This window comes from Pieris rapae, chromosome 14, assembly GCF_905147795.1.
Source record: "Pieris rapae chromosome 14, ilPieRapa1.1, whole genome shotgun sequence".
Taxonomy (NCBI): Eukaryota; Metazoa; Arthropoda; class Insecta; order Lepidoptera; family Pieridae; genus Pieris; species Pieris rapae.
Genome location: NC_059522.1, coordinates 255,465 through 543,822, shown reverse-complemented (window position 1 = coordinate 543,822; position 288,358 = coordinate 255,465). Strand labels below are relative to the sequence as shown.

Here is a 288,358-nt window from a genome sequence, read left to right as displayed (position 1 = left end):
AAACAATAAATAAAAACAAACAGTAACTTAAGCTGTAGAAAATTATATTATATGTTATAGTTTCATTTCATAAATAAATAAATTTGTTTTAAAAATTTGTTTGTTTTTACTTTAACGGATTTTGCGATATTAGGGTTTAAAAGAGTAACAGCCAAGTTTCATTTATTTCAGAAGAACACACATTCAGAAACAACAAACCTCAATTTAAAAGTACTTTGTTAAAATATCGTAAACGATAAACAGGCAATAACTGTAGCAGATTATCTACGTTAGTGTCTCGTATATTGCAAGAACAATATACTTTAGATCAGAAAAGTAAGTATAAACCTGATGTATTCCCGGTGGGTTGATATCTGGGACTGTCGGAACCAAATTAAGAGGTTCATATTCATCAGATACCCCGCTATCTGGCGAGTCTGGTACAGGCTCTAAATTGTTGACGTATCCCTTCGGAGACCTCGTCTTGTGGACGCAGTAGTCTCCAGTTAGAGGGTTCTGGTAGGCGACGACAGTTCTATACAATGTAAAATTGTTAGGAGAATTATTATTAGTATGAGACTAATATTGAATATTTGTTACACGTTTTCCGCGGTGGGATAAAATGTATGTAATCAAAATAAAAGAACGAACTTTTAATCTTTAAAATTATATCGTTTTTTTGCAAGATAAAAAGCACAACTTTTGAGCTTAAACGAAAAGTTCTGATAAATATTATTTACCTGAGTTGATCAGCTTCACCTTCCTTCTTGTGTGTGAAGAGAACTTTTGTAGGCTTCAATATTAGAGCAATCTGATAAAAGTTTTATGAATATTAGTTTCTTGCTTAAAAAAATTATGAGATGTTATATTAACAGTTGAGAAATAAAAAAAATATATATGTCGTGGATTTTGGAGAAAATGTATACATTTATATTAATTTGTGTTATATTTGAAAATTTTGTCATCACGATTTTTAGTCTATCAACTTTATACTGATACTAGCGGACCCGACAGACGTTGTCCTATATGTTAAATATAAAAGTTGAAACTTAAAAAACAACATAAATACAACTAATTGTAATCTCAACTATTCTCGAATCCATTTAAACTCATCAAAATCGGTCCAACCGCATTGCATTACGGCTTTCTTACGGTCGTGGCATTGTAAATGATAGTCTCACTACAATATGCTTATAATAATAATAAAATAAGCTAATGGAAACTCGAAATCAACTGATCAACTTCAAAATTAATTGTCAAAATTTTAATGATAATAATTAACCATAGTTAACATTTCTTTCTGTTGTCATATTCTGTCACTAGTAAAAATTAAATATATAATCATTTGTAACGAACAAACTGAGATGGATGTTTCCTTTTCTTAAATAACAGAGGCCAAAAGGGCAGGCTCTTCTGATGTTAAGTCATACCGCCGCTCCAAAAACTAGTCCCACACGACACCAGAAGGCTCGCAAGTGCTTTGCCGGCCTTTTAAGAATTATTAAGTTGAATTTGTTTTAAACCCAATATGAAAAACAACTATATAAAAATATATGTTTACGAAAATTGTCATATATTTTAGAAAAGGTAGCTGGTAACATATACTGTCAATTTAACATTATGTTATGATCTGGTAAACTGCAATAAATAAATATATGAATGAATTCAAACCACAATATTTTAAATAGATATTAACAATTACTCACTTGTCCATTTTGCCTCAATCTGTGGACTCGGTACCCATAATAACAACATGTAAAAACTATTAGTACCATCTGAAATGAAGACAATAGATACTGTAAAACCTATTATTTAAATGTAAGTAAGGATCTGCATACTGCTAAAATACGAAAAGGCTTATTGTCGTCATCATCGATACGAATTGTTGCAGCATATAATTATAGTTAAAATTCAAGGCAAGAGACTGGTTGCGGAAGGAATGGAAGTGGACAGGCATCAAATCTGCCGAAAAGCTTTCTAGACTATTGCAATATACCCAGCAATTCAAGTTGTTAACAGCCAGTCTTTAGCAATAAAGTGACAAGAGAAAAAGAACAGAAAAAAGGTGTATTAAAAAGTGATATTTATAATTAAGAGTTATTTACTTAAGTAATTATCTAAAACTTACCAAAATAACTAATAGAATAATGTCTATATACACAATAATCATTTTGTTTGTTTGAAATTACTAAAACAACATTTTTTCACCATAAAACCTTTTTTTCACTTTCATTTCTTCCAGTTTTTAAATTACTGAACAACGTGCAGCAAACACTGACATTCCATGGAAATAGTGGCCTCTGATTGGTCGAAATAACAAACCGTGTTCCTTATTGGTTGAATCAATGCGGGTATATTTTACCCCCAATGGAATGTTGAAACAACTTTTGCTTCATATCTTGGGAAGATTTGTCAAAGATTAATGAAAGAGATACGCGTTGTTAAACGCGTATGGATAAAAATCCGTCCTTGAAAATATTGAAAGAGTTGTATATTTAACGATTCTACTAACTTAAATTAGTTTTACTATAACTATAAACTATGTAGATCTATTTCTTTTATGATAATTTTTTTACTAAATAAGTTATTTTTGGGAGGTTGCCCGTAAGAGAGCAGTCGAAGTTTATTCCTTAAAAAAATAATTAAGTTTTTATATTTCTTAATCAGTTTATTTGTTTATTATTTAATTTTTGACCTGATTCTTAAATATGTATTATATAGGAATTCACAATAGTTCATTCTCATTTTTCTTCGCGATACTAACGATTGGTGCAGATCTATATTAATTCGTAGTCTTTGGCTGGCAGAGACTTTTGGCGCCGTACTTGGCGACGCATGTCTGCGAATTGGAGATGAAATCATTTTCTATCTCCTTCAAAATATGTCAAGTTGTAACTATATTTAAAATTAATTTTACAACTTCTATGTATGTCCTTTAAATTGAGCTTACCCATTTTATTGAACTCTATTATGTATATAAGATGTTATCAGAACAATAATGAAACTTATGGCCAAATTTTAACTTACAATGTTATTAAATGACTTTTATAAAATTACCTTTGCTATCCATTTATCTTTTCTTAATACATTTTTAAACCAATTATTACCAACTATTCATATAGGTAAACATGAACACTTATGAACGTCAAAAAAAAAACAAATTAAATTAACTGTAAATTTACATTTACAATTTACCAAGTCAAGGGCGTAGAGGGGGTAAGAAGAACTGGCAAGAAACTTTCCGCCACTCTTTTCAATCGCCAAGTTTGTAATACAAATTGTTTGAACTAAGAGACGGGCTGGTAGTAGTAAGCAGTCATGGTTGTGGAACGTATGGGAGTGGATCGGCATCCCATCCACCGGGGACTAGTCAAGCGCATAGTTTCCAGCGATCAAGTTTAGTAATAAAGAAAGAAGAGAAGAAGAAAGCGAAAGGAATATCAACTTATAGTGAACTATATTCTAGATCTATATTATAGAACGTGAGGCATTTACCTCTTTGATTAGATTGACAAGGTTCCATCTCAAAATCGAAATTAATTTATTCAGTTGAATCACATGATCACTTTGAATATTCAACTCTACCGCTCGCAACCGCGACCAGCACACAAGGTGAATGGCAAGAACCTGGGGCTAGTTTTTAGATCGTTTTAAGTTATTTTTAATGCTTATTAATATGAGTTACAGTTCAATTAAACAGCTGGAGCAAATTCTTTTTCATTCCAAGTTTACTTATCTTAGGTAATCCGATATTTTATAATAAGCTTTCCTAGAGAGTTTCTGTTTTATCTAAGACTGTTTAATCTCTATTAATATATTTTATGAGAAAAAATACTAACAAAACAAGTTTTAATCAGTTTTATAGCGTTTAAAAATTCTCTTACGATCGTAAAATCTATCGGATGTAGTCCACTACAAGCCAATTTTATTGAACTTTGTGATCCTATCCTATCTTATATTGGTTCAAACAAATAGTCAACTTCAGATCGTCTCAAGGCCCGCAAGTGCGCCGCGATGGCCTGTTAAGAATTGCTACGCTCTTTTCTTGAAGGGCCCTGAGTTGAATTAGTTCAGAAATACTTCCGCTTCAGCTGGTTCCACATAATGGTGGTGCGCGGCAAAAACTGCCTTTAGAAACGCTTAGTTCTGAAACATATTTGCATATACAACTTTGTTTGTCTTAGGTATGGTAGATACAACATGTTAGAGGTAAGCAGGGACTATCAAATTATATTCTTATGAGGTCCTTAGAAGTAAAATATAAAATTCGGAAGTGTTAAAGAGAGACTGTGTGTGCCACTAAATAATACTGGCTGAATTCACAAGAATTTCATTATTTATAATTAGTCATAAATAAGGTTTTAAGTTTTTACTTGTTATGTTTTTAGTTTAGTTTTCTATTGTATTAGTAATAAGTTACTGTAAAAGCAGGATATAAGGAAAATCAATATATATATATATATAAGTAGGCTTTAAACATTTAAATACCTACCTTAAAACTAACATCGAGAAAAATCCTGATACATTACGGAAGCTTAGGGCATTGGAGGAATTGTGTAGGTTTGCTCGATGCAGTCGCAGAAGAGATAGGAATCACTCTTTTGAAGGCTTACTGCCAAAACGTCCACATGCTCTTCAGGTAAGCTGTGCTGTCTGGTCACTAAGTACCTTTTACTGTAGGGACGCTTTTGCAGTGCCTCGGGCATGTTTTCATAGGCTCATACTGGTGACTTAAAGCTTTCTCGTAAATCATTACCTATTGGTACAACAACCAAGTACTGTATGTATTTTTCATTTTGTCTTACTTTTATTTGTATTACTATTGCTTAGCGTAATATGCATCATGATATGACCATGCCAGCTGCGATCTACAAAGTGCGTAGCATTATCCCGAGGACGGTGTCATAAGCTACGGGAATTGCGTAGCGGTTATGATTACGTAGCAAAGTACTATGAGCACTAATCCTGATTTAGCGAGCAACGCTTAACTCAGGGCCAACTCGAGTAATTTAGTTAAAAAGGCCTTGATTAAATGCAGACCGCCCGGTGCGCGTGACATGACACTGTAGCACTCATAGATATTAACGAAAATGTACTGGATATGCTGTTAATACTAAATATTGTTAAGTGTTTTATTTTTAATATAATTTTAAAATTCATTTATTTATAAGTTCTAAAACAACGTGTATGCATAAAATTATTTAAGAACGTATGTAACGCCTATTACAACAAATAAACCTCAAAATAAAAAATAAATAACTAAAACTATACAATACTTAAACCTCCTGCATGGCAAACAACGTTAAGGTAAATTGGAAGATTGTTCTAAAATATATCAATGTTTTTATTAATGTTAAGTTGTAGGAGCAAGATAGCCTATTCACTAAGCGATTAATATTAGCATATAAGCATTGTAGTAGCATTGTAGGTACATATAGAAGACTTTTAGTTCTAGTTACTCTAGGATTACAAAGAAAATTTTGCCAAAAGGTAAGTAAAGTCTATGAAGTCACGTCGGAGTTTTACAGTATCTAACTTGAAATAGTCCAAACGAGCCTTGTACGTTGCAATACACTACACAATTGTAGACGATTACAAAGCGTTCTAAGGAGATGTTTTTGAACTGCTTATGGTATGTGCATTGTGAAATGTGGTGACCAGATTACAGTTGCATACTCTAAAATATTACGGAGTTTTGTAAAGGGTTATTGCACTTTTGTAAAGTATGAAGAGGTCTTCAATATAAAACCTAACATATTTTTATAACATAACTTAACTTGCGTGTGCTCAATGAAATTCAGTGTTTGATCTTTCATTACCACGTATTGGTATACTCGTATATATAGTCTCATATATAAACTAAAAATAAATCAGTGGTGCTACAACTTTTTAGGTCTAGGCCTCAGATTTCTGTATCTGTTTCATGATCTTTTGTTAGGCAAGTAAGTAATGAGCCTCTTGTGACACACGATGGCGACTTTTACGGTCTTTTACGGACATTTCGGTTTCCTCACGATATTTTCCATTACCGTTTCGAGTGAATATTAAATGGGTACATAGAAAAAAAGTGCATTGGCCCATTGGAGCAGCCGTGAAATGAATCTACGACCTCAGAGATGACTCGCGCCTCTAGGCCAACACTGCTCTCACAACTTATTATATCCTATTATCTTTTATTTTTGAAGTGAATTTTCTTTATCGGCGTTGGATAAAAAATTACCGTCACATTTTTCGGTTACACGTCTAACTTTGTATTATCGAGGAATTTCGTATTCTGTTTCGACGTCCGATATATGAAACTTTTATTTATTTCTCAACTAAAAATATTCTATCCAGTAACTATATGTAATGTAAAACGCAGTTAATAGAGGAGCAATCAGCCATGTAGCGACCGCAACATCGGCTCTCGCTTGTAATAACATTGCCGTACGTATAGATTATACTAAACGAGTGTCACTTAAACGATTATTTTTAACGAAAAGATACTGGCTTCGTGATGAAGAGTAGAGCGTGCCAATTCCTAATAGGCCGACAACACACCTGTGAGCCTTCTAGCAATGTCTTTAAATATGAAAATTGGTTAACGCATAACATTGTCCTGGTGAATAACCTGAAGAAATTTCAACCCCCAAGTTACCTCAACAGTGTCGTGATTATGGTGGGAAGTGGGAGGGGTTCAATGAATAGGGCGAAAAAATATTACTAAAAAACTGATAACTTTAACCTGGGTTTGTGTCCAAGATAGTTTTTAAATAAAATGACTCAACAAATCACACATGTTAAAATAACACGTTTAATAGTTAACCTACTCCTTTGCATTTGTTTGAAGTGAATTTAAATATAGTCACGTAGCAAAGCTATCAGGTGTTCACATCCATATCTATCTTTGTAATATAAACGTTATAATATGTAAAAATTAAATCAGAAATAAACATTTGTAATTATGAAAATTTATTATATTTGAATACGTTTGATCGTATTCAAAACTAAAGTGTAGTAAGTTATATTTTATGTTTAAACTGTTTTACAATTTGTATGCAAATAGCAAAACTAATTAAACTTACTTCAATGATAATGAACAAGAAGCCGCAGGTTATAATGATAGCGATATTAACAGTTTAATTTGCTCTATTAACACAAATGGCTGCGATTTAAAAAGTAATTTAGAAAAATTAAACGTTAAATACTTTTCAATATATAATCGTAATACTGTACGTTAATATTTCGGTGTTACTGGTAATTTTATTTTCGTTGAGTTAATTATATACTTACTTTATTCTTGCACTTTAAAACTTTTTGTTAATATATCCATTTTTTAAAGTTTTTTAAGAGATAATCTTCTTTAATCAAACCATTCATCCTAATTAGAAGTCAGAGGAACTATGCTTGAAAATTCCCAAAAAGTTAAAATGACGACACCTTTCAGTTTTGTTTGAAGTTTATATGAAACACTTGTTAGATTTACAATCCATGAAATAAATGTTCTCTTTTACAAGCCTTATTTGTAAGATTATTTTTAGGCAAAAAATTGATATCTTTGACAATCTATTCGATATTTTTCCTGCTAAAGCTGATGTATTATTTGGAAAATATAATGTCTATTGCAAATATTCCCTTTGATCCCAAGTTTAAAGGTACGAACTTTCAACTTTGACTCTTCAAAGACAATTTGAATTATTCATTCATAAATAAATGCTCATTAGTGTTGCCAATTTCCTCATAAAGGAAATACGTTTGTCTTTTCTATTGACGTGTTCGTGAGTTTTGATCTCTGGTCATTTAGGCAGGATGTGAGACTTTTTTGCTGATTGTACAAAGAATATAATAAATCAATTTGAATGTATCAGTTTCTTTATTAAATTAATAAATAATTTATTCGCAAAGATAATTTTTACATACATATGATATAAGCGAAACAGATGAAAACATACTTTAACGTCTAGTAATTTATAAGCGTGGTGATTTCCTAAATCACACTTCACTGAGAATACAGCCAAACGTAGACACTTCTCATTCATTCATTACATAGCAATTAATCAACATTTCAATTTCAATTTGCGTACATCAATACAATATTTCGCTTATATTGTATTGATGTACGCGAGTGCTAAATGTAGATTAAAAATAAAATGCTCCATTATTTAAACAACTCGATTACCCAGGAACCGTACAAAAAAAAATTGAATTAGATTTATTCATAAACAGCTACTTGAATCGCTGTAGGCTTAAAATCCTCTTTTATTTATTAGATAAGAGCTTCTTACGAGATCGAACTGTATTTATTTATTACGCTGTGTAAAATGTTTGTACTTATTTCCCAAAATCTTTCCAAATAAAACTAAACGTTGGCGCTTTATTAAGTATGATAATGTTCCAACTAAAAAAATATTAAAAATCGAATAAAAATAACATTATCAAAGATTATAAAAATATCTATAGATATTCTTATAATCTTTGATAATCTAATAATGATCTTCTCCATCTTTACGGTGTCGTTTTTTCAGAATGGTATTACAATTTGGGATAGATACTGTGTATGAGCACTAGTCAACAAATCCTAAGTGTTAAGTAGTACCAGAATTGGACAATTGCAATGCCAGAGGGCTCGCAAGCTCGTTGCCGGCCTTTTAATAAGTACCACGTTCAGCTCTTTTTAGAAATGGCCAGTTGTGAAACGACGGACTTCGAGGTGATACGGATGGTATTTCGTATTCTGCCTCAACGTCCGATATTTTTAGAATATTTTCTATTGATATATTTTACCAAAATACAACTAAGTATCAACTCCAATAACAAAATTAAAAAAAAAAACAAAGAAAATTATAATGCAAACAGAATATATAGAACATATATAAATCACGATTGAGGATAGATAATAAACTAAGAGAAAAGATTTCCTCCTTTGGATTAGGGAAATATAAATTACATGGCGCTTGTTTATCTTCATCATACACACTTACAGTTATAAACTGAAAAAATAAATAAATAAATAAATATATTTTTTTTATATATCCATGGACACTGCCATAGCCAGAAGGCAAGGGCTTTTCCAGCTTTTTAAGAATTGATACGCTCTTTTCATGAAAACTAATTAGGTATATAATATTGTGCGCACAATCCGAATATAATGGAGAGACTGGGTCTACGGGTACCAAGAAACCTGAGGCTTACGTCTAAACTTTTGGATGTACCGCGCGCACATTCCAATTTGGTTAGCAAAGCGCCACTCACGCGGGCAATACAAATAATTAAAAAAATTTCTATTGCGGTAGACCTATTTGTTTGTACACTGGCTGAGTTCACAAGAGTCGCTTGCTATATTTTTAGTTATAAGATTTAGGCATATAAGTATTTAGGGTGGGTTTTCTCTTAGTAGTAACTGTTAAGGTAGAATAATGTACTGGAATAAATAAATTTTTATAACTCTTTATACAATGAATCTTGCAAAACACGCATTTTGATTGCTTCAAATACAAAAAAAGAATAAAAATGATGTCTACAAATCCCTTTCAAAGGGATTAAAATTAGACGTAAGAGACGAGAACAAATTTTCGATTTGGAAATCGTTGACTTTTTGCCGAGTTAAATTAAAATAACTGGTGTGTGTGCCATAGTAAATATTAAAAATCATAGACTTTCATATATCACAATTTTAATCGTTAAATAAACATTGTCCTTTGCCTTAATGCCCTATTTTACAAACGTTTTATAAGTCAGTATATTTTAATAACGTCTGTCAGTAATCTAAACTAATACTACTTAATTAAATTAAATAATTAGTATTAAATTTGATCTTTCGAAGACATTCGTTTTAATTTTTATAAAATAAATTTGTTGCTGTAAGCGACCCGTAATTTTGATTGTGGTATAACATGATTCAAAAATCATATAAATTATTTATTTATAAGCCAAAATTAAATTTAAGTAAACTGTTTTTTAATAATTGTGGTTTAAAACCCGCCATAACTCAATACTCAAACCACGCAACCCTTTTTCACTCCATTGGGTGGAAACATATTAATATTTGAAACATTAAATTGGAAGTTTGTTTTTTTCCAACAACCCATATCAGCAAAATATAGGAAAATTTATCGAACTTTTTTTTCATGTAATGATAGGTAAACGAAACTAACCTGATGTTAAGTGATACCGTCGCCCATGGACACTCTCATAGCCAGAAGGCTCACACGTTGCCTTTTAAAAATAACTTTCTCTCATAGATAATAATAGATTCAAAATTTAAAAAGTACCTTCTATGACAAATTTGCACGCCGTTATGTGTAGAAGAGTATGCGAGCTTACGATTGTACTACCATAAAATTTTTGCGACATATTTTTATTTTTACTTTATCTTTCCATTAAATCTACGAAACAGTTATTTTATATAGCACTTAATGTAAATTGCCATATATGATATCTCATATATCTTTATAATTCTACAGTACGTGTCACTGAACTCCTAATTATCGGCTGGACTGATTTAAATGATTTCTTTGCATGCGTTTGAGTGGCACCTTGGATGGTTTAGATTCACAAATAAGCTCAGCAGATGAGGCTGCAGTCATATTTATAGCCTAATAATAAAATACAAGAACGCCTTTTTCGGTGTATTTATTACAAAAATACCAAAACAAGTGCGTCAGTTATGTTTCCAGAGATGGCTTCAGTGAAATCATTTGGAAAAGAGTGTCTTTCATGATACATGGTATTCTTCACGGCACTTACTATACTAAATATGTTAATTACCAAAAGAAAGACACGGATAAATTAACACACGCTCCATGTCCACATTTATCCACTAACTTAGTAATTATTTTTGCATTTTAAACAATTTAACATAACATAGTCTGAAAAAAATAATTTAACATCATTTAAATTTGAAATTAGTATCTACTTTGTAATCATCATCACATATTTAATTCACCAAATGTATCTAATACAGCTTTTATTGTTAACAGGTAGACCAGACCATTATTCTAATAATTATTAGTTAGTAAGGATTGTCGGATCGAAGAACGGAAGACAGACAAAGTATGCCGAGATGAGTGCTCTTTGTGTTAAACAGTACAATATGTCTACTTATTTGTTCTGCTTAGTAATAATAATAACCACGGAATCATTATTATCGGCAATTGAATAGACATTATTTGTATATTGGCAGATCGAAAAAAACACGAGTATACACGGTTAATACACTCAATGACATAATATGACAGTGACAACTGACAGTAACTGCTCTGACGTATTGACAAATCAATGCAATTAGAAGAGATTTGAGTAAACGCTCGGATATCCATTATAAATCCACGCATCGAGTATAAATAGATGTTATCTGTATTTTCTAAATAGATAAAGATAAAATTACTTTACCACTAATGGTTTATTCGCGCTATAAATTTCGTTAAGCTGCTATTAAGGGCCAATTATGGCTCTAACGAAAATATAAGTGCTATTAACTGAGTACTTACCTCGTCTAGTGTACTTTAATAACTGAATAAAATATACTATTAATATCACAAAAAAAAGAAATGAACTTGTGTCAGTGAACTATGAAACGTAAATCGTCTTATACTAAACAAGTGATTTTAAAGCTTTTTAGGAGGCTATTGAAGTTTTTTTAACAGTGTTGTTATAAATATTAAAACACGCCAATTGTTTCTGACAACTCGGATAGATTCAATTCATTTATTCTCACACTAACAAAACAAAAAAAATATTCACTTGAAAACACAAAATATGCATGTATATAATTATAATATATGATAGTATTTAGTTTAATACACAAATTTTGTTCTATATATTCTCTTTCGATAAGTTTCAATAAATTTCACGTACCTACCTCGATAGCTCACTGCAGCAAACGTAAATTATATACAACAAGGAAAAACCATACTAAACATATAGCCAAAGATGGAGTGCATAATATAAACAAAACCGTTTACAATATCAATAAAAACTATGAAATACATTTAACTAAGAAATACCTAATTTACCTATGCCGTGTTATAGTGTGAAAGTGATGTATGTACTAGAGAATATATGAATGTATATGTTGAGGAACATGAAATATAAGTTACTTTAGTTTATATTGAAGAAATAAACAAAAATAATTGTAAAGTATCAAATAAATTTACGTAAAGTTTTTGTAATTATTTTTAATCCATAACACTCCCATAATACTTGAGATACTTTATCGTTTTTCACCAATTAAATTTTCCATGTTTTCTATCAAACCTTTAAAATACCGACGTCTTTAAAACACATCATATACCAATCTTATGTAATATTCTATACGTCTACCTTTACAATGTGTGAACTTTCTAAACGCATTGTTCTCATTGAATTTCCGAACTTGGTTATAATTTACCCCGAAACGGTAAAAACAATGCCGCATAATAAAGAGGATAATATAAATAATTGTTGGGCGATTAAATTTACGGCAGTCGTTAAAGCCAATGATAATTGCTGGGATTACGATTTTTAAATAAATCTGCTTTCGTACGGAAAAATAAACGTTTGTTTTTTATTAAACAATAAATCTTAGTTTTCTTAGTTACAGAGATGACAGAATAATAACAGTAATGTTTACGTTATGGTGAAAGATAGAATATTTATGTATTACAATTATATTATTATTGTCTTTTACGATAAAAATATGTTTTTTTTTAATATATTATGTAATGAATGTAAATGTAATTAAATAAATAAATTATTATTATATTATAAATTAGTTCTCTGTTTCGAGATGGTTTAACAGTTTATTTAGTGGACATTCGACATAAAAATAAATTTGATTTTTTTTTTATTTCATATCAAATAAGCATCGTTAAGAAAATCTATTTATTTTGCTTACGATAATAAAATTGTTGGATTTAAGGCTTTATTACTGTATCTTTGAAGAAATATGGTTACTCTAAATATAGCTAATCGGTATATCGTTTACAAAAGAACTTGGGTTAACAGTAACACAATATAAATGTACGAGGGACAACAAATTGTTCTCTCTGAGCTATTCGATTGAATTCCTTACCGAATCACTGGAACATCGAGGTTAGATCAAAAGTAATACCACAGTTTATTGAAAAATAGTTGCTCAATTTCAAATAATGACCTGTGCTTACAGAAACCACAAGGGCAAAAAATCTATCAAAGTTTAATGCTGTACTAAGTATTTCCTAACGGAACTACAATTTTAAAATCAAAAGAAATTGCATGCTAGTAAATAAGTATTTATTATATATTACTTATAATCGCCGTATCATAATAGAATGTATAATTTATACATTATATGTAAAATAATTCTGTAAATTAACCTTTGGACAAGCTTTTATATTTTTGGTATAAACATATTATTATTATTTATATCTTTTCTATAGATTTTATTTTAATTAATATTCCGAGTTTCTTTTTGTCAATTAATTATGCACTTCTGTGCTTTACCCTCTGTAGGTATTTCTTTTCTTTTTGTTCCATATACTGTAACTTGCTTATTTTTGTAAATTTATTCCACAGCGTTATAAACATGTAAAGTACATATTCAAATGGAAAAGACAAGAATGATGCCATGGACAAAGGAACATTTGGATTGTTGACTACAGGATGTTCTGTCCTTTCAATTCTGGTCGCATTTGAATTTAACATAACCCCTGGCTATGTCCGGGAAATCTAGGCTTTATCTCAGTAGCCATCTTCACACACTAACTTTTTCACAGCCTAACTACCAGTTAACAAACTGTAGCACTGTCAATAGGAAGGCTGTAGCGGGTTAAGGCGAATTGTAGTAATAAAATCAACCGAACGAACGGAAAACGATCGCGAATCGAATTGTGGACGCCGGCTTTTAGAGGAAATTATGAAGACGCCACGGAGCACGGCTCTAATGGATACAAATTGAATTTTCTATAGCTTTTTTAAACCTTCAACGGTAGACTGTGAAATTGATTTTCTAGGTCTATTTGTAACATTCCTTTGCTGCCTTCGACATAAATTTCTCTTTAACAGGCAATATTTTACATACAACAATTTTTAGTTTACATTTCCGAAAATGAGTGTGAGTATTAGTTTTGATACTTACAGCTAAGTTTCATAGCAGGAGAACAAGGCAGTATACAAAATATCATCTGTATAACCTCGACGTCCGTCGTTCCATAACTGGGGATTTCTGGGGAACTGGGGAACCAGCCCACTGAAATATTTTCGAATCCATTCTACTTAGGGTCAATACTACAAAAATACATACGACATATAGTTATTTAGAACAAACTAATGGAACACAACAGTTAACAGGACAATATTAAAAACATTTCCTGTGATGAAAATTGATCCGAATATTTGTTGACTATATTTATTAACAAACGTTATTAAAATTAAATAATAATAAAATATTTTCGCTTTCGGTTATTTGTTTATTTCTGTCCAATAATATATTAATAGTAACTCAAATGATATTATTAAGTAGTACTTGTTAATAGTAACAAAACCATTTAATTACAACCCCTTCTATGAACAGGGTAAATGGAATTAGGAGTCACAATTGTTTCGGCCACAGCCAGCTGAGCGATTTACTAAGTGCTACGTTGGGATTAATCGGGCGACCTCTTTGTTTTATTGTAATATCCTAAGTTTGTTATGCTTAGGAGTATATTGTATATACTGATACTTAGGTTTAAAGACTTTATATCTCAAAAACTACAAAAATGTCACTTACATGAGAGTAATACTTCAGATTAGCATTATTTTGTCGTTGTTACAATAATCTCAATAAAAAGATAGCCGTACATACAATAAACTTAAAAGTAAAATTAATCCAAGAAATATTAATTAAAAGTAGTTTTGTCTAACATATTCTCTTAGCTTCGATTTGAATGAAATGAAAGAAGTAATATTATTATGCGTAGTATATTAATCGAATATAATGTATGTAAAATTGGTGTGGTTTTGCATAAAAAAGCAGATATATAATATACATATCTGGCTTTTTATTTATATACCTTTTGCTATAGGTAATTTTTTATAGGTAGGCCCAGTCTTGGCCCAGTGGATTTAACGACTAACTTTCATCCTGAGGTCGGAGGTCATATGCGCACATGCGATCCCTGGCTGGGGATGGACTTTCTAATATGCATTTAATGCTTGGACGGTGAAGGAAAACATGAGAGGAATCAGGCTTGCCTTGGACCCAAAAGGCGCAGAAGGCTGATCACCTTCTTTATTATTAGATTGATGAATGATTATGAAACAGATAAAGAAATCTGGCCCAGAACTAAAAAGGTTGCAGTGCTACTGTTATTTGGCATGAATGAATGAATCAGAATCTCTACTATTCAGAGACATTGTATATTGTAATAATTTTAAGTGAGCAACCTAATTCTTAATGTTTTAATATTTCTTTGGTATCTGCATTTGATGAGGCAAATATTTTGTTAAAAATCCATCTGCGGGTTTATATGGCAAATAAAGAATCCCTTGCAGACAAATAAGTGTTGAATAAATAAGATGTCTGAAGATGATGTCATAATATAAAAGCGTCTTCAGTACTAAGCAGTATCTCAATGTCAGCCTCTCGGAGGGTTTATGATAAATATCAACAAAAATCGCCCTTTGTTCTTACCCAATAATTTACGAGTGGCCAGGAAAGATATCAATCAAAAATTTATAAGATATAGAACATTAGTTTATTTAACAATAATTTTTAGAATTGAGGGCCTCCCAGCAGGAGGCTCGTTGTTAAGTGAAGCCGCCGCCCATGGACACTCAATACCTGCGGGCTTGCCGTTTCCGGCCTTTTAACAATTGGTACGCTATTCTCATAAAGGATCCTTAGTCGAATTTACTTATTAATTTTTTTTTAAACAGTTCCGTGTGTAGCTTAATTGTGGTGCGTTGCAAAACTGCCTAAAAATAATAATGTGGTTCAATTTAGCGAAAGTAACCAAAAATACTTGATTACTCAAGAAATTACATTTATAATGGGAAAATTTATATCTTAATCAAAGTAGGTGAGTTTTGTACATCATATTCATGTTTATTTTCAAAACTTATCCTTTTTTTAAACATATCTTGGGTTTACAAGTCTTTTCCAATCCCGGAATCGTAACAAACAACAACAGTGGCAGACTTCACATCAATACCACATAATTTTTTTAAACTTAACAAAATCAAACTGTTGACCAATTAAAACGTAAAAAAAATCGAGAATGGCACAGGATTTGGGTGCGATTAACAGTAGCCAGTGGAGCGTGACGGTTTCGTGGGCCGACAAAGTCTGAAAGCATAAATTTTGCGATCCGTATCGGAAATGGCTCGATATGACCAAGGTTCGTCGATATTTATTACCAGCTAAAACCTTCTTTCTCTGGCTTATGCCGAGATAAGGCCTATCTTGCATAAATACCTCTCTTTTGTTATAGAATATTTAGTGGTCGCAGGCAGAAATAGCCGTAGTTTACTTCAGAACATTATTTTGTATTTTTTTATCGATGAACGCCGAAATTGTTTGTATATAATAAAGTTGAATGTATTTTATAATGTCAAATAAAATAAATTTTAGGTCATTTCTCGAAAAATTGGACTTCCATGCTCCTGCCTTCCTCATGTAATAAATTTATGATTGCTTATTATTATTTTACCAATTTATTATTTAAATCATTTTATTTTAAATAATATTTATATTCAATTTACAAGCTACTTTATTTGATGATTGTACTTGATTCACAATGTAATTAATTTATGATTATATGTTATTATTTTACAATTTTATTATGTTTATAATTTACAGTATAGATTATTTGATGATTGTATTTGTTTAATAGGTTTTGCTCTATGTAAGTAAGTTGATTGATTCGATACTGACAACTGCTGTATTTCTGTATTTCTGCAAAATGTTTCAAAAAAAAACAAACCGTAATTAGCAGCAAAATTATGAAACTTTTATACATAAGGTAATATATTTTTTATAAATATTAAAAATTCCGTTACATAGTGATAAAGGTCTAATTTGAACTCCTCGGATCCAGTTATTACCGGTGGTTTGCAGTTGCAACCGGTTATAACCAGTTTGTGTTTGTGTTGGGCAGAGCGGGCCGCAGAACTAGCATAAACTCATAATTACAGAGCTCATAAGGTTGTTCAAACAAATTTAACTTTGTGGGTGACCATTCTATTTGGTTTTATGCGATTAGACCAGTGTTGTCAAACTTTAAATGTTTTATATAAATTTTATCGGGAGTGATTTTATGGGGGATGATATCAGATTAATAACAGTCATTCTTGAAAAATACACGTACAAGTCTTTTAAATAAACTTTCTAACTGAGACTTTTTACTATAGTGATTTTTGTTATCAACGTTCTATTAGCCTTTAGTTTTAACGTTTTAATAAGAACTCACAGTATCAGCACTGTTGGTCTTGTGGCTTCAACGTGCGACTCTCAACCTTGGGTTGATTCCCGGCTGTGTATGGACATTCTTTCTACGTGCGCATTTAACATTCGCTCGAACGACGTAGGAAAGCATCGTGAGGAAACCGGCTTGCTTAGACCCAAAAAGTCGACGGCGTTTGTCTGGCGTAAGAGGTTGATCACATACTTGTAGTAGATTTACAAATGGTCATGTAAAAAATACAGAAATCCGAGAAGATGAGACGAGGAGAAAGGATGGCCTACATGGATAGCTTTTAATTTTTTTTAAATGCTTTACGCACCCTCCCGTAGCGCTACGGCCTTGTAGTGAAGAGTTTTGTGGGGCTAATAATGCAAACCCACTAAAACCAGAGGTCAACATCAGTACTCGACCGAGGCAGCACACTTCAGACTGCACACTGTAATAGTGTAGCCTTGTCCGCATCCCGATACGCAATCAGCCTTTTCCTGGCATTGATTCCGCAAATCTGGAGGAAATACAATCCTAAAGCAAAATATATTAAACATACCTATTAATGATGACTCACTTTATGGGTAGTGATTGCTCTAAACTCTATGGTATAACTTATACATTATTACAACCCGATTTAATAAACAAACTTTAATTACTTAAGTGTAACATAAGAGATAATTACACGAACGAATTGTCAGATTTTAACCGCCACCGCAACCACGGCCCCACAAAGGTTCTTATTAGAGAAATTTTCGCAAGTTGAGAATCCCTTTTATTAATTTTAGTTGTTTACTTTGGTTATTTGCGGATGAATATTTTGAGGGGCAAAAAGCAGAATTTGCTTCCAGAGGTCCAACAAATTTTAAAATTTAACGCATTAATACAAATCTAGACATCTAGCTTGCCTGCTTTAGGCTTTCATTCAATTTTGTCGCTAGATGTATGTCTGTCTGCATCATCTACTGAAGGCGGAATACAAAATACCATCCGTATCACCTCGACAACCGTCGTTCCACAAGTAAGCATTTCATGAGGCAGTTTTTGTCGCGCATCACCACTGTATGGAACCAGCCATCATTGACGTATTTCTGAACTAATTCAACTAAGAAAAAAGTTTTCCGAAAAAAACAATTCCTAAATAGCAACGAGCCTTATTTGGCGGCGATATCACTTACCATTAGGTGAGCCTCCTTTCTGTTTGCCCCTGTTACATAAAAAACTAGCTTCAACAATAAACAAAAGAAACACATTTTTTCAAAAGATGGCTCGATATAAGCGTTTTATAAAGTATAATCAAAGTATCGAATAGTTTTTTACAGATTGACAGACATATAAACACATATTTATAATAATATACCTGTCAGCTAAATAATAATAGTTTATATCTGTTAAAGTTTGTATTTGAATACAGCTACGATAAATAAAACTTACTGTAAGCAAGTGTACAAGTACAACTAGTCCAGGGCTATCACTAAAAAGTAAACGGAAAGTCAGTCAATTCATATCCGGGTGGAGCAGATATTGACGCTCTTTACTCTTTGAAGCCCAGTTACGTAAACATCGTACAGATTACTCGTTAGTTCTATTTTTCTTACAATTTTGCTAACATTTTTTGTCCTGTAAGCCTCTAATTAATTTCTGAAGTTATGGCTCTGTAGAGCACTGACAAAATAATTATTGTTACAAAGAAGTTATATGTTAATGGTTGATGTGTGGTCGAATAATCCAATTCCATCGACGAACTTCACATCATCAACTATAATTATATTTGTGTCAAAAATTAAAAAGACTCTTTGGACTGTTTCGAAACTTATACACATTATATTATATACAGCTATGAAACATTTTTTTGAAAGCATCTATAAATATGACAGTATTTATTTGTAAAAAGTAATATATTAATAATAAATATTTCCTAGCTAGGAACGAGTTTTACCTTCCCTTAAATTCCAATACTTCAAGATCAATAAAAAGGCGGCACCTACTTATGTATTAAAAATGTCTATCGTGAATCTATGCCTTATGTTAAAGGCCAAAATATTAAAATATACTGTTTTAATGGTGTTTTCCTGTATGTAATCAACCTTAACTATGAAATACTTTTCGTATTCGTTTTTATATTATATTATTATTTTTTATAGAACAGGCCGCAAATTAGCAGGAGGCTCATCTGATGTTTAATGATACCGCCGCCCATGGACACTTTTTTTGTTTCGCTAGTGCGTTGCCGACCGGAATTTCGTACGCTCTTTGTTTGAAAGACCCTAAGTAAAATTGGTTCGGAAATACTACAGTGGCAGCTAGTTCACGTAGTGCGCGGCAAAAATTGTCTTGAAAAACAGTTGTGGAATGGTATTATAAGCATCTGCATTTTAATGCAGTATTTGATTTACACAAGCCGTTCTTTGCATTAAAATGAAAACGCAAAAATTGTATGAATTGTTTTTGTTAAAGCTATCTTCTCATCATCATTACTCATTAAGTTTATCTATATATCTAAATAGTAAAAAAGATTTCACCATGAATAGTTTTCTTCGACTATTTTGAGTTGTTTAAAAAAAAAATGATGAAGTTCACTAATTCCTTTTTTATTTTTCTTTAAATCTCGTTAAGCTTTGATACTAGTCGAAGCGAGATTATATCATTAATTAATAATAGATTGTAAGATTATTTAAAATAAGATAATCGTGTAAAATATTAAAAAAATGCATATTATAGTTCTCAAGTTCTAGATCAGGGATGCTTAGAAGCCTTAGGCATTTTAAAAAGGTAGACAACAAGCCCTAGCCTAATTAAAATTAAATCCATAAATCAAAAAATTACATTATCCAATACAAATACCTCTCGTATAAATATCCAATTCGAAATTGAAAGAATCATAATGAATTGAAAATAGTGAAAAATTGTTAAGCTCTCATTCGAATGAATAAACCTGAAATAAAGCCCTCTTCAATGTATTTTAGTTCAATTCACGTGAAATCAAAAGATTATTGGTATGGTAATTAAAAACTAATATCTGTCAGGGTAGTGAACTTTTAGCTGGTATTATTTAGAAATTAGACCTAATCATAGAAATGTAGACATATTATTATTTATTACAAACCAAACACACACATAGCAGTAATCAAAGAGAAAAAATGAAATAAAAGGTATAATGAGAGGTATATTTTTTTTTCCTTTTCCCATTCGCTTCGTCTCAAGCTTTCCTTTTCCCATTCGCTTCGTCTCAAGCATGTAATGCGTGTATGCTGTGGCTGTAAATGGCCCTGGCCCAGCATTATGCTGAGGAGCAGAGTGTTCCACGGAGCTGGTCATTCTGCCAAAGACCACAGCAGCTAGTTTGATGATAATTTGAGTTTAGGATTTTACTACTCCTCTTGAGTTCCTGTTTTATTGGGTTTAAAATATGCAGGTATATATTTTCTTAGAAAGAACATTTTAAGTATAGTATTTAAGCACTATAGGGAGAAGGGGGGAGTTTTTTATCACAAGGGGGTGGGAAGATCAAATCGAGCAAGCAAAGCAAGTTAATGTTAACGTTGATCCACTTTCGTCAAAGTTGAATTGTTCTAGATGTCGTATCAAATAGACAAATACAAGTTATTGTAGATCACTAGGCAAATATTACTTTATTCGATCTGTAATATCTGCAAGTTACTGTGATTTAATTTATAACGAGACAATTTCCACTATTTTTATCAGTGTGCACTAAAATTGGAGTCTTTTAGGTAATAAATAGGGCTGTTAAGTAATTTTAAAATAAACAGATGCAGAAATCTGATAATACGAGGCGAAATAGTATTATGGATTTTAATCATAAACACATAAACGGCTTGCCGATTAGTTATTAGTCTTTATAGTACATTTTGTGTACAAGGATAAGTATTTTAAATTATTATGTTTGTTATGGAATAAATATATTCTCTAACTAGTTGTTTTTTTGTCTTAAAAATACATCTTCATTTAATATATGTATATATAAATTATTTAATATTTTATTATTTAGCATTTGTATATTGTATCTTTGTAACTCGTGAATACGGTGATGTTAGTTATTTCGACTCTGTATTTGCGTGTTGTTCCCACGAGAATGTAAGTGCGTGCTCCTTTTTCACCATGCCTCCTGCTGATAGAGGATAAATCTTTGTTTTTAAGTTATTTAGCTCCTTACAAACGTTGTGTAAAAGAAAAAAAACTTGACAAAGAGTGGCGAAGAGTTTATTGCCAGTTCTTCTCTTCCATTCTACGCCCTTGATTTGAGAACTGGCAGTAAATGTAAAATTAAAAGAACTTAATATATATATCTTTATATGCTCATGTGTTCATAGCACACATTGTGTTACCTTCGTATATACGAATAAATGATTTTGCTTTGATTAAAACATACTGAACAACTACACTGCATAAAGATTTCCGGGAGTAACATATTTATTAGCAAAATAATTTAATAGTTGACTAGTTTACTATGTAATTGTTAAAATTGACATCCTCAACATATGAAAACAACATATTTAAATTTAACAAAATTTCAACAGAACACGGCGTTAAAGATAGCATAGGATCTTGTGTTAGCATTCCCTATTAATAGATACCCTAGACCACATCTTACATTATCATTGACTTAATTAGAATCTTAATAAATATTATAGTTAAAATACATTTAAAATAAATCAATTAAGTCAAATTGAGAAAAGAGAACGAACTTTGCAGTTGTTTTTGTGAGTTTCATCTTAAAGGCGTTTTAAATTCCACATCACAAAAGCCTAGCCCTACTGAATGCTTAAAAGCCTTTTTGTCCGGGATAATAGCTCAATCCGCAGTGAACAATTATCCTGGGATAATTAATAACTTTGCGCATCTGCATGAAGTTGCAGTGAGACGTGCTCAAAGCGTGGGAAAACCTAATTAATGCCTAATGCATATGGAGTCTGAACATCGCTGTTTGAACACGGGGTAAAGGGTTACCTCGAGAGTAAGTAAGCTACTTTTAATTGTAAATTGATACGGTTTTAATTAAAATTAAGATTCTTTATTAAAAAGTGCCTCCTTGTTCTCTAATTACTTTTCTTGTAGAGATAAAAATAAACATTTATTTATTTAAAGAAAAGGTGGTTGTCTGCTTTTATTTCGTTCTCACGTAATTAAATGAATAATTCTGTTTCATTGTAAAGTAGTAATTCTTCTGATGTACTCTCATGTGTCAAGGGACTTTTTATTTTTTTTAAATATAAAAAATATAGAAATTCGTTTTGCGCGTACTGCGAGAAATGCCGGTACTACATTGGTAATGTAACATTGTTTGCGAGACACGTTTCTTTCATTTTTTTAGTCTCCTTTACAAATTTAATAATTTTGTCACAGAACCGTTCCAGGCACGGTCTGTGCCTTTTAATAACATTTTAAAACTATTTACTTAAAAACTGCTCGCTCTTACCTACTTCCTTTTTTTTCTTAGATTAGTGGACTTAACGGTGAATTCTAAATGTGCATATAATTTAAGAATCAATTTTGACAAAGAAGTATTTTCGGTTATCGAAGTTCGTAAAGTAGTCAAATATTCCATATTCGTTAACCAAAAAACAGTGCTTACTTACCTATTCTATTTACTTGTCTATATATAGCTATGTAACAGTGTCTACATTATTTCCAATAATATTAAAATAGTTATTGTAAATATTGATCTGTAATTCAACAAAATGTTTGCGAAGGTAGACAAAATCAACATTGAACTATACCATGCGTTTGTTGAGCAATGGCAAACGTACAACCAACCTAAAAACAACATTTGTTCTACTAACTGAACCATACTAACCTCCAGTCGTTATTCAGAAAGGTGACAAACATTGAAAGATAAAAATTTGTCAACAACACATACACAGAGTTAGACTTATTAATTGTTGCCAAACAAAATGCCTAGTCTAGCCTTAAGTTATATTACAATAAATGCATTTTTGATGAAGTAATATTACATTACTTTATTTTTACAGATTTACGTTTCTAAGGAAAATTTCGCCACTGCTTGCTCTAAAGATTTTCTAAGAGACTCAATGAGAGAGCAGGCCATGTCCTCTATAGTCAAGTATAAAAGGTTGAGTTCTAGATGAGAGTCAGTTTTCAGCTCTTCTAAACTCCGGAACGTTGATTTCAAGCCAGGCTTGGGTAATTCGTGCCTTGTTAGAGGTTTCACAACATGATCCAAGACTATATCTTCATACACATTGGCTGAAGTTTTCATTTTGTGACTTGACGAGACACGCCTTGTGTATCGTGACAGAAGTTGTTTTGGTCCACTCTCTTTAATCGTAAAAATTGATTCAGGGCATGTCCTGAATATCGAAATAAACACCGACCTTCAGTTCTTGTTTTTTTATACGCGGTACTCCTAGCGGAAATCTTCATTTCTCGCGATAACATTTTTTGCTTCCTTATGGAGTTTTTCCGAATTACGGCTTTAACAGCATTAACAACACATATTTTAAAACAAATATAGCAAATTAATTAGAAGTAGCCTGCTCAGAACTAGTCCCAGGCCCTTTTATCGACTAGATAATCACAAAAAATACAAAAAGTTGGACATTAAAAAGAGTGGCAGAGTTTATTTACTTCTCTTTCTTTCTACCTAGATTTGAGAACTGGCAATAAATCTAATATTAGCATTTCATATATATTTATGTTTTTCACGTTTATAAGTGTACATTGTGTTACCAATATGATTAATGATTTTGAATTTGAATTAGTTTATTAAAATAATAAAACACAATTATTGTTTCAATTTCTCTATACGTACTCTATACCTAGCCCCACCTAGTAGAAAATAAACGAATATGAAGCTTACACGACGGTACGTTTAAACTTCTGCTAACCTAGTTTTGCTTTAACTTCGGGCAAACATAATCCGAGAACACACGGCTTTAGTACGACTAGTTTATATATTCTACAGATAACGGTATGTCGGTCACTCTTACTCAAGCATTTTTGTATAACAGGTTTATTATAATTACAGAAACAATATGTGATCAGCCTAATGTGCCTGACACAAGCTGTCACAACAAAAGCTGAATATTTGGGTCTAAGACTTATCGGTTTCCTCACGATGGTTTCCTTCACCGTTCGAGCAAATGTTAAATGCGCACGTAGAAAGTTTATCGGTGTAAACCGGGGATCGATTTCGAGATGATCGACATCGACATCGAGATGAGATTCGCCGGTTGAAGCCACTAGGCCAACACAGCTCGATGCCTACAAAAATTAATATCAACATATCAGTCCGCCTTTTACTGACGTAACGAAAATAGTTCTCTATAAATGCTAATTTTGTTCCTTAGAAGCTAGTGTTTCATTATTTCAATTACCTACCTGTAAAGGAAGTGCTTGAAGCACTTGGAGCGATTAATGCGTTCAAGTATTATTGGAAAGTTAGCCGTTTGATATGTGGCGTAGCACTTGAGCGCTGTAGAAATTCCAGCTTCAAGCGTAAACATGCTGAGTTTATAGAACTCAAACTTTATTACAAATATAAAAAAATAAACTACTATAGTTTGGAATTAGTTTTGTGAGATAAAACACTGATACTACTTCCAAACATATCATATAATAGTAGTAATAGTAATAGCCTTTATTTCCGAAACTTAATTATAGTGGATGATAAGTTTCATTGCTTTTTAATTGAGAGAATAATACACTTTAACATTTTGGAATAATCATTTGCTTGTTAGGTTTTGGTTTATCCACCGTTGGACATAGGCCTCCTCCATCCGGTTCAAAACGTATTATGAGTACTTTTAAATACAGAATAATTTTTCTACGTTTCTTCGTTGAAGAATTGTTTGTGTTGGTCCCTAGTTTCACCATCGTACGAGGAGTATCAATTCAAAATTTCATCAGCATCACCTTGATGTTACTGAACTGTGGAATCGACTTCCGGTTCCCTAAGAGATACTATTTCTAATCTCCAACTGTTCCAAGTAAGAGTGTACTCCTTCCTCAAAGGTGGGCAAAGCACCCACAAAAATGGGTGTAAATGAGGTATGACTGTTTTTTTGGGCATATTCTATAAAAACAATCTGCAGGTCCTGTTTTTGTTGAAGTTGTTAAAGGGTCTTGCTTTCGTCTAAACTTAGGAAAAAATATACTTACCATTCCAAATCAACCTCCTAATTCACAATGTAATATTTTAATTTTTTTTTAAAGTGTAATTCCATAATATGAAGTGATCATATTATGGAATTACACTTTTTTAAATTTTTGTGAATACATATAGCTACGTATAGAATACACGAAACCAAGAACTATTCGTCTAGTTCACGTTACGAAGGGAACTTGCCAAGTTCTAACAGAGGTTTGCACTTTTAATTAAAGCTATCTTCGGTAATTGGCTACATGTCTCGATTTCTTGTTTGTTCCTGACTCTTGTATTAAAGTTGTTCTCGAACATATGCCCCAACATTTAGGAGTAATAAACTAAATCATTATGTACTAGTTTTGCTTGAATTAACTTTTATTAATGGCTGGTTTGAAAACGAAATTATATAAATCCTAATTAGTAAAGAGGATTTTAATTAATTAAAAATTAAATGTTATGTGTAAAGTTGTGTTCTCCTAAGTTATTTAAGTTAGCGTAGGACTACCAATTCAAAACCCTCGTTAAAAGTAAATTAATTAATAAAGCTTTTTATAAATGTGACGAATACTTAAATGATCCTTATCCAAATTGATTGAAAAGAGTGGCGGAAAGTTTCTTGCCAGTTCTACGCCCTTAACTTGTACTGGTAGTAAATGTAAATTTACACTTAATTTAATTTTTTTGACGTTCATAAGTGTACTTGTTTACCTAGATGAATAAAGATCCCAGACACCTAGCGTTTAACGTCGGCTGTGCACAAGTGGATTATTTTTTGTAAGCAATGAATATTTATTGACATATCATAAAATTAACAACATATGTCAGAAATGAAAGACTGTCATTAAAGTAAACCGTACAAGGTTTTAACTTTTCTCTGCAGTTAGTTAATAGTTACCACTTAAATTTACCTCTTCCAACTCTCTTACCCAGACTTACCATCTTTTCACAAAGTTTTACGATATAAAAATCAACATCAGAAAGCCTATTTATTTCTTACAAAGAATAAAGTAAACCTAACACTATTTATTATATATTTTTTAAGAAAAGTAAATTTAATAATTTTCTTCCAATTTATCATTAATATTCCTCACATCACGAATTTATAGTTTGTAAGAATTCTAGTCGTTAGCAATGGTGATTAAGTATAAAACATGCTGTGTTTGACTCTTAAATTAGATTTAAGTTATTAAGTTGTAATTACTAACATTGTTATGGAACCTTGTTTTCCGCAATAAACAATTAAATTAAATGGCGGTTAATTCTTGTTTGTTTCTAATACATTTAGTTTCATTGTTAAATTACGTTTCATCTATACCCATATTAGCAAAGCTCTTCAGAGTCTACAACCTGTTTCTAGCAACCTATATGTACTGTATAGCATAATATATAATAACAAAAAATATATATTTGAAAAATAAATTGGTCAGCTAAATAACTAAATTGACCGATGCAAGAAAATCATAGCCCATAAAAATGAGCCTGGAAAATATTTCGAAAGAAATTCGTTTTGCTGAAGTTAATAAGGTGTGGTAATGTTGGCTTATCAGGGTCTTCGTGAACGATGTGGCGCGTCGAGTGAATTATTAATTCTGTTAGCGCTGGCTATCTCGACCCTTCTGACCATAAGGAAAATAGAGAATTTCTCTAGACCCACATTCCCAAAAAGCCTCTATCTATGACGGATATTTTGAGTAATAGCTGTATGATATCAAATTAAGTGTAACACTGAAATTTCACAACAATCCTATTATAGTTATAATAGATTATTGAGTCGTTAAATAATAATGTAATAAAACTATGTTTCATAAGAGACTAGCACATATACACAATGTCTTTTTTATATAATTAATTGATGTCACCAGCCTATCAATAATAATAATTAATCAAATAATATAATTTATACAAAACCTAAATAAAAAGTGTCATACACTGTCGAAGCGAATATTTTAATACTTCTACATTGACTAATTTAATAAATAATGTTCCACAAAATTACGGATAAATTATATACTACAACATACTTTAAAATGTAATAATTTCGATGGTATAATTTTATTGGATAGTCAGCTAGAACTAAAATTACAAGGCTCTCTGATTCCATTCTATATTCGATTACAGTTCTATCAATGTGTAAATTGATCATAAATCAAGACGTCCATCCATTGCTGGTTTTAATTAAGAAAATATTATTAAAAAAAAATGAAAAGCTAGAATATGATTTATACGTTGGGCTACTGAAGTCCTCTAATCTTATATCAATACAAGAAAAAGCTGGGGCAGACCCCGAGCAGACGGAAAATAATTAACGGGTCAAATATGGTCTGTCCTCCATCTTCGATTTTGTTCCCTTTGTAGTAGAGACTCTTGGGTCGTGGGGCTCAAGTGCACAGGTGCTAATTACAGATTTAGGTTGTTGCCTGGTAACAATTTGTATTAAAAACTTGGCGATTGAAAAGAGTGGCGGAAAGTTTCCTGCCAGTTCTTCTTACCCGCTCTACGCCCTTGACTTGCGAACTAGTGGTAAATGTAAATTTACGATTAATTTAATTTGTTTTCCTTGACGTTCATAAGTGTACATGTTTACCTAAATGAATAAAGATATTATGACTATGACTATGACTATGACTATAGCATTGGTAACTCTAGAGCTGATGCTTTCCTCGCTCGACGATGGCAATACAGGGAAGAAATGTTGCCACCGTGAAAGGTACACTGCCACAGCGACCAAATTTGTTTTAATTTTTTTTTGTAATTATTTTTCCTATAAAATTAATCCTAGAAAATTGTAAAATATATACTTATATTTTACAATTTTCTTAAATCTATGAAATTTATATTAATTATACTTTGTAATGAAATAACATTTTTTTCTTTTTTCTTTTAACAACAAGATTTCAGTTGGTTTTATTAATTTCCTCTTTGAAAGAGAAGAAAGAGTCGTGAAAGAAGAATGTGTTTTTTTAAGATTTCATGAAACAAATGCAGTATTAATGAAGTCAGCTTAAATCACCAAATTATTTTGACAGTTAAACCTATTGACTTATTGTAGATTCGATACAAATTGTATTTAAAAATGTACATTGCACATGACTTCTCGCTCCTAAAAGTGTCATTCTTAGTTGGTTGATTAAACTTTCTAGCTTGACTCACATATGTAAAAACAGCGGTGTTGAACCAGCAATGTATATTCTACAAATTGCTATATACAACAACAACATGGATTGCAGAGCGCAGTCCAGTGACAATTTGATTGTTAGTTGCTGTGAATAAATTAGTTTCGGTGTGATACCCAGTTACACCTCACCTGCCCGACAGACAATTACATGACTGTTATTTGATGTGAAATTTAGATTTACAAGGTATTTCTATTTGGTCCTCGGAGATGCTAATCACGAGTCAAAACATAAATTATTAAATTTATCTAAAATATTTATTAATTTCGTAATAAGGAACAATACGCTGAAAATATAGCCTCAGATGGAATACATAATACATTTAACTACAAAAAGGTTCAAAAATTAACAAAAGGAAACAAACTAACAAAAAATATACAATACTCAATATTATATCCTGTGTATAATGAAGACAGAAATAAAAATGCAAACATTTTAAACTTTATATAATCTTCCAAACGTAACATAATTTTGTAAAACATATAAGTTTTTACAATATATCAATATTTTTTACCATAAACCAGGCAGTGGACAAATAACTAATGAGACTGACAAACAAAATAGACGCACTTTGAACCGTACACCTTAACCAATATTTTTTTATTAAATAGTCTTTGTTAGTACATAATTTTACAGTAGCTTTTAGCTGTGGATTATAGACATACCGTAAAAATTAAAAATAAGTAACCTATATAATATCTATACTATAATATTATAAAGAGGAAAGGTTTGATTTTTTGTTTGTTTGTTTGTATGAATTGAATAGGCTCCGAAACTACTTGGCAGATTTGAAAAATTCTTTCACTGTTGGAAAGCTACATCATTCCTGAGTGACATAGGCTATATTTCATTTTCAAAAAAATAGGCATCCTTACTAAAATTACGATAACATTAACATTTGTTTATTATTTGATACAATTCTAACAGATGGCGCTGAGTTAAAGGTAGTAGTTTGGCAAGACGACGTTTGCCAGGTCAGCTAGTGTTAATATATAGTTTGTCTTTAATTATGTTATAGTTCATACGGGTACATTAGAATTGTGCGAATAGTTTTGAATCGCCATTGACAATACGGAAGTTTCCGTTCGAAATTCAATTTCAATTGAACTTTCCCTGACAAGTTACATTACAATATTCTACATCAATGACTCCAATTTGAATTATGTTGGGGCATTTTGGACAAATAAATATCAATTTGTTAGGTTAGTTACGTTTCGTTTATTTAATATGTATTTTGTAAAGTTCGATTTACAATAAAATAAACATGGATCATGAAGAAAAAAAATATGGCGGGAATTGCGTAGTTGAAAAGTGCAATATTTAGTGAATATTATTGATATTACCTATAGGTTATCAAAAAATATTTTAAAATAGAATACAAAAATCTCATGCTAAAGATATTTTATATAAACATATAATTGTAACCGCGGCACAAGTTACTAAATTTCAGTATGTCTCCTGTTCAGTACTCGTAATGACAGTTATTTAAACATTTAGACAAGTAAAAAAAACTTGGCGATTAAATAGAGTGGCGGAGAGTTTATTGCCAGTTCTTCTCTTCCGTTCTACGCCTTTGATTTGAGAACTAGCAGTAAATGTAAAATTAGAATCATTTAATGAATATTTCTTTTTTTTATGACGTTCATAAGTATACATTATGTTACCTATATGAAAAAACGATTTTTGTTTGTTTGTTTGATTTCGTACCATAGTAACATATTTTAATAGAAAATAGTTAGCGGCAGCAGAAATGTGTAGCCGCTATACTTTATTCACTGTATTTTTTATATCTAAGGCAGTTCGTTTATTTTACACCCATCAACTCGAAACTATTAACTATTGCCGAGAAACAAATTCAGATTGTTTCGAGTTCAGTTTCGCAGTGAAATATGTTGACGTACATCATAGTACACACTATCTATTTTTTTTTATGTCTTTAATTTATGCCAACTGGGAACAAGGTACTTCGCCAGTGTGTAGATGGAGAACGCACTAAGTAGATTGATCGGTGAAAATAATAATTTTGCATCTAAACAAAATTAGTTAAAATTCGTTTGTTAGTTTAAAGACAGCACAGACAACACAAGTATGAATAATAACAAGATTAAATACTATTCCTATTTATGAATAATTTATATATAATTACTAGCTGACCTGGCGAACTTTGTTCCGCCTTAATGGCAATAAATAAGCAGTTTGGGTTTTTTTATTGGAAAATATACAAAAAAATTAAATACCTACATTAATCATTCATTATTATTTCTGTATTTTAGTACATAGGTTGCTCTTCACTTAAGTACCTTGTGATACACATTTTTTCATTTTTTGTTTTATTATCAGGCGCAAAAACAAACAACGCTGATGGTCTTCCGACCCGTGAACATGCCACGTATAATTGACCATGGGAAAAACATGAATGTTCTAGATTTAAACCACAAACTTTTAAGGATTGGCCTTGTGATTTGTTGATGGTCATGGCAAATGCAAGACGTATCGGAAATTGAAGTCTTTTAAATTCAAACGGCATATCGGTTGGGATCATCGGGATCCTCGGAATAAGAACTTCCTCACCTTTGAATTTTCCTATCATTATCGTAGCGTAAATTACATTGTTCTTCAATTTTCTAACCACCAAACGCATACCATTATGTAGTTCAGGTCATCTACATCTTTATTCTTTTTCTTCTTTTTTATCAGTAAGCAATGTAACTCTCATGTTTGTTGTCAGCTGCAGTTTCGTCACATAGCGCCATAGATTTGACGATTTGAGGCAAGCGTTTATTTCGTCGACAGCCGTAGATCTTGGAATTACTGGCAGTATTTGGCGGAAATCGCCAGACAGTAAAATCATTGCTCCTCCAAAACATCTCGATTCATTGCGTAAATCTTTTAATGTTCGGTTAAGTGCTTCCAATGCACGTTTATGCGCCATTGTGCATTCGTCCCAGATGATGATTTTCGATGCCGCTAAAACTTTGGCCATTGCTGAGTGTTTTGCAATATTACACGTTGGTTCTCCAATAGTTTGAAGATTTAACGGTAATTTTAATTCTGAATGAGCCGTACGGCATCCTTCTTACAATGTGGCTGCTATTTCAGAAGAAGCAACTGCAACCGCTATGTTGGATCTCGCCCGAACAGTTGCTAAAACTAATGACATGAGGAATGTCTTGCCAGTTCCACCAAGGGCATCTAGGAAATATAAACCACCATTTTCATCATCGTTTGCCTTCATTAAAGTATCATAAACTTCCTTTTGTTGGTATTTCAACAGGGGTACATTCGTTTGAACTACTAAATCTAATTCCTGGTGATCATATTCACGTTGCCGTTCCAATACTCGATTAAATGCGTCATTCGACAACAACAACAAATAGAAACATTCATCATTCTTTGGATGAACTGTATACATACGACAATACCGAGTTTTATAGTTCTCTTCACTGTTTATACGAATGGGCAATAGCACTATCATTATAATTAAATTGTAAATTGTAAAAATAATTAAACGTATTTATTTAATAGAAATATTTTGAATATTGATTTCTTACAAATATCAAATTGTCATATATACGTCATTACATAGCTGTCATTATACGTCAATTACATAGCTATCATTTGCGTTTTATTATTCCAAGTCTGATTCTTATTTGTTATACCACTTTTTATAGTGACTGACGTTTCATGTCAAGTCCCACGGGAACGCTGTCGAACGGGATAAAAAGTATCCTATGTCCGTCTCCTGGCTCTAAGCTACCTCCATACCAATTTTCACTCAAATCTGTTCTTTCGTTCTTGAGTTATAAGTGGTGTAACTAACACGACTTTCTTTTATATATATAGATATTAAACTTTAATACTATTACTTGCTTTATATTAACATAAAAATCTGCAATATGGACTAAACACAAACATTTAACACTTAAAGGACGGGGTCTTTAGGGGGAAGAACGTCAAAGAGAGGATAGTTTAGTTTAGGACAGTTAAAAAGTACGTGAGATATAGTGCCTTCATCCAAGCCACACCCACTATCTAATAATAAATTTTATAATTTTGTTTCTGACCTCAACAGGCACTCATACGAAACGCAAGTTTCAAGCTAATAATCTTACATGGAACTTCAAACCTAGTTTCTGTTCGTAAGCTGTTTGTTGGTAATTCAGCTGTACCAAGTAATTGTTGCTTAGCACATGATGTGATGTTGGCTTAAGAAGTTTAGTTAATGGAACTTGGGGACTACAACTGAGACCATACTTGAGTACACAGTACTTGTAGATCCATTAAAAACGGATAATAATAATTATTAAATGGAAAATTAAAGTAAATTTAATAAGTTTAACTCTTATATAATTCTTAGTCGATGAACGAGTAATCTCTCTAGTGTCACCGGTAGTAACTTGATGCCTGTCATTTTAAATAAGCGCCTATGTACTTGAAATCCACAGCCGAAGAGTATTTACTCCAAAGGGAAGAAAATCAAAGATAGACCCTTATATTTGAGTCGTTTATTATTTTCCGTTGCTAGCTTTCGAGCTTCTCCGGGGGAGGTGAGTTTGAAGAATATTGTAATTACCCTTCTTAACAATTATCGTTCAAAGCCCCGTGGATTTGGCATAAGATGTTTCTACATCTTTTATTCATAACATTTTTGTTAAGTATCTGACGATGTGCGTGTTTTGATTTTTATTTGATTATAAATATCATGAATAAGAAAAAAAGATATAAAAGAATCATTTCGCAGATAAGTTGCACGTTGTAAATGTATTAAATTATTTTCAATCGCTATACGACGATGTACATAAATTAAACAATGTATTAATAACTTATAAAATCCGAAAGTAAGAATCCAGAATAAAAACATACATAATCTGGTCATATTTTGCACTGATTCTAGAATGTTGCCTTAAGACTATATTATTTAGGCTGTACTTCGCAAAATATTTAAAATAAAACAACTTTACATTAATTTTATGTCAGGGAAATATCGTAACTCAGTTATTATGGACACCGTCATTAGCGGGCTTAATGGGTGTCATATGGGTAAAGAGTGAGCACAAAACACAAGAATAATAATCGTAAACTATTCAATTCAGATTAGTTTTGATATTAAATATAACACTAGCTTAAATTTATGTATTATATAGCTTTTTATCACAATCTACTCAGCCACAATAAATAGACCCCTCGATCCAAGATCTCTCCAAATCTCCAAATCCAAGATCTGGTGGTGCCATTTGCTCTTCTCTGATTAGTCGGAACAATATTTGTATATTCATTCATTAAATAAATATTCTAGACTATAAACCAAAGCTAATCTAATTAAAATTAATTATGATTCTGAACAGTAACCTCCATTATTAACGAAAGCAACAATAAAACGGTCAATTGACTTGATCAGAACGTTTCCTCTCCGACCATTCCTTGACATATAAAATACATATATAATTAGATAAAATACCTACTTACGTAAAGCCTTAATATCGTAATATAAGAGTTACGACCAGATCGTAGAAGTAACATTTCATTACATCACTTGAAGGCCGATGGAATTTCATTAGGTCCAATGGTGTGCCGGTACATTGCTCCACCGATCTACGCTATAAAATGTTTCTTCGTTATTTCGTTAACAGCAAGTAATTTAATGTGTTCCACACATATATTTTATAGTAAAAGGACCTTCCCCAGTTTCAGTAACTTATTATTGATATATAAATATAGATATTAATTGTTGTTGATTGATTTGAGATTTTAAATCAAATCTTTGTTTTTAATTTATTTTATTATTATTAATTACTTAAGAAGTCTAGTGGACAGTGGTGTAATGGTTTGCAGCTCTTTACAAACCTCAAGAGATCAAGAGTTGCCAGTTACTGCCAGTTCATCTCTTCTGTTTTACGCCCTTGATTTGAGAACTGGTAGAAAATGTAAAATTAGAAGCATTTAATATGTACTCTTTTTTTTGGCGTTCCTAAGTGTATATTGCCGATCTATATGAGCAAACGTTTTTTGACTTTGACAGCAAACATACTTACATATTATATAACAAAACACTTAGGCAATTACAAAGACAAAACAGATTACATATATAAACATTATATATAAAACAGAAAACATAAATACATTAATAGATAAAAAAAAGAAACATAAAAGACTACTAACATTTAACAAACGAAAATTAATACTTAATATTAAAGAGAAAACTGAAATGTTACTGCTAAACAAAGTCAAAATACTGCCGCCTCTTCAAATATTCTCACTCCGGCGACATTCTAATGTGTCTAAATTATAATATTTGCTAGTATCTACATAACTAGCGAATACCGATACTGTATAATTTTTAAAAAAATATAAATAAAATTAAAATATATCTTCATCCTACTAAGCTATCCTTTATAGAAAACTGCAATAAATGGTTAAGTAAATTCGAGAATTACCTGACAGATAAGAAAACTTACAAAACATTGATCTTTTCGTATCTCATTTTTGGTATTTTACAAAAGTGACATGAGACGTTTATTTTTAATTATTGAATACAATACCGCTGTAAATTGCTTAGCCATCGACCCCTGGGAACTATTAAGGAAAATATTCTATACAATTTTATGTTATCAGATTTAAACGGCTTAAAAATGCTAGCTGTAGACTTACTCCTGAAAGCTATAATGTGGATCGTATTAGTCTAATAGATGCATTTATATTTGATTTCATTTTAAAAACTCAAGATAGCATTTTATTTACTTTAAACGATTAATTATTGGAATAAATTATTCCGACCTCGTTAATAGTAAATTATAGTTATTCCGAAATGCGGGTTTTTGACGAGGGCCAGAAGGTTAACGTAAAACAATCAAGTACATAATATAAAATAATACTAGGCTTCGTATATATAAAAACAAGACTCAAAACTACCCAACGGATTCTTGTACGGTTTTCACCTATATATAATGTGATTCTGAAGGTATATACATTATGGTTTTATGTAAATAATATAACGATTTTTGTTCAAGAGGTCCCTATATCACCTTCGCCTTCAGATGCTGGCACCAGGTTGCTCTTTTCCTTTCAGACCAGAAACTAATATATATAGATAGATTTTATACTGTCAATCTTGACATCTATTTACTATTATTGTCTTTGGTAATACATTTTGGAATTATTTAATTCATGATAGTTATGTTTCTTTAAAAGTTTAATTTAATTAGTTAAGTTTAAAGTGAATACAGTGTTCACAATCGATTCAAGGTGTTGGTCAACATAAATTACGTAATTGCACTGCCATTAATAAAACCAGCGCCATGTAATTGTATTACAAATGATCGGTCATCTTATCATGAATAAGAAAATTAAATAATAATATTAGACATACGTTGTGTTCTCCATCATCTTCTGGAACAATCTAATCTTACCGCTTTCATTACATCGTCATCTCACAGCAAGTGATATTATTTCATAAAAAAGGACTATGAAAATAGAACCTTCGGCATCTCTTTGACTAATATCAGTAATCCACTTGCCAACTGCAATTCTCGAAGGTTGGTTTACGAAGCGGCTATGCATATTTCATCGATCCACGCTGAAATGTATTTGAGAGCGTCCGATGCAATTTTTAAAGTTATTTATCTCTATACGAATTTGTAATGGATTTTTGCATCAAACTTTAGATTAAATGAGTTCGGTTTGAACGTTTTCTTGGGGTTTAATTTCTTTGAAAAAATCTAGTTTTTATTCCTCAAAGTAAATTTTATGTAAGCTGAAGTATTTTATTTAAAATTAACTTACAAATTACACAAAGGTATCATATCAATTTCAAGTATCAATTAGGCAATATCTTTAAAATCTTGAAAAAATTTGTTATTCAACCAAAATTAACAAATATTTTTGTGAATAATTATGTAGTAGTAGTAAGTCTATAGTCCACTGCGCGACGAGCAGTGTCGGCTGTAGAAATGGCCGTTTAAGATGACACAGGTTAGTAAACATTGTAGGTATATCATTGGATAGAGAACTAAAATTAAGTTCTAACACAAAATAATAAAGAAAACTCCTTGGTGAAACAAACTTCATTAAAAATCTTTCTTCTTTAATTTATCTATATTGTAATAAGGTAATTAAAAATTTCCTTATACGACTGATGTTGTTAATATTTTTATGTGCGATTTTATTTTTGCTTTATTAAGAAATTCTGCGTTCTAAATTCGAATACTAAAACATGAAACTAGATAAACAATTTCTGAATGAATTCCGTCGAAATAACAGACAAGCTATCTCAGCCAATCTGAGTTAACCTTGGGCAATATAATCTGTAGGTGAACCGAGCTGTCACCGTGATGTTCTGTGAACTGCCAAATTGTCACGGATCACGTACACCTTACTAACGGCTTGGGGATATTAGGTGCTAATCCTTGGCAAAGCGAGTGTTAGGCTCTCAAATGTCAATTACATGAGTAGTATTATTTGTTCTTCACTATCATTACATTAAAGTTTATTTTATTATATATATATATATATATATATATATATATATATATATATCACTGACATTGACATATCTATTTATTAATACAATATAAATACAGATTTATTTTCTATCGGCAAATGAATTTAAATAGTTCAAATGAAATAAATCTGGGTCTCAGGTTTCCGTATCTGTTTCATGATTATTTGTGACTAAGCTAAATTGATTAGCCTCCTTGTGCCAGATACACGCCGTCAGCTTTTTGGGTTTAAGGCAAGCCGGTCATTTCACAATGTTTTTACTTCTTACACTGCTTCACAATGTGCTAAATGCGTACATAGAAAGAAAGTCATTTTGAATAAGTTCACTTTAAACTGAATGATAGACACATATAATTTAAATTCAAAAATAGAATTTCGGTGAAAATGCAAAGTAGTGTTTTGTTAAAACCCAACATCCACTGACCCCAAGTACTTGCTAATTTGCTCTTCACGTTACGGCATAAATGCTATTCAAAACAACTCGTATGAAAAAGAGAGTGCGATTTGAATTTTCCATTCATGTTCGCATACTTTGTTTCCTCGAATGGTATTTCGTGATGCATTTTGAGACGTTATACGGCTGTGTGTGGTTCTTGTAATGCACTTATGAATAAGATATTATAGAGGTAATGTATAAATTTTTAATAAAAATACATAATGAATTTATATTTTTACGCAAAAAGAGTAACTTACACTCAAATAGTTTGTTAGGCGGTGGCAGGCAAAACAGTGTTTTAGTTAAATCAATGTGATCAGATTATGATTAAGTTCGTTCTTCAAAAAAATAAAAATAAATAATAAATATTACTATAAATTAGGGGAAATTCAGTCGGTAAAGGGGTAAGTAAATAGGCTCGAAATTCTAAAGGCTAAAGCAATTTGTGGATAGTTTCGTACCTTAAAAAAAAATATCTTCCTAATGCTCATGTAGAAATGTCCTTATTCGTGCACAGAAATATACATACTTTTAAGTTGAAGTAAGAAGAACACATGGAGAAAAATTGGCTGTGCCAAAAAATAAATCTGGAACTTTTTAGGAAAAACACCATTTGTATGGCAATGTACGCTCTATTCTTGAAGGACCCTAAGTCGAATTGGTTCGGAGATACTTCTGTGAGCAGCTGGTTCCAATTATTATTTATACAGTAATTAAAATTCAAATTTCGAAATAACCCAAAATATTTCTCAAAATGTCACTTCAGTCTACAATGGTCGGTGCTCTGTTGTGGACTGCACGTAGTCAAGCGCAGCGTTGAATTGTAAAATTAACTGCTGTTCGAAGCTGGGCCGGAGCCAACTTGTTTTCCTGCTCGTCCAATTTTCATGTCACCATTAAAAATTAGTGTCGGATACGAAATAGTAAGTTAAATATTGTATTTCGTACAGGATAAAAATTATAAATTTAGACTGAAAATTTTATTATTAATATTAATTTAAGCAACATTTAGTTCCATGAACTTAAGGATGATTCAGAATAAGTCTCAGCCTTATGTAATATATTATAGTTGTTTTATTTAGAAAATAAAACAAATACATATTAGTTTATAATCAATTTTTTTTTATTCTCGATGCACTATTATTGAACCTTTAGGTATAACTAATAAATATATTATATTTATTTCATTATTCATAAATATACAATCATTCTCCTTATAACTCATACGATAATGTCGTAATTAAATATGATAAAATATTAAATACATAAGATATACAATATCGCTACTGTGAACATATATGTATGTGATGATGTCGATAGTTGCGGAGATAGCATTCAGTAAGCGCAACGTGTGCAACTGACAGGCTCTAGTCCAGGGTATGGCGAAAGAACTTGGCCTCCGCCAATCACCGTCGCATCAGAGGATATGTTTAGGTACAAATAATCCAAGTATGAGAATATGTAAACTAAAGTTATATAAAAAACTCTAATCAATACGTTCTCAGTCTGCGTTTGATAATAATGCCTTAATCATTAAATAATTTACGAATAGGTAATGCGTGAAGCGTCACGTTTTCAAGGCGGAAATTGGCATAAAGTGAGCTGAAATTTCACATAAGGGTGATCAATTTCCTTTTTTCACGACACCTACACAACCGGGTTCATCCATTTTTATTCGGTTTTAAGACTATACAAATGTTTGGTATGCCTCACATTTATGGAATAAAATGATTCTTGTATTATATTTATTTTTGCTTTCAGATCAAAACTATGCTACATCCTTTATTTTAAATAACTTTTAACACGTATGTAATATGATATACTTTTACTAATTGTTTGTTAAATACATACAATTCAAAAAAATACTACCCTATGGTACAAATTATACGAGTGTATGAAATCGAAAATCAGGTAGAGTTGAAACGTTTTAATAAAGTTCGAAGTCAAAGTTTAAAATCATTTATTCATATAGGTAACACGATGTACACTTATCAAAGAAACAAATATACTCCAATCAAGGGCGTAGAACGGAAGAGAAGAACTGGCAATAAACTCTTCGCCACTATTTTTAACCGCGAAGTTTTTTGTTTGCTTTACACAAAGTTTGTAAGGAGCTGCAAACATTACACTTTAATTATGATGACATCTTAAGTAATAAATAATATAAATTGAAAACAAAGATTTGTCTCAGATTGTCTAAGATCCTCTATTAGCAGGTGGCACAGTGAAATAGGAGCACGCACTTACATTCTCGTGTAACAAATCGAACAACACGCAAATACAGAGTCGAAATAACACCGCATACACGAATTCAAGTGCAACCAGTCATATATACAATTAGGTATTAAAAACCATTATAAAAATACTTACATAATTAAAATTAGATTAGTAAAATGCTATTAAACGAAACTATGATTACATTAGCGTCTGAAGTTATAATAGTATTTACGAATTTCAGTTTATTTCCACTAAGTTAATGGGTATTTAATTAGTTTATCCGAAACAGGTGGAACATTGTCTGTGTCAAATTATTTCTGATAAAGTAAGAAAATTGTTTGTATCGAGCTTTTCATTTCTAATTCATTGAAAAAAGAAAAAAGCAATTTAACGCTAAAACTCTGATTTCATATGTAAAGTACAAGATCTGTACTTTCAAATAAAGTCGAGGGACAAAGGTCTTCGCCAAAGATTAAATAAGTTTCCCCATAAATATTTATATTTGGGTACCGCTGTTCCTTTGTAAAGACTTTGTTTTGTTAAAGCCTCTGTGATTTGGGTTAGATTTTTCTGTGTAAATCACTCAGCGAGTATACTGCCTTTAGTCAGAAATCGCGTACTTAAATAGTTTTGTAATAACATAAATTTAGTATATAATTATTCTCTTTCATTTATTTATTTGCTTATCTGTATTCATACAGCTACTCATTAAACAATTATATTTTACACAAAAGCCATAAAAGGTACTCACATTCAAACAGAAACAAAAAGGCAGTTAGCAATCTTTACTTATTTATACAAAGATAAGCATAAAACATATGTGTTTCTTTAGTAAATATTTTTGATCATTGATCATTATTATCTATATATATATATATATATATAGATGTATATATATATATATATATATATGTATATATAAATGTTCTGTTGGTTTGTGTACGCTTCAAAAACTCAAAAAGTTCTGCAGCGATCGAACTGAAATTTTAGCATGATATTTAATCCGCATCGATGATTTCCACCACTCCGTGCCGGCAAAAAACAGGTTTTTTAACGATCAGCTGTGTACCAGTGAGAGCGCCATCTGCAGGAAGCGAGGAAAACACTCGCTGACAACCGCAATAGTAATGGCGCAGTCACATGAGAAACAATATTCTGGCAGGGTATGGCTAGTGTTGAAGAATATCAAATTCATCATTGATAAAAGATACTGGATTTTTTTTTTTTTTTAGATACATTAATTTATATCTATTTGTTGCTAACTTGTAGTATAATCTGATGGTATACCATACATGACTGATTTACGTAAATAGATTGTATGAGACCGAGGAATATGAAATTGTTGAATCTATGTATGAAGCAGGGTGTAAAATAGGAAAAGCGACAATAGGTCAGGGCAGTCAATTACACCGTTGCAAATAGCGTGTTGATTCATAAGGTCGTATTGTTTATGTCTACATTCCAAGATTCAATACCAAATTACAGATTAAATATTTATTTTGTAGGAACAGTATTGTCCCTTGAAATAAGTACGGTAAGTAGGAACGGAAGTGCAAAGAACTTTGTGCTAACATCAAATTTAGTTTTAAAACGATTCCAGCCCATTGACTACAATCTTAAAATATACGAGGATACTAATTATCAGATTAGCATAATGCTACTAAAATTACATGTATCGATTGTTTACGCATTGCATCACTGACAGGTTCGTCGTTTCTTATAAAACCAGCAAAGGAGTGAAATTTCTTGCCCCTTTTCATCTTCCAAAGACTGTTTAATATGAGTTCATTTTAGAGGCGGTTGAGGCATCTTCTAGAGAGGCGTGTCATCAGATGAGGACTGAAATGAAGCGGAATCGAAAAAAGGTAACCCTTCTTATTTCATTATTATAGACAAAACATTTCTTACCTTAGTATTACATTTTAGTTTAAATCATAAGTTTAACAAACGATTTGCATATGAGTTGTACAATGTCTGGTGGTTGTACATAAATTACAGTAGAATGTGCACAGTATATCATTGTAAAGTCTAGTGTAGACAGAGGAATAACGGTCGCAAATCGCTCCCCGGCTACACTCCGATACTAAATCTTGTACAAGCCTTGGATTTACGTCGACATTTATATCGGTTTGCTAACTATATAATTATTTTCTCTTAAACTGTTTCACTTATATAGTATACTAGCAGACTCGGCCAAGGACTCGTTGCTGTGGCTAAGGTTTTGGTTATATTACATAGTAGTAAACTATTCAAGGGAAACGGTATGAGAACTTATTTGGAAGGGATAGCTTATGTGAAACGTTGGTACTTTTAACACAGCGCCATCTGTTAGAATTGTATCAAATAGTAAACAAATATTTGCAATAAAATAAAATTGCGACTATAATTAAAGATCTAAGCTATCCTATCTTTTAAGTTGGATCAAACTGTTAACGGTGTGCCAATTTAATTAAAATCTGTTCGGTAGTTTAGCAGTTCATCGCGGACAAACATCGTGACAGAAGATTTATATATATTAAGATGTACGTCGGAATATGCCCAGAAATAGAGATACAGTAATATTATATCACATATCAATAATTTAACCAATTAAAGTGGGTAGATCATTTTACAATTTAGGAAAGAAATATCTTCTAAATCTTCAAATTCAAAATTTCATTAATTCAAATTAATTCACTCCAAACTAAGTTATCTTCTAAAACACCGTTCAACATTTCAAAATACAGGACTTGTTAAAAATATTTTAGAACATACTCGAACTTTAAAACTAAAAACACCAAAAATCCGTTAATTAAGCGGTCATAATTTAACTGGAACCCAAAATAAATGACTCACCTAATCGGTGCAAAGGCTCAAGTAGGAGAAAAATGTAAGCCATTATGAATAACAAGGATTTATTTCTCATTTCATATATTTAACTGGGCAGTAAAAACTAAGGTCGGTGAGTGAGCCAAATTCTGAGAGAGATTAATTAGTGAGATATGAAAGCTGCAGTTTACAGGAGATATTGTGCACTTACAACATTTAAACTAAAAACACCAAAACCCTGTTTCTTTGCTTAGTACGTTAAGTACGGTAGAAGATTCCGTATCACCTTGACGTCCGGCGTTACATAAGGCATTTATTGCCGGCACCACTATGTGGTACCAGCAGCCCACAATTTTTGAAACTATTCGACTTAGGGTCCTTCAAGAAAAGAGTGTACTAATTCTTAAAAGGCCGACAACGCCTTTCGATCTTTCTGGTAATGTGAGTGTCGATGTATCACTTAACATAAGTTAAGCTCTAGCCCGTTTGCCACCTTTTACATAAAAAAATAAATTACTACCAAGATCGCTTTTGAAAAACATTGGTTTGGGTAGACGTAATAAATATTATTGAAACAGATGTAGAATTTCGTCAGGACTATATCTCGTAGGTTTGGGAACTATATCAACAAAGGGGCTGAGATATAAAATCTTTGTTTAGCATAGAATCGTTACAAATACTAGTCTGTAACTTTACACCTGAAAGTTGGAAATGCTATAAAAAATTGAGCAAATGAGGCCTTTGTCAAATTCGAAACATGTGCTTAGCTATTTGTTCATCCTGGATGCAAATTTATGCAGAAAGTTACGTGTGTGCGGTGAGCCGTACTTGTTTTTACTGTTTGGTAGAAGTGGAACAAATTTTTTGTAAACTTTTCACTTGTTTTCTAAGTTATAATAATGAAACATTGTTTGTTTTCAAGCATATTCCCATTTTTAAACATATCTCAACAAATAAAATATACCTGTACTAATTAATACTAACCTTAAAGATTAAATTACTTTAACTATAGTTCTCACGTGTCGCTTTTCATTAAAGCATAACTACCCTTTGACAGAAAGAGACAAGACAGTGTTAATTAAATGCAGTCGCAATCTCTGTAGTTAAATGCTAGTTAATTCAATTAATTTTGAGGTAAATTAATACGTGATTACAGTCAATAATAATTAATAATATACTTTGGTGTTGAGTTATGACCGAAGACGAGGACGTACTTGAAGCCTTATTTTTGAGGTCCTATTCACTTAAAGGGTCGAAATATTTTATGGTACTTACATTTATTATAAAAACCTACGTTGGTGTATATATGTAGACTGGTAATTTTAATTTTCAAAGCAGAGTTGGAGGAGTCATTTAAAATGTATATGGCCTGTATTTTGTTGTTGCTGTTGGCAGTTGGTCAAAACACTCATAGATTTAGCACTGTATATATATATAACGAATTTATTAAAAAATATACTCTTCAAAAATGTGTGTAATATTCAGGCCCAAAATGAATAGTTCGTGTCTGTCTTAATATTTTGTATTAACAAGACCTCAGGGATTAAATCATATAATGTTACAAACGTTTGAGTTTAATTTATTCAATTCTCATTTACATTTTGAGCAGAAAGCATTATACTAATATTTTTATTTTCGCACACAGGCCCACATATGCACATAAACTCAAGCTTCACTTATATTTAAAAAGTCCGTTATGCATTTATAGTTATATCATTTACGCATAATGACTTAAAACTTGCCAATCGTTTCTTCTTCGAGACTACATCATTCTAACTAGACTGTTGTAACTAAAGCATTCGCTTGCCTCTATCTAATTTTGTCTATACGGTATGAAAAGGGTACTACTGTCATTTGTATGAGTAAATAACTGTACAATATAATGGCATCTATAATAATCGCTACAAATCACTGGAATGACCTAATATGCCGAAACGTGCTAACGAAGTTATTCGGGCCGCTAAGAAGATATACTACTTCTGTACTTAGCCCCTTGGGCCTTCACAGGTTGAAGCCAGGTTGAGGATCCTCCCTGTATGTTGGAGGAACTTCATACTTCCTATACAATAAGACTTATATTATAATAAATATACTTAATGAAAGTCAATATATGTGTCTCAAATAGTACCTAATGAGCACTCAGAGGCAGAGAAGGAAACAATTGGCAAGGCTTTGTTTCGTCACGTATATCTTATGTATTACGATCACGCACTGTACCATCAACGCCTGACACAATGGTCGAAGGGATAACAAATTGGGACTCATTACATATTTCAGTTATCTCATATGAAGTCACTTTTATAGCAATTTTTTTCTTAGGGAACTTGATCATATTTTAAAAGAAAAAGTGCAGTCTAACTATTTAGTTATTTTATTATCGCTGAATTTACTGAAGTTCTCCACATACATAATGATATATCGGTATATGTTACTAGCTATCTTTTCTAAAATATATGACATATAAACATAAATATCACAACGTAGTATAAATATTATATTCTATAAAATAAAATATAATATAAAATGAAATTACTAGTATTTTTTTACTTATTGTTAGAAAATAAATTGCCAGCAAAACAGCGGGTTATGTTTAGTTACTTGACAGTACTTTTCTTAAAATTGATCAGCTCACGGCCATGGAGAGTGTTCAGAGGAGTATTTCGGATTATTACCTGCAGCTGAGTTGCATCATCGAACGCCGAGGAAGGATACGAAATTCACCGGTTTTTAAGGCAGTGTTTGCCATGCACCACCACTATGTGGAACCTGTTGCCCACTGAGGTATTTCCGAACCAATTCGACTTAAAGAAAAGATCGTACCAATTCTTAAAAGACCGGCAACGCACCCGCGACCCCTCAGGCGGCAGTATCATCTAACATCAGGTAAGCCTTCTGTACGTTTGCCCCCTGTTCTATAAAATAAATAAAGAATAAACATATATTTTCTATATCACATTATGGCCAACAAATAATTTGTATAATTAACTTTATCCTATTATCTTTTTGTGTAAAAAATATTGTACGTTACTGTTCGCGATATCTTGAAAGCGTTTCCATTTTCAATACTGAGAAACGTTTCCCTTAAGCAAGACAGCTTTTCTCTTAGTATTAACGGCATTACAAGAAATACATTGAATTTCAGCAATGTCAAGTATCCGTATATTAAATAGCTTACGAAAGTGACAAATCCCTCGATATTCGATCCGGCTGATATAAATCAAGCGTACAGACGCAGTCTCAGTGTTCAGGACAGCTGTCAACCCACTGACTTACCGCTTCACTGATATACGCTATTTCATTTTTTTAATATGAATTGTTGTTTAAGAGAAATAATAGATTTGGGTTTTATCGTATTACTATATATGACAAGTCAAGTCTTGTCAAACATCATTTATTCATATAGGTTATGAACATCAAAAAAAGAATTATACATAAAATGCTTCTAATTTTACATTTACTGACAGTTCTCAAAACAAGGGCGTAGAGAAAAGAACTGGCCATAAACTCTCCGCCGCAATTTTGAATCGCCAAGTTTTTGTTTGCTTTATACAACGTTTGTAAGGAGCTGCAAGTATTACAGCATGTTCAACATGACATCTGTACTAATAAATAATAATAATATAAATTAAAACAAAGATTTGTCAAAGATCCTCTATAAGCAGTTTATATTTAATATACATTTTTTTTAGTTTATATTAATATTTCAGATATTAAAAGATCTGGTTTTTACTGACTTTGTTCTACACCAACACACATTGACATTTAAATTCTGAACTTCGATGCTGGCATTATAAATAAATTATTAATTGAACTTGTGCAATCCTTACATAGAAGATACTTTTAATATTTTTTTTAACTTTCTTACATCGTTAATTGAAGTATCAATTTGCAATAGAAATGTATAAAAAGATTGAAAGGGTCAAAGTATTGAAAAGGCAATATAAAAACTGTAAAGTGAACATTGCTTCAGCGTAGCGCAGTATTGCTTTTTATGAAGCGTAGTAAGGGCCATCGAGATTTCTACAGTGGCTGCGGTCTGTTACGATTAACCGATAAATAAAAAAGGGATTTTATTTAAATTGTTGAGTCATCAGAACAAAAAAATCGTAAGACGATTTTTTTTCACATTTCATTTCACTTCATTCATATTTTTTAGAATGATTTCTTTAAATGTTATTATTTACTATCATATTGAAAAACAATGTTTGAACCAGATACACCGCAATTTATGCAAAGTCAACGTCATTTGTTTACATTGACTTTTTGTTAACCCATTAAACTTGATTAACTGTGAAATATTTGTATATTTATATTATCTAAATATTTACTATGTGGTGACTGGTCGTACTTGAATTCGTGTATGCGGTGATGTAAGTTATGTATTTGCGTGTTGTTCAAACAAGAATGTAAGTGCGTGCTCCTATTTCACCGTGTCTCCTGCTGATAGAGGACAAATCCTTTTCTTAATTATTTTATTTATGGCTTGTATGTCATGTAGAACAAGGTGTAATGATTGCAGCTTCTTACAAACGTTGTGTAAAACAAATAAAAAAACAAAAACTTGGCGATTAAAAAGAGTGACGAAGAGTTTATTGCCAGTTCTTCTCTTCCGTTCCCTTGATTGAAAACTGGCAGTAAATGAGAAATTACAAGCATATAATGTATATATCTTTATTTGACGTTCATAAGTGTATAAGGTGTTACCTATATGTGCAAACGATTTGACTTTGACGATAAGTATAATAAAAAATAAAGCAATACTTAACAGCAAAAGTTAGACCTCAGGTTGAAGAAGATACTGTATCCATATTATATAACCAAATACCAAACACTATATTCAATATATATGTACGTTTCATATAGTATTGAATGTTATTACAAAACCGGTAATGCAAAATTAAAAGCATATGTATTTATTAACCAAAACTAGATAAACGTGAAAGCGCTGTCGAATTTAATAAATACAGATTCATAAATTTTTGATGACAACCGCAGTAGGTTGACAAATGAAAATTATTATGTAATTAACTTATTAAATGAGTGTCTGATCGATAGCCCATTTAAATTCATATTTATTTGAACGGTTTCATACATTGCAAACATTGTCTGTAGTGTCTGGTTATATGTCAATATTTAAATAGTGTTTAACTTCTGTATTATACAAAGCAAAGGGTTTTGATAACTAAATTAAATCATTGATTATATTTTCGTAAAAAGTACAAATAAAATGTCAGATTATATGTCTATGTACACATATATATGTAGTTTAATTGTGATTCAAACGGAATTTACCACCGTTTACAATCAACCGAAACTTTTCACACTTTTATCATTTTTATATTTATCAATTTATAAGGCATTTAAATATTGGATGTTATGTAAAAAAAGCACTCGTATATTAACATCGCAGATTAGTCGAATGATTTCTTTTCTTACTATGTAACACTAGGCAAACAGGCAGGAAGCTCATGTAATGTTTAGTGATACCGCCGCCCATGGACATTTACATTGTCAGGAGACTTGAAAGTGACTCTTTTCTTGACGATTTTTTTTGGAAATACTTCAGTGGGCAGCTGGTCCTACATAGTGTTGGTGCGCGTATCTCCGTATCACTATGGTGGTATATCAGTATTATATTATTATAGATTATGTTGGATTTATTATATTAATTATTTGCAAACACAAGGTAACAGTTGTCCTACTGACTAAAACTTGTCATTACAATTTTGCAATTTACTTATTTAAAATGAGGAATGAGAACTTATAATATAAATAAATTATAATGAAATTACATAGTCACTTTGATAAATGTAAGGTATTTGTATTGTAGCGTGCGGCGCCCGCCGGGATTTTAAAGGCAATAAAAATGCATACGCGAATCTACATAACATTGAGAAATTTCCTTCGATACACGAAATTCGAGACCGCGAAGTGAATTCCGGAACATGACTTACTTTGTACCTAGATTGCGATCCCGAGAGAAACAAAATTCTTTTGAGAAAATATATATTTCGTAGCGCTACGCCGTAGCACGTCTACGATCTGATAGCTTTGCGGCTCGTTGCATTCGTATGAGCCCGAGTGAAAAGTTAAATAGACGGGAAAATGTTGAGTATTTATTGACTCTGTTTATATCAGGTTAAAGGGAGATGGCTAATTGTTTCTTTAGTTCTCCTAAAAGAGCAAATATGAAATGTAACATGTAAATTCAAATATTTTGCGGGTTTTATGAAAGGTTTTAAATAATTGCACATGCGAATATTAATCATGTTAGTTAAATTATACTTTAGTATGTATGTACTGCGAAGACAAAAACGCTTTGATATCACTAAAATGCGAAAGGAACAAAAAATGGCGCAATATTTTAATATTAACATAATAACACCGCAAGAGTTATACAAATTTCGTCATAAAAGAGATTTCCATAAAAATTACGAAACAAATTCTGTCAAGTCTTGTAATCGGATTAGGGGCACAAAGGGTGTACTAAGCCCCTAAGTGCGTCCCTAATCCTCGGCAGGGGGCAACATTTTGTCTTTTAGCTCTTTAATAATATCAGACAGTCAGGGCATATCTTACACCATATCGTAACCTAACAAATTACAAATAAAACTCTTAAAATATATAACTTTCATTCTTTAACCAAGTCATATCAAGTTACGGTGTGGCTTTGGCTCTCAATAAAAATGTAAAAAACCTTGGGGTCTTCTTCGACCAAACGCTATCCTGGGGTCATCACGTAAAGGTAATCAGCCGTAAACTATACGCCGCGTCTAATTCTCTGAGACGTCTTTCTAATTTCCTTCCTATCCGCACTAAAACTATGATAGCGCAATCTCTTCTGCTTCCTATTCTCGACTATGCGGACTCCTGCACCTCTGATATGAATGAAGAGCTACTCAACAAGCTCGAACGCCTGCAGAACTTGTGCATACGTTTCATATTTGGTCTTAGGAAATATGACCATGTGTCTAAGTTCCGCAGGCAGCTGGGGTGGCTACCTATTCGACTCAGACGTGACGCTCATATTCTTCAGCTTCTATATTCAATTCTTTTCAATCCCAAAACCCCTTCTTATCTCAAAAATAATTTCAAATTCTTAGGTCCTTCTAACTATACGCTACGCTCTTCCAATAGATATCTATTGGAAATTCCATCCCACAGCTCTTCTTTCATAGGCAATTCATTTAGGATTTCCGCCATTAGGCTGTGGAATAAGCTGCCTGAGTCTATACGATTAGCTTCCTCCCTATCGTCTTTTAAAACCTTTTATATAAATATTTCCTAACCTTATGATATCCTGATCAATCGTGACCTGTGTAATTCTTGTATCTCCTGTTCGTTTTGTAATTCTCTCTTTGTAAGATTAGCTTTTTAGTTTTGTTAGTTTTTATATTATATATAGTTATAAATAGATTAAGGTTCTTTATATTAATCTAAATTTATTTTGTTTTTTATATAACTTCTGCACTTCTTGCACCCATCATTTTTTATTTATTTCTTTTCTTACTAGGGTTGCCTGGAAGAGATCGCTTGTTAGCGATAAGGCCGCCCGTTGCATCCCTTGTAATCTATACTATAATATTATAAAGAGGAAAGGTTTGATTTTTTGTTTGTTTGTTTGTATGAATTGAATAGGCTCCGAAACTACTTGGCAGATTTGAAAAATTCTTTCACTGTTGGAAAGCTACATCATTCCTGAGTGCCATAGGCTATATTTCATTTTCAAAAAAATAGGCATCCTTACTAAAATTACGATAACATTAACATTTGTTTATTATTTGATACAATTCTAACAGATGGCGCTGAGTTAAAGGTAGTAGTTTGGCAAGACGACGTTTGCCAGGTCAGCTAGTTTATATATATAGTGTTGTTTGTATTTCTTTAGCAACGAAGTGTAAATAAATAAATAAACTCATTAAGTCCAACCAGCATTGCTTGGTTTTTACTTTATAAATTCACACGTCATTCATCACATTGATAATTTTCGTTGAAACACAAACATATTATATTGGCTGCTTGCTTTGGCCTTGGAAATTCTTCTGTCCGTTTGAGAGTTTTATATAAAAATAGAGGAATTCCTTTTTTGTATTAAATGCATAAAAGTTTGTTTTTATAAAAACACTAATAATAATATTTTTATTAACTCGTGTAAACATAACGTATGTTTAAAATTACAGTTGTGTGTAACAGACAACTCATCAAGTTTATTAAGTTTAAATCGAGTTCGCGATCTTCTTCGTCTCAAAGATCAGCCAACACCTTTGACACAGCAACTTAACTTTATCTTTCGTTACAACTATGCTTAATAGTTTTAACTACTTTATAGTACGACTTCGCTTGTCTTGGCATCCAATTTATCGCATTACTTATGAAACCAAAAGTGATATTTGTAATTAATTTGGTATATTTATACATCTATGAGTACTGGTGCACAAATCAAATATTTTATTCGACATCCTTGAGCGTTACAAAATATTTTTTTTTACTTCGGTAATCTATAGGGTAAATACCAAAAATAAATTCAAAAGTTGACCATCCAAGGGAATTGAGTAATAAACCATAATATTAAAATATGTCTACATGATAAGAGATATTTTTCTTTATACTACATTTGGATGCTAGTTTACTTTAAAAAATGCCAGGGCCTCATATTTCTGTATTTGTTTCATGTTCCGTTGTTAAACTAATATACAAGTAGTTGATCAGCCACCTGTGCATGCCCCGTGGACACACACGCCGTTGACTTTTTGAATCTAAGGCAAGCCGGTTTCGTGACAATATTTCCCTTCACCGTTCGAGCGAATTTTAAATGCTCACATTGAAAGAAAGTCTATAAGTAAACATTATATAAGATATGTATGAAAATAAACATTTTAGTCGTATACAACAAATCGTATTAACGCAAAAGTATTATCGCAAACAGAAGAAAGTTCTGGTATAATTCATACTTTTCAAAACAACCTAACAAACCGAGGCTCAATATCATTCCTATTACCAGCTTCCGTCATTTAATAAATCACATCCCTGATCCTCTTATCCATACCTCCAGCTGCTATCAAAATGTTTCTCAATGCTCTTTATAATCAACGACATTTTAATAAAATTATTTACTCATTTATTTTATGTATTAACACTTCGTTGCAGAATTTTTAAGGAAACTGGCGGCCCTATCTCTTTTAAGCGATCTCTTCCGGGCAACCTCTGTCAGCAAAAATATAAATAAAATAATGTAAACAAATAATGCAAATATTTGTAAACCTTAAAAGTGGTTAGTAGTTATTCAAGAAGCCAATTTTAATATTCAGTTAAGATTGAACCATGATGTTTCGATATTCGATTGTAGAAAAAATATTCACTTATCGCATCACATACATTTGTGTATAAAATCTGAAATTACTAGTACAATAAGGAGTTCGTGTATACTAAGGAGCCTGAAAATAAAAATAAAATCGGGTCGTAGGATATAAAAGGCACAGTTTACCAAATTGATTTTTTAATGAGCTATTTGTTTGTTAGCTGACATATTTATTGGTCAATATTTTTATAAGTTATTGAAGAACTTGTTCTTTTGACTGCCTTATTAATCTTTTAGATGTGACTTCTCTGTATTTAACAAATGAAATACTAAATAGACAATGAAAGAATAAGTCTTAAAGCTTCTGACAAGTGGCTTGTAAAAAAAATTGCGATTAAGAAGAGTGTCGAAAAGGTTCCAAGCTATTTCTGTCTGCTGCTTCAAACACACAACTTCATTTTTTGGAATTATATTTAATGCATCAATATTATTATAAAAATTTGCTCTAACGTGTTATCTATTATCTATCAAAAATCCAATGTGAATAGGGCTTGATGACGTCATAATAAATTCAAAATGGTGGTATCATTGTGACGCCACTCCATCAGACCGCGGAACAATAACTGTCCGAATAAATCATAGCGTCTGCGCGAAGTGACATCTGACATGGCACTAATTTGTAAGTTTAAAGTTGTAAATACAAATTGCTTTGAATATAATTATAGTTATAGCCAATAAAAGGCCCTAATAGTATTCCGGAGATATTAAATAATCTTATATCTAGTAAGCATTAACTGTATTTGACACGTTTCAATATGTTATATACTATAATAGTATCGTCGAAAAGTCGATGGCGCGTGTTAGGTACAGCCTATTAGATTGACAAATTATACAACAGACACATAAATCTCGCGCCACTGAAAAGAAAAACCACAAGGTATGTGCAATTATTAAACTATAAATGCTATGGGTGCATTTATTGCTTAGTAATAATAATTAATAATTTTAATTATTAATATTATATTAATATATATAATAATTAATAATTAATATTTTTTTTTGTTTTACAGGCAGGTTTCTTTAAACCTTTTGGACAATTTGGGATGTTATTGACAGTCATAACTGCTTCAAGGATATATAAATTTGGTACTGTCAAAATACAGAGTTCGCAAAACCAATGGTCTTCAGCTTACAAGTGATTTAATGTCCATAATAGACCTTATACATTTTTTTTGAGAAATAAAAACTTTATTTAACTATTTAGCTTAAATCTACTGAATTTCCCCATAAAAGCATACCATAGCACAGAACTGAGGTAACAAAGCCGTGATAAGCAGTAATTACTGCGTGTTTTGAAGCCACTTTGCGAGTTCAACTCAAAGCAATTATTTAATCAATTACTCTCTAAAATTCGTAATTTTAGCGCGTTTAACCAATGCTTGTCCGTATTTACATATTAAGTTTCTCATATAAGTAAAAATACTTTTTTGTAATAAGTAATAAAGTGAAAACAAGAAGCTTGCTAGAGTATGCAAATATTATTTGGTCTCCGTATACATACAAAAAAAGTTTGTCTCTTTGTTTTAAAAACTATCAATGTTTCGGTAGTTATGCAGATTCTTGCTTATATTTTCATTTAGACAAATTAGAATATCGACGGAGTCAGCAAGACTTACTATTTTTACAAGCTATTCTTAAGGGGCGGATAGACAGCCCCTATTTACTATCGTTAATTTATTTTAAAATTCCCCCTCCTTTTGCGACTAGATACACAAAATTGTTCCGTGAGTCGAATTACCTGCATAATTCTCTAATGTTTCGGGTTTTATAGAACTATGACATCCATTATCAGGATATTGATCTTTTCCACCTCAAAAAGGAAGATGTCAAGAAGTACTTGAAGAAGCGGGAAGACTCTGATTTTATTTAAGTAGTAGTTTTAAATTCTAAGTATTATTTGTTGTTTAAAATGTTAAATTTAAGTTTACTTTAGTTCTTTTTTTTAATATATCTTTGTTTATTAATGTAGTTCTTTTTCTTCTGTTGTATATACACGTAAAGAAACTTGCATGTTTTTTTTATTATATTATACGAGATGGCGTTTACAGCCATCACGGTTGGAAAAAGCAGTTAGAAGTTTGACAGAAGTAAAAGTCATTGTGATTGAAATCAATATTGTTTAATTGTGAGGTTAGTGTAAAAAGCTTAAAAAGGGATTGATAATTTTAATAATAGACTTTTAAGGTCGTTTCTTTATTTTCAGGTAGGATAGTGTTATTTAAGTTAAAGATAATGTAAAGAGTAAGTAGTGTGTAAGTACTAAAATAAATATCTTTATTTTCAGAGCAACACAATCGTTTATTTGAATTTTATCAATTCCATATAAAATAAGATATGTAATCTTATATACAGATATTGTTTATCTATCTAATCTGTTTTGGCTTTCTGTATTGTCTTAGTGGTTTGTCTTATAATAAAATAAAGTTATTTAAACTATAAATTTTTGAAGGTGCGTATTGATAAAATGTTTCGATTATCTTGTGCTATAAATTTCGCGTCAGTTGAAAAAAAAATTGACTAATTGAAAGTAAATTCGAAAATAATGATTGAGATATGTAGTGTACGCATAAAGTCAACATAGCAATTCTTCATGTTTATGCGCATGTAAAAAAAAGATAAACTTTAACGCAAAGTAAACGTAAGCTGAATGGGTTATAAAAATAAACAAATAACGGCCGTTATGACCCCCCGGGGACGTAACCGGCTTTTTAATGTTCCAAGCAAAAACAACCTTCATGGTTCTTTTTATGTCTTCAATGATAGATGTTTTTTTTTATATTCCTGATTAAGTCATGTCAGTGGTTACTTGAACTAATCATGTATGTAAATTATCAGATTTAGTTATTTATTTACAACTCATAAATACAATACACAGTATTTACAATATTCTTAACCTTCATAAAAATAATAATAAATAAAAATCAATACAGACAATTAAAAAAGTTTGGTGCCTATGGCTATGTACATTTAATGCTGGCTTTTCTTCGCCTTTTGACACTTATTTGTTAAACGAGGAAACACCAGCTCTTGAGTCACCGGGACTTCGGTTTATGAGCGCCTGTGCACTTGAAGAAATAATATCATTTATTTATTTTTTGTTCTAGCTTATAGTTTCTTATAGTATAAATTTAAGACTATATCCGATTGTTGTTAATATGATTTTATTAATCATATTTACTGCTTGTTCCAAGAAAGAATCTAAGCCTATTTACATAAATTGTTTGACGAAAAAGGCAGGACTTGGCTATTTCTTTGCGTGTTGTTCTCACGAGTACGTAAGTGCGTGCTCCTATTTCACCATGCCTCCTGCTGATAGAGGACAAATCTTTGTTTTTAATTTTTTTATTTTTATTCTTTATTACTCAATATGTCATATGGAACATGGTGTAGTGGTTGCAGCTCCTTACAAGCATTGTGTAAAAAAAAAACTTGGCGATTAAAAAGAGTGGCGGAGAGTTTATTGCCAGTTCTTCTCTTCCTTTCTACGCCCTTGATTTGAGAACTGGCAGTAAATGTAAAATTAAATTCATTTAATATTTCTTTTTTTGACGTTCATAAGTGTACATTGTTACCTACATGAATAAATAAATTTTGAATTTGAATTTGAATTTAAAAATTGAAAGAAACGCGGCATTAGATAAACAATTAGAATGAAGCCTCTCTGTATATAATGACATAAATGTATTAATAATTATTAATATCATCTCAATACAAATTTCTGAGAAATATCGTGTCAAGATAATATTCAGGTGACATTTAGAGCATCTTCGAAATCAGATTCGTAGTTTCTATATGTTATGACAATTCTCGTGTCACAGTAAAACGGTAAAACGGCTCAACCGATTCTTATGATTTTTTTTAAGCAATCGGTTCGACCGATGCTTATGAATTTGTGTTTAAAGTGTGTGGTATTTTCTAAGATTTTTAAATGAGTGTTTATTATTACCATACATATATTACAAGTAAATTAATAAGATGCTATTTTCTTGCTGATGCTACCTTCTTTTTTTATTCAAATTTAATGACGTGGAATAAGTGATACCTGTAACTATCTTATATTTCATATTTTTTCTTTTCCTCAAAGGCCACCCAAACTTTCTGGCCTTGCCTGTGGCATTTAATTCTATGGGTCACTGAAATAATAATACTGCTCGTAGCTAACGTACCAAAAGAACTACAAAATAATGTTATGTTCATCCATAATAATAGTGTGAGTACAATACCACAATACTTTTAAAACATGAGAAAAATACAAAAGATATTTAAAACTACGAAACATTAAAATAAATCAAAGGCACCTTAAATTGAATTTAAAATGCGCACAGCAATTTACTTTATTACTCTTCGGGGAAGTTCAGTCTGTCGATCCATCATTTGTTCTACATTAATCGCCTAGACAAATGAGAGTTATGTTTATGTATGAAATTCTGAAGATTATTCTGATTTTAGTAATATCTCAGAGCGCTCCAAACGCTAAGCAAAAGAACAATATGTATAATTGAGACTTCTCACTATCTGTGAACGAATATTATAACTGAAATATAAATATATCACCAAAAATAAAACTCTGGAACTCCTATCATGAGGCAAATAAGAATAAATACACGTAGTTCTAAAGTATTTTGCGGCTATTAAATTAAATTAAAGATCCAAATAAATTATAAAAATAGCTGCACTGTTTTACATATATTTATCTATGTCAGAGCACTATTGTAGAATAGTTTTGCAATTATAGGAGTCGGTATGTAATATAGAGTTCACTCTCTTCATGATGGGATGAGTGTGCACGCTGAAGTGTATCTTAAGTTCGAACCCCGGCTGTGCACCAATGGACTTTCTTTATATGTCCACATTTAACATTCGCTCGAACGGAGAAGGAAAAGATTGTGAGAAAACCGGCTTACTTAGAGCCAAAAAGTCGACAGCATGTATCAGGCTCATAAGCTGATCTATTAGATTAACATATAAATATGATACAAACAAATCTAGAGAAAAAGCAGAAAAAGATTGTAGCGCCACTTATTTATGTTATTTAAGGATAACTTCATCAAAGTGTATTTATTTACAGTAAATACAGTTACAGATTTATTTAGTCGGTATGTAATGATACTATGAGACAGTGTAATTTTTTTATATTATTAAATATAACTTTCTCCTTGAAACTTTTTTAACAACAAGATTGACTCCTGTTAGACAATTATGCGAAAAGTCCAGAGGTAACTTTACCTTACCTTAGCAGTTTTGATTCGCTCAAAGTTTTCTTACATTAACGGAGAATAGTTATTTCAAAGTTGGGTATAAAATTAAAACTTTGCGGTTGGTCACTTTTTGTAATAGAACTTTTTAAAATATAAAGTTGTACTTCCGGTTCTTTGCTAGTTTTAGTCGATATTTCCGGTAAATTTCGTAGATTTTTATACGTAATGTCTAAGTGTAAAATTCAGAGAAACTTATTGGGTTTGAATATCATGCTATATACAATTAAAAAACGCGCTACTCGCTAAGATAATTATTTAAAGAGATCAGTATTTTAACAGTTGTCTCCCAATATGTGTATGAAAATATTATGTACGTTTATAAAAACATTAATACATTTCTAAAGCGCAGAGACTGTTAAAATTTAATCACATGAAATAGACTTGCATTTAAAGCTTTCAGACTTCATCACACTGCTCACACATATGGGGAAATGTGTGCAGATATATAACAAATTTCCAGATTATGTAACCAAACTTCCGCTACAGAAGTTTAAACTTTTAAGAAGTTTATATCAAGGAAACCCAAATAAAAAAAATGATATTACTCAGTTCAAGAAAACATAGACGATAACAATGTGCGGGCACTAATGCCGCTATAAGATAGTGAGATGGCGTAAATTGACATGCAGCATATAAATTGTACCTTGATAAATAAATGACTTTTGAATTTGATTTGATTTCAGGTTTTTATCATACTAATTTTTATGGGCCTTTTTAAAAATAATATTACCAGGAGAGATCGCAAATGCAATTTGTTTTATAAAGGAAGTGCATTTAGTATTGTAGAGCGTGTAATCAGTAATACGATTTAGTGAGCGGAGACCGGACTGGAGATAAACTTAGTTATAAGACGTCCGTGTACTCAAAACAAACAGTTAACTTGCTCAATGATCTTGCAGTAAGCTTTTTAATAAGTACATTAATACCTCAAGCATAACAAAAGTACTATCAAATTCCCATACGAAATAAAAACCTTAATAACCAACTTCTCGAGTAGATTTATCAGGAGCAAGTAATATTTCCACCAAAGAGATCAAAAGAAGAATATAAAACGGATGAAAAAGATATTGAACACTGAGGGAGGTCGATTGAAATCGAGATATTGATTAAAGTCTTTAACACTCTGCCCTGCCTCACCTATCTGGCTGCGAAACTTAGGCACTCTTAAACGAGCACATGGCATGCATGTACACTGCCAAAGAACCTTAGAAGAAGCATGCTGAGAATAAGAAAATTAGACAAACAAAGAAACACCGAGATAAAAGCTAAAACATGTGTGAGACAGACATTCATTCTTACTAAGATAGACCAAATGAAATGGATACCTAATAGGCTACAGAGCCCCCATGAAAAATGCAGCGAAATATTGACGGAATGTGCCCTAGAGACGGAAAACGAAAAAGAAGCAGACAATGCAACAGATATAAGCAGGCCACAACTGGAGAAGAGTTCCAAAGGATAGAGAAAACGTCTAGAGGCTTATCCAGCTCTGATAATAAATCTCCAGCTCTGTAAAAAATAATAAAGATCACGAAGTTTCGGTATAAAAATGCTTTATTATTATTACATAATGTTTGTAGGTATTATGTCACGTATCACATTAAATTAAGATAATATGTGTCTTAGATATATGATTTCCCTTTACGTGTAACTCAATAACATTCATTAATGCCTACGTACGCTGCGATATTGATAATTATTATGTTTATGTAGAATAATTGAGATAGAATAACTTTAAATTATAGAATTATTCCTTAAGAATTTATATTGATTTTAGTCTAGAGGTAATTTTTAGAGATGCTTGGTCCTTATTTTTATTACATTTTTTTTGGCTGAATATTGTTATAGAAAGTATTAAGTAACTTATGTGCGTATAGATATAATCATTAAAAGAAAGACAAAACTACATTATACACAATACAATGATATTTCAGTAAAATATAGTGCACTGTGTGCTGGACAGCCAGTCTCTTCCTTTTGACATTTTAACTGTACTTGACAATAATTTCTACATTTTCTATACAATTTATAATTATTATTACACAGAATCCTTTATGCGATAAAAGTGCGTTTTTGGATTGTGTATATGGTTTGTTTCCTGAAAAGACAAGAAAAATAAAATATGTATTTGTATAATTTCTATTAAGAACTTTTGTAATTAATACATATAATATATTTACAGTAAAAGTTTCAAAGATCTGAAGGAAAATCTTATTTTTCTTAACATTATTTCTCTCAAGTTCGTTTCTAAGATGTTCATTCCAATATTTTGTCCAGTACCTGTCATAGCCATACATTGGACTGTCAGTAAGGAGATGTAATACCGTCTGTTCAGCTGTATTGGTGGACAGGCAGCTCCTAATTAATAAAAACATCGCAACAATTAAACATTTGCGATTGGTTAAGCGGTATTATTAAGTTATAACAAAATATTTATAATAAAATATAAGTTTTAAATTGAATTTTCTTTTCACTCCATGCCAATAAGGTCTTTTTGATATCCACGCATTAAATAGCAGCATAAAAAGAAGGTAATGACGGTCAGAGATAGTAATACCCGGATTAAGCGGACATGGGTACTGTAACAATTAGCAGAACATAGGATATCCGAATCGCAATTAATGTACAACGTGGTTCGTTAAGTGTTTGAGATCTTAATGATCCTGTAAAGATGTAAACTAATCCAAGTTGACCTGAAATAATGTTGTATTTGTTTTTTATAACATTATTGTTTAATAAGTTAATAACCTGGAAATAGTGACACAAAATATTGGGTCGTTTGTACAAGTATAAAAAAATTTATGCCAAGGTGATTTACTTAAATGGCTGCACGACGATGATAAACTGTGCAAAAATTTGTTTTGTACAAATAATTGATTTTTTAATTTACGTTTCGCGTCGGTATGGTAAGTCACACCGGAGAAGTATGGCATGCCACTGCCGCCTCTTATTTTTTATGGACTATCGGGAAATACTAGAAGGTTTGCAACCGATTTTAGGGCCGTGTGCTTTTACTTGATTTCGTGCGCATAGAATTAGGAAAGCATCTCCAAAAGATAACATACAGCCCATAGAAAGAGACTTAGCTCAGCTAACAAAATTCTCGATATGTCGATATCGAATATGACCTCAGCCTATATTTCCGCTCACCAGCAAAGGCTAGCGGGAAGACGAGATCTCCTGCGAGGCTAGTGCGACGATTCAATTCAACTTTGACTTTTAGAGGAATGTTTAATAAAAACTGATTAGCAACGTTGCCAAAATTAATAAATTACTTAGTCTATAAATGTTGATATAAGTTTTATAAGACAATTAAGGACACCACAAATGTCTGGCCATGCGTCATACTCGTGAACGGGTGCTACTTGTGGTGACTGGTCGTACTTGAATTCGTGTTTGCGGTGATATTAGTTGTTTATACTACGTCTTTGCGTGTTGTTCTCACGAGTACGTAAGTGCGTGCTCCTATTTCACCATGCCTCCTGCTGATAGAGGACAAATCTTTGTTTTTAATTTTTTTTTAATTTTTTTTTTTATTCTTTATTACTCAATATGTCATATGGAACATGGTGTAGTGGTTGCAGCTCCTTACAAGCATTGTGTAAAAAACTTGGCGATTAAAAAGAGTGGCGGAGAGTTTATTGCCAGTTCTTCTCTTCCGTTCTACGCCCTTGATTTGAGAACTGGCAGTAAATGTAAAATTAAATTCATTTTATATTTCTTTTTTTGACGTTCATAAGTGTACATTGTTACCTACATTAATAAAAAAATTTTGAATTTAACACTTAATGCATACACTATCATTAAAGTCTGGCCTGAAAAGATAAACCAACAACTTTGGGAGCGCTGTTAAGAAACCTCGATAAGCCAGCAGTTCAAGCGACGCAAATGTAAATGGATAGGCCACTCCAAAGGGAACCCAATCATATTCCCAAGCAGATGCTTTATTGGAACCCGCAAGCAAAGCGATAGCGTGGCCGTCCAGGCACACGTGGCGTTGTACAGTTGCAGATGAAGCAAAAAGATACATTAAAGTACCAGTTCGTAATTCAATACATATCGCTATTGTGAATTCACTCTGCGAACGAATAGTTTACTCACATAGTTTAGTCACAGTAATACAAAACAGTTAAGCGGTATACGCCAACTCGTACTTAGCCTGCGTATTGTATTACTGAGATGCTTTATAGAGGGCTTCTCTCAATGTACTAAGATCTTGCTAACGATGTTGATTAAGTAAATTATTGAGAACCAATATGGATTAATGTTCTGTTGTGAACACACAACCAAGGGACGTTAAATCGCTTTTGTGATATATAATTCTAACATCTCTTAGATAATCTTGAAGTATTTGTAGATATAAATAATATGTGCTATTGATTTATGAAGAAGGTTAATATCTTACATCAAAGAAATTTAGATTCATTATTGCATATCTCTCAATTTATATTTATTTTTTTTTACGAATATATATATATATTTTTTTAACAACGGAATTAATTTGTAACTTGAATGCCTATTTCTATACGGATGATTGTTCTATGATTAATCGATCTGATTGTACCACTTTATTTACAATTATCGATTTATTATTGTTATTATTTTTTAAATTAGCTAATAAAGTAGCAATATAGAAAATTGCTACTTTACTAAGCTTTTTAAAGATTTTTTACTTTTCGTAAAATTATCATCATTTTATGTTTAAACAAATTCTTAAATTTACATTTAAAGTTAATATTATTGTTGATACTTTACATGTTTCAGTGAATCGATGCCATAATTACACGACAGTAATTAAGTTTTCGATTGATTTAACCAATATTCAAATGACAGTCAACCATTAATTACATGATTTATTTTGTATTTATATTATGAAATTTTGCATCCTAAAAATTACCATTGGAATTATGAGTAAATAATGTTGTGTGGTAAATTGCTAAGGCAATATTTAATGAGGAGCAGTGATGGCCTAGTGGTCTTAAGTTCGATCCCCGGCTGTGCACCAATGGACTTTCTTATATGCACATTTAACATTTGCGTTTGAGCTAGGTTCAAAAACATCGCGAGGAAAGCTACCCAAAAAATCGACAGCTAGTGTCAGTCTCAGGATCACGTACTTGCTTAAAAATATACTTAAAAAATACGATAAAACTTGAATTTTAAATTGTCATTTCTATTTCTACAACAATATAAAATAACAAAAGAATAGTTAGAACAATAAGAAATGAACAACGATACGATAAAACCCCACCGTTGTCGGATTAAAGGAATTTACAAAGAAATAACGACACACAGGGTGAATATATCTTGAAACCACCGGTATTTCTACCTGCTAGAGAAATGTATATTCATTTCAAGGTATTTTAGTACTTATTAATTATATTATTTACTTATAGACTAAATGCGAAGTAGAAAGTGAGTATATATAAGTACAAAAAATATTGTGATCTCACAAAAAACATTCACAATTGGTTTACATATCCTCACATTTTGTAAAAATGTATGAAAATCACACGCAAACTATAGGAATTTAAAAGTAAAGTAAATATTGAAGTGGTCGTAAAGAATGTATGAAGATACATGAAATCCACCCGAGTTAATATATATTTCTTGCGAATAGTTTCTTTTTAATTCATTCGGGCAAATGAAAACAAGCAACTCAGAAGTCATGCAATAAAACTAAACGTACAAAAGAATGGCTATGGTTTATAGAACTTCTTCACTAACAGAGCAGTACCTGTGTGGAATAAATACCCTGAGAATGTTTTCTTGACCTCTTTTCAGTGAAGTCTTTTAAATATAAATATGTATGGTATCTTGTTATTCTAAATACACACGCATGAGCATACTACTTCTCGGGTCTTTACTAAATTGACAATCACCGCCCATTGCCATTTTGTTTGGTCTAAAGATTTTTTAGAGATTCAGTGTCGCCGTGTCTTTGAAAGTTGGCCATGTCCTAAAAAGTCTAAAGGGCTGAGGTCTGGGATAGATAAGGGCCAGTCTTCAGTTCTTATAAGATCCGGAACGTTGGTTTCAAGCCAGATCGTGCAGAATCAGGCTGGAAAGTTCCAGTATAATTTGTGTATTACTGAGAGTTTTCACAACACGATCCAAGACTCTAGACACTTTGGTTGAGGTCTTTTTCACTTTTTTTCACTCCTTTTTCACAAATATTTTGTGTCTAATAAAATAAAAAATAAAATAAAAGAATAAAGATAAGATATTGAATATCATACCGTTTTTAAATACACTAGGGTTAAATACTACTTTTATAATAATCATTATTGAGAAATATTTCATTATGGTTCTAGAAAACAAAACAAGGATGTAAATACTTATACAAAAATAAAATATATTTGTATTCGTAAACGATGGTGCCTCTACACGTGGCATGATAAAGCTCTCCTTCAAACCTTTATCTCGATAACAACTAACAAGGTCCAGACATCTTGTACTGTCTCCGTGAACATTCTCGAACATAGAAAATCCGTTACAACTAAGAAAATATTTATAAAACTTTGATCATTTCTCAACTATACTTATAACTTTGCACTACATTTTTAAAATTAAATGAAATTTTAAAAGTTATCACTTATCTTTATAAGATTCGCTTGCTTATAATGTGAAAAAAATAATAAATCATTTTACCTAACCTTAACTGTTCTGTTATGTTTGAAAACAAATATTATATATTAGATTAAGGTATGTTTAATATGTATCACGAAGTGAGAGTAAGATAGATTAATGACAAGAATGACGGGAAGGAACGATGGCAGGGCCTAAATAATGGCGCAGGAAGGTCAAGGATTACGCGTGGAGAAAGGAAGGAGTAAATGGCAGGCAGCTGACAATGAGTGATATGAATATTGTCGAACGACAGGATTACAGAGACAGAAACCGATTGTTGACAAAACAGCAAATAAAAACTGAAAAATGCCTAATCACAAATTGAATTTTAACAAAAACAGGACTTACGGATAAATGGATAACAAATTACAATTACAAATAATATATAATAACTATGAAATTACAATTATTACCGACCAGACCAGACCTGAATAGTGGTTTATTTAAAGATTGTTGACATGATGTTTATTATACGTATATTTATAACATAAATGACATTGATAGACTTTTAATAATGAGTATGAAATTATTATTTATCTAGACAATCAATTAGTAATTGTAGTAGTATCAAATAATAAACAAAATTGTAGTAGTTTATTAGCTGTTGCTTTTCATTTTTATCTTGAAAGACAAAGGCACATTTTACCATTCCTTTGTAAGAGAGTTAAAAAGTATAGACCCTTTATTTCACAGGCCGGCAACTTACTTGCATAACTGTGTGACCAGTGTGTTGTTGTATGGGGGGAGAGCAGTCAACTCTGAGTGACTCGCCTGCAGAAGAAGCATCTTGGTTTGGAATATTATTACGCCTATCTTCGTTCATTTAATAAACAATTTCGCATTAATTCTGTTAGAAATTTCTAAGCACCGAAATTCATGGATTATATATCGATTCGTTCATGCATACTCCATCCATACGTTAAGCTCACAGCTTATTTTGTCATCAGCCGCGTGCAGTTTTAAGCCGTTCATAGCAGTTCAATATCGACATAAAACCCAGCAACACAAACTGGTAGATATCTGTGCATTCATTCATCAGATATCTGCTTATGGAACCCCTTTAAACGTGCTGTTTGACTAATGCCATGCCATGCGCACAAATAATTGAGTCGAAACGATATCCTAAATACATACATATAAACGTGCGACGTTCTAAGCTTAGGTCCTAAGTAATTTATCTAAAAATATTATATTGCATTCCTTGTTATTATTAAAGTGCAATAAAAATTCATAATTTATTCAATGTACAGATACGATTGTTTTAATGTTTTGTTACGAATGTGAATTTTGACATATTAAGGAAATAATTCTTTATCTGATTGCACAACCCGCCTCGTGTTGAATGATGAGATTGAAATTGTTAACTTTTCATAAAGTAATATAAAAACATAAAGTTTTTATGTTTGGACTTGGTTTAATTCGTTTTAAATTATCGATAAGCAGTTACATATTTTATATCAGAATAAGAGTCAGATTGTGTGAATAAACAATCTTACACACAGTTGATTGCAGTTGCAGTTGACACTCAGAAACGAGAATAAGCACGAACCATAAGACTTCTCCGCTAACTCACCGCTGTTACCACTCTGAATCTAATGGTAAGACCCGACTTGACGTTCGTTGGATACAGAAGGCTATAATATGGCCCATTAAGAAAACAATCTCAGAAATGTCTCTGCGGAGTAAACCTAAATTTTACAACATAATCTTACGTCAGCATGAGCTTTTCATTTCTGAAGACGTTACTTTGCACCTGGTCATGCATTAATCGACTTACTGTCTATGTTCGCATTTAACGTTCGCTGGAACATCAGGGAAGACGGGCACAAAAGGCTAATAGGTAACCAGATAAAAAAAACAATGGTTACGAAATAAATCATACCGAAATCTAAATGCAAAGATTGTAGAGCTATTGTTTTTTTTTAAATCATTGATTTAGAAAGATGTGTTTCCATGGTCATAGGCCCAATCAATGCAAATCAGAAATAATATCGTGTAACACTTGAGAATGTATCTATTCTTTGTTTAAATTACATATTAGGTACGCTGCGTACATAATATAATAACATTTATATTTTTAATTTTGTAAATGTTCACAATAGTTCTCATCATGCAATTGGAAAGTTTCTAAGTTTGCGGGAGTCCACAAAGTTGGAGCCAATTCAAATCTATAGTTTGCTGGATTCAGCGCGGAGTGAAATTGAATATTCTAAGGTTTACCAAGTTTTGGCTAAGGAATTCGGGAATTAAACCATTTTTTCGCACAATTTTATTTTCTTTAGAAATAATTATTTCATAAAAAACATTTTACCTTATTTATTCCCCCAGATTATTATTACCTTAGATATATTTTTGTTCTATTAACCTCCATTCTTTCTAATCAATTAAGTATTAATATATTAGGATTAATAGTAATCGGCTGAACGTTTCATTGTTGGATGCATATCAAGAGTTTTGCTTTGGTTTTTCAAAGAAATAACAATTGCCTCGGGTGAAGTTGCAAATGTTTTAGTTAAGACATAAAGTACTTTTTTCTCGGATTCGTGTGGAGTGAGGGTCCATTTTTGGGTTTAACTAGTAGTCACGATATATTATTACATCACTAGCATGTGTTAATTAAATATCCTTACTAGGAATGACCTAGTAGAAAGAAAAAATAGATGACGCCGACCAGAAGCCGGTAAACATAAAATAAAAAAAATAGCGTGGAAAGATTTGAATAAAGTAGCAAAGATGAGAGACAAATGTAATAATTTGGAGACGGCCTTCACTCCGTGATCCGTCCAAGGTCGTGTACTATTAAATATAATAACATAAACTTAATGTAATCCTTATTACAGTACTCAAATATAGGCTTTATTTATTTTGTAGTCTAGTTTCTGTCGAGACGGCAGCTATGGTATAAGTCTCGATATATTTATTTTTCTGTTTCTCTGATCATTTCGGATGTATATAGACTTACGTCCATATCTCGTGGAACCTGTTCTGTGTCTAATTGGTTTTAGAGTATTAGACGAACTGGTTTCTACTATTTTTCTTTCGAGCAAGGTTTAATTGCGTCAATAATATGAAGATTTATTGATAAATTAATGTGTCATGTTTTACAACCAGAGAATCGCCTAGATTATAATAAAATGTTTAAGACTTTAAAGGAATAAATGATATTTCACTTTATAATTATTAGCTTCAAAGTCAACTGTAGAATCCACTTTCGTACAGTTTCCAACCCTTAGTGGTAAAATATTCAGGAGATGCTGTGAAAGAATAATTGAGTGGAATATTTCATGGGCGTCAAGAAGATTATTCTTTCAACACAGTATACTGAAAACAGTTGAACTATTGGTTTGGCTCTAAAAGACTCTTCTGCTTTTTAGTTGTTTGTTTTTTGTGAATTTTAATGATTACGATACCGTCTTTAGACTCCAATATTTGTGTGATGCAATAGACATAATGTTAAGACTATGTTCTTGCGATTGAAGAATCTTTTTGTCTTTATTTTAAAACGGTTATCGCAAGACTTAATTGATTGAAGCCTTGAAAATGAAAGTCCTCATGCTGAAAAGGTTGGGACAAGCAGCATGGAGGACATCGTTCAGATTACTTTACAAGAGTTTATTTGTTTTGCATTGTTAGATTTTTTGTGCTTATATTGTAAAGTAGATGTAAACTAGATCAGGCATATTTTCAAAATATTATTATCCAGCCGTGCAAAGGCACAGACCGCTCAGTAATAAATTTATAGTCCAACTGTTTCAAACATTCTTCGATACGTCAACACTAGTCATTGAAAAGTTCTTTCGTAACGAGACTTCACCAATTAGCAGTGCAAACAAGCGATCGGTCGATTTGTAAACTGTTGCATTTCTGTGTATTTCGCTGGATCACACGAAATGTGTCGAAATGTATATATTTTGAATGTTAAACTGTATTTACTCTTTCTGTTAAATAAATGTCTTTTGCAGCATATTGTTTTCATAATCCGAATAGCAAATACTAAAACTCGGCTTTCGCAGTTTTAAATTCAATAAAAATATGGGTTTAGGTGGAGCCCTGGATGGTTTAGATTCACAGGCCCGGCACCCGGAGCTGCAGCCAGTACTTTCATATCCTCATCGCTTTAAATATCATGCAGGACAACGTCTATCGGATCCGCTAGAACAATATATCAAATCAAAATACTGTAGGAATTGAAAATTTATTTATTTATTAACCCTTAAATACACTACTACTATACTATACACACATTACAAAATAAAAATTGAACATAATCGTGGATACCTTTATTTATAACACAGAGGAGGCAATTTGTTATTATTAGGATAATTATCTAAAAAAATATTGATAATATAAAAAATGTAGTTTAGAGTTAGATAGAAGATTTTTACATTTCTTTACTTCTCCGCTTCCCGTCTGTACTTTGATCAAGACAGAGCGGTATAAGCCGAAGCTTTTTATATAAACAGTACAAAACCATGTACGGATAATTGTAGTTAATTGCATAACGAAATAATAGCGCTGAGGGCGGGATTAAGTCATCAAACTTTAGTTTACATGAATTTCTCATACACATGAACATAGTCCAAATATTATAGAACACTAATAAGTGTTAATGAAAATTCCCTTAGTGTAAGCTATTTATTAGTATCTATTGTAGAAAATTAAATTAACATAATTATGGTATAGGCCAGATTGTAATTCATGTAAAGTCACTCTTTTTTTGTGACCTTATTTGTAAGAAAGAAAAATAAAATAAAAAATGTATGTGGCTCTACAACTTGCTACTTACGGTGTAATCACAGAAAATTATAGAAACTTCGGGAAGTTGGACAAGAACAATATTTCTAAATACGATTATGCAAACTTGGCTTAGCCGCGACTCGACTAAGTTCGGACTTCAACCGTGTTACAATAACGTTTCAGAATCTCAGCCGAAGTATGCCTTTGAATCTTACCCTTTATAACAACTAAAATTTACTTTCATTACGCATCATCAGTAACACAAAGGTGTAATTCAAAAAATAATTTGTCTGGTCTATATAGTACTAAAAACATGACAAAAATTGAATAAGGAATTCCTCCGTGTAGAGGATTTTTGGGAATTTAGGAATATATTACATAGACCTACATATTTATTACATCTTGGATAATTAAATCAAACATGACTTGTTCTTTAGAATTGTAACCGTTTTTAAAAAAAAATTGAAGTTCTGTAGCAGTGTCGAGCTGCGGTCTGAGAGAGACGCACATAAATTTTAAAAAAACATTTTTGGATCTGGTCCTTAGATTTCTGTAACTGTTTTATGATCATATGTTTATCTAATTGGCAAGTGATCACCTCAGCCTCCAGATGCACACCGTTGAAGTTACGAGTCTAAAGTAAGCCGATTTTCTGCACGATATTTTCCTTCACCGTTCGAGTGAATGTTAAATGGGCATAGAAAGGTTTGGTGGTTTGGCGTTGGTGCACATCTGAGGATCGAATATTTATAATCTTACTTCCCCAAAAACCGAGTTGGGCCCTGGTTTAGGGAGCAATTAGTTTAGAATATACAATGTGAATTATGTATGATAAATAGACTTTAAGAAAGTATGAGAATCATATAATATTGTATCTAAATGTAAAAATATTTTTTTGTAAATTCAACGCTGCTGTCCATACCGCCCGCATCGGAAAAACTTTATCTGAAAAAACTCTGAGCTCGGAAAAGTGATTAACGGGGTTCTACTTAAATATAGAAAAAGTCATTTATCAAGCTTCTTAAAAATTTGTAACGGTCCTAATTATTTCATTATCTACAGACATCGACGATCGTGATAGTCGACTGTTTTATATATTTTTGAAGTGAACTTCTTTAGGCGCATGAGTGTTAATATCAATTAAAATCCGTAATTTATTACGGATGAAACGTCATGAAAATGTGCAGAATTTTTGTTGAAGAAAATGGATAGAGCGCTTAAGAGAGAGTGAGAAAGGGAGATCGAGTGTCTCTATATCAATTTATTTATTTATATTATAATTAGCACGTATACAGTGTGAATATAGATATACGAATACTGTAAGTATGAGTAATCATATACTGGTATATAATCAACTGTTGGGGATTTTATCTTAGTAATAATTAATTTACTAAGAACTTTCACTTCTAACATATATACTTTTAACACATTTTATTTATATGTATGCTTTGCCAGATATACTCCTCTTTGATACGTGCTTCTTGTTTTCTCAAAATATGTAGATATATTGGAAAACCGCAAACGAATGCATCTGTCATTTAAAATGTGTACAATTAATTGAAGAAAACCAAAACTTGAAAAAGCAATACACTCCATTCCTGGTTCTGAAAGCATCGGCTAGCTGGATTATCATAGAGCCCATGTTTCTGAACATATTATCTAGTATATTGTAGAATAAAGTAAATTTCTGTTGGTCTTTGATTACGAAATTCTCAAAGTTGAATACTGTGCAGCATGTTAATTAAACTTAACAGCTTAACGACTTGGATCGGGCGTTCAAGTTTTGATCTTACTTGAGTCGAGTTATGATGATTTGAAATCTGCATCTCCATTACGAGCTGTTCGCGAATTTCTCATACAAATTATTTAAAAAAATACTGAAGCTATACTGGATTCATTTCTTGCCTAAATTGTAATTTATGCGTAAAATTTGAAATATCCTTATATTTTTTGTAAAAAAAGTTACAAAAAAAAAATATTTTTCAAATTTACGGGTGTGGTGGACCAAGCATCAAGCTTGGTCTTATACCACATATAGCTAATTTGTATCTATTTTCATGCATCACATATACACGAGTATCTGACAAAAGATCTAGCATGGGCTGGTGATGACAGATTACCACGCTGTATACAAAAAAAACAGCTACTGCATGGTAATCAAACTATTTATTCACCTGCTCAGAAGTTACAAGTCACACTATCTACGCTTTCAAAGTACATGGATATTAAAATATGAATATTTGTATATTATCAGCATTTAGCTCAGCATAACTTTTTCACCTCTTTAAATTCTATTATGTACATTATCTATCTACTACTTCATAGCCAATAAGGACTTTATCATTTACATAATATGAAGGTGGCACGTGTCATCCCAATATACAGATAATATGGAAATCTATATTGGAACCGTTTGATTCAATAGAGTTTTGTTTGCTTAGGATAGGAATTCCATGTACGAGAGATGTTTCGTAACCTAATTTTATCGATATTAAATTATTATATTTGACCTCAGTGAGTTTTAGTATAAGGGATTTTAAGTTATATTTTTTCGGTTTCAGAGTTTATTGAATATATTGATTCATATCGCACAGAAGATATTTTGATGTATTCTGTGCGATATATTTTAGACTTTCTAACCCTAGGTAACTCATGATTTAATGTATACCGGTAATTTCAAACGTTTCATGTAGACCGTGTGGCCTAATGGATAAGGCGTCGGACTTCGGATCCGAAGATTGCAGGTTCGAGTCCTGTCACGGTCGAATATACTTTTGTATCTCATATTTTTTGTACATTAAGTTATCCTATTATAATGAATAATGAAACGAGTTATAAAAAATATAACACATAATATATGTGCCAATTTTTAATTAATACGCCTAAATTATAAATAATATATTAGGTAAAGCTCTAAAAATGTGTTATTATTAAAGGCCGGCACCGCAGTCGCTACATAACTATAATGATAGATGCCGACGTACTCAGCGAAGCACATACACCTGTAAAACTAAACATATTATTAGAAATAGCAGTATTATTGGTGAAAAAATTATTAATTAGTGTAATTTTGTATACTTATCATCAAAAAGTTTCTGATGTCTCTAAATTTTATTTGAAGAAAAACCTTTGTATTACTCATAAGGGCCATTTCACTATATGATAAGGCCTGTATTGTATAGGCTTGACTCTCTAACTCCTTTGTTTTATACTGAATTAAGAAGAGAGCAAAAGCTGACGGAAACGTCAAAACAAGGTTGTACAAAATATAAAAATTTCAAGACACAAGTTTCTTGTGTGCTTTTTTAAAACCGACGCAAACGAGCTGACAAATTATTTATAATAAAGTCCTATCACCTCCCACAGACTCCTGTAACCTTAGTACTGTAGGCTAACGTGTTCATTTTCCTGCTACGCTGTAGGTTCTTTAGGGCTGCTTAATTGAATCGGTACTGAAATACTCCTACTGGTTTCTGGACCCACAAAATGGCGCTCTTAAACAGATGGAATTACCCACTTTGCTTCAACATTTAACAATTATATTACGGGTCTTATATACATAAAATAGTAAGATAGGAAGACATAATATTGATTATATAATGGTGGTTCATATACTTGTTGACTGTGCGACTGTTGAAAGGGCCAGGTGCGATACTCCACCATATGCCACCCTCCGGTATCCCGGGATGCTCCGGATCTCCCACATGTTGCTTGGGCACAGATCGTAACTGGAAAAAAATCTGCGGCTAGATTGTGAAACATGTTAGTAACAAAAATATCACGAGAATTAATAATGTCCCTTTTTAGGAAAGGGGAGATTTCGACACTCCCCTGCTGCCTAGCCACTCGGTCAGATATCTGCCTGATTGCGTGCCTGATAGGCTAGAATGTCATTAATAAGTCTAATGTCAATGAATATATATAATATATATATGGGACGTTTACACCCATGACGGGGTAATATTACATTTAAAAATGACGACACACATAAACACGATATATTTGATTTTCTTATATCGTGATTACCTATTATCTATGCATTTAAATATCATTACGAATACGTTTATGTAGTATTATTTTTGAGAGATTTGTTTACTTTTTCTGACAAGAAGAAGGAGGGATAAATTGCAGAAAATCTGCTTACGGTCCCTTGAATAAAAGTGTCCTCAATTTTAATTTTATGGCAGGTAATTCGTGAACATTCAAAGTTCCAAACTTCATACAAACACCAAACTTCAATAACGCAAAATATCAATAAACAAACTTTGTTTGAACAAGATATTAGTTAAAATCACTTAGTCACACCTCTCATCAATCAACGAATGAAGGTTGCGTAATGTTTTTTCAAACTAGGACCCTATTTCTACGACATAGAGTATAATTTGGCAAATAAATGTATTTGGGATATATAATAGGTAATTAAACTTAGGTTATAAAGGATTTGGGTTGAACAGTAGTATAATAAGTGTGTTCAGGTTGATTAATGCAGCAAACCAGGTAAATATGTATATATCACATTCATTAATCAAATCTTATGTATATATTACGATCGTGAAAACGATTCCATTATAACAGACTTCCATAATAACGCGTGCAAGTAGTATTTAATAAATGGAATAGATACAATAAGAACTGAAGACTTAAATGCTCACACAGTTTCTTATTCCAAGCAATAAGTAACGTCAAACGGGCCAACTATACACGGGTCGCGTTTTATTATTTATTCGTCCAGACATCTTGACCTGCCCCTCTTGAACATTTATATAAATTGTCGACGAAATAAGCGTAATAATGTGACTAGGAAGCTCAAGTTAGGCTGGACGATTTACCTGGATTTGAGATCATAGCAGCTTAGGTATAATATTTTTCCAAACATTAAATTATTTTTCACCAACATTGGTTTCTATGACATTCAGCGTCATTTTTTTATTGGAATGTCTATTAGGATAATTATATTTAATTCAAATTTGTATTAATACCATAACATAACAATCAAATATAGAGTACTTACAATTTTCTTAACCTTCATAGAAATAATAAAAATAATTGAAAATGAATAAAAAGAAAATTTAAAATAAATTTAAACAGTATGGTCACTGAGGCAGTGTACCTTTGACGCTGGCAGAATTTCCTTGCTGTATAATTACTTAAAAATAAAACAAAGGAAAACACTAAAAACTACTTATACTATATATGCGATACTTTGTTTATTTACGATTTAAATTAAATAAGTCTTTCGTCAATATATGTATAAAAATCTTTCTATTTAACAAAATTTTCAATGTAATAATTCGCAACGGGATTTGAATGATTTAAATTTTATCTAAGATCATACGGTCTTTTTCTCAAGTTTTCCGTTTATTTCTTATTTTATACTTACTTATTTCTCTCAACTAGGTATGCGTATGAATCGCGGGTTTGCGGGTGCCAAGTACCTTAGCTTCAATGTGCCTGATGGGTACGTCAGAAAGCGAAATCCTCCACCGTAACTTCATGTGCCCACAGTTAGGACTAACCTTCTGAAAAGGGCACATAATATGATTCGGTGTGTGAATTTAGTTTACGAAATACATAGTTTTACGCATCTTTTTCATTGTCCGTTGAGTGAACTGACTACAGTTCTGTTATTTGTTAGTGCCTATAGTAGTTAGTTAATTTCTTGTATTATTTTTTATGTAATTTCACAAGTTTGTTTTTTTTTTCTTGCTGAGTTTCTTCCCCTTGCTCTTTTGCGAATTTCGTAAACGTTTTTGACATTCATAAGCATGCCCTAAGATCCATCTAAACGGAATAAACGATTTTGAATTATAAATGTAAATATTAACAATGTAAAGAAACTAATATGTTTATTTTTTAGTACAACCCCAATCCGTAGGTAAAACAGTATGTATGTTCTATTCAAGCCTATAACAGATGGCGCTAGCAACAAACTCGGTTGGCAAAGCAGTTTGTTTGAAGTTGACAGAAATGAAAAATCAAAGTCATCGTGACTACACAATTCAATATTGTTCAATTTATTACGTTACTGTAAGAAGCCTAAAAATAATTAGATAATTTAAATAATGGACTTAAAATGTCGTTTCTTTATTTTATGAGCAACGACAGCAATTAATTATTGAAACTCATAATTCCAAATAAAATAAGGTATATTGTCTCATATACATTATATCTTATATCTTGAAACGAGCAATTCTTGTATATATATATATATATATATAATTGGAATCTCGGGATCGGCTCCAACGATTTTCATGAAATTTAGTATACGGGGGGTTTCGGGGGCGATAAATCGATCTAGCTAGGAATAAATGATAGAAAATAACAAAAAGGTGGTGTTTGAGTAGTTCCAATTTAAACTGAAAAATGAATCTTCCTGACATCTATCGGCGAATAATAATACTATTTTTTTTAAATTACTTTAACGACACAACAGCACTAAAGCTATTCCAGCAATATATTCTATATTGTTCATATTTCATCATTTTATTAGTATGTAATTCGTACTTACATATATATATTCCAAAAACACAAATTATAAAAAATAAAAATACCGAGCAAAGCTCGGCCATCCAGGTACTTATATTAATAATATAAAAGTCATTAAGTTTATGATAGTACTTAGATGCGTACGCGAGCCACCAGTAAGGCGTAGGTGGCCGTTGATAAACAGCTCGTGGGTTGTTTGGCCCATTTGTGTATGTCTTTATATTACGGAAACCATTTTTTAACTCTAACAAGATACCGCAGAAGCGCAATGCATTGTCAAAGTTTGTTTTGAACCGACCTCAACAGTTATTATTTGCGCGATTCGCTGAGTAATCGCCAGCACGTGACAGGTTTACGAGATTCTCGGCGGAAACATCGTGAAAATAAACTGGTATTTTTTTAAAATTGCTTACTCTGTCAATAACAGATAATTCTGAGGATATTTCAAAGATAAACAAGGATTTCGTACATTATTATCAAAGTTATACACGATTGAATTTAATAGTTTTATGCGACAATGTATATATTATGATGAAATAAATTCGGAAATACATAATGCAATATTTCAATGATAAAATCAAGTTTATTAGTAACATAAAATAGGCATACAAAAATATAACTGTATTTAAATTTCTTTTATTTAGCAAATTATAAGATATGCAAATTACAGATGACAAAAAAGCAATCTCAATCTCCCGTTACTTAAAAAAATCTAGTATTAACTGTCAGACTGTTATTAATGAATGAGAGGGAGATTATATGTTAAAGTCCCGTTTGTATATCCCGCAAATTGCAGGTTAAATATACCATAGTACAAGAATTCAGATTCGGATTGCCAGACGGATTTCGCAGAATGTAATCGCCACCATATTTAATCTCAGGCAAACAAATCAGATGCTAGTAATATAATAGACTATATTCTTAATACAAAGAGCGTGATAACTGTTCATGGATAATTACTATGTAGCCTATCTTAAGACTAATAAGTAATTTAAGACTAACCTAATTTACGCATAAGGATATCTGTTCAAACAAGATCAAGATCCAAGAAGACACACACTAAGAAGCCAAGTCAATAAGCTTTTGTTTTGACATTAAAGTCATAATTATCTTTTCAAAATGATACAAACATACAATCGTTATTGTTAGTCAGACAGCGTGTACCGTATTGCCAATATTCCTGTTCGTGTTTATACATTCACGATTCGAAAGTTTATATTCATAGTTTTAATGATTTAGGAAAATGCTGTGGTCTACGTATAAACATACATGATGCTAGAAGGCTTCTTTGCTTTCATCCTAATACTATTGGTGAAGCGTTTGTTTTGTTGTATCTTTCATTTGTCTTTTTTTGTGTATAGGAGAAAATTTTTGTGTACAGTTGATAATTGTAGGTACTTACTTAAAATCTCGTCTAAGCCATCAATCTCAATCTTTGAATCGCCGCATTTGAGGGGTTAATTATCGTTCCAGTTTTTCACTATAACTTAATCAAAGTTTTTGTATAAAACTGGTTCTGTGAAGACTCTTTTATCCGTTAATTGACACTTAATTTTACGAAGACAGTGTTTTTCTTCATTTATTACATTTTAGAAGCTATTATCGTGATTGCTATTTTTATATACATACATATTAGATAGTATTAATAATGTTACTTAGGAAATAATTTAAAATTGGTTTAAAAACATATTTAACCGAACATTTTAGGTCTTATCTATAGTTAAACAAAATTAAAACATTTCCTAATCGGATAAGTCGTCTCTACTATTAGCTACTATTAACTAACTACATAAACAACACCGAATTATGTCGATATACCTAATTACTGTTTACTGGATTTGACTGAAGGTAGAAAAATATCTTACTACATATAATATGTTTACTGTTTAAATGTTTTTGGAAGCATTAACAATAAACATTTAATTTGGCTGTATCTATAATTATTAAACACCTCGTTCATTGTTTCTAAAATAGAAACAATGATTTGATTAGTATCTCTTTTTCTTAAAATAGTTTACGACGACGACGGCTGTTAGGACTATTACGACTAGATTTTTACTATAGTCTGAAAACCCCATTTCGAAGAAAAGGCCTTCATTACGGACAAGTTTTCTCTTGATTGGGCCTCTCGAGTCGAATTGGTGCCCGTATCTCCTTGATGCCCCATCTTGCGTAGGCCACCTTGGCAAGATGGGGCGGTAAAGGTTTTCATTTCTTCAGTCGTACCTTTTCACATTTCCACTTTATCGTTCAACTCAATCATTGGTGTAATAAATTGAACAGAAAAATTACGGCAAGAATTATATCACGACCTTGAAGCAAAGAAAAGTTGCATGAAAAATACTTGTGCTCTCTAAGAGTTTAATTACAAACACCTTGACGTGTCTCTTGCACATATACTTCCAGTCTAGTTCGACATGCAATACAATACGAAAAAAGGTATAACTCAAAATAAATTATATATAATATAATATAGTAAACAAATTTTAAAAACGGTGCTATTCCTATAATATATGGTCACCACCAGCAAAGTTAAATAGTAAACAAATAAAATGTGTGAAGATTTTTCGGCAAAGTAAAGTTTATACATTTTATGATATGTAAACAGGTGTAAATTTTCCGTTAGCAACACGTGCCTATCCAATTTGTCGTGGCCTCTCACTTTTGGCCGATGGGGTCCGAATTGAATTTAGTACAAAGACCCTACTCAATATTCAGATATTCGCAACAACTCGACACTTTGGCTGAGTACAAATTAGATTTGCTTCCTCTTAGCTCTGACACTTCTGCTAAGATGCAGTCAAGAATGGAGTAATAAATTGTATTTTCTATTGTTCTACATATTTCTAAAATTTGAATTACATTATCTTTTAAATATGACTTTAGATATTATTATGCTCTGTCATTTAAAAAACAAAAAAGTCGTTATTCTTCTTTTTTTTATTTAAACCTAAGTTTATCTGGTGAATGATTAATTTAATAAGAAGTTTGTGAGTGATGTAAGTACAACATAACGCCAAGAGCATTAATTGTTAACTAATTACTCAAGTTTTCTCTTTGACATGTCAAAATCTTGTTTATTAAAGTTATTTAATATAAAAATTATAAATTGTTTTCTACAGTAAAAACAAAGTTTGTTTTTAGTTAATCTTTAAATGTTTAGTATTGTTCCACGTATATGAACCAAAAACAGTATCTGGTCACCCACAGTGTAACTACCAATGTATGTATATAAAAGTACAGCTATTATATACTTTTTCTTAACTAAAAACAACTTAACGAGATAAATGGACCTAAATTAAAAATCAGAAATATAAACTCGAAAGGGTCTGATGTGACCCACAACTTTTGGGTAACTCGAAGCCCGATGAGTCGGCAAATTGAAACCCCGCGTGACGTAATTTGTCAATGCCGTGTCAAAGAGGATGTATATTGACACTTTTGCTGTCAAAAATGCTCTAATAGCCCTTAAAAGGATTTTTTATTACTCTTGTGGCACCGAGCGGATGACGAATTTGCTCTTTGGAACACAATCCAGTGAATTAAAATCAATGTACGATTTCACTGGACTGTGTTAATGTATTATTTTTTATATATTATAGTTGTACTCATATGTAACAGCCCCATACATTCGAATGCATCATAAAAAAACAATATGATATATTACTTTCCTAATTAGATACAATAAATTTAATGACGGTTTCGTCTTTAAATTAAACTACTACTACTATGTTTATTCTAATTTCGAAGGTATCACAAAGTTTTCCTAGAAAAGAAAAGGTATATAATATGTAGGTCGTATTTTACATTTGAAGATTCATTTGATTTGCTCCAGTTCAAATATTTATCGCTGTTCTGCCTTACAAACAATTTGTATGACTCATAAATTGTTCTATTGATTTTCATAAGTGTACCTACCTATATGAATAAAGTTATTTTATTCATATGAAAAGTTAGTAAATATAGTATAAAATAAGTGAAAAAGAAAACAACAGACAAATTCCTAACAAATTAGTTCAACTATAAAATACATATTGTTAAATTCTCAATACAAATTCTATTGACTATCTATATATATAAAAGAAAGTCGTGTTAGTTACACCACTTATAACTCAAGAACGAAAGAACAGATTTGAGTGAAAATTGGTATGGAGGTAGCTTAGAGCCAGGAGACGGACATAGGATACTTTTTATCCCGTTCGACAGCGTTCCCGTGGGACTTGACATGAAACGTCAGTTACTATAAAAAGTGGTATAACAAATAAGAATCAGACTTGGAATAATAAAACGCAAATGATAGCTATGTAATTGACGTATAATGACAGCTATGTAATGACGTATATATGACAATTTGATATTTGTAAGAAATCAATATTCAAAATATTTCTCTTAAATAAATACGTTTAATTATTTTTACAATTTAATTATAATGATAGTGCTATTGCCCATTCGTATAAACAGTGAAGAGAACTATAAAACTCGGTATTGTCGTATGTATACAGTTCATCCAAAGAATGATGAATGTTTCTATTTGTTGTTGTTGTCGTATGACGCATTTAATCGAGTATTGGAACGGGAACGTGAATATGATCACCAGGAATTAGATTTAGTAGTTCAAACGAATGTACCCCTGTTGAAATACCAACAAAAGGAAGTTTATGATACTTTAATGAAGGCAAACGATGATGAAAATGGTGGTTTATATTTCCTAGATGCCCTTGGTGGAACTGGCAAGACATTCCTGATGTCATTAGTTTTAGCAACTGTTCGGGCGAGATCCAACATAGCGGTTGCAGTTGCTTCTTCTGAAATAGCAGCCACATTGTTAGAAGGATGCCGTACGGCTCATTCAGAATTAAAATTACCGTTAAATCTTCAAACTATTGGAGAACCAACGTGTCATATTGCAAAACACTCAGCAATGGCCAAAGTTTTAGCGGCATCGAAAATCATCATCTGGGACGAATGCACAATGGCGCATAAACGTGCATTGGAAGCACTTAACCGAACATTAAAAGATTTACGCAATGAATCGAGATGTTTTGGAGGAGCAATGATTTTACTGTCTGGCGATTTCCGCCAAATACTGCCAGTAATTCCAAGATCTACGGCTGTCGACGAAATAAACGCTTGCCTCAAATCGTCAAATCTATGGCGCTATGTGACGAAACTGCAGCTGACAACAAACATGAGAGTTACATTGCTTACTGATAAAAAAGAAGAAAAAGAATAAAGATGTAGATGACCTGAACTACATAATGGTATGCGTTTGGTGGTTAGAAAATTGAAGAACAATGTAATTTACGCTACGATAATGATAGGAAAATTCAAAGGTGAGGAAGTTCTTATTCCGAGGATCCCGATGATCCCAACCGATATGCCGTTTGAATTTAAAAGACTTCAATTTCCGATACGTCTTGCATTTGCCATGACCATCAACAAATCACAAGGCCAATCCTTAAAAGTTTGTGGTTTAAATCTAGAACATTCATGTTTTTCCCATGGTCAATTATACGTGGCATGTTCACGGGTCGGAAGACCATCAGCGTTGTTTGTTTTTGCGCCTGATAATAAAACAAAAAATGAAAAAATGTGTATCACAAGGTACTTAAGGGAAGAGCAACCTATGTACTAAAATACAGAAATAATAATGAATGATTAATGTAGGTATTTAATTTTTTTGTATTTTTTCCAATAAAAAAACCCAAACTGCTTATTTATTGCCATTAAGGCGGAACAAAGTTCGCCAGGTCAGCTAGTTTACTAATAATTCCATTTAATGAATGTGGCCGTCATTATTTTGTCATATTAACTGATAACGTATTGCAAATATGGACACACATTTGCCACAACTGTGCGGTTTTAAAGTCATAAATACAGTATTAGATCTGTCTCTAATTATCTGAAACTAGACCATTCATCACTGTAATGTAGCGAAACTGAATAATTTTGGCTTTCTGTTTTGGTTTTAAGAGGAGATAACCTCACTAGGGACTGATGATTTTTAATAATTTCAATAATTGAATATAATAAAGAGAGTGTTAGCATAATTTAAAAGTAATTAGGTACAAAATTAATTACTTTTTAGGTTTTTTTGGGAATGTGAATTTTATGGTTTTAATTAAAGAAATAAATAATAAGTTCAACAAAAACTTGGATTACAATTTTGCATGTTGGTACGAAATATATGGATTGATAATTAATGTTTTATATCTCTGTCATCTACAATAACGCTTTTACAATCCCTGACTTCACATCAACAAGAACAAAAAGTACCTGTAACAGCAACCTTTTCAAACTAATGTGAAATTTAAGAAACGAACTATCATAGCTCCAATCTAAACAATACCTGCAACCAGGTAGCCACGGGCAGATTATAATTCCAATTTGATATAGATCAAAAAAGCCAACATAGTTTAGGTATATTATCTATTAGTGATTGTAATATTTTTTTAGTTAACAATCTATACAAAAATCACACCGATATACTCTAAAAGGGTAAGCCGCATATAAAATAGCTAGTAAGTAAACATGTGGGGACGGACGTGTTCTCCGTACCAACTGGCTAATGATACGGCGTTGCGGAATATTCAGATACGAGCTTTTTGGTAAAAGGCTTTATGCGGTATTTTTGATTTTATCTTTTTTATTTGCTTTACGAATGTATTAACTGTATTGAGTATGCAGTAAGCGACAAAAATGATGATTTTTATAGAACACAGGGCAAACGGGCAGGAAGCTTACCTGAAGTCAAGTTAGTAGTTAAGTCATAATAATCTTTTTTAATATGAATAATAATTTCACTAGTGTGTTTTCGGCCTTTGGGAATTAGTACATAGATTTCTTGATAGTAGAATCAAGAAAACTATGTACTAATTTCCTAAATAAAACTATGTCTAATTGGTTTGGATTGCAAAATTATGAAATACACTATAAAGTGGTATAAATGCCATGAACTGTAGTACAGATATAGGCGATAAATGACATAATTTAATGGTAAAAGGGAAAAGTAAACTCCACTATAGCGTATACAACTATACAACTTAGCTGTCATTGTTATTATTCCTGTCTATGGATGGTAGATTTCACTAAGCAGGTTGTCTGCTTACCATAAAAAACTGTATTTTAATACAATAGAATTTATTCAGCGTTTATTCGAATACTGAAAAATATTCCGCGTAGCACCGATTTGTCCACCGGCGACGCGACAAAGCCACAACTGTCACAATATTTTCTTAGGCAACGATATTGAATACGAGAGCATTGCAATATTTTTCACTAAGGGACAAAATTAATTCAATACTATGGGTGTTTTATAAATTATAATATTCAAGAAGTGGCGCGCGACTGAATTCATCTAACCATAATTTATTTTTATTACATCTTGTTGCAGTAATACAAAAATATGTATAGTACAAATGAAAAATTGAATATAGAGAAGGCAACGCGCGGGTGCTTTTGAAAGATCTCTTACGCTCTCCTTCGATGAAGATTTTACGATTCGCTTTCCCTGTCTACAAGTTTTACTTGCTTTGTGTTGTACTATTATTTTTGCTTAATTGTATATTTTTAATAAAACTTACATTTGAAATTCGCCTTTTGTATGAGAGGAACGAAAACATAATATAATTATTAAATAAAAATGAAGGAAGGAAGGAATGAATGGATTTCTTATTTATAAATCAAAATCAGCCTGGTGATAGGGCAGGTAGAGGCTCTAACCTCAGAAAAATAATTTAAAGACATTAACTCAATGTGCATTCTTTTTGTCACTTGCCATCGTTACATAGTACGATTTTCTCTGCATCGGATAGTTGTAATAACAGAATAAATAACAAAGGCGTTTCATTTAACTTTTTGAATGATTTAAAAAATATATGATAATATCTTATAAAATAATTTTCTGTGTTTATCTTCTGATTTCGTGACGTAGATTTATAGGACACCTGTATACACATGATATTTATGATCCTGTGTCGCATTTTTAACGTTAACACGTAAAGATCTTCTCTAACAAAAATCGAACATCTAAACCGTCGTTACTTCGAGTAATTGGGTAACGAATTATTTTAATATTTGTCTAATTAAAATATTTGTCCATAAATATAAAATAAACATTATTGGATCCAGCTACTAAACTCATCTTTCACATGAACTTTAGCTTATTTTATAGAATAATAGAAGCAAACAAATGTATACTACAATAGGATGGTACATAATTCAAAATGCATTTACTACAAACATCTTAAACTGTGCGATATAAGTCGCAAACTCTCTTACAGTGAAATTATAAAACCTTTAGCTTTTATTGAAATGGAATTCAATTTCGCGTTCGCTACTTCTGTGTACACTGTCATAGAGAATTTGAATATTCTGACTCTTTGTGAACAGCGGCATCTAGTAGACTAGGAGTTACATTATTTTATTTAGCAAACACGTTTCTATCGTGAAATAGTCAATAGTATAAAGTTTTAGTAAATTGTTTTTTGCTCGTTGTTCCATAGCGGCTTTATGGAATTTTGAAATAGCTGATCACTACGGATAAAGTCGGCAATTGTTAGTCGCTTAAAGAAATAAAGATTGCCCGAGAAGTATGGAAAGTTACATACGGAATGTTAGGAAGAGAGTCGCATATCCCCGAACCAACTGGGAAGACGCAATGACCAGAGCCAAAAGACTTAAATGTAGATGAACACCTGCTCAGAGATCAAAGAACAGAATGGTGGAAAAAGTCACTTAATAGACACTTCGCTAAAACACCAAGGGGAGAGAGAAGAGAGGTAGAAAATGCGCAGACGTGGGGAAAGACGACTTTAAACAAGCCACTGGCTCTCTGTGGTAAAGACCAAGGATAGGAAGCACTGGAAACAGATTTAGGAAGCCATGCGCTACAAAGGCAAGCTGTGCAACATTCATATATCAATAATTCATAAAAAACTTTTATTTAATTTTTTTTTTGTTAACTTTTTATCAAGTCTTAGTTGAAATTCGTTTTTATAAACTTATCTCTTGTATAAGTTGAAAGGCTTTGAAATTGAATAATTTAGTTAAATTTAGGTATATGTTTTCAACGTTCGCCTAGTACGAACTGTGTATTATCCATCATTTTCGAATCGGCTGTCTATTTAAATGTCGACCATCGGTACTAGTTGCAACTAGTAGGTAATGTAGATCTTGCAGGTGCCAGTAAATCCATAGACAAAAGACTTGGGTAGCGAAATTAATAGGCTAACTACGACTATTGTTGTGGTACTCACGAACTGAACTGTGCCAGCAATACAGCGCTTAAAATCTCTGTTGCAGAATTGAGTACATTTGTGACAGGTTTTGGGAAGACTGAGAGATGTAAGAAAAAAAATAGTAGATTAAACTTGTCTTAAGACAGAATGTGACTTGGTCTATAATTATTTTTTGGCGTGGCGTCCCGTACCCCGTAAAAGTCTACAAAAGAGAACAATAAGTACATCGGACTCTTTTCTCACATCGTAAATACATTTTTTTTATAAAAATATTAAAAAGGAAAGAGTATTTATTGATAATAAATATCTTTATTTGTAAAATATAAACAAGTATACAGTATTTACAATATTCTTAGCCTACATAGTAATAATATAAATAAATATTTTACATATAGGAAAATAAAAGAAACTTAAAGATCCCGGCATCTGCCGCCTTTACATCTGATAGCAGTTCCTCGCTGTATCAGCTCTAGGATCACAGGTGCTATCTACCACAATCAACTTCTACCTTTAATTAGCGCCTGTGCACTTGAACTCCACGGCTCAGAATCCTGAGATTGAAGTAGACTTCAAAGGGAACAAATTGAAGTTGGGCCAATTGCTAGAGAATTTTCATGAATTCATCAATGAATTTAAGTACACCTACCTAAATTATAGATACACTAAGTTTCATAGATCCATCCGTATTAAAATCTTCACTAATCCAAGTTAAATTCAGATCTTGGACTAAAGTATTTTCACATAAAATATTACAGTGACTCTAGTTTGGTATTCATTATGTTTCACTTCTGTTTACCACCTCGGTACTTCGACGCAAAAGGCATTTATTATTTCTTTTGAAATATGTAAGGCTTATGCTAATTGTAATTGCTGTAGTTATTATATAAATAAAATAAATAACTTAGTCAACACCTAAAGCACAGTTGGACGAAAGATTATTATCAAAACAGTCTAAAGACATTCTCATCATACCAAATTAGCAATGAAATAAGCAAAGAAGGAAAATAATCATCTTTATACCTACAACGTTGGAAGACTATCATCATATGATTTTTTTTGGAAATACATAATATATAGCTCTAGAAGACATAAAATACGATATAACAGATATCTCGGTAAATCAGACGCCATGAAAAATTCATTTTCTGCCTTACAATCGCCGAGCCTATATGAAGTGGGCCTTCATAATAAAATAAAGACGGAACGCCTTGGCTACTTACCTTCATACTTCCTGATACATACTAACAGTAAAAAGATATTTACCAAGGAATAGGATTATTATATATAATTATGATCAGTTGAAATGTATATTTACTTTATCAGTAAAGAAATTAATCTACTCAGTGAACCAAAACAGGCTTTCATGCCATTTTAAAATATATTGTCTGCATGAACGTTTATAAGTTCATTGACCTTAAGACCTTTACATTTCATACCTACATTTAATATAAAATGGAGCACAAGCTCTAAAGAATTATCCATTCGAAGTCCTTAGCTGCATTCGCTCATCCTTTTGTTTGCAGAACAATAAAAAACAGCCAAGTCTGCTCTGTGTAATTTAATGAAGGTTCTATACTGAAAATAAAACAGACATTTATTTACAGACTTCGTTTTAATAGTAAGGGTTAATTTAAACCTAAATCCAAAATAGTGAAAGAATCAAAATGCAAATCCGGCGAAAGGATTGGCTTCTTACACACATTTGATTCACCACCTTTTCATAAATATAACTAATATTGATGCAGAGAGAGCAGTGTTGGCCTAGTGGCTTCAGCGTGCGACTCTCATACCTGAGGTTATAGGTTCGATCCCGGGCTGTGCACCAATGGACTTTCTTTCTATGAGCGCATTTATCATTTGCTCAAACGGTGAAGGAAAACATCGTGAGGAAACCGACATGACTTAGACCCAAAAAGTTGAAGACGTGTGTCAGGCACTGGAGGCTGATCACCTAGTTGCCTATCAGCGCCACTGATAACTAATATTGATGAGATTTGTATAATAATCGTGTTACTTACATGACTTTAACGCCGGTAAAACACTTGCAGCTGGCAATGTGAGTGTCCATTAACATCTTACTTAATATCACTCAAACTCAGACAATCTCAACTTACCTGATACACAAAAAAATATAATGTTCTATATAAATTTGCTGTTAGTTAGAATGTCCCTCCACCGAGACAGTAGCTATAGGTTAAATTAAGAAAACCAATTATAACAGAACAGTAAACGTTTACTAATAAAACTTTTTCCTCTGGAATTTCCACGGGACTCTGGAATGGTGTAAACACGTGGGTGCATTATGCAATTCACTCAACGTCATGTAAATGAACACGTGTTATTGTTAATATACAGCCGGCCTAGAACAATTTACCTTATTTTTTATAAACATGATTCCTTCTGCTTGCAAACCCTGAGGTCCTTCGAACCCTATCTAATGAATGGATTTGTTATTATAACCAACAGTTTCTCATGTTCTGAAAGGGACTTTGCTTTGGTTTCTGTGGCTTTGGTTTAAATCAATCAACAGCGTGTGCCATAAAAATAAGATCGTTTTTTTTCAATAAAGAAATTAAATGAAACAGACGCAATAAATTAGTAATTCTGTTTAAATTTTTCACTATTCGTTTTTTATTAGTTCAAAGACTATCTTGAAAATAGTGAAACTATTCAGGCTTTCTCAATGCCAAAGGACTCGTGAGTGCGTTGCCGGCCTTTTAAGACTTGTTACACTCTTTTCTTAAATTACCTGAAGTGGAATTAGTTTGGAAATTCTTCAGTGGGCAGCTGCTTCCATATAATGGTGGTGCAAAAAAACATAACATAAACTGCTATAAAAAGCGCTCTATATATTATATGCCAATATGCTGCGTGTATTTATCCTGTTTCATGGTGTCTAAGTGTGCTTATTCGGTGTAATGAAGCCGCGAGATACTTAAGTGTATGTTACTTAGAATTTAGATATAATCTGTGGGCAATATCGTGCTGCCTAACTTTGTTATAATTGAATTAAAATTTTATTTTTATTTAAATAATTTATAGAATCTGGCACCCAACAAAATTTACAGTAACATAGTTGATTTCATCCGGAACAAAAACATAACTGTTTCTCGGATTTTCAAGGTTGTAGAATGGTTATTCATAATTACTTAAAAATACGCGTTGTATTCGCAATTATAATTGTTTTTTTTATTTTCTACTACTTTTTGAATAATATAACAATTGAGTAAGAATAACATTTGAATATCGAATTAAACCAGATTCTATCCTCATCGCTGTGACAGATGGAGATGGATGTTAGATTGTATGAGTATCATAAATAAGGCGCGATTGTAAAGATAATTCACTGAGACTCAAGGCAATGCATCATCAGAACACGCCCTTAATGGGTGGCGTAATATAATGATCGGCTTAATGACTCAAGGCGGGCCTTAAGGAAGATATAAACCTGAAATAAGAGTTACAAGAATATTCAAGTAAATTATGATTGTCTAAGTATTTTTAAAATAAGAATTAATGCGGCAGATTTTGGCAATTATTTATTTAGCAATATTTTAATAATATTGACTGGCGTTCCTAGCGTTATTTTATTTATTAATGAGTCGGAAGTGTTCATCTTTCGTGTCAATGTAAAATATTTTTTTCGGGAATCAATGCAAGCACCAAGCAGGTTTCGTAGGCTGGTTTCGTATACAGTATATTCTCTGCCAAATATTGGTTATTCTAGAAGCACAGAAGTCTCCTGGGCAGGCCTCACTTGGGGAATATAGACTTTAAGTCAGTAAATCAAGTAAGGACTAACCCGGGTATATTAATCACGCAGCATTCGATATTAAAGCATATGTATATATAGTAATTCTTTTTCTTCAAACATGTTGTTTGTTAAACTTTGAAAATTTTATGAGTCTTCTGATCACTACCGCAATCTAGACGTAGCACATTTATAAAATGCTGAATGGTTATATAATAAAACTGCGTATTACATATGAAACAGTAAGCGGAAGTTCAAAGCTCCGAAAATCCATTTCCGGTATAAAGTTCAAGAATGCATGCACGCTGGAGATAATGTTAATACCCACACAAAGGCTAACGACGCAAAGACTCCTCTTTAGACAATCGTTTTGCGTTTTTTAAAGGTTTAAAAGATAAGGATATAACCTATGAATGACTCTGATTTACTAGAATACATGATTTCCGGATTTTTCTTTTTTATTGCTCCATTTATGCTTGTTTCAATATAAAGTTTGACATTTCCATTCGCGGTGATTATGATACGGGATTAAAGGGGGAAAAAAAACGATTTTAAAAGATTTTAAAATGCCAAATAATAAAAGAGATCGCTGAATTAATTGAGAGACAGAAGAAAAGGCATGTAGAAGTGAATGTCGAGTAAAACTGAAACATGAATTTGATTAAATGAAATTCATCAAATGATGAAATTCATTGCTTTTGTTGAATTTTAATTTGCTTCTTCTGTTCGATTACAGCAACTTTTTAGAAATATGTTATGACTCTCCATAATTGAAAACAAATATTTAAGTACGAACACAAATAAAGAGAAAATGAAGGCTTGGAGCGAAGTTACAGAGAAGTAAACCACATTTTAACAAGTACCTTTATCTCTTGAAACTACTTTGTTTAATCAAAACATATAATTGTTTTTTTATTGTGCACGGACAGAACTTAGTATTATTTTATTTGTTACAGAAAGCAAGTGAAGATAGTTTTAGTTCGGGGAAGCCTAGCCAGATATGCATTGTTTTGACGTTCATAAGTGTACATCATCATCATCAAGATAGGTTCCTTTAATCAATTCAATGGCTATTGTGCAACACTGACAAAGCTACTATACACGTCTTGGTGTTTGGTTGATTATGTTTATAAAAACCTAAATTGGTTGTTCCAAACACCAAAACATCTCTCTACACGATTGCGAGTTCTAATGTGGGAATAACTTCATGCTCCTTCTTTACGTGTGGCCGAATTTAGTAGGTGTAAATAAATAAGGAGTGCAAGCATAGGCAGAGTCGCCATGTAATCTGCCGTGAACTCGTTCCCTCTCAAAAGATTGTTTAAACGGCATTCATTAAAAAGTCATGGATTTTATGTTATGTCATACTTTTATGCAACATAAGATAGACAGGTATCACTTACTAGGATGGCGGATGGAATAACGCTAGTATGAACAGTTACGCTGAAGTTATACTAGGTTTCAGTTATTCCGGGTTTATTATATACATTTTGCTTAGTCTTAGGTTATTCTTGGTATAAAATTATACTACGCTTATTTGTAGGTACAACTGTAAGTGTTTTATATTATAATACACATGGTAGCTGTAGGATTACTAAAAATTAAATAAATAAATATACAGTAAATGTCAAAGTCCAACGTGTAAGTATAATCTTAAAATACTTATCGCAAGATACACTGTGTCGAACAAAAATTTCACCAACCTTTTTCGTATTCTAAGTTTAGACTGATATTTGCAAGTCTAATATTTCAGCAACCTTCAAAGAACATACAGAAATAGGCACTTTAGGTTCTAACTCAGGGGAAACGTTTTACAACAGCAGGCTGGCTACATCTGAGATGTTGATTACTCATTTAAACTGGAGATCTGTTTTCGCAGCTGTGTCTAGCTGTTAAAAACAGATAAAATAAATAGTATATAACTTTATAGATAATAATAGTTCCTGTGAGTAGCTGCATCTGTATCAAAATTCCACCCGTAGCACCTTGACATCTGTCATTTCACAACTGAGCGGTTTTTAAGGCAGCTACGCGTCACCACCAACCAGCCAGTTACAACTGTATCTCTTAACTAACTTGACTTAGGGTCAAGGATAGAGTGTACATACTCTTAAAAGGCAGCATGCACTCGCGTGTCCTCTAAGATTAAAAACGTGTATCGCTAAACATCAGACGAGCCTTTTGCGCATATACCATCTGTTCTTTAAAAAATAGACGAGTTTAGCCTTATATTTCACTTATAAATAATTCAACTGTTAGTTTTTCAGTTTGAGGCCAAAAAACAAAGAGATATCGTATTATTTATTTTTCCAAAATATCCTGTAAGCGCTTTGATTATATAATCGATGTATATAATCAATAAGTAATATCACTTTACCAATATTATCACTATAATATCACTTTGCACGAATATTCCATATTACAATAATATATTAATGAATCTACTATCTGAGCTAATTCAAACTAATCGTTTTATACCAAGGACAGTTAGACACAGTCACAAATTTTGAAGTAGTTGTACATTTTACACACATTCTTCCTCCTCCGTCCTGCATCAATCTGATAACAAATAACCGAATAAACGCAAGAAAACAAATGACAAACTTGCCAAACATAACCAATCAGATACCACGAAAGTCAATTTACACTACATCGCGACTAAGTGGTCATCTCACACCCAAAACAAAATTGCTTCAACTTTTCCGTTTCGGTTCCAAGCTTATTTTGTGTTTTTTTAACGGGATAGGCCGAGTTGGGGTGTGTTTACACTACGAATAGATTGATCAGGATCTATTTGTTTAATACATCTATACGACTAATGGACTTTACGTTAACGTTAACGCTTAACGTGTTTCTATGTAATTTAGGTAATGCGTAATTTACTTAATAGTGACATTAAACAGACAGGTATTTGAAGTTCCTATTATAATTTGTAAATTTTATACACATCCTATAGCTTCAGGAGGAAATATGGCCTCTTTCGTACGTTCTCTTATAATCTAAAGATTTTTTTATTCGGGAAAGCCATGTAAACCAAGGAAAGTACACAATTATTTCAGCAATGTTTTATTATGATGTTGTCGGGTGGAAGAGAGATAGATGCGGCGCAAGCGTACAGTGAGCGTAACGAGACAATGAACGTACCGGGACAATTAGTCATGCTTTCGGCGTTCATCGATTTGTTAGACGTTGTTACGTGAATTAAAAAAATAAATTTGACACTAGGATCAATAAACATAGTTTGTAACACTTTAACGATAGAACTATTTTATATTTAGCTGTGTTTATGACATATCTATTGGCAACCTCATATAGAGTTTTTAAAGAATCTAATAAACAAGATAATCCTTTGATGTGATGTAGCCGATTTTCAACATTTTATAAATCACTAATTCTATCAAAACGTGGACCGCTAACTAACTATGGATCTTTTGCCTTTTTTAAGTATCAGGAAATATTAAATAGCTATTTGTTGGATTTGTTAAAAAAATTCCATTATAAGCAAACCCTTATATTTCAGAGATCCGAGCAAACTAAAGTTTTACTTCGCAAGTAGTTTGAGAAGAATTTTGGAATATAGTTGGCACGGCATCCTATTTATAAATAAATGTACAAAGGTTCTTGTTGAACTTTTCATAACTTTGAAATGTTATTTTATTATTACTTACGCAAAATTTTGCGGATGTTAAACTTAAATATTTAAGCGCCTATGGACTTGAACCCAAGAGTATTTACTCCAAGAGAAAAAAATAAAAATCTAGTATTCGAGCATTCTAATGTATAAAATTATAATAAATATAAATATAATTATTTTCTAATACTTTACTATTATATTATCTTAACGTGTATTGTCAAATAAATTGTTGAAAAGAAACAAGCCGAGTGGATCATCAGTTTTCTATTAGGCTGAAGCCATTGAAACAACATTGATCAATAAATTGAACACAAATATATTATTGTATCCATATACAATGCACTAACAGAATCCTATTGTTCTTAAGTAATGGCATTAAAGGTTGTGTCAGTATTAAATTTAAAAAATACGTACTTGTATAAAACGTGGCCTAAAAACTAAAGTTTTGCTTGTCTTTCGATACAATAACATACATTTTCTTACGTTTCTCATCAGAAAAGGTAAGCAATACACATTAATATTCAAAAATATGTTTTATAAAAATGTATTGAGCGAAGGAAAATTCAACGTAATCTTTTAGCGAACTTAGCGTTAATACAAAAGCACATTGTTTCGGAATTTGCGATGTCATGTTACCCACAGTTATATCAAAGGCGCTTCAGATGGGATGCTGATAAACTTATTATATTAAAACGGTATAGAATCAAGGCTTTACTTTAAGAATACTTCGTTACTTTCAAAAGTAATTACAAAGTAAAAAGTTCAACGTAATTTTTAATTGATTTCCTTGATAAAATGCAGACCATTACATAAATCATTGCATATTGGTGAGTATCAGCAAACAGCTAGATCCATTATTCACTTTCACTGGTTCAATACGAGTGATGGTCCCAATTCCTTATAAATATAACTGCTTTTAAAAAGAGTGGCAGACTTTCCTTACAAGTAGTTCTCGGGTGCTGTATTCCCGTTATCTTTAGGAATTGGTAGTAAATATAAAATTTAACCATTCATATTATTATCAACTTTAATAATTGTAGATTATAATTTTGATTTATCGCCATTTGGGCAAAATTTCGGAAATTTTTTAAAGTTATAAATAAACTCCAATAGTATGAAGTGTCACCCTTGCAGCATGACTCGCGAACTCAATATTAAAACATTCTTCGCGCAAATTAATTTAATTTTTAAAAGGCTTCCGTTGATGTCGGGTCAGATTGCCCAAAGTTGTTATACAATACAGCCGTAGAAGAATAGAAATATTTTAGCTTCTAAGGAATCTCAGAAGATTATCTAAAATTTTCTTTTAAAAAGAAGAGAGACTGACTAGGTTTTCAATTACGTCACGACAAATGCCTGAAAATATAACTGTCAAAATCTTATTTCATATTTCAGACTATTAAAATAAAAAAAAAATATATATATATATATTAAAACATAACTGAATTTATTGATATTGACATTGAGTTTATATGCTAATGTAAGAGAAATTGGAACTAAATTACGTCTTCATCGCGATGAACTGACTTTCTTTATGGTGTATTATTTTCCTTTTTATATTTTAAATTCATAATAAAAATGCCGATAACACTATATTAGGTTTTTATTCGTTACTGTTGTCTATACGAACGTCTTTTATACTTCAAGCAAATAATAATTTCTTTCTCAAAAAGCTTTTAGAATCTAAACGTAATAAGACTGTGTGTGAATTAATTACACATAATTTTTTTTATAGTACAGGGGGTAAACGGACAGGAGGCTCACCTGATATTAAGTGATACCGCCGCCCATGGAACAATCCCAATTTCAAAGGGCTCGCGAGTGCGTTGTGTGCCTTTTAAGAATTGGTACGCCCTTTTCTTTAAGGACCCGAAGTCGAATTGGTTCGGAAATACTTTAATAAATAAATCTTAATCACACATGTCTTTTCTCATTTTTGCAATTCGTAAAATCTTTTTTTTTTCTATATCATTCTGCAGCGCACCACCATTATGTGGTATAGACACTCGCGAGCCCTCTGGCATCGAGAGTGTCCATGGGTGATATTAATGAACATCAGATCCTTCCGTCTGTTTGCCCTCTATTCCGCCGGTATAAAAAGCCATCAAAGTATGTGTGTCGTTCGTATGAATTTCTTAATTAGACTTAGGTTCTCATCAATTGCCTAGGCAAAAGAGCGTATCATTTTAAAAGGCCGGCAACATTCGCAAACCTTCTGGCAGTGAGAGTGGCATACAGACGATAGACTTGTCTTGTAGGCAAGAAAGGTTACTGTACTAAGTACTAAGGTACTAGAAATTATGTGAGTTCATTAAAACCCTTATTGATGTAATAATATCACTTTAACACCGTGTAAATTGAAAACTTAGCTGAACCGCATATTTTTTTGTAATTTTTGGAAGCAAACAGCAAACTTTAATCTTGCCTTACCCAGCAAAAGCGTCAGGATGAAAGCTTTGAGCAATTTACTGATAAATAATCAGTCGGCTCTAATCAAAAGTATACATTTTTAGTATAAAATGTCCCCAAAAAGTGCTTCATATAGCAATAATTTTTTAGGTAAAAAGATACTATATTATCATAGATTTATAGCTACGAGAAAACTTTTACCATATTAAAACATATATCATATTCTTTACAAGAAAATATATTAGCATCACTATAAATATAAATTAACAGGTAATTTAAAATTATTAATATCTATAAAGGTTAGCTAAGTAAATTTAATTATATTAATATACAATTACAAACTAAAAATATATCTAATAACTAACCTTAAAATTTAATAATTAAAAAATATTATTAAAAGGAGTCCCTTTAGACAAGGTTCCGAAGATACTGGCAGCGTTCCCCCTTTGAATAGCTAGACTAATTCTTTGTGCGAGGTAGCTGCCAGCTCTTCGTTCTCCTGTGATGTCGACTAACCTTTTTGATAATTCCCTAAAAAGCCTTAACTCGCTAGGACCCCACGGACCAATGGTCTCGACACCGAATGGGACAAAATCATATTCAGAGCCTAGACCCCTGTATTTGCAGGTTTTAGCTGTTTCAGCCGCATCAATCTTAAAGCTATTAAAATTTAGGTACAATAATGTTAATAGCTTTAAAATAATATGGATTAAAAGAAATACCAAGAAGGTTCTATTGTTCAATGGTGTTTATGCGTAAGGCTTTTCATTTCAAGTTGAAATGTTAGAATTTTGTTATTTCAAAGCCGCGCTTAACGCTCAAACGCCCATCTAAAGTGTTAAAACCGCCACTGAATATCAATTCCTTGGGAAATGGAAGCATAAAAATGTTTTACGTTCATCAAACTATATTTCTTTGATTCAATGTTACGTAATGCACTCGATTTCTGATAAAAATATTTATTGAATTATTTTCGGAAAGGTTTTTTTTATAAATTCAAATAATTCTTTCACGTCCCAATTGAACTATTTTCCTAAAGAACTTACCATAATTATTATAAAATCAAGCATTTCATATCGCGGTTATATAAATACATTTTATAAACAACAACGCTTTGTTTTAATTTAAGAATTTTAGGTATGTGTTAATTACATTATCTAACACTATGGGCTAATATGAATGTAGGTATGTGGCTTGCATATAGACAGTACATAAAAAAGTAGAAAAATAGATAAAAATGTGACAATTTTAAGTAAAAAATATCTGTGTCAGAGTTCCCAGCTCTTCCATAAGAAACTTAATAGAAGATTTCATAACCTTTTTTTCTATTAATTGTTTGCAACACGCGTGAGTGCATGTGTGAGTGTATGGGTGCATGTAAGTGAGTGAGTGTAATGTGTCTCAGGTTCTTACGCCACTACTTTTTTTGCTATAAAAAACTAGTTTTATCTTAATCCCAGTTTCAAAAAAAAAGCCTCTTCGTTAAGCGGTTTTTAGATTGTGAACGGTGAGCGGGTATTAAGCAGCCTATTTCATTTATTTTTTGTGTCTTAGTCCATTAGTAGTCATTCCTTAATGTTTATATCATCCTTTTTATTTTCAGATAAAGCCTACGATCTTACTATTTATTGTATGAAATTAGCTAGATGGAAAGACGACATCAAAAGAAACAGTTCCAAATGGATCCAAGTAGCCCAATCGAGAGGACTGACTATCTTTGGAGGAGGCCTTCACCTACAGAGGAGTTCTTACAGAGTGAAGAAAAATAGTTTAAAAGTAGGGTTAAGGAAAAACTAACACAATTAAATTTAGGATACAAATTTAATTACTAACAATTGTAGTAAGTAAACTAACTAAATCCAACTTCTTGTTTTATAAGCTGCAAGATTTAAAAGGCTTTTTTATTTTCATTTATTATAGGTATATTAAATTAACAATATTCATCTTAAAATCTTAATAGACTATCTCTCTCAAAGACTAAAGTAAGAAAACACAAAGAATAAAATTTACGCCCCACTAGGCGTACAAAACCCGTATGAAAATAAAATCGACAATTTCCTGATATATGCGTCATTAAACGCAACATAAAACGCTCCGGATACCTTTTGCTTGGGTTTTTTGTATAATTTGACAAGGAAATACCGTTTCGTACTCGGTTCTTTAAACCGGATATTTTGTTTGCAAGGGTTGCCTGAAAATACAGGATTAAAAAGATGTAGCCCAGTACAAGCCTAGTGCGACTCTCAACCCTACTACGGCTGTAACCCAAGTTGCACACTATTGTATTTCTACGTCCATGGTTAACATTTTTAATTGAATTATATTGGACGTCAAGGCAGAATACGAAATTCAGCCCGTATCACCTCGACGTCCGCCATTCCACAACTGAACGTTTTTCAAGACAGTTTTTCCACGCACCACAGCTTTGTGGAATCAGCTGCCCACTTATTTCCGAACAAACGGAATCTCTTAACAACCAAACCTTCTGCCCGTTTGCCTCCTGTTTTATAAAAAAATATATATGATCACGCCTTTTTCCCGAGACCACAGATCTCCACTTGCTACGATCCTTATATTTCCCTTTCATGACATTCACCATACAGGCTGAGTACTTGTAACTTGTCCTCTGGAACCTCCTGGATTTGGTGCCGGTATCTCCGATAATCTAGATGCTGAACCTGTTGCTGGAAATAATTGGCTGACGATGGCATAAAATAAAACAGGGTGGAACAAGTTGGAAATTTATGTCAATAAGATGTGGAACAACAAGGGCGTATATTATTATTAGTCCGGTCAATTTAGGTTTAAAAACAAGAGCGAAGCTACCATAATTATCATCAAGCTGAAACTAAAACTAATTAAATTGTTAATTATGGTTGCTTGCAATGTAGATTGACCGGACTATATTATGTCCGGGTTGGGTAGACCAACCAGATTTTACCATAACATATTATGGTAAAGGAATCGTATGGAAACCGGAAATATATTTGTCGTTAGTCATTCAACTTCGGTTGAATCGTTATCTTACCGGTTAATTTATTCAAAACCGGTGTTTGAGCAACATATTTGCCGTTTAAATAATTACTTGACAGGAAATGCGTGAGGTTTTTGTACATTTTTATTTGTCGGAAGTGGTTCACCCCTTCTTATTTTACTTTTGAAGAGAAATTATGCCCTTGAGATTTCAATATTTTTGTTTAACGATGTTGTCCTAAATATTTTTTAAGAAAAGCTTTTAAGATAAATAAATAAGATATATAGTATTTTATAAATAGAGTCCGTTAATTAGGATTATAGAAAATATATTTAGTAAAAAAATCTTTTTAAGTACAGATTAAAACTCATACGCGCGTTGTAAATTTAAAAAAATACGACTTAAGCTTATAAAATCTTGTAAAGCTTTAATATCTAAGTGCACAGAACATACAATGTTATACTCGTAATATAGTTGTTTGATCAAAATTAATCGAAGCAAAAAAAGAATCGTTTTTCGTTTTATCTTAAGTTTAGACGAAAAAATTAACAATGTTACACCTTATAACTAACTACCCTTTTATGTGATAAGCCTTTTAAATCCATCGAAATCAACTATTTGGATATCTCTTTTCTTCATTAACTGTGTTTAACTTACTTAGACATCACTAACTTGCCCTCAGAGTATATATCAATATAAGTATCTATCTATACTAATATTATAAAGAGGAAAGGTTTGATTTTTTGTTTGTTTGTATGAATTGAATAGGCTCCGAAACTACTTGGCAGATTTGAAAAATTCTTTCACTGTTGGAAAGCTACATCATTCCTGAGTGACATAGGCTATATTTCATTTTCAATAAAAATAGGCATCCTTACTAAAATTACGATAACATTAACATTTGTTTATTATTTGATACAATTCTAACAGATGGCGCTGAGTTAAAGGTAGTTTAGTTTAGGTCCGTGTCGTGGTACCAACGTTTCACATAAGTTCTCCTACGGTTTCCCTTGATTAATTTACTACTATGTAATATAACAAAAACCTTAGCCACAGCAACGCTTGGCCGAGTCTGCTAGTATTCTATATAAATAAAACATGAACAAGGCGAGGACCCAAAAGAATCATATATCCATTACCATGTTCTATGTCTGCGGTATAGAATAAATCGTATAAATTGAGTGGTGGTGTTTTATAATACAAAGTAGTAAAAACATTACCGTATGTTTTTGTATATAGGTAAGCAGGCAGGTGAAAGCAGGTGATACGTGAATAAATAAAAACTCAGCTTTTCCATACAAATTAATTGAGGTAAAATAGTCAATTAATTTTACACATTTAAAAATTAATTCACAACTAACCCGACACCTACAACACGGCATCACCACGCATCATTATGGTAGTTTGGTGAGATTAAAAGAATACAAATCATTTAAAAAAATCGGTTGTCAGTAAAGTCAGTTTACTGGCGATAGTTGAACGAGACGTCATAAGCAAATACTGATGAAATGGTTTCATTTTTCAAAAGAATTTTAAATTTGAATTTTATTTGTTTGATAGATATTTAAACGCTGCCGAACGCAATTTTTTATCGAATTTTAATTCACACTATCATATTGTTATGTAATATTATATAGTTATATTTTATTTTATTTTTCTCGACATTGTATTGGCATAGTCTGTAAGGATAATGTATATGTATTTCTATAATAAATACATTTATAAACAAATATATTGCTGTTAATAGCAGACTATACGCAACGAAGCCAAATAAGAATTGTGTTTTATGTAATTACTGACACTAGTCTGAAATAAACTTTTTCTTTTTATAATAACTTTATCAATGTCAATTGACATGCATTCCTCATACCCAAAAAGTCACAAGACTATGTAAGGGACAAATGCCTTATTACATACTTGCCTAAAAGAAAAAAATAAATGATCATGAAACAGAGAAGACAACTGGTTTCTTTTATTAAATCGAAAAAACAGAAACGTCTCAATAACTTTTTGAATGAATTATTAAAATAAGGGATTTCCCTTATTTTAATAATTCATTAAAGCAGCCCCTAAAAAATATTAATCTTGTACTGCAAATAAATTAATTTCGTTTTAACAATTTCATTTTAATCTTACAAGTATCCTTTAATTTCCTGTAACATTTAATTTAAACGATGCTTGTGATAAAGATATTTTTTAAAATAGCTTTTACATCGTTTTATTAAAACTGACGAGAGGAGTGATTAGAAGAGAAGAGAATTCGTTAGTAGGTTAGTAGTTCTTTAATTAAACAATTATTATTTATTGCTAGTTAAATAAACATTTTGTATTCATATAGAATACAAAATAAGCTATTTGCTTTTTAGTATACAATGCAATTCATCCGCATTCAGCCTTTGATAAATGTCATATTATGTTAACAACAAATGTTAATCAAACCTAAGACTAGCGTTTATTGAAACTGTTAATTTCTATAGAAATATTTGTTTTTAAATTTAAAAAGCGAATTTTTTATATTTAAAATCGGTGTCAGTAACACTGTTTGGGCGGGCCGATTTGATATATTTATAACTGAAAGTTTTGAAATAACATTCTTACAATGAAACAAAAACATTATATTTTTATGGAATTATTTAAATTTTTTATTGAAAGTTTGTTGAGATCTGAATAACTCGAAATGCTAAATATTGATTTTCAACGATAGGTTATAACTTTTTTTGAACAAGGTTTCGAACAGGCAACATTTATACAAGCAGGTTCTAAGTTATCTTTGAAAACCGTATGTGTTAAACCGATTTGCGATAAAAACGTCTTTTAGGAATAATAAGTTTTTTTTTTAATTTTGAGCGCTATGGGGCGAGTTATTTTTGAATACCTATGTATTTAAAAAAAAACGAAAAGTATATGAGTCAGAAAATGTCATAATAAACGCTATTTTATATGCCATAACATATTCAAACCTCCACCATATATCTCTCAGTATCACTAAGATATTCTAATAGGCCAATGAAACGCTATAGTTCAAAGACAACCCTTATCATGTAAATACAAAATAAGCCAAAGATTAAGCAATGCGTTAGTCATACATACGAATATGGCATATAGGTCTTGGGAATACATACCAAATTCGCATGAAACACTTCAACGCATTACCTGTCACATATACTAGTCTATCGCTCTGTCAACGTCTTATATATTATAGGCAAACCGTAATTTAGACCTTTGGGATGCGATAAATAGTTGGAATGGCAGGAAAACGTGTGTATTAAAATATAATATGGATCTAAAACTAACAATAAAACAGTGCAATTAAGTTAAACGCTTCGAATAGTTATATTTACTTTTGTATAAGTATCAAAATAATGCTTCTAAAAATACTTACAATTACTTAGGGCGTAGAACAAACTTGAAGAACTGGCAATTCAAATTCAAAATTTTTTTATTCATGTAGGTAACAATGTACACTTATGAACGTCAAAAAAAATAAATATTAAATGAATTTAATTTTACATTTACTGCCAGTTCTCAAATCAAGGGCGTATAACGGAAGAGAAGATTAACAATAATTTCTCCGCCACTCTTTTTAATCGCCAAGTTTTTTTTTACACAATGTTTGTAAGGAGCTGCAACCACTACACCATGTTCCATATGACATATTGAGTAATAAAGAATAATAAAAAAATTAAAAACAAAGATTTGTCCTCTATCAGCAGGAGGCATGGTGAAATAAGAGCACGCACTTACATACTCGTGAGAACAACACGCAAATACATAGTATAAACAACTAATATCACCGCATACACGAATTCAAGTACGACCAGTCACCACAAGTCACCTAAATAAACTCTCTGTCGATCATAATGTTTATTGTATATGTTCTAAGTTTTGTTTTTAAAAATATTTGAAAAAGTAGTTTATTATAATAATGATAAAATAAGTAAAAAAAAACCCTTAGGAAACTTTTTTAATATTTTGTGTTGCTAATCAGCCTTAAATCGTTGGGATGTAATATATAGCACGTCATTTCCTTCGTATATTTATATAGAGACTACCTTCTGAGGTAACCACAAACCTCACACAACAAGACCTAATTAAAAATGTATGACAACTGAGACGATAGTTACCAGTATATTAACCCCGCACATTGAAGTGTAACAGTTAAATAATTTAGTCGGTTTCAAAGAGCCGTTTAATTATCATCGGGTCAAATATAGAAACATATTTTTCATGTAGCATTTGCCATATTCTTAACCTACATTGTAATAATAATATTTACAAAAAAAAATCTAGTAGAAAATTAAAAAAGGCCAAAAATTTGATCTATGGGGACCCAAACACCTGTACCACTAACTTATTTGTTGTGCTAGAAATAAACCCGCTCTGTGGTCACCGGTACTGCCGTGCCAACTTAGACCCATAATTAGCGCCTGTGCATTTGTACCCCATGGCCCAAGAGTCTCATACTGTAGTCTCTTTATACAGTACTTAAAGTCAATATTTTTTCGTTATTAATATTTCAAAATAATTAATTTTTTATCCGAAAATGTTTATATTAGCAATTTTTTAGACATGCAAAAATGTAATGTTCGTCTTCGTTGCAAATTTTAGTGACAAATTTCTGCGGAATTTGATTATTATTATATACTAGCGACCCGCCCTGGCTTCGCACGGGTGCAATGCTGATACTAAATACACTACAGAAAAACTGTGAACGTTGTATATAAAAATGTGGGTTATCCATAAGAGACAGAGATATACCATCAGGGACTTTTCTGTAGACCTTTTGAATGTGTACAATACTTAATACATTACTTTGATAAAACTCGTAAGGTTCAGCCTGCGTTTGCAATGTAAGCGGAAAAAATGTAATTATTTACGACATCGCATTAGAAACCTCAAAAATAACAGTACTTTTCCACTATTATTTACATAGTTATTATACATATAAACCTTCCTCTTGAATCACTCTATCTATTAAAAAAACCGCATCAAGAAAAGAGCGTACCAATTCTTAAAAGGCCGGCAACGCACTCGCGAGCCCTCTGGCATTGAGGGTGTCCATGGGCGGCGGTATCACTTAACATCAGGTGAGCCTCCTGCCCGTTTGCCCCCTGTTCTATAAAAAAAAAAAATCAAAATCCGTTGCGTAGTTTCAAAGATTTAAGCATACAAAGGGACATAGGGACAGAGAAAGCGACTTTGTTTTATACTATGTAGTGATAGTGATATTGAACTAATTTACTTTCTTTGCTTCTTTGTTTTTATTAGCACAAACAATAATATAAGATTTTTCTGAATTTTTTGGTGTTATTCTGATTGTATATCACATGAGCCCACGACCAAGGCGCCATCAACAGGTGAATGTCGAGGCTATTTAACATCTTAACTTCGTGAATTAGAGCACATTAGTGAAAAAATATTGTACACTAGACTAGTGGACATTAGGTTATTTTACTTATTAGTCTTAAGTTAGACTACATCGTTAAATGATGTCGTTATAGATGTCTCTGCATGTGTCTCTACACTCACTCATATATTAAAACCCAATAAAGTAATATTGATTGGAAAACAAAATATCCAATCTATTTGGAATGGAAGATGTAACTCAGGGATGAGTTCGGTTCCTTGCTCTCCTATTCTTGTACGTCAGCTACGGTTTATAAAATGTCGACATTGCTTAGCAAGAATCAATATACAGACGGGCCTTTTCTGTAGTTATTTATAATAAAATACACATTTGAACGGCTGAATAAGTCCATTATCCTTTTTGGTGTTTGAACTCGAAGGTCGAGCCAACTATTTGTTGAATATTAAAGCCACAATATTTTGTTTGCTGATACTTCAAGGATTTCTCAATGTTCGTTTTGATGTTTCTTTGAATAATAGCAGTAGACTAACACAATAGACTTACGAATTAGATTGTCTGAAATAAACTTAACCATTTAATATAAATTTATGTATTGTTTCCAGATCTTAAATTATGTTATATATATAAGTATGTATGTTAATGTGTATATAATAGTAGCTTCTGCCAATTTTGTTTCGCCTTAATAGGATCTTACTTAGCCTACCTTTTTAGTAGCTACCTCATAGAGATATCGCGTTCACAAGAAAAGTACAGAAAAAGAAAACTGGTTTTTAGGGTTTTCCGTGCAATTTTCTCCAAAAAGCCCTCCTTAAGAGTCAGGCATTGTTTGTCAGTGTTGGATTGTGAGATTTTTTTTGTTCTAGCCTTCTTTGAATTTTGCACTTACATTTATGCGATTTCTATTTATATAGATTGTATGAAACACAATCATGCGATGTCTTTTCTACATTAATATGTTTGAGTGTGATACTTCATGTTAGGTTACATAATCCTAAGTAATCAAATTTGTTTTGTAATTATCCGCAATTATGTATTACGGAATGTATATTTTCCATTATATATATATCCATCCTTCATACAATTATCATGAAAGGTGGGTTTGATTAGTTTCACCCTTGTTATAATCGATAAAAACCGCGTTAAATTGCACATGACATAATTCAAATTTCTTGCGCTATAAATGTTTGCTAATTGTTGCATTCTATTAAAACATATACGAAAGCTATGTCCCCAGCCAATAAGACAGTCAAGTTCTTAGTGTCTATAAAAAATTCTGCTATTACCACATAATTCAACACAAATTAAACCAAGTGTCGTTAATTCGGGAACAATGCTCACTCTATAGGCGGCGATTTCTGATTAAAGTGAATGGCTTAAATAATATTACAGCCCTTTGAAAGTACGTAAAATAGAAGGCTGTCACAGAGTAATGAAGTTCAGAGGCACATTTTAATAATTGAATTATTTAACCATTAATATTAATACCCTGAACTCTCTATTCTTGTCACCGCCATGCTAAAGTATTTTCGCCAGCTACTAAAGTATTTCCGACTCAATTCAACTTAGGACCTTCAAGAAAAGAGCGTACCAAGTCAAAAAGCTGGCTTCGCATTCTCTCTAAAACATAAGTCTAGTACAAGAGGTATTGACCTATCTTGGTAACTGAGGTGACAAACAGGTGACTTAGGTTTATTAATATATATGTGTGAACGATATGTTTAGATCCCAACGTTAACAAAGTTATTAATTAACTTTTGGTTGTAACTTTCATCCATCTTTTAAAAGGCATAATGTTTGACAAGTAACATTTTAAAGTTGATCTGTCATGAAAAATGCCTGTAAAGAAAAAAGTGCCTGGATAAGCAGACCATAGACCACAGACTCAGGAGGATAGATTCAGTCCCAAATCTATTTCACTAACTAAAACAGGTCACCTCTATTTAATTTCCTTTAAATATTATTAATACTAGTATACCTACGCCCTATATCTGTGGCAATTTACATTAGCTGAAAGTTAGGTTGTCTATACAAAGTCTAAACTTAATTAATTATTAGATTATAATGCTTATTATTACCATACACAACCCACGCAGTTAATTCAACCTTCAAAGCACAATGTAAAGACTGTGAAGGTTTTTATCTTTAATAAAATTTATCTTAATTCGTGTAATCATATTTAATTTAAATGAAATTCTGAAATGTTAAACAATAATAACGGTTTTAACAGTTCTTTTGTAACCTAATATTATAATCAATTATGTCATATTTGAACCAGGATGTTAATAAATATATAGTCGATTTTCCAGATTATCAGTTAGACTTCCCAGGTAAGCAGATTCAAAACATTATATTGATGACCACGATTGCGAGTTGACCACGAACTTCGTTACGTATGAACAACCAGAAACGTAAATTATTATTAAGGATGTAACGGGTGGGGTTATAGCTAAGGAGCTTCAGACAGGCAACCCTCGTAAGAAAAAAAAGAACTACTGAAGGTTCAGTGAAAGAAGTGTTTCATCAAAACAAAATACAATTACCAAACATAATAAAATAAAATAAACTAAAAACTAAAAGCAAATCTTACGGTTCATTAATTACATTGCAATACAAAAGTGTAAGAATATACTTGAATTACAATAGTCACGATTTACATATCCTAATATTGTTGAGAGGTGTTCATCTAGAAAAAATACAAGAAAAGAGCCTTTAAGAGGTACCAATTCTTAAAAGGCCAGCAACGCGAGCCGTCTGGCATTAAGTGTCCATGGGCTGCGGTATCACTTAACATCAGGTGAGCCTCCTGCCTGTTTGCCCCCTGTTCAATTAAAAAAAAGACTTCAAAAGTGTTCAAAGAGAAAACAAAAACATGTGGAGTCATATTCCACAACTTTATTGCAAAAAAAATAAGGAAGGAAGTATATTTAGGAAATAAGGAAGGATCAGCTGAAAAATAGAATTTCCAAACATATCATATACTTATAATGACCTAAGAAGTTATGTAAATATTCGCTAGTGTTCATTAAAGACATTTTATTTTAGTTCCCCATAGAAATTGTGTTCAAAAGTATTTGTTACCGACCTCTCTATGTCAAAGGTACGCTAAGGGAATAGATTATAAGCGGGAGGGTGGAGAGGGGGACACGTCGTTAGTCCGCAATGGGGCATGATGCGTATTTGAATAGTCTTCGTTTGTTACGTTATCTTAAAATCAATTAGCGTTAATTTAATTGAGTTCTAAGCCTTTAATGGTGAACGGACGATTTCTGAATTACGATACTATGGGATAAAGTTAAGTCTTTAGGCTTTCATTGTATAATAAATGGGCAGTATGTGACAATCAAAATTGACCCGATGGCAATATTATTAATTTTCTGTATATCCTTAGTTGTAATTATATCAAAGGAACTTACCTAATATTATAAATGTAGTTAAAATATCAAATCAAAAATCATTTATTCATGTAGGTAGCACAACACTTATGAACATCAAAAAAGAAATATACATTAAATGCTTCTAATTTTACATTTACTGCCAGTTCTTAAATCAAGGGCGTAGAACGAAAGACAAGAACTGGCAATAAACACTCCGCGACTCTTTTTAATCGCCAAGTTTTTGCCAATACACTAAAGAATCAATAAGTGACGAGCTTTGCGCCACCTAATCTACATGTAAATCGTTATTATCTATGTTTTAATTTATTAAAAACACATATCACATAGGTAGATTCTTAATTTAAAAAAAAATTGTTAATCTAATAGACAAGCAGGTGATCAGCCTCTTATGAATGACGCACGCCCTCGACTTTTTGGTTCGAAGGCAATCCGGTTTCCTCATTATGTTTTCCTTCACCCTTCGAACGAAATGGGCACATTGTAAGAATGTCCCTGGGTCCCTGAAAGCTGCACAGCCGGGGATCGAACCTACGACCTCAGGAATGAGAGTCACAACTGAAGCCACTAGGCCAACATATAATTTGTCTACTACTTTCAAAACCTAGAACTTTAACTGTTTGTACTACGCGCAGAAGTTAACGAGGCACTTCACCAAGTGTCATTATCTCCAAATCAGGTGCCAAGTTGATTTGTGCATGTAGTAGTCGCAAAATCATGAGAAAACATTTCTGCGTCCAGCTCATTCCTTTTTAGGTAAGTAGGTATGACCCCTTGATCGATCCGTTAAAACACGTTTTTACTATAAAAAATCTTTATTTATCAGATAATATAATATAATGAAGCGTGTAAGTAATAAAATGAAAAACGCGCGTTGAATATAAAAAGTAATATATGAAAAAGTTTCTATTTGCGTTTGTAATGAGGGGACAAACAGACGTTCTGGCTGTAATGACAAATATTTGCCTGAATACGTAATGCCTTTCATGTGGCTTTGATTATGTACAGTTTGTATACCTCAAAGTGGAAAATGTACCTGAAATTTACATCAAATATATTCTAGTATTTATTTAATTGAAATTATTTATTCTTCTATAAATTACCTCAAGATAAGAGATGGGCTTTTAAAAAACCTATATTAAAGCAACCGAGGGGAAGAAGTCGAAGAGTTCATCGTAGAAAAAAGTGGATAGAAGATATAGAAGCGGTAACAGGAAGCGATCAATGGTGTAAGAAAGCACTGGAGAGTCCTGGAATAATAGAAATTGAAGAAGAAAGTTGAAAGAAGGAAGTTAGGATAAGAAGAAAATCTTAATCGTATATTCAACATTTATAAATATTGGAAATACACGGGGTTTATTATTATTATATAGAAACCAAGGGGTAGAAAGAGAAGAGGTCTCTTTAGAAAAACGTGGATAGAAGCTTATGCAGTAGGAAAGACTTAGACAGTTCCACAATAAGCTGTAGAAATGTGATCGTGAAGAGCTTTTAGCAATGATACGAATGGGTGTATAAATTTTTCAATGTATTGGCTAAGTAACTAATCATTAGAATAAATTAATATGAAAATATTATCGGTGTAACGTGGTACTCCAATTATGATCGGTATCTAACCTATTGCCAATAAACAAACGATCGCTATCAAACTGTTTATAACGCCGAATAATGAACACGTTTTTATATTTTACTTTTAATAATATATAATTATATATTATTAAAAGTAAAATATAAAAACGTATTTACGTATTTATTAAAACTACATTTAAAAGAAACTATAGTAGAATTTTTTTTAACTGATATTGTTGCTTGCTAGAGACAGACCTTAGACCTTCCGTGGTACTGGAACCGGTAATTTATTATTTATTTATTTATTAGTAATTTAACAACTAACATACAATACACATTATAAAACCGAACACTCAGACAATATACAATGCCAAAACCGATTATAAACAATATATATGAAATTAATATTACAAAGAAGAAACTAAATTGTTACTTCTTAACAAAGTCAAATTTCTTGAATCTTCAAATATTTCCTCATATCCTCTTTGGTGAGGTGGAAAATATGAATATCATCAGAATTAGTATCATCTTTAAAACATCGTTATATAAGCCTCCTCGAGGTATAGCCAACGATAGCTTTCTGTATAGATTTATGAGTATCTAAACAAACTCGAAAGAAATCTTATTTAACTTCAAAGCCGAGATCGCTGTCTTTGGTCCCACTTTCATCGTTAAATATCTTTAATGAAGTTTTTATTGAATAATTAGTCTAGCGTCGATTTTGTAAATAATTAGATTCCAATTTATTATCATTGGACACTCAAACATGCTGTGGTCTTAATTCAACCGACATTATATGTTATATAATATTATATTATAATAAGAATCAGAGCATCTGTTCCGGTTCATTCAATTGAATTTGATTGAAAGCAACTTTTGATTGTAACGGGCAGGCTTTTTATGTGAAACAAAAATCCATTGGTGCCGTGATTCCAATACACGACTTAGGGTTGACTTAGGAAAATTATCTTCTTAAACTCATTATGCATCAGAGACTACAACGGAATATCCCACGAAAGGTATATAGGCGCAAGGCCTTATACGCCGATATTCCTCAGCACTGCCCCGGACTGTCCATTTGGTTAAAGCACGGTACTCCCGTAGGGATCGATGATGGTACTGGTTAAATACCCTCTGTCACAGTTTAACACCAGTGGGCGATGGAGTCGTCACTTCCCGCTCCCAAACATTTATATTAGATATTTGTTCTTAAATAGTTATAGCTTAGATGCATTGTCCAGTCCGTTTCTTTGAATTATAGTCTTTTGACAAAACTGTAAATTGAATTATCATATAGAAAACTAACATGTGGCATAAGCTGAGCCGTCAAAGTTTTGCTTTAAGTGTTTTTTATATTAGTTTAAGATTATTTTCATTTCTCCAATTATAAAATGACAAAAAAATATTTGCAGTCTCGAAAATATTTTTATTCGTTTTCATGAAATTTTACTAGTCTTTCTTTTAGTGGTCATGGCATGTCTATATTGTCGCGAATTCAGCTTTGCATCCCATTAAAAGCTTTAAACTTCTGCTAGGAACTTAAACTAGACAAAATAAACAGAAACTTCCTGTTTTTACTTTGTTTTTGAAGCGAAAATGATAACGTCAAACATATTTCAAAACTCACAATCTCCATCTTGTTTACAATGTTTATTAATGTCTGTGCACGTTGCATTCCAACTTCTTTTATTCGAGTTGATTTATGATAAACGATAAAAGTTTTGCGGCCAACTCGTGACAAACCACAAAAATATGTTTATTTTAAACGCGATTCATATTTCAGTTAAGTTTAAAATGAGTTTTCCGCTGCCTTGGCTTAGCACTTGTCAAGATTCTAATTTGTCGCCAACAGGCGTTAGTTGACTTGGACTATAATTGAAATTTTATACTCCGAACATTTTTTCCACTTAGTTAAGGTGAAGCTGACGTTGACCTAAACACATCCAGTGCTCCAAAGTTATAAGCAGAATGGTGGTTGCAGCTACTTACAAACGTTTTACCAAGAAATATTTTGATGTAATTGCAATTTCACTTGTTCTCGTTCATTCCCTTGATTTAATAACTGCTAGTTAATGTAAAACTATAAAATTCAACGATGTTTGGAATCTATTTATAAGAGTTTTAAATTTCTGAATCTGTTTTACTATTCGTTTTCCTTTTTAGGAAATAAGTATTCTGTGACCATACAATCGATATAATACTTGTATACATTTACTAAAATTAGATATAAATAAAAATTTTACGACTAACATGCGGCCTCCTCCAAATTCTCCCACCGTTCCTGGTATGTATATTTTTTTGCTTTGATATTTTTAATACATTTACGTAGATATAGATGAAAACTTTGTAAGGCTAGAACGTTTTTCAAGCACAGAATGTCCTTAGCAACAAAGCGTGACAAACTGTACGCAACCATCAAAAACAACGTGTGACATATACACTTACGTACATTTAATATAATATTACATTATTTTTCAATAACACAAATGTATAAACACAAACTAGATTAACTGAAAGAAAAGTTTGAATATTCCCTTATGATGATAAAACGCGCTAATCATGCAACTTCTAATGAATAGCTGCCAAACTGTAAAATGTTCTTTTGCTATCGGATTAAAAAACAAACAAAGCTAACTTCCTACAGCGGAACGAGGGCAATCAGAAAAGTTGATACGCTCGTGTGATCGCTAAAAGAACTTTTAACAATATAAAGCATTGGCCATTACTCACCAGGGTTCGAATAAAGGATTCAATACTGATAAAGCCGTGTTTATTTTATGTCGGAAACCGATTTATATTAAAATGCAGTTGATTTAACCATTGCCGGGTGTTGTTTCCGTTAAGATATTACATAATTTTGTCTAGTGAGTGTTTTTTTAAGGGTTTTTTAATAAAATAACTGTTAAATTTTATATGCACGAAGTGGTATATGTTATTTGTAATTTGGAGGTTCTGGGTGCTTCTAGCGTTATTTTTTGTTTCGCATTTTTATCATCATAAGAGAGTATTCAAACTTTTCTTTCATTTAGTCCAGTTTTGTGTCTATACATTTCTGTCATTGAAAAATAATTTAATCTCATATTTTATGTTCATGGTTGCGGAAAATCTAATTTTTATTATATACGTGTCATGTGTATTGGCCGCTTCCTTTTATTATTTTGTTGCGTTATTGGTGTGCAGATATTGCTGATGCGAGGCTAAGGTGCAATGCCAGCCAAGTGCGTATTGGCGGGTGATATCTCTGAAAATGTGTACAATCACTGTTCATCCGTTAATTAGTCAAATAAATCATCACATTTCCCTAAGTAATATGCTCACTAAGTCGTAATGAACTTGTCTATGAAAATTGATTATTCGTATATTCAATGAATAAATTAGCGTTATTTATCTTGTTTAATTACCGTTGCTTATGAAGCTTTGCGGAGGTAAACACCCCGTATTTACAATACATTTCCAACGTGTTATTTCACAATACTTGGAATAAGTTGGATTATTTTGAACATTACTTATGTTTTTTTATAGAACAGGGGGCAAACGGGCAGGAGACTCACCTGATGTTAAGTAATACCGCCGCCCATGAACACTCTCGATGCTAGAGGGCTCGCGAGTGCGTTGCCGGCCTTTTAAGAATTTGTACGCTCTTTTCTTTATGTTTAGAAGATCATCAGTCAGTCGTCAGTTAATTAATAATTATCTTTTTATAAGAAATATTCTACCCGGTACTGTGCAAAATATTTTAGGGATGTACTTTATCTAATATATAAAACTCGTGACACATGTACTATTTCCCACCTCTTCATACAATACAAGGCAAACCCAACTATTCCAAATTCCTCGGTCTAATAAAAACTATTTATGTAACTCAGTCATGTATCGCATACCTTAACAAATTACCAGCAAATAGATATATTTAGTGTTACTAAAAAATGCTTAAAAATTTATTAAAACTCTGGTATATTTCATAATAATGGCTTTGTTATTCATCCTTTATATTCAATATTTATTTTATCAATGGATCTTAGAACTTATAATTTAGAATTTAGTATGAATTTATACTTTATATGTAGGTAAATAGGTAAAACTGTGCTTTACGTTTATGTTAAAATAGGTATGTATTCCGTTTTTTCTTTTGTGTATAATGTAATGGTTTAATGCGTAGCTGAAGGGAAGGAATACTTTAATAAAAATAAAATTACGAATCGGACTTTCCAACCCTCTAAAGTTTTATTTTAATTTTTTATTATTTTATGATCCATCAGATTCGTACAAAATTGTACATAAAATCCTTAATTTTCACCCGTCTTCAAGCAACCTCTATTTTTTATTGTAATAGATAGTAATTTATTGAACTACAAAATATGTATATCCAATAAATAATATACAAGACTTTTGCCTTTTTGCCGGGTCAGCTAGGGGAATCATAATATATTCTAATAAGAAATTATGAACATCTGTTAATTAATTTCATATATTACAAAAAATACACGATATATCAAAGAATTTACTTAATTATAATCTCGGTACCAAAATCTATTTCAAAGAATCACAATAACTTGGCATAATTAAAATTAAATTCTTGCAAAAGTTAATAAATTTCAAACAGCCGATGTCTTCCATTTAGATTTATGATGTTAATAACAACCCTTTTGAAGGCGCTAACTTTATTACATTAATATTACATCATAACAAAGTCACTAGGACTAATAAAATTTAAATTTCGAACGTAAAATTAAGTGAATTGCCCCTGTTAAAAAGATGAACAAGATGGAAGTTAAAAAAGTACGTGCAAGCGTTCCGTATATTTTTATCCCAATCATTGGGTATTTTATGTTTGGGTATAATATTGGCGCATGTCAGTCATATTACGTATAACTAATGGTTCCGTTTTACCCAAAAAGGTTTGAATTTAGTAAAACTATACGTTTCAGTTGCTATTGGACCTGCCGAGGTTATGGAGCGCGTCAGATATGTTTGCATTGACGGCTTTAAGCTATCTTTCGGAATATAGTATCTTCCTTATGCATTGTGTCAGGCATAGCAATCGCATTCTGAATGCGTTGATCATATAATACGCATATCTTAAAACGTTAGTATGCCGTCAATGCCTCACTAGAAGTTTTCTTTTATTTACTAATTCAATTCAATTTAAAATCATTTATTCATGTAAGTAACTTATTATACACTTATGAACGTCAAAAAAAGAAAGAAAGAAATATAAGCAATACTAACCGTTCTAATTAAATTAAGACTAATTAAAATTATAAAGGGACATTATCAGAAATAAATAAGATATTATTATTTTATTTACCCTAACCGTGAACTTGTAAGTGTTAGTAAAATGTTGTGTATTGCACTTAAATAAAACAATATGGCATAGTCATAATTATGTATAACCAATTCAAACTGACTACCTCTGGTGTGAAGATTACTTCGGTTAATAATTTATTCCTTAAAGAACATAACAAAAAATAACATTTGTTTTGGACGTCTACACGATGATTTATTCTGAATATCTATTAACCAAAAGTTTGACTTGTTTAAAAATAATTTCTGCTGTAGTAAATTCTAGGATTGTCATTTCATGCTCTGTTTCTACATTAAGGATCTCTAAGTATGTGAAATGTCAGCGGATTTGGGAGGAAATGAATAGCACGATGTGAATGGCCAAAGGGGCTTTACATTTAAATTGCTGCGGAATTAACGACTCCCATTTGCATCAATCAGAATCATCCTAAAATCAAGAAATAAAATACTTGTTTACAAATAACAGAGGTATTTTTATTAGTTAATTTTGTGCCAAGAACAACCAACTTATCCATTTTGATCAGTTACATTAGAGTCTATAGCCCTAAATGATGTCTTCTTGAAAGTCTTTTTTTATGTAATTGTAAGGCTCCCAAGTGCGTTGCCGGCCTAATCTGCGTGCGAAGTCGACCTAATTTTGAGTATACACTCATTGTAAACAAATTAAGAATATTAATGTAAAACCAGTATTTCTGGATCATTGCGACTACATTTTTAAAAGCCCGGCAACGCACTCGCGAGCGCTCTCACAATGTCATAAGCATCAGGTCAACATCCTACACGTTGGTCTCTTAATCCTCGATAAGCTAATCGTTAGTTTAATAAAGATTATCACGTTGTTTTTTACTTCCTTCAATGTAAAACAATTTTGAACTCAAACTGCGTCTATTTTTTAATTTCCTAACAATGGCACTTAAGTCTAAACTAGGTCTCAGAGTGCTTGAGATGCTTCTGCGAACTTAATTAGAATTCTAATTAGTGCCGCGGTCGGGCCAAAATCTCCTACACATTTTCAAACATTTTTCAATTCCATATAAAACATTATACGCATTGATTTATTAGAGAATACGAAATGTTTGCCTTGTGTTAATAGTGGCTGATGAATGCCCTGCACTTGAATCCCAGCTAGGCACCAAATTTTCTTAAAAAATACTTGCTGTGATTGACACGTGATCAAAACAGTATAATACTGTATCAGGCACAGAAGGCTAATTGTTTAGTTGACTTCATTTTAAAATCCATGTCTGTGTCCGACCTCATCCACTAAATTTGTCCTATTCCAAAGCTAAACTACTATTGACACTCTTTATTCGACAACTCACAAAACAAACGCCGAACTAACAGGTGTGCTGAAAAGTTCGTAGCACTACTAGTATTAAATAAACAAGATTTTTAGTTATCCCTACCTTTAAAATACACATGTATACAACTGTCGTACTATTCATTTGTGAGATATTGTATTTTACTAAATGAACTTTTATTTGTTTAAAAAATGGATAAAAAGGAGTTTCGAAGCATTGCTCTTTAGCGAAAACCAATACTGTTAAAGTCAAGGCTTGGCTTTATAAGTATTACTCTAACTTTGCACCTGAAAAATCGGCCGTTAAGAAGTGTTTTGCTGACTTTAATGCACCGAAGACGATGCACGCAGTAGACGCCCCAAAGAGACTGTTACTGACGAAAACATCAAAAAAGTTAAAATCATTTTAGATAACCGCAAAGCAAAGTTAAGATATAATAGCAGATGAAGACATGGTGTATTTAAACTTATCAAGTGACTAAGTTCTTCTCCCTCGGGATATAACCTGACAAGACTCACTTGTATATCTTGACAACATAGCTAAAAGACATATGTTAGCTTATTAGAATAGAATTTCTTTTCAGCAAAACCAACACAAGCAAAACCTTTTGAATCTCTTAACAAGCGTATTTTGAATGCATTTCGATAATGATGTCGTTTCTAAAGGTGGACAGTCCTTTTAAATGCTGGACGAAAGTAGATTTCAATGGACGGTTCACGAATGTTTAATTTGCAAAATTGGTTCTTTTATTTTTAATTATAGTATCTATATCTTCTACCGCATTTACCATGAAGAGTGTTCAGAGGAGTTGTTCGGTCTAACACCTGCAGCTGAGTTTCACTATCGTAATCATGTATGATGGTATCCTGGACACCCTGAACTGAAAAAAAAGAGCTGACCACTATCAGGAATCTCCGAAGTGTTTCCGAACCAATTGCCCTAAGTTCAATTCATCCTTCAAGAAAAGAGCGTATCAATTCTTAAAAAGGCCGTCAACGCATTTTCGAGCTTGATTTTCGTTTACAAATATTTCTTACATAAAAAGAGATCTATACCAATACATTAATCTAAATATTTTGTGATCCAGGAGTATAATGTGAATGTCACTGATGTCTCTAAAAGGTACAAGAAAAATATAACGAACATTTTTTATTCGCGACAGGCCTAAGGCAAAAGTTGTGTTATGGAATCATCAATCAGCTCTCGGAATATATTTAAAATAAAAGCCTTCTGTGTGTAGAATAGTAATAGATTATTTCATACATTATAGTATAAGAGATTTTCTTTCAGACCAGTTTTCAATTTTATGACTGCTCGTAAATGTTATGACGAAACTTAAAAATAATTATAGTATACATTTTTTATATAAATGTTAACCTTGTGGCTTGAGCTTGCGACTATCATCCCTGAGGTCGTAGGTTCGAGGCCCGGCTGTGTACCAATGAAATATCTTATGTGCACATTTAACATTCCCTTGAACGGTTAAGGAACCTTCATGCCTATAAGATTGACAAATGGTCATAAAACAGATACAGAACTATGAGGCACAGACCTAATTAAGTTTAAAGCCGCACTAGAAATTGCAGTATGAATTCTTTCAATGTATATTAAACGCCAGAAGGTTTAACTTAACTTTTTTTTACCAAAAAAGCTTGAATTGTAAATGCTCTATGCACTGAAAAAATGCTATCGTTACAAAAATCAGGACCCGTCAATATAAGCATTTTTAAATTTTCAAATTTTCCGCGCAATTTTCAACACAACAAAAAAGAATTAGCGAAATCGGTCCAGCCAATCAGCATGATGCCGTGACCAAGGAAAATAGGGATTCATTTATATATATAGTTTTCTATTATACTATTTACACAATAAAATTGACATATTTCCACATAATTATTCAACCCTAACAGTTACTAATGCGATAGAACTACACCACTATAATAAAAAAACATTAAACAAATTATTATTCGTGGAGTCGCTCCGCGCAGAAGAAGTGTAATTTCGTAATGTGGAAATGAAAATAGGAATCATTCACTCTCGTTTTGTCTCCTCCTATTCCCCAGGAGCCTAAAACGTTTAACGCAACCTTTTACTTTGAAAGTTACATTAGAAGTTTCACTTTAAAAATAATCATCATCATAATTTCTTATTAAATCTGATAAAAGCCAAGACGATTTTTTAAATGATCCTAATGCTTGGGGATTGGTTTGCACCAGTTCAAAAAAAAATTGTATGACTCAAAACTTGGCGATTATAAAGAGTGGAGGAGAATTTCTTCTCCGCTCTACGCCCTTGACTTGCGATCTGGTCGTAAATATAAATGGAGAATCAATTTAACATCGTTTCTGTTGACGTTCATAAGTGTACTTGGTTACCTATATGAATAAAGTTATTTGAGTTGAGTTTGAGTTTCCTAGATCTTACAACTATTAATATAGCAAGCAACTCTTGCGTTCGCAAGCCACTGTTTGTACAGTGATTTGATTTGATTGTTTAAATAAGTCTACCTCGATAGAAATTCTCTTTATTGCTCTCGTGTTGGCGCTAACCAAGTTGGAGTATGCGCGCGGTACATCCAAAAGTTCAGTCTTCAGTCTCAGGTCTTTGCTTTTATCCGTAGACCCAGTCTCTTCATTATATCCAGATTATGAATAGATAAATCATATCCCTTAATTTATTAACTTTCTTGTTAGACACTGGTAGCAGTAAAAACTGTTAATAAGATTATTACTTTTAGAATATACTGCATATTTCTACGGAATATATAACGTCACAGAATTGCTAAATATAAGAAAAAGTATATGTCAGTGGGTGGTAAAATTATAATAACCATATAATATTCAACATATTTCAATGAAACCTTATTTATAAAAAGATTAGTATCTAACTAATAATAAATATAATTAATCAGATCAAACAATGAAGATTCAATTACTTAGATGTTCTTTGTTCCACAACTGAGCGTTTCTTATAGCTAATTTTGTTTATGTGGAACTATCTAGCTGTCTAGGAATTCCAATTTGAATTCGGATGTTCTAAGAATGGAGTGTACCAAATTTAAAAGGGCGGCACCTTGAGAATTCTTTGTAATTAATTATTACTAAGGTAAAAGCCCCCAACAGATGATCATATACCAGTATATTATTAATCACTCCATGTATTTTGATATCTACTCTAGCTTGTATTTTTTTCAATCTCTCTTTCTCAGTCTTTCTCAATTGCTCTCTCCCTTTTCTTCAACAAAGTTCCGTAAAATTACCCTCTTGCACCTAAAGAAGTTTCACTTCATAAATCATAATTAAAATTAAATAAATCGTAACCATGAACCCGTAGACTAGTAAATTATAAATTAATATCAAACAGTTTATTGAATACGCAGAGATTTCGCAATAGCCCAAGTCATTAGCATAAAAGCAAGTTGAATGGCGCAGTTTTATTCAATATTCATAGAGCAGGTCAATGCTGAGATTGGTTTTCGATTAAAAATACTGTTAAAACTTTAGTGATTCAATCGTCATTTTGTCTCTTACGTAACATTTATATGATTCTTAAGGCACCTTTTATGCCGTTTAATTATGAAACAAAACGAACGACCGTTTATATTATAACAATTTATTTGTATGCAAACACAATTTTATTAATGTTCAAGTGACGATGAAACAATATATTTTAATCGTAAGTTTATGTTAAAATATAATACAGTTACAATGTATATTACATAATACAATTATGTGCAGCGTTTGTATCGGTTCCTTCTTCTTTAGGTGCTTCTTCATTAAATATTGACCATCAGCCTCGCGAAACGTGTTTTGTGCCAGATGTTGCAACTCTTTCGCACTCTTAATATCTGTCCAATATGTAACGTTGCAAAGCCATGATGTTTTTGCTTCTACCAACACGCCGTTTATTCTAGATTTTTATTTATTGCGCAACACGTGGCCCAGGTACGCAGCTTCCATCGTATAAGTAACTACTAATTATAGTTTACTTGGTAGTTACTTATATTTATATAAATAATTACGGGTTGAAGTGATATAATGTACGATGTCTTCTTTTTTTAATAACATTCGTGAAAAGTAATCCTATGTTCAAGGTACAATTTCCTTACCAAAATATTTAAGAATTGGGTCACATAATAGAAAAATGTTAAAATTTTCATTTTTATATCTCTACAGAACTTCAGTATATTTTTCTTTTGTATTAAATTCCATTCTGTTACAAAAATAAAAACAATGCTTTCTTTGTAACCGCACTCACTAATTGGATGATCTTTGTACGACCTTGAGTGTAACAAAAACCAAGAAATTCCAAAGAAACGACTGTAATGTCTCTTGACGACACTACATGTCACGTAGCACCCGCCCTCGACGTCACTTCACGGCGTGTCTTACCTAATTATATCTAATAACAGATCAGCCAGACAAAAACGCACCTTATTGCCGAGACAATAAACAGAAAACCGTCTACATTGAATAAGGCACCCTAATGGAAATCATCAAAGGTTGTCAGAGTAAATAAACCTTATTCGTCAGGGGTTGAAAGGTGAGATTGCTTTGTGGGGTGGTCTTAATTGCCAGGACTTGATAGAAACTTGTGTATAGAAACGCCTGGAGCTCAGCGGACGCTGTCAACTGAATCTGGTGAACTATTCCGATCACTACAGCTCACTTAGACAGCTAGCTCACTGTGTATTTATTAAAGTACACCATATCATATAAAATGCATGTTCTATACTATACCTTACAATAAATCTATTCCTTTACATTCCTACATAAATTTAACGAATAAATAATAATTAGTTTTTCTACAATTTTTTTGCTTAACAATGTGTTTCTTTTTAATTGACTAACCCATTAACTAATAAATCAAGCTCTGTATAAGAAGTGTTTATTCCGTTTTATTCGCGAAGAATTGTATGAGAGGCATACCTGGACTCCCGAGTTGGTTTTACAGACAAAATTTTTAAAAATCGGTTGATTTTGAAACTATACACACTTTTTCTAGAGAACGATTTTCCTAATAGATATACATTATATAAATATTAAATAACCCTAAACTGTATTACACTATTAATTATTTGCGTTAATTAGTGTATCAGATTATTATTTTCTTTATGTTGTTTTATTATGAAATCTTAGCACAAAACACATAAGAATAATAACAACTAATCTTAGTTTTAAATGAAGCAACCATTTTCAACAATCTATGTCTCAAAGCAACGTTCAATTATGTGCGAATTCCAATTTACTAGCTTTTTATATTTCTAGAAGCGATTCCGGAATGAAAAGTGCATTCGATTGGCATAAATTCTTTGTTGTTGTACACTTCATTTCTGCTTTTACTTAAGTGGCTAAGTTAGAGGTTTTATGCATTCTTGATATAAAATATGCTACCCAGCATATTTCAATTCTATTCATTAACAATACATATTGTGTTAAAATTAAAAACATATGTTTTCTTTTTTACATACTTTTAAGGATTATGGGATTTTATCATTAATTGTCATCTTAGTCATAACCTAAGTAACGTTTTATCTCCTACACCAAACGTTGATAAAAGAGAATAAATCAAAGTTTTTTAAACAATGATGCTTTTCATTGTATGTGTATTTGCAAGCAAGATAGGCCTGTTTTCAGGGAGATTCGACTGACTATATTGTATTGACTGATACAATGCAAATTTTACCGCGGTACCATAACCATTTTTTTCATCGTATGTTTTGGTTATAACTGTAAAAACAGAATATTTATGTAAATAAATTAACAATAAATTGTTCCTCCTACCGTGTACGCTAGCCTTAAAGGCTAGTCTTAAATAAGTTTGAAACATACTGTTTTACGTCAAAAAGGTATTTTCCATCACTTTGTCATTCAAAATAAGACGAATTAATTTTACGAATATTATAACTTTTTGGGATTTCATTCCATTTAATATTCTGGAGAGTAGATAGAAAGAGAGATAAGATATTTTAATACATAACAACAGATATATTAGATCATTATTATATAAAATATTTATATTTATATAAATTTATTTACTCTAAAATTAATATTAAATATAATATGAATAGAAATGAAAATACCTGTATGTAGACCTGTCTTAATAAATACCTAATTGTTTTATACTTAGTTTAACGGCATAAACTTACATTACCTTAATATACATAATTGTGTCTTTGATTTTTTTTTATAGAACCGGGGGCTTATTATAATTTGCTTATTGTAATGATAACGATTTCAAGAAAATCATTAAAAGAAATGGTACCCATGGTAACAAATGCGCATATTTTATCGATGTTTTATATTATTGCAGCACTAGTTGGCCTAATGGCATCGGAGTGTTAGAGTCATACATCCTGGAGATCGTACGTTCAATCCCCGGCTGTGCACCGATGGACTCTCTGTCTATGTGGTCGCTCGAACGGTCAAGGAAACCATCGTGCTGAAACCGGCTTAATACCTATAAAATCGATGACGTGTATCGAGCACAGAAGGTTGATCACCTACGTGCCTATTACATTGTTGATCACGAAATAGATACAGAAATTTGAGGCCCAGACCTAAATAGGTTGTAGCTCCTCCGGTATTTTCATATTTTTTATTATAGTTATGCCCTCAGCGTTAATTTTTAAAATAAGTGGCTTGTATCCACAATAACAACAATATATTTTATGGCGATATATATTTATTAATCATAGGGATTAAGTGGATACAAGCCACAGTTGTTAAAGTTTTGACACTTTATTTAACTAGATTAAACAGATTATAGGAACTGTCAAACCAATTACAAACTATTCTAATTCAATTGATAGGATAGCTCGATCCCAACTGGGAACTTTTTTTAAATTCTATACATATTTCATTTATTTATATTCATTCATTATAACTAATTCTTTCAAATATCATCATAATAGTAAATTTTTAAATTACAGTCTAAAGAAAACTTTAAAAGCTAAGAAACTGTATTATAGTAGAAGTATGGTATAATATATTTTGTTAAAAGAAAAACAGAAATCCGTTAGCAAAAGTTATGCGCTAGTTAATTGTTAGTTAGTCCAGATCAGTTAAAGATAAACTATTCGTGGTGAAGCTATAAGTATGGAATTGTTTATTTTGTTTACATAGGTTTAAAAAGACTATGTAGAAAAAAAAATTAATGAGCAATTTGAGATAGAAAATTCGTATAAATATTTAACGGAGTTTTGGCTCTAATTATCGATCTCTAGTTATGTGGATAAATAACTTATCACAAAGTACTCTCTGGATTTGTAAAAGTACATTTGACTTGTGGATCTAAGTGAAAATGATAGCTAAGACGTGCTTCACTAACGAGATTCTAGATTATTTTATTTTTTAAACAATCCGACACGATAATGTTTTAAGACTTATAATCGGTATCTAAACTTTCTATAAGGATAAGCTTTATTAACTCAAAGTAGGTTTAATTTAATAAATGTATCTTGAGTGTTTTTCAAATCGAGGATCGCGTTTGATTCCCGTCGAAACAATTGTACCGAGTTGATACTGAAGTTCTATCTTTACTTACACCAAGAAGTGTTCTGTGTATCGCCTTTTATTCCAATGAATGGGATCATTTATTAACACTATTATAACTATTTTGAGGGAGCGAAATTGTAGAAAATTCTAAACTGAACTTAAAAGTTAAAGCCCCCATTTGAAGAGAGATCACATATTTATTATCAAAATACATTAAACGTGACCTATACTCAAATATTCTGATAGATTCAAAGTTGGAAATGGATTAAGCTTGCGACCTACTGGGCTGGCTACCTTGTGAGTGGGCCGTGCTAACCCCAACCGAGCAACGACGGTAATATTGTGTTTTAGGTATTATATTATAATGAAATATATTTATGCCTTTGTCTACCATCGTGGACGTGCCGTCGTTCAAACATCGTCTCGAAGTCGTAGACATTATTGAGGAACAGCCTCCATAACAATGTTTATTGCTTTCATTGTTCTGTAATGACGTCTCCGCTTGTCACAAAATGCCTTTTCAGCCGAATAGCTACAACACTTGAAAATAAACAAGATATTTACTTTATCATAATTATTACCAGAAGGTCAAAATAATCTTTAGTCATATAAATTTTTCCCTATGCGTTTTTGAATAGTTTTGAAGTGATTCTGTTATTGATTTGCCCATTACATATTTGAGGGCAGGCAGTGATAAACAATGATAAATAGAAATATTCGTCTAGCGACAGGAAAGCAGAGACAGGGTCGAATTCTTGGAGAAGCAATAAACGAGAACCAGAACAATTACTAGAAAGCGTGACCTGAATTTTAACAAAAAAGGACCTGCAGATATAATTTATGAAGATAATGACTACTGTTTAAGGATTTTGTTTAGTTTTTGAATCTGTTCGTGTATTTCCTTATTCTAAATAATACATAGTCTGCAACATAAAAATACATTCATTCCTCCAATGTAAAAGATGTTCAGAAACAGTCTGGCGCTTAAACAAATGAAATATTTAACTCAATAGGACATAAGTCTGATTTATTTCCGGTTTGGGAATCGGAACGATTTCCGCCTACTTCCTAATTGATTGATATCGTTAATAAATCAGGCGTGTCTTGTAATTTGTATTAGCTCACTCAATCTAGCCCTGCAAGGGTTAAATTGCAGACAGGACCGTAATTGTAGAGATAGTTTCTTGTCGGGAGCAAAGTGGGGCTTAAAATAATTTAGTTATACTTTTGTGAATACCTCTTTGACAGTTTTTTCCTTCTGGTTTTCCTATAAATAATTAAATTTAAATTAACAGAACGTTTCTGTGCCGTTCTTTTCTTTTTCCTTGTCGTTGTACAATTCCGTTTCATTCATCAAACTTTTTTTTTTTTCAAATTTTAAAAATACACGTAAAATATTTATAAGATTAACTTGAATAAAAGAAAAATTCAAGCAATTATTTCTATAAAAGTGTCTAATATATTCTACAAATGTAACTGAACAAATTTGTAACTCCACTATTGCTAAATAAATTAATAATTAATATTAAAATAATTTTTTTTGTGTATATCTCTTTGCTGTTGTGTGTTTAGGGCCTCAACGTTACAACTCAGCCTCCAACACAAGCCTGTTAAGAAAATTCAGATTACATTGCCTTAAAATGAGGTTCGAGATGGGACCCAACAGATTGCTAATTTGCAATTAAGCCAAGAATGTGTACCCTGAGCTGATTACATTTTAGTTACATTAATTCCAAACTGCTTAAGTTTAGAGGTCACGCAAAGGTCAAGTCATTTGAGGAAGTAGTTTGCCGAATTTCCTGTAAGATTTAAATAGCAAATATGGAATGGCCAATCTAGTTTCTTCCGATTGATTAGTTTTCTGTATTTTGACCTTAATCCAAATTATTAAATAATTATCTTAATTTAAATCCTTTGTTCAGAAACAAAAGGGATAAAGACAATTAGTTTCTTCTCTTCTCGGTTAAGAGCTTTCCTTATCCATAATTTTCCTATCATCGACTAATTTTCGTCTTTCCACCTTCGAAGCTTGGCTCATTTCCTTTCCAAAACACTACGCTTTTGTTCCGTTTCTATACCTCTCATCTTTATAATTATATCTAAACTTTAACCTTTGTTAGGAGTCTCACTATCTATTGATGAAAATATTTAATGATATCTTTGGTTTTAGTACTCGGCTACTACACATTTTAATGACAGTTCTTTGACGCTGGAATCAATCTTTCACTAACCACAATTTCTAAAAAGTACTTAAAACATAGAATGTTAAAAATATAACAAATTCATGTTTGTATACATAAAAATATTTTATAAAAAAATCAAAATAAAAGGATTTAATAATTTATCTGAAATCGTTTATATACGTATCGTCACCTTATAAATAACACCGAAGACAAAACGTTGCATTTAACAACCAATCATAATTATTGAAGGAAGAGCACAATCGTTTCGTCTTTCGTTTATATTCTTATTATATTCATCCTCAGCTAATTTATATTTTATTCTTATCGCTCCCTATTTTGCATATTTCATAAATGAACACATTCTTTAACTAATTGTCTCTACGTGTAAGAATGTAACAGATCAACTGTGTAATATTCTTTCGTCGTTCAGTTGATTAATTACTTGTCATAAAAAATGATAAGTTCTCCAGATTTTATTCCCGTTTATTTATAAATAAATAATATTTTTCAGGCTGCTAGTTTAACGGCGCAGTTTATTGAACATATATTATTATTATTTAAAACATTTTGACATATATTATATACGTTACTAAATTGACTGTAAATAAACAAGCAGAGACATTACGTCTCTTTGCGTTTTGCGTCGTTACAATTTCGAGTAAGAAAATTGTGCGGAAAATTAGAAAATTTAAGAAGACTTAACCACCACATTAAGTAATGCTGACTTTTGTTACGATAGCAAATTTATGGTGTCTTTTATAACCTTATTGAAATATTATTAAATTGCATACGTGCGCGTGTATATCGCGTAACTCCTCTGAAACGGTTGGACCAATGTTAATGCATTTTTTGTATGCGTTTGGGTGAAATCAACCCGGTAGATATAAATATCTGCTTGTTTAATATCCTAATTGCTTGAAATATCAGGCAAGACAACGTCTGTCGGGTACACTAATTATATATAAAAAATTCTGATGTAAATTGATAAGTTAATCCTAAGAAAACGTCAAGTACTGCAATATAAAACACATCCTTATCATAACCAAACTTCCTTCGGGAGATGGAGTATATGATAAAAAATAATACAATCTCATTTCCTATAACCCAAATAGGTTATCTTTGTTCGGGATCGAGCTACGGTAAACAGTCTCCAGCGACACTACATTGCTTCTGAGAAAATATTTTTACAGCATCGTATTGATTTATCATATTTTAACGAAACGACTTACATTTTTGGAATTTCTAATACAAGTATTGCCAAACGTTTTTTTCGTTTGCAACGTTAATAAATCTTACTCGATAAAGTGAACAAAAAGATTTTTTCAATTCAAACCACACTTTTTTACACTAATAATTTATTTAACAAAAAAATCAAAAACGTGTTTATTCGGTATAAGTATATATCCATTACAAATGTTAGGTTACCGGAGGCTTATCTGGTCTTAAGTGATACCGCCGCCCATGGACACTCACGTTGCCAGAATTACAGGAGCGGGTATAATACTAGTATTAATAAATAATTGTATTATTTACCTTTAGAAACTCGAATACAAGTTATATATTTTATACAACAAGTTAAACCCAGTTAAAAATTTTCAATGAGGTGTTAACAAAAATCTCGCACGAGCCAGAGTTGGGCGCTAACTTTGGCGCGAACATATTTCACGTCCGGACAAATTAAATAATCTGACAGCATCGACATGCTTTTAGTCATAAATATAACTTTTTGCTATTGACAGGCTGAACTATGGCAGAACAGCGATTTTTTCAATATATTTCCGTCCTACTTTTACTGAATATAAATCTACGTACATACGTCAAAAAATGGGTGTACAATATGTATTTTGATACGAAGCTTGAAAGCTTTTTAAGTTATAATATTTTAATATATATAACGAGCTTGTGTAGTGGTAAACTTTAAAAAAATTATTGCTTTTTGCGTTATTTTTTAAGGCAACATGAATATCTATAGGTACCTATCTGCTTTTTCTACAGATTAAGCATGCCGCTATCAACCCTATAATTGAAGCATTGTGCAATCCTTCGTACAGTAAGGACGTTCCTCATCAAGAATCCGGCATACCCAAATACAGCAAATATAATAAGCTTATTCTTGGACCTAATTACCTAAGTGTTTGAGCAAGTTCATGTAAAAACACGATCAATAAAGTAGACGAAAATATAACGCGGAGTTATATGTATAAAGAATTCTACAGCACATAACAGTACTTAATGTACAAAGATCTATGGCTTAGCAAGGAAATCGAATTAGTTTATACATACATTCCACACAACACACACAACGGGGTGATGGATAGACGCACGGTGCGATCTCAGTCGGAAATCCTTTGTTCATAAGGTTACCATAACTTTAGCGAAACTTAAGATTACACGGCACTTTACAAGATATAGGCATTTTTTTCTTTTGTTATAATATGTTCTATAATATAAATGTGATTGCGTGGATACCGATAACTAAACTTTAAAAAGATTATTATTAAAAACTTAGACACGACTTGGTAGATTTGAAATATTTGAGGCTACCCAATAGGCTTACAGAAACCTAATTTTTATTATAAGATTACTTTGATAGTGACATTTAACTGTTAAAATTTGTCACAATAACTTAAAGTAAAATCCTAATCAACATAAGCAAAGCCATCCAAGATATTATAAAAATCCCTTTTTTACTATCCCCTCTTTGCATGGCCAAAGAAGCATTGGCAAGCTTATTCAGGAGATGTATACTATATATTTCATATGCAACGGAGTTCCCATAGAGCAAAATATTGACGGAATGGTACCCTTAGTGACGGAAAACGTAGAAAAGGCCGACAACGCAAAAGAGGGGAGGACGAACTTGAATTAACAGCAAGTTGCAAACTGGAAAAAAGTTGCAAAGAATAGAGAACATTGGGAAGGGTAAAGGTAGGCCTTTGCCAAGAGGCACACTAGGTATACTGTAGTGAAATTATCAAAGATCACAGATCACTGAGTTTCGGAACATAAAGACTGACATATATTATTTTTATAACAAAACCATTTATTTAAAATTGAAAAAAAAACAATCAATGATGAATTAGTGGAAAACATATAAATAATATTATATATATATGCTGCTTTATATATTGATAAGATGTATATTTAAAGATTACATAGCCACCGTAGCGCGAAGGCTATGACGCGTTCCATTTCACGGTTGGCTGCGACCGGTCTAATTATCTCGGGAACACGTCTAAACACCTCATTACATTTTCTTTAGAGATCCCTTCTTTACCTTTTATCTTTACTGTATTCTGTATTTAAATTTTTAATTAACATTTAATTCAACGGCTCAATAAATTTAAATTGTGTATATTTACAATACTAGTTCCAGAGTACTCATTTGTGCTGACCGCTAATCTCTACAGTTAATGGTCCACATGGCGTATAGCCCACAGGTATTCGAATTCCATTACCAGTTCCCTGTAGTATTCCATACTTTCTTCGGTCCTAAAATTCCTGTAAATTTAAAGGATAACATCCATTTTCTTAGCTACAATAATCGCCTGTTCCCTTCGCATAGATTTTTAATTTTTCCGACACTGCCATATAATAGTGGAATTATTTAACTTTGGTCGTGAAAACTAAATTTACATTTAAGAAACATCGTTTTAGCAATAAACAAGTTATTTTTATTTTACTGTGTATTAAATAGATTACTGTAGTTTTAAGTTCTTATTATTTATTTTTTGGTTATCTGGAAGACACTGGTTTTAGCATTGACGCCACCTCTTTACATCCTTGTACAAGGTAGGAGGGTTGTCCAGTGACCAACTACTTTCCAAAAGACGAAGCACAACAGATAAAGTATTACCTCATTAGGGGATTAACCCAGACCAGCACATATATAGTATATATAGTCTTTCGTCGCCATAATAACACCTTCAAAATATAACTTTTATTCGTTGAGAAAGTCAATTTTATTTCATTCATTTTGAACTTAAGTCGACGTTAATTTTTAAATTTAACAATCAGGAATTGTTGGCAATAACATTGTAATAATTAATTTTTTATCCTTCTACAGTTAAAATATATAATAAATAAGATGAACCAGTAATAAGGTTTGTGTTTCCACAGAGGTAATAAAATTTGCAACAAGGCTTTAAACTTTTATAGGATTAAATTGGTTTGAACGATTAATAATTTAACCTTCATTTAACCTCGAGGAATTTTAAAGTAGATATATTTCGCTTTTACTTCGCCGGCACTATTTAAAATTAATTCCTCATTTATTATGTCATATATATGGAACCATTTTTAGAACTGCATCATTGTTACAATTCACTCGTATTTCTCTGTTATTGTGAAAAAGCAATTGTTTTGCACTTCACACGAAATAAGCATATACTATTATAAAATAGTCATTTCCTCCATAGATTTTTGCTACATCTGTAAAAATAACATTAGAACTTATGAAGACGCAGATGTAGTCAGATTCTCACCATCGAGTAGCACCCAATATCGCAGCACCACCATTTTCTCATAAAGGCACTCTTAGGAGGGCAAGTCATAGTATATAAAAAATACTTGAATAATTGAGCGCTTTCAAAACTAAGTTAAAATACATCGTATCGGTAGATCGGCGCCTGGTTTTATAACAGAATATATTAATAAGTTTTATACCGGCTTGAAAATATTTTAAATTACATTTAGTTTTAAATATATCTACGCAAACCTTCTAATAAATATTATCGACAATGTTAAAAATCTTATCGTGGTCATCGTGACCACGCACGCTGTAATGCACGCGAAACGTCGGTTAAATATAAAATTATGTTTTAATAATAAGTTTACAATAATACATAACTTCAATCCGTTAAAAAATGTTTTTCTTTAAATGTGTAAAAGTTATGTTAATAAAAGACAATACTATCTTATCGACAATCCAAAAACGTTGATTAAAAAACAGGCATTTAAATGTCTATTCTCTTGTAAGTACAATAGAATTAATTTGAGATAATTTATCATATCAAGTTCCGTGGTCATCTCATTAGGGACACACTTCTAAAAGGAAAAAAAGAAAATTCATTTTTAATGATGGAAGTTGTTCTTTTGAGTGGGAACAATTTAAGCCTCGGGAGATTCTTTTAATATTTTTTAAACTTTGTTCATGGTGCTTGTGGAAGTGAAATTTTTTCTCGCATATTTCTTGTAGTTAGCCGGATATTGTTTAACGAATTAAAATGTATATGTATTATTAATGTATTTTAACTGACATTGAAATCTATGTCAGGGGAGAGTATTCGAATTAATGTCAGCAACCGAGTTTCATCATTGGACCGCACCATGATGTTGTGGAACCAGCGGCCCACTGGGGTATTTCTGAACCAATTCGACTTAGGGTTCTTCCAGAAAAGAACGTACCAATTCTTGAAAGGCCGGCAACGCACTCTCGAGCCCTCTGGCATTGAGAGTGTCTATGGGCGGCAGTATAACAGGTGAGTCTCCTGCCCGTTTGCGCCCTGTTCTATAAAAAAACAAACAAATTTCATAAAATGAATAACGTATATATTGAACAAAACATTCATACCAGAAAAAAACACGATTTTAATTTAACAATTATTTTTAATTTTATTAAACTCCTACTACTCATAAGAGTCAACTTTAACTTCCACAGTTAAACGTACATATACTAAAGTAAATAAATACATTTATCAATAAACTTTTCTTTACTTAGAAATATTTAAATAAGATCAAACCATATTAATTACGGAATGTCAGTTAAGAAACAATTACATTTAATAAAACTAGTAAAGTCATTATTCGTAGTTTTTAGTTGTGATACAATCCAATTTACTATACTTTATAACGTTGCAAATATAAGTATATATTCATGCTCTGCATCATACATCAGATTTTAGTGCAGTGCGGGATTTGTAGCTTTAGCGTGTAACCCTCATCCCATTGGTCGCTGGTTCGAACCCCAGTTACTCGTACTCGTAAGGCGAAGGAAACAATATCAGGATTCAGGAAATCGGCTTGTTAGTCCCAAAATTCTGTTCGCCTTCTTGCGTATTAGAATTAACATCATCTTGAATCAGATCCGAATCTGAGGCCAAAACTAAGTGCCGCTGTTTTATTTATAAATTATTCCTTCATTTTCTTATAATAAGACCCAGTTCTCTAAGCATAGTTAAAAAGCAACTTTTCATTACAACATAATCCACCCAGCACGATAAATAATTTTGAGTGTTAGCTAAGTTGTTGGGTCTATGTTTTGGCACGTACAACTATTTATTTCGGCAAGAAAATGTTCTCTTAGGATGAGAAAACAAGAAGCTGGCCGTTCAATAATTCTTGAGAACGGTAAAAACCAATACTTGTAATATGAATATCATATATATGTATACTTTTTTAGATAATAATAAATCACTTTTAATTCCATACTGTTAAAAAAATATATATCAAATGGGTCTAAGTTTCGTTATTATATCCGTTATCTACGTTAGTAATTGCTTTTTTTTATAGAACAGGAGGCAAACGGGCAGGAGGCTCACCTGATGTTAAGTGATACCGCCGCTCATGGACACTCTCAATGCCAAAGGGCTCGCGAGTGCGTTGCCGGCCTTAAAAGAATTGGTACGCTCTTTTCTTGAAGGACCCTAAATCTAATAGGTTCGTGAATACTTCAGTGGGCAGCTGGTTCCAAAAAGTGGTGGTGGGCGGCAAAAACTTACGAATTAGAATTAACATCATCTTGAATCAGATACAAGTCTGATTGTTGTTTACGTTTATTTGTACCATAAACGTAGGGACGCCTTTTGGGTAAAGGCTAGTGCTGAGGATAATACATTTAATATAAAGGGTATTGATTTCCATGTTTGTATCGAATAAAGTCAACAACTTTTGGATCAATGTAAAATAAATGCTTACCCTTAGAATGCTAAAATAAATTCCCAGCCCTGCGAAGCTGAGACTGGCTAATCGGTAAAGAAACTTAAGATACCCACTATCTTATCTTATGATTTTGTCAGATAAGAATTTAAAAAACACAAAGACACAGCAATTAAGGCCTCAGATTTGTTCATCCGTTTAGTGATCATTTGTTATTTCTAAGTAGGTGATCAGCCTTAGGTGCCCTTCATACGCCGACGATTTCGTTTTAAGTCTAGCCAGTTTCCTCACGATGTTTCCTTTGCCGCACGAACGAGTATTAAACGTAATTCAATTTATAAACATCATATTTATTAAAGCTCCAATGCACTTGTGTATAATACTTGCCGGTATATGGACACTTTTTATTTATATAAAATAGGTTCACAGTAGGGATTCGTAAGGCTTAAGTCGTTATACCTGCGAATAGTGCACATCATTATTAATTATCTATAAATTTAAAATATAAACTTCATAAGTTTTCATTGTACTAGTCACAGAATAAATATATTCTAACTTTGACTAATCATTTATATTATTGAACGTATTCTAGTATTAAAACTATTCTTTTAAACGAGGTATGGAGTAAGTACTAAACACAGGAAACGCTTAAATGATAAACACTTTCCGATTCTATTATTTTTGGTATTTTAAAAACAACCATATACTGCGAAAAAATCAGATTACAATTTCAAAAATTCTTTATTAAAACAACAACAATTAATAATGCTATATGTCCAGTGTACATAAATTTCCTGGAATGTAACAAACTTATAACTAAACACGTTTTTTTTAAGCCGTAATGGTTTTTTTTTAACTTATAAAAAACAGATATAAACTAAAGTTATAATTTTTCGAAGGGTTTAACATTAACGAACTAAATTTAATAATGAGGTAAACTACCTGGGAACTATGCAATCTTTAGGTGAGATTTGAATTTTAGACATGTCTAGATTTAATAACTAAATATAACTAAAAATAAATATGGTAGCACCGAGAACAAAAAAATGGACGGCAAGCAATCACAATAGGAACAGTCAGACCAGAAAAAATCAGATAAGTCATATGCCATAAATAGATTATTATCCATTATACTAGGAAAATACGTAAAAGGAACAAGAAAGTGGAATTAAGATACAAATACTTCTAAAAATAAAATGTTTTTTGAAATGCGCAAGTCAATCTTAGATTACTTAAAAGCCATGTCAAATGTAATCCGCTAAAACCTCAGAGACATTGTTTATTTTTCAAACCCGCTCTTAATAGAATCCTTTATGTGTTCAAGATTTACTTAGAGCACAAATACACGTCTTAGATAATCTTTATAAATTGCTTTCAACTGTACTATGTATATCACAATCAGACAAATCTTCAATAGTACGAAATCTTTCTTAACAAGGCATGTTGAAGATGACCATATTTCAGCTTTAGTCTACGTTAGTCTTCTCCCTGCTAAAACAATATTCTTTATGCTAATTTTGGTGATACAAACGTTATGCAGAGGCGCTACAAGCCTATAGCCGCAGATTTAAACGCACATTGCATCCTTTTTAGTTATAATCCAATAGATGATAGGGGAATACTCCGCATTCTTTCGATGTGCCAAAAAATTACTGTAATAACTGAAAGCCGTGAATTCTACTAAAATATACCAAATAATTGTTTACATATAAAACTTTGTTGCCAGTACCTCAAAATCTACCAAAGAAGTAGAAATCTACTAAATCTGGTAACACTGAGCCTTCTGTAACTGACAAATCTATATTTGTGGTTTTAAGACATGCCGCTTTACGGTTTAGATTAACATATTAAGGTCTGTATTCAAAGACGTCAATCAGTTCAAAGATCACCTGAGACTTCATTTGAAATCAGATTGCAACTCAAGTAGCTACTTTATTCCATGTATTTTAAGCGTTGTAGCATTGAAACTAGTTTTACGTAAGATTTTATCAATAAGATTTTGCTTAAATCTGTGTTTCAAGTTAGCATTCTACTGCGAGTTTCATTCAAAGAAAAGATACTTTAAAAAGTTCCTTAGAGGCGGTGTGATTTAATAAATAATTATTTTCCAATTAAAATAATATTTATGTATAGTATCGAAACATTTAATTTAAAAAAAAGGAATGTACATTATCAGTCTGCAGTCACTTGCTACTTGCTATCATTAAGGTTATTTACTAGAGATAAATCTTAGTTAGTGTTAGTTCCTAAAGTCAACATTATATTTCATCATTATTTTTATGTTTTGTTTTATTACATACCTTTTATTCTGATTCCGCGAACACCAGAGTCATTCTCTAAGTCTTGGTTCTAGACTTAAAGAGTGCCTCTATTTAGAATACAATCTGAACTGAAATCACGGTGAGGCTGGCTGTTGGTGGTAGAATGTGTTCTATTTATGATTATTAAAACTAATTACAAAACTTCGAATTTCCAATGTAATTGTAATTATTAGCACCCGACTCGACATCACCTGTCACTGATTACAAATGACATGGAGAGGGGGAGGGGGGAGTGATTAGCGTGACAAATTGTCTGAGCCTGTCACACGCACTCATTTTAGTCAGTGTCAATTTTCGCACAAACCTATCTATATACTGAGACATTTTTGGGTATCACTTTTCAACAATTTCCGAATTTTTCCTTTTTCGATCAATATAGGATCACGATACGATCACCTTCAAGATGTATAAAAGTTATAAGTAAAACTACTTAAATTACTTGCCAACTTAAATTATGTCTTCATCATATGCTGCTAAAGCAATGCAATCTTGTTACAATTCAAACTAAAAACAACGTTATTCATATAGTAACTAAGTACACTTATGAAGATCAACAGAAAATATGTAAAATTAATTCTACATTTTCATTCACTACCAGTTCGCAAGTCAAGGGCGAAAACCTGGCAAGAATCTCATCGCCACTTTTTAATCGCCAAGTTTTCAATCATACAAATTGTTTATAAGGCAGAGCTATAAATATTTGAACTGGAGCAAATCAATCCCAGATTTGGATCACCTTAATAATTTTGACGTTTATATTAATTTATATGTTAATTTTAAAACGAGGAATGTTTTAGAAGAGAACAGAAAATATCAAATTTATTCACAGCCAGTGTTTTTTATCAAGACAAAGTTTCTCTGCATTCGCAAAAACGCAATTCCATGAGACAAATTTGCACAGCTTTCTAACTGTTGGTTCAAACACTGAGTGATTCAATAATGTTAAATCTCACCCCCTTTGAATAGTAATCCTTATACTCAATTTACTTAGGGAGAGTGTCTTGGCTGAATACGACTGTTAAATAAAATACATAATTATAATAAATGATATCGGATGAAAGTACATAATTTCTGTACTATGTTACAATTGTCGGCATAATGCTTATACTAAACTAAATCTATATACCAATACTAAATTCGAGTCTCGGCGTTTTAAAGCTTGCATGCTAGCAACGAAATAGTCCAAAATCAATGGACCTTCTTCTTTTTTTAGTGCCTCTCCATTACTGGAGGTTGGCCGTCAGTCTCTTGAAGTGTGTCTTGTCCTGCGCCAGATGCAGCAACTCTTCCGCATTTGGAATACCTGTCCACTCCTTAACGTTTCGAAGCCATGTTTTTTTCCTTCTACCAACACGCCGCCGTACGCCATACGCCGCTGTGTGTTGTGAACTTTTTTTCTTTACAAAATATCGTTTCACCGTTGGTGTGTCACGATCGCACGCTACACGTCTAAGGGAAGGCATGGGTGCGCTCGATTTAAAGACCTATATTTATATATTATATATTACGACGATTATAATTTATATTTCTATTTATTAAAATAGGGTACACAAAAATCATATAGATAATAAAGTTATTTTTAGCTAAAATGTAATACCACTATAATACTAATAAAGAATGAGCAGGTACATTACCTACACAGTAATGACTCCAAAATCCAAAGACATTCTTCATAAATTTTATAATTATTTGCAGTATTAATAATAATTAGATGCAACAAAAGATTTAAGTTCTTGGTTTTAAGATAATGATATACGTAACGTTGTCTTACAATTATTAGAATAACAATGGCCTTCTCCAAAATACATAGTAGAGTTATTTTCTCGTTGCATTGGAATGTTCAAATCAAGTTTCATTGTATGTTATCTAAAACATAATCCAATATTAGAGATCTGATAAAGAGCTTAGTTAGTCACGTATCTCGCTCATGATATAGGAGTGTCACGCAAACTGATCATAGACATAAAACTGTTTATCCAGATATTAGAACTAGCTTATATACAATCTTCGTGGACACGCACCGTTTATTTAATCCATTTTGCATTGGTTGAAGCGATCACAAACTGTGTCATACAACATGTCAGGTTATTTAAATTGATTTAATCTAAAATAGAGACGGTACTATTTCATTCTCTTAGTATAAATGTTATTTTACAATTCTGTATCCTTATTTTAAGCAATAATAAAAATATAGCGATTCAAGTGAAATAAAATGGTGTTAGTCTGTGTCAACACTATTTGAACTACAAAGATCATTATTAATGTATCTTGTGATTGGAAGAGAATCCATTATGTTAAGCTAGTGCAGTATTTTGATAGTTTTATTTCAAAACTCAAAATAACTAAATGGGCATCTAGAAATTAAACTGATTACTACATATATTATTATGAATTATGAATAATATGTTTTCACAAAGCTTTTTCCTTCAAAAACATACATTCTTAACATAGCTTACAATGTACTATGATTGCTAATACATAAAATAATGTTTTGGTAAAACAGAATATTTATTTCGATTTCTATTCAATTTTGGAATAAAAGTCGTTTAAATAAATGTTGTAACGGAGATGAAATTATTACAAATTATCAAATTTCCATAATTTAATCAAGCAAATTATTATTTCTTACGAATAAAACGGCACTTAAAACGTCATCTATCAACTAAGATTACAAGCCCGAGGCTTGTTTTCACCCTGACATGACTCTCAAAGAAACTGTCTGCTATTATGAATAGGTTTATGTAGGGCAAACGTTTATTTCTTGTATTAATTGATAGCAATACGGAAACATTAAAAATTGTATTTTCTTTTCCGTAAATTAAACGCTTCGGTGACTCACTTGACTGGAACTTAGTTATTTACTCAGTTCATTTAAAATGTTTTTGTGTCGAATGCGGGCAATGTGAATATTCAGAACATTTAAAAAAATGCTCAGGAGACCTTGCCAATTACTTATAAGATCTGTAAAAGGTGCAAGTGCGTACCATGCTAGTTATAGGTCTTCTCAAATATGATAAGATTTAAATATTATGTGAGAAGTCATTGTACAAAATATGGAAGTAATCACAAAGCATTTGAAAGAGATTTTCAAAATCATGTTGTCTAACTAATTCAATTAATTAAATCACAATCTATACAAAGTGGCCAAAAATTCGAGGATCAAACGTAACTAGCGGTAAGATGGGATCATCAGCTGCAAAAAATTGTTCTACGGGAGGTCCTTCAGGTCAACCCCTGCAGAGTTATAGTTTATTTTGCGTTTTTATAAGAAAATTTATGTTTTTATTAATTCTTATTAAAAATCGAATACATCTTTATCGTCGTCTTTAACATAATGCCCACTATGCATTTAAGATTGTATTAAGTAATATGATATAAAAATTTCTCTACTCATAACTTTTTGTTTACTTCAGGCCTCACCGAGAAAAAAATACACATAAATACCTTAAAGTGTCCCTATATTACAAGTTTTGTGCGCAATTAATAGGGTGAAAAAGTGTTACGCATGGCAAGTTATATGAACAAGTGAGCAATGTTGACCTAGTAGCTTCCCCGTGCGTCTCTTATACCTGTCGTAGTCGTAGGTTCGATGCTGGCTGTGCAACAATGCGTATTTAACATTCGCTCGAAGGGTGAAGGAAAACACCGTAAGAAAACTGACTTAGACCCAAAAGTCTGACAGCCTGTCAGGCACAGGAGGCTGATCTTTAGGACTATTATGATGATGATGCGAATAATTATGAAACAAATACAGTAATCGGAGGTCTAAACGTAAAAATTTTGTAGCACAGATAGATTTTTTTATGTATGGACAAAATGTTAGCTTAATTTAACTATAGTACACATTTGATTTTGTTCAAGGAAATCGATATTTTGACGGTACCTTCCCAATATATTTACAACTGTATCGTTTATGTGCATAGAAATATTAGTTGCCTTTTTAAAGAAAAGTGACATTCACAATAGAAATACAAGAAATAAGGGAAATCTTTTCCAGCCATCTTACAGTTTTCCATGTATTTTGATTTGATTTGATTTATTAGAATTCATACTATAGCTGTTTGTGGTTGGGCAAATAGGTACATCTACGTCGCATATTCCTCACTAGAAAACTTATATATAGTTAGTAAACTGTAGGTTTTGTTAGAGCCTCGTGTGAACACGACAGCACGTAGAACCTGATTTAATTAAATGCACTGATTTCATATCGATAGCAATATGCAGTGTCATGTGATCTGTTCTACTAATTATTACTATGTGAGTTGAATGGGAAATTTCTATAGTTAGTGGGTTATAAACGAAATAGATTTGAGAATTAATTTGATCCAAAATAGTTAAATTGTTATATTTTTGTCCTGAACTTTCCATTTTGGATCTGTTCTATGCCTCCATTACTCCCCAGAGAACTTAACGATGTCATCAGCCCATCGCTTTTGTGGTCCTCCCACTTTTCTTTTTATGGAGCTTCATCTTTTGTCTGTATACGTTGTAATTGCCATTTCCATTTCAGCCCTTACCTAAAAGTGGCTTTATTATGATTACATTATATGGTATTGTGGAGTACCGCTATAATATTATTATTATTATACATACTCCACATTACTTAACCCATAAGTTCCGTTCCTTTACCGTTCATACCCAGTCTATACATCAATTACTTTTTTATGTACCCTATTTTTTTAATCATTCTGCGAAGGCAGTAACGAAGATATTATTAATTGACAGAGTTTGTTAAACGAAGCAGGGTGATCAAATACTACGATCGTAGCACTACAGTTTCTATATACAAAATTTTAGTGGAAATTAACGTATTATGAGTACTTAGTATACTTAATAAGAAATCTTTAGAATAGAGAGTTCGTACATTTAAAAAATTACGTTACTAATGTATATGCCTTTTCCTAACCCAAAAAAACATGGGTATAAGTAATTGAGTATAAGTGTCTAATAATTATAATTGAGTTTACCTTACACATAAATGTTATAATAATTTCATACTTTATGTTGTCAATTATCTTCATTTAAATGAATCCGCATTTCACTCATTTTCTCATTACTGTACGTTGGTGCAGCGCAACTCATTATAATATTCTTTTATGTTAAGTAAGAGCTTCCCCCATTCATTATATAGAATATAAGGCATTGTAAGATAACCTGGTTGCTGAAACTAAAAGGATTTATTGTTCTGTGAAATTTTATTTCTTCTTCTTGGGAGTACTATCCTCCTTTAAGAATTTTTGCATTTGCATAACAAATTTGTCATTTGGTAAATAAATTATTTTATTTAGTGAATATATATAGCTTTTTGCATTTACAATAATTAATATTCTGAGCCGATTTCCTCTCGAAGGTTTTCTTTGAGATACAAATAAGTTTTAGCTGCCCATACAAAAATACTTTTGAATTGTAAGGATTTGAATGCTGCTCAGCTGTTGAAAATATTTTGGAAACAATATTAACAATGCATTAATTAATCTCTAATTAGAGAGGCTTTGAGAGTCATGTAAGCATCGGTTTAGCTAAATAACAATACGCTTTGGCACTTTAGCTCAGAATACGTTGTAACTGAGTAGTTTTTAATCATAATTAAGGTAAATCTCCGTAGTAAGAATATGCCAGCAACAAATAAAGAGGCTCTTGGAAGAGTTTTAAATAACTTCAATATGTATTATATTTTATAATACATAAATCTAACCTTGTATTACACTTTTTTACAATTCTTCATATTAGCCTTTCCACGAAAGAACACTGTAAATTTATTTTACGTCTACCTATATTTTGCATACTCCGCGTTTACATAGCAAGCGTAGCGTAATAAATTTTTACTTATGATTTAAGGAAAAAAGATAATATTTCAATTTTTTAAGTAAAAATAAACTGAAATTTCTGTTACTACTTTATACTCTTTAAATAATAGTTTCTAATTACTGAAATGTGAAAGTAAAATTAGTAAATTGTATCGCTTTACCTAACACACGATATTTTGAAATTTTTAGTTACTTAATGTGAAAAGTTCAACAATAATTTTTAATACACCTTCTTTTATGGTTTAGTCAACACAATGGACCTACGAAATTATTGTGTTTGCTTTTCGCTAAGATTTCCTACGTATTCTGCTTCCGTTATGATAAACAAGCCAAGCGAAAGACCGACTGTCTCAGGAAGACTGTACGAAATATTTTCTATAAAGTTATTTTCATAATTGCGGAACTAGCTTTCATAGAATTTTAACAAGTTAAATATATTCCTTTCATCTTAAAACCAAAACTAAATATTTATTTGTCATATATTTTTGATTGCCATATATATAAAAGACAAGTTATAAAAGTACTTCTGTAAATCACTGGAAATGTTTAGTTAGTATAAGTAATTCCCGTTTATGTTCGATAAAATATTTATTTAAATACTTCATCACTCACTAATTTCTAGTACTGACTAAAAGATTTCGATGAATATATTCGAATTGCTTTTCCTTAGGAAATACTATACTAAGTACACGTTTTCTTCATCACAAACGAATTAACTGATCTATGTGAGTAACAATTGATAAGACTCTGGAACATGGCTACATGTACTGTATATTTTGGTATGAAACATACAGTTCCAGGACGCGAATAACCTAACCTATAAATATAATCCCAATTAATCTGTACTTACCAATACTGGTTACATAAGTTTGGACCGCATAGTGGACGCTGCTTAGTGGATCCGACGGCAGATTAACCTACTTGACGATCGACCCACGGGACTGATGTTTGGTGAATTATCGGGATATCTCCGATTTCATATCACGTTTGAACTTTGAACACATATTTGCTTTGTACCAATATTCCTTGATTTACTTGTAAACTCACTATTATTGTGATTGTGGCCGGATTCAGAACGGCTTATGTCAAATTATGATTTGATTTGTGTTACGTTTTTTATTTAGCACGATTGAAAGAAATGTGTGATTGATAATAAATTTAAAACTAGTTGCACTGACTATGTATGCTCAACAATTTGGCTTTGTGGTCAAAGTATATGTCATATAATCGATATTAAACTTGGATCTCAGATTTTACTGACAAAGGTAGTAAATTAAACAACAAATAAGTGTAAAACTTTATTAAGTAACAAATGGTGTTTATTCCAACATAAATGTGTGTGTACAGTCACATAAACACATCGTCCGGTAGTGTGCGTCCGGTGTCAGACCGATCGTCCTCAAACGTGACCATTTTATCCCTCCTATCTCTCCGGCTCTTGTCGCCAAAGGTACTTACCGCGCAGAACTCCCCACCACCCGTCCCACTTAAGTTAAACTCACTCAAACTTCTTGGCACAAAGTACTCTATACATCGATCAACGTGACCCGCTGAACGGCGAACTGGCGTATTCCTCTGAAAACTTTCCTCGCCGTACGCCGTAGATTTCCTCCTTGGCAAACTATTGAATTTTGTCGGATTCGAACTGTCTATTTTGAATGTAACTTGGGGTCGTTTGTCGTGGCAATTTATAGACGGCCCGTCGGCCGTCTCCCTGTGTCAAGAGACCACAGCCATTGCTACCTTTTCATCACACGCTTCACTGTGTACGGCTCGCGACTTAGCGCCACCCATCGACAGAGCGGTGAAGCCACGCACGGCTACGCTCATGTCTTCCTGTATTAAATTAAAACACATTGCTACTATTACTATCCCCACTAGTATATAGATACAACACACTCCCACAGCAATGTCCTCAGCTTTCGCTGATACTGTGCTAGCGTACAGTCCCGGTTTAAGATGACCGAACCCTATCGTCGCGAGGCTTGATAATGAAAAGTAACAGCCATCAACAAAGTTCCATTTTTCCGTTGAATGGAATATAAAAGTACCTAACGCTATGTACAAGGCAATCAATAGTAAACTAAGAATAATTGGCACTCGTGTGTGGTCCCGACACGTCCAATGATAACCACTGTTAAAATTGTCAAGGTTGAGGGCGGCTGTGAAAGGTGACCGTTTCTGACGATCGAAAATATTTTCGTTTCTCTCGCACTCCGCTACCGGTAAGGTGTAGCGCAAACACTCGGCTTTGGAGTGGAAGTCTCCACTTCTGAGGCGCGATGGGCACATTCTGGAGTAAAGGGAACGGAAGTTTCTTGCCAGTGCCTCGCCGATTGTGGAGAGATACAGCATTATGAGCGGTATGCCCACACATGCGTACACAATTGCCACTATCTTCCCCGTAGACGACTTGGGCGCCACATTACCATGTCCTGTAAAAATATTTTGTACAGTTAGAACATTTTCTGTAAAATTGCTTTTATGTTTTATTCTTAATTATTAAAATACTTATTATTGATAATGGAGAGTTTTTATAGATTTTAATATTATAATCAATATATTTTAACGGTGGTAATGGCAAAAGTTTGTTTAAATATTTATACCAGTTTACAATTTTAAGTATAGAAAGATACTATCAAAGTAAACAGTAATTTTTTTTGGACAATACCAAGAGAACTGCATTAGTAATAATAAAATAATAAATAAATTTTAAGTGAGCCTCGGTCAAAGTTCTTGTATTCGCTCAAAATAATTTCATTGAAAACTTAATGAAAATGATAACAACTTACCAATCGTAGTGATAAGCGTCAGGGCATACAAAAAACTGCCTGCAAACGTCCACCGATACTCGGCGTCATCGAAATGTATCTGGCCGACTTCGACTCCGCGAATCGACTTCATCAGAACCTTTTGAAAATCCATCAACTCCTTCGCAGCCAACTTTGTCCAGTTTTCCTTGTACAAAATGTTAAGATCTTCCGTTATTGACCAGAGTTTCTCCACTGTTTTCGACCGCAAATCCCCGCTTTCCTGTGAACTTAAATTTGGCTTCGATTCCGCTACAGCAGTTTCTTCTATCACCGTGTTTCCTTCTATTGCGAGGAAGAGGAACCCGCCCAGCAGGTTGTAAGTGAGAACGAGAAAGCATATCGCAAGGCAGGTGAGAGGTGACGCTCGTTTCTTGTGAGCGCATCTGCAGCAGAAGAGTTTGGTATCGTCGATGGCTTCGAAGCAGCAATTAGGTTCTTCAATTATTTCTGATTTTCGGTAAGCGCGCTTTGAGTCGCGGCTACCGTCTTCTATCATGTTTGTCACTGAACCATTCTTTAAAGTATCTTGTATTTTTTATCGTGTATTTTTCGTCGTATCCTCATCTTGCTCTTGTAGTGTCATCTGAAACAATCAAAGAATATTTCCACTGTAAATTTCAAGAAAGTATTCGTTTTCATAAAAGTTTCCGGATGTGAAAAATATCTAAAGTTTAGAAATAGTACATCCAAAACTGTTTTAAAGATAGACATTTTTATTATTTAACTGTTTAATAATATTCCTAAAACCGTACTACTTTTCATAATATCACGAAAACATATTACTACACTAACAGTGAGCCTTCAGAGCTAAAAGGGAGGCTGAGAAGAGGATTACATAGTATTATGTTAAATTCTTCAAATAGTCGAAAATAGCAGCTGGCTAACATGCAATAATTATTTTAAAGCAATAGGCTTTAAACCGAAATCCAATTAATATACGATATTACTAACCCACAATGCATCATATGAAAATACCGTGTACATTACAAAATGTATACCACGCAAGTAACATTGCAACGCTTCAGCAAAAGCTCAAAGGAACGTTTGATCACAGCATTAATTACTGGAGCTAGACCTAGCAAGATCATATAACTAGCCGTATGTTACTAGCTGTTTCCTTTTTAATATAAATAGTTCATGTTAAAACAATTATGTTATATTTTGAAATCACATAATTTTTATTTTCAATCGATTTAGCTGTATTTGGGAGAAGAGAGAATGGGTTCAGTTCATGGGTACTGAAGTAAAGATGCGTGCATCTACTGCTTTACATGTGACTTTTCCTGTACTACTAGCAATATTAGACCGAAAGTAAAATAGTACTATATAACTGGGTGTCTTAGTTTGTAAAAATGTTTTAAACGATACCGATGTGTTGTTACATAAAACACAGAACTTTTTATTTAACATTAATGAAATTTATGAAAGGCAAAACTGATTTCATATTTTCTAATTTCTTTATGAAATTCTGAAAAATATTTTCATTTTTAAACGCTTTCATAATATATATTTACAAAAACAAATTAAACCCAAATTGGAAAATAACATTTCAAAAAATATTTGTTCAAACGTGATATGAACGTGGAGTTTATGAAAAATATTCCTAAAATTGGATGAAAAACTCGGAAAATCCGTTGAATTGTTCGAAAATAATGGTGATAAAACAAAATGGAAGGTAAAGTTGATGCAAAAAGTTATGTCTCGGGGGTGATATTAAGGCAGGGTACACACTTGAAAGGGAAAAATATTCACAAAGTTATAATATTAGGAAATATGTTGACATTCTTGGTTTTATTTGAAATCCAAAAGGCTATTCACCTAAATTTTTATAGAAATTTACGTTTATTTTTTATTAACTCGTAAATATTCGTAAGTATTCACTTAAAACATGTAAAGACAAGTAATTAAGAATTAAAACACATTGTGGTATGAATTTTTTTTAGAACAGGAGGCATACGGACAGGAAGCTCATCTGATGTTAAGTGTTACCGCCGCCCATGGACACTCACATTGCCAAAAGAAATTGCTATTAAGAATTGGTACGCTCTTTTCTTGAAGGACCCAAGTCAAATTCGTTTGGAAATACTTCAGTTGGCAGCTGGTTTCAAATAGCGGTAGTGGCGGCAAAAACTACCTTACATAACACTCAGTTGTGGAATGACCGACGTCGATATGTGTAGCATTTCGTATTCTGTTTCGACGTCCGATGGTGAAACTCCTCTTAACACTGTCCATGATTAAGGCAGTATAAAATAAATCTCTACACAACGCCAAGGAATCAACCGACTTGAAAGTAACATGTCATTCACGATTCGACCCACTCTTCGTGAAATACCATCTGGTATTACTGGTTCCTACCCAGAGGTGAGAATGTATTCCCTACGTGGGGCCAAATTCACGTTTTATACGTTGAGGTGCACGTGAGCTACTGTCTCATTTATTAATTCAACTTATTTTAATGACCCAAAAGCTATAGTAGTCTCTAGTAATAGCATCCACACAAAGGCTGATAATCCTACACGAACGTCAAAGGGGGATAATAGAGTTTACTCTGATGAGTATTTGTTCGAAAGTGGCTTCATATTTTTGCTGTATAATGTTAGTACATCACTACTACACCATCACTATTTATCTTCACATAAAACAAAACTCGGCTACGGAACTTCAGTAAGGAATAAAGTTTATAACTAAACCTATTCCACTACTTATATGAAAACTTTAGCATCGTATGTACGAGCTTTAAAGAGATGCGGGCCAGTAGCCCAAGTAAAACTATAAATAACAAACCCTTGGGAATCGAACTGGCTTTGTTTGGCGAAAACTTTTGATGCCCTTAACACTATTTCACCATCCAAAAAATTGACTGGACCGATAAAGGGTAAATCTTTTGATATTTCTCTCTATGTACAAGTTTTATATAAGTTCTACTTTGCATATAGTCTTTACCTTAATTGGACTTATATAGTTAGTAAAGTTGATATATGGTAAATATGGTAAATATTAATATAATAAATTAAAAACAAAGATTTGTCTCACATTGTCATAGATTCTCTATAAGCAGGAAGAATGGTGCAATAGGAGCACGTACTTACATTCTCATGGGAACAACACGCAAATGCATAGTCGAAATAACTAACATCACCATAATTCAAGTACGATCGTTCACGAGAATGACGCATGGTCAGCCATCGGTCCCCTCGCCCTGGCCGTTGCGAAAAAGCTAGCAAGTAAAAATTTTCTGACTAATAGGAAGGCAATCACCAATGTCAATACATAACAATTTGCTTCTTTATAAAGAAAATAAGTATAAAATAAGAGTAAGAAATGATATAACGGACATTGACAATGCAATAGTCGTAGCAACTTTTCACAAGCATCTTGTCAAACAAAATAGTTTGCCATTTAAACGAGTGTATGTTGGTTTAGCGCCAGTTAATTGAAAAAGAATATAGACGTTCATAAGTGTACAAAACGTGACATGATAATATTATTATTTTTATTTTAACAGCACCATTGAGTCATCCTTTAGCCGTCCTTGACAGAAAATTAAGAGCAAACATAATGAAACATTTCTTTGTAGATAAAATCTAAGTAAAACAAAGCCAGCTTTCTTTTCTCAATTCCCATTTATTTCGACAAAGATTTTATTACGTTGATAAATTAATTATTCGTTTTTTAGTACATTTTTAAGAGTTCCCATTGTTTTTACGATTTTGATTATTCAGAAAATACACAATTTTAAAGGCTAAAAGCAAAGGTAAAGTTCAATTTTAATAGGATTACTTTTTTATGTAAATGGTAATATTATTTGAATTTCATTCAAAAGTGAAATAAAATCATATGATAGGTATCATCGCTCAAAATAAACTATTTTCATCAGGATGATGATTCAATGTGTTACCAAAGAGTTTCAATGTGATTCCATATTAAATTTGCTTGGAGTATGTATAGTCTATGGCATATAAAAATTTCATTTATTTATGACTGGTTTCAACGTTAGGTGAACGTTATAGGTTTGTACGTTATATCACATACCAGCTGACCCGGCTAACTTCGTTTCGCCTAACACATAATATCGTGTTAACTTTAGTTAAACTTAATTTAGGATTTCATTAAGGTTATAACATTAAAATATTCTTTAGCGCCAATATTGCGATACTGCACGTCAAAGCACTTTCTGATAAACAATATTGATGATAACAAAGCTATGGTCAAGATCAAGGTCTAATTTTGCATCTCCTCATTCATCTAAAGATTAGAATTTCTAGAACGGACACGAATTCGATGAAAAATAATGCGTAGTTTTGTCAACAGATGGCACCACATGCTGTTTGCATTCGTAAAATTAATTAAATAATTTATTGTTATTCGATAACTTATCCGATATTTTATTACTTAATTTGCTGTTCGGAGCTGAGATAAATCCACTAAAAAAGAGACAATTAACATCTGATCGCGAGTTATAAGTGGTGTAACTAACACGACTTTGTTTTATATATTTAGATTTTATCCTCCCGCTATAAACCATGTGCCAACGAACTGGTATAGTAAATACTTAACTATTCATTGTTTTAGTGGTGGGTGAAATAAAAAGGCGCCATATTTATTTCTAAAAAATGTCACATCTAGCCCGTGGGTCCTGCGTATGTTTTAATAATCACACATGAAAGCGTCTCTATTCGCTATATTTCTTCAATTTATTTCTTGTCTGACATTTGCGAGACATAATGAGGCCATTCGATTAAGATCTAACCTAATTTCAAAGACTTGACACGCCGGAAGGATGTCAAATGACACAATCTTCGTACTTGTGGTGACATTTTAGAGAATTACGGAAATGGGGTAAATGTTTAAGAGGGATTCCAATTATATTCTACATCATGATGATATATTTTAATGTATTAATATAAATTTATTATTTAGATTGATGATTTGGGTTGAAAATTTTGTATCAGACCTCAGACCATTTATTTCTGTCCCCTGTTTGGAGGTGAGAACTTGAAATGAATACGAAAGCAAGTCGAGTATATGTTATATATATTCATTACTAAGAAATTGTGTATCAGCAACAACTGGCACTACAGACTTATCTACCAGAACTGCTGACTACACGGATGAAGCCTGTATAACTAAAATAAAAGTTAAGCAATTGACTTCCCTCTTGCCTATTACAATATAAATGAATATCTAAACGATCCCAGTGCTTGGGGTATATTGAGATAACGCGACTGAATCTCTCGGCTGCATTTCCAGTATCGGGGGCGATCGTCAACATCCACGACTGTTTTTTGTAAGTGTAAATGTGAGGAAACATAAAGTGGAAGCAAGCTGTGATCCATGTGGTCAAAAAAATTTTCTGAAAAATTGTTATTATTTTCTTTAGATAGAGTAAACGTAAAATGAAAGCATTTAAATCATTTTCAAACGAACAATTTATCCATTTATTAACTTACAAATATAGGAATTATAAATTACACAATGCAGCTATTAAAACGTTATAAAAAACTTAGAAACTCTGCTCAATTTTACAAACGGAAATTTTAATTCTAATTTTGTTTTATTTACTACTCATAAGAGAGCTAATCTATTACTTTAAAGTTCCAAACTCCTCAGAATAAAGCGAACATATTCTATTTTTATTTCATTGAATTTACGTTTCTTTTCCAACCTGAAACAATTTTTCCGCCGGAAAATCAACCTAGGATCTTCTGGTATATACACTAAGCTATTGTTGGAATGAAAGATATTATAGCTAACTAATTTTGGATTGAAGGCTTTAGTAATTTTACATTTACTAAAACATCTACTTAGCGTCTTAAAGAAACAATTGAGATACATAAAAGATTAACTTTGAAAGTAGTTTAATACTTTTGCAATAACGCTCAGCAATATTGAACTTCCGATACGATCTGGTGTAATGCTGGAAATAGTCTAACACAATTTTATTATTATCATAAGTTGTGAGTTTGGCGTAATAGGTACCATTGTAATAACCAATATTCTCATTAACCTCAGTTTAATACTGATTTATTCTACAGATTGTGTTTTTGATTTTAATTACAATTACATGTTGAGCAGAATAGCGTGGAAGTATCAATATTTTATGTATTTTGAAAGGTTTAGGTTTGTGAGCTAGAACCCTCTCCCTTCATGAAAATTCTTGAGTTTGACACACGTTGATCACCTACTACTACCCTATTTATAAATTAAGTATGTACTGAATTGCGAGGCTAACAGTTCCAAAAAGTTAAACAGAGACTCGTATGATTTAATTAATAAAATTGGAACCAAAAAAAATTTCATATACAGGTGCATCATTTCATCAACGCAACAAATATTTCATATGAGAATACAATACGTTTAATTAACACTACTATGCATTTAGATTTAAAACAAAACATTTTTTTTTTCTATATAAGCGCATATTTAATACACGATGCTTTGAATACTTGCAATCGTGGTCAGCGACAAACAGTCACATCAACTTATTAGAAAACAATTTCATATGTTGAAGTCTATTGAAATGTTACCATATTAATTCTGTGTATTGCAGTGTAGTTGCTTTTTGCAATATTCCATTTTATTTTTACAGTATCGCAAATATCGCGTTAACCAAATACAATATTGGGTATTGCAATATCAAACTTTTACGTTTATCTAACTACAAGCAAGTTTTATATGTCCTATCTGAAATACTTAAACAGATGTATCACTCTTACAGAAGTGACAAGATATAATCTGTAACAAGATATAGTATATGTGCTTTATAATAGTAATTCAAGCGGCTGTTAAAAAACATATCAATTGGTTGTTCGTTTTGGTAATCTTCATCTACGTTTGTTATTGTTATTTCTGTTTCTTAATGTTCTACAGAATGGATACCTTATGGCATATCTGGTGTAAGAATTATATTTAAAAGTGTACGTAAAATAAAACTATGTCACATGTGAAATATTTCTAGACAAGGCTAATTCTTAACAACCACGAAATCGCAGTAATTACAGCTATGATAAATTGCAGAGTAATAATTGTTTTCATCACTATTCACCAAAGAACCGTGAACTCCCGAAGTCGATAGGAAATGGCTGTTATTCATAAAAGTTAAGATAAATCTTCACTTTTAATTACTTATTTTAATTAGTCTAGCTTGGGAAAGTTTTAACGACTTTCTTTAATTACGTCGACACCATTTTTAAGCTGAATTTTCCCAGAATTTAAACTTGAACGGATTTGTAAGGCTGAACGGAAGGAAATAAGCGATTACAGTTAAATTGGAGCCTTATCTACATCCACTTTTCAATTTAAATTCACTGAGAACGCGCTCTGATGTTGTGTTAACGCGTTTATATTGTGTTGTCGAATATTTAATAGTAGTATTGTATATTTTGTGCTTAAAACAAACGAGTAAATTTAACAAAATACCTAACTTGAATCAGTTTTAAGCTAATATAGTATTCCATCGATAATCCCACGTTGATAGGCATACGTTAATATCTAATAAAAAACAAAACATATTTTTGTATGGAATAGGAAGTAAGCTGGCATTAGGATCAACTACAGTTAAGTGATATGACAAATGGACACTTAAAGTCAGAGGGCTTTAAAGAATTTGTACATTGGTTTCTTAAAGGACCTAAGTGGAATTGGTTCGGAAATACTTCAGCAGATACTTCAGGAACCAGCTGTTCCACATAGTGGTGATGCACGGCTAAAACTAGAACTTAGACTTTACTTTTACTTTTACTTTTTTTTTTTTTTAGAGTCAAAATTTATCGTCAACTTTCGAAAGGAATTCGCACTATAAGAACTAAAATCATATATTGCTGCACAACTGGAGCTAAAAGTTAAGTTTTCTTCTCGATTAATCAGATAAATATTTGGATTATATTTGGATGAAACAGTGTTAATAAAAATGCTACACCATCTGTGTGTACCAAGCTAAGGTTTCATATAATCGAAAGGCATATAAGTGAAATATTATCGCGCCTATATTGGATAAAACATTTTCATTTCTCGTAAAAGTAAGTAGACAGATGGTCAATCATATAAAAACGAAATAGAAATCTTTTCCAATATAAAATCGGTACCCTTTCAAAGATACGATAGTCATCCTTTTACTTTTACAATACAGCTAATGTATAAGGCTTTACTTTTGATAAAAGGCGCTTTTTTCACGATATTCCTTGATTTTCCTTAATTCCAACATTTTATTGTGAATCCCTTGGAATGGTCACGTCAAATGGCGAATTTTTACACGCATGAATGTGGATGAAAAAGCGATTATGGCTGAAAACGGTGACACGTTTTACGATTATATTATTAATGTGACCGTCCTAATTAACAGATAACTAATTTTAAGTAAACAGAATAATATTTGAAGGTATGTTGTTGAGTTTGCAAACCTAGATTTTTGAAGAAGATAACTCTTCACAGTAATAGATTTTAAACACACCTTAAAGTCAATAAAGTGTTAATAGGCCTTTAATTAGCCAGCTGTGCACCAATGGAAATTCTTTGTGCGCATTTGACATCGCTCGAACGGTAAAAGAAAACATCGTGGCGCAACCGGCTGGCCTTACGCCCAAAAAGACGGGGGGTGTCAGACACTGATCATGAGGCTGATCACCTACTTGCCTATTAGATTGACAATGAAACACAATCCGAGGCCCAGCCCTTAAAAGGTTATATCGAAACTGTTATTTAATCGAAGTAAAATAATTGTATGTTAGTTCAAGTAATTATTGAGGGTATGCTAGTTATAAAAGTGATCAAAGGTAAATATCTTGAGAATAGCCCTGGAAGCAATCTATTGCCGACTATTAACCAAACTCTGGCCATTTGGCGAACGCCTCGTGAGATCGTACTCAATTCCGGCCAATATTAACTGCAATCCCTTAAGAACTGATAAAACGGTTTCAGTTACTATATATTTTATTTATTTATTTTACTCGGCACTTTCATTTTATTGTTATATATATGTATATATTAGAATTTTATTAGTAATATTACATTTAGACGAAATGTAATAGTGCTGCCATCTAGTTAAACCTTAATTAGTTTTAGGCCTCTATACATCAACTGATCCACTTCTTGCTTATAACAGCAAGATAGATACTGAAATATGTCCGCTGTATCCTATTTACGGGACGTTAATTTATAAGGGCTCGAAGCGAAGAAATCCACTCGCTAGTTAAATATCCAAATTATATACAACATTGTGTCCGTTAACAAAGTAATATTTTTATTAGAAACCACATTATTAAACAACAGCAGTTGTAAAGTTGGATATGAAATTCGGTCCATTAGGGGTTGGCTATAATTGAAACTTTTACTGCCATTAGTTTTAAATTTGAAAGCTGCTACAATAAAGCTTTTGTTCAAGCCATGTATTGTAGGGATATTGTTTCTGGGAATAGTTTTTAAGCCCTGACGAAGGCTTTTAGGGCTTAGCGTTTTGCGTCTCAATTTTGTTTAAGTTTTAACGGCTACACGCCCTATTTAATGTATTGTTTAAACTCTTTTGTAAGATTTTAGAAGGCGTTGACAACATACATATATACTCATAAAGTCAAATTATTATTATTCTTATTCCAATTAGACAACCTAAAATTGACCACTGAAAATTGACCACTGAAAATTGAACGTCAAATAAAATATAAAAATGATTCAAATCAAATCAAAATTTATTTATTCATATAGGTAACAATGTACACTTATGAACGTCAAAAATTCTAGTTGCCCCTTCTTAAAGGTAGTTTCGTGTGGAGAAGAATGGGCATGCAACTCCAACAAACTCTTTAAAAATAGAATTTACAATATTTGTATACATTAGTTAAATAATTATATGTGAAGACAATAAATCTACTAAGCAGGTAATACTTACAAAAACCGTAAATTATTATACATTACAGAGTTATAAAAACACAATAAAATAGTGTGTGAGATAAAAATAAAATAATAACAGTTTGTAGTATTATAAAACAAAAATACCTAAAATTAGATCAGCAACCAATTGATCTTGTTAACATAACATTCAAGTACAACATCTTAGATGTTGGAATCTGTTTTATTTATCATAATATATAATATCTACAGAATATGCTCAAGCTTACTTTTTTTATTCATAATATTATGTCAAATGGCATAAATGAAGGAACACAAAATTCAGATTGTAATGTTTTCCTTGGTGTTAAGCAGAAATTACTTTTAAAATGGAGGATTAAGTATCTTATAAGCACCTAACAACACTGATATAAGTTGTGGATAAGTAGTGTTTATTCTGTTATATTCGCGAATAATTCGGCACTTTCTATAATTTTTTCAGCCTTTAGTGCGCATATAGAAAAAACAATCAGTTTACGTGCTTGCTTTTAGTGCTTAAGATAGTTCCGAGTACATCAAAAAACGTGGAAAAACAAAAAGGCTTCGTAAAATTAGCACAAACGTGCCTTTTGTATACGTAACAATTTTATGTAGATTTCGATACACTTTGTTTTCATCCATTGATTAGTTTATAACTGCTATTATTAATCTCGTAATAAATCTTTATCAATAGAAAAGTCGTAACATTTCTATATCGTTAACATAAGACGTAACAATAACCAGTGACCCCTCACTCGGTTATTCTTATGGCCACTCCATCCCCATTTGATTGATTCCCGTTGAATGTTATTATTATGAGCTTCACTCGAACTCAACGTTGTTCGTCGATTTTTATGGCCTCGAAATTTCAGAGTTTCCCGATAACGAAAATTGAGGAATATACGTGTCATTAGTGGTAACTGGTTGAATATCATCCTTAAGCTTATCGTAGCTTTAAATAAATGTTTATCTTCCGTGTACGTTTTTATTTGAAATGCTATTGATTGAGTGCACACTTTACAAATCAATTAAATGTTACTTTATTAGCTATGGTTTTCTTGATACAAAGTCATTCTCCCTGCACTACTTCTGAATACAGGAAAGGATAACATAAAAGATAATATAAAAAATTGTAATTGATACAAATTTAATAAAGTATGATATATACGATACAGATAATGTAAAATGTAAATTAAGATAAATTTGCAAGCCACTGTGTGTGGCAGAATATGCGAACGACTTACGACTAATGTTAATATTTCTATTAATACCTCTACTATATTAAAATAAAGCTTATTTTGTTTATTTCATCCTACAGATAAAAAAAAATATAGCCAAGTTGGAATGCATAATATATAAGATTTTAGAAAAATAGACATATAATACCTAATTTCGATGTGTTGTGTAATTTACACATCATACAGATTATTTAGAGGTGTGGATATTTTAATACAAAATACAAATACTTCCTTGAAGTTTTAGATGACTGGGTGCCTATATAGCGTGGGCGAGAATCTAGATCGTAAGTTTGGCACCGATTCTAAATAAATTTACTTACCTATACATGTAAATGTTTGTATTATATGACATTTTAAAATTAATATGACATTTGCATTCTTATTTGTTGTTTCTGGAACGTAAAGTAAGCACGTCACAAGACTGAGACAGGAATAGGACAGGTGATGTATATAAATAAAAAAATGGATAAACTAATTACTGTTAAGGTTTAAACAAACGCACCTTACTCGTAGGGATTAAGCTAAGGTCAAAGGCAAATTTTCTTAGATTATAATAATATGTTAAACGTCGCCGGCAAATCATGGTTATAATTTCACTATGTTCCAGCGATAAAATGCAATGATTAGATTGCTCCTTTGGAGAAGTAAAAACATTTAAAAAATTATTTGCGCAAATCATTTGTCCCTTTTTACAAATTATACACCTGTAATTATAAAATCTTTGTGAACGCCGTGAAAATATCGATAAATTCAATGAACGAGGAAGTAAAATCCTCCGCAAACACCTCATCTTGGCGCAAGTTATATTTGTTTTTCCTCAACTCGAAGACGTCAAAGGCAGGTGAGACCTGTAATAATGCTCCTGGTTTGTACAAATTTTCTCATTGAATTCAGAAATATTGAAATCGAGATATGAAAAAAATGGGAAATATACGTGTTGTTAAAATGGGGAGGCTGCGAACTAAAACTGTATTTCGTGAGTGAATATATTAAGTGAAGAACTTTTTCCGAATTTAATAAAGAAATAATTTCTGCCTCATTATTTCCAGCTTTGAAGTCTGGAAAAATATTCATAATTGAGATTCTCTCGCATTTTTTCATTTACCTGCTCAATTCTAATAATAGTACCTACTAAGCTATTGAATATATCTATATACTTTTTGTTGATCTTCTTCATGTAGCATACAAAAACTAATAATTATTTCAGTATCGCAAAGCTCTCTGACGTATTATTGAATTTAACACCGAAAGAATTGCTTTGTAAAAGTATACTAAGTGCTTTTCAGTAAATGGAGAGAATATTTTTGCCTTTCACCTTTACTGATAGCGAAATGCACCGAGTATTGCCGGCAGGTAGAGGTAGCATTTCTGCATTCACATTTTTAGTAGCAAATAATAAATCGTAATTGCATTTTTTTATACTTAAGATATCCATAAGTAAGGTAGTAAGTAGGTAAGGTTTCATGATGTCTTAAGATATGATGGAACCTTACGATATAGCCTAATACCTTGACATTACCAATAAGTAATAAGTCTAACCTAATTTACTAAAAAGGATTTTTAACATAAGGAAGTATCCAATAATACTATTTACAGTCTCTATTAAAGGGAAGACACACTGTTCATGTGTTCTATTTTTTCACTTACGGTTTAACACTTAATTCACTAGTTCATATGGTTTTGTTCTTTTCAGTCTTCTCACTAGGCCCGTGGTGTCAAGGAGTTGAATCGCCTCAACATTCACATGATGGTGGTGACACAATTTTCGGTAAAAATGGTTTATGCGCGGGAGTATTCGACTCCTGCATGTGCACGGCATTCGAGGGACTATTTATTTATCCTTGCAAAGAAGTAAAAAAATATTACAACTTCAGTGACGCTAATTATGTTAAAATGATGTTTTACTTTAGATCACTTAAACCAATAATTTTGAAGGCAGCCGTCAAGTGTAGAACATAACACAGCTTGATTTTTTTGTTTCGTACTGTACCGAATATGGCCGTAATGGCAAAATAAAGCCTTAGAAACTACGATGTGAGTTTACACAGACTGCAGTCTAAGTTATTATTTTCTTTGTCCGCAATCCGTCACTTCAAAGCTTTAAACAGCGAACAGTCCCCTTTGACTGGTGGCATTTTAGCGTTTTTTCACTTCAGAAAATAAAGTTTTTTATCGCGACATCTGAAGACATTTAGATAAAAGGGGCGCCGCAAGCAGTTTCTTAATAATTCGACCACAAAGCTTTGCTTGCGAAATGTTCGTGTCCGTTGTCACTGTTTCTTTGAAGACTGCGAATTAGAATAATTGCGCTGAAATGCTCTTCGCAAGATTTAACGATCATATTCAAAAATTATCTCCGTTTTTAATAGTATAATGTAATATAAGACAGGGTTTATATGGGTTCTCGATTCAGTTCGCAGTGAAACAATAGTTTCTTATTGCCTTTATGCTAAACACATATTTGCCTTAGCCGAGCAAAACACACTAAGAATCTGCCTCTGATCTATGGGTAACATCTAGGTATATACAAACAGTATCGACTTCAATAGTTGTTTATAACTGTCTATCCCTTCATAAAAACTAAACCAGGCTAATAGCATCACTTTAACGAAATTACTCTCGTCTCTATTCATGACAGCTTAAACACAATTAGATAGAAAGAAACGAAAGAGTACTTTTGTTAGAGATGCAATTAAACTTTTATGAACAAGGGTAAGTAAATCTCACAAAAATTTCAATAAAGCATACAATTCCTTACGATTTTATTAACGTTTAAGTGTACAGTACAACAAAATACATCTAGTAAGCTAAAATACATCTAGTAAGTATATACCCGCATTATTGTCTTCGGAAAACAATATCATGTTTTTCTGATCTACCTCCAATTTTATTCTGTTATCGAAGTGGTTAGCGTGGCTTCGATGAAGCAGAAACCAATCACTGACACAGTTTATTGTCTGTTACACTGACCTAGTTTCGTCTCTATCAAACTTGATTTTGTTTAAATAAAAATGTATGTGGTCTGTGAAATACACTCCCGACTACGAAAACCTTGAGTCCTGTATAAAAAGTTGAGCCAACATATAACCTGTCTTTGACAATATTATAACTACTATTTCGCAATCAATAAATCAATGGTAACAAAAAAACTAAGATGCAAGAGTTAAGTTTGATGGCGGTTATTCAAATTTTGCTGCCAACTGACTTTAATCGTTAAAAAGAACGGCTTAGAGCATAAAATTAGAGGAAGTAGGGACGCTGTACTAACAAACAAGTGTAACTTAAATGTAGGTTCTTAAAACTAAGTGACACATATGATACCTACAAAGGATATAAGCATTGTTGACCTATTATACATTATCGGAAACGACAATATTATATAACAATTTAAGAGTGTATAAAAAACTAAGGATCATTTGTTACTTATTGTTAACATATGCGCTTCTTATTATTAACTAAATATATATGTAATGCTATGTTTGTAACACATAACTCGAGCTACGAAAAATGCTTTTGTTAGGAAATAGTTCGCAAACACATTTTTGGGAGAGGTATTTGGTTTTATTCTAGTCCACATATCCTGAATTCCAGATATTTTAGTTAGTGCTATTAAATTTAAAAATAAAGAAGCTCTTTGATAAAAGCTATGTAGAACTTTGCGCTTTGCTTGCCTCGACTTGATGAAAGAATAAATATTTGGGCATACCAATGACAATTATGAACTTGTGCTTCAAAAACTTTCATGAAGCAGAGAAGCATGTCTCCAATTTTGAAATATAAACGAAAGCTTAAGAATGTGTGTCTTACTGATATTGTTTTAACTCTAACTTCTTGTTCTTAACGTAAGTTATGTCACATATATGTTCAGCCAATATAGAGCTTTAGTTTTTACCACACACATAAATTGTTTTTTAATATTCTTCTTTTTAATAAGTTCCAACAACATAGGTGTCATTTAATTCAAGATAGTTTTTTTTTAGCCTCTCAACCACACTACCCGTAATATTATGTAAATCATAAGCTAATATTTTAAACCATTATATTCAGTTGTTAGCTAACAATAAAGCTTCAAATAAAGTGTTTTATTTGAATACATAAAAATTATGTTTAACGTTTACATTTATGTTTTAAATGAAAGAGAAAATGAGCCTTACTCTTTGTAATTCAAACACGTAAAAAGCCTTTCACAAAGTATTATTATTTTTATAGTATGGTGAGATTCACCTTGACATGTGTACAGACATTTGGCCCATCCCTCGAGCAACAAGAAGACGTGGACAGAATTAAGAAGCTGTCAGCCCACATCACATACATACATACAAACATACAAAAAAAAAGGTGTTCCATGTTTTGACCGACTGTTCAGCATAAAATAAATAATGTTCAAGAAGGAATTTGTTTAAAATGTTATGGATGAAGTTGTTAAGTGAAATAGGTAGTGCTTAATCATCCGAGTTACCAATACATTTACTTAAGTTGTACGTAAGTTATTTAATACCTCCGCCGACAAAATATTGGGGGAATTATCTAGAAAATAAAATACATTCTTCTCATATTTGTTTAAAAAAATTTTCTTAGAAATAAAATTACTTGGCGAGAACGGCACCCGTTCCAATCTGATTTTTCTTTATGAGTGTTAAATAATAATCAAGCCTTTATAAGCCATTCACATAAAACAAAGTACATTATCACAAAATGAAGTCAACGTTACTTGTGAAATTACTTTAGCGAAATGGTACTGAGATTGAATTTTAAATCACCGTCCGACTCGGGTCATTTAAGCTAAGATGTGCAAATTCATGGTTTCAATTACAATCAGAAATACCAGAAGCATGCACTAGTGAATATTATAGTTTTTACAAAGAATAATTTTTAAGGTAATACAAACTTTCCGTCTATATTCTTCTGTTTTATTTTACTTGAAACCAATGGTTAATAATAACAATAATGGCCTTTTAATTAAGAGACTTTCACATTTAAAGATGATTCCATTTTAATCTTTTAGGTTCTAGTTACTAGGCCTCCTGTGCCACTCTCTGCCATTTCTTTTATTTTCACTAATTATTATTGTACAGTTTTATTATTTTTATAGAATGGTGAGATTCACCTTGACATGTGTGCAGACATTTGGCCTTGACAGTATTATGGAACAGTATATTAATTGGGGACAGAAAATTGTTTTTTATAAACTAAATACACTTCTGATCGTCAAGAATAGTATGTGTTTAAAATTGACAAATTCAATAAAAAGGTTGTTGTAAATCTTTGTTCTTCTTTCGGTAATATTGTCAATAATCTTTTGCAAAGTAACAAATAGAACCAAAATACATTCTGACGTAATACCAAAGCTTTATCCCTAGCGAATCTTAGAAAGTATTTTCCAAGTAGTTCACCGATGTGCACTTAATGATGTAAAAATTCAACATTTTACTTTAAAAAGACATGCTTTAGAATTGCAAAGTGAAGGACATTAGTGTCTCTAGATAGTGTCGGCACCTCATTAGACCGCTAATGCTGGGAAAAAGTTTCAGATGGAGCAACTAAAATATCTTTACCTTGAGGTCTCCGACCGCGAATATATAGCTGGTTCAAAGGATAATAAATCTACTCTTTTAGTATTTCATTGGTAGATCTATAAAGTAACTTAATTCAAAAACATCGTTATCGAATAATAATTTTGTATTTGCAAACATAGTCGTACATTTAGATAGATAAATTATAGAAATCCGCCCAATAATCTATATACAAATAGGCATTCAAATCTCATATTAATTATTATGATGTCACAATAAAAATTGTAACCTATAATTGTAAAAGTTATGGTTAATCACCTACTTGAAAGCATCATACGGCAGTGACCTATAGCATCTGGGAAGGTAATTAAATAAATAGTTTGTTAGGTATAGTGGTTTGATATATATCTAATTTAATACAACGTGGTGCAACTTGTAGGCCCCACAGCCATTTTGGATCTCTCGGTAGATACAGGCAAGTTTCTATATAGTAAATACCTGGTTCTTCATGTGCAGAGTAATATCAATTTTAAAAAAGCATCTGTAACATCTGAAATTCTGAGAACATTGAATTTTATTATTTCAATTGAATTAGAATTGTTACATACTTTAGATAAAGCATTTTATTTGATGTGATAAACTAAAAAAAAGTTGGAATTTCATCAAAATCTGCACGTTCACGTTCGTGTTTCTACTTTTTTTGACTTACTTTTATTTAGAAAGGAATGAAAATCAAACTGTAACTATGTTCCTCTAACTAATCAAAAGGGATAATTTTACTTTAAAGTATGGAGTTAGAAACTACCTCTAGTTTGTAGCCAGGTGAGGGCTGCGATTAGGCAGCATCTGGTCACCAAAATTTGATCAATTTATTCCCTCACCGTCCATTCAAAGCTCATCAAACAAATTCTTTTTCAATTAATTGGAGATTTCGAGAGGAATTAACGAAATGATTGATGACAAACGGTTTTTCCAAGATTGGGGGTTAATAAAATTTATTTGGTATCGAAAAGTAATTTCCTCCATTCTTTTTGGCCATTTTGTAATTAAAAAGTCTTGCAATCAATATTTAATTAAAAACCATATTTAAAATACATTTCTCTTACTTCTGATGGGTCTATAACGCGGACATCACATATTTAATAATCATTTCAATAGAACCTCAAAATGATTTCCTCTTAATTAGTTAATAAATGAAAAGTTCCAGCGATCTCACTCAACTTCATACGATAGTACATTTATTTTGTTAATTTAGATATTTATAAAATAAATATAGAGAGTAAGAACTTTTGAAATCTGTCCAGTAGTACACAGTTTATTATAAACGAACATAATGTTTATTATTAATACGTTTCTTCTTTATAATATTAGGTAGTCATATAGGTAGGACCAATATCTCTCTCCCCCACTTTGAAGTGACTTGTTTAGCGGCGTTGTACACTTTTTTTGGTATGGGTAAAAAATGTTAAACTCGCGTCACCTGACCTGATCGAAAATTCGTAAGACGGATGGAGAGTAGACAGTTGGCGCTGCGTATTTAATGTCATGTTTGTTAAATATAAATTGTCATGTTTGTGTACGATAGCGCAATAAATAAATATTGTATTCTACCACATAAATGATAGTACTTTTATACTGATAATTAAAGCAATTCGTGCAAAATTATTCCCTAACCATTCCAAAATATCAAAAATGAACAACGTTAATTTTCAAGTTTTAACTTCTGCCGGCACTCCCGGAGTGCTACCCGTCGATTTTTTATTTACTTAACCGTATTAGTTAAAATTACTTGTTTGATCGAATTAAATTGTTAACACTTTCAAAAAGTAACCAGTTGTAACCATAATGTACGTAATTATTTAAAAAATGTGATCCGTAAAACGATTTTTGAGACCATAACATCGGAATTGCCTCATTCGCTCCATTTGGCCCATACCCCATAAAACCGGGTTATACTTTTAATAGTTACATCGCCGCCATTTTAAAAGGCTTTCAGGGTTCTCTTGTTTTTACTTTATAACACCCACATATAACGTTATAAAGAAAAGGACCCTAATATCAAATTTATCTAAACGATAATATTCAGAGATTATTAGGCTTAAGTATCTTTAAATATAAAACTTTAAAGGTTGTAGCGCCACTGGTTCTTACTATTGAATATTAAGCAGCTATCTAAAATTAATAATTTATTACATTCATTTTCAAGCAACGCTTCCATCGTGGATCACTGTGAGGTGTGATGACGCAAATTTGTTCCATAAACATAATTTGGCTGTACATGAAAACTGTGACTTTTTTAACTTATGAGCATATGATGTCAAACGTATGATCTAGATACTCGCCCACGCTATAAAAGCACCTTGCCCTTTTGAGGACGATTTTATCTTTAGTATTCTGACAGAAGATACGACAGAACCCTTCCAACGAAACAACCTGTTCCTATATCCCTTGCAACACTGCGTAATGTTGCCATTCTCTCATTAACATATTTCCCACCCGCTACCATTTACCGACACGTGCTGAACGCTACTCGGATCTAAATATCAAAATTTCGCAAATGTTATTACGCAAATTTGTGGAAATTTTAAAGCTGGCAACTCCGTTGGGAGCGGTCTTTTTGTTGAAATTATTTTCGTAATATTCGAAAGTATTAATCACATTTTTTGACAAGCGTCATTTGCACGATTGGGAGCGTTTTATATTTATATTTAGCATAAAAATTAAGTTCCGCTACTCCCAGAGGGGCTGCGACATTTCTGGGACTGTGTGACTAATGATTTCTATACGGTTAAATATATTTTTATAATTTAGAATATCATGTAACGATCATTATCGCACTTGCTTATTTTAATTAATAAAGATTATTTTTTATAAAATTAAGATGTCTTCATTTTACAATAGTTAAACAACTTTGAATATTTTTATAAATAATATTTTAAAACGACAGCTATTCGTGTACTATAATAAATTACTGCGCTACCGTTATATTTTGTATTCTTGAAAATAACATGTTTATTTGAATTGCCAGCACTTAAATGTTTCTAACGAAACAAATATAAATAAAACAGAGAATACACGACATACAAAAAAAACAATACATACATGAACATAAATGATAAGTTGTAATAAGTAACAACATTTGAAGGGAAACATTGCAAGGACAATAGAGAAAATATTTTCTTTAATACATTTCTTATTTGCAAGTTTTATTGATGACGGAACAATGGAATATCAATCTAAAAGCCTATTTGAAAAAATCTTGATCATCGAAACGCCTGTGCGCCTTCACGATTTTTATTTTTACTTTTTTGCAAGTTTAGTTTTATTTATACGTATAGACCCTTATTTTTTTATTATTTTTTTAGTTTAAAGTAGTAAAAGTAGTCAATGAATTGCGCATATCCTACCGCATAGCCACGGCATAGTTAGGGCTATGTGGGAATCGCAATTGTGCATACCCACTAAAAGCCAACTTGCCACCAACCCGTCTTTAAGCGGGATGCGGTAAGAACAGAACTTTATCCGCCTCCTGACATGCGATGCGGCGGTGGCGTCCGCCTCTCCACGCCCATTGTTGGTTTGTGAAGATGCTTGACACAGCAAGTCCTTCAGACCGGGCCATACGCTTTCAGTAAAAGCTAGAACGAGTCCAGTACTTGCAGGGATGGATCACCATCCTTCTTTTGAACCGATCGTTAAATTATATTAAATATTTGTATCTAAATACCCACGTTTTATATTCTGCGGCGAAAACATAGTTTGTTATATAATTTAATCTGAAATACAAATACGTATTCAGTTGTTTGATAACCGCAATTGATCTAATTAAAGGATTTGTTACCAAAACACATGGAAATAGCAATTATCGGTTAATTTGAATTTAGATATGAATCAAATTAATTGTAATTTAATAGATAAAATTAGAGCTTTGTACTATAAAACTAGAAATTTAACTTTACTCATCTACAAAGTGTACTTAGTCATCTTAAAGACGAATACGCCATAACAATTATACCATATAATTAACTAGTGTAGAAATCGTATTTGACATTTCCTATAGATATCAACAGAAATAGTGACTTTGTTTAACGTGGTATTTAAAACAAAGTCAGACCAATGAGAGTAGTTCACATCGTTCACCGCATGGAATCAATTGAAGTGACATATCCACTGGTTTTTGCGAGGTATTTACCAGGATTTTCTCTAACAACTGGGCATTGAACGTCGAATTAATCCTTAAGGTACAAATTTATAGTGCGGGAATGTAAAAAGAATTTATTTACGTAACGCTACGATTAATGTTAACTTTCTACGTCATTTACAATTTGTTTAAAAATACATACATTATTCTTCCTGTTAGCCAATATGTAAGATAACGTGAAAATATTTTCAATACATAATATCGATACTATACACTGACATAAAAATGTCGATAGTGTCGGAGACAGCATGCAGTAAGCGCAACTTCTTTGTTAACGAGGATCTGTGCAACAGACTGGTTCTGGCCTGGTATCGCCTGGCTGGTACTCAGTAAACAGTGTAGCTTTTACAGCCTCATCTGTATATTATGTTTAAAGTGTTTTAATTATATTTTAATACATGCTTCATTGAAGAACAGCGTTGCTGTATATCTAATGTTATATACTTGAAACCTTTCAATGTTCGACTTATACTTCAGATGAAGGAGGCCTTACAATATCACATTGACATAAAAACTGTTTTGCATGTTAAATTCACAGTTGCCTTTTCAATATTTCCGTAATATTCAATACACCCAAATGCGATTTCCAGATAAATATAAAATACTCAAGACGTGTCGAGTTTCGAAGATATAAACACGACAAAAACACATAACCGAGACGTCAGCCCGTTTCTATAAAGTACGGTCCTTTTATTTGTGTAAAGTAAGTGACGAACTTGATAGACTTCATTTTGGGAAAACGCCAAATGCGCACACTTTTATCAAAATGATTTTCTTTTTCTATGGATACGGAACTATGGGTTAAAGTTACTTGGGAGTAACTGTTTTTTTTAGATTAACAATATTAGTAAAACGATATATTTATCTCATTAATATTTGTAATGTTTATATTTATTTACAGAATGGGTAAGTTTAGACATAGGGTGTGTTGCCGGCCTTTTAACAATTGGTACGCTGTTTTCTTGAAGGAAAAATAAGTCGAATTGGTTCGGACATACTTCTGTGGGCAGCTGGTTCCACACAGTGGTAGTGGTTCGATGAAAATCAGCTGTAGGTATTTGTCAGAACAACTCCTCTGAACTCTTTTCGTTGTTAATGCGGTAACAGGTCGTCGACGTTTCGAATCGCTCTTCATTGAATACGGTAATTTTATCTATTATATATATAAAAGAAAGTCGTGTTAGTTACACCACTTATAACTCAAGAACGAAAGAACAGATTTGAGTGAAAATTGGTATGGAGGTAGCTTAGAGCCAGGAGACGGACATAGGATACTTTTTATCCCGTTCGACAACGTTCCCGTGGGACTTGACATGAAACGTCAGTCACTATAAAAAGTGGTATAACAAATAAGAATCAGACTTGGAATAATAAAACGCAAATGATAGCTATGTAATTGACGTATAATGACAGCTATGTAATGACGTATATATGACAATTTGATATTTGTAAGAAATCAATATTCAAAATATTTCTATTAAATAAATACGTTTAATTATTTTTACAATTTACAATTTAATTATAATGATAGTGCTATTGCCCATTCGTATAAACAGTGAAGAGAACTATAAAACTCGGTATGGTCGTATGTATACAGTTCATCCAAAGAATGATGAATGTTTCTATTTGTTGTTGTTGTCGAATGACGCATTTAATCGAGTAAAGGAAGTTTATGATACTTTAATGAAGGCAAACGATGATGAAAATGGTGGTTTATATTTCCTAGATGCCCTTGGTGGAACTGGCAAGACATTCCTCATGTCATTAGTTTTAGCAACTGTTCGGGCGAGATCCAACATAGCGGTTGCAGTTGCTTCTTCTGAAATAGCAGCCACATTGTTAGAAGGATGCCGTACGGCTCATTCAGAATTAAAATTACCGTTAAATCTTCAAACTATTGGAGAACCAACGTGTAATATTGCAAAACACTCAGCAATGGCCAAAGTTTTAGCGGCATCGAAAATCATCATCTGGGACGAATGCACAATGGCGCATAAACGTGCATTGGAAGCACTTAACCGAACATTAAAAGATTTACGCAATGAATCGAGATGTTTTGGAGGAGCAATGATTTTACTGTCTGGCGATTTCCGCCAAATACTGCCAGTAATTCCAAGATCTACGGCTGTCGACGAAATAAACGCTTGCCTCAAATCGTCAAATCTATGGCGCTATGTGACGAAACTGCAGCTGACAACAAACATGAGAGTTACATTGCTTACTGATAAAAAAGAAGAAAAAGAATAAAGATGTAGATGACCTGAACTACATAATGGTATGCGTTTGGTGGTTAGAAAATTGAAGAACAATGTAATTTACGCTACGATAATGATAGGAAAATTCAAAGGTGAGGAAGTTCTTATTCCGAGGATCCCGATGATCCCAACCGATATGCCGTTTGAATTTAAAAGACTTCAATTTCCGATACGTCTTGCATTTGCCATGACCATCAACAAATCACAAGGCCAATCCTTAAAAGTTTGTGGTTTAAATCTAGAACATTCATGTTTTTCCCATGGTCAATTATACGTGGCATGTTCACGGGTCGGAAGACCATCAGCGTTGTTTGTTTTTGCGCCTGATAATAAAACAAAAAATGAAAAAATGTGTATCACAAGGTACTTAAGTGAAGAGCAACCTATGTACTAAAATACAGAAATAATAATGAATGATTAATGTAGGTATTTAATTTTTTTGTATTTTTTCCAATAAAAAAACCCAAACTGCTTATTTATTGCCATTAAGGCGGAACAAAGTTCGCCGGGTCAACTAGTATCAATATAATTTATGTAACGACACAGTCTTTTAATAACTTTCTATAAAGTAATAAAAAAAAAATACTTTATTTAGAAGAATTATGTTTGGATATAAAAAGCCAAATATAACTTTATTTCAACATAAAGCTTTAAAATTTAATACTTTAATTTAAACTCGTATTAAATGGAGAAATCCAGTAGTTAACAGTTTCATACAAATTAAAAACATTTAAAATTAGCATAGACTTTCAAATGAACCCGAAAGAGATTGCAATAATAAAGTTAATTAAGCTTCTCGGTGGACCGTTCAGTACTTTGCCAGTGTCGCGATACTAAAAATATATTTAGTAATTAACATCACCTGATATTTGCATAATATTTTACAATGCGGCTTTATTAACAATACACACTGACTTCAATATTTTTTGCCCATGTCTGACAAATTCAATTTCAAATTCAAATTTTTTATTGCATTCTTTTTTTTAAATTTACACGTAACACGTTATAATTTATTACAATAGGGACCTTGGTTAGGCACAGCAATGTTGTGGGAGGGTATGCTCTACTAATATACGTTTCTATTCCTACTCAATACATTATTTATTTGCTTTTGCGAAAAGCAGAATGTACTTAAGATTATTATTAAACTTAATCTTTATAAAAGAAATGAAAGTCTTGTCAGATACTCTGTAACAGTGTTATAACATTTCTTATAAAAAGAATACAAAATTCCATCCGTATCACATCGACGTCCGCCGTTCCACAACTGCGCGTCTTTCAAGGCAGTTTTTGCCGCGCACCACCACTTTGTGGAACCAGCTGCCCACTGAAGTATTTCGGAACCAATTCGACTTATGGTCCTTCAAGAAAAGAGCGTACCAATTCTTAAAAGACCGGCAACGCACTCGCAAACAACTCTCTGGCATTGAGAGTGTCCACGGGCGGCGGAGAGTTTCAATGATTATGAACTAGTATAGTGTACAACCCAAGTGTACTTCAAGAACTGGGTTTCTTAGTACCTATGGGATATGTGCGACGGCGAAGGCCTAGGTTAGGTAGGTTATTTGCGATAACAATGGCAAGAACCAATTTGTTGTACAGATCCCCGTTATCCAGGACGTCGCGCCTACAGCATGCTGTCTCCGATACTATCGACATATTTATATGTCCGCAGAGCGAATTCATAGTAGCTTTATTATATATATTATATTTTATTTAATGTTCCTGACATTACCTTATTGGCATAGTCTGTATTTCTGCAACTAAACTAACTACTAATCACTACTAAACAACTAACTAAATAAAATAAATAAATTTTAGAGGCGAGAACAAGTAAAGTTTCCCATATGAAATAAGTATTGCGGACGCAATAATGAGGACAATTCCTGTTCTAATGTACTCTTTTAATGATGAAACTTTCAGAAAAGTACAACTTTGAAAAGGTTTATAAATATTTTTGTAACCGTTTCACCCTTAGTGGTCTTTCAGTTCAAATTAAGATGTCATTACCCTGGCAACACAGCGAGGTTGTATTCAATTAGTCAACGCTCGGTAACAGCAATGACCACGTTTTGTGTTCCGGTGGTCTGTGAAATTGTCTGAATCCCGGATTAATTGAGACAGTTAAAATAACTTACTTTGAGGCACGGTTTTAAGGCTAATAAGGACTCAATTGAGAAAAATACTGTTTTATTGCAAGTAGCGATAGAAATAGATCGTGGGTAACATATTCTATACATTACAGGTTGGACAAATCTATGAGAATTATATAATAAATATAGACTTTCTTATTTAATTTATACTGTTTATATTTTCAGAATTGAAATGGTCGTCATTTCGTCATTCTATTTGCGTTTCAAAACCGACAAAATAACGAAATGGCGACGCATTTTCACTGATTAGGCAACAAAACCTTTAGTCGAACACAATATTATTCATTCCTACTTCACCTACTGTGGAAAAATCTAAGAAACTCGTTTTATTGTTTCATTTAAATCTCTTTGAAAGAAATACAGGCAATGTACAGCAAATAAATAAACAGGATCGTAGCATATTGCTTAGACAAGAAGCAAATATTCGTAGCACCGTCGTAGCGAGGCAACGAGAAAAAGACTAGTCCTAACTGGTTGACATTATAAATTATACTTTCAGTGTTCGTATGAAATTTTTAAGATAAATCGTTTTGTATGTTTGTTTATTATTGTAATTAACTGCCAAATATATTTGCACACTGGAATCTAGTGTTGTCAGAAAAGTGATTTTTTGTCGTATAATATCATATAATAAGTTTTTCATCTGTTCGTTATTAAATTATTAAACTAAATATTTTTATTAAAGAAAAACCTTTTTTATCTAGTTCATCGCGACATATTTATGCCATAATGTTCTCTAAGCTTTTATTTTAATACAGTCATTGTTTATAAATTATAATTAAAATTATAAAATATTAATTTCCCCGGGCGACTTAATAAAAACATCACAGTTTCAAATTTAATGTCTGAACGTTGCATTTAATCGCTCGATCGTAACTAAACGATTTCATTTTATGAAGTTTATAATGGAGCAGCACTCATGTTACTTGCACTGTTTTCTTACAAAATTATACGTTTTAATAAAATAAAATGAGAGATACACCATAGACCACTATATGTCTTTGGTAATACACAATCCTATATCCTTCATCTTGAGATTAACAACAAAAACGAGCTCGTCTTGTTAGAACAGTTCTTTTATAAATAATTTTGAATGAAAATTGAATGTTAGATTGTTCCTTCAGTTCATTCCAATATTGCGTTAAAATAAAAAAAATAACGTTTCCAATCTAACAAGCGATATAGAAGAAGAAATACTTCGTTTTTTTAGTCTTCATATGTAATCAGTAGATACTATTGAATTTATTGAAATGTTTAAATAGTACACATCTGTTGTACAATTATAAAATACAAAATTACAATTTCGATTTAAATTCCCATAAATTAAAACATTAACGCAATAACAAATATTTCAATGCGCCGCATCACGCTCAAATAAAATAACGAAAATTTAGTACATTTATAAAACAAAAGAATGCGGAGTAATTATATGCTCTCGGCATATGCATAATGAAACTGTCACAGTTTCACTCTTTAAAACTATACTTCATTCTGCGTAACAACCACAGGCACATTACTGGAATTTATAACGAATTAAGCCAGGAACACATTAGATTTAAGGCTAAGATAGCAAGAATGATTTCCAAAATTAAAAAAATATCGGTTATTTGTAAAGTCAGTTTACTGATGATACGTGACAAGTCCTAAGAAAATGCTGATATAATGGTTGCATTTTTCGAAAGAAAATTTTAATTTTATTTGTTTGATAGATATTTTCTTTAGATATAGAGAAAGAGGTAAATGGTAATCACAATTAAATTAATCAAGTTACATTTATTTGTAATTTTACATTACATTTTATGTCAATTTTTTAACGAACGAACGCAGGTGAACGCGAAGGTCACTCGTTCCGCGCTATTGGACTTCAAGCCTTAAATGGAACTCCTCAGAACGAGGTAACGCCATATGCGTCACGTTTTTTCGTGCCTGCAGCCGGCTCCATCGAATTATAAGACGTTGTCATGTCAATAAATTGTAAGAACTCTCTCATCAATAGAGCATAAGGCGTGTACATTTCTACGTCTGATTTCTTGGTCTTTTTTATAGGTTTACGACCTTTCTTTTCCTGACACATGTTATCGTAATTTTATTCTTATAAGAACATGTCGGTACATGCATTTGCGCTCCTGTAGTTTAGTTTAGTAAAAGTTTTTCCCTCCGCCGTACCAGCAAATTTTGGCTTCCGCGCATAGAATAAAATGCTTTGTTGCAAAACCACTCTTACCGCCGCTTAATTAACGGTTATATAAAAGAATAGTAACAAATATTAAAGAATAAAAATTAAAACAATAATTATCTATCAAATAAAGCTTCGTTATAACTAGTTTTAGCCTCTTTGTTATTAAATATAATGCAATTTGGTACGAACTATTCAAAAACCGTTTCATAAACTTTATTTCCGCCAAAATAGATTGTGTCGACAAAATGTACTAAAGCACATTTATGATCATCGTAAAACTTTTATGGTGGAATTGTAAGATGGACTCATTTCCTCGCTGCGTGTCGGCTCTTTAGTATCCGAGTGTCTGAATATCACTTTTATTATTTGGTTTCATATATATAAATTACAATTAAATTATGTTAATATTACATTGTTTTTCTAACGACTATTGTGATTTTAATAAAGGGAAGACTAAATGATTAGTTCAAGATTAACGACCACTCGTTAATGATGTAAGTTAGGTCGCTAGTACATTGCCATAAAATTATAAATTGGTTGTTAAATGTTAATAAAAGAAATATACAAATAGCTGCTTCCAAAGAATAGTGCCTTAAAACTGCTTAGTTTTGGGATGGTGGACGAGGTAAGATAAAAAAATGCTGGATGGAAACCTGTTAACACTTCTTAAGTCCCATCATAGGCACCAGCCTCTCATAAAGAAGGTTTATACTTGCAGAATGGAAATCTGTAAAATGTAATATTGAATAGAGGCAAATAGAATTTTGTACACAGATTGCAAAATCCTTTCATGCAAACTCCACATTCCAAGATGTATCTCAGCTACAGTAAAACTAAAGGAAGAAAAGGAAATTTAATCATAAATGACATATGGAAGTTAGTTAATGTTCAGGACAACGACAAGATTCCAACCATTATACAACAAAATTTTATTAAACATTTACTACAGTTAGATACATTTTAATATCTTAAGAGACTTCATGCATAAAATAAATTCAAGCGACACAAACACCCAATGTCACCTACTATATATATTTATATATATATTATATACGTAGACCATCAAATCAAAATATTTTCGATCAATTTATTTTTCTAAAAACCTTAAGTCAACAAGTTGCTTTTCTTTGAATCGAGTAACCCGACTCTATCAATTAATTTTATTTATTCGGTCGGACCGTGGAATCCGATACAACAATTAATTAGAAAGTATACCTTACAAACTTTAACCTTTTCTCATTTTATTTCGCTTTTGTATAGAAAATATATTTAAGTTTGACGTAGGTCGACTAACGAGTACAATCTTTTTACATTATTGTTTATATCAGACAGTTTTCAGAATTCAGTTTAAGTAAACCATGAAGTGATCATATAAATGATTATATTTCATTAATATTTTTATACGCAGGTTGGCATTTGCTCCTTATACGTTATCGTATATTTAAGTATATGTATCGTATTTTTAAGTTTCCTCGAGGTTTAAGTAAATATTAATGCAGATAAATGTTCATCAGTCGCTAATGTCAGTGTCGCTAAAACCGTCTTAGATTCTTAGATTTCTGTATGTTTCAAACTTAATAGGCAAGTAGGTGATCAGCCTTTTGCGTCTGATACACGACGTCGGATTTTGGATCAAAGGCAAGCTGATTTCCTCACGGCATTTCCCCCACCATTCGAGCGAATGTTAAATTCGCTCGTAGACAGAAGGTCCATTAGGGCACAGCCGGGGATTCGAACCTAAGTTCTCAGGGATGACAGTCGCACGCTGAAGCCAATGGGCCAGCACTTTTTGTGTTTAAATGTACGTCATAGTTCTACTAAGTATTTCAGCTTTTCAATGTTTCAGTGAATAAATCTAATCATTTAGCAATGAAACCGCGAAAGTGCGTTTTGCAACACGAGAATTCACTTTACTTGGAAACGTAGCTATCACATACTGACAAACCACTGCGAATGCGGCGGTCGCAGTAAATTTAACCTCTAATATTGTTATTTACTGCGAAAACACATTATCTATAGGGAATGGATTGTAAATTATTGGAATATTGTCTCGCCTCTAGTAAGTAGCTCCTACATATATTATATTAACACTTCATTGCCAGTATACAGAAACACAATAACAATTATGAAATAAAAAGGAGGGCAACTGGCGGCCTTTCGCTCTTGAGCGATCTCGTTTAGGTAAATACTGTGAGAAATATAAATTAAAAGTATATAAAGTGAGTGTAAGAACACGTGAAAAAGTACGCCACATGAATCACGGTAATTTTACAACTTTACATTGACTTACTGAGTAGAAGTTAAATGTAGTAGGTAAATGAAACATAATTATGAAAAACCAAATTAAAAATGTTGTACGATCATTTCGTTTATTTCAATCGTAAATGCATAGTATATGCTTATTTCATTTTCATAACATGTTAATAATTAATTAACTCATTTATTGTGTTTAAATTAATTGTAAAAACCCCAGCGAGCTCCCAAAATTCTGATGAAAATATCAAAAAACTATTATTTTTAATTCTAACACAGAACTGATATTTTAACTCTCCAATATAAAATTCTCACCGAATAAATTTCAAAAACAAACTTTCCCGACTCTAATGAAGAGGCGCTTTTGTTTGATGTTTTTTTTTTGGTATTTTTTTTTCTTTTGCAATTAAAATTTGCTTAATCCCAGATTCCCGAGGGCCTTTATGTAATTATTATATAAAGGTATTCTTTGTTAGAGGCTTAGTATATTAATCAAGGGGGTTTTCATGAAGTTGAGGTTTCATTTCTGTTAGCACATGTCATTGCCACAATATCTGTTCTTGTATTGAATTTGCGAATTTTTTTTTATATCATCGTCGTCATATCATTGATCATAACATCGGCTCCCTACACATTATAGAATCTCGAAAGAGAATACTGATAAACGCTTCATAATATAATAAATAAACAATAATATACCGGATTTGAATACCTTCAGTATCACAAATGTTCTTTAAAGGCTTTCAAGAGGAACAGAAGGCCCAAGTCTTTCCTACGAGCATGCGTTCATATTTGATTAAAGCTAATTTACATAAAAGAAGCAAAAGTTTGCAGTACATTCAAATATTTCTTCTTTAAATAAGAGAAAGCAAGGCTACAAAGACTGATAATTGTTTAATTATTCGCTTGGACAAACATATTTTGCGGTTAATTTAAAATTGTAAGAAGTTAGTAATTTCCCTGAGGGCGGGCGAATAATAAGGCAGTGCGGCTGACAGAGCCATTAGCTGCAGTGGTAATCAATGTTTGCGTCGACACTGCATTTTTAACCGAATGCATAATTAAAAAATGTTCATTGAGACTCACCTGACGGAATTACATGATATGTAATTCCATCTTCCCATACGTAAATTTTGTACCAAATTTAATATGTTACTATGTATACCTATATAGTATATGAGTATATATAATAATCTCGCAATGGCTGAATAACTTTTTATGCTGACATCTGTGCCGGTCTATTACTAAAAAGTAGTCCTCAACTATTTTGCAACACCAAAAGAGAAAAGGGCGTACAAATTCTTAATTGCAATACCAAAAGAGAAAAGAGCGTACAAATTCTTAATAGGCCAGCAACGCACTCCCGAGGCCTCTAGCATCGAGTGTCCATGGGCGGCGGTATCACTTAACATCAGGTGTGCCTCCTGCCCGTTTGCCCTCTGTTCTATAAAAAAAAAACATTGCTACAGATTATGGAAGAAATTCAACCAAATTGATCAACTAAGAGAGAGATACATATATTCTTACATGTGTAACAGTCAATTGAAGGAAAAGTGAGGAATCAGGAAAACTACGAATCACACGCTGATAGAGCAACGGCTCTCACAATAAGCCACGGAAATTTCTTTTATTCACGATGATCATATATCCATCCAGGTCCAGGTCAAAATATCCATTACCTGCCTGCAAAGTAAGTGATCCAAGACAAAAACAACCAGTATATAAGATTAGTATATTAAATCGAATTTTTTTAATATCTTCTTATATTAATATAGATAACGATGAACTTCTTACTCTTAGGAGTCTTGGATGAAATGAAATAATATATTTCCACGAACAACCATACCTCAGGGACGTCTGCAATCTGTTTGGTTCATTCCACTTACGTCAGCTGAAAAGACAATCACAATTTCACGAACCGTTTTTTGTTTTCTTTGATCGTGTTTTTCCCGTTTCCATTAATATCAATTAAATTGTATTGTCTTTACATCTTCTTCAAAAAAATATTGTAATTGATATTTATTTATAAATAACGAAATATAAAATATAGTAGAGACGGCGTTGTGATAATTTTATTGAAAAAACAAAAAAAAAAACATGTTTTCTCTTGTTAATATTTTTATAATTAAAAATATCTATATTTTTATTAAAAATATCCAAAAGCTTTTATCAAAACATTGTAAAATGTTAAACCGTAGAAAGCATTGTTAACGACTGTGTGAGTTAAACAATTAACGAGGTTCATTCTGACCGCTCCTCTTAATTGTGTGTGGCCAGACCCTTTCGCAAAATATACCCATTACATTGTTAGCCTTAAAAAGAGATTTCGTTGCTGTTTAGGATAGACGAACAAAAGTATTCTAATCAACTCCAACTAGTATAATAATTTGTAATACAAATACAGTTTCAATTAAATTCTAGATAATAAGGAATATACGCCTAAATATTTAAATAATTAATGTTTAATTCTTCTTAATCACCAAATCGACATGAAACATTTTACGACTAAATACATTCTTAACATGACTATCATTAGGTTAACGTGAAATCAGTTATATATAGATACATACACTTTGATAAAACATAATAAAAAATAAATAATTCAAGGCCTATTTGGTATTAATTTCGGCCACTTTCAATCTGTCGACGATATTGAAAATCTTTATAAACTGAGCGGAGGCAGTTACGCTGAAAACAAAGCTCTCGCTAAAATCTTTTATTTTCAAAAAAGACGCTCACCGTCCATTCATTTCAGCTCGGTATAAAATGCCTGGAAACCGGAGTTTAGCATTTACGTTACGATAAAAGGCTGGTTAGGCTGCCATACGTATTTAAAGCTGTAAGATTTGTTGGCTGTCCTAATTCTTTCAAGTAGACTTATCAATGTACATATAGTTGACTGAAGCGTTAAAACCTGAATGGGTAAAACCGTTTAGGTATTTTATTTATAAGCAAACAATTGCAATTTAAGAAAGAAATAATATATTTAGGAATATCCTAACATTGGACTATAAACGCCTTAACACATCTTAAAACCTACCTATCTTGTTGAGACTTTCTAAAAAGAGGACCATGTAATGTTGTCCACACTGAAATTTTACAGTCCAAGACAGAAAAAATCAATATTAAACATTTATTTTAATTATATATTAAAAATTCTCTACTTGAATTCATTGATTATTTCTATAAAAAAATTCAAACCAGGTATTGTTCGACACTACGAAGTGCTAGGGAAACAGGTTTTTGTCTTCTTCAGTCTGTATATTTATAAAATATTTTATATCGAAAAAGATCTATGTATTTTTTAGTTATTCCTAGATTTTAATTACATATTTTACTAATTAAAATTAACAGAAGCGTGGGCGTCATTCCAATGACGTTTAAGACCGTTAGTCACCACTAGACACGCTGTCAAGTAGGTGACCTCGCTTTCAAGCCTAATTAAATACGTAAGAATCATGAAAGCAATATGCTTGTTAAAAAGAATATAAACTTTTATTGAATTAGAGCTTTGCTGTCGAAAAAGTGAACTTTCGATTACTAGATACGCCGGGATTAATATCATTTCAACGAATCTTTCAATCACTGTCAAATACAAACACATTGTTTAATGAAAAACAATATTGTAGCAGTTCTTTCAATAATAAAAGCGCTAATTTCAAATGCAGTCGTGTCTTATCGTCAATGCGTCAAGTCATTGGAATACAGAGACCAGATACAACTTAACCTATTTCTAAAATACTAAAAGTCTTTTAAAAAAAGTCAAATCGAGGGATTTAAAGAAAAAAAATATATAAAAATGTATCATCTATGATTCTATTATTAAAAAAGAAATTACCTTTGGTGTTTGATTCGAAGATGTTACTCGCGGTCATAACAGACATACCTAATTGATGGATTTTAAATTTAAACTCATGTTTTCTAGTGTAAATAGCTACAACTATTTACACTGAAGTATTTCCGAACCAATTCGACTTAGGGTCCTTCAAGAAAAGAGCGTGCCAATTCTTAAAAGGCCGGTAACGCACTCGCGAGCCCTCTTGCATTGAGAGTGTCCATGAGCGGCGGTATCACTTAACATCAGGTAGGCCTCCTGCCCGTTTTCCCCTCATCTATAAAAAAATTACTTCTTAAAAATCAAATGATTTCATAATATTTGAATAACAGATTAAATCAATGTTACAACGTCAAAGCTACTTCGATAATTTGGCTCAGATGTAGTGGCGATTATGCTAATCTAACTTGGCCAGGGTAAACTAAATTCTTGTTAAGTTCTAAGACGAACTATACACGTAGCGTTATACAAAAGAATATATTTGTATGCGTTTTATTGTAACATAAAAATATATTTTTAATATTTACTGTTTAAATATTCTATCAAAGTACTATGCTATAAACATACCATAAAACGGGAAATTCTTCACATATAATTCATAATCAAATTTATATCATTTTATAGATATTCTGCAAAATAATATTTTGTCTTACTTTTCCTTGTATTTTTAACTATAATATACATAATAAATTCAGAGTCGTAACAAGCCTAACTCACAAACTGTACCATAATTCGGTTACAACTCATCACTTTAACTTGGGCTATTGTCTGGGGAACATAATATTCCGTATATTATGTTAGTGATGATGTAATTACCAATATTTGCAATGTCATATGGGTAATGAAGTGTAGAGGTCAATATCTAGAAGAGTGACCTTCGATTCAACATTTTCATCTTCATAAGACCCAGGTTTGTCTTATTCGATTATGTTATGCCAATAAATTGGAACGTTTGGTGATTTATAAAAGCTATAAAGGCCCTTAGAGCTTCGTACGCCTTGTGCCTGTGTACGTGGATGAAAAGGCAATATTCTGGTGGTTTGAGGTTGGACTCTCCATCGCAGCTCGTAATATAATTAGATTTGTAATCCCTATTTGGCCTATCGATATAATGTTCTTTTTTAAGGCCTATAAGAGAGCTTGTGTAAGAGCAGTGTTGGCTTCAGCGTGCGACTCACATACCTGAGGTCGTAGGTTCGACCCCGGGCTGTCCACCAATGGACTCCCTTCCTATGTGCGCATTTAACATTTGCTCGAACGGTGAAGGAAAACATCGTGAGGAAACCGACATGTCTTGGACCCAAAAAGTCGACGACGTGTGTCAGGCACTGGAGGCTAATCACCTACTTGCCTAAAGAGATTGTAGCGCCACTGATTTTTTTTTTATAAGAGGACTTGTGGCGGTCTAAAACGGTAATGAAATGGCCAAGTTTTGTAAATTTAAAATTTACGTATGAATCACGAACGTCATAAAAAGTAATTAATAAAAAGTTTTATTATAAATAGTAGGATAATAAATTGTAGCATTTGTGACAATCATCAAAACTGCTTATCTGAGTATTGTTTAGTTATGTCATTGTTATACTGTTTGTTTTTATGTTAACTATATTCGTAATGACTATTGTGTTAATATACTTTTGTTTCAGTGATATTGGAGTTCATTATTTGCCTCAAATAGAATAAATAAATAGGCAAACAATTGGATTATATTATTGTCATTAGGCTAGCAATTCACATAGTAATTATGTTTTTAGTATTTAGGCTAATTTCGGTCTAGGCGTCAAATTCCTGTATCTGTTTCATGATCTTTTGTCAATCAAATAAATATTCGTCACAATTATTCTCCTTACGAGCGACTGTTAAATGCACATATACACTGAAAGTCTATTAGTTCACAGCCAGACATCGAACCTACAACCACAGGTATGAGAATCGCACGCTAGAGCCACTAGGCCAACACTGCTCTCGAATTTAAACATACTAGAGCGTTTTTATTCATTTAATAGAATTTGTGTTCGGTTAAAAAATTGTGGCACAGTTAAACTTCGTAGAACAACTACTGCTGCGTAGCGTCAAGCTACAACAATTAATTCTTTTGTCAGCTTTGTATTTTTGTGTGTTAAACTTTTTTTTCCAGTGTATAAAATTACTTATTTAGTTCAGTCACAAAATTTCTTATAACTGGTTATCAGGTTTTGCATCGTCTCTGTAGAATTTCACATCAGAATTCCCGATGTATGTACTTCAAAAAAGATATTAAAAAAATATTTACCACTATTGAGCAATTCCTTACAGTTTCTATAATAAATATATTATCGACAAAATGACAATGCTTATAAATTACTTATATATGCTATGGCTAAATTAGTAGTAGGTACGATCACGATCTATAATAATTATTTAACTACCTTTCTATATTTTTAGTAAATGGGATAAAAGGCATAAGAAAATGAACTCACAACATAAAAGTCATATTAATAATGCGTCTTTGAAACCGCGGGCAATAGCTCCAATGCAACTTCCTTTATTATGACTTCTAATCGAATTCTGTTTTTCTAACCGCAAACATATTAAAATTATTTTAGTTCGCACAAAAATATAGACCTAATTTTATTTATTTGATTTTTGTATCTTTCAAAATCTGGCCTTTTAAATGTAAAAATAAGTTTTGCTTATGACGGTAAACTATAAATTTACATGGTATTAAAAATTAAATTATTATTTTTAAAAATTATTTAAACAATAACTATCTATACGGTCTAAATCAGTAATTCCCAACCTGTTTTGTGCCATGTATTCTTAGTTTATGGAAAATTGTTATGCACCTATTTCCTGCTCAGTCTCAAGAAATTTTAATTTTAATTTCTAGGAAGAACTCACTAGGAAATTGCTAACGAAACCCAGTAAGTATAATTCAAATCCAAAATTGTATATAAAGATTTTTTAATATAAATTTCTCATTTTAATTTAGTATGATCCTTGCGCTTGTTGCTGCACAGAGATTAGGTTCCGATTTCGTCAGCTTCAGTCTCAAGTCTAAACGTTGTGTTATACCCGGCCGATTTCGATTGCCCCCTTAACAATCAAATGCTCCCCTGTGGTTCGTGGGACCCACATTGGGAAACACTGATCTAAACCAATGCCATCGGGTGTATGAGTCACTGAATCAGCTTTATTTGGAAAATCCATCCGTTCCAAAAACCATAAATTTTGGGCGATAAAAAAACTACATTGTTGTTTGTTTTATGAGAGATATAACAATAGCCACACCTATTAACCAATAAAATGTATAGAATGAGTCAATGTTTAAAATTTAGTTCATTTTATTATTGCAATGAATGTGTATAAAACTCAAAAGATGTCGTTCCTAGTATCGAATTAACGTCGCAATCCTAAAAGCCACAATGAATGAAAAATGATGCTTCATGAATGTTGGCGAATAATTCAAAGTTCATAGAATTCCTGAACATTAATTTTACATTATGCATTTCTACGCGGAAAAATATAAACTTCGCTGCTTTTATGCATACTGGTTTCTACAAAACTTATATTTCATAACTATGCTCATATGTTTCGTAGGTGCATTAACAATTTGAATGTCCGAACGCAATAAATTTCGGTAAACCATACAAAATTCTTCTAGTTCTACTTTACCCATTAAATGGTCAACCTAAGTAGGATTATTCATATTTACTTTAAACTCGTTTGTTATTATAAATATTTCAAGTTAACACTTTCTCATACGATAAAGGAACATCGTGAGTGATTCTATGTATTTCAGACACAGAAGACTGACTTAACTTAAATCTAAGTCTAGGGGTTTAATGCAAGAAATAATCTACTAGTGTGAAAATAACCTATAAAAATGTAACTGTCAAGACAAACATAAATACAATTTTTAAGACGTTTTAGAATAGTCTTTTAGTCTTCATTACTTTGACCACATTTTATATTTATGCCTGTATCATTCATACAAAAATACCGTTTTGCATAGATTTTGAATTTTAAATTAAAGCACTGTCATTTCCAAACTGCCTAGAAGCATGCTTTATGCGTGGTGATAGTTATAAACCCGTAGACAACTTAGGCCATTCTGCGAGATTTTGTTGTTGACGATTTATAGAGACGAAATAGCATTTTGAATGATTTTGTAAACAAGCAAATATTTTGTTGAGGTTTTAATGGACAATAAAGATGAATATGCACTATTAGAAAATATTGATGCAAAATTAAATAGGTATTTCATGTCAAACATAAGCTGTCAAAGCTCGATAAATCTAGTCTTCGAAGCAGTATGCTCTTTCAATTCCCATTGACCGCTAAGCCAGAATACTTTATCATGACGACACATCGATCCGTCAGTGACAATGTACGCCATTCTTAAGGTATTAAATTCACATTTACATTGAGAAAAGCTATCAATCAAAGAGAAGAATACGACATATTCTATGACATTTTAATAGCAGTATCTCGTAAGGGAATCGTTTCGTAAGTGTTAAGACTGCAATTATTAATAATCTGTAAACTGTGTGAAGTCTAAGTAATCACATCATTATCTTGTTATAACCATGGGTGTCCATACAATCAGCGACAGTGATGGCAGAGGCTAAATGATAAAGAATTAATACTAACATTTTGCAAGAATTTCTAACGTCCACTCCATTTGATGCATGTTATTTTTAAATAAATAACATTAAATATAATGTCAATAAACAGAACATTCAGAAACTAAGGCTTCAATTAATAATTACTAATAATATTTTGAACACAGCAATTGGTATATTTAGAGCAACAAAGCTTTGCGTAAAAAGGAATTTTAAAGGCGAATGGAACTGGGTTACAAATATAATATTTTGCTTGTGAATATTATGTCAGTGTTAATGTTTATTTTAAAAGTAGTTTAATATTCTATTTGTAATACGTTTGCATTGGCGATGAGGTTAATTATAGTAAATCGAAATCACAATGAAATATTAATGCAAATTATTTTATTATAAAACCACATTTACCGATCAATTGATATTTTCTTTCAACTTAAATTAGTGTTTATTTAAATAATAAAGATATTGCTTACGCTTGTCTTTTAAATCAAATACACTTTGAAGATGAAAAACAGGAAATTTTCTCGCAAAATTGAAACAGTACGAAGCGTATTTAGGTTAAATAAATAGAACGAAACCACGCTAAGTAAACTTTAATAGTATTTAAATAAATCTTCTAAATTAAATGTTAAGTAGGAAGAATTGTGGAATGCTTTCACCGAAGGCGGTCGAACTTAATTAATTGTTTTATTAAAATTTCTGTGACACTTTAGGTAGCTGTTATCAATTTCATGATTAGAGAACAATAGATTCTTTCCAACCCAATTATTGTTTAAAACCAAATCGGTTCGTTTTATACCAAATATTAAATGGTCCATAAAATCATGGATGATCAGGAAGTTGAATGATTTGTATTTTTTTATTTTAGCTAAGTATCCCGAAGCATCTCTTCAATTTTGCCATTTTGATGGAAGTTTCCATATCCATTTACTGAAGAAGTCTACCAGACTATACGATGAAGTCAACGAAAGCGTTTTGTACTGCCTTTAGGGTGTCGAATTCTTTTCACTTAAATTATGAAAAAAAAGTAAGATCTTTTTGGCCAAGGTTCGGTGAGTATGGTGGGTATTGGAGAAAATGCACTAACGAGTCTTCTGGCAAACTGTGTCTATGGTCGACGGTATCACTTAACATCAGATGGGCCTCCTACGCGTTTGCCTTAATGAAAAGAAAATAAGTAGCACAATATGCTGAGTGTCTTTCGATTTTTATAAAAATAAAAGAAATAGATTACAATATCTTCATAGAAAACAATTGTTATTTCTCCGGGTGCCAAACGTTTGTTCCCTTTAAATTTATTATTTTTACGCATTCCTACAATATCGCACGTAGATCTTTTAGATAGTTAAAAACTTTGAATCCTGAATTGTTCCCAAACTCGTTCAGATAAAGCATGAATAACAAATGGTTATATCCGGCGTAACAGCCATTCTGAATTCGCGTACGAACCCAGGCGGCGATAAATTACTCTGAGGAACATTCATAGATACGTGATTTTATCTAGATCTATAGGTATAGCCATGGTTGCTTCAATCTACGGTTATTAAATTAAGCATTCAATTTCAAAAAATCATTTATTCATGAAGGTAACACAATATGCACTTATGAACGTCAGAAAAGAAATATACATTGAATACTTCTAATTTTACATTTACTACTAGTTCTCAAATCAAGGGCGTAGAACGGAAGAGAAGAACTGCCAATAAACTCTCCGCCGATCTTTTTAATCGCCAAGTTTTTTCTATTACACAATGTTTGTAAGGAGCTGCAACCATTACACCATGTTCCATATGATAAGTAATAAAGAATAATAAAATAAATTAAAAACAAAGATTCGTCTCAACCGGCAGGAGGCATGGTGAAGGGATCACCCACTTACATTCTCGAGGGAACAACACGCAAATACATAGTCAAAACCACTAACCGCATACACGAATTACTAATATTTCTGATATAAGGCTATAAATAAATAAAAATATTAACTGAACAAATGATAATATCTCCCACAATTACTGGAATTTACTCTATCCTTATTACTTAACAACTTGAATTATAAGTAGAAAATATTGATAAGGATCATACAAACTTAAACGAATCCTTTACAGGGAATCCGGCAATCAATAAATTTAATATTGATCAAATTTACAATATTACATTACCCGTTAAAAGAATCGACACAAAACGAATACATAACATATTTCATTAACAAAATCAAGTTTCAAAGCGTTGCAGACGGCACTACGGAATTTAATCTAAAACTATTGAAAATTGACGTCGAATTTAGTTGTATATATCTTTGAATTTTTGCTATATGAATAATACTAATTAAACACTGGTTTCTTTACTTTGTTTTTCTATTACATTATAAACGAGCCTTACAAAGATATTACAATAGAAATAAATAAATAAAGTAATGCTTAACACAAAAACTAAAATAATATAACTGTATAAAAATTAATGGAAGTCAGTAGATTTTGTATCGTAGTCGTAAAGATTTAAGATAATCATATCTTTATTTCTTATTGTTTATAAAATGTGTTGGCACTTATAGCATTGGCATGAAAAAGGTAGCTACGCAATGAGTTTCAGGGATTTATTAAAAGATCTTTGCGACCAAAGTATTTAATAACAACACTTTTTAACATATTAAAATTATATTTCATTATTTAAAGTAGTTATATTTAAACGGGTTTTAGAACCCACATACCCTTGGAAACAAAGTTAATTACATTATCTATATCCGAGCAATAATTCATTGTATAGCCTAACATACCGTAATATGCGCCACCCAAGCAGCTCTGCTCCTTATATTATTAGCATTGAAGTTGTCATAGTATACTTATATAATTTTTATTAAAAAGACAGTTACTATTAAATAATATAACGCCTGCGTTGCATTTTAGTACGAACTTGTACTTTGCAATATTGTTCTTTTTTTAAGTTCAAAGCACTAAAAGTATAGAAAACTTTACTTACAAGTGCGGCCAAAATGTAATCACATCACAAATTCGGCACAATTCATCACATTAAAAATGAACACGCAGCCTCACATTATACATACACTTATTGTTTTTTATTTAAATATTCATTCACAGAAAACGCGCGTGAAATATTGAATCAAGAACAGACGTACGTCCTGACCAGTATTTTAATGAATACTGACTTCCAGTACTGGTGTACGTTGCACGAGGTGTGCATGCGCGCGCATTTACATCTACCCTATTGCCCTTTGAAATCATCTGCCCTCAAATTACCCCACTATAGACACTTTAAATTAAGACGTCACTACTCAATCAATGGAAGCCTTGGAGGTTTTCTGTAAGATTGAGCTTGATTAAAGCGGGACAAAGCAAATCAAACATTTCATAATATCAGATATCGTTTATATTTTACTAATTTTCTTCAAACAAATTTAATATAAGAAAAAAATACAGTGTTAATTAAATAATACATATGTACCTACGTACCAACATCATGTTATTTTTTTATACTTATTATATCCTTCGGCGGATGAATATTTAATTCCAAGGCATATATGTTTAAATTTTCTAATATTACTTATTTTAATTTTCTAATATACCTTAAATTATACCGGATGTTAGGCAATAATTCTAAATAGCTTCTCGTTTTCCTCGGCGAAGAACGCACAGGAAATCGCTGACACCAGCTACAATTTTCTCGTTTTAAGAGAAACAGCTAATAGCTATCATTAGCCATTCTTCAGTCGTGATTAAGCAGAAAAATTTCTTTTACATTCTGTTATTACTCAGTAGGATTGGGAACAAAATTAATAGTCATTGCTGTTTCTCCCACGGTGTTGGGACATAAAACAGTTCTTTTCTTGCTAAATTTCTTTATTTTGATTAAGATATTTCTTATTGGAGTGTTTTTTTAAATTATAATCAAGATATTTATATACTAAACACATATTTCCACTAAACTATTTAGTTTTCACTTAACTTCTTATGTTTGAAGACCATTTGTTTGAGTTTTTGTTTTCTTTATTTCAGTAAACAATAATTATTGTATTGTGTATAACACTTGCCAAAGTATATAATTTTGTGAAAAAAGTGACAACGAAGGTGTCTGTATCAGTTGTATCTTATGTGCATTACAGTCAGATTCGATGAAAAGTAAATACCATGTAGTTAGGACTTAGTGAAATGTTCAGTGGATTATACGTGCGCAGTACAGCGTGGTACATCAATCACCAATATGCATGTCATTGTGCCATAGACCTTGAGAGATCCCCGTGACCCTCAGACAATGTGTAAGCATTATACTTCCGGGGTTTTGTTTCCTTTCTTGGAAATTAGATTACCAGACAAAATAACATTATAGATCAACATTTATTTATTTACAGAAATACATTCATTATCCTTTCAAACATGTATGTATTTCTGTATTGTATGTATCAAGCTACCTTTTCATAAAAATATAGAGATTTTCATAAACTTAAATAATAGATACAAAAAAATACTAGAAACTTTTGCTTATTATTAATTTTAAAAAATTACCAGCAAAACATACAACAACAGATGGGCACTTAACAATGCTTACGAATATTTCCAGCTCCGGATAAGCATTGTTTAATACGTTTTGCAGAGTGAATTGAGAAAATTCTGCTGATTTAACCTTGAAGCTGTATACGGGACAACATTATTAAAAGAGTTTGTGAGTTCATAACCTCAATAAGTTTACTACAGCTTTTCTGTTATCTATATATAATAAGTTTGGTGCTTAACTTACCAGCTCCAAAACCTGTCGGTTGATGTAAATTCAGTCGCAAGTTGTATGTTATCGCAATATGAAAAAATATTAAACCAAAATCTCGTGAGCTATATATAAAACCATGGTCAGTCATAGTCATAGTCATGGTTAGTAGATATTATTAAATATTAACCACTCATAACTACGGTTTAAAGTCTAGATAGAAAAAATCTAATTAAACACAAAAATTCTCTTATGTAAGTTTGTAAATTTTATATAGTTGAGCGTATTTGCACACGTTGCCTCTTACTTAAGAACTTAAAGCACAAACTTTCGCATACTAATTACTACGACGTAGGTGCTTTATGCGGGAAATGTGACTAAACATTCTGTGTGGCAGAGCCAGTGGCTGGTTCTTAATTTTTATAGGTCTCATAAGTTTTTGATAGCGGTTTTCGATAAGGTAATATCGATTACAAGATTTCAGTAATAGTCCTTTCTTCCATAATACTTGATTCTAATTCTCCGAAGGTAAGAGATTTGTCTAGGATCTAGAATATCAAAGTTATCATTGGAAATAGGACACAATACACAGACTATAAAATTTTATTAAAATATTTATTGCTCATTTTCAGAATGCTCATATTTACAGCCCTTAACATACATATACACAAACATACAGGTAGCCATAAATATCATTCATTTTTAAATAATGTTGAATATGAAACAGAAACAATGCAACCTCAATTGCATTGAGAGTACAAATATATAACTTTACGGAACTCCGCTGTTTCAATTTGCGTATGAGCACAATAAGAACTAACTTAAATATCAAAGTAATGCTAACTATGTTTACTGTATGCAATACATTTTATTGTATTGTTTTTAGTTTATCCGTAAAGAAAAGTGTTGAAAAGCTTGCGCTCCGAAACCCCGACTGCTCACCAAGATGCTTCTTTACCATACGCTTAAGAAAATCATCGTGATAAAAAACACAATTCAAGACCTCAAACGAGGGTATCTAAGGGTATCTAAGGATTTCTTAATTCCATTAGAAGTTCATTAAATGTTTCACAAGCTATCTCGTGCTAAAAAGCTCTTTTTCCCATCAGCGTAAATGATTATCAATTTTGTTTTTCTATGAGATCTTAATGATGAAAATTTTTATAATACAAGCCAGAAAAATACAAAATACAAATCTAAGTTAACACGTAAACTTGCATAAAGTTTAGGTCCCAAGTTTTCTATTCACAGCTTCGTGTTCCAGAATGGCACTTTGATGAGGCCCGCAAACTTTTAGCCGTCAGCTGGGCAGACGTGTGGCGAGTGTTAGTACTTTCGTCATTAAATTGTAAACGCAAAGTAGGGTTTTGAAGCGTATAAAATTATGATATTTATTATACCAAAAGTTTAATAATCCTCTATTATTAGCTAAGCTTACTTGTTAAACGTAACACATTGTATTGTACAAAGAAAAGATGTTAGCTTAGTGAAGTTAGCTTAAACTCGTATACATTCCATATAAACGGATTCCTGAAATGTAACTCAATGTCAACTGAGCCACTCCAGTGCTCCAACGATCGCTGGTGTTGCCACTGCTATGAATAGATGTCGTGAATAAATAAATCTTGAAGCGCAGCAACCCTGAATTTGGGTCGAGCTGAATTCAGTCATAGTTCGTCATTTTTAATTACTTCGCAAGAATGAAGTAACAGTTAGTGATTAATGCTCACGTTAGTTTTTTGCTAATTAACCCCAATTAATTATAGCCGTACGGATTTAGGGCTGGTAGAGCTTTAACGAGTTATTGAATTTGTATTGAGTAAGTACGGCAATGCAAATCGAATTCTGCGTGCTTTTTTTTTCGTTTATGAAAGGTTGTTTCGTATGTCTATTCGTGACTTATGATTTCAATCTACACTCCTTCGTTCTTCCTTCGTTGTAGACATCGGTAAGTGCAGCAAGGCAGCGTCAATAGGCCGCATCAGTTAAGATGGGGTGGAATTGCAGCAAACGTCTGTACTGTTCTTTATAAAAAAAACTCTAGAACATGCTGTATTAAAATTTGTAAACAGGAAGCGCGTTTGTTTCTTTCAGAATTATACTGTTATATTGTCTTAGTCATGATGACAATTTTATAACCCTCACAAACAATTTTAAAAGAAAACCCTTTCAAACTCCTTTAAAATATTCCATTATTTCGGAACTACTGTTAGGTCAGTAACCTATGAACTAAATGAGTGAATGACTGCGCCATTGCAGCCCTCCACTCTCTATAGTCTATTCTCAGTTCAAACAAGTTCAGTAGGGCAGTGGCATTCAACATGTTCACATCATTTATATTTTAACCTGAAGTGCAGACATAATCTAGGCCACCTTCTCATCAGGTATGTATCAAAGATGAGCGCTAATGGGATTGTTTAAGACAGTATTCATCGTGTGTGATGGGCAAAATTTTATAAACCTTTTTTTACACATTTCCAATATAAATACGCGAGTCGAATGGAAATTAAACCTTACGTGTGTTAAGAAAACGAAGCCTTTAAAATGCAAAATCGACACCTCATAATCACTTATACGAGTACAATCAACGCTTATAAAGTGCTCCAATGCTCCATAAAACGATCTCATTTTGCATAACGTAGGTACAAATTATGCGAGATACGGCTTGCATTGTGGTAACGGAAAGTGTAATGTTATTGTAATATTGTGTAATGGTGGAAAGGAGTACTGGATTTTTATAATAATACCATGTTAAAAGTTAAAACATAGCTTTTCGGTTATGTATGTGATCTGGAGTTGACAGTTTTATATTACACATAGCAAGTATTCAAGAGACTGATAGGTAGTGATCTAATCCAATGGTAATAGATACAGACCATTCTGGTGAGGCTGTTTATGATAATGTGAACTAAGAATTTATTTTGTACGAATATATCACAATAAATAAATAATAATTAATGTGATTGATCAAAATCATTTTTTGTTATACTCCTGTATAGAGACGTGGTAGTTTGCATCGTGGTACAAGACTATAAAATGTACCAATGGCAATTACTAAACTTAAATTTTACATTGAAACCGCATATCGTCCATGCCAAGCTCGCCATAAATAACTTTTTTAACGGATATAGATGGGAATGTATTACATTATTCACTTAACTTGACATTTCAAGAGCTTTCAACAATCATTCATCAAAAGACATCAGTCATAAGTTGACGGATAACTATTTAATATGATTAGGGTCTACTTAAATATTGCCTTTGTAACGCCATCCATTGCTGCAAAGTTGATATTTCCTATATTCCCCTACTACAGTAAAGCCCCTTATAACACGTTACTCTTATAACGTACTAGCGACCCGCCCCGGCTTCGCACGGGTGCAATGCTGATACTAAATACACTACAGAAAATCTGTGAACGTTGTATATAAAAATGTGGGTTATCCATAAGAGATAGACATATACCATCACAGACTTTTCTGTAGACCTTTTCAATGTGTACAATACTTAGTGCATTATTTTGATAAAACTCGTAGGGTTCAGCCTGCGTTTGCAATGTAAGCGGAAAAAATGTAATTATTTACGACATCACATTAGAAACCTCAAAAATAACAGTACTTCTCCACTATTTAATGGATGTTATTATACATATAAACCTTCCTCTTGAATCCGCATCAAAATCCGTTGCGTAGTTTCAAAGATTTAAGCATACAAAGGGACATAGGGACAGAGAAAGCGACTTTGTTTTATAATATGTAGTGATTTTCATATTACGCGATGTCTCTCGTATTCCACAGATATTCCCTCATAGTCGTATAACGCGGGGATTGCACACGTCATATTTTTCCTACTGTGACATTTATAATGATTTAGTTCATAAAAATAGACATAACATTTATTATAAAGAAAAACACATACACTAGCCCACACAAAATAACAATAATCAAAGAAAAAATAAAATGAGAGATATCTAAATCCCTTTTCCCATTCGGTATGTATCAAATGTATAATGCGTGTGTGCCGTGGCTGTATTTGACCCTGGCTCAGCATTATGCTGAGGAGCAGAATGGTCATTCTGCCAGAGACCACAGCAGCTAGTTTCAGTCGCAAAAAATAAAGAAAGTACAGTTTTTTCTTCATATTATATTAAATTAAATCCTTTTTAACCAGAGTTAAGTTAATTTGTGTATAACGCATTATATAATTATATATATTGGTAATATAAATAATCAAACAAGCGAGAATACTCATTTCATTGGTTTAGTATGAATAACCTTCTGCTTAATGCAAAAAAAACGAAATGCATTAAATTTTGTGCAAGAAATTGCGAGGGTTATGGGTACTAGACCAATAATAAATAATGAGGAATTGAATCTGGATGATACAACTGTATTTCTTGGGATCACCTTGGATTCAAAACTTCAGTGGTCCCCTCATATCAACGGATTGGCGAAGAGACTTAGTTCTGCAGCTTACGCGGTTAAAAAAATTCGCTCACTGACTGATGTCGATACAGCTAAACTTGTTTATTTTAGTTACTTTCACAGCTTAATGACTTATGGCTTATTGTTATGGGGTCACGCTGCTGATGTCGAATCTGTTTTCATTCTGCAGAAGAGGGCTTTTCGTGCAATCTATAATTTAAAATGTAGGGAATCTCTGAGAGATAAATTCAAGGAAATTAATATACTTACCTTTCCCTCGCAATATATTTATGAAAATATTATGTTTGTATACAAAAATAGTGATAAATATACTAGATTAGAACATACGCACAATGTCAATACTCGGAACAAACGCAGGCTGCAATTTCCCCGTACTAGACTATGTAAAATTAGTAATTCTTTTTTGGGAAAAGGGGTACTCTTCTTTAATAAAATCCCAGAGGCTCTTTTATCTCTGCCTTTTAATAAATTTAAGAAATGTATTAAAGAAAAGCTGTGTAAAAAGGCTTACTATAAAGTTATTGATTATCTAGTTGATAAAAGGGCCTGGGACTAGTGCTGGGCAGGCTACCTCTAATTAATTTGATATATTTGTTTTAAATATTGTTTGATGATTTGCTTTTTTAAAAGAGTACCGAGAGTTTTTTACGCCGGGTTTTTCTCTCGGCCTACAACCTCTGTCTTCTTTGCCTTTGATTGACGTGGAATAAGTGATACCTAGATGATCTTATGTTCCAAAATAAACGTATTTTTTTTTTTACTCCTCCGTTACTCGCCCAAAGCAAAGACAATATCCAAAACGTAAAAATAAAATATGCCCCCGCAAACATGATTGTATTATTTTCACGCTTGTATATATAATTAAATCTCATACGCCCTGAAAAACAATATTAATCACCGCTATGCAGGTTACGTGGAGAACTCAAAACGAGAGATAACGACGACAGTACGCCTTGAATATAAAAGCAAACGAATGTCCCACAAAGCCGCGTCCTCAAGCTCTCGACTACCGCTGTCGCTGAGATTAGAAGCGGTCAGGGACATATCTCTTTAAATTTATTTATTTCTAGCCGATGCCCGCGACTTATTCGATGTAGGGTTAGGATAAAACTTAATTCAATTTTATACCAATATTTTTGTCTCTCCTCAATTAATTTTGCTTTTATAATATCTGAAACCTGGCCAGACTAAATGGTCTAGCAAAATGATCAATTCCATTGAGTAAATTTGATATAAATATTATAACAGTTTTAAATATATATATATTTAAAACTTATAAATATTATATTTAGTAGAATGTTTTACCTTTAAGTTTCCGTTCCTTTTTATCGGTACGGCATAATTCTTATTTCTCGACGAGTCGAAATTCCAAGTGACTAGTCAAACGGTTAAAAACGCCTACTTTATATAAATATGAAGAAGTTTAAAGAAAACTCAATTTGTATATATGTGAATATGTATCTCTTTACATGTGTCACGTTGAATTACTCCAATAGAGCTTATTACTGGAATTAGTAGCTGGTAAATGATTATGCTCACTCGTCAAATGAATGTAATTTAAATAGGTAATCATTTATCAATCTCTTATTAGCTTAACATGCTCTTTGTCTATCCTCATTTTTACTATACGAGCAGTACCTGTCTAAAATATGATTTAGAAATGATCTTGGTTAATTGTTTGTTTTGTTCCTTTCGTTTTTTAATTTAATGAATATCTTATGTTATTGCACTTCATGCCCTCAGGAAATTGTACTTTTTTTTGAAGCGGTAAGTGCTGCCCTCCTTAAAAATAAACTATTTTAATTTGTATCGACTTATTCAACGCATTAAATAAATATTAATTTAAGGAAAATGTGGTGATTTTGATATATTTGATTAACGCCATCAAACTAAATACAATTTTAAAACAAAACGGTAAATTTATTTTACTGCCATCTTTTTAAAAATAGTAAAACTACCTCATTTAGGCTGCCTCTACATTCAAGTACCTATACGTCTAAGTATACTCAATTCGTAATTCAATAGATGGCGGTCAAATAACTTATATAACAAAGTTATAACTTTATTAATTTTCAGTCTCGCTTTATATCATCTGTTTGGACCAATTTCATTTACATTTTCATATCTTCGTTTCTTAAAGGTGGCCCATGGATACCTGGAACACTATGTTTACATGTTGCTTGCTAGATGTGTTAAGAAACATTAAACCGTAATTTTACTGTCATAAGTGTCACTGAAGATTAAATGTATTAATTTTTTAAAATTAAAATTGTAATTAGGAAACAAATTACTAAGTATACTGCAACTAAATATGTATGCCGAAACTGCAATTAAAATACTTTTAAATTAACGGGCAACTGTTGAAGACTAATTTAGCCAGATATTTGGCTAAATTAGTATTCCTTAACTTAGATTGTTTCCTAAACATTGAATCTTCAGGGAAAGGGAAAGTTTAAGGGTTAATAAAACAAGAATGTGGACTTTTGAATTTTATTATTAGATTTACACTGTCATTTACAATAAATTTTCAGTAGTTGGTAGGACATAAATCAATATTGCATAACACTAAGGCTAATTAATTGCATCAGTATTTTTTGTGGATAAAATAACAAAAATATATGCAATATTACAATTCAAATAAAATAACGCTAATATCTTACTCGGGCGCGCACTCGGCACGTGGCTGCGCTAGCGCATACGAGATGGAATGTATCTGACTCTAGCTCAAATAAATTATTCACCAAGTGCTAACCTTAAACCTAGCACAACTTTACAACTACGTTCTTTCGTCCTGTAAAATCGTACAGATAACATGAATAGCGCTACACAATGATATTCTCGAGAAATATGCGAAATTATAAAATAAATTAAATATACAAATCTCTATCACAATACTCGTAAGTAATTAAAGCGATGCAAGTGTGAATACTCCAAACGTTTGTAATGCGGGGGAATCCCGGACACTTGACGTAACGACTATTTGTGCAAACCGAACCAGACGGACGATACAACGTTATCTATTGCCTTCGCGTGATAACATACAAACCACTATTCGCCAAAACGCAACTGCATTGCATTACACGCATTCTGCCGCTATAGTGTTCGTTATAAGATTCAACAGCTTTCGATACATTAATTTTACACACGGTATAAAATACTTAGAAAATTTACAGTTCTTAGAGAGTAGCCACGGATGTGAAGATAGCGACCACTATGAAGTTATAAGATCCCAGGCGGTACGAGAGTCACTAACGAACGCTAATAGGAGCGGGAAGGGGCAAGGGGGAAGGGGAAGCTAACTTTCAACGGTAGAGATCAATTTTAACGTTAAGAAAATACATTCTTAGCAACATACATTAAAATGCAATACCAAAGTACTGTTTAAAATTTTATACGCGAAACAAACGTTCCATTATTAATATATCGAGTACACGTTTATACGATAACAATATAGTTTTGATGGCTGCCAATGTTTGTCTGTTTGTTAGTGGGTGGTGTCGTCGAAGGGATCTTAACGAGACGAGACTATAGTAATGTTTTTATATAAATTAAACGCGACGCGAACGGCATTACGACACGTCTTGGTCCTCCACGTCCTGCGCGGGCTCTTTCTGTTCCGCTTCACCTGCAAACGAAAACACTCGGTCAGCGAAAAGGAGAAATAAACGAGAAATTATCAGCTCTTGCCTTGTTAGAAAACACAAACGTACCGGACTCGCCGTCGCCCTGCATGTCGGAGGTCCAAAGGGTGAGGTTGTCCCGCAGCAGCTGCATGATGAGCGTCGAGTCCTTGTAGCTCTCCTCCGACAAAGTGTCTAACTCGGCGATGGCGTCGTCGAAGGCGGCCTTCGCCAACCGACACGCGCGGTCCGGGCTGTTTAGGATCTCGTAGTAGAACACCTTGAAGCACATTACAAACTTATAGTGAACATTTTGTTATTATCGAATTCCATGAATAAATACTTGCAACTAATATCAGAATTAGTCATTTGTGAACCCTATAACTTCTTTTTATGCCCGATGTCTCCAAGTAACGCATTTGGCCGACGGCCAAAGAATGCCGACTTTTCTTGTATCTCAATGTTTATCATAATACTTCAGCAGTCACTGACATCATCGCGGAATCAGTAGTATCTATCTCGACAAGACATGACATTTAACATAAATGCCCAAAAAGTTGTAGTGGCTAAACTCAAGTTGATCCAGGAGTAATACATTCAATATATTCAGTTAATGGCTAATGATTATTAGGATTGTTGGTTTAATATCATTAATTTGTTGAACATCTGATTTCATCATAACAATTTGCTTGTCTGCTAACAAATTAGTGATTATTATAGATAACCGTCTCAATCAGGTTATAAAATAGCAGTTCCTTTATTGCCGACATAGTGGTCAATAGTTGTAATGACATGGTTGGAAAGCATTTTTTACAGCCTCAGGCTTTTTAGGTTAAATAGCACTCCTTGTCATTGAACTGAAGTGGCGAATGGAGACTCACCGAGAAGTTGAGCGCTAGGCCGAGACGAATGGGGTGTGTGGGTGGCAGCTCGGTCATGGCGATGTCGGAGGCCGCCTTGTACGCCACCAGTGAGTTCTCGGCCGCCTCCTTGCGGTCATTGCCCGTTGCGAACTCGGCCAGGTACCGGTGGTAATCGCCCTGCAATATAAAAGCCCCTTAAGAATAGAGTACACACATTTTCTCTCTTGCTTATTTCTGTAAAATTAAACACACACCAAGACGTCTTTTAATAAAATACGTATTTAAAAAAATCAAACTTATTTATTCAGCAATAAAACAGGTAATTTTTATCACGGTTTTATTTATTAAAAATAAGAATTATTTTTTAACTAATTTACCTCATATTTCACTGCTCATCTATTTTTTTAAAGCTTACGTGACGATAAGTTAAAGAAATAAAAGCTACGTTTAATCTCCTTTGTGCACAACGAGCGGTAGTATTCGCGTGAGTCGGTCGTAAAAATAATTTTCGTAGTAATTTAACGGTAGCTCAGTTCCAGCATTACGTAAGCAGAGTGAGTGCCAAGATTCTAGAGCGTAATATTGATCATTCCAGTTTCAGTTACTACGATACTATGGCCCATTTAAAACCGTGATATATCAGTAGTAATATAACAATTATGATGCTGCCGCCCGTATATCGTATTTATTTAACTTAGTCTGTCTTTTGTATAAAAATGGTTCGGGGAACTTAATTTACGCGAAAGTACAAAAGGGAAGCAGGGCATAGTAATGAGTTCGGGATTATATTATTGAACAGGACTTTACTATTGTTAAGTCTCATAAAAGAACAAGTCATCTCAATCTCAATCGCTAAATATATTTTTAAATGCACGTTCATAACGGTTCTGAAGTAAAGCTTTGACTTTTAAATCTATCAAAGCTCTATAATATACACTAAAATGTACTGAGACGACAGTAATCGTATTCTTATAATCTAGTTTAATTTATTAAATATCACATTCCGAATGCTTTTAAAATGAACCACTGCAAAAGCCACTAAGAAATCTTCGACACGCTTACGAATTACATTCTACGGCAAAATAAGATTTGCGAGAGAAACGGTACGCAAATTGAATAAATTAAGGTGTGCGAAAACGAAATGGATATTAATTTCTCTTCAATCAAAAATATAGTTCATGGGATTTTTCTTTCAATGCTTCTTTTGGATACGATAATTTTCACAAACATCTATGATAATATACCAAAACTTACACTACATGACGCATCTAGTCATCAATATCAAAATATAGCAACCTCAAGCTCGTTGGTAATCGCGATTGTCACTAAGGCAGATAACAATGATTTGATAGGTAAATTTATAATTACTCATTAGATAACAATACTACACAAACCGTTTTCTTACCCGTGAGTGCGAATTTAATCATACTTCTCAAACGATTTCATCATAAAGAATAACAGAAATTCTTTGTTTTACCTTCATTTTGTAATAGAAGACCTTCGACTCGCCAGTCTGCGAGCTGGGTATTAGGTGCTTGTCGAGGACGCTGAGGATGTCCGCGCAGATGTCACGCAGCTCCTTCTCCACCTGACTGCGGTAGGCGCGGATCATGTTGAGCTTGTCCTCTGCGCCCTGAAACACGTATTATGCCGTATAGCCTTTGTCTGTCCCGCTCGACGGGTCATGGACGTTTGTGGGGCGGCCTTTATTCATGTGTACAATTCCTCATTTGCTTGGCGTAGCACGACCGGAAGTAAAAAATCCGATTATTTCGACGGTCTAAATATACATATTTAGGTGTTTTTAACAGACTTCTTTCTATAATATAATATATATATAAGATAGAAAATATTTTCATTTTTAGAATATCAGCTAGCGAAAGACGTAAGTTTAAAATTGGTCTGGAGAAGTATTCGACAGCGTCATAATATATTAAATTATAACTACGTCAATGAAAGTTTAAGTACCTGCTTAATTCGAAAAGAAATCGTTTCGTCTGTTCCCTCGCATAATCACAGTTTACTAATTAGGGTAAGTGGGTCACTTCACAACATTATGTATTCATGGATACAGTTTTGGCTTTCAGTCACCGTTACAATGCGCCCATTCGGCATACTACTGAAGGGGTGCGGCACGCAATTCTAATAACGATTCTCTCACTACCTACTTTTCTTTAGCTATAGAACTGTTTAGAAGAGTTTTTACTTTCCTTAACTGTTTAATTAGTTGAAATTGAAGCAACAGTTACTACAGTGTCACTACAATGACGTAACGTGTAGGCAGGCATGTTACACCCACCTTATGACAACAAAAGTTATAATCGATACGCTCGGATTCTACTTGTACGGCTCATAGCTGAACTTGTGAATTTCGGCGAAATTATGAATGAACTCTTATGTCTTATAATAATCGATAATTGGACACGCCCATACAATAACAGCATGTGTAAAATTGATATTGGTGTTAAACTACACACTTTTCATCTCGTCTACGTCTCGTAGAGTTTGCTGTATTCGAATTTTAATTGTACAAAATAAATTATTAAACATTGTATTTGAGTGATTTTGGTGGTCTTGACTTGCGTAAATTGTGTGACCACTAATCATTCAGCAGTGTAGCGAATATTATATATTAAACTATGTCCATAAAGTACCAGTAACCAATATTTTGTAGACAGTGAACTTAAATGAAGAAACATTAGTTTATTTAAAAAAAGAACATAAATTAATTTTAATAATCTGTTAGAACCACCCAGGAATCTAATAATCAGTTGTAACAATGAACAAAACTTGATTAATATTGATTTAACTGTTCAAAATATTTGACAGAAACATTTAACTGTCCTTAGTAATAAATAAATATAGGTTGTACTAGATAAAATGCTTGTAATGCAATAACTGGCCAATAAAAGTTACATACTGTACTTCTAAATACTAGGCCATCTTTTGGTTGCCTCAAAAGTAAGAAAATAATAGTTTTAGAAGTTGATGTCTATTGTGAAGGTTTTTAAAAATTATTGAAAAAAAAAACATTCATGCCATAGAAGTGAGTGGGTGTTAGACGGCCTGAGATCTCTCATAATTATACTTAGTCACTTGTAAAAGTGCCCAACTGTGACTCATCCCTTGTGTCAAGAAGACTGAGTAACTTATAAATTACTACACCATCATTACTATTACAGGAAGTCCTGCTGGCACCTGGCCGTAGGACAATCATACTTAATTTACGAATATGCATTAATCTAACAGCATTAGTTTGCATCTTACTTTAGTGACATAAAACCTTTTTTTTTTCAATCTCTAGCATTTAATAAAGAAAAGAATTAATAAAGGAATTTGCTGAAAACTTTGTTATACCAAGTAACAACTAGTATACTTAATTTAAAAATTTATAAATAATGTCTATATATCTTTTCATGCATTAAAATTTTAAAAATGAGATGACGTTCCTGAAATATTAAATAGTTTAAGGAGCTTCAGCTTTAGTTTAATTTTTATATCAATATTTAATTATTGATATAAAAATTAAAATAATGTAACAGTCTAAGAAAAATTATACATAGTGCAATATTAAATTTAATCTAAAATAATATATTATTATGACTGCTTATGATTTAGTAATTTATTAGAGGAAGACAATGAATTATGTAAACAAAGCAAGGCAACATTGTCTCAATGGAATTCATAAATCCCGGGTGAATTAATGCATTTTCAGACATCAGTCCGTTTAACATTCAGCATAATTAGATAAAGGTCTAGCGCAGTGGGAATTTTAGAATAGTGAATCTTTTATTTCATGCCCAATGCTGCTGCTTGCAATTTATATAAAAGCAGCATAAGGGTTTGAAGATTATACGATTAACCTGCTCCTTCTTAATAAATTAAATTGTAATTCAGATAATATCAGTAGAACTTACTTTTGTTTCTTCCTTCTGTTCAATGGAAGAAATTATTCTCCAGGACGCTCGGCGGGCACCTATGACATTCTTGTATGCTACTGAGAGGAGATTCCTCTCTTCAACTGTGAGTTCATTGTCTGATACATTGCGGGAAGCAACATTCTTCATAGCATCAACCATTTCTGAAATGTTTCAATTCAGTTAAAGCACTTGCTTACTAAAGAAATTTAAAGTAATATTAATATAATCTTTAATGCTATCAATATCATCCCCTATAGTTCTGTCTTACATAACAGGTCTGACAAGACTATATGAATAATGATTTTATATACAATGTCACTAATAATGTTAGCTTTCTACACACAGATAAGTTTGTCTTCAGAGTTATAAGTGCGTTAATGACCTCATCCTAAATCAATTAAGTATAATGTAAGTTAATTTGATTGTTAATCAAACCTACATTAATGCAATCTAATAAATGGACTGTAACTGACCTAGGTATAGAATTACATTATACCACATTTGACACTGATCTATTTGAAACATGATTTTGTCACATACACAGAATACTTATCTGTATGGAGAACACTTACACCGTTACTACTATACTGCAACCTTAAATTATTACAATTTAATAGAGAAAAAATTATAATTTAAGAAAACTTCGTAAGACAAATAATTTTTATCTCAAGAACGATAATCGACGACTTTTACAACTGTCCTATCTGCAACAATAGGCGAAACCCGACCACGGGTTGGCGACCTTTCGCCATTAGCCCTCTTATCTAGAACATTCCAATATCTCATCTATTACGTCTCCAAGGTACGATATGCTTCACTGAGCTCGATGACATCGATCGACTCTCAGCTTTGAGAAAAAAGTCAACTTTTTATTTCATCGATTTCTCCGATTGATATCGCTTATGAAACCTAAGGACGATTTGCCATTATTGATTCATATAAAGATAAGGCTTTAGGGCGGAATAGACACGTTATACTAAGGTATAGCATAAAACCTAATAAAGGGCATCCCACCGGCGGATGACGCATCGATCGTTGACCAAGCCTAACCCAAACGACTGATTTGAAGTTCACTCATTTTATGTATATAATTGAATGTATGATGAGCGTTTTGAACTGAATAATTACAGCTTTACCGCAAATCAGCACGCTTAAGTAAAATTAACATAAACTTTTTCTAAATCATCTTTCAACTGTCGGCAAAAATAGGATGGATTTTATGTTCTTGCATTTAAAGCGTAGACGAAAATAAATACTTACCATCGTAGCGCTCGGCCTGTTCGGCCAATTTAGCTTTGTACACATTATCTTCCCTTTCGGACATTGTGGATTACAACTGATTTTTCACTAACTAAATCCAAATCGCCAGGTCACTTATTCACCAAGATGGCCGCACCCGCCAACCGAATCCGAATTCGATCTTCAACTAAACTCCGCCCATGACGTCACATAAATGGCGGCTTCCGTTGCTGAATATGTTGCCATATAGGATATTTTTATTGACATTTTTACATAGACAACTAACCAGAAAACTCTACAGATATCTAAAAGTGGACTGATTATTAAAAATAATAGATAAACAAATATCTGTAATATCTTTCGCGAGAAACGATATTGTAGAAATATATCTCACGACAAATTCAGGGCTAGTATAACGCTTTAGCGCTACTCGCTAGTATTTGGAGTGGGCAAACACGCAATACACGGGTCGCGTGGACGCTAAGAGTAGGCCGCCTAAATATAATGCTAATTTACATATTCATCTTTAATTTAATAAAAAAAGCGTATACTTTTAAAAATACCAATAAGTTATACAATTTAAACAAATTGTAGTAATAATTGTAATTAATAAGATTAACATTTTTAGATAGAGTAATTTCTGAAAATAATTACCTTAATTTATTATTCATAACATGAGCACCACTCCAGAGATACCGCCGTTCTTTTTGCCAGAATGCGTTACCGATTTATATTTTACGTTAAATACGGAGTTTTATTCCAAGATTTCGAAAAGATAATAGCAGCATTCGTAGTCATAAAGAATGCTTTTACCTTCCAGTAATATCACAATTACTATTAATTAAAACACAAAATACAAAATAATAATTTTATTGCACAAGGATAATAAATTAAATTCGGATAACAAATCGTATGTATCGCAATTCAATGTTTAATAGAATGAAAATTGAATAATAATGTCTTAGAGTACCTTCTAAATTAATAAATCATTATAATATAATAGAAACCCAACGGAGACTTATATACACGGGTTTCGATAGAGTTCTTATAAATAAATTGTTCAATTCATAAAATTTGCGAAAATATAATACTTATTGTGCATTTAGCAGAAAAATGGCACCGCTTATAGTTTTCACTATTACGTATTGGTGGATATAAACAGAATTAGATATCTCCTTTTAACAGTTACATTAACTTATTTATAGTAATAGTCGGGAGTACTTTTCGTTACATACTCTTAGCGATAGATTTATAAATAATATTTTGTCGAACGCCATTCATTATTATTTTGAAAGCTAGTCACTTCTCGAAGAGGTGAATAATTCTGCATCACAAGCCAAACATCACTTCGCCGTTTCCACGATCACAAGCGAAATAAACAGACGTAAAAGCAGCACCAAGCCTGAAGCGACAGCGGAATGAGCTCCTCGAGTGGTCCCCTCGACGTCGACGAGAGCGTTGCGAGTCTCCATCTACGTCGAAATGCTGAAATTTGGTTTTTGACATCTAGCTGCACGACTGGGATTTATCACAGACAACATTTAAACAAACGAAACAGTTTACTTCGAAGCGAACCCGAACGCTTTACGCGCGTTTAGGCATCGGAATTTTCTTTTTTAATTCAGTTTGAAAAGGATCCGAATCTGAGGAATTCGAAGTCCCACTACGCAATCACACACATCTTCCTCAGATCGTTCTCCTGAGGGTCCAGCGCGTCCGGGGCGTCGAGGGGTCGCCGCTCCGTGACGTCCGGCAGATACGAGTCGTAGTCGAGGCCGTGCCTCTCGTAGAAGAGGAGATAGGCGGCGGCCGGGTCCACGTGGGGCGAGGAGGCGCCGGGGGGCAGGGGCAGCTCGCGGCACGAGCTGTCGTTGTAGCACAGCCAGGTGCCGCTGGGGTGGCGGACGTAGGCCACGTAGTGGCCGCCGGACAACTGGCCCGTGTGGGACTGGAATGGAATCACGTCTAGTTTTAAGGACAGACACGGAATCGTAAAGTAAAATAGGAAACAAATAACAAAAGTTTCTCCAAACTCTAAAAATTCACGAGGAAAGACTCACCACGACGGCGTAGAGCCTGTACTTCAAATCGAAGGGATCCTGCTCCGGCACCAAGTGATGCCGGTGGTAGTCCACCAGGTTGTCGTCCAGCACGGGCGTGGTCACGAGGCTGCTCGACTCTAACCTCTTCCTGCCGACCGGTTCTCGTTTCTTTCTTTCGGACCTGCAAATATATTTCGGCGTCCAATTAAGACACGCTCGAGATGCCATGCCCCTTCTTCGTTCAAAGAACAATAGGTAAGTACCTCGTTCTGACTCTCTCTCTCTCTTCGTTGTCGTCTTCGGTCTCGCTCTCCGAAATGGGATCGTCGACGTCGACCAGCAGAGAAGATTTCCTCTTGAAACTGAGTTCCTTGTGCCGAAGGATCGTCTCCTGAGGCACCGACGCGAGGAATGGCGTCGGGTCGAAATCGTGGAATGGAAAATTTACAACTTTCTGTGACTTTATCCACTTGTTGTTGACATATTGGAATCGTTTCAGGTGGACAATCTGGAACGAGAACGGAGTACATTGAGAGAGGACCGAATCATTTCTTCTTAATAATTAAATTACGAGGAAGGATATAAACTGACCAGCACGGGCGGGGCCCGCCAGATCTGCAGCTTCTTGGTGGCGGGTTGCGCCGTGCGACAGTTGGAGCACTGGTAGCGCTGCTCCAGCCGTTCCTCGGAGGTGAAGGCGCCGAGGCAGCTGCCCAGGTCCACGGCGCTGCCGGCCGCCACTCGGCACTGCACCACTGACGCGTGCTCCACGCAGGCCTGTTCAGAGATAGTTCACTTCACACTCCTAAACTACTGCGAAGGTCAGACTGGCACGAGCGTTCGGCTGATTCGCTCACCTTCTCTCGCGTGGTCTGATAGCGCAGATGCAGCGCAGTGGGGTCCCAATCGATGGCCAGCATCACGTGTCTCCTCCCGCCGCCGACCAAAACGCTGAAGTCTCGTCCGCTCAGCTCGAAGGGGTTCTCTTCGCTCTCCATCTCCTCCTGACAAATTCGACCGATAATAACAAACGCCGGAATATCCCATGAGAAAGAACATCATTCTTAAAATGAAAGTCGGCTCGTTCTTGAGATATTCTTCTTAACACTACAACAGTTTTGCGGCCGTGCACTCACGTGAGGCCTGGTGACGAGTCTGCCGCTGGCCTGTCGGTGGAGCTTGGCTCTCGCGATGGGAGAGCTGTTCTCGTCGACCGCGGTGCTCCAATACGTGCGCTCGTGACTCGATCGCTCCGCGGACGTCTCTCCGTTTACGCCTTGGACAAAGATAAGAGATCACTATTGAACATTGAGAGATGAGCATCGAACGAATGTGACCGTTTAGCTACCCGCAGGCACGTCGGCGAGCATCAAGGGCGTGTCGTCGCAGGGCAGGGCGCAGCCGCGACAGAGGGCGGGCCAGCCGCAGCGCGCGCACCACGCCCCTTCCGCGTTCACCACGCGCAGCGTGAACGGGAACTCGTAGCCGAGGCTGTCGTCGCTTTGGGGGATTAAGGGTAATATGAGCTTTTTATTTGACTGTAACGGGAGTAAACGCTGATTTTGATTGAGGGTATGTGTCGTGTGATATGAACCACGTGACATCAAACATAAAATGAAACATTTATAAAAGAGTTTAAAGTTTCTACAATGAAAGAGACATGTCAGCGCAATGAAATTATTTACATAAATTAATGAAAGCCTTAAACAAAAAAATCCATACCAATCGGTGGCATGGTTATGTCGGTCCGTGGCGGGCGGTCGCGCAGACAGGAGTCGCGCGAGCTGCGTCCAAACCGCGGCGTACACGTCTCGACCGCACGCGCCCGTTCGCACGCCCACCACCACGGGCACGCCGAATAAGGCCGCGCGACTCCGCTGCCAGGGTAAAAAGTACGCGTCCGATCTGGACTGCTTCCTGGAAACGATTTAAGTACAATCACAAACAGTGTGCACTTATCGCATTATTGAAGTCAAAGCCTTTGGATTTGGGATATTTTTATCATCTTTACAGAAAAGGCTGCATAGGTAGATGAAGTGTGCCGAGCACCAAGAAACCAACCTATGCACTGCGATGAGGTAGTGCGTATGCGAAGGCACTTCGGTCGCGACTCCCATCTTGTTCATATCGGTCGGCGAGGAGGGAAACTTGCCGCCTAGGACTTCGCCCCTGTCCCGCGGTTCGGGGGCTCCGAGTCGGGGCAGAGTGCGACTGCGCAGCTCGCTGGGCCGCCTCTCCCCGTAACCGATGCCGGGCGGACTCTGGGACATAAGAATTTCCGATCTCGACCGCTGAAATCGTTTTTTTGCAATAAAATAACTGAAAACATGCGCAAGCGTCTTTGCATTGGACGAAAACGCGTCTGCGTATAACGCGTCGGGCGAATCGGTTTTCATACATATGTCAAAAGACATGTAATATTTGTTTAATTAAAAACGATATAAAGTGTACAAAAATAATGACACTCACCCCAGCCTTGCGTACCTGCACTTTATCCTGGAAAATCGGGATTAAAACGACGTATTTTTAGCGATATTAAAATACAATTCTACAATTAGCTAGCCGTCACGCATATACACAAGACACGTCGAAGTGACAATGCAAAGACCACTAAAAAGCGCCAAAATTTTTCTAAGAAAAAGCTCAATTTACACACTGGCTGACCTAAAAGGTGGAGGCGAACAAAAGGACCGGTTTAGGAATGTGCAAGTGGAGGGATATTGCGGAACACGATTGTGAAGCGACACTTTCATGAATGAGTTACGGGTACAGTGAGTCTAGTTAGCTGAAATTAAATCTAAAATCTAGATATTTCATTACGATACCCTTCACAATATGTTAAACGTGCTAGAAAAAAAAATTAACAAGAAATGCTCTGACAGCGAATTAAAATCTCAAACTATGATTTTTTTAATCGGACTTAAAATTGCACGATAACGAACACGGACGTGCGCGTTCGTTTATATATTTTTTATCACAAAACGGATTCTAAATTATTTAAAGAAATTCTTATTGAATTAGAAAGAGAGATAGATGGAATGGTGGAGCGGGCGCGGGGCGTGCGTGGGTGTGCGATCTAACCTTAAAGCAGAAGAGTGCGGGCATGCAGAGGCCGGAGGGCGCCGCACGAGGCGCGTCACTCACCTCCGCACTCGCAGGGCCCGCGCTCGACTCTGTCGGAACGAAATCGTAACAAATAAACACATACACAATAATTCATATAACACACACATTTAACAATCTTCATATTCATATTTGTACGTCAGAAGACGGATCGTGTCGCAAACACGAGACAGTTTACATCAAACAGAGAAGTTTTGGTACTTAATAGATAGAGATTAAAGAAGTCAAAAAGTTCACATAAAATAGTCACTCTAGACTTTGACCAAAACGAAGGTGCAAAGGAAGCGTACCGAGCAAAGGCGCGTCCACGGCGGGGGCTCGAGCCGCGGGTGGCACCTCGTAGGCGTAGAGGTCGCAGGCCGACCCGGCGCTCACCTTGGCCCCGTCCTCCAGCACCCGCCCGATGCGACTCCCGGCCAGCAGCACCAGCAACATCCTGCAAATCGATATATTCTATGTGAAAATCTTGGATTAAAGAAAAGAGAGTTAAAAGCGCCCAAAGACTCACGATTCCGGTGGGAGACCGCACAGCTCCGAGAGAGACTTCTTCAGATCGAGATAGGTGCCTTCGGAGTTAATTCGCACCCCGTACTTCACCGGCACCGAGCCATCCAAGAGAATGACTGCAATTACAAATAAAATAAATGACTTTGAATCGAAGCGCTCCCTCTTTTCTTTAATTTTTTATTCCTCGAGGATTTTGAAGCGAGTTTGAGGTTCGACAGTTCTCACCTCTGACTTCGGTCCGCACGAAGGCCTCCATGGGCAGAGGCAGGCTCAGCATGTTGAAGGTGTCGAAGCGCACGGACTCCCGACCGCACACGGAGCACCGAACCCTGTCGGTGTAATTTGACCGTTGAGTACTCTCAGAGCGAAAGAACCAGTAGTTGGAATCAAACGCTTTATTTTTTCACAATTACCTGGATTTGAGTTGCCCGTAAAACAAGTCGGTCATTATGGAGGCGTTCCTCTCCTCGTACTGCTGCCAGGCTTCGGCCGCGATGGCCTCGTCGGGTCTCCTCTCGGGCGCGGGCGTAGCGTTGGGCGTAGGAACCGGGGTGGGCGCGGCCGTGGCCCTGTTGAGGTCCTCGTGCAGGGCGTCTAGAAGCCAGGCGAGCAGCTCCTGGGCGTCGTGCTGCCCCCCTCCGGCCAGGGCCCGCGCCCAACGGGACACGCACCAGCGGACGCGCAGAGGCGCCACAGAGCGGGCTCCGCTGCTCCACACCTGTACGTACGAGCTGATCGTATAGCTTCAGTTTTTTTAGTAGTGTAAAATAGGAACACTATTATTTTCACCCACTTTGCATGAAGTGACTTCCACAAATTAATAATGGAGTTCGATCCCCGGCTGGACGCCCGACGGCTTGATGGCAGTCAACGGAATTTCTAACTACAATCTAACATCTAAAAATATAGTGAGGAAACCAACGTGCCTTAGACCCAAAACGTCGACGGCGTGAGTCAGGCACAGATGGCTGATTATTTACCCATTAAAAAAGAAATAATCACGAACAGAAATCTGAAGCCCAGAAGGGCTATAAGGTTATAGCGGATAATAGACAGAAAATATGCAGCGATTTCGTTGAAGAAAAGGGAGACAGCTATTGAGAAAGGGAGACCGAAAAAAAACACAGTTATATACAGAATATACAATATTTACATATTAGAACTGTAGATGGAAATTCAATGGATTATTGTATTATTTTGCGTTGAAAAATGAAAGAAAAAGTATCACCTCTTTACAAAGCTCTCCGTATCGGACGGCCAGCGCCCCTCCCGTCCCCAAAGGGTTTGCAGTGTTCACCTCGTACAAATGCAGCCCCGAGTTGAAGTAGCGCCGCAGAGGACCGGTGTTCCACACCTAGAGACCGACGCGTATCAAAACTGAATCCAAATGTGAACCTCTCCCCACCGTTAAAAATACTCACGGCCTGCAGAGCTGCGTTCATGAAGCAGGTGTTCCCCAAATTGTGAAGTCCTGTGGCGCCGGGCAACTCCGGGGCCGTCAAGGTCTCCCGCCGCTCGGTCACGCGACACGAACTGAGAAAGAATAGGCTCACATATTGGTAACCTCATCACAAAAACAATATTTCAATAAAGCCAAACAAGAAGAGATCGACCAAGCCACTAAAGTCAACTTCTTATTTCTGGTGACGTAAAGAAACCCAAAGTATTCCTCACCTCAAAGCGCCAATCTCCTCGGGCCAAGTGAGATCGGGATTTCGCACCTCGAGCAACAGAGGCGCCTTCTCCGCCAGCCCCAAGGCCTGGAGGGTCGGTCTCTCGTCGTCCAAGAGTAAGGAACCTTCGTCTCCTGACAGTGACCACAGGCGGACGTCTTCGCGTGCCAACCCGAGCGCTTGGCAGAGGAACTCCGTCACCTGTGGTGACGTTTTTTAGAATAAAAGAGAGAAGTGTTGACAGAACCGTCGTCGTCTCTTTCTGCCAAATCGGGTTAACGATAGGAAAAGGGCTTGTGGTAACATGAATAGTTAAAACGGTGCATTAGATTGATCATTTGTCAGACTCTAGCACAAAACAGACGTGACTATCGAATCTAGTATAGAGAGTTGCAATTTCTATACTTAGATTTTCAATTCCGCAGAATTCTGACAGCTATCATATTTTGACATGTCAGAGATGGCAAACCTTTTTAGTCGAGCACATTTTTCAAATTCAATACGAGTCTGAACATGACTCTATAAATTCCATTTTATTTCTAGTGTTGTGTACCTAGTCAATGTATCCATTTTATTAAGTGCGGTGCTCCACACTAAAAGTGATTAAACGGTTAGTGATAATCACGTCCTATTTCATCACAATCGGTAAGTTTACTAGGCCTAGAATTAGTAGGCAATGATGCCAGCTAAATAATAAAATTAAGTAATTAAAGTTTATTCGATATAGTATTCGTGATATTGAATTATATGTATTTGATCATTTGAGTAAGTAAATATTCCGATTTAAATTCTTGTGGGTAAAACTTAAATAAGACGTAGTATTTTATTTACTATTGCCCTCAAATGGGTTAAATTTGTCTCTCATTCGGTGAAGAAACTGTTTTAGTAGCAACACATACGAAATGAAAATTCAATTTTCAACCGTGGTGGAAGGTAGTCCATAGCCGTGTTAAAAGTATTATTAGCCGTGTTATAAGTGTTATTATTCAATTTTTAACAATAGTGTTAGCTTTTATAAGTCAAATTTGAAGTAATACAGAATACGTAAAATCAGTGAAGTGAATAATAGTGAATCTAATCAAGCTATGAAGTGCCATGGCTGTAATAACGTATTAAATGTCGATCATTTTTTAAAGTGTAATAATTGCAAACGCAAGTTTTGTTATGAATGCCTTGATGTTGCTGCCGGGTCGACTAAGCAGCTCAGTGCTGAGCAATTGGCATCACTTAATTGTCCTCTGTGTCAGAATGTAACTCGGCGTAAAAACAATGACGATAATACTCCTGTCCGGCGGGGTCGCAATAACCAATCACCAAGCGCCTCCTCATATATAACGACGTGTAAAGAGCCGGAGTGTGATTTTGCCACGAAAACTTCTGCAGGCGCTGACTTTTCTAAGCAGCCGGTTACGTTGGACAGTATTAGCAAACTTATAGACTTGAAACTGTCCCCTGACTCATCGTTTATGCTAAATCTACGGTCCGCGCTTAGAAAGGACTTGAAGGACATGGTGACCGACGAGGTTAGCCGAGCTGTTGAGTTGGTAAAGGCTGACTTCACGACGACAACGGATTTTATCATCTTAGAACAAAATGATTTGAAGTCAAATATTGCAGACAAAGACAATCGAATCAGGGTACTCGAGACTGAACTTACGAAATCTCAAAACACGTTATCAAAACTCCAGAGTCGTTTATTTACAGTTGAAAAGATTTCACGTGACTTAAACCTCGAGATTCACGAGGTACCCGAAAGCAAGTCTGAGAATCTGATGGAGTTATTCAAAAAACTCTGTGAGTGTTTAAATGTTGTGGTATCTGAGAGTGATGTTAAAGCATGTCGTCGTGTAGCTAAGATGGACTCAAACTCCAAAAGGCCGCGAAACATACTAGTTACCCTCTCAACGCAGCGTCAGCGTGATACACTCTTGTCTGCGTTGACTCGCTTCAATAAGTCCCACCCTGACACCAAACTATCTACTACCGATATTGGTATTGGCGGCTCGTCGTCGAGCAGGATATACTTGTCTGAACATTTGTCTCCTGAAGCTAAAGAGTTACACCATGCGGCACGTAAATTTTCTACTGACAAGAACTACAGGTTTGTTTGGGTGCGATATGGCCAAATTTATGTTCGTAAGGATGAATCAAGCCCGGCCATTCTAATTAAAAGTCATGATTCCTTCACTAAATTGTCTTAATTGTTATTACTACTACTAATTTGTTTGTTTATCATTGCTTAGTAAGTTACTTGATCAATTTTTGTTTTTATATACTGGATCACACGTTATTTCCACAATGATTAATATATTTTATCAAAATGTAAACAGAATTCGTAGCAAGTTAACTCAATTTTCTTTAAATCTGTTAAATTCTAACCTCGATATTATATGCTTGACGGAAACGAACTTAAATATGAGTGTTTTCGATGGCGAAGTTGTTGACGCCCGTTACAATCTCTTCAGACGAGATCGTGCGGATTCCTCCAGTGCTAAAACCGAGGGAGGTGGAGTTTTACTCGCCGTCCATAAAAAATACCAGGTCATCCGTCAAGCATCGTGGGATAGTGATATGGAGGATGTCTGGGTTACTCTTATTCCTGAAGCACGTGACACTTCTCGCATAAATTTATGTGTTTGCTATTTGCCTCCTGATATTAGAATTAACAAGCTTGAACTCTTTTATAGCCATTGCCAAAATTTACTTCTTAATCGTTTCCCTTTGGATAATTTCTTATTAATTGGTGATTTTAACACACCTGATTACTCTGCTTCGATTAATCCCTCTCTGTCAATTTCCCCTAACCCGAGTAAGAAGCTCCTTCTACTAAATGAATTAATGTCACTGTGTAATCTAAAACAACATAACTTTATCACAAATGCAAACGCTCGCTTGTTGGATTTGGTGCTTTCTAATATAGATTGTATAAGTGTCAATGAAACACTTGCATTAAGTTTGTTAGATAAAAATCATCCCGCAATTTTGATTACTCTTTCTCCGATTCAGATTTCTAAAGGGCTTCAACGCGCTAACATTAAACGGCTTAATTTTGCTAAATGTAATTTTGAAAACATTAAATCTGAACTCCAGTCTGTGAACTGGTCCGAAATCTTATCGTCCCCTTGTATTGATGAGTGCACCGAAGCTTTTTATGAGCTTTTATTTGAAATAATATCAAGAAATACACCAAGTTGTTGTAGCAAATTCTCATCTTATCCAGTCTGGTACAGCAAATCCTTAATTAAATGTAATAAAGAAAAAAACTTATATCATAAACGGTTTAAGAGGTTTGGGAATCCCCGCGATTACGACGTTTTCTCTTTGCTGAGGGAGAGATGCAAATTTCTTACCAAGATTTGTTACGACAAGTATATCGCATCCATCGAGGACTCGTTGGTCAAGGACATAAAATCATTTTGGAGATTTGTGAATAATCGTAAAGGCCATATTTCAGTGCCTCACACCATGACACTTGAAAATACTTCTGAGACAGACGGTCAGGGGATATGTGACCTTTTTTCGCGATACTTTGGTTCAGTTTTTGACGATAAAACTAATAAAACTATATACACTGACCAATCTGGTGCTGTAAATAACACGTATTTTAATATATTATCTGGCTTTTCTATTACGGTAACAGATATCAAACGTAAAATAGATAGTTTGGATATTAACAAAGGGGCGGGTCCTGACCTTCTGCCTCCTATTTTCATAAAAAGTTGCGGAAAGGAGTTGTCCATTCCATTATGTGTTCTCTTTAATAAATCGTTAACTAGTGGTGTGTTTCCTAAGCGCTGGAAAACTGCCCACATAATACCTATTTATAAAAGTGGTGATAAGTCCAATTGTAAAAACTATAGACCGATAAGTATTTTATCTTGCGCTGCTAAATTATTTGAGTCAGTGATGTATACTCATCTGTTCAGTCATTTTAAGCCTGTTCTTTCAGACAAGCAACATGGTTTTGTTAGAAACAGGTCTACGGTCACTAACCTTCTGGAATACAAAAACTATCTCTGTCAAGTGTTTGCCACAGGTGGCCAAGTTGACTCTGTTTACACTGACTTCTCTAAGGCTTTTGACAAAGTAAATCACCATCTGCTCTGTCATAAGTTAGCGTCACATGGTATCCACGGCAGTTTATATAGATGGATCTGCTCATACCTAGACTCTAGAACTCAGTTGGTTGCGTTAAAGGGCTTCATCTCTGCACCTATCGCAGTTACATCGGGAGTACCTCAGGGTTCCCACTTAGGGCCATTATTCTTCGTAGTTTTTATTAATGACCTTATTCAACAACTGTCCTGCAATTGTCTCTTATATGCAGATGACTTAAAAATATTTACTTCTATTACTAATTTAGATGACTGCTTAACATTACAGCGTGATATCAATACCGTATCACAATGGTGCAAGACGAACTACATGTATTTAAATATAGACAAGTGTTTTGTCATATCGTTTACTAATAAACGAAACAAAATCGTATGGAACTACGTCATAGATGGTCAATTAGTTAACAGATCAGATGTTGCAAAAGACCTAGGTATCCTGTTCGATGACAAGCTTTCATTCCGTGCCCACTATAGTCACATCACGTCTAAAGCAAACCATCTACTGGGTTTTATTCTTAGATCCACAAAAGGTTTTAAAAATCCTCGTAGCACCTTGTACTTATACTTCAGCCTCGTAAGAAGTATATTAGAATACGGTAGTCCTATATGGTCGCCGAATTATAAGGTGCACATTGACGATATTGAACGAATTCAGAGGAAATTTCTCAGAATTTTATGTTATCGTATAAAACCTGGCCGGTCTAACTTAAATTATTGCGATAGACTCCTGAAATTTAAAGTTCAACCATTAGAATCCAGACGCATAGTCTTCGACTTAGTTTACCTTTACAAAATCACCCACTCCATTATAGACTCTCCCGAACTACTAGCTCACATTAGCCTTAACATTAGATTTAGTGCCCGTAGAGCTAACGAAGTCAATTTATTTTCCCTTCAAACTTATAAGAATAACATCTCTTTTTACAACCCTTTGACCAGGATGGCTCGTCAATATAACGAGATGGCAAAGAGCAACCACTTACTTGTGGACATATTCTGTCGCAACATCAATAAATTCATTAGTGTCGTTAAAGACATCCTCCATCGTAGGTTAAGTGCTGACCCTTGTGGTCCTGGTTAACGTTACGTTAAATTGGTGTCGAGGAACTTATTATTATTATTATTATTGTTTTTTTTTTACTATGTTACCTTTGTTAGTTATGAGCCTTTTATTGATGTAACATTAATTTTGCAGTGTTCACATGGTTTTACATTAGAATCCTGTTCTTAACTATTAGTTTTAAGTTTATTTTTGTAAAGATTATAATGTGTTTTGTGCACCAAATAAATAAATAAATAAATAAAATGTCAGAATTCTACGAAGTGGATAATCAGAGTATACTTCTTGAAGTCTACCTGTCTGACGGTGGCCAGTCTGGAGAAGGCGGCGGTGTAGGCGAGGTGCCTGTCGGGCGGGGCGGGCGAGACGGGCGGGCCGTACACGCCGACGCCGATGCTGCCCGCGCCCATGCCGCCCATCCCGCCCATGCCGCTCATGCTCACTGTCGATCCTGTGAACGAAAGATTTTAATGGCGTTGAAGGAATTGTTAACTTCATTTTTCAGGAAATCATGGCACACCTAGTCTTAAAGTTTAATGAGTCTGACAGAATGAGGAACGAGAGAATCTTACTTTGCGAGTGAGGCACATGACGCAATATCTTCAGCTGCAGCGGGTACAGCTCCAATTCTACATCGGAGTTCGCCGGCCTTATCACCTGTTAAAGATTCGACATTGTAGTACAAATAAATAAAATCGGTCGAGAGAGGAAGAAAGAGGAAAAGAGAAGAAGTTAAGAGAGTGAACATGATTCATAGTAGAACTCTCGACGAGTGGAAGTTTAAGCGACCCGATATGTCGGAGGAGGTACCTGTCTGGGCAAGGGGTCCGGTCCTCCGTACCAAAGGGCCACGGCCCGCCAGAGAGCGTCCGGCAGCAGCTCGAAGTCGCGGTGCTGCGAGAGCGTCACGTCGCGACGCAAGTGCCCGCCCTCGCCCGTGAGCGTGCGCACCTAAATCCTCTCATCGTTATTATGGTCATTTTAGTAAATGGTTAGCGATTCTTTTTGTTAACCCAAAAAAATAATCAAAAGTACCGACGCGAACACTCCTAGCATACAAGTATGAAACACGTGATATTAATATATAATTAGAAGAATAAATGAGGTTTGTCCAAAAACATTCAACTTTCAGTTGTATATGTTACTTAACCGGAAAATTAAGCTGTTTTTATTCGTGTACGTCACGCGGAGATCATTAACATACGATTCCGGTAAAAACTGAATGAAACGCAAACGAAAAAAAATTAAAGAATTAGCACAAATAATAAAAGAAATTCGTGACTCTCCTACCTTGAGAGTATTGGGAGCGAGCAGCCTGGAGTTGTCCACGTGTCCTGGATGCGGATGAGCGCGGTGAGGCGGAGGGGGCGGAGCACTGCTGACTCCGCTGCTGCTGCCCGCGCTGCACACCGACGCCGTCTCCGCTCGCCACATTAGGGACCCCATTGACTCTACAGTGTATAGAATGTGTTCACCCAAAATTATTAAAGTATGCGTGATATAAAATTCCAGTAACGTTTTAAATGACTTCAAAACTCACCCGTAGAATTAGTGGTGAAGCTGTCGTCACACACGATGGCGTCGTCGATGGCGCGGGTGTTGCGGCAGCAGGAATGTGGCGGTCCGCTGGTGAAGAGGAGCCAAGCGCTCCACCACTCGGCCGATACTAGGTACCAGAACTGACCCACGGAGAGGCCTCGGCAGGTCTCGCGGCGAAGCCAACCCAAAACTGGATTAATTACACGTTAAAGTTAATTAAATGTTGTTCGAGCCGCGAAAATTCGATCATCAAGAAACTATGAATCACCGAAATAACACAATTAACTCGGTTAAGAAAAAGTTTAGCTATGGGGCAAGCCCACCATTGCATTAACCATTGGTTTGACCAATTTCCGTTATTCGTGTGACGATAGACGCCTAAGATAAAAAGTACAACATTTTTCATCCTGAAAATGAAATTAACGATGTAATTAAACGAATTCTATAATTTCAGATCCCGAAAAAGCTTTTGAAAATTGTGACGAATGTTGTGGTCTGATTGGAATAAGTAACACCCTGTAGATGTTTATATGTAACCAAAGTAAGTTCAAGGAAAATTTTGGAAACAAACCATCAACCACACGAATACGGAAAATAAAAAGTCCGTCATTTCATTGTTAATATTTCTTCTTAGCTTTTTTTGTTCGGTGTTTACGTTATATGATTTTACGTAGAGGTCCTTGAAATTTATATAATTGTCTATCTCGAAGGAGATAAATGGCTTAGACAATATAACACACATTCAAAACATTCTTAACGTGAATTCCTTCATAATGTTACGAAGACGGGTCAACTGCAATGTTTTCAGATTTTTCCACTACTTAGAGAACTTTTCAGCAGGCTGAAATATGATTTATGACCGTTTCAGGAGAGGGTCAATCACATATTAGAAAATCGAAATTTACATAATGTTGCCGTAGTTTTCAGGAGGCTGAAACATTTTTTCAGTCGGTTTCAGAACACGTATAGACGAATGGTACACTTTTCAGCAGACCCGTTTTCAGGCGTTTTCAGGCCTGGTTATAGCCCTTCGATGAAGGAATATTCTAGAACGAATTTTCTAGGTGTGGGACAAGCACTGTTTGACACGCGAAAGAGAGAAAAGATAAGAACCTTCTCGAAGCTAGACCGAGAACTCTAGAACGCCGTACGACAAGCACGTAGCAGTGTGCGAAAGAGATAGCAAGTACGCGCGTTCTAGAATTAGGCGATCGCTACTCAGTAGCGCTCCCGCCTAGAAAGTTCTCGTAAACATCGGAAACATCGTTCGAGATTCTTCCCAGGGATATATAAGCGAGCCAAAACGCGATCACTCAGTTCAGTTTTGAATGCGATTCCAAGCGATAAACACCGAAGAGAAAAAGTGCGAATAAGTGCGAACCAGTGATAAAGTACTGAGTGTTTTAAGTGATTAGTGACAGTGTTTCATTGTGTGTGTTTTTAGTGCTTTTCTGTGCGTAATTTCCAGATATTAGTGTTAACGAATTCCTCGTAGATTTTATTGAAATAAACCCTTGAAGAAATCGACGGCAGTTTCTATCCGATCCCCTAGCTCGTAACATTTTGGTGTCAGAATTGGGGATAGAAAAATGCCAATTACTCCAAGGGAGAATCCAGAGGAGTTTGTAAAAGAGTCTCCAGCTGCGGAGGGAGTGCAGACAAGGGCACAAGCAGCACGTGACGCCGCGCGGAGACAGAGTTTTGATGCGAACCGCGGAATGGGCGAAAGCAGCGACGCCAACATCCTCCTTGCTCTGCGCCAAATGATGGAAGAACAGGCACAGGCACGACGATTGATGGAGGAGCAGGCACGCCGTCAGGAGGAGCAGGCACGCCGTCAGGAGGAGCAGGCACGCCGTCAGGAGGAACAGGCCCGGCATCAGGAGGAACAAGTTCGACAAATGATGGAAGAACAGGCACGACGTCAAGAGGAACAGACACGCCAAATGATGGAAGAACAGGCACGACGTCAAGAGGAACAGACACGCCAAATGGTGGAAGAACAGGCTCAGACACGTCGTATGATGGAGGAACAGGCTCGTCATATAGGAGATAAATTAGGAGATCTTAAACAAGAAGTTGATAAAAAAATTGAAAATTTGGAATCTGACGTGGATAGCAAGCTAGCGAAACAGGACAAACGGATTCTCGGATTGGAACATGAAATGCAGTGCTTGAAGACCACGGGTGTCGTAACGTCTGTAGCACCATCTGGAAATCTAAAAGTGCCTCCCTTTGATGGTAAATCTTCTTGGGGCGCGTACAAGGTACAGTTTGAGACTGTAGTAGAGTCAAACGGGTGGAATGACGATCAAGCTGTCACCGCCCTTATTATGGGACTGCGAGATGAAGCCCTCACCATACTAGATACCAAGACAGGTAAAGTGACGTTGAAGCAACTGCTGGATGCCCTGGAATCACGGTACGGAGATGCACACTTAGAGCACGTCTATAGGGCTCAATTAAAGGATAGGATACAGCAATCAAATGAAAGCTTGCAAAAATGGGGAGTAGAAATAGAGACGCTGGTTAGGAAAGCCTACGCATCCTCACCAGACGTTGCAGACAAGATGCTGGTTCAAGCTTTCGTCGACGGTATTCGTGACCGTGAAATTCGAATGGCTGTGAACCTAGGACATCATAAGGACCTCAAGAATGCTCTTGCCCATGCGTTGGAAGTGGAAACATTTTGCAAGGATTCTCGACCTAACCGTATTAGGGTTGTCACGGAAAAACGTACTTCCCAACGTGGACCCACTTGTTACCTCTGTGGAGAAGTAGGGCATATGAGGTTTTCATGCCCTAAGAGAAATCTCCAAAGTGAAATGAAGACAAGACGTGGGGAGCCCGAAGAAGTGGATGTGACTGCCGCTGAACAGCGGCAGGGAAACGAATAGAAGCCAGGACCACGGGGCGGGTGCTGGCCGGATCTGTAAGGAAGGCCCCAAAAGTTATGATCTCTCAAACTCAGGATGGGAATACCATTGTCATCGACGGAGAAGTTAACGGAACTAGGTGTGAGTTAACCCTTGATACTGGAGCTTCCCGGACAGTTATCAGATACCAACTTCTGAAATCATTTTACAAAAGTCTTTCTGGTGGAAATGTACAGCTCCTTACAGCTACTGGCCAGCACATAACCGTTCGAGGAGAAGGTATCGCTACCTTCAAGATTGGTGGGAGATCATACAGACACAAAGTGGTAATTGCTGACATTGTGGATGACTGTATTATCGGTTTAGACTTCATGAAGCATTACAACTGTAAGATTGATCTGAAGAACGGCACATTCAAGTGTGGAGATGAGGTAGTTTCTCTAAAGGGCAACACGTTGAAAAGTGGGTACGACGTCTATAGAGCTATCACTACAGATGATACAGTCAGTAAACAACGCGAGATAGTTCAAGCAGTATTGGAGGACTGTAAGGAAACTTTGACGAAAGAAGAAATTGCGAAAGCAAAGAAACTATTGAATACATTTTCAAACATGTTTGCTACACACGATGGAGATTTAGGAAGAACAGGAGTAGTCAAACATCAAATTGAGACTGGAAGTGAATCACCAATACGTTTGCGACCGCGACGAGTACCTGTCGCATATGAAAAGAATATAGACAAGATGATTGCGGAAATGTCAAACCATAATGTCATTGAATCATCTTCTAGCCCTTGGTGTTCTCCAGTAGTTTTAGTCAAGAAAAAGGATAACAGTTTAAGGTTCTGCGTCGACTACCGTCGTCTTAATGATATCACGAAGAAGGACAGTTATCCCTTACCTAGAATAGATGACACCTTGGATACTTTAAGTGGGGCCAAATGGTTTACAACTTTAGACTTGAAAAGTGGCTACTGGCAAGTGGAGATAGACCCAAGTCATAAAGAGAAGACAGCGTTCTCAACTGGAAAAGGACTATGGCAATTTAAAGTTATGCCGTTTGGGCTTTGCAATGCACCTGCCACTTTCGAAAGACTAATGGAGAAAGTACTGTCAGGGCTGATAGGAGAAGCCTGCTTAGTGTACTTGGATGATGTAGTCATCGTTGGGAAAGACTTCGATGATCACATACGGAATCTTCAACGGGTGCTCACCAGACTGCAGGGAGCCAACCTGAAACTTAGTGCTAAGAAATGTTTATTTTTCAAAAGAGAAGTCAGCTACTTGGGTCACATTATATCACAGGATGGTGTTCGAACAGACCCCAATAAGATAGTTGCGGTAAAGGAGTGGCCAGTACCTAAAGATAAAACTGAAGTCCGCGCTTTCTTAGGCTTATGTTCTTACTACCGACGATTCGTGAAAAATTTCGCGGATATTGCAAAACCACTTCACAGACTCACCGAAGAAAAGAGGCGATTCACATGGGACAAAGAGTGCGAAGATGCGTTCAATGAGCTCAAGAACCACCTATGTGAGACTCCGATACTAGGCTACCCGGATCCAGATGGCGAATTTGTGGTAGATACAGATGCCAGTGGAATTGGCATTGGAGGTGTACTATCACAAGTAAAAGGTGAGCACGAGCAAGTAATAGCCTACTTCAGCAAGTCGTTGTCGAAACCAGAACGAAACTACTGTGTCACTCGGAGGGAACTACTGGCTGTTGTGAAGACGCTGCAGCACTTCAGCAAATACTTGTTAGGTCGGAAGTTCCGTCTTAGAACAGATCATGCTGCATTAAAATGGCTACTTCAGTTCAAGAATCCGGAAGGACAAGTGGCTCGATGGATCGAACAACTGCAAGAGTATGACTTTGCTACCGAACATCGCAAGGGCAGAGCCCACGGGAACGCAGATGCATTGTCTCGAAGGCCATGTGAGGACGATTGCAAACATTGTACAAGACACGAAGGTAGAGAGGTTGCCCATATAAGGATACTAAGGACAGACACCATTAGTCCAGATTGGTGTGGGAAATTAATTCAGGAAGAGCAACAACAAGATTCTGACATTAAACCAATTCTGGACTGGATGCAATCTTCAGCTATCAAGCCGCGATGGAATGACGTTGCATCTACTAGCACCACGACCAAGAGTTACTGGGCTCAATGGGATAGCTTAGTTCTTCACAATGGAGTATTATGTCGCAAATGGGAAAATACTCGAGGGGATGCATCTCATCTGCAGTTAGTTGTGCCAAGATCCAAGGTTCGCAACATATTGGAAATGTATCATGATGGCTCATCAGGCGGGCACTTAGGAGTGAAAAGGACTCTTCTGAAAATTAAAGAGAGATTTTATTGGATACATTGCCGCGAAGATGTAGAAGACTGGATTCGGAAATGTAAAGCTTGTGCAGCTGTTAAAGGCCCACAGACGAGAACTAGAGCGAGTATGAAGCAATACAATGTCGGAGCACCATGGGAGAGGATAGCAGTTGACATAGCCGGACCATTTCCATTAACAGAAAAAGGAAATAAGTACATCATGGTTGTTATGGATTATTTTACAAAGTGGCCCGAAGTATTCGCTATTCCTAATCAAGAGGCAGCTACAGTAGCTGAGATACTTGTAAATGACGTATTCTCTAGATTTGGAGTACCCTTGGAGATGCACAGTGATCAGGGTAGAAATTTTGAGTCTCAACTGTTTCAAGAAGTATGCCGGTTAATGGGAATTCATAAGACGCGGACTACTCCATATCACCCACAGTCAGATGGAATGGTGGAACGTTTTAATCAAACCTTGGAAAGGCATTTAGCAAAATTGGTGGACAGCCAACAAAAGGACTGGGACAAGTATATTCCGTTATTTTTAATGTCATACCGGTCTGCGGTTCATGAAACAACGAACGTTACACCTGCTTTAGCCATGTTTGGGAGACAACTTAGATTACCAGCAGATATTGTAACTGGACGACCACCTGACACCCCGGAGAGTGTTACAGAATATGCGGCGGATCTGCGTAATAGACTGTATGAAATCCATGAACACGTACGAGCATCACAAAGCAAAATAAGTGAGACTACGAAGATAAGGTATGACAGGAAGACGAATCACATAGAATTTAAAGAAGGCTCGCAGGTATGGCTCCATAACCCGACAAAACGCAAAGGAAAATCACCAAAGCTTCAAGCCGACTGGGACGGTCCATACACGATAGTCACGAAGATTAATGACGTTACTTACCGGATCAAGAAAATGAGTGGTTTAAGGAGCAAACCGAAAGTCGTTCACATAAATCGATTGGCGCCCTATAAAGGAAGTAATGATGCTCGGGACGAGCATGTCTAAGGAGAGGGTAGTGTTACGAAGACGGGTCAACTGCAATGTTTTCAGATTTTTCCACTACTTAGAGAACTTTTCAGCAGGCTGAAATATGATTTATGACCGTTTCAGGAGAGGGTCAATCACATATTAGAAAATCGAAATTTACATAATGTTGCCGTAGTTTTCAGGAGGCTGAAACATTTTTTCAGTCGGTTTCAGAACACGTATAGACGAATGGTACACTTTTCAGCAGACCCGTTTTCAGGCGTTTTCAGGCCTGGTTATAGCCCTTCGATGAAGGAATATTCTAGAACGAATTTTCTAGGTGTGGGACAAGCACTGTTTGACACGCGAAAGAGAGAAAAGATAAGAACCTTCTCGAAGCTAGACCGAGAACTCTAGAACGCCGTACGACAAGCACGTAGCAGTGTGCGAAAGAGATAGCAAGTACGCGCGTTCTAGAATTAGGCGATCGCTACTCAGTAGCGCTCCCGCCTAGAAAGTTCTCGTAAACATCGGAAACATCGTTCGAGATTCTTCCCAGGGATATATAAGCGAGCCAAAACGCGATCACTCAGTTCAGTTTTGAATGCGATTCCAAGCGATAAACACCGAAGAGAAAAAGTGCGAATAAGTGCGAACCAGTGATAAAGTACTGAGTGTTTTAAGTGATTAGTGACAGTGTTTCATTGTGTGTGTTTTTAGTGCTTTTCTGTGCGTAATTTCCAGATATTAGTGTTAACGAATTCCTCGTAGATTTTATTGAAATAAACCCTTGAAGAAATCGACGGCAGTTTCTATCCGATCCCCTAGCTCGTAACAATAAGGTCCTTAGAAATATACTATACTTTAGAAAAAAACATTTATGTTGGGATTAATCATAATATAATTTAGTAATATCTGTGTACATATATTGGAGAAGATAATAGTCTTATAAATAAATTAAAATGTGTTTAATCATTATATACAATCCATTACAATTTGTAGGATTTGAGAACTCTTTTAAATAAAAAAATACTGTGTCAGGATTCACAGCTATTCCATAGCAAACTTTTTTTTGTTTTTTAAATAACAATTTTGATTTTTTTAATGATTATAAGACCTCTCATTTTTTCTTAAACAAAACGCATTAAATGTAACACGCGTGAATGTGTGAGTGCATGTCTGTCAAATTTATATAATTGAAAAAAGAAAGTAAAAGCATAAATTACAGATTACAGCATCCGTAATTATCAAATTCACCGCGACCTTGAAGACGAGAGATAAGGAAATTGTGAATTACAGTTTGCTCACCTGATACGAGGCCGTGGTTCTCTCCACAAATAACACTATAATTTTTAAATGCGTAATTAGGCACACACTATATTTATTAGCTTTGCCGCCATGACTAACTTTTAAAATTATGAGGAAAATTTAGGAAGGTGAAACATTTTAGTTTTAGGTGGTAAAATGGATAACAAGTTGTCACATTGCTATTAAGTAGTATGTATGCTTACGTACATTTATAGACTTATACAATATGTATCCTATTAAAAAAAACGTTTATTTTGGAACTTCACTGGTCACTTATTCCACGTTATTAAATTCGAACCTGTTGGCATCCCTCCTCATCGGCAAAGAAGACAGAGGGTGTTGGCTTTGGATTAACTTTACTTATATCTCAATGTTCAGTTTTATTTACAATTCTTGTTACCAATGTTCTGTTTTCGTTGTTATTATTTTGTTATCACCAAGAATTTACAGTGTTGTATATTATGTCACTGGCCTTAGTATGTATATAAGTTAATTAACTAAATATTTTCGACGTCCTGGTGGACAGAAAAACTGTGTCCAGTTTGTGCTTCCACCACACCAACTTCTTCTATATAAGATTATTTATACAATAAATAAATAAATAATGAAAAGTCTATCGGCAAAAAGATAGTCGAAAAACAAAAATAAAAAACGGTTTAAATCTCAATACGTAAATATATTTATGGGCTTAATTATTATTGTATTAGGACTTTAGAAAAAGATGAGTTTATGATAGAAAACTTACCAATATCACGTTCATGGTGTTTGCAGTGGGGCCGTAACCCCAGCACAATGTGGCACAGTTCAAACACGAGTTCAAGGAATGGTCCCACCAGTGTCTGCGCACTTTCCACGCTCCATATGAGGAAATCTTCACCAGCCAACGCCACATCTGATGCTATACATCCCCCTTCCATAGAAGTATCCTTTTCCTGTAATACAACGATGTATATTTTGATAATATATATATAACGGGGGCAAACGGGCAGGACGCTCACCTGATGTTAAGTGATACCGTAGTCCATGGACACACACAAACAGAAGACTCGCAAGTGCGTTGCCGGCCTAAAAATCGGACTCTTTCGTCTTTCCGTCAGAGATCTTTTAGAAGGGTTATTTTGAAATCTTATATAATCTTGATACTTTAATGAATGAATGATACATCGGAACAATTTTATTTTATTAATTTGAAAATGTATTTTCAAATTAATAAAATAAATTGTTTCCGATGAAAACTGATGAAGCCAAACGCAGATTTTCTTGTCTTAAACCGCAAAAGTTAATAAATATAAAACTCGTACCTGATCCAACATAATAATATCCCCATCGCACGTCGGACCCAACTGGAACATCGGCTTCTTTCCATTCTTGGGTACTGTCACCAACTTCTCTTTGAGGTTCAGGAGAATCGTCTCTGGGTCGAAGCCCTTCTCATCATAATCTCCAGAAGGTGTAGATGCGCGCGAGCCTTGGTTTTTTATCGATTCATTGGCTACTGTGCAGAGAACGCCCACCATATCTATCAACTCTTTCTTGTTGAGCACTCCATCTCGATCTAAGTCGAATACTTTGAAGCAAACTGTGAGACAATAAGAGAAGAGAAAAATTATTTAAACAAATAATATTTTTAAGGTCTATGTCTAATTAAAGTCACATGTGTAAAATTTAATTGAAATAAAAAATAATTTAATTTTAATTTAATTTTTTTAAATTTAATTTTAAAGAATCTCCGAATTCTTTTAAACATGTACTTATCATTATATAGAGGGTAAGCTATCGTACGAAAATATTTTCTATGGATAATTAATTAGTTAAATATAAAATTATAATCTAAAGTCTAACTAAAAATATCAAATGTGCAACAATAAATAACACATCAATTGTGATCGAGTATAACCCTCATGTAATAAAACATTTTTATCGTGTTATAAAACTGAGAACCGCCATTATCGAACACGACGCGATACATAAAAACAATCGCGAAATGATAATATTAACGTTTCAGCAATAATCATACTTTTAAAAGCGTGAGCTTACATTGGATATTATCAGAAATACCGTATGCATTTATCCCGGGACTCACTTCACGTTTTTCACTACATCGCAATCGATAACAATTTTTGGTTCATCGTGAACTAATTCCAACTGAAAGCAATCCGACATAGGGTCCTTCAAGAAAAGAGTGTAGCAATTCTTAAAAGGCCGGCAATGTACTCGCGAGCCCTCTGTCATTGAAAGTGTCCATCCGAAATTATGATCACTTAACATCAAATGAGCTTCCTACCGGTTTGCCCCCTGTTCTATAAAATACAAAAAAAAACTAGCCAATCGCGAAATCTACTGTTAAGAAATAGAGCAAATAAGAATTTCAGCAAATATTAAAAATGCTAATGTGTTAATAAGATGTATTCCGGACATTGCTGTCAGAATATAACTTTACTAATTTTTGACCCCGTAGAAAGCTTAAGTTAGCTCATTAAAACAAAAAAACCGAAGCATCTCGTTTGTGCCAAGTTCATACAAGTAAAACGAAATAGGTTTTATAGGCTTCGCAGGCTTTCATAGAAAAATATTTTATATCATAGAATTTGATTTGATTATCCACTAAAGTTTCCTACGACTATAGCGGTCATACATTTCTTCGATATAGTACGATTTGTTTTATCAAAATATCATTTCATCAGCGCCAAAATTTGTCCAGCGTGCATTCTCTTGAGGTCTGAGAACAGGAAAAAGGGCCAAACCAGGAGAAAACGGTGGATGCGGAAGTAATCTTAAGCCCAATTCATGAGTTTCTGCCATCGTTTTCATTCATTTGTGACGTAAGAAGAAGAAAGTGTGAAATGGGGCGGTTTTTCGAAAAAGCGTACGTAACATACTATGTTATATAAGATGCTTGACTCAAGCTGTTAATGTATCAAAAATATTAGATCCCTTTAACACTATATCATTAAGGCCAATTTCAAACAATATTGTATGTCGGCTCTCGAATCGAGTGTATGTGCAATCAACATAGATAAGATATGTTAATCTATCGGTAGCACTGACAATTAACATAGTGTAACAGATAATCGTAGATGCACTGATGCCTTGGCCTATTTACCCAAGATTGGCCTTATTATATGGTTTTACTATTGTATTTACATATAAGAGATCTTTATTTAAGACAATAGTTGCATTTAAAATTGTCTCTTGTAATTCAAAGCCGTAGATGAACGAATTGTCTGTTAATAAATACTGTAGTTTATTTTTATTTCAAATGCAAATCGTATTATAATAAAGTCCTGCAACGCCGAGGCTTACAGAAATTGAAGAATAATTGAAGTACTCGTTCGTTATTCTAGTAGATTTTGTCCAAGTGTTTAGTGAAAACTGTTTAACAGAAATAATATAACAATTATCACAAGAAAGCTGATATTTCAAAAGGTATGAAATATCACGTATTCCGCTTGACCACTGTTAAATATGTCAGTCTCATTTTTTTTTTAACTTCTGATAGAAACAGATTTAAGTTTTAGTGAGGTTCCAGAATTCTACACTAAGCCAACGACTGAGAACTTTTCGATGTCGCGTGATAAATGTCTCTTCAAAAAATAAAAGTAATTGCTATCTTCGGATAAATGATTGACGTCAATGCGGCTTCGGAGCGGAAAGAAAGCGCTGTTTCTAATTCACCACTTCCCAATTGATAATAATGTGTTGGTACGTTGTTATCATCATTCCTATTCGTCGATTGTAAAGGCTTGTAAAGACACTATACAGACATATAACATAATCACATGGCCCTTTGTAATGAAAACAAACAACCACGCCTCTTACGAGGGTCATTACCAAGGTGACAGAGGTCATATATTGCACATGAAACAAATCTTTTGTTTGGTTTGGTTGAGAAGATAAGTGTCATTTAAATATAATTTTTATATCAAAATTACTCCTCGAAGTCTATATGCTTAAATCTATAAACTATAAATTTAGTAGATATCTACTAAATCCCAAGCTAAGCTAAGGTATATAATATATATATATATAAACATACTTATTTATAACATATAGGGTGGAATATAGTGGACAGACATTAAGCAGATATTTGATGATCCTCCCTCGTAAATTTCTGGTCGAGTAGAATTTAATTGCCAAACATATTTTATTTAGAACATGACAAGTTTAATCCTAGCTTAATAGAATGCTTGACTTTTCGGGTCCACACAAAATCTCGGTTCGTAGAAAATCAATTTTAAGAAACGAAAAAGAAAATATCATGTCGATGATAGTCAAATAGCGAATATGATAAAATGATAACATTGAAACGTCTCATATCAGCTATCAAAGAACTAAAATAAGATTGCAATGTTTAAAGAGACTTATTTGTTTATTTATATCGCGTCATGTTGATTCTATTGTGTTTTGTATATTACGCGATCCACCCTTGGGACTTAATAATCAACGCCAAACAACTTTTATTACGTCCTTTCTTGACAAACTTGTTGATACACTTACCTACTCTGGTGTGACGGAAACACTTAATGATTTTTAAATATTATCCGATTATTAGGTGAATAAAAGAGAAAAATATTTAACAGACTTTTACATTGGACTTGTTAGATAAAACATATTTATTCCAATTAGCAAGAGCAGACAGCAGACAGCAGTTCACAAAGGTTTTGAATTTGAATGTAGGACATTACAAATAGGCTATCAACGAAGCAGATAAATACGAACATGTCCAATATTGAGGTGAGAATATTGATGTCATAAGATCACATTTGGTATTTTTCATATTTTCGTACGGATCGGAGCCGGTCAAAAGTCCGCGGAATGGCGGGGTTGGCGGGGGTGAGTTTACTCATCCGGGTAGGCGCTAATTCGATCGACTCATGATTGATGTATCAACATCCCTTATGCAAGAAAATTTGAGTATAGAGTAACGTAATGAAGACTACGAAGAACACAATGGTATTCTATTCCATCGTTTAGATGTGTGTTATGATGTATTAATAGCGGTCCATTTGCTGAAATGGCTTCTACATAAGTAACAATTACGGTTTTAATTAATCTGAGTCAAAATATTGTTTGTTCGTTACAGCAGAAAAACGTTTATTTCTCCTAACACGGGGCGGGCGATAGCAACTTAATCCCAAAATGATTAAAATAACTATTCCACGATTTACGTACAATTAGTTTATTACAAACAAAAATATTCACGCCATTTAACAACAAACAGAACCGTGAACTCGCCATTAAAATCTCGACTTGTCTTCGCGTTAACGCTATTGAGAGCAACATTAATCGTGATAAATTACCTAACGAGTCGAGTAATTGTAGTAATTTTGTATGGTTATGGTCCGTGCTAAATGTCCTAGCTTGTGTGAAGATAAGTCGGCCTTGAGAGATGTCGACTCGCTCCGCATTCGTTTATAATCTAAAGTGAAGTAATCTAAGTAGTTCCTAATTCTCTTTATAGACCACAGTATCAGTCTCGAAACCTTACTTGGCCAGACTTTAAGTGGTGTGGAACAGTTCATGTTGCTTAAGGAAAAATAATAATTCAATATTATTGATTAAAAGGCCTGAATTTATTACATATTGAAAGGAAACTTAAACATTATATTAAGCTAATCCAACTCTTGTTATTCATAGACATATACTGTTATATTTTATTCAATTGTCTAGTCTAGAAGTACATTAAGTGTTATATGCTGTATATTATCAATCGACAACTGTAAAGTACCACAATAATTAGTGCGTAATGCGAATGAACGCTGACGTAATGGCACCGTTGATCATTCAAAATTCGTTTACTTTTCTGTGAAAATCGATATAAATCTAAGACTAATCCGTAAGTGTATTTAATAGAATGTGTTTACCCCACTACATTTTCGTTGTTTTCCTTTCATGACGAAGCACTTAGGTCAAACGAATGTTTTAACACAGCCGCAGAAACAGATCAATGGAAACATTGAGTGCATGCTGTGACGCAATAAGAAATAATTATGCATTGTTAGAAACGTGACGATTTCCTTTCATTGAATACTTTATAGAGGGTGATAAAACACTAAACCATACTGGCACAAGGCATATTAGTCGCAAACCAGATATTCAATACTTTATGCATGAAATCGAGACCTATTATTAACTTCAGTCCCAAGTATTATACGTTTTTTTATAACCGATTTCATTAGTTCTTCGTATTAGTGTGTTACGAAAATCCGTGTCTAAAAAGGACTTTAATTACAATTACTTTATTAAATCAATGCAAGTAACAAATGCTGCGAAAGGAAAACGGGAAAAAAAATTATGAGCCGCCGGCGCTTTCCCGTACTTAACAGGAAAGATTTCTAACAACTGATACATCATAACTAATAAGTCTATTCCGATTTCTTATTGTATTTTAAACACGCAAGAGGTTAGCTACCTTTATCGTCATTCTTAGAGATCAAGAAAATTAAAAATAACTTTGCAAGGACTTCTAAGGCACAAAGTTAAAACCAGTTAGTTGCTATTTGTGTATACATACTTTAAATATTTGAGACTTGAAAGATATTATTTCTTGGAACACAATTTGAAGGCCAAAGTAAATTTTTTAGCCGTTTTTCTTTTAGCTTTATTATTAAGAAACAAATATCCTTAAGAGAATGAACATTGACTTCATTTAAAATAAACCTTATTAAATATAGAAATTGTTTCACACAATTTAATGTTTATTACTAACAAAGGTTTGTGGTATAAAATAATCATTTGTTCACAAAAAGTTAGGTGAAAATACTTACATTTTAGCCTTTCAGTCTGCGGTCCCCGACAAGCTGCACTCAACCCACAACATAACTCTTTAAAATCAATATGACCATCTTTATTTTCATCAAAGGCCAAGAAGAAGCCAGTAACTGCTGCTTTTGGAAGTGGTGGTGATAACAGGGAATGTAGACTATTTGCATCCAATTCACCAGTTGCAGTGGAGTTACGAAGAGACCAGAAGCATTTTTCAAGTTCTATTATATCCTAGAAAGTTTAAGTTTCTGAATGCATGTAAATTTTGTGAATAATACTCATACTATGGTAAACATTGCATAGTAAACATGATTACTACTAAAAGACAAAAAAACACAACCTACTTGATGCCAATACAAGCAAAATAATTAATATAGCAAAAAATATCAATACTTAATCACTTAGGTGATTTAAAAATTTTAATTACTTTGTTAGTAAGGATTAGCGTTAATATAGGCTCTTATATTTTTTGCTTTACATTTGTTAAAATAAGACATAAAAAATATAAAATACAACATGCATTACAAACTAATTGGAAGATATTAAAGAATGGTTAATAACCTGCAAACAATGTATCAAGATAACACAAATAGCTGATAAAACCAATGAGAACATTAAGTTATTATTGTATTTAAATCATAATTGTAATTATTCATCAGACTATTCAATTTCACCTACCATAAAAATCTTAAAACATATAAGGAGCTATATTATTTAAGTAAAGTAAATCATAAAATATATTTGGCAATTTCAGAAAAAGTTATACTCACTCTCTCCTCAAGATGAGTGACTCCAGCTAAGCTTTGATAAAATGTAGGAGTTTCCAAATCATGGACATGATTCCCTCTATCATACAACAGCCACTTGGAAAGTATTGTAGCATCTTTATGAATGAGTAGCCAGGACCTGAACTGTTCAAATGCCACTCTTTCCCCAGTGCCAAATAGACTTGTCAGTATCTCTCCAGTTCTAGGTAAATTTGTCTGGGGTAACGATGTAGTTTCTAAATGCAATGCTCTCGCAAAATCTTTTTTATAAATGTATGATCCATTCTCACTCTGATTATTGACATATAAAGTCCATAAGAACCTATAGGAGAAGAAGTAATTGTAAATTATATTGATTGCTGTAGAAAAAAATCCTGCATTAGAAAAACTTGTAAGATCTTACTTAATTTTTTCTTCTATATTTCCTTTTGTAAGAACTACGACACCGCATAGCAAATCCTTGAAAGCAATGCCCCGCTTGGTACCTCCGCAGGCTTGATACAGCCATTCTGCTACTTCGTGAGGAACTCCATCGCAAAGAACTTCGTGAATAAATGCATCCAAACTTAAAGCTGTACCGTTTGCACCCGCACATCTTTTAAACGCCTCGCGTATACGCCTTAACTCACTATCAGACACTGTAATTTAACACAACGACATTGCAATTACGTATATGTATATTATTTTTCAAAACACTAATAAGTAACGTATTTGAAGTATGCCACCATTCCGTACCTCGTTTTGTTGCATCTTCGTAGGATATAAAACTAGGTTTAGAGTCTTTTACACCCATATTCACGAAAACATTAAAAATCACATCATTAGAAAAGTACAAATACAAAGAAACAAAACTTCAGCTGACAGCTCACGTCGTACCATGTAGCCATATTGGAATTGAATATTTTTCCATTAGAATTTGAAGGTGAAGGAGAAAAAACATTTCTTAGAATGTCATTCCAACTTACAGAATATGAAACTTGACCTTATTTTGTTGACTATATATTTTATTGTTATCTGTAAAATATTCGTACACTATACTATAGGTTGTCATGTGTAAGTTGGCGTGTGGCAGAAAAAGGTACTAATTTTGACAGTTGTGTTGACAGTTCTAACAGCTTGGTAGCCTCACGTGTGTCGGTGCTAATAATTTGTGTTTTAAAGTGTAAAAATCATTACGAAACATGCCAAAAGTAGTGCGGAGTGCAGCTAGAGAAATTATTCTAGCTGTAAAACGTTTTTGTGAAGAGGAGAAACGTAACAATGGGCCGATTATTCCATTTCAACAAGTGAATGCTCGAACAGCGGCTTTGACAGGTAAAGTATTGCCAGTTAAAAGTGATATTTATATCCCCAAATTTAGGGAAAAATAATAATTGCTTTTGAAAGTAAATGTGATTGATGGATAACTTAAAATATTTTTTGTTTTATTTAAGGTGTTTCTGAAAGAACCGTGAACCGTATAGTTTCAGAGGGAAAAATCATGGAAAGTAATTTTACAGCGAGAACTGAAGTCCCTAATCAAGCAGCTCAAGGACCTTCCACATCCACAGCTTGTGATGACAATTCCACACCAGAGAACACTACTTCCGAGGCTAAGACGATAAAACTAGTCACTCCAGGTAAAAGTAGAAAAAGAAAATTAACTGTTTCTGATTTGGATGACTTTGATCTTTGTGTTATTAGACGCAAAATCCAATCTTATTATTTAAATAATTCCGTCCCTACTCTCAGAAAATTACATTGTGATCTAAAGGCAGACATCAATTTCAAGGGTAGTATAGAATCTCTCAGAAAAATACTACACAAGTTGGGATTTAGTTATAAAAAGAATAAATCCAAAAGGATGGTTCTCATGGAGCGATATGATGTTGTTGCCTGGCGATCAAGATTTTTACGAGAAATAGACAATAATAGAAGGAGTGACAATCCGAGGCCAATCGTTTATTTGGACGAGACTTATTTACACCCTGGCTATAAAGTTAAAAAATGTTGGCAGTCTGAGGAAACTGAAGGTGTCCTTACAGAAGTCTCAGAAGGTCAGAGATGGATCATAGTGAATGCCGGAAGTGAGAAAGGTTTTATCCCTAATAGTCTTTTGTGTTTCAAATCTAAGACCAAAAGTGGAGATTATCACGACGAGATGAATGGAGATACCTTCAGTAAATGGCTACAAGAAAAGCTTATCCCAAACTTAGAGCCCAATTCATTAATAGTGATGGACAATGCGTCATATCACTGTATTAAAATAAATAAACGCGTGACAATGAACAGTAAGAAACAAGAGATGCAAGATTTCATAAAAAAAAACAATCTTTCATACTTGGAAACCATGAAAAAAGCAGAATTGTATGAAATTATAAAAACAATCAATCAGGAGAATGTCTACTTAATTGATGAAATATTAAAGAAACATGGTCATAAGGCTGTAAGACTTCCGCCTTATCATTGTGACTTTAATGCAATAGAATTCATTTGGAGTTCGTTCAAAAGAATATTTGCAGACACAAATGTTACTGGCCTCTCTGAAAACATGGAACAGAGAATCCATAGTGCATTTTCCAAAATAACTGCTGAAGAATGGCAGAAACACTGTAATCACGTTATAAATGTTGAAAATAATTATCGTATGACAGACAACCGCCTTGAAACAGTAATGGAACCATTTTTAATTGATTTGAATAGCAGCGACTCAGATTCTTCTGACACAGATGACTCTGAAGAATTCATGGAAGGAATAATGCCTCTAACAGACCATAATTACTATAAAAAATAATTTTTTGTTATTGAGTTTTTTATTTACCTTTAATGTAATATCTAAGAATATCCATCAATCCAAACTAAACAAAAAAAGTGGCAACACAGAGGGTTGTAGGAGGCGCCGCCACTGGAACGCCAACTTCTACTTGACAGTCTATATACTACTTTTAATAAGAGATAATTTTTTTTTTTTTTTTTTTCCTTTGGCTCTAACACTGTTTGTGCATTAGCCAGCGTCAAGTATGGAAGAGATAATTTAAAACAATGTTAGATATTCTTTACATGTATTTTATTATACACGATATTAAAGTAAAATCAAATAACTTTTTAAAACACAGAACCACTTCCTTATTCTTTTTGCCATTGGCTGTGAATATTTGACAGCATTCTGTTTAATTTGTAAAATTTTAACCGCAACACGTTCTAGGGGCTCAGACAAGATACCCGTGCACAATTAATCGGTAGATGTAACAAACATGTATGTTAGAAGTACGAAAGACATTGAGAGCTATCTTTTCATAGATTTCATACATGGCTAAGAAGAGTGATGCTAACTTGGGGGTTTTCCCTCCAAATTTAAGGAGAACCATTGTTTTTACGTTCTACTTTATTATCAACATTTCTGTTTAAAAAAACGTACTGTTCTATACAATTAACAAACTAAATCAAATATTATGGTTACAACTCAAATATAAGCTGTAATTTCCCAGTATCTCGATAACTGCTGTAAATGCTTTCAACATGAAATCGAGAAAATTTATCTATCGCTAGACCTCACACTAGAGTTATTACAACTATTCCGTATTTAAGAATTATGCGTGAATAAATTATTATGGAGTGAATGTATGTGAGTATGAATTTCAGAGGAGTGTAAATGAGTGTTTGGAACCTCAGAAACATGCAAAATTCGGCTCGTCGAAATTATATAGCTAGATAATAAGTTTCGAGTGCTGTTTTGCCCCCGCCCAGAATACGAAGAGCAGCCTGTACAGCTTGATACAAATTTAAATTGCACCTTCATATTTTTTTATTATTGGCTCCAGTCTAAATCACCGCACGAAACGCGAGTACAACTAGATTTTCTGTGAAACAGTTGTAGTGTCCCGGTCGTGCCTGTCCATTTGGCTGAAGCACTCCCACTAGGAAGGGGGTTTATTATTGTACTGGTGAAATAACCTCTGTCACAGGTTATTTCAACAGGGGGGTGATGCGGTCATCACGTCCCGAGGCTGCAAAATACATCGATGCATACCTGCCACATATCCAATTTCTTACTTATTAGCCCAGGAAGATTAGTAACAGCGTCATAAGTTGTTCCTTTTTTCTGAACTCGAATTCCTTGTGAGAAAGGAGCAATTGCTTTTCTAAAAATGAGGGCAGCCTCTATTATTATATTGGTCTGTAGTTTGAAACTTCCATTCTGTTTCTAGACTTCCACGGTGAGGTTAAATTGGGTAGCCTATACCTATACACGATTTCTATTTATTTTTAATACAGTTTTCACATACTGTATTGAAAGTTTCTTTTCAAACAAGAAAAAAGGGTGTGTGGTTTCATGAAACCACGGTAAAAGTGAAACTTTATTTCACATTATAGACATTTAACTAAAAAAATTTGGAATAATATTATTTGACATTAAGGGTATAAAACCGCTTTATCAGTCTTAATTTTATACTTGGAAAATTGGAATGATAATGGAACTAATAAAAGTTGATTAAGTATCCAACTAATATTTTATTGAATTCTGTGTTTTAGAGAGTACGACATACATAATACTCAACAATTATTTAGATTATACTACATGCATATTAAAATAGCATGGAGCACTGGCACAAATACATAATCGTCTATACACTACACGGTCTGCTGCTGCGAACTATAGGCACCGTCATATTGGCCTTTCACTTTTTCAATTATCCCTACTCCGCGGCCGACCGTCACGCGACATGCGCTACACAGACCAAAAAGTGTCAGACGATTTAATAAAAGTTTCACTTTAAATTTTTAAGGGTGTTTAATTAATATTTCGGGGTATTTGATGTTGGTTCTAGCTGAACATTCTTAAGATGTTCTCATCACTGTGACATGGCGCTTCACTACCTTCTCAGTAAAAGGAGGGGCTCACGCTCATGCCATAGTCACATGACTATGGCATGATGATGAGTTAGTGGGTCACGCCTGTCGTATAGTGACTGTGTCTAATTTGTTTGTAGGTACTATTTAGTTTTTGTCTGTAATTGTGGCTCATATATCTATTATCTAGTCTTGTTGAATGTTGATACTTCTCTGTTGTTAAATTATTTGTATTTTCGATTTCCTAGTAATTTACAAGTTAAAAGTTAATTCTGAGGAAAAAAACGATTCTGAATGTAAAACGTATAATAATTTATGAAAAGTCATTTAACTAATGTAAATGTCTGTTTCATTGTGTGTACTGCGAATTGAAATGGATGAAGAGCATCCAGAGATGGGAGACAATGTAACAGACATAGGTGAGCATTTAAATAAATGTAAATAAATTTCTGTTTAATGTTTTCTATGATAGTATAATTATTGTTTATAGAGTTTGCTAAAGAACAAAAGAAAAAAGATCGTGGAGCTCGCGAATCTAAAACTATCACAGTTGAAACCTATGCAAGCATCCTTAGTGGCCCAAATTCAGTATCCGGAATACTGCCGACGAGCTCACGCCGGGCTAACACTGAGGGAAGTGTTTCCGATGAAAATGATGTCATAAGCTTTTTTTGTGGCAACCCACTAGTTGAAGTCACGAAAGGAGTCCTACATTTATATAAAGAAAAGTAAGTTTTCTATTTAAATTCTGATGATAAACTATCTTGACCTTTATCTTTACAACATAGAACTTTATTTGTTTCAGTGAACTTAAAGAAGCTGAAGAAGCAAAAACATTATGCCTTCTATCAGTTCCGGGAGCCCTTGGTGCTCCTGACTTGTTGGCTTTTGCTGCTGCCTGTCAACAAGACATTGCACATGTGCGTGTACTTCGTGATGGTTCACCTGATCATTATATGGCACTCCTTACGTTAGTATAATGCTATTAAACATTGTACTTTCACATCATCATAAAATAGAGAAAATTGCAGTAAATTTTCTATTAGACACTGCTGAAGACTATACACACATATGTACTGTGTACAAATATGAAGCATATTTTGCATTCTAGTTTCCGGACAAGTGCAGCAGCTCAGGAATTCCACTCAGCTTTTGATGGTGTGCCATACAGCAGCTTGGAGCCTGCAGCCCTGTGCCACACGGCATGGGTCTCACGGGTTGAGTATGCACGTGATGGAGCACCCCCGCCAACACATACCGAGTTGCCTACGTGCCCAGTTTGCCTCGGTAACTTCCACTAAATGGATTTTATTATTTATTTAATATATTATGTTCATAGTAATACTGTTATGATAATATCAAGACCCATTTGAGACTTTCATCTGATCTAACCTGAAGACAAAGAGATGTATATTAGAAGGTATAAAAATTAATAATAATATAGAAATACCAATTATCTGACAACATTACAAAATAATAACATTTATTATTAAGCCTAAACATCTCTTGCTCCTTTTATATTCATCACGAATTATAGTTATTAAAAATATATTCCTTATATTTTAAAACAGAAAAACTAAAACTAGAAAGTCATGCATTTTTGTGTCCGTTTCCTTAATAAACCACCTAAACTTAATTTCTGAAACAACAAGAAATATTTTGACTTCAAGTAGTTTTTGATTTCTATAAACTTTTTACATTAATACGTTCCAAAATGAAATCCATCTCCATTTTTAAAATTATATATAATAATAATAATAAATAACACTAGTACCAACAATAGGGACCCACCCTGTGTTGTGGGTGACCACCTCACAGTTCTTCCACATAGGGTGCCTATTGAATAGAAAAGTATTATATTCTATGTATGAAATAATTTTAATGATAAAATAAACTCAAATCTAATGAAACAAAAAATGGTAAAAACCTTTAAGTTTCTTGAGTGCATGAGTGTTTAATAGTAATAGTGTCTTTCTGCCTGAGGATCTGCACTACTCAGAGTCATACTGAGTCATGTGAGTATTAGGTAGAATCAAAATTCAAAGCTTTCCAAAAACTAGACTAAAGGTTTAATCTATTAACATATATATATGGTTTGGTTGTGGTTTGGTGTGGTTACAAAATGTCACACTTATTCACAAGAAACAAATTATAAGCATGCAGTAGTGGCCTAAGTCTAAAGAGTTTGTAATAACGTAAGAAACTAATCCCATGGATTAGTTTTTCAATATTTAATATTTCTTACAAGATTAAATTGTAAGCAAAAAAAAAGGATAAAGAAAGAATTATACAAATGTTTGTTTATTAAATGCAATTTTTTAATTTTACCAATCGATGTAATCCATCAGAGCGGATGGACGAGAGCGTAGCGGGCGTGCTGAGCGTGCAATGCGCTCACTCGTTCCACGCAGAATGCCTCATGGGGTGGCGGGACGCTCGCTGTCCGGTCTGCCGATGCGCTCAAACGCCGGAGCCCCGGGACTGCGCCAAGTGTCTCGCCTGCGAGTCTTTGGCCGCCCAAGGTGAGTAAATTATTTAATTTTCTATTAATACATAAAAATACAAACAAAACAGAATGTTTTCTTAACTCGCACACAGAGGGCGAGGCCGAAGAGGCAGGTGAGCCCCGAGACACGCCCTGCGGAGTGGCCGAAGGGATGCTCGAAGTGGAGGCTGGTACTCTGTGGATCTGCCTCATTTGTGGTCACGTGGGCTGTGGAAGGTATGTACCGCACAGAAGTGTTATGTATAATAGCCATTTATACGAAACCGCCGTTACAGATTAGATGCACTTAATTTATGATTTTATGAAAGTACTTACAAATCAAATATTAAATTTACTACTTGTTAATTAACGTAAAAGGAAATAAGCCATCAATATTAATGTATCAAATTCTTTTTGACATTGTTTTTCTTTTATTTTACAACTTCTAATACTTTTAAAGAAAAATCGATTAAAATATCGGTCCTGCCGTGCGCCAGTTTTAAGTCCAGAAGAAATCCGTCTTTGTTTTTAGTGTATTTATATAATTTGTTGGAACAGGTACGAGAAGGGCCACGCCGCCAAGCACTTCATGTTGTCCAACCACACATACGCCCTGCAGCTCGGTTCGAACCGCGTGTGGGACTATGCAGGTATCGAGTATACCGTACGGGCAGACCAACGGATTTGTCCTTAACGTTAACTTAACCAATATTACTTAATTTTTTCATTTTTAATCATCTTCTTCACCAAGGTGACAACTTCGTCCACCGCCTGGTGCAGAACAAGGCAGACGGCAAACTGGTCGCCGCAGAGGGCCGCACCTCCGACCCCGAACCCGCCTGTGGGGACAAACTGGAGTTCACCTATCTGCTCACTCATCACTTGGACACGCAGAGGATACATTTCGAGGAGAGAATCGCTAAGTACGCTCTGATCTCCGACCTTTTTACGGTCAGAATTGGCTCCGTTTCGCTGGACTCCAATTGTATTTTGCAGGGATGACGGAGGATGCGAAACGTTATCCCTACTTTATGATATTTCTAACGTTATTTATCTCCAGGCTGGAACGGGCTCACGAAGAAGAACGCAAATCGTGGCGCGTGCGTTGCGAGAGCGCCGAAGCCGAGAGCGCCGCCCTTCGCGACCAAGCCAAAGCCAACGCCGCCGAGAATAAGGCGCTCACGCACAAGGTCACGGCTCTCAACCACAAGTGAGTAGTGGCCTATTATTTATCTATTATAATATTTAGTAATAAAAGAAATATAGGCGTTTGTTGAATTTTCAAATGTCATCTGTATAGTAATTTAAATTATTTTATTCTGGTAGTAGATACATCGTCTTCACATATAATTATTTAACTAATAGTATACAAATATTGTAAATTCTATCTTAAAAGAGTATGTGTGGAGTTTTTTGCCTAATCTTCTCGACACGAAACTACCTTTTGGAAGGGGTAACCAGAATAATCTTTATATTTTATTTTTGTGGTAAAATTGGAATAAATGATTTCATTTGATTTGATTAAACCATATTTTTATCAGAGTGTCTAAGCTACAGTCGGAGCTGTCAGAAGAACGAGGTTTGGCCACGGCGTTGGCTGGTAGCCAAGCCCAGTGGCAGGAGAGGGCCAGGGCGAAGGACGAAGCCTTCCGCAGAGAGGTATGGCCCCGTGAGCCGACGGTCCTTCGAGCCGGATCATTATATTTACCTTAGCACGAGATATTTCCCCTTTTGAGCTTCTCTGAATTCCTAAATTTCGCCTCCTCCTAGATCGATGACCTGAAGGAGCAACTCCGCGACGTAATGTTCTTCGTGGAGGCTCGAGGCACACTTCAGAACACCGAACAGGCCTCGCAGCAGGAGATCCAAGAGGCCAGCGTCACCGTTCAACCGCCGAAGCAGAAGCCCCGAAGGAAGAGACGATAACGGCCCAGTCTAGTTGCTCACAGGGAAATAGAAGATGTACAGTTTCCAACTTCATATACTTCCCTTCTTTAGAAATTCATTGAAATAAAAAGATGTTGCCGACATTTGCCTGACTGAATAACTAGTTATTTTAAGATATTGCATAATTTTTAAACACTTTGGTTACGAAAGCTGCCCTCTGTCTTACTTCGATCGTCAAACAAAAATTAACATTCGCAAAAAATATTTAACCTCAAATTACTGATAAAAATATTTAAAATTATTCATAGTAGAGTGTATATTTTAAGTAAAAAATTAATGTTATTCTGTGATAATTAAAAGATAAGGTAATATTGTAGAAAGAGTAATAAATATATTTTTAATGCCACTGTTTTAACAATCAGCCCTTTTCCTAATATTATTAAAAAATACCGACACACTCTATTTAACATACATACTTTTTTCATATTTAGACACGAGTTATCTTAATGTATTCAAATGAATATAGAACAGAAAATTATCATTACGCATATAACAGACTTAGAAACTTTAAGAAATTTCATTCCCACACTAGCCTTACAATGGTTTTAAAGTCGATGTTTTTATTTATTGTTTTCGCAATATTTTTAAATGCTTATGGAGATACAAATTTTGGTTTTAAAGTCCCGAATATGGGTAAGGTGCATAAAAACTTTGGTATAGACAATCTAGGTGTACCAATTGACTTCGGGTCGAAAAATAACCTAACTTTACGTGATTATATAAGAGAAAATATATTTTTTCCAAATGGAAAGATTTTGGATACTCGTCGAGTTAAAAGACAGCTTCCCGGATTAGAAGGGAATCAAGTGATGATGGGGACTTTCCAAGCTATCATGAGACCACTCGGAAATAACATCGGCGGTTTGGGAAATGAACAGACACACGCCAACAACGAAACTATACCTTAACCCTACTGTCTATTGCATTATATGTTTATACTGAAAACAGCCTTCTGCCGAGTGCCGATATATAACCTCGTATTTTTATTAGATTGTACCGTATTTTGATAAGATTAAAGATGTATGGAAGTTTTGATTTATTATTTTTGACACAAACCTTAATCGTTATTGTACAAACACAGGCTTTATTTGATAGGAACTTGTTTATTTTGAGGGTGCTAAAGTTTAACTTTGAGTCAATAAGGTGGAACATATCTCGTCAGACAGTCTTTATAAAGGTCATTTCGATGGCTAAAGAAGAAAAAGATAGGAAAATACCCTTATGTTATGGACCTTTAAACCTCGTCCTTAAAATGTCGCGAGTGTTCGGCATGGCACCTTTGACTTTTACACCTGAAGGGATAAAATTTTCACTTGTATACTATATGTACGGCATCGCTTTGATCACAGTTCTTCGTGAGTTTATTGAATTTATATTAATTATATATATATATGTTTGATATTTTAAAGTCACAATTAGTAATCAGTTACATCTGTGATCGAATTGAAATGAGCGAAGTAATAGAGTTTCTTTCTTCTTATTTTTCAAACTTATACAAGAGATAACATAACGCTATATTTCTAATAAAAATGTATTTTTCCCAGTTGAGAGAGTGCAGGAGTTCCTACAAAGCTATCAACTGGTTTTTAAAAATATAAAACTTCAAATGATTTCAGAAACAACTATATTCGTAGGTTTCGTGATGGACGTGACGTATCCAAAGCAATCGCGTAAAACGGCCACCACACATATGATATGGCTTGCTTATCAGTCAGTTTTATCCGCTGTCACTATAGTAGGCTGTTATGCGGCCCCCAAGCGCTGTCGGTGTATAGTCGATGCGCTAACTCGTATTGAGAAGGTTTCTTTTTAATTATGTCCGTTTATTAAGCTTCAACTTGGTAGCAAGCATTAAATGCCAATTATGCATTAAACATATTTAAGTTGTCTCAGCCTAATCTAGGGGCAATATAATATATTCCGTAAAATTAAGCAGAATAAAAATTCAGAAGTTAGACTCGTCATACAACCAATTACTAATGTAAGGTGACATAACATAGATGAATTTGTTTATATTTAAAGAAGTTTTATTGAGACATTATAACTCAACTTACATTTAACTATCAATGATTCCAGATCAGAAACTTTCTCGGCGAGATGAAGACAAAGCAATTCGTAGTGATATATATGTATACAACAATATTCTCTTTCCTATCAGCCGTGGCCATTCTCTGCCTTATTGACTGGTATCACAACGTGTATGCGGCGTTCCATTTAAACAAGCAAGGTATTGATTTGTGAGGAATATACATCAAACTAAGGCTTATCTTCTAAAATGTATATCGTACCAATTCTTTTTAAATTCGCCTAATTTAAGTGATATATTTTTTTATAAAAGCTTTTATGCAGTATTTTCTTTTCTTTGATATTATCTCAATCTACCACTCTATCAAACTCAGACTAACACGCCTATATAGTTTGTCTCACTATAACGCGTCCGACTGCATCAGCCGCGTTTAGCGTAAGCGATCCGATCTCGTCAGAGAGATGTGAATACGCAGTATGCGTTCTGTCCCGCTCTAACGCGTATTGGCCGCACCCCGCACCTATATTACGTCATCGTGTATAAGGTTTATTTTCGTTCTGGAATTTCTAAAATCGGTCGCTGTGCTCAAAGCCCGCGAATCTATGCAATAGTTTTAAAAAAATCTAGGAACTTCGGTTCTAATTGTAAGGGGATAGCCAGACCTAGCTCGTTTATCAGAATACATAATCTGCATATGTTGTTGATGAGTTTGGCTGAAACGCGTTTTTCTGAAAGGAGGAACAAATGAGATGATCGGATGCCTATCTAGATTTAAATTGTGTGTACCCTACACACAATTTAATTTACTACTATTAATATTACTATTATACTTAAACATTGAACTTCGATCGCGACTCTTAAAATGTGTTATAATTATTACAGTGAGTCTATACCTCCTCTCTACCTACTATGTCGAGTACATCATAGAATTACTCCTAGAGTTTCAGTTCATGATCATTGTAATTAGACTCATTCTTATACTAAAGGTAGTTAACAGTAGACTGTCGAAGTTGCTAGAACTATTGGGTAAGTCGCCAAATATTTTCTTATTTTGTTTTTAAGAGACAAGCCCATTTAGCCCTCTGGTATTTATTTCACGAACCTCTATTTTTTCCTTAACAAAAACATGTTATAGTGAAAATTTTAATACTAATTCAAAACAAACATGTGCGTGGGAAGTCTCTTCTGCATTGTTGCGTCAATTCTGACTGAAATATATAGCGGTTCTAATTTACTAAATAATTAATATATAAAAACACTTTTCCGGTTACTTTGCATTGTCCCGTTATGGCATTTTGCATTTTTCAGATAAAAAGAAGTTTGGAAACAAGAATATATTAATTAACAACTTCACACTCCCCAAAAATAACGACTCTTATCAGATGAAAGGTGAGTGAGTCTTGCGTTTGTTACACCATCCCTCGCAAGGGGGATGCTTTAGCCCGTAGGCGTATACCCCCTTCGGGTGGTTTGTGTGTTCCCGCACTGCTAATACACGATGACCTGCAGCCAATGTCACGTCAGGTATTGACGTAAGTAGGGACCGAGGAGCGACGCTCGCCTCGATGTCAAGTGGGGGTAAGGGGTAAGTGCCGGTAGTGGGGATAAGGTAAGTGAAACAAACATTGGTATTTTTACACAATATCGTACACACACACACACGCTTACCTCAAGTACACTGTAATGCAAGAACTTTCTGTGTTTACAACCGAAATAATTGTTATTTTTGGTCGGTTAAAGCTTAGTCAAGTTAACAAAAAGGAGGCCGTTTTGTCGTAAACTAGGCTGAGGCTTAATGTAGGTATTCATAACGATATAGGTATTAGGTACATATAATATATGATTATACCTAATACAACTATTTAGTGCACGAAGAACAGGCGAATGAAGAGGTCCGAATGCTCTGGCTAGTATACGAGTTGGTGTGTGATCTGATTCGAAGAGTGGATCGAGGCTATGGCCTCATACTGCTGCTTCTGTTGCAGTCGTTTTTCCTTCACTTCATTATGACACCATATTATATGCTTAACATTTGTAAGTATATATTGAGACTAGGTCCGAATAACATTCTTATGCACATAAAATAAGAAAATTGGCACTTCAAAAATATCTAAAACAAACTTTATAAAATTGTGTGAGTTTTGATTTAGCTAAGCCTGTCCAGACACTTAAATATTAACAAAATAATTTCACATAAAATTTACCGAGCATACAAACACTGCCTTAACGATCATATTTGTCTTAATCGAACTATATTCCAGCCGAAATTCCTTCTGGATTGTCGTCAATAGGTCAGCAAGTGGCCTGGTTCCACTTCCACGCTGCAAGCGTTATTCTTATTGTGGAACCCTGCCATCGTGTGCAACAAGAGGTACTTTAGCCTTAAAACAGCATTTTAAGCTTTCAAAGTTAAAATTGTACATATCTAAGTACCTGTGCTTTATGTAGTAGGTATAATATATAGGAGAACCATCTGTTTCAGTAGACTGAGTGACTTTGTTGTTTCTTTGATTGTTTTATTTTACATTTGTCTTCGTTAAACAGATGGCCAAAACTCGGTCTCTAGTCAGCAAGCTGATGTGTCAGACGAGGTCTTATGACAGTCTTTCGCGATCTCTTGCTGCTTTCTTCAAAAGTCTTTCCTTAGAGCAGCCGCTGATAGCACCTTTGGGAATGAGCGTGCTGGAGAGACCTCTACTCATCACGGTTAGCGTTTATTATACGTAAATATGATTTAGGCATGTCATATTTTTTGTCATTTATATCCATTTGATACTTTTAAGATAATATATTAATAGCTTCTACGTCTCCTTCAAACAATATATTGACTTTTTATTATTTAAATTCCTATTTAAAAAATACATTGTATATTCTGTATTTAGATTCCGCAAATACGGAACCCATTTGTCTCTTATAAGTGCGTTTGGTATTTTCAAACTCATTTTTATTGAATTGAAGTCAGAATCAGGATGGAAAAATTGTTTTTGTTTGTTGTCTGAATTTTTGTCTACATTTTGTCACGATTGTACAAGTACAATTACACAACGTTTTTAAATATTTGTTATGTTGCAATTATAAAGATGTATTTAGGCTAAGTTTATTAAAGGTGAACTATATATGTATAACTATAATCATTCTTTTTCAGATTCTGGGAGTGGTATCCACATATGTTGTACCTCGACATTACTTCTCTTTTCCCAACTCCACTGAGAATATATTTCATGGGACTAATACATCACGTGTAGCAAATAATCTGTAATTGGAAAATTAAGTTTAATTTTAATCTTTCTTTTCACATGTGAAGAAAGCATTGTTGTATTGCATTTGAATATTAAAATTTATGATTTAAAATATGTTTTTGTAATTTTAGTTATAATTATAAATTGCTGCTATTCAATTACCATAAGCGACACGAATATATTTGTGCCTAGGGAGGAAAATGAAACAAACAAAAATGACACAAATTAATATAATTTATCAAACTATAATTCTCCGTTATCGTTATATTCTTCCAATTCGTGTTCGACCTTTAAGATTTGTTCAACAACTTCTTCAGGCGTCAAAGTAACGCGATCATAATATTTTGTGTACTGAAATGATGTATATTCTTCGGCATCATTGATTTGGTCCATGGCAGCCTCTTCCCCATAATCCTCTTCTAAAACGTGTGCTTCGTCTTCGAGGAAATAAGACGTAAGATACTCAAAAAATACCGGCAGGTGTTTTATTATATTGAAGTTTTGTATCGATCTGTCTTCATCTGGGTTGGTAAGCGCGTCTAAAACAGTACATTTTATTAAATTCTTTGCCACAGTTGAAAAATTATTCATTTTTGTAAACGTTTGACGATCATTTCTAAGTTTATTATTCATTTGTTAAATTGAGTCTTTAACTTAAGATTTAACAAGAATTTAAATATAATCGATACCTTCAGACCCAACCAGAATATACAGCACCGAAAGACGAAGTATAAGCTCAAATGTCTTAACGAACATATTTCTTCGATGACACTTCAATATCTAAAGACGCTGAATATGAATTATCGCATTTTTATTCTAATTTTCAGAAGATAAGACTTAACGAGGCAAAAAACCACTTTGGAAACCTTGGATTATTTAATTAACTATTGAACTGACAGCCTAGATATCTCTTTCATGTATCGTCACTTCCTTTGCATGGAATGGGAATTGAAAATCTTTTCGAAATGCTATTTAATATATTTGAAATCACAATTCCAATTCAGTCGATGACAGCAGGCAAAGTTTCATAACTGTCGCTTTTGTAATTTTAAAATAATGAAGTAATTGTGGGTAAACGTATGTAATAAGGTAAATCATAATAAATACCCAATTAAACTACTTAAATATAATTATTTCAATCACAGTTGCACACAAAACCTGCAATATAAAGACGTGATCTCAATTCGCTGCACACTGCACATAACCATGAAAGTTTTATTTGTCGTAACGCTGGTTATTATAACTTTTGCCTTCACAAAATGTTCGAGCAAAGTTCAGCAAGTGAAAGAGATGGAACCACGCCCAAATTTGGAATCACGAGAGAGCGATTTTGATTTAATTGAAGTTTTGACAGAATGCAATGAAAGTTTTCGGATTGAAATGTGTAAGGTTTTATTCAAATTATCGTAAAACGTTTTTAAGAAATCTTAGAGATATTTATATAAGTTTTACTTATCGTAATGCTAAATTAACTAAACTTATTTCAGCTTATATAGAGGCGTTAAACACAAGTGGAAGTTTTCCAGACGAAACAGAAAAAACTCCTAAAGTAAGTAAAACTTAAACGTCATGCTCCGCTATACATAGTAGGTATATTGTTTTACCATAACCTCATATTTTAAGTGTTACATCCGCTGCGTATTGGAGAAAACAGGTGTAACGTTAGAGGGGGAGGAATTTGATCCGGAGAGGAGTGCCATAGTGCTGGCACAGGTCAGAAAGACTACGCCGGTAGAGGTCATTAAGGACATTGCCAATGATTGTGCTAAACGATGTATGTATCTAAATTAGTAAATATAATTGTATTTTTAAATGATTATATCTGTTCTCTAGTTTGTTTACTTAGCCGTTAGGTTACATTTACGAGTACAAATCATTTATATTATTAAATTTGTTTTTTAGTTGAATATGTTCTATTAAAAATCTAATTTAATATTTTTCAGCGGAAACGTGTAAATGTGAACGATCATACCAGTATTTAAAATGCCTCATGGAGACCGAAATACAGAAGTATGAGACAAACTCATAATGACATTTAACTAAATACTGGAACCCCACACGAAGATTAAAATAAACGACAATATCAACTTTTAACTGATTAATATATACACAATATTAATGTTTTTAATAGAATAGAATTTATGAAAAAAAATCGTCGTACGAAATAAAATGCATAGTTATATCTTAGTCTTTAATAATTACTTTCTCTTATTAATAATATAAATTATTGTTTGGCATATAATATTGTCATTTTCACAAGACGACCGCGTCGGAATCGGATTTCTTATCGCCGAAAAAACTTTGCCAAATGGAACCCAACCACCCTGTTTGTGGCTCTCTGAAAACATTAAAAAGAGATAAGTTTAGTGTGGTGAAAACATAAGCTAGACAGTTTTCTTTTCACTAAGACGTCAACAAATTAAAAACTTATATCGTACCAATGATAACATAAAATTATAAGTATTATTTTGTGCGTACCATACTAATGTTAAAAAGTTTGATTGATCTGAGTACGTTTTAGGAACTACTTAAAATTGAAAATAGTTTTCAATTTGGAAGTAGTTCAAGTAAGAGGGGTCTACATATACGTAGAAGGCAAGATTGCGTGAAAACCGATAAAAACAGTAAAACAATGGGTCGCTACTAATTTCCGTGTTTCTGCAGTTACATTTAAAAGACGGCTCGACCGATTTTAATGAGTTTTTAATTCGCCGACCCCATATAGAACCTTAAAACAGGCCGCAGTCTTTACTAGTTACTACATAAAATAAATATTCCAATTTATTTTAAGAATTGATACCTAGTTGGTGAGGAATTTTGTGGCTTCTCTGTAGACTTCTCCACAATACCTTCAGAGCTGGGGGGTGCTCTAAAAATTGCAGTGCAAAGTAATAAAAAATAACAATTCATCGGATTACGACGCGTTTATGACTTATCATTTACTTGTTTGGGTTACAAAAAGTTATTTAAAATTATCTAAATATTTCTTATGTCTTACACCGAAACATTAAATAACTGAGTGAATTAAATGCGTTGTAACATGTTAAAATGCTGTATTAGTATAGTAGTTGTAGTATCTAATCTCATATTTTAAAACTTCGACTGTTAAAGCTAGGTTAAGTTACATTATCTTATTTTTCACTTACTCCTTTTTACAATTATACATGTTGTTTACTTTCTTTACATCCCCTCGGCTGAGACCTTCTCTTTGACCGATCTTCGTGTTGCTGACCTGTGGGGAAAATGACAATCAAATAATTATTTGAAGACTCATAAAGGTCAAATCATCTATGATTCTATGCTTTTTATCTTGAACATACCTTGGGATCAATTGTTTTCTTGGAGTTTCTAGAGAAGGCAAATTCTGAGTAGTGCATCACACTGTTGTAGTCGTAGCCAATGCCGAAGTTATCAGTTCTTTTCACGTCAGATTTCTTGAAATTTATCTCGGTACCTATTTACAATATTTCTATAAATAGTAAGTAGTAAAATATTTATTCAAAACAAATACTTTTTATAAGTAAATACAAAAAAAAGTGCGTGCAAGTAATGTACACGTCAGAAGTGAAACTTCTTTGTAAATTAATTATTACTAAGGTAAACGCTCCAGTAGATGATCATGTACCAGTATATTATGATCACTCCACGTATTTATATATATATATATATATTCACACTGTTGATACTGTATACGTGCTAGATAATGTAAATAAATAAGTAATAGTGTTTACTGCACAACGTTATGCGAAAAATGCGTTCTAATATGTAAGTATAATAAACTAATACATCAACCAATACCGTGTATTTTTTCTCGATCGCCCTTTATCTTTCGCTCAATCGGCCTCAATCGCTCTCTGCCTTTTCTTCGACAAAAACGCTGAACATCTTCGCACCTTTCATCCGTAAACATTTTACGCTCATGCGCCTAAAGAAGACTTACCAGGTTTGACGTTTTCGTAATGAATTGTTACAAAGTCGTCTCTCTCTGGCCGACTCTGCTCGTGCATGAACCCTATGGCGTGGAGAAGCTCATGCAGCACCGTACCCTTTTTGGAGACACATCCAGGTGCTTGTAGATTTACCTCTTGACGGCCACCTAGTATTATCAAGTTCTAATTGAAAAATATTTAAAACAAATATAAGTTTTGCTAGAAACACAGATCTCTATACAATAAGATCCCGGGTCGTTGTAACGTTTCTCTTATTCTGTCCTTAAATACTTATGGTTCAAAATGTTTGATTAGCCCCGGCATTCTCACTCACCAAGTCTCCCGACGCTGGACCAGCAGCCAGTTTTGGAACTTTTGATGATGATGTAGTCGCTTTGTCCACTGTAGGGGACGAACCGCAAACACGTCAGGCGGTGGTAGTCAGCTATGGCCATACGAATTGTGTCTTTCTGCTCCAGATCTTTAGGAAAATGTTATGAGGTATACACATTACCCATTTTTTATAGAAATTGACCAAAATTGATAAACGTCAGTCGGCAGTCTTCATGTATTTCCTAGAATCCAGGAAATCCAGGTGACTTATGAAGTGTCCGTCAAGAAATATATCCAAATTTACTTACTAAAACTGCCGTCGATAATATAAGGGATGATGCCGTTTGTCCACCGCGATGTCTTGTCCCTCATTCCATTCCTGGCCAGACCCGGTATCAAGATGTCTCCCTCTAGGTAGCCGCCCATTTCTTCAGGGTTCATCAAGGACGAGTTAGTCCACTCCGATAGGGCTGCTCCTAAAAACCCAATGGGTTAAGAAATAAGATCAACTTTATTAAGCTTATTATATAATGACAATTAGAGATATTCTCAAACTAAATTCTGTGTATGGCTAAATAGTTATCACTACATAGTATAAACAATGTCGCTGCGCTGTCCCTAAATCCCTATGTATACTTAAATCTTTTAAGCTACGCAACGGATTTCGATGAAGTTTTTAAATAGAGTGATTGAAGAGGTATATTTATATTCAAAATTTCGAAATTCAAAATTTATTTATTCATGTAGGTAATAATGTAAACTTATGAACGTCATAAAAAAGAAATATTAAATGAATTTAATTTTACATTTACTGCCAGATCTCAAATCAAGGGCGTAGAACGGAAGAGAAGAACTGGCAATAAACTCTCCGCCACTCTTTTTAATCGCCAAGTTTTTTTTACACAATGCTTGTAAGGAGCTGCAACCACTATGTTTCATATGACATATTGAGTAATAAAGAATAAAAATTTAAATTAAAAACAAAGATTTGTCCTCTATCAGCAGGAGGCATTGTGAAATAGGAGCACGCACTTACATACTCGTGACAACAACACGCAAATACGTAGTATAAACAACTAATATCACCGCATACACGAATTCAAGTACGACCAGTCACCACAAGTAGCACCCGTTCACGAGTATGACGCATGGCCAGCCATCGGCCCCCTCGCCATATTTTAGGGAGAGAGACAACACACATGAATCACGGTTTGTTCCCACTTTACATTTAAAAAAAGTCGTAGATGTCGACGATTGCCCCATAGTCTGAAAATGCAGCCGAGAGATTCTGTCGCGTTACCTATTTATACTGAAGCAATTCATATCCAAGCACTATGATCGTTTAAGTATTCATTTATATTATAATAGACCTTAGCAAGCAGTTTTACTTTAATGTACGATTTAAATTTATTTATTGACAATATTTGTATCTCACTAGGGATTTTGTTGAAAAAACGTATGCAATTGCCTTGGAAAGAATTACTCGTTTTATGCAGCCTTGTGGTTGGTGCGCTAATTTTGTCTTTATTACGAGTTCTATAATTATGGAAGCTACTATTCTTTTTAAAGATATCTATAATAACATCCATTAAATAGGTTTGAGGTTTCATATGAGATGATTCTATGTGAGCGTATTGACAGTTCTTCTCTTCCGTTCTAGTTTAGTTCCCTTGATTTGAGAACTGGCAGTAAATGTAAAATTAAAAGCATTTAATGTATCTGATTTTAGAATTAGAATGTTATATCGTAAATTACATTTTTAACGCTTACATTGCAAATGTATTCTGAACCCTACGAGATTTATCAAAATAATGTTCTAAATATTGTACAAATTGAAAAGGTCTACAGAAAACTCCACAATGGTTTAAGTCGTTCTCTTATGGATATCTCACAATAACAGTTTTTTCAATTACTTTTTATGACAAATATTTTAGAAGCGATTTAAAAAAATACAGTATTAATTCTTATCCAATCAAATACCGTAAATTTTAACTTTATACAAATTTCACAGCTTTTCTGCAGTGTATTTAGTATCAGCACTCGTACGAAGCCGGGGCAGGTTGCCAGATTTTAATAATTTTAACAAAAAGAAATACATTTGGGGAACCCCTATATTCGACTTGAATAAATATTTAAATGGAAATGAAAAGCCATTTGTTATCAAGATATCGTTAAGGAAAGGAAGCGTTTCCGTCAACTACTTCCGAAGCGTGTCAGTCAATTTACTACTTACCATAATAAATGCTTTACCAAAGTATATTTCCTATTTTTTTAAGTTACATACTACATTTAATTATAAGCATAAATCAAAGCATTATTTCATAAAGGTACAAACCGCTTTCATTTTTTGGCACCCCATACGCCTGTGGTCCCAGGTCAGACACGTCGATTTCCCCATCTCCCTCGATCCGATTCGAACTCAAGAAATCATCAGAGATTATAACTACGTCCTCGTCCTCTATAGGTAAAGAGGTGGTCGTTGCACAAAATAAGAAGAGTATTAAAAATAAAGCCATTTTCTAGAGATGTACTAGGCCCGCAGAAGGTGTGAGAATATCTGACTAACTTTGAAGGTGCGCCGAATTTATATTTAAGGATAGAGTAAACAAATATCGCGTCACTCGTCATTTCCAGATAAGAAATACACGTAAGTTTAGTAATTACTTAATTTTATGGAATTGCAAATAATTTGATACTATTCACACCTTGTTACAAACAGTTTTAAGTGCGCATAAATAAATAAAATATCTTTAAAAATTCGCATTATGTGCATGGCGCAGTGATTCGGAATCTAAAATCAAGGCTCAGTAGAAACTGACAAACATCGTAAACTTAATAAATATTTATTGCTTATTATCTAACTAAAACTGTTACTCGATTTTGATTACTTTTTGACTAAGCAACAATTTCAATAATAATTACTTCATTTGAATGTAATTATACTGGGAAAGTATAAAAATCGAGATGAATCAGACTTTCCTTTATTAAGAGTTAGGAATTCAGTGAGATAGTATCAAAATGAGTACCATACTGTTACTGGCCATTGTTGTGTCTTGTGCATCATTTATAGGTGAAGCTGCATCTAAGAGCAGATGTGAATGCCCATGTGATAGCCCAGATTCAATATTAATTACCAACGGCCATGGGCACTCGCAGACACATCAAAAAACTGTTAAGGAATACGAAGATCCCTTTCTCTTATTGAAAAGATTCGCATACACACACAGAATAAAGGACCAAGAAAAGGGCGACGAGAATAAATTTATAGAAACCGGCAATGAATTGGGATTTGGCATGTGAGCAACTGATTACCTTGCGACCACTGTAAATAAACACGTTTGAATCCAATAAAAAGTATGTTATCAATGTTATGTTTCATTTGTGTGCCTCGGTACTAAACTAACCCAGAGGGCATCAGAGATGATGTTTAGTTGTTCGCCCTCAAATAACGGGTCAGCGGAAATGCATTTCCACCTTAAACATAAATAAAGTAATGCTGGTTAAGATTTTTAAGAAAAGTGGTTTATATAAATATTTAGTCAGGCTTGACATGACGCTGTCGGACTTGCATCAGCTCGGAAGCACACCTTATCTCATTACTTTAATCTCATACTTCTCAAGGTTTGGTTGTTTGCGGAAATAAAAGTCAGCCTCTGTGTCCATCATCTGAATATCTATTTAGTTTTTCATATGGAACAAACATTGGTAGCTCTACAGACCGTTGGAGAAATATTAAACGAACATTTATTCTCTGTAAATGTTCGTTTAATATAGTATAATTTTGTTTAGGTTTTAGAACCGGTAAGTTTCATAATCATTATAACGAATTTGCGGCCTTATGTTCTGTGATCCTACGGTAATGTTTGTTTGTGTAGACTTTAAGAGAAACTCTGAGTTTTATATACAGAAAAATTTACAGAAAAACGTAAACAGTTTTTAGTCCGGAAAATCAAACAGTCTCTGAGGTAGCATAGCAAAATGTTCTATGTTGGTATGTACTAAACAAGCTATGTAAAATCACATTTAGGAGAAAAGAAGTCTGCAGGGCAGCTAGTATATTATATTAATTAATAGTTTAAAGTTTTTGTTTGTTTGTGTTTTTCTTATTTCATTTTTGGATTTACGAATAGTTCTTTAGTAATTTAGTAATAATGTTTAACTGGTATATGTAACTTTTCTTGCTTTTTACCCTTAGGATTTTTCCTTACTAGGATCGCCTGAAAGAGATCGCTTATTAGATCGATACATAATTAATTATAGTACTTAAAATAAAAAAGCTATTATAAGTTATAATAGATCATTTTTGAGTAAAAAGGAAGGTGGCGTCGAAAGGATCAGCGATATACTATAACTACAAAAAAGTAACATTTTTAGGTTTTTAAACGTTTTTAACGCAAATAAAAACTCGTTAGTAGATAGTTAACTTTATGCTTTCCGTTAATTACAGATAAAAGTCTAGACATTATACTTCTAAATTAATCTAGCGTCTTGAGAATGGGGGGCCCGTATTTAACGTAATTTACGAGTTCCAATAAAATAATGCGTCAAATAATCTGCTGGCGTTAACAAAATACAGTTTGGCGTAAAAACAATAATTTTGCGGATGCAAAGGATGCTTTATTTGTTCGATATACAATTTTAGTTTATTTTTATAGTGCAATGTGTTTTTAAATTTAAAAAAAAGTTTCATTGTATCATGAACAGCGATTGGCGGAAAACGCACGCCGGGCACGATCCTACGACCACAGGGATAAAGCCAACACTATTTATTTGAAACGTATTTAATTTGATAAAACATGAACGCTTCGATTGTCATTGGCCATACGGACGATCATGACGTGTCATGTCGCGTGTCAACCGTTTGGACGTCATGTACATACTTACTTTGGAGGAGGGAAGGTGCTTCTCGTATCACGCCAAGCGAGGATCCTCGGCCAGACCCACTCACTCTGCATCTTCTATAGCATCAACCATGGAGAGTGTTCAGACCTGCAGCTGAGATTCCGCCCCTATCACCTCCACGTCCGTCGTTCCACAACTAAGCGTTTTTGAAAGCAGTTTTTTTGGAACCAGCAGCTCAGTATTTCTGAAACAAATCGACTTAGGGTCCTTCAATAAAAAAGCGTATTGATTCTTATAACACCGGCATCGCTCTCGCGAGCACCCTGGCATTGAGTGTGTTATTTTGTGTTTAGTGTATAATTAAACATTAGCTGGTTGCCTGGACTTCGCTCATGTTGTACGTACATTTTACTAAATAATTAAAAGCTATATCAATTATTTGAAGCATAAAGAGCGTAATGATGTAGAACACTTTTTGGAAAGTGTCGAGATGTAGGACTGTATCATTTAAAGTGTTTACAGACCACCAATGCATCTTACGATTTCTTTAAAAGAAAAGTTGGAGGACATTTTCTGTAAAGTAAGTTTTAAAAACAATAAAGTATATTATTGTATGTGGTGACTTCCATATAAAATTATTAGAAAATACCTCCATTAGTAAAAAAATCAATCTGTTATTAAAATTTTAGAATATTTTTGAATTTGTTAAGCCCAATAAAATTACAAGTTCCACTGTTACATGTATAGATAATGTATTTACAGATTCAGAGGCAATGCAAACCTTTACGACACACACTTTACAAAATTACGACAAATCTTAGCTCAGATCATTGTAGACAGTGGTGCTGAAATATAAAGTGGTAAAACAAGTAAAAAAAGAGCAGTGTGTTTGTTTCATTAAATAAAAAGGGAATTGTGAGATTTACACATAATGTATGTCAACACCTACCATTATTACTAGTAAGTACTACCGTTAATACACAATACAACAATCTATTATCTTAGTAATTGTATTAATAGAGATTTCAACGAAAGAAAGTTTTTCATTCGTAGTGTACCTATAACGTTTAGTGATTGGGCGACAATGGCAATTTATAAAAGTAGACGACAGTCATACAATCATAATGAAGAAGTTTAGTCTTTATGTTCGAAATTATTCTAAATTATTTAAGAAAGTTTGTTCGCGGGCTAGTCCTTAAATATCAAAAATTGAAAATAGTACCAATAAAACTAAAATGACTTTGAAGATAATTGATAGTGAAACTGGAAGACTCACAGATCGCAATCAAAATATGGACCTGTGTCGATAGTAGGTACTTTTCTAGAAGTCTTCTGTAAAAGTAATTATGTAATTGTTCCCCATCTAGCTATAATTTTCAATAATTGTATTGAAAGTGGCGAGTTTCCCGATCTAATGAAACATAGTAAAGTAATTCTATTATTTAAAGCAGCAAGAATGTCAGACCCCAGTAACTTCAGCAATTTCTGTACTACGTACTCGCAGTAAAAGAGTTGATAAAACTATATTAAATCAACTAGTAAGTCATTTTAACGTAAACAAATTATCATAATCAGTTCGGTTTTACCAAAGGTCGCTCGACAACCGAAGACTAATCAACTACGTCTATATAGACGTAGCTTCTTGAATACCGCACTGATTCTTCTGACTTTCTATTTAGAACTCAGAAGGTTGAAGTGAATGGTAAAACGTCCTCTGATTCGGCAATAGATATGGGGGTACCGCAGGGTTCAATTATTATTGGCCCTTTTCTATTTCTTGTTTTTATAAATGATCAACCTATTATGGTAGAGAAAAATCATCAGATAGTTTCGTTTGCTGATGATACGTCACCTATAAATAACTATCTACTTAAAGCAAAAAAATGAAATGCATTAAATTTTGTGCATAAAATTCAAGGGTTAAGGATACTAGACCGATTATAAATGAAGCAGAATTGAATCTGGATGAGTGGTATTGGTCCCATCATATTAACGACGATTAGCGAAAGTGATGTCATTGATAACACAGCTTAATGAGCTTATGGCTTATTATTATGGGTCTAAGGCCGAAAATATTTTAATACCGCAGAAGAGGGCTAATCGTGCAATTTTTTTTTTTATTTTATCTTAAAAGGCACACTAACGAAACACATACAAACATTTACAGAGAATACATGACATATAAAAACACAATACATGCATGCATCAATGACAAGTGTGCACAACATTAATTAGAGGAAAACATAACAATGTTAAAGAGAAAATGACTTAAACATTAAAAGTAAAAAACAAACTCACTTACTATAAAGTTAGCGATTATATAGTTGATAAAAAAACCTGGGACTAGTGCTGGGTAGGTAACTTCTAATTAATTTGCTATATTTGTTTTAAAATAAGGACATATTATTTTATAATTTGTTAATTTAAGAGTACCGAGAGTTCTTTACACCGGCTTTTTCTCTCGGCGAGGGTGTACCTCAGTCTTTTTTGCCAATGAGTAGGGATGTCTACTGATTAAAATTTAATGACGTGGAATAAGTGTTACATGTATCTTATATGCCATATTAAATATATTTTTTATTTATAATATGTCTTTATTTTAGGACTAAAGACGGTAAAATTATTCCTTCTTGATGAAGTTAAAGTCTCTCCAAGTCATCGTTTATTGTATAGAAGGCAGTGGACAATGATAGACGCTCGGTAATTGCCTTGTATGGAACGTTCTGGATTTGTAAATAGTTTCTTGTATCATTATAAATTTAATAAAACCTTATCCCTAAAATTGAAGAAAACTTACAAAATGCTGTCTAATGTGAGTGTGTGGAAAATTTAGGTAAATAAAACAAAGTAAATAAATATGTTTCATCTGTATTTCTAAAATATTTGAATTTTATACTACGTAATTTATAATATTTACATGAGCATTCTCGCTTCGCAATACATTTAAAATAAAATTCTCTCTTTTAATTTATTTTCACATTATACATCTTTCATATTATATAACTACCGTTAGGCAAAGTCAAATGCTAGAGGAATTCACAAAATTAAATAATAATCATTACTTTACAGGAGAAGCAGGAGGAGCTGGATCCTAAATTTAATAAAATATTTTAATTTTCCAATATTTAGGTACACATACGTAAGGTAAGGTCTAACTTTGAGCCTATAACGATTTCGATAATATACTGTTTAAAAATTGAAAATATTGCACAAAAATAAAATATCACGGACAGTCAACGGAAACTCCGACCTAAGTTAAAGCTCGATATACACGATATTATAAATGTTCAGTTTGCAAGTAATATCTACTCGTAACGATATAAAACTATTGGCACAATATTGCTTATAAGAAAACTGGACAGTATTTGTCGCTCTTCAACGCCGATCGCTATTCAAATGAGTGAAAGAGACGACATCGTCGAATCAACAACACGAGAAACTGCAAACTTAACAAGCGAACAACTACAGTACAAAATCTTACAAACCCTCAGGACAGTCAAGCATAAATGTATCCTTTCAACTCATCGACTCCTGATACCCGACAACAAGAAAGCGTATCAAAATAGTACTTGGCGCGGAGAGCTTTTAATGAATTTCCAAAAATATTTTTATACATTTATTAGGTGTATAAGAAAGCTGTCTTAAATGTTCACTGTTTCGTGATATTCGGAAGTATGCCAAACAAAATAAGGATATATTCATTTCGGCTGAGGAAATTATTATTAGCATTATCTATGTAGGCACTAAATTAGGACGGCCGTTCGGCCCGCTTTAGCGAAATCAAGCTTTGCAAATTAAAAACAACTGTTCTATTGTAGTACAAACCGAGTAGTATATTTCATATGCCAAACGTGTTTATAGTAATGGTCCCAAATAATTTAATTTAAAAAGTACTAATAATAAATAAATGTATTCAGGGTAAAATAACATTCAAATCATTCCTATCCGACGTCTTCCTGATTGCAATCGGTACTATTTTCTTTTCTCCTGGTACAAAAACACATACTACACTTGATTTACTGACCTTACAAAATAAATAAATATATGTCAATCACACTGTTCTTTCTCACTCTCACATTTTAAGTGATTTTTAAATAAATTTAACAATAGACGTCAAACAAACTCTCGATCAAGATTGACCAATTAAGTAAATAGTACACGGATCGGTGCATCAGAATACGTGTTGAGTATTGAAAAGGCTTCCTCAAACGAGTCCATGAATACAGCGTGGGGTTTGAAAGCTTCTCCCACATCACACGATGCTCTATTGCCAAGAAATCTGCTCCAAATAAACTCGTGTTAAGTGAATGACGTAATTTTGCTCCCTACATTGCCGATACGAAATAAATAAATATATCTACAATATCACTTCTCGACTGTACAACGTGGAATTTGTTGTAGAAAAATATACTTAAAACTGTATCTACAGTACATCAGCTCGACACTCCACACTCGTCCAGGCCGCGCTCGCCGATACGATATCGGAACATTACTTCCGGTAATCCTCTTTTTATACTTTATCGTCGGACGAATAGAGCAATATCACTTATACGTTAATTAACCGCCTTTCGAGAAATTCGAATATCGCAAATGCGATCGCGGCCTGCGCACGCGACTTTATAAGTCCGACCGCGAGGAGGGATGAGGTAGTGACACATAAAACGCTTCATCCTGATGTGCGCCGATACCACAAAATGGGACATCGAATCCAGTGTTGCATAAAAATGTATTTATTTCGTGGTAGCGGCACAGTTTGCCATTTCGCGGCATTAACGAAAATGCGCGCAGCCGACGAAGTTATGGAAACGTAGAATTCGACACGTTCCTCGCATATAATCTAATCACAATCGTCCTATCAGATAGAGAGAGGGCACGCTTCGACTGTCTGACAGATGAGGCGGTTGACCGCAAACACGTGAACCGAGTTCCACACGATCCAGGAGTACGGCGCCCCTCGCCTCGACTCGGTCCCGACACGCGGAAGAACTAGAATACGACCTTTGCGTTCGTTTGCCACGATTCAATAGACTCCTGGGCGCCGGACGTCTCGTCCGACGGTGTCATTGGAAGAGACCGACGTGGGCGTGTGGCGAGCGAGGTCACGTGGTCGGCGAGTGTGCGGAGGTGACCACGACCACAGGCTTCACGATCGTGGTCGCCGTCAGGTACTGCGCGCTCACGGCGAGCGGAGGCACGCCGTTCTTCACCATGCCGTTCTCGACCACCTGCAAATAGCGCTGCACTTTTTATGTGTGTTAACAATATGTAATAAATTTATGAAATCCTGTCACGAGAAAAGAGATGAGTTTCGGATAGAAGTAAAAGATAAACCTTTTGGGTGATCGTGTGCGTGTGCGTGTGCAGCAAGTGCGCGGTCGATTGGGACACCACCAGCGGGGTCAGGCCGCTCACTACCACGCTACTGCCTCCTGAAATCAATTACGAATTTACTTTTATGGATATGAAATGAAAAACGAATGAAATAATATTATATACACTTTCAATTAAGAAAATGTTGGAAAATGAAAATTCCTACAGACCGGTGGTGGAGACGGGCGACGCGCTGACGCCGTTCTCTTTAGACAGCCGACTGCTCTCCGTCGTCACGCCTACAACGGAAAGTAATCTCTCGTTATGGAGACATTTAGAAAATTATGTTAGACAATCGAACTTTAACTAAAGAATAAACCTTTCTCACTAGATACCATCAAATTGAAAAGAAATCATCAAAAAGAAGAGATTCACCGTTGGCTTGCAGCACTCGCAGCCCTCCGCCGGTGGAGAGCAACTGGATGGCGGCCGGACTCACCACGAGGCCGCCGCTGCCCACCACCTGCACACGCCATATGAAAACAATTGCAAAATCCATCATTGTAACTTCGAAACCCCAAATTCGTTCTACCAAATGGTACATTTGGCATCGAGCAACAAAGAATTCACGGTTCAAAAGCAAAAGTGACGATGATGACCTGTGAGATGGGCAAATGTATCTGCGCGGGCTGCACTAATGCACTGAACTCGGCCGGCGACCCGTTCTCGCCCTTCTGCAATATTAAAGCCCAGTCTCTTACTGCTACGGTTTTAGCAATATATTCCGCATCACTATTCCATGTTCTAAGAGAGATAAAAGAGTACTAAAGCCTAACGAAGGCCTATTACCTGAACTGTACAGGTGGAATGCGCAGGCGCAATGGTTGTGAGCGTGAGAGCGCTGTGTCTCGCCCCGTACGACGCCCGCACTACCTGCAAGTGCAATATCCAATGTTGCATCTTTAAATGACCCACCTCACAAAGTTAATAAGTTTTTTTCTTAAGAACGCATATCTACCGGACATATAAGTCTATTCGGGCTCTTTTTTTATTGCGGATATGTCATATGATTCATCATAGATGGCGTTACTTATGTTAAAGTAACTTTATCTGAAGATGAACCCATAGATAATAAAGTAATAATAATAAACTTGATTTTTAAGATAATAAATACGAAAGCAGTTACCACGGTTTAATTTTGACCATACTTATGTAACCTTAAGTTACATTTTAGTTATTAATTAGAAGCATAAACCAAACATATTTTTTCTTTTCAAATTTTCTGTTTTATCCTTTTCTTAGTCATTTAATATTTTCATTATAAAATAAATATTAATTATTACTATTCCGCAAGTAATTGGCTACTAAGTAACGTGTACACATTAATAAATTCGCAACAGTTTGAGAACCATAGTTCCAGCAATTTCCACACACAAGCAAAACAAACATGTAGCGTGGAGATCAGATACTTTTTATATTTCTAATTCTAATCCAAAGATTAAGATCAGCCCTAATTTCTAACTGTGTACCAGGGACGCATACCTGCGAGGTGGTCGGCGATATCTGTATGGGCAGTGTGCGCAGCTTTGTGCTGAGGTTGAGGGTGCGGGGCGAGAGGGTATCAGCGCGGCTTGGCTCTCGCGGAGGGGAGCAGTTAATCTGAAATTACATGGGTTATGTTATTATTAAAGTTATATCATACACAACACTACCGTTTTCACGTGATTTAAATTTTATCAAAATACTCACACTTATAGGAATTCCTAAAACTTGACCATTAACGATATTTTCCTCTCTCTCTTTGTCTTCACCACCATCTGAAATCATTTATAATTTCCTGATAAACTTCAAAGTTTAATTTTTAAAATAATGTCTCTAAACCTTAGGGGATGATAATGACATAAACAGCGAAACCATACGTTTTGTAGAAATAAAAAGAGATGGCGCTAGTATATTCAATCTCCATTATGGGTAAAAAACAATAAAATTTAAATGGTGGGTCGACCATTATTAATAATAACCGATAACAGTAATTATTTATTTTCAAACAACATTGTCAAATATTAAATAATATCGAGCGTATGTACCAGGCGCCCAGAAAATACGTAGAGGTTTACTTACCAAAGGTGCGAGTCGGGCCGGCGGCGGCTCGGATCGTCACCTCTCGCTTTAACGCGGCGAGCCGCTGTTGCGCGGCGATCTTTTCCCTGGCTAGCCTTTCCATCTCGTGTTCGCATTCGCGCTCCTTGCGTCGAAGCACCTGCAACCATGTATACAGCTCGAATAAATACGAAATGGTTGTCATAGCCCACATATTAAACATTATCTGAACTGAACTGAACTTATTTATGTCACAACATAACACATACACATCGCTATATATATATGTATACATAATATTCAATATACATTTCAATATGTTATAAAATCCATTTCACAGCGAAATAATATAATATATATATTGTTTTTGCTGTTTTCATGAACATTTACCTGTATATACCGGATGGCAGAACCCAGTATGGAGAGGTTTGAGGTCTTTTTATCGTCAGGGGTAGCCGGCAGCTGCCGCTTCAGCATTTCGAAGCACTCTTTAAGGTGTGCTCTTCGGTTCTTCTCCAGCTTATTGTGGACCTCTCGGGTGCCTGCGCGAGGGATTCCGTTACTGCTGCTGCTGCTACTGTTGCTTCCATTACTACTGCCGTTGCTGCCCACAGACGGAGGTGACGGGATTTGGGTCGGCCTGTCAATTGTATTTGTCTACTAAGCAAGAGTTTTGTATAATTTGCATACATAAAACAAAGAGTCATCTATCTTATAACCAATAGTCTTATTCGATATCACAATTGCTAATTCATTTTTTGAACAAAAATATGCAGTCTGGCGCAACTTTCTAAAAAAATTATCTCTTTCAATTATTTTTGATTTGCGGGATAATAAAACTAAAAACATATTATATATAGATTTTGTACGTAGATAACACGAATAAATTGATAGATGGGTAGTTAAATTACAAAACAGGGACCTGAATGTCGAGATATTAATGCATGCAGAGCAGCGAGATATACCTATTTGAATATTTAAGTGTACGCCTTTAATATTGATTACGCATCCACAGCAGAACCTTGACGCTAATCGCCTGGGACGAACACACGCATAAACCTAGGACTTTTATATTTACTATTAAAGTTTGGAGTGAAATTAGTGCAATAAATTTGGCAATCAGTTACAAAAGGCAACAGGCGGCGTTATCGCTTACAAGCGATTTCTTCCAGGTAACCGTGTTACAATTACAGTGAAAAATAGTTTTATTTAAATTTGCTTTGTATGTTAAAGTAATTTGACATTCAATTTTCAAAATTTAACCTTTAGATACAATAGTTATATTGACGTTGCAATTGTGAATGAACTGCGAGATAAGTACAGAACCGATTTGGGAATAAACGAATAAACAATTTTAAATAAATGACTGAACCGGTTAATAGCATATCACTACTCAAATCAGGTACCTGCATATCGATAGCAAGGATAACTTACAATTCTATGATGACCCTCTTACATTTTATTACAGAACGTTCTAGATATGGGCATTAATTCATGTCGTCCTAAACAAAAGAGGCAGTTGCTTATGGTTTATACATTTCATGAGCAAAGGCATTGATCTCGTTTCATTGCATACATTAATTTTGGATTTACCACTTGGAATGATGAAGATGGCCAGACATTTGTGACTATACATTATACATGAATGTAAACTTTTTATTACTTTTTTTTTAACTATAGTTAGGATATACATTATATAAGTAATATATCCCATGATAAATGTTGGATAGCAAAGGCTACGCTACCAGTGAAATGCCCAGTAATTTTCTAATAGCGGCCGGTTCGTCTAAAAACACTGTAATTAATTGACGTTATCATCAATCAGGTACAAAAATAATTCAAGGCGAAAGCAGTAACGCCCCAGCTGTTTTCAAGACCGTGGCTACCAGGGGAGCATGACCCACCCGTGACTGCCGTTAGAGCGCAGCCTGGAATGTTCTTGTGCGAAGTCGAGGATGGCGGGTGGCGGGGGCGAAGGCGGCCGCACCACGCAGTTGCTGCGCGACACCGGCGCCTCGCCCACCCGCACCGACACCGGCAGCTCCGGCTCCTCCTCTGCAAACAAAACGCCACGCGTCTTAACTCAGAACATCGTAACGGATAGAATCTAAACCAACATCACCCACGCGAAGGCTGCGCGATCAGCGGGCGGTGGAAGCTGCGAATAGTGGCGGTAAATTACCAGGACGGTATAGACGGCTGAGAGGCCGTCCGCCAGGAATACGCACGGGTGCGGAGCGATCTATTAAACTTTGACACGCTGATATAAGGTCTACTATTGCGTGTTTGAGCACGACGGAGCGGGACACAAAGCATTCCGTTAGAGGGAGACGGCAAAGAGGCGTAGCCGGCCTGACGTCAATGCAGCATGAGGAGTTTGACGTTTGTTGCCACGCCAAAAATCAGCTGCTGCTTGTGGATATGAAAAACCGGTGTGCTCTATACATACGACCGGGGCGCCTCGCGTTCACTTGCACTGCGTCGTACCGCGTACGCGAATCACGATGCTACGCTTTTGGCGTTTAATGTTAATTTTGAATAAATATACTTCTTTTTTTCATAACTATCTCCAATTGTTTAGTTATGTATGATAAGGGAAACTACAGGTAAAAATAGGAGTATCCAAAAAACTGCCGAAGTACCTTTATACGGAATATTTTAACATATAAAAGCCCGCTTCAGTATTTTTACAGCGGGCAACACACATGCAATTTAAATAAAAGAAACAAAATAGTAAAAGCAGAGAGAAATAAAAAGGCGGCGGTATTGAGCGCTCCAAGCCTTCGGCATAAATTTGAATCAGTCCGAGTGGCCCGGGGCTGTGAACTCTTGACTTTGACAAACATCCTGACTTTGTATCCTATCATTGAATTATTTATTCACGCCACTCTCTCTTGACATCTACATTTTAGAGGAGTTGCTAACAGACATTAGAATATACAAACTCGACTTTCCCTAGTAGAAGCCCCTAATTTGGTAGCTGTTCGTGCATCGAATAAGAAGTACCTCAAAGCTTTACTTCATCGGTCCCATCATAGGTTGAGAGTCCTGGAATAAGGAGTGCACTCGTCTGCCTACGCACACTTGTATATCTCCTACATAATTGGCAAGTCTCAATAGAGATGAGCTAACGTGGTCCAGTCAGCATATACAAATAAACAAATCAGTTATGTGTAAAAAGACTTGATTCTTTCACTCATGTAAATTTACCCTTTTTCATAGTCAAACTACATCCGGTCGAATGTAAATAAAAGAAGCTGATGCCGTTACTATGTAAATCTAAAACATAGGATTTAGTATCCCAAACCAAATTAAAAATCAACGAATTATTAATGTATGTCTATCGTCGACTTTCAAAGACGAATAATTTTTAAACATTATACTTCAATCGCTAATAATACTTTAAAATCTTTCTACCTACATTTTTACCAACTTGTGTTTGTCAATTCATACCATTACTAAATTACAAGTGTATAGTTGTGTAATGTCAAATGTATATTCCTTTCTCGATATAAATAATAGAGAAAATAAACAGAAACGTCAGAAACAAATACTTCATATCGCTTGTACAAGTCCGTGGACACGACAGGACTGATTTATATAAAACTTGCGTCATTCCCCTGCGAGTCCTTGTTGGGCGCTTTCTTCACGCACGAGTACCCGGACAGCAACGAGGATAAAGAAAATGCTCGAACACTATTTACCTTATACCCTTGCATAGTGCTTTGCGTTTTCCTAAATGTTTTTTATACTGTTTCGTTACTGTTGTTATTATAACAACTGATTGTGACTAATAGATGTTCATTAATAAGGAAAAATATTGCGTTTAAGTAATGATTATAATACATTCTTATAAACATTTCTGTCAATTCAAAACAATCAAGATCGCTACTTATAAGCTACTTAAGCTTCCACGAGCTATACGATCCTAGTACAAATGCGCATGGCGGCTCGGTCGCTATGTTTGCGGAGGCAAACAAACTGTGTGAAAGAGTGCCAAGACGCGCGTCTTACTCCCACACTTTCAAAGTGTGTGTAGCTAATACAGGTTTAGATTTTAGCTAACATGGAATGAGTCAATAATTAGCTACGATAAAAACAATGACCGACGCAAAACACGTTACATAATACTGGTAACAGTGGTAATAACACACTCATTACTTCATTATTTATAGTAATAAGCTTTATTATAGGAGAGCCGTTAAGAAAGCATCAACATCGTCATCGATGTCTTTATTACTTGTGAATAAGAATTTGTAAACTCGTCCTTATATTTAAATATTGTTATTAGGCAGTATCCAGATGATGCAGTACGACTTCCATGTAGGGTGTTGATTGTGCAAGTTGCCAGGGGGGTCAGTCTCGACTGTTGGTGCTGATAAGCGGGGAGGGGAGGCGCTTCGCCTTTCGGCACGTTACGTCGAAGACGTCCGAGCAAAACCGAACAGAAATCTACCACCTGCTGAGCAAACTACTTTTACATTGCTTTGTAAATTCTACATTTTGAGAAATTTTCTTGGAATGCGAAATATTAAGAATTAACAAATACTAATTACGAAACATTAGCTCCTTCAATATGCTTAATAAGACACTAAATATAGTAGAGACATTTGAGTGTTCATTACTGAGAAAAATACGCGCCGAGATATCAATTTATCGCAATGTCAACAACCTCGCGAATCGTTAAACGCGGCCTATATTCAATCGCGTACTTTCGACACGTGTAAACTTTATCAAGATTATGGTATCAGAAGGAGACTGCTGATGACCCAAGCGACACCGATACGAATTATCGTGTCACATAGAGAGAGAGAGAGAAAGCAAAATTCTTAATTATTATAAATTATGCAAATTGTTATTTGCTTGAAATGAATTTATATATGTTACCTAGTATATAACTAATGTACTAAAGCATTATATAAAACACGATAGGTATATTATAGGGTTACATAATAATCAAGACACACGCGAGCATATTCTACGAGATAGTAGGTATATATTGCGTAATATATTATTATTTATAACGCTATAAGTATATACTACATTGATGTTTAAAATTGGTGAAATATACGTATTGAAAATAATGGATGCGTCACCAAGAGATGCGTTTCTAGTTTCTACCTGAGTGAGATCGAGGATTAAGTATGTAAACGTAAGTTAATCAACAGTTTGTTAACTACTAACATATGGATCTTTAACTTGGGCGTTCACTAAAACGCAGTATACATTTTGTCTGTGTGCTACAGGTGTGGCAAATATCGATGGAACGATATATAGGTAAGAAAAAAAATACACTATTAGGAAGAGTATAGAAATGGTCGGGGCATATGGCAAGATGTACAGAAGGTATAATGAACGTAAAAGAGGAAAACAATTTAGAAGGTTGATAGACCAAATTAAGGAAACAGCGACATGACGACAGAGGTGCAAAAAATAGGGGCACTTTCGATACCTAACAAGAATGAGATAATAAACATATTACAGTTTAATAAAATATTCGTTTTCCGGCCTTTATCGCTTAAATTCCTTATCGTATCATCTTAACGTTGGTGCGCAATTGCAGCAGTTACTTCGATAGATACACTCTTCTTACCCCTGAGAAAATAATTATGAAATAGAGGTAATAGAATGGGAAACAGGGATCCTGTATCTCTCCAATTCACGCAAACAAACTTATGTTGCATACAAACTATATAACTGTTTCTACGGACTTTATTTATACAAAGAGCTCTTGTTAACGACAACGGACAACGGCCCGTCGCCTTTTATAAAAATCGGGCCGTTGTCCGTTGTCGTTAACAAGAGCTCTTATGCGTCAAAATGCGTAATTTTTCAGTCTCGCAAATTTAGGTAATAATATTTAGTAAAAAAAAAACAGACGCACGGAATTACTCATATTATATATGAACTTAAACACATAACTTCCATTTTAAATTTTTTTTATGGAACAGGCGGCAAACGGGCAGGAGGCTCGTTAAGTGATACCGCCGCCCATAGACACTTAATGCCAAAGGATTCGCCACTGCATCCCCATTAAGAAATGGTACGCTCTTTTCAAGGAGCTTGAGTCGAATGAGTTCGGAAATACCTCAGCGGGCAGCTGGTTCCACATACTGATTGTGTGCGGCAAAAACTGCCTTAAGAACATATGGGGTAAGCAGATCTACGTCTGTTTTTTTAATCATTCTTCTTAATGTGCGTGACAAATGTTTGACGCGGATTCTGTACCATACCGGGTTCCTCATGAGTTTTCCTTTACCTAGCCAGTGTGCACAGAAAGAAAACCCATACTCAGACGGCGTCACTTAATTATCTATCCACTTGATACGGCATAAATAATATAACTCCCGCTAAAGAGCCTTGGCAATCAACCGTTCTTCCTCTAACCACTTCCTATTGACTATTACACACCTGCATATTAATTGTTGCATACAAACTACAGTGATTTATCTGAATCAATAAGGTCAATTTTGTCAATCATATTATGTTGAATGGAAATTCCAAGTTAAACAATTCTAGGGCAAATTAGTTATACCTGTATGCTGACATTGATAGAAGGTCTTTAGACAGCAATAACACTGCAGTAATATAAATATTACAGCAATGAAACACTGTCCACATTGCATTGATTAAAGATATACGAAGGTTTTGAATTGGAAATTAACATTGTACTAATGTACCACAAACAACGTGTTGGTGGCCAATTTTATCTTAAAATAATAACCCCTGAACATAAAGATAAGGATGACATTAGCATGAGAACAATAACGGACTAGACTGGATAAACTTTCCAAAATGGACCATCGATTTGAATGCCCATGTTTTCTATTTTTTGTAGATAGTACTCACTGAAAGAAAGCGATTTGCTAAGTTTAAAGTTGCGAAAACTTACGGTTCACGAGATACATTTATGTACCTTTCATACATTTATATACTTTTCATACAAATTGGAAAATAACACGCAATAACACAATAAATTTGACAAATAATTGATGTCATCGTCAATCACTTCACATTTCAATTAGTGAAGGGTTCCGAAAAATTGTGAAAAAAACTCTTACAATTACGCTTTGCATACATTATTGTATCAACTATGTTACACTATTCATTCCTTGGTCTGTGTTTGGGAAATGAAACAACCAATCCGGTGCTGAATTAATCATCACTAAACATATAATACCAAGCATTTAATGTGAAGTAAGTGTGCAACGGTTCTTCATTGACGAATTTAGTCGTAAACAGTCTCACTATTGTGCAAAAACAACACAAGGTTGTCCCAACAAGGTCGACGGGCGATCGTCGGAGTAATCTAATTTGTACGTGTATTTCGATACGATATAGCGATGCTACAACTAAATTACGACTTTGAAGTTATGTGTAAAGAATTAAAATAGCTGCAGCTTGACACCATAGATAAGTTAAAAAGTTATAACTTACCTAAATACTCTTTTATCCACTTCTTTTTAGGTGGCCTTGCCACTTTAGGTTTATCCTCTTTGACAGGACTCTGTATGATAACGGACGTCGTAGCCCTCTCTGGCTCTACCCGGGGAGCAGGATGCAATGGAGTTATGACCGAGTGAGGGAAACCGTAACCGTTTGTAGGAGTGAGAGTCGGGATGTGCTTATACGCTTTGAGCGTAATCGGTATGGGCTCCACATAGCTTCCGAATTCTGTTTCTCTGGTATTGATTGCGATAGTGTGGAGGGTTTCGTAGTATTCGCTGGGTGCACTCATCGTTCCAAACAATTCTGGCTCAATACTGAGACAATTGGCACCGACCAAGTTAACCTCTGAGCTTTCCATGACTATACCCATTCTATGTTTCAACGGTTTTTCTAACTCACACTACAAGTCCTCATTTTTAACAATTCACTGTGGTCTCTTAAAATGTTCATTGTCACTTGATTAGCTATTTGTTTATTTATTAATAACAAATTTACCACTGTCTAGTTTGTCATTACGCTTTTTTGATAACTTTTTTAACTTTGGGTGAAAACACCGGGTGCGTTTAGTCTTTTATGACTTAAAATATTACTGTAATAATTTAGACAAAAACATGTCAGTAAAAGTGTATCGAGGATGCAAGTTTTTGTGTCAAAAGCCAATTGTTTGAAATACCAAGAATTTAATAAAGAAGTAAACAAACGATAATACGTGGCTGAAAGTTCTCCAACTTTTTACGCAGTCGTCAATTTTTCTCCAAAATATTCATTGTTGAATGAAACAATTTCAAAACTTAAAGCCATACAAGAGCATAACAATGGCGAACAGCAAACAATTAAAAGCTAATTTTTTACCGCAACTAAGAAACTGAAACAAAAATCATTCTCTTGCTGCTAAGTGCAGAGGGACGGGGGGCGTAAAGTATAACTTTTACATGAATGAAATAAATAATTTATAGTGATTGTAACAATTTTTTTAAATTAAATACATGCTATTTTATATAAATAGATACCTACCGATTGAAACCTACAGACCCAAAAGTGCTGCGCGTAAACAATTTTTTTTTAATAGAACTAGTTTCATTCGTCATACATTTCAAAACATTGATAACAGTGTTGGAAGTGCAACAATAGAAATGAAACAGAATTTTCCAGAAGGATGCATACTGCAATCATGAGTAACTACAAAAATGATCAAGGGGTGAAGGCATTTTGCTTGCAAAATATTATTTATTAAAAAAGACATTTTATCTAAATATACTGCATGTAGAAATCGATAGTCTCAATACGACCATGAAAAGAGACAGCACATAAGCGGCATTAACGAGTGTGAAGAGTTATGATATTATATCGTGGCGCTCGAAGGCCAGTGGCACGGATAGTGAGCAATCCGCTCAACAAGTGAGGGAGGGGCCAGAGGAACGAACGCATGGCATGCACGGCGATATGACTGCGAGCACGTGTACTACCCCCCTCTACGTCGAACCGCAACCCACACACTAGCTCTTATTGCTCATACGATCCTAGTACAACGGAAGACCGTATTGCATAGTCTAACAAAGAGAGACACGTGTATCACTCGCACACTAAAAGTCTGATTTCGAGCGTGGGTGATTTTTTGCTGTAACTATTATTGTAAATGCTAAAACGAAAAATAAGTAAACTTACACTTTTTTTACACATTACACATATACATTTAATTGTATTTGAACTTGTAGGTTTTACTAGAGATTTAATAAAGGGGAAGCGTCAAGCGATCACATCCTCAGCTGAACCAGAGCCGAAAAAACATTACATTATTGTCAAAGTCGTGGAAGTTTGAATCGACGACACATTCGGTTTATGTTCTGAGCTCTGTCAATCAAGGAAACCCGCGAAGTGTTACATAATGTTGTTTGAAGAAACGGTAATGTGCTTATTTTATTAATTATATACGTGTTTATACTATTCTGTTTGAGGAAAACTATTTTGTTAAATATTTGGGAAAAAATCAATATAAAAATTTGTTTTTTATATTGACAATTGGTCAATATAAAAATCTGTGGACATTATACAAACGATTCATTATATTTTATGATACATGTAAACTAAAGGAGTTTTCAGCATTAATTGCACATGTCTGACACACATAAATGAAATTAGACACTGCAATCGGACACCTTGATGATACAATATCAAAACAATGGAAACCAAGTGGAATGTATTCTAGGACATAGCACGTGCTGTTACGTAACAAAAGATATTGCATAACTAACAAATGATTTGGTCGAACCAAATTATTTCAATCACAACTGGAATAATAAAAAAACGGAGTACATACTATGGAAACCTTGTTGGATCGGATATTTTATGTAGAGCTTACGCGATGAAGACAAACTCATTAGAAATAATTATCTAATTACCAAGATTTCGACGTATTTCTTATCTCCGTAAAACAAATATTTTGAGAGCTTAGTGCGGTTTTTTCTTAAAAGGCTCTAATAGTTAAAAATATCCTAGCGAATAATGGGTAATCATTGCAATGTTGTAATTATTACATTGGCGATAAAAAGTCAGGTTAGAAATGTTCTCAAATTAGGATTTATTTTAATGCAGTGTAATGTGAATTACAAAAATATATTTAAAAAAAAACAATATTTATGTCATATCCTGATTTAGCAAGGTTTTCTATATATTTATTAGATACAATAAACTGTTTCAAGTTAATTAAAATAATATTTTAAGTAGTAGAAATGTCTAAATAATAATATATACATGAAGATATATATAATAATATATAATGCATAAAGGAAAAACATTTACTTTCAGAATTAAGTGATGTTTATTATAAACAACACCAAGTTAACTGTTAATACTTATACTAAATATGTATATAATAAATAATCAATCAAAACAATTAGTAAAGTCAAAGATGCAGAACCAGATGCTCGTAGCTTTACCACAAGAACAAAACAAGGACGTAAAGCAGTTGGCTTATGGCTATCGTTTGTCGAATATGAAAAAACTTGCAACCTCCAAACAAAGAGTGATTCGATCGGATGTTCTAGAAGTGACTGTGTCTGTTGAAAAGGTCATAAACAAAGAGACAAGACGGGCTTTCGCCGTCTGGACCGTCTGCGGAGCCGAGCAAGCGGCGGTCAGTGGCGGGCACCGCTAATTGTTAGCTGCAATGGTCGCGCACGTGTGAGGCGGCGCGCAGGTGCCGGCGACCTCGCGCTATCTCGTCTCGCCGCGGCCGAGGTCACGATGATAACACACGCTATTTCGAGAACAGCCGTCGGCTCGGCGTTAAAAACTGCCGTAAACGCACCCGCGAATCCCATACGCACCGGACCGTACACGCAGCGACTCGCGCTCAAGCGGATCGTAAGCCGACCGACGTCGACAAGCTCCGCTCGACGACTGACCCACAATGAGGACTGAGGAGGCAGCGAGTGCCGACTGCCGCGGGCCAGCCGCGTGGAGGGCGAAGCGGGAGGCGGGCGACCTCCGCGCCTCCCGCCCCGCACCTCTCGTCTCGGTGCACCGCGCCCGGCGCGCGACATTCGCCCTGCATCCTCTTGCGCCTCGCACTTTACATAACTGCAAGCGACTCCCTTCTAAACGAGGTCGCCGTCGCACCGCCTCGCACGTCTACTGAATTTTAACCGGTGGCCGAAGACGACGGCTGGGTATCGGTGACGTGGAGGCGTCGGTCGCCATCGATGTCACTGAACCTCGTCGAATAAGGTGAACGGAACATTGTACCGAATCAAACGGCACGAAGGATGATGCGAATGTAGGTGTCCGGTCGCGACGCTCCACTCCTTATGCGCGAAAACGCAAGCTTTCTAACGAAACATTCTTACGTACTGCCCACAAGGCAATCTCTTGATAAACTAACTCTCCAGAACGCTGTTAAGATATAACTTCACGAGAAGAATTCTCTAAATTTACCCCGGTTGAGAAAGCTCGAGAGTCTTCTTGTATATTAAAGATACCCCTATCTTAACCGCGCCAACTACGCATGTCGGTAATCATCGCGCTGTGCGAAACAAACTATCAGCGATTTCGCTATTAATAGAGGCGCATACCGATACGCTTTTAACCGTGAACTCTAAAGAGAAATTTTAACTTTAGTCACCAGCACACATCACGTACTGCCGAGTGGGGGGAGTTTATCGATATTTTTCAAGATTTCCGTGCGGCGAAGTGTCCGGGAGGCTATTGTTTCGAGTGCAGTTCGTAGGGATACATAAACACTAAGTGTTCGCTCCGATAAGGTCGGCGGGAGGGAGCGCATGCGTGTGCCGGCTGACCTTGGCGCGGTGCAGCGTGCAACCCCCCCGTACTCCGCCGTGCCCCCTCCCCTCGTAAACCACACCTGCCGGTCGAGCAGGTTGCGAGGCGACCTAGCATTATACCTAGATTCTATTTCTGGCTTCTGCGGACCTCATCGAAATTGCTCTCTGCAAACCTCCCGACGTTCAACTTAAAAAAAATGTGAGCCGTCACAGCACGCCTGGCAGATGTGAAACATCGACATTATTTTGTAAAAGTAATATGCAGAAAAGAACAGACTGTGATATGAACTAAATATGTCATAATGATAAAATAAAATATTACGATTTTTTTCCAGATAACGATGACTATGTGTTGAATAAACATTATTTTCATTGAATATTTTTAATGTAAAATTTACTACTGCATTTAGACTGTTGTATATCATATAGCGTGGCGACGCGTCGCCACGGCATGCGTCGCCACGCCAGAAATCGGTTTTACGTGCGGCTATAGATGTTTCACATCAAAATATTCAAATTTACCTCCCGTCTTCTGCTTCGAAAACTTTTGTTCAGTTTGTCTGTAAGCGTCGTCGACAGCAAAGTGCAATGCAATCCAGGGTCACACGAGCGATGTGAAATGATTATTCCGCTATCGTAAAACAGCTATCAAAATGGAAACATAAAGGGGGAATCGGCCAACAGGATATTCAGATACGACGTAAAAGCAACGACTTCGCACTGATAAAATTTTTGTTCACGAGGACTCAGACCGAGGTCAAATCAAAAGAGTACTTAAATATGATTCAGTAGAAAGATTTAACATTTTCAAAGGTATTATTGAATTTCAATTTGAGCGTGTAACGGACCGAGCACTCCGACCGTTCTAGTCAATTAATGCAAACACAATATCCTACCAAATGTATGATCGGCCATTAGCAAGTCTAAAGTGAAGTTTCGAGCTACTGAATTCATTTCAATATTTAAACTGATACCGTTACATGACTAAATTATTATCAATGAAAGCAATGCTTAAATAAAATTTTGTGGTTCGTTCCCTATTGTAAAACCAAACAAATATCACCACTTTATTTGAAATCTGATGTTTCAGTACATCATGAAAATGCGATAACAGATTTAAGCTGTAGACACTTTTTTAATGGATCGACATGATGCCGTTCGTTTTTTGGTCAATTGTAAAGAAATTGGTTATAGCTCAGAATAGGCGAGCACTTAATTAGCTATGAAGATATTGACTGATCGTCATCGAAGCGCGGGAGTCGAAACTTCTTTAACGCGTAACCACAAGCCGATACCGTATCGTCACGAGGCCACATGATCACTTTCACTTCTGCTAGCCGGGTAGCTGACTGACCTCACAATTGCCTGATCGCGTGATTTCTTTCATTATCACCAGATTTTGATCCATAACCAAGTCTCGCTACGAAGCCATTTTAAAAATATAACCAGAGCTATGAGCTGATACAAGATACATAAAAAAATATTATCTACTGTCAACGAAAAGCCGCTTCAGTTAAAATGTTGCATAAGGCCATTGACGAATTCTCAAGTTTAATAAACTGAGCAGCTCAAACGGAGTCAGTCACATCATCACAAATAATACGTTTTGCCTGATGCTCCGTATTGGTTTCAAATATGTATATATTAATCTGCACATAAACTAGTATTTTTTTAACATGAAACTGCACATTTCTGGATCTGGGTATAATTTATCGTTTTAAGGGACTCGGGCTTACGAACAAATAGTAGTATTAGGGGCTTTGGCCATGTAGAACGGATTAATGCAAAGCGGTTAACAAGTAGGATATGCAAGGTAATGGTGAGATCGGGTTCGGTATGCCTCGGACATACCTGGACCAAATTCAGGACGTGCTAGATTAGGGACGAGTTAAAAGTTCCCACAACCGAGTGGCATGCATGGCGAATGAAGCGAGAAACGTATGTCAGGATTCTTGGAGATCAGTGGTTTCTGCACATCTTTTTGGAAAAAAGGTGTGACGATAAAGAAATTGTAATGCCCGTTTGCCCCCTGTTCTATAAAAAATAGGCACGCAATTTTAAGATAGCATTCATATTTCTAAGCTTCACAAATTAACACTTAAGCTTCAGACCCATTTTCAAGTAATATATAGATAAATAATTTCAGCATTAAGACATTAATAAGCGACCTTAGTAATGCAATAAAACAAACTATAGATTAGAGTACATGCAAACAATCAAACTGCAATTATGACATCCGAGTGTGATGCAACGCCCGCTATTTGTATGTTTCTGTATTGTTTACTCCGACAAACACTCGGCATATCTAGGACATCAGGTAGCCAGCATGCTTATTATTTCCTAAATGTATTTATTTAAAATATACATTTACAAAATGTATCTCTTGTTTATAATGAAAAATAGCAATCACGGCTGTATAATATGAGAAAATAAGTAATTACTCAAATATAAGTTTGCGTAAATTTTTCACATAGGGCACTAATTGTTTGATTCTAGATAAGGCTACTGTGGTCTGTTGACCTTAGGAACGCTATTAATGGTAGGATTCAGGACTTGGCACTAAGATTGACTCCCGAACGTGAAAATTTCCTATAGCATATTGGGCGTCATACTAATAACAAAATGGAATTAATATATTTTTAGTTTGTACCTTATTAGGCAGGGCAGTCTATATAGCAAGGTGAACAGATAAAATATGGACTAGCCAATCCACCCGCTGCAGGGTGGAATGACCACAAAAGCGATGGGCTGACGACATCGTTAGGTTTCTGGGGACGAATGAATGGAGGAAGCCAAGAACAGATCCAAATTGAAATTTCAGGCCTTTACCCAAAAGGGGTCCACACTGCAGAACATGAAGTAATAGAACTATAACGAACATAGATTAAGTGTAGAACATAATATACTAAACTAACACCGATTTGATTTTTATTATTTTTTACAGAATGAAATTATTGATAATTATTTTGTTTGGGAAGCTCAATAAGAGCCTTATGAAAGACGAATAAGGAGAAAGCAATCATTCCAATTAAAATATACTTCTACAGAATGAAACGTTTAGTCACATTTTGTCATATGATTCATTCTATTGTGGTCAGTGGTCGCCTCAATGACACCTTTTAGAAACAACTGATTAACATACAGTTCTGAAAAGCTGTTGGTACATGTTTTAGCCTGCCACTTTAGTCGCTTGAGAAGCTTAACTCTGATGTATTTACAACAAAATCTAAAGTTGATTGCTCGTAGTTCAAGCTTAACCCAAGGTGGCCAACAAAAACGCAGATTAATGCAGAGAAGGGTACAAGGGGTAATAGTATTTACGCAGGTAAAGTTGGAGCCTACATACTTTTTTAACATCATCTTTTCTAACATAAGGCATACTATCCAATTTAACTCAAGTAACTAGAAGAGAGAGTTACGCCAGCCAGCCAAGACGACTTGGCACAAGCAACATATTAAAACTTATTTAAAAAATTTATTTGGTACAATTACATATACCAACACATTGTCTATGCTTGAAAATTAAATGCATTTTCGAGGATTGCTACAAAAAATGTATGTACTATTATTATTGAGAACTTTGCTTAGTCAAACAATTAATACTTATTTTAAATCAAAATAGATAAAACAATTTAAAAGCGACTAGGATTGGAGAAAGCCAAAAGTGCGTGACAAGACAATACTCACTTGTTCACATCGCTAATTCATTACAGATCGTATTAACAAAGAATTTACAGCCATCAATTATTTTTACTTTTTAATCTACAGACAATTTATTTATAAAACCACAATAAACTGTAAACTTAGTTCTTTCCGTTTTTATGTCTAAAGATCAGGGAATAAACGCAAATTTTATACGTAAGCACATCTGCATTAAAGAGACTGGATTTGTCATCAATCATTGGTACTTCAAGTGAGCCGACACCGTGACCTTTCCTTTTCAATTTCAATGCAATATCAATGTTGATAGGATTGTATTCACATTTCAAATGCAACTAATACTTTCCTCAACATTTCGTAATGTAAATAACAATGCGACAGCCAAAAAACAACATCATAATTCATCAGCTTGCTGGATAAGTAAGCAGTTTCCTTATCTCAAATCTTATAGATGATTAGGGTTTGTTAGAAGACTGGACCGAAACAAGGAAAACCTATTTCTGTGTGAATATATCTACTTTTATAAGGAAAATGTCAGTAACGTACACTTTAAAACAATAAAGTGTGTCAACGTTGTAATTCTGTATTCTAAAAGAAGTCTTAACATACAATTTACATATTACAAATAATGATTTGGCGTTCTAGAACGTTTGATTGTCGAGTCTGTTGAACAAGATTTTTGAATATGAAATCCAATGGCGTCGTCATACACGTTCAGATCTGAATCTTATTGAATTTCAATAAGTTTCACGAACTTGTGAACTTTGGATCAGTCAATAGCCGACACTTATTCCAGCCACGTAACGCATTTTGAATACACAACTGTGTATACTGTGACTACTACTCTACTATTGGGAATACCTCGGCATTGCGTTTCATATAATTTTAACTCTTTAATAAATTCTTGAGTTCTTAACATAAATTAGTGACAAACAACAAGGTCTATTCAGAGTAGGACCAAATCAGGATGATACAGTGACGCATCGCCTATTGTAATTATTTGTTCGCTGTCAAGTTGCAAGTAAATGTTATCTGCACGTCTGCTGCGGAGTTAGCGACGGACCGTTACGCAACCGTGCCTTGTGCCACATTCGTGTCAAAGTTACTTCAAAAACTAATTTGTTTCTTTAAATGCACCGCGCGATGCGTCTCGTTACGAGTCACTCCCGCGCCCCTCGCCCTTCTTATTAGAACATAATTGTTTAATATTGTTTGTTATGTAAAATGCATTGTTCGAGAGCTTTTATATGTGATGGAAAAAGAAAACAACTAAAACAAAATAATATTACTTATGTCTTCTTTAAGGCTAATTGATATATGTATTTATAATCTCACTTGAACGGTCATAAATAAACAGGCGTGAGGTGCTATGCATACTTTGTTTTTGTCTGTATCCCGCGTCCTTTCGAACCTTATGAGAGCCGATCAGCTGATCGCGTCAGCGGGATCGTGGAACGACATAAAGTGAGCGGCAACCGGTGAGCGGTGACCGACGTCGATGAACGAAGACCAGAGAGTGCGTCACGGCTCGACCACGTACGCACATCAACAATAGAGGGAAACACCGGCCGCATTCAACTAATCTAATCCACACTCGCGAATAAGTACCTATGTGTGCGTCGTAAGCCACGGGACGCGGTACACGTGTAATGCTCTCGTACAATCGCTCGCTTCACCGTAAAAAAGACCCACTCTCTCGAGCATTGCGAACGCAATAGGGTCGAGATTCCCTCGCACCCGTCGGCACATTACGCCCGCGATTTTCTCACGAAACGACGCAACGTCACGTCGGACACGTAAAGACCTACCGGTTGCGTTTTAGAAAAGTTACAAGAGCAGATTCACTAACTCCGGAGCTGTGGAATCTGGGCGGTTTCTGGCAATCCTCCGTCCGGACACGGGACGGTGGCGCACTTACCGGCCTGCAGGCGCAGCTCTTGCAGCTCGATGAAGCGCGCCGCCTCCAGCAGGGTCTCGAGGCGGCTCATGTCGGACGGCGGGCCGCGCGGTTCGAGCGCGCCCGGTGTCACGCCGCGACTGGCCACGCGCGCCGCGCGCCGCTCACGTGGCCGCCGCGCTGCCACCCAATGGCGTCTCTTCGCCGCCGTCACGTGGCCGTCGCCGAGGACCAATCGCCGAGCTCGCGGCGCCCCGCGCAGGGTGCGCGATCGATGCCGCTGCAGCGATCGAATGCACTCGCCGCTGGCGGCCGACGCGAGGTGATCGCTTACGTAGCGGCAATACACGCGCGCGCCTTTCACTCGGCCGTAAATGTCTTTGTTTTCGCGATCGTAAGGCCGGCAACTAACTGTCGGTCGCTTTTTAGGATTGTTGAATTATTGAATCGCGGCCAAAATGCCGTAAATATTTCGAGCGGCACGTGCTGTGTTTACATCATAACGATACCAGAATTACTAGCAACAGATCAGCCCTAGACATGTTCATTGTTCATGGATGTCAACTTTACAGTTGCATAAATTCTTACAGGATTCTAGTAAGAATTGTATTTATATGAAAAGAACAATGTTTTTACTTTAATATTAAAGAGTAAAAAGACTCACTGGAAAAGCATTCCACTAATGAAACCGCCATGAAAAGTTGTAGTTTCTTTATCTTAGGAACTTGTTGAAAATTGAGTTAAACCACTGGAATGAGTAGAAGACTCGCGAACACGTACACGTAAAAGTAAACACAATGAAACAAACATATACACATATAATTTATTCAGTAAAAACGTAGATAATATTTTAAATACTACAAATGGTACGAAAATGGAGAGCTTTGAGAAAATAAACATCATCTAAATAGTATTGCTTCTCATCACATTCTTTCATAAAGATCACCTCTATTATTAAGCGTACTTCTAGATGTATAAATTGGGAGCGGGTAAGAGTAATTAATTATGGTGAATTATTTTAATTAACAAAGAACTACTAAAATATGGTTTAAAAACATAAGATTCATAAAACAACAAATGTTCACTAACATAATTTAAAATTAGCTAAGAATTTTGGCTAACATAGCCACATACACTTATTCTAATTCAAAATTAAAATATTTATTTATAAAAGAAATGTAGACTTCTAGTTAATTATCTTTTAGTATATATATATATATATATATATATATATATCTTCATTTTAATTCAATACAGAGATGATACAATTTTAAAGTCAACATTTTTCATATGTCTTTCTATATAATATGTATACATTTATATACACATGATCATATTATATGGTAATTATTGTTTGAGTATTAACTTAAATAACGATACATAGATACAGATACTCTATATTATTTTTTTACCACGACATTTGAAATTCATTCTGAATTATCAAACTGTTAATATACACATAAATACAGAATTAAACGAATAAAATCGCAATTAAAACATAATTTTAAAATACTTATGTATATATATTTATGAGGAAAATTTAATAAAAGTAGAAGCGCAAATATAATCCTTAAGTGAACTATTTGATTCTTATAGGGACAATAATTAAACATTCTACTTAAAAACTGATCACAAATATGGGTTTATTGCCAACGTTACAAGCTAACTACTTTCGAGTCTATTTTGACATCTACGTCAGAATAAATAGATCCAGAATGTCAGCCCACTGAGTATTAACGCGGCCCGCGTTAACTGAGAATAGGAATGTCAATGTGTTAACTGTCAAAACCAAAATGACTAATTGGCCTTCTAGCTTCTGCATCTATACATTCTGTAATCGTAGTATGACAATCATACGCACTACAACCGACTTACATCACACGCACACATTTCGAACTCGTACGAACGACATCTTCTAACCCCTGTCGCCCTGGTACCTCGACTCCTCTAAAACAAAAAGGATCCATTTACTTTCCAGATAAAAGTTATGTTTGTTTGCTGTTAGGGAAAAACTATCGAGAGCTCGGTAGGTACTTCTGGAATCTTTTGCAAGTCTTTCATAACATCTTATGTATTTCACCAGGTATGAAGAAGTAGCGAGAAGGTTAACATCACGTACGTCACGATAGCTTAAGGTGTTTTAAATTGACTTAGGACCTTTCAATTATTATTAAATTTAAGTTAATAATTATTTTTTTTAATGATTAAATACCTATCCATTTGATATAGATAAGCCAAAATATTAACAAAGGGGGACCCCCTTTGAGGAAACTTGGGATTATGTTCATAACACACACAACTCGACTAATACAAACTCACTCACTCCTTACAAAAAAAATAAATGCTTATTAATTTATTTTTAATTCGCAAATAAAAAAAATATTTTACATTTAACTATAATGACTTCGACAAATGAAAAAAAAATATAATGGATTCTTAAAAACAAAAGAACACGAAAAATTTTACACGCGCGCTTAATTAGCGTTATGTCACTATTAATCTCACCGTTTGCACCAGGGTAGCAGAGACATCGAGAGGTTCGTCCGGCGCGCGGCGTGACTATCGGCTGAGGTTGCTTACGTACAAGCTCTTTAATTCTGTCTTGGGCGTGTTCTCGAAGAGCGCTGCTCGATTTTGGCCCTCGCCTTTTTTAACCCAGTGCCCGTACACGCGGAACGCACAACCGTCTATCACCTAGATATACATTAGCATTATTAAACAAGCTGAAATATCACTCGGCTATTATATTAATTTATTATGATTGCTTTTTAATATTTAGATATTTCTTTACAATGCATTCATATTGGTAAAGTAATTATTAGCAATCTAACCAAATTGTTATTAAACAAATATCTTCAGATAAAGAATGTACCGATTCCTTAAAGGCTGGCAATACACTTGCAACTCTTTGATGGTATATCTTAACATCTGATGAATTTGATCTGCCCGTTTGCTGCGGCATAAAAAACCCTTATAATGCTGTCGCACTGACACCAGCTCCCAGTGACACGACATAATTACTTGACATCGAGATCTTCAACCTGTATTTGAACCTGAAGAGCAAAGCTCTGCAAAATAGTGGAGCCCAAAGGCAGACTTTTTGTAAGAAAATATTTGACAGAATACGTTCATCGCTCTCCGGCCGACACCAGGTCACGTCGGGTCCAACTCTACTGACCTTGCGGAGCATCCTGAGCGTGTAGGGGTCCGCGAGGGCCTCGTGCAGCGGGATGGCTCTGGCGGAGGTGTGGGGCAGGCGCCGGAGTCTCACCGCGGCGCGGACCGTCACCAAAGCTAGCCGGAGACGCGCGCGGGCGTCGAACCCGCTCGACTTTATCGCCTGCCGTGTGCACGCTTCGATTAACGTTTGCGATCAACCTCTCGCCCGAACTTTTATCGTTTATTTTCATATAAATAGATAGAAAACTTGTAAAGAGCAATAAAAAAAGTACTAAGCGGACATGTCGTGCAATCTAGTCTACGGCACGGGTGAAGCAAAGCGAGCGGCATTACCATAGCGATCTGGTCGATGCGCGACATCCGCCTGCCGGCGGTGGAGAACGACTTCTTCAGCGGCGTGACGTCCTGGTCCCACAACTGCCGACAGACACACTCGCGACATGCTTGCGATGTCGGTACGCAGTCTCGCGTGTCGGCCGAGTTCGAATGTCACTTCGAGGACTCTCAATGCTCCGACCGACACGCGACACGCGACGTACGGGTTTTATGAAAAAGAATAGCTGGTTAACTCGTAAAGGTGAACGGGCACTGACATACGTTGTATCGATGTATGTACCTTGTACGTATACGTGAAAAGAAATAATATAGCCATGCTAAAAAATCGTAGATAAAATACTTTGTACTATCTAAGAGAAAGTAAATTTTAAAATTACACGTGACGCTCAGTCGAACTGATCGAATAAAAAAAGCGGGAAAAGTATTGAATACAGGAGACGGTACCTTCGTGTGGAAGAACTGATGCTCCAGCGCGTCGTTTATGTCGATCCTGTCTCCGGGCTCCACCACCAGAAACCGCCTTATGAGATCCTTGGGGTCCTCTGGAATTCGCACCCTCTTCCATCAATTATCATAATCATTCAACAATACATTCTAGTTAGTTAATCGTTTGAACTGACCGGATATGTCGAGCCACTCGGGGCTGGTGAAGGAGTATCGGCCTTCCATGATGTTTCGGAGCATGACCATCTGCTTGCGGTGCCAGAACGGCGGACAACCCACCAGCCTGGGGCGTACACATTATACATATTAAGATGACTTATTAGGCGCATTCGATCGGGCTAAAGATTATGTTGGTTGTAAAAAAGTTTATAAATTAATATTAGAAAAAAAATATAACTGACAATCCCTTCTTTTTATCCTGACTCAACGCTACAGTATCACGCGATTGTTAAGGCAACGAAATCGCAAAAGGCTGATCACCTCTATTGTACATGGGAAAAGGGACAGACAGACATTTTGGAATGTCTGTCTGTCCCTTTTTCCAATTACGAGTCCCGCTGTCCCCGAAAAGAACTGTGGGACGCCAAATTGTTCGAGCAGTAAATAGAAAATACGTGCCAAGAGTTTAATTCTATTTTGAAATAGTCACCAGCTACGAATTACTGAAACAAATTTGTTCTTCTGATGTAACTATAACTAAACATTTTGGGTACCTTTATTTTGTGACTCGTAACTTTTAGCCAACTAACTTTTTTCCAAAGAATAACTTCAAAAAATTGTTTTTTTTATTCATTGACTTATTATTTAACCAAAATAAACCAATGTCCCGTTTTGAGTCAAAGATTAATGGCTACTCATGCTCCATTTACGAGACAAAAAGAATTCGAGAAAGACGATATGTTCAAATAATAAAAAATCTGATAAAAACTTACAATGTGAACATAATGACGCCGCACGCCCATCTGAAATACAAGGTTTTTCATAAAATAGACAAGCGCTCTTGTGTGAATAGGATGCATTTATGCCTTGAATATATGATATTTGTGAATGATGAAATAACTAAAATAAACTAACGTGTCAACTTCCTTGCCGTAACCCGGCGCGTCCTCAAACATGTTCGCCTTCAGCGTCTCCGGGGCCAGGTAGCCCGGGGTGCCGCACAACTCTGCAATGATTCAACATCATGCAGTGATTTCGATTCGGAGAGAATACATAACAGTAAATTGTTTTCGGTTAATTTATTTAATTTATTAATCATTACGATAATTGTTTACTCATTAAAATGCAAAACTCGAAAGAATTACTCGAGTGGACTATCAATTAAATTGTTTATATTACGTAATCATTGAAATTGATAACGATTTAATATTTATACGGTAATGGGTAGTGAAATGGGAAAAACTTACCAAACAGCTTTTCCCCATTCTTAAGGACCTTTGCAAACCCGAAATCGGTTATCTTCACGTTGAGCTGGTCGTCCAGCAGAATGTTCTCCGGCTTCAGGTCACGGTGGACGATGTTCTTGCTGTGAATGTATCGCACTCCCTCCAATACTTGTCTGAAATTTTAATGTTCTTTTATAGATATTGCCCGTGGACGCTAAATCTGTTGCGTTAAACTGTATACTTACTTGGCCACATAATTAAATAATTAACTTGTTTTGTGTGTAACATTGAGATTAACACATTGTTACTAAATTTTTCTCACTATATAACACGTTTTGCAAGGATGAAACGTCGCAAATACACAATACAAGTACACCTTACCTACCAACCGACGAACAACTTTGCAAAAGCCACAATGAGATTTTCAGCTTTTAAGTACTAGGAGTACATAAGTTGTAAAGACTCGTGGGAGATTGGAGAGTGACCAACGCAAGGAACTTATCTAAATTTGTTTATAGTGTTACAATGCTGACGTAAACTGTCGAGGGTATGCGCAAAACGTGTCTAAATGTGACTTTATAGAGATAACGATTCTTTATTATTTGTAGTGCTATCAAACTAACTCGACTTTGCATCGTAAGATTATAATAAATTTAAACATTTGTTTTAATAATTAATCAAATACCTAATTGAAGTATCTACTTAATTCAAATCAAACATTTACATTTTACAAGTTTGACTTGCAATGTTTCTCTTTTACAATATATCTGAGGTATCATAATTATATACTTGGGTAAAATGTGTTACCTATGTAAGCACAGCTGCAGATGAAAGAATAGTAGATTGTTGATTAAGGTTTTCACATCAACTTCATTTTCCTTACGAATCTATCTACACTTGTTTTATTATAAGTGGCAAATGGCTCATACAGAGTTGTTACTAGTAGCCCCCCACTAGGTGAACATTGATATGTTAGATTGTTAAACAAACATCTATAATAATGTTATATGTATAGTACAGATTTTATTTATCTGAGGAAACTAACTCTAACTACTAACTTGTTAGTGATCTATACAGAAAAATATAATCTCAGGTCACATTGTTTGTGATCACACTCTATGGAAAAATGGAATAATTAATTTTTATGTATATTTTAAAGGCATAGAAATATATTGTAAAGTTTATCAGAAACTGCTATATGCTAAGGTAAGCTCAGCATTATTATAATAACTTATTATTTCATTTTAGATTCTTTATTTGTACCAACCTCATTATATATCTTGTTTTCTTCTCAGACAGAGTAACCACTGAAGTTAGGTAGTCAAACAGCTCACCATTTTTGCACAATTCAAACACAAGGAAAATAAAAGTTTCTGATTCAAATACATCTTGCAGTTCAACTGAAATCAATTTTCTTATATGAATTATCAAAATTATACACAGTGTTATGCGTGTTTTATTATATTATATTTATATTATTGCAAATAAGATTTCTTTGTATACTACTTTCTAATTTTCTGACAGGGAAATAAAATAACTGCAAACAGGTTGGCTATAAAATAAACCACCTTTATGAACCTATGAACAACTAACTATATAGCTAAACAAAAACTATAAAGCTGCTCTTGATTTTGTAACCTAGAATACAAATTAAATCATAGGAACAAAGTAGAAAATCAACAATGGTTATAAATAGATCATGTTAATAGATTGTATAAAACATTTATCTAAACAAACATGACTATTATTAATAACCTAATTATATACAATGACGTTAAACCAATTTGAATCAATCAAACAAGGCCACAGAGGAACCATATCACTTGTGTATTTTCCTATATATATAAAGTTTCCTGATTAAACAGTTTCGAACAAAAAGTTCTTAACTTTTAAATTTCTATTATTTTATTGTTCATTTGTAATGAGGGTTCTATTAAAGCATCATATGTTTTGTATTTTCCTATTATATGCAGAAGTGTTTTGGGTAAAAATATATTTAAATATATAAATAAAATTATAATATTAATAATTGTTATACATAATATATCTATTTAAATAATTAAAGTGTTTAATAGAATGTATAAATATTTTAAGGCATAAACATAGTATAAGCATAGAATTACTACATCCAGTGTTATATAGAATAATATCAACATTTTTAATACCCATAATTGCAAAAAGAACTGAGGCAAATTTATAGTTATTATCAAATATTGAGTAAATAATTAAAGCATCTAGAAAGTACTTGGATTAAAATCTAGGAAATATAGAACAGCTCAATGTTTATATTGTTTGAAACTATTTATCATCTAATTACAACTCACTCACTAATATAAGGATGTCCGGCAACAACCCTTAGTATGTTAATCTCTTGCCTAGTGGCGTCCCTCATTGTTTGAGTGTCTACACCATCTTGGGACTCTTGACTGAGATCTATGATCTTAGCAGCAAACTCATGGCCAGTCTCTTTTTCTATGCATCTCCTCACGGTTGAGCTGATGCCTCTATAAGTAAAACCTTTTAGTGTACATTATTCCATTTTTTAAAACACATTACAGTAGCATTATGTTCTATTAAAAGTTTTTAATTAATAAGGTTTAAATGTATTTTTAACATAAAATTATACAGGAATATATATATGTAATGTAACTTAGGTAAATTGCATCAAGGTCAAAATTAAGACTGACAGGCAAATCTAGGATGTGTTCTATTTTAAAAGCAGGTATGCATGTCTTTAAAAATTGGCAACAACACTCATTCCTCAAATCGTGTCACAAACTCAAGATACTATTAATAACAAAGATTACTAGTTAGGCGAGACGTACCGTCCTATTATTTCCTTCGGTTCATATTTAGCGTAGAATTCTTTCGCCGCATCTTTATCTGGTAAATTATCGTCATCTTCTTCTTTGGCCATATTCACGATTGGGTCAGTAATAGCTTCCACGCAATAAACTACTAATTGATTTTTACAAATATTTTTTTATTATTATTCAACACATTTACTAAGAAGTGATTATTATAGGGAATTCTGATTTCTTAAATATATTCTCAAAGCACCCAGCCTATATTAAACAAACAACTCAGAAAACACACGGATTATGATGGTTTCAGTTATTTAAAGTTTTGAAATAATAGCAAATGACAAAAATTAACAATTTTAAAAGTAGAGTTTTAATGAGATGATACTAGAATTGAAAGAAATCAAAAAATTTGAATTTAATCTATATTAAATTGAAGTGTATACTATATGTCATTTCTGAGTTGACAAGATAGTACTTACCACAGACTCTAAAAACCATATTCTTTAGTTTGTTTGTGCCTCCTTTGGTTTGAAATTACAATAATTTATATATTATATAGAACAAAGGTTGCTAAGCATTCTGCCCAGTATATATTATTCCTCTTTTTTACGGCAAATATAAATATATACCAATCAATTATTATGTACCAACTTGATAATTAATTTAACATAATGTATAAAGAAGTTTGACATTAGCTCTTTAAGAAACTATAAAATGAAATGTTATGTTCTTTAAAGATATTATGCCTCATTACATTTATTGTTAGTATGAATTGACGGAAGTAGAGCAATAATATTATTTTATAAAAGTATCTTTAATGTGTATTGAAACGATTACGTTTGAAAAGTCAAAACCATAGAGTCCATTCCGATACACTGAAAGCTCTGAAAACGTCTTTTCCTGTCAACAGCTGATTTTGTCTATGGTACAATGACATTTCATATGGCATCTCCTTTACTCCTATTATATTTTACCATGTTCTATTTCATCTACAATTTGAGCTGTTTTCTCTTGTTCGGTGTTCCGTCCAATGGTTATACTTTTGTAGATTAATTGATAAGAAAATTAAATGTAGAAACATCATAGTGGCTAATTTCTTTAGAATTAAATAAGTTTCTTGAATATAATTGTTTATTGTTGCTGGTGGCCGTTTTTTTAACGGGTGAGTGTTATTGCGCATTTATTTTTTCCTTATTGAGTAATGACAATCTTGTGCCTCAACTGAACAACTAAACATCTTAGGCAACCTTGAACCAACTCACTAATATACTATCAGAAACATTAAACACAATATACAAAACATGTTATTTCTTTAGATAATAATGCTGCAAATATTATTATCCGAAATATATTCTAACACTTGCTTCAAGAGTTGCGAAAAATTCATGCCAAGTTTTATATTGCCCTACAATTATAATTACCTTTGTTCAATTAAATTGCCAAATCTAGTTGCATTATCATCGTCCTGGATCATGCATAAAATATAGAAGATTTTTTTGCTAGTATTTTATTAATAATATATTTTCGTTCTTTTTGACACATGTTAAAATTTTTTCTGGCTTACCTTCAATTTTTAATTTTGTAACTTAAGGATTGACCTACAAATTTATTCAATCAATATTAATTTTTAAGACTCTTTAAAAATGTTGTCTCTTATTATTCCAATTAGAAGTGACCATTATTGTTTTAATTGTTAATATTATACTGTACCCAGTTTAAAGAAATATTTTTATTTTATTTACAGTTACTATCTATATCCTAATTTTTATTTTATGTGATTTTATTTTATTTATATGATGAACTTGATGTCAAAATATTACACATTAATGCAACTGTTCTTACATTTCAATAATGTATATATTGTAAATTCTCGTCGAATGTCTTTTCAGTTTAAACAATATTAGATGTTTTGTATTTAAGTTAGACATATTGCCCACAGGCTTAACTATGTTGTTAGTTGATACTTATACTATAAAAATTCCTTTGTGAGGTAAGATTAACATCTGATAATTAAAGCTGTTAGAAAAGAACACATAATAGGACTATTGATTAATATAAATACATAATTTTGTATCCTTTTACAACTTTTTAGTAGAATAATTTTAATGAGTAATTTTTAAATAGTATTTTTCCACATAAAGGAAGCAATCGAAGTTTGAATATGTATAGTCATTACTAAAAAAAATATTATAATTAATAAACTTAAATTGTATTAAATTTTGGTTTATTTAAGATAGTGTATCTTTTGAAAAGATTTACTACTAAGGTAGATATGTATGAGAAAAATTACTTGACATTATGTGTGAATAAGAAGGTAGGAATGAGTTAACTCTAACCCTTCAGTCAAATAATTACTTACATCATTGCTCTTAACTAAATAAATGTTACCTATATTGTAGGTAGTGTAACGAATTCTCACAATCGATCCTCGTCGTACAATACAAACGCCTGCTTTGTTACAACATTAATTATAATATGTACTTCCAGCACTTATGATTCCCAAGCAACCTTACAGCTTACACACTAACGACCGTCCTCGTCAAGCGGACCGGCCCGAATGCTCCCGCTTATTTTTGATCGTCTCAAGACGACTCGTCATTTTGTTCGTGAATGTTGGTGTCGAATCAATTAACTTACTTACATCGAGTAAAACATATTTAACAAATACAATCATCAAATAATCTATATTCTAAATTATAAATAATAATTTTAAGCATAATAAAATTGTAAAATAATAACATATCATAAATTCGTTAAATCGTGAATCAAGTACAATCATCAAATAAAGTAACTTGTAAATTGAATATAACTATTAATATAAATAAACGTAATTTAAATAATAAATTTGTAAAATAATAATAAGTTATCCTAAATTCATTACATTCGGCCGTCCGACTACGTGCGATCTCCTGACGCACGGTATATAATCATGGGAAGGTTTTATAAATTCAAATAAGTACACTATCAAAATATTTTAGTTTCATGTGAACTAATTGTAACCTATCTATACATTTGGTTTTTATCATAAATTCATTACATTTACATCATTATTTACAATCATTACATTCGGCTATTATTTGGATTCAGATTGATTGTGTGATAGTTTATTTGTCACTTTTGTTACTTTCGCTATCAGACGTACTACTGCTGCTAGCTACTGCATCTAAATTATCATTATGTTCGGACACATTTATATTGATCCACGGGCAAATCCTGTCTACCGCAACCACACTATCGAATTTATTTTTGCGTTTACTAAAGCCAGGTATTTCGACAATTTTATACCTATCATTGCCCAAAATTTTTGCTATTTTGAAGGGGCCTATAAATTTTGACATTAACTTAGTACTATTACCTTTATTACTAAAATTAGTTCTAGTTATTTTAATTAAATCCCCTACTTTATAAGTCGGGGCAGGAACTCTGTTTTGATCGTAGTTATGTTTTTGTTTAATTTGACTAGACTCAATATTTGTACGAACTTCTTGCCTCACTTCTGTAAGGTTTGAATTAGGCTCGTTATTTATATCTAACATATTACTTAGGCTATCTTTCAATCTGGTTCCAAATAATGCTTCCGTAGCTGTCTTTTGAGTGGTGGAGTTTGTTGCATTATTAATTCCCCACTGAATTTTTCCTACACACATGTCCCAGTTCCGTTCGTCCTCACCGTCAGAATACTTTGCAAGTGAATTTAATATCGTTTGGTTATATCTTTCGGCTTGGCCGTTGGCTCTGGGACACGCAACAGCATTCAAAACATGTTTAATACCATGGGTATCACAAAAATATTTAAAAGCTGCTGAAGTAAAAGAGGTACCTCGATCTGATATAATTCGGGATGGTAAACCGAAGTCATAAAAAATATTTTGTAATACTTTAACAGTTGTTTTAGTCTTTGTATCCTTAACAGCTCTTACAAACAAATACTTGGTAAATCCATCCACTATGGTGAGAATGTAAACATTGCCGTTCTTGCTTTTGACAAATGGACCCAAGTGGTCAATGTGAATGGTGTGGAACGGGATGTTAACCTTCTCTATCGGATACAACTGACCCTTCTTATGTCGAGACGTATTATCCTTATTATAAGCACACTTAATACAAGACTTAACATACTTTTTTACAAATCTACGTAACTTAGGAAACCAGAAAACAGATTGAATTTTCTCGGTAGTCTTTGATATTCCTAGATGGCCTGCGTCATCGTGGTTAGATTTACATATTTGCCATCGAGCACTGCGAGGAATTACTAAACAGAGCTTATCATCAACTCTCCTATATACTCTACTGTTCTTAATTAAATAGTTTCTCTTAATATCTTTAGCTTCCTCATCACACTCAGGCTTAAGAATTTTATATATTCGGGATATCTCAGGATCTGACATTTGT

The 288,358-nt window shown here is 33.8% G+C and overlaps 10 protein-coding genes and 1 non-coding gene across 18 annotated transcripts in view; 4 read left to right on the top strand and 7 right to left on the bottom strand.

The window, feature by feature from the left end:
- Positions 1-2,217, bottom strand: part of LOC111000079 — a 3,389-nt gene extending 1,172 nt beyond the window's left edge. Inside the window, exons 1-4 of the mRNA XM_022269422.2 lie at positions 2,108-2,217; positions 1,686-1,754; positions 720-790; positions 328-514 (exon numbers count right to left, since the gene is read on the bottom strand). Coding sequence (XP_022125114.2) covers positions 328-514; positions 720-790; positions 1,686-1,754; positions 2,108-2,149 — 369 coding nt within the window. The 5' untranslated portion in view covers positions 2,150-2,217. The remainder of the gene's footprint in view (positions 1-327; positions 515-719; positions 791-1,685; positions 1,755-2,107) is intronic.
- Positions 2,218-71,278: 69,061 nt separating this feature from the next.
- On the top strand, positions 71,279-71,351 carry Trnar-ucg. The gene has a single exon. It is a non-coding gene; the product is annotated as a tRNA-Arg (tRNA).
- Positions 71,352-139,981: 68,630 nt separating this feature from the next.
- Positions 139,982-182,739, bottom strand: LOC111000078 (TWiK family of potassium channels protein 18-like). The gene is made up of 3 exons (XM_022269420.2): positions 182,575-182,739; positions 141,489-142,092; positions 139,982-141,131 (listed from the first exon to the last, which is right to left on the bottom strand). The coding sequence occupies exons 2-3, from the start codon at positions 142,003-142,005 to the stop codon at positions 140,416-140,418; spliced, it is 1,233 nt and encodes a 410-aa protein (XP_022125112.2). The 5' UTR covers positions 142,006-142,092; positions 182,575-182,739; the 3' UTR covers positions 139,982-140,415.
- An 8,493-nt stretch (positions 182,740-191,232) lies between these two features.
- Positions 191,233-198,611, bottom strand: LOC110998237 (14-3-3 protein epsilon). Its single transcript, XM_022266776.2, has 6 exons — positions 198,420-198,611; positions 197,157-197,320; positions 194,717-194,872; positions 193,258-193,416; positions 192,467-192,656; positions 191,233-192,381 (listed from the first exon to the last, which is right to left on the bottom strand). Exons 1-6 carry the CDS (start codon positions 198,481-198,483, stop codon positions 192,326-192,328), a joined length of 789 nt encoding a protein of 262 aa, XP_022122468.1. The 5' UTR covers positions 198,484-198,611; the 3' UTR covers positions 191,233-192,325.
- A 641-nt stretch (positions 198,612-199,252) lies between these two features.
- On the bottom strand, positions 199,253-228,401 carry LOC110998310 (ubiquitin carboxyl-terminal hydrolase 32). Of its 4 annotated transcripts, none has more exons than XM_045631061.1 (28): positions 228,226-228,401; positions 227,894-228,128; positions 227,494-227,812; positions 226,726-226,954; positions 221,260-221,537; positions 220,704-220,890; positions 212,459-212,647; positions 212,209-212,369; positions 211,729-211,869; positions 211,491-211,575; positions 211,215-211,369; positions 205,745-205,944; positions 205,492-205,603; positions 205,299-205,424; positions 204,484-204,788; positions 204,296-204,399; positions 204,072-204,186; positions 203,854-203,999; positions 203,522-203,613; positions 202,502-202,731; positions 202,163-202,357; positions 201,789-201,940; positions 201,577-201,716; positions 201,298-201,444; positions 201,032-201,217; positions 200,704-200,948; positions 200,459-200,621; positions 199,253-200,346 (listed from the first exon to the last, which is right to left on the bottom strand). In XM_045631061.1, exons 1-28 carry the CDS (start codon positions 228,281-228,283, stop codon positions 200,062-200,064), a joined length of 4,980 nt encoding a protein of 1,659 aa, XP_045487017.1. In that variant the 5' UTR covers positions 228,284-228,401; the 3' UTR covers positions 199,253-200,061. The 4 variants fall into 4 exon arrangements, with proteins under 4 accessions (XP_045487017.1, XP_045487018.1, XP_045487019.1 ...); XM_045631062.1 differs by having other exon boundaries at positions 202,502-202,701; XM_045631063.1 differs by having other exon boundaries at positions 203,585-203,613.
- A 4,106-nt stretch (positions 228,402-232,507) lies between these two features.
- Positions 232,508-237,094, top strand: LOC110998369 (BRCA1-associated protein). The gene is made up of 11 exons (XM_022266985.2): positions 232,508-232,739; positions 232,811-233,048; positions 233,126-233,290; positions 233,432-233,607; positions 234,669-234,842; positions 234,919-235,042; positions 235,364-235,455; positions 235,557-235,728; positions 235,866-236,015; positions 236,347-236,464; positions 236,576-237,094. Exons 1-11 carry the CDS (start codon positions 232,661-232,663, stop codon positions 236,729-236,731), a joined length of 1,644 nt encoding a protein of 547 aa, XP_022122677.2. The 5' UTR covers positions 232,508-232,660; the 3' UTR covers positions 236,732-237,094.
- Positions 237,095-238,832: 1,738 nt separating this feature from the next.
- LOC110998536 lies at positions 238,833-242,037 on the top strand. The gene is made up of 5 exons (XM_045631021.1): positions 238,833-238,979; positions 240,645-240,812; positions 241,040-241,149; positions 241,323-241,484; positions 241,924-242,037. Exons 1-5 carry the CDS (start codon positions 238,850-238,852, stop codon positions 242,035-242,037), a joined length of 684 nt encoding a protein of 227 aa, XP_045486977.1. The 5' UTR covers positions 238,833-238,849.
- Positions 242,038-243,188: 1,151 nt separating this feature from the next.
- On the top strand, positions 243,189-244,155 carry LOC110998402 (general odorant-binding protein 84a). Its single transcript, XM_022267057.2, has 4 exons — positions 243,189-243,401; positions 243,505-243,566; positions 243,641-243,791; positions 243,961-244,155. Exons 1-4 carry the CDS (start codon positions 243,224-243,226, stop codon positions 244,044-244,046), a joined length of 477 nt encoding a protein of 158 aa, XP_022122749.2. The 5' UTR covers positions 243,189-243,223; the 3' UTR covers positions 244,047-244,155.
- A 57-nt stretch (positions 244,156-244,212) lies between these two features.
- LOC110998318 (hatching enzyme 1.2) lies at positions 244,213-248,854 on the bottom strand. Of its 2 annotated transcripts, XM_022266883.2 has the most exons (8): positions 248,615-248,854; positions 246,588-246,755; positions 246,281-246,427; positions 245,958-246,113; positions 245,338-245,471; positions 245,164-245,249; positions 244,818-244,886; positions 244,213-244,355 (listed from the first exon to the last, which is right to left on the bottom strand). In XM_022266883.2, exons 1-8 carry the CDS (start codon positions 248,793-248,795, stop codon positions 244,271-244,273), a joined length of 1,026 nt encoding a protein of 341 aa, XP_022122575.2. In that variant the 5' UTR covers positions 248,796-248,854; the 3' UTR covers positions 244,213-244,270. The 2 variants fall into 2 exon arrangements, with proteins under 2 accessions (XP_022122575.2, XP_022122583.2); XM_022266891.2 differs by lacking the exon at positions 244,818-244,886 and having other exon boundaries at positions 248,615-248,853.
- A 6,974-nt stretch (positions 248,855-255,828) lies between these two features.
- On the bottom strand, positions 255,829-269,426 carry LOC110998512 (max-binding protein MNT). Of its 3 annotated transcripts, none has more exons than XM_022267197.2 (13): positions 269,288-269,426; positions 265,969-266,569; positions 260,436-260,586; positions 258,922-259,171; positions 258,553-258,691; positions 258,181-258,248; positions 257,974-258,090; positions 257,281-257,364; positions 257,091-257,165; positions 256,867-256,954; positions 256,662-256,730; positions 256,453-256,550; positions 255,829-256,346 (listed from the first exon to the last, which is right to left on the bottom strand). In XM_022267197.2, exons 2-13 carry the CDS (start codon positions 266,348-266,350, stop codon positions 256,221-256,223), a joined length of 1,647 nt encoding a protein of 548 aa, XP_022122889.2. In that variant the 5' UTR covers positions 266,351-266,569; positions 269,288-269,426; the 3' UTR covers positions 255,829-256,220. The 3 variants fall into 3 exon arrangements, with proteins under 3 accessions (XP_022122889.2, XP_022122906.2, XP_022122910.2); XM_022267214.2 differs by having other exon boundaries at positions 269,307-269,425; XM_022267218.2 differs by lacking the exons at positions 257,091-257,165; positions 269,288-269,426.
- Positions 269,427-276,628: 7,202 nt separating this feature from the next.
- On the bottom strand, positions 276,629-284,370 carry LOC110998330 (phosphorylase b kinase gamma catalytic chain, liver/testis isoform). 2 transcript variants are annotated; one of them, XM_022266905.2, is made up of 12 exons: positions 283,988-284,369; positions 283,491-283,666; positions 282,430-282,562; positions 281,184-281,335; positions 280,852-280,942; positions 280,710-280,739; positions 279,954-280,060; positions 279,778-279,875; positions 279,331-279,414; positions 278,996-279,157; positions 278,323-278,511; positions 276,629-277,764 (listed from the first exon to the last, which is right to left on the bottom strand). In XM_022266905.2, the coding sequence occupies exons 1-11, from the start codon at positions 284,077-284,079 to the stop codon at positions 278,377-278,379; spliced, it is 1,260 nt and encodes a 419-aa protein (XP_022122597.1). In that variant the 5' UTR covers positions 284,080-284,369; the 3' UTR covers positions 276,629-277,764; positions 278,323-278,376. The 2 variants fall into 2 exon arrangements, with proteins under 2 accessions (XP_022122597.1, XP_022122605.1); XM_022266913.2 differs by lacking the exon at positions 279,331-279,414 and having other exon boundaries at positions 283,988-284,370.
- Between the last annotated feature and the right edge of the window lie 3,988 nt (positions 284,371-288,358).

What these genes read in the sequence shown, in the direction of transcription:
- LOC111000078 (XM_022269420.2), bottom strand. Translation starts at nt 142,005, where the DNA reads ATGATAGAAGACGGTAGCCGCGACTCAAAGCGCGCTTACCGAAAATCA. An exon ending in GACGCTTATCACTACGATTG is followed by an intron (nt 141,132 to 141,488) that starts GTAAGTTGTTAT and finishes ATATTTTTACAG; the next exon opens with GACATGGTAATGTGGCGCCC.
- LOC110998369 (XM_022266985.2), top strand. Translation starts at nt 232,661, where the DNA reads ATGTCTGTTTCATTGTGTGTACTGCGAATTGAAATGGATGAAGAGCAT. An exon ending in GTCACGGCTCTCAACCACAA is followed by an intron (nt 236,016 to 236,346) that starts GTGAGTAGTGGC and finishes TATTTTTATCAG; the next exon opens with AGTGTCTAAGCTACAGTCGG. An exon ending in ACGAAGCCTTCCGCAGAGAG is followed by an intron (nt 236,465 to 236,575) that starts GTATGGCCCCGT and finishes GCCTCCTCCTAG; the next exon opens with ATCGATGACCTGAAGGAGCA.
- LOC110998402 (XM_022267057.2), top strand. Translation starts at nt 243,224, where the DNA reads ATGAAAGTTTTATTTGTCGTAACGCTGGTTATTATAACTTTTGCCTTC. An exon ending in AAGTTTTCGGATTGAAATGT is followed by an intron (nt 243,402 to 243,504) that starts GTAAGGTTTTAT and finishes AACTTATTTCAG; the next exon opens with CTTATATAGAGGCGTTAAAC. An exon ending in CAATGATTGTGCTAAACGAT is followed by an intron (nt 243,792 to 243,960) that starts GTATGTATCTAA and finishes AATATTTTTCAG; the next exon opens with CGGAAACGTGTAAATGTGAA.
- LOC110998536 (XM_045631021.1), top strand. Translation starts at nt 238,850, where the DNA reads ATGAAGACAAAGCAATTCGTAGTGATATATATGTATACAACAATATTC. An exon ending in GTTCCATTTAAACAAGCAAG is followed by an intron (nt 238,980 to 240,644) that starts GTATTGATTTGT and finishes ACAACTATTTAG; the next exon opens with TGCACGAAGAACAGGCGAAT. An exon ending in AGAGACCTCTACTCATCACG is followed by an intron (nt 241,485 to 241,923) that starts GTTAGCGTTTAT and finishes ATTCTTTTTCAG; the next exon opens with ATTCTGGGAGTGGTATCCAC.
- LOC110998237 (XM_022266776.2), bottom strand. Translation starts at nt 198,483, where the DNA reads ATGTCCGAAAGGGAAGATAATGTGTACAAAGCTAAATTGGCCGAACAG. An exon ending in AACAGAAGGAAGAAACAAAA is followed by an intron (nt 194,873 to 197,156) that starts GTAAGTTCTACT and finishes TACGTGTTTCAG; the next exon opens with GGCGCAGAGGACAAGCTCAA. An exon ending in TCTTCTATTACAAAATGAAG is followed by an intron (nt 193,417 to 194,716) that starts GTAAAACAAAGA and finishes TTTATATTGCAG; the next exon opens with GGCGATTACCACCGGTACCT.
- LOC110998318 (XM_022266883.2), bottom strand. Translation starts at nt 248,795, where the DNA reads ATGGCTTTATTTTTAATACTCTTCTTATTTTGTGCAACGACCACCTCT. An exon ending in GGTGCCAAAAAATGAAAGCG is followed by an intron (nt 246,756 to 248,614) that starts GTTTGTACCTTT and finishes TTGGGTTTTTAG; the next exon opens with GAGCAGCCCTATCGGAGTGG. An exon ending in AGAAAACAATTGATCCCAAG is followed by an intron (nt 245,250 to 245,337) that starts GTATGTTCAAGA and finishes TTTTCCCCACAG; the next exon opens with GTCAGCAACACGAAGATCGG.
- LOC110998310 (XM_045631061.1), bottom strand. Translation starts at nt 228,283, where the DNA reads ATGGGTGTAAAAGACTCTAAACCTAGTTTTATATCCTACGAAGATGCA. An exon ending in TACGGGCAACTCAAATCCAG is followed by an intron (nt 204,400 to 204,483) that starts GTAATTGTGAAA and finishes TTACACCGACAG; the next exon opens with GGTTCGGTGCTCCGTGTGCG. An exon ending in ACAGGCTCTACGCCGTCGTG is followed by an intron (nt 200,347 to 200,458) that starts GTGAGTCTTTCC and finishes ATTCCATTCCAG; the next exon opens with TCCCACACGGGCCAGTTGTC.
- LOC110998330 (XM_022266905.2), bottom strand. Translation starts at nt 284,079, where the DNA reads ATGGCCAAAGAAGAAGATGACGATAATTTACCAGATAAAGATGCGGCG. An exon ending in CCGAAGGAAATAATAGGACG is followed by an intron (nt 283,667 to 283,987) that starts GTACGTCTCGCC and finishes TTTTACTTATAG; the next exon opens with AGGCATCAGCTCAACCGTGA. An exon ending in GCATCGACCAGATCGCTATG is followed by an intron (nt 279,158 to 279,330) that starts GTAATGCCGCTC and finishes TGCACACGGCAG; the next exon opens with GCGATAAAGTCGAGCGGGTT.
- LOC110998512 (XM_022267197.2), bottom strand. Translation starts at nt 266,350, where the DNA reads ATGGGTATAGTCATGGAAAGCTCAGAGGTTAACTTGGTCGGTGCCAAT. An exon ending in TTTTAGGAATTCCTATAAGT is followed by an intron (nt 258,091 to 258,180) that starts GTGAGTATTTTG and finishes ATGTAATTTCAG; the next exon opens with ATTAACTGCTCCCCTCCGCG. An exon ending in ATTCCACCTGTACAGTTCAG is followed by an intron (nt 257,166 to 257,280) that starts GTAATAGGCCTT and finishes TTAATATTGCAG; the next exon opens with AAGGGCGAGAACGGGTCGCC.